The sequence below is a fragment of the Falco biarmicus genome, chromosome 9, assembly GCF_023638135.1.
Source record: "Falco biarmicus isolate bFalBia1 chromosome 9, bFalBia1.pri, whole genome shotgun sequence".
In the NCBI taxonomy this organism is placed as follows: domain Eukaryota; kingdom Metazoa; phylum Chordata; class Aves; order Falconiformes; family Falconidae; genus Falco; species Falco biarmicus.
In genome coordinates this window covers 29,841,572-30,129,929 of record NC_079296.1, presented here as the reverse complement: position 1 = coordinate 30,129,929, position 288,358 = coordinate 29,841,572, and the positions used below count along the sequence as shown (strand labels likewise).

The following is a 288,358-nucleotide window of genomic DNA, read 5'->3' as shown; positions in this document are numbered from 1 at the left end:
CTTTCCCGAGGGATGAGCGCTACCGCCGGGATGGGAGCGAGCGGTGCGCGGCCCCCAGCGCCCTGCCCGCCCGCCGCGGGGTCGGCCCCGGCCCAGCCGGCGCCACCGGGGAGTCGTGCCCGCCGCTGCGCTTCGTTTCTCGGGGGCTGGCCCATCCCGGAGAAGGAGGAGGAGGAGGAGGAGGAGGGCGCGGCCTGACGCGCTCGCAGCGGTCGCGCTGCGCCCCTCCGGGCGCCAGGTGTGAACGCTACAGCCGGGGCCGACGCGGAAGCGGCGGGGAGCCGCCCGCGGGCAGCCGGCGGCGGGGCGGACTCAGGTGCCGGGCCGCCCTCTGCGGCCGCCCCAGCTCGCTCGGCGCCCCACCGCCTGCGGCAAGCCCCGGTGCCCTCGGGGCCTCTTCCTTCTCCGCCCCGCCGGCAATGTCACCCCGAGAGCGGGCAGCCCGGCCGAGCGGGCCACCCCACCCCCCCCCGCCCCGCCCCGCCCCGCCTGCCAGACTCCCCGTCCTCACCAGGTGCCCCACAGCAGCGCGGCCGGGGCAAACCCCAGCAGCAGCCACGACCGCGGTGTTCTTCGGCGCCCGCCGCCTCCATGCCCGGCGCCGGGCACAGGCAAGGCTGCTCCGCATCCGGACCGTCCTGCCGGCCCAGCGGCACCTCCGGCTCCTTCCCGCCCGCTGCCGGCACAGCGGCGGCCTCGCCGCCCTGACACGGCACCATGAGGACACGGGGCCGCCCGCGACGCTGCCGGCCGCTGGCGACCCGCCGGGCACCTGGCCTCCTGCGCATGCGGTGCCGCCGCCCCGCGCCGCCCGGCTCCCCGCCTGCCCCCGCCCCGCGGGTGTGCGGCGCTCCGGGGCGCGGGGGCGGCCATGCCAGGTCGCGCCGCAGCCACCCCCGCGGTCACGGCCCCACCTGGAAGCAGCCGGGTGGCCGGTCCGCCTCAGATGGCTGCCCGAGCGCCCGGCGGGGACCGAACCCCCTCCCGGGGCAGGAGGCAGCGCCCCGCCGGCTCCTCCCCGGCGTCCCCTCGGCCCGCGGTGGCCCCCAGAGAGAGACGCGGCGGGCGGCGGAGGGCGCTGCGCGGGCGAGGGGCCTGGGCCTCGGCGGGGCTTGGCGGGACGAGCGAGGCCGCGGCGCCTCGGGAGGGGGAGCCCGCACCCCGCCGGAGCGGAGCGGAGCAGGGCCGCAGGGCCGGGCCGCGCTGCTGCTGAGCCGCCTCCCGAGGCGGGGCGCCGGCAGGGGGGAAACGGCGGCGCGAAGTTACCGTAGGGGCGTTGTTGCGTCATTCGAGCCCCTGGAAGAAAAAATGAGTAGCCCCTTTTCCTTACCCGTCATCGAGTGCAGAGAAAGAGCAGCAGAATAAATGAAAAATGTACAATTCTTCCCTTTTAAGCAAGCTAAGCTATTATCAATAATTAAAATAGGAATTTCTATTCAAAGAAGAGATATATGCTCACGTTCGTCTTTTAGCGGCATGAATTAATCCGTGTTTATTTTTAACAAGGGGAAATGTAATCTATACCTTCAGCAAAATGTGTACTAAATGATAAATACAAGCTATTTAACACAAACTACTCCAAGCTTTCCCTCAAGCTACTTCACAAAAGCTATTTCAAGCTTTCCTTGTCTCTGACATAGCACATTGTATAGCCCATGCTAAGCCACCAGAGGCCATAAGTATTTTATTATCTCAGAGCTAGCATTTCATTAATATGACCAGTATTACTTCACAAATTTCTTAACTAAAAATTAGATGTGTTATGTTGACTACTAAAAAATAGAAAATTAATAAATTTGACGGTTTGTGTTGAAATCAGGATTATTTCTAAAGATTTATGTTATCTGAACCCCTCTTGCTATAAACCAAGAAAATAAGTATCTGCTGCACTAGATACAAACATCTTTCATCAAAGCTCCTATCAGCATAGTCCTCTGCAAAGGCTATGGTGAAAGCTTGTAAAGTCTTGCCTCTGTGGAGATGCAAGGGCAGCTGCAACATCCCACAAAGGGGAGAGAATCAGGCCAGCAAATTTCCCAGACACCCTTAACAAAGTTACTTTTGCCTGATGCACTTCCCTGTCCCTTGGAGTTGGGTTTAATTTGGAGCAGGAGATGCAAGTAAACCCGGCAGCCCTCTGCTCTCCCACTTACACTTCTCTGTACTCCAAGGCCGCTTTTACAGGTCACTGCTCCGTGAACCAGCCACACAAAGGCAGAGCTGCCCTTCCCCAGAGCAGTCCTGGTGAAGGACAGCCGTGGAGCCTGCCTCTCGCCAGCCATCCTGGGGTGGTGGTCCCGCAGGTCTCTAAGAGGAAGGCCTGGCCGGTCCGGCGGGCAGCGAGCATGGAGCAGGCTTGCAGCGCACACGCACCCCCACACAGCCTGCCTTGCCGTCACTGCGCAAGTTACCTCTGCCGTCCGCAACAGCAGCAGCAGCTGGCTGACTTGAGTCTCCAGTGAAGAAAAAACAGAGGCCAAACAGTTAATCCATAGTACAGGCACAGAACAACATCTAGTGAGTTTTTATGATTTCTGGCTATTTGTTTATATACTTGTTAAAAATTTACAGACTAGGTATTTATTTTATAATACTGCCACTACAGAACCCAAAGTAAACTTCTGGAGTGCCACAGTGCCAAATCCTGTGCTGTTGAGAGTTCCAAAGAGACTCTGCAACAACCCCCTCTGTGCCCCCCCATGTCTGGCTTCGAAAGGGAACGTCTAAGGGCAGTGTTTGTTTATGCCAAGATACATAAAGTGTTCTGTTTGCTCCTGGTCCAACTGCCAGGATTATCTCGGCTTGAGAGTTTCCAAGTTCTGCCGGTGAGGTACAACCCTCCTCTCTAAGGAGAGCACTTCCAAAATGACAGAGCCGTTGCAGCTGCCCAAACTAACCAGCAGGCAAATGTAATTTGCAGTCACGCTGCCCTAGATTGGAAAATTAAGTAGCTGCATAAATGTGACAGGTCAATGTTTTATGCAGCCCTTTCAAGTACAGATTAAGCCTTGTCTGTGTAATAATTGTTCTCAGAACTAGCTGTTCCTTTCTCCAGCCCATTGCCAGCTTGCAACCAACAGTAGAGCAATAAGGACCTCCTATAGTGTCTACCCCGAGTGCAAAGTCTGTAAGAAAAAAACTTTAGTGAACCTGGGCAATTTGACCATTGAAAATTAAATTGCAGCACCAGCTGCACTGGCCTTTATCTGGTTTCCATAACATAAGAGCAGAAAGGGAACCACCTTCTCCTGTGTAGTCACCACCCTCCACACAGATATTTTTCTTGGGTTACTCTCTTCAAAGGAGGAATATTCCCATCCTCATCCAGAATTTATGCAGGTTTTTTGACATTATAAATGCTAGGAAATAGCCAGTGTTCCATCGCATGTTGAGATACAGACCTTAGTACTCAGTACTGCAATGAGTTGCTGGTCTGGCTCCATGTGCCTGGTGAGGGATCTTTTGGTGTTTGCTTTCCATCCCCCTCCCTGCAAGTGCTGTCTCTGACTACTCAGAGTGGCTTTTCAGAAACTCTAGTGGGCACAAATGACAAAGCAATTACATGAGTTTTGTGGAGAACCGTGGGGGTTTTCTATGAGACTGTAAGAACTTTATCCGCTATCACATAATTTCTTTTATCCACTGCTGAGATATCCTAATAAGCTTTTTAAAACACTGCTGCCTCTTGGAGGTTTAGTGAGAACTAAATAATATAAGCCAAGGGAGCCCTGGAACTGAACTAGCCCTTCCTCGCCTCACCTAAGGACAGCACTAAGGGCTCTGCAGAGCGCCGGCAGAAAGACAGCGGGCTGGATTCCTGGGCACTGCACGTGGAGCACCCTGGTGACATCTATCCCAGTTTGGTCTTAACATAGCTGTGCCAGCACAGTTATGTACTACTTAAGCTATAAAAATAGTAGAAGATTTAAATCAAAACAGCAGTCTGTATTGATGGCTTTTATTCTGCAAAAATGCTCATTCTGTAAAACCACTCTTAAGATCTTGATTTGGGATTTAAGTTGTCAAGCAGTAAATTCATTAAAACTAATACAGGCTAGGGCAAAGGAAGCAGCACAATAAATAACAAACTTGCATTTGTTCCTTCTGAAAAGGTTTAACAAAAAATTCATAAGAATTACTTTATCAGCTTCTGAAATGGATCCAACTCTTAAGTGCATTGTAATAACCATTTACCTCTGCACCTGAATGCCATAAAACAAATGATTATTGCAGCACCAAGGAGTTTCATTGTCCCGGTCATTCATTCAAACTTCTGGTCAACCCAGAGTTGTTTGGGAATCATAGAATAGCTGAGGTTGATGGGCACATCTGGTGCCTTTAAAGGTTGTCCAGTCCAAACCCCCCTGCTCAAAGCAGGGTCATCTAGAGTTCAGGACTGTGTCCCTTGGGGTTCTGAATATCTCCAAGGATGGAAACTACACCACCTCCTGGGAACCTGCTCCAATGTCCAGTCATTCCCACAGTAAAAAAAAAAAAAAAAAAAAAAAAAAAAAGAAAAAAAGAAAAAAAAAAGAAAAAGATTAAAAGTAATGAGCTCCTCCTGTAGACTCGCAGCCCAGTGAGGATGTAGTCCATGTGAGCTGCTGCAGCTCCATCAGAATTCCAGTGCATATCTTAGTGGGGTTTATGTCCATTTGATGTGCTAGAAGAGACGTATTTTTCAGCTTCCCTGTTAAGATGGATGGTGAATGATACCCAGTTTTGCTATCACCACAAATTGCTTCCACATGTAGATATACAATTGTTGGACAAACATTTAATCTCGTGTCAAGGAGTCTGTTCAGAGTATCACAGTCTTCTTCCTCCTGAGATAGTGGTTGTACTGAATAGTACTAACAGAATAGGAGATAGGCTAAGACATTGTCATAATCCTGCAATTATGGTCAATATAAAGGAGAGATCCTGGGGCTGTTTATAGTGGCGTTTTTCAGATTGCACTGTTAGCAGTTGCTGTTCAGGAGACTGAAAGTATTGACAAGTACATTCAGGTAGATGTAAGGAGTATACGTAACAAAAAACTTCTGTGGTTTTCAGAATGAAAGACTGTTTCTTTTTACTTCTGAAAAATTGAAAAATAATGGATAAGCAGGACAATATTCAAATTCTGCTTCTATACTTGTTAGTGTGCTTTCAATCCACTATTAAAGGTGGGCTGCTTAGCTGGCTTTGGTCACATAAAGATCATGCATCATTGCTTCCATCCTCAGATGGCTTAACTACACTGCTTGCTAAGCAATCAAGTCTCTGGAGCTAGTATTCATGGGAGGATAAATTAAAAATAATTTTCCATGTACACTGAACACTGTAAGCTTAGTGTTTTCTTTCTTGTATTTCACATAAACTTCTGAAGAGTTTATGCAAATCTATATGTTGATCCTTAAATTAAAAATACTATGTAGTTTTTTTGGTTCTCTTTAGGCACATGGAAAAGGCTGTCATTCTAATACATCTTGAACAAAATAATCTTTCATTTTAATCTCATAATAAAAAAGCTATCTGATTCTTTCTCTTCTTTTTTTTTTATCATTTTGTGTCCACTGAAGAACGTAAACACCTAAGAGAACCAATAGAGTGAACTTTAGTAGCTCACTGGTAGACGAGAACACAAACGGTCGTACTGGTTTTGTTGATCAGAAATGTATTTGCCACAGGGCAAACCACTGTAAGTTCTGTAAAGCGCAGTGGCAGGCAGCATTCGGCATCTGCCCTGGTACTCACTTGCTGTCTTCCTGCAGTGAAGTTTTACAGATTGTTGTTATCATGTAACAAATATACCATACTAAAAAGGCATAATGTACTGAGTTAAACTCAATTAACAGAGTTTTTAATGGTAAATGAATATTTATATGCCCTGTGTGCTTCTAACCCAGGTGCATACACATATATGTGTATTTACTTCGTTTATACTGTGACACTGTGAAGGTAATGAACAGAATTCCTACATGTTTTAAGCTAGCAGTGCTTGAAAAAACATGCATCATCAAAGCTATTACTTCTACTTCTTTAGGAGAAACTCTATGTTGAATATAAACTTGGCAAAGAAACCAATGCGAAAGCCTGAATTTGGAAAAATCTCCTTTCTGGCAAAAGAAGTGTGGGTGATGTTTCATCCAGGCATATTGTTTCATTTGGTTGGTCAAAGGTACCTGAGTCCTCGCTGTATGTAATTTTTTCCAGGGTCGTGCATATAATATGTTTTTTAGTACTAGAGGAGCATGGATTCACTGTAACATAGTAACTCATAATTCCTTTTTCAGTTGTTTATTGGGGCCATTTAAGCAGTGAAGAGCTTGGAACCTTGGCATGTTCCCTTTCTTAGTGTACTTTCTGATCTGATGTGTCAGTGCTATTGCTAGGAATGCAGAACATTATAACATGAGCTATAAAACTAACTAAAGCTCTGTTCCCTTTGAATAACTCTTTACTCATAAAGAGTAAGATCATCTAGTGCATACTGAAATGCATAGGGAACAAAAAGAAAATAAGAGAAAATGACCAAGGAATCCAGGGAAAAAAACCCAAACGTTGATGGCATTTGATGTATAGAAGAGAAGAAATGAGAGTGCTGGCATTTATGTATGCATTGCCCTAGGTGAGTGCTTCTCCTGGTAAGCATCTCCTCATGGTAGTTGCTTAAACTTTTATATTTCCAAAATAAAATGCTTTATTTTGGAAATTTCTAATTTTAATGTTTTGACATTTTCATCCCCCAACATCTTTTTCATTTAAAATTGTTTCCCAAATACATCCCAATTTCTGGATCTTTCAAAAAATGATGTTTGGCAATTTTCATAACTTTACTTGGTTTTTTCCACCTCTTCCTTGGAGGAGTTCTTGGAAATTGCCTAGCAACTTGCCCTGTTAATTTAGTGCAAATTTCCACTTACGTATCGCAGACATTACTATATAAGCTTGTTCAATGCAGCTACCAAAGCCAAAGGGCTTGGAAAAGGGAAGGGCAGATGTTCTTTGAACTATAGATAGAGAACACAGGATTAGGCAGCAGATATCAGTTGCTATTCTGCAACATGCTTGAGTGAAAATAATGTAAACATTAAATACATGCTCTTTCCGCTCTTTCTAAACTTCTTAGAGAATTAGTAGTAGACAAGGGGAAGTGTTAGCTTCCTTCTTCATAGCAGTCAGCACTGTGGAGAGAAGAGAATGTGAAATAAAAATTATGTAACTTTGAAGTTCATCATGATTTTCTAGACATTTCTTTTCTGGCAGGCAGTACAGTGCAAAAATCAGATAGCAGAAGTACAGCTTGAGTGCCACTGAGTGTTCAAGCTCCCAGGGAGGAGTGGAGGAAAGTGGAAATTGCTCACAGTTGCCACTCATCATTTTTGCTTATTTTGTTTTGTTCTGTTCTATAATGGCATTTGTGGCTGTTAAAAGATGATTTGTTTGATTGTATTTTTTCAGTGTCACATTAACTGATTTTTTTACAGCAATACAAATGACTGAATGTACAGTTTATCATCATGGAAGGCAAAGGAACTCTTTCAATTAATTTCATTTCTTTGGCACTTACACAGTACATTTCCTATTCTATAAGGTATCTGCCTGGGGCTGCTCTGCAGGGCAGAAAGGGGGAAACTTCCTTCCTTACAACTCCTATGAATAATTAAGCGTTTGTTCACATGTCTTACTTGAAGGAGATTATTCTTCCTTGGCTTCTACTTTTCCTCAGAACAAAAATTATTTACAATGTACATAACCTTATCACAGGTGATGGATCAGTATTAGTTTATTGGGACTGTATCATACATATATTTATATTTTTATATATGAATAATGTATTATTTTTACTAAAAATATTTATGTTCTATATTTATATAAACACATAATATATATAAAACACTAACACGACTCAGCCTGTGCATCTCTCATCTTGTTTTGACATGCTAGTGCGATGTCTGCTCCTCTCAGTTTGCCTGTACTGGTATGTTCAAAGGGGACTGATCTGACATGCAACCCTGACTGTTGTTCTTATGGGATGAAAACCTTGCAACATGGGTTTTAAAACCTTTTCAATTTGTCAGAGTCACAGATATAGGTGGGGTCTTCTTTGTTTTCATTATTTTTTAAGTGAAGTCAGTGCTCCTTCGTTCCTTCCAGGCACTGCAGTGCAGAACAGCATTCCTCATTATAGGAAAAAACCCTGCTGCTGCCATGCATATAGAATGTACCGATTCTAGGCATTTTGCTGTCCACAAGAATACTTAGTTCCTTCAGGCAGGAAGCATGGCTTTTGTTCCTTCCTTGCTGGAGACTGAGACAATATCCTGGGAAATCATCATGCTGTACTTCTCATACTCTTTTTTTTTTTTTTTTTTTCTTTTTATAGGCATCACTTCTGGCCAAGCAGGCAGGACGTTGGAGCACATGAACCCTGGTCTAACTCTGAACAGTTATTTTTATGTCCCTGTAACCTCAGCTAGCTCAGATCCCGCTAACTGTGCCAGTGTGGCAGCCCCTCAGGAATGGGCTGACCAAGCTTGTGCAGCGTGTGCTGATCTCTGCAATCTGTTCCTGGCTCTCCAGCACGTGGACGCAAAGTGAGCTTGGGTTTGATGACACACACAAGCTGACTACTCCCTCTGAAATACCAGCAAAAAAATGCCAGAGCTGGCATCCTCAGGACCCTGCTGAGTTGTCCTTGTCCCTGGGAGGAGTGCCTCTGGTCTGTGGCGGTACTTAGAGAAATCATCACTTTTGAGGCACACACGGAGCTTGTTCTCTACTTCCAAGGGCAGCTTCTGGGCTGCCTGCTGTTGGTGCAGGCACAAGGAGAGCTATGAGCTAGTCTCAGACAGGGAAACCAAACCTTGCAAGTTACGGGCTTAAGAGAACTTGAGTTATACGCAGTGATATCACTGTAGCATGGTTTATTTGTAATAGTCTTGCCAGGTACGCGTCACAGTTCATGTAATTGAATTAACTGATTATTTTGCAATTTTACCTAGTTACATCTATGTACATTTAGACAACATCTATTACACTAAGACAAGTCAGAACCACCCCAGCACTAGGACTTTTTGAGAAGCAGATGGAATTAGCTTCCTTTCTTCTTATTGTTAGATCTTTTGATAGTGTCACTGCTCTCAAAGTAACTTTACAGAAATTCTGAAATGAGTTGTAATTCTGGAACAAACATTCATCTCCCATTTGGTTCAAGCTAATACAATATGATTATCGTAATGCTGTTGCAGTTTGATGTACTTCAGAACCTTGTGCAGAAAGGCAAGAGCTTTCCTAGTGGCTGCTGTACCAGGTATTTTTTCCTTGGTCTCAGCCATGAAGTCACTTTAGTTTGAAGGAGTTACTGTTGTCTTAAATAATGCTGTGGAAAAGTTTAAGAGAGAGCTTAAGACTTGACTAATGCCAGTGCATGTGGATTATTGGTGTTTGCAGTTTATAATCCAGGTAGCTAATGCCTTCAAACATAAACATTAAATTTTCAGCAATGTTTTATGTATCAGAAAATTTAGGCATTCATGGGTGCAATTAAACTTTCCAAAACCAAACAGATTTCCTGACTACAAACTATTGTTTCTGTTCCAGCTTTGTCCTTTTTCTTCCATTGTTTTGTACTCTGGAGCAACATATTTACTGGTGTTTTTCCTGAATGGGCAGTATCATCGTGTTATTGTATGTGGAGGACAAAAACGAGCAGGAGAGGGTTTTCAAATTTCACAGTTATTTGGGAATTGTGAAATTTGGGGTTGTTCATTTCTTTGTTTAGAGTTTTTTCCAAAATGAGTGATCTGTCCTTGTGTTAGAGGAATTACTCCCTCATGGGACAATACTATTACCTGGTTAATCGTAAGGTACTTTGCACCTAATATTTTTACAGCTCTATTATTTGACTCTTTAATAATAAGGTTATAAAAAGGCTGAGTTCTGTACTTCCCAAAGGAGTCTATGTCTGTTAGGACTTACATAGCTGAAGCCAGCCAAAGTTGTGCAATTACATTTTCAAGTGCGTGCAAATAGTTTGCCAAAATTTTCTAATTGTTGACATCCTCAAAATACATGTTGCCAGTATATTCCAGATTTTTTCAGTGTTCATGTTCTCAGTATTGTAAATGCTTCTGAACAGCTAATTTGTATGTACGTCTTATATATTTTATTTTGTGAATCTCAGCAACAAAGTTGAGCTAATCTCTGTGTAATGTGTCTCAAGGACTGAAAATAGGAAATGCCACACTGGAGCACATTCGTTATCCAGCTGCTTGTCCTAAATGGCTACAGCCAGATGCTTCTCACAGAAGTGCAAAGAACCTACTCTTCTCTAATAATTAGAAATTATTTTAAGTACTAAAAAAAGATAAATGCAATTTTTATGTAATTTGTCCATGTGTGACCATTTCTGAATGCCATGTTCTTGTTCTCAAGAACTGCCTGTTGCAAGGAATGGCACAGTTTAATTTGGGGGGTGTGTATTTAAGTATTTTGGTTTATGGCTTGGTGTTTGCTAAAGTCAAGTGCCATTTTGTTCCACAGTTTCAATGAGTTCTTCCTCATTCCTCTGAGTCCCTAAGCATTCTGCAGAGTGTTTTTTGAGATGGTTACGTTAGTACTGCATGCAGTATCTCAGTTAAGGCAACAGCACTGATTTGCCGTAACATGTAGTGTTGTATTCTCCCTCCTGTTCTGCACATGTTGTAACATAATTTGCTTTTTCCTGTAGCCGTATATTGAGATCAGTGTCTTGCTGAGTTGTTCACAACAATGTCAAGTTGCCTTTCTTTCCTGCTAATTTTAAACCTTACACGCATTTCTTTCCTATGCATAATATTTTGCATTTGTGGACCCTGAACTTCACTAGTCAGCCTGTCCCACTTGTTTAGCTACCTACTTTCTCCTGAAATTTTATACCCCCATTTTCAATTACCATTTCAGATATTCAACAAGTTATAAATGCGGATCTTAGTGGTCTGAAACTCTGCTGATTATCCCATGAACTTTTTGTAAAAATAGACACAATATTTGTTACTTCCAGTTCTTTTGCACATAAATGGTTTTTAATGAAGACTGTGTATTCTTAGCAGATCAGCTTGTTTATTCTGAAGCTCTTTCAGCATTCTTGGATATTCACCATCTGGGCAGGTTGACAACTTGCTAACATACTGCTGTCGCTATCCAGGCCTTCAGACAGGAAGTGAGAATGGGTCAGAAAGTCCTTTTTCAATTGAAATAATTCAGTAGGAAGCATAAAGTAAGGCTGAGCTGAAAACAACTTTTGAGAATTCAGAAATTGTTTTGATGAATGGGAGATTGGGAACAGTAACATAATTATTATCATCATCCACTTCAGTTTATTTGGAGAATAAATAAACAATTATATGAATATAAATATGCATATTTGGGGGCAAATTGCTTTCTACTGTCACAAATTTGAAGGCAGAAGTATTACACTAGCATAACTAATTGGAGAAATTCAAAGCACAAATACAACACCACTTCTGTAATAGCACACTGGAGGTCTTTGTCACTATAGTTCATTTCAGGAAAATTCCTGAATAGGAATAGGGTTAGGTTGGCCTCTGGGCACGTTAAGTGAGCTATAAACAGAGAGATGCCTGTAACACCAGCCATTAGAATTCAGAGTCATCAGTAATGAAGGAAAGTTGCCATTAGCAGTAAGTCAGACAGCGTACGGCAGCTCGGTCTTGAGGCGTCATACTCGGCACCCAAGGCCTTGACAGTTATCAGCGAGTCCCGGATCACAGAAACATATTTATCTGTTCCCATTAATAGGATTCTAAATCGCAGCCTTACCACTGCGCTCAGGCCTCAGATGAGCAAGTATGAGAGAGGGCCTGCAGGTGCACGGAAGGTGGCTGCAAGTGTTTGCAGTACCTATTAACAAATGGGGGAGAAAACCTGCTAGGCAGCGGGGCGGCATTAACAGCCGAGCGGATGGAGCGTTGTGGTTCGCGTGTTCCACCTGCCGAAGCTGGCCCGACTCCTGCCCTGCCGGGCCACGGCCCCTCGGCGAGTGGTGGCCCGCGCACCGCTCCACGCATGTGGCCACTCTCGGGGCCGGCGTAACAGAGAGGAGGGAAAATAGCCATGCATTGGGATGGTGGATGTCACCCGTTAAGTTGTAAGCCTCTTGCTACATCTTGCAAGAACTGGGCGATCATCTGGGTGTTCGGGGGTCCCTGCTGCAGAGGAACACGTTGTGTGGTTCGTGGTAAGGAAAATATTTTGTTGAAAGGAAAGACCCCTGGACTCTGGAGACTTGCTGTGGGCTTACCTTCTGCCCCTAGCTGTGACGCTTCGGGCATGCTGACTTCTCTGCTTTCTCTCGGTGCTATTGCCAGCAGTGTTCATCAACAGTCTGAGGACTGTTTGTTACTCCTATGGTTTAAATATTCTTTATTTTCCATTGAATACTAACACAATATATTGTAATGCTCATATACATAAATACAGCTGTTAGACATTTAGCTTCCCACTGGAACATATCAAAGCATATCACACATATTATTAACTATGCTAATAGTTGTTTCCCATCCTCAAGTGTACTTTGAATGGCTGTTATCACCCCTTCAAATAAAGTTTAAAAAATAAAAGAGAATTAAGAGACGTTACAGTTAAAATGCAACTCCACATAAATACAATTTGTTCCTATTTCTGTTTGTTTTGTTACCTTACAGAATGAGATTTCTCCTTACTGAATTTTTTTCTTAGTAGGAAGAGTGAATTTTGGAATATTTTTTCAATGGAAAATAAGTAGAAACAAAAAGCCTGCAAGTCCTAGACATTGCAACAAAGGAAAAAAAAAAGCTACACATGGTATATCAGGTATTCTGGATATATTTTATATATCCCTTCCAGAGCAGAGAAGCCTATGTTCTTCTATGTTTGTGCTCCATGAAAAATATAATGGAGTTGTAGGAATACAATGGAATTCCATGAACAGTTTTTTTCTGTCTTAGGCATTAACATGACCAAGCAGCATCAAGAATGAGCAGTATCCATTAATAACCTCCGATACTGTCTTGTATAATACTTTTAGTGCTTTACATACTCTGTCAATCATAAACAAAACAATTAGGGAGTTTAGAAAATCCATTACAACCACAGAAGACAACCAGTCAGCAGCCAGTAACAGACTGCTGAAAGAAATGGATTTTTTTGAAACATTTAAAAAAAGTATCAATGTATATGTGACAAAAGGTTCTATTTTATTTTTTGCCTGGGACTTTCACTGATACTGGAAGGAATACTGAGCAGAGAACCAGGACGGAATATGGCTTTATGCTCAGAGGAACTGTTAGAATGCCCAGTATTTGAAATTAGGAAGCAACAGCACAGGGAGCCACCTAATGAGCCTTTACACTCTTCTACATTAAGGATTATGAATTCTGTTCTAAAAATACCCCTATTCCTTATGTGGTGCAATGAAATGCTATAGTTGCACAGTAGGAAACAGGATGTAGTCCCTGTGAATATCCACCTGACATAAATTGGCTAGAGAAAGGGATTTTCAAAAGAGAACAGATTTACATTCAGCATTTTATTTATAGTGATTAGCTGACCTTCCAAAAATGACATAGGCATTAAGAATCTCCTAAATCATAAGGGCTTGACTACAGGTAAAATTTCCTGAAGGAACAATCAAATTGATAAAACAGTTGCGTACTTCAGCAGATTAACCCGGCAGATTAATCCCTTACCACCCTCCACCGTACGTGGCTGGTTTTACAGGTATTGTGAATGTAAATTGCTAGTGACTCATCCCCTAGCAGGCTTTTAAACTCAGGAGTAGCAGTGAATTCCCTGAAGTCCGTCATATTATTTCAGAATAAGTTAACTCTGGAAAACAATCGTAGCACTACTATAGCATAGTGCATGCAGTTGGCCAGCTCTGAAATACAATTCCATGAACCATAACTTTCTCAAGGTACAATGGGGAAGTAATATATTGGAGTATAGTGTTCGTAAATAAATGCTGGTAGCAGATTTGCAAGGTTATCCAACTCCACTTAAATTCAGACAGATGTCCATAATATATCCGTAATGAGAAGGATACATAGCCATTATCTGATATTTGATAGAGAGCACATGTAGGCAAGTACCAATGGGAGAAATCAGATCAAAATCAGTGCATATAATTCAATAGGACCCTAAGTAAAAGACTGAAACAAAAGAAAAGATGAAGTTAAAAACACTTCATGATTTGCTGGTAGATTGGAGATTGGTTCATGACTTTGCATTTCATTCCTTTGCCATGCAAAATGGATTGAAGAAGAGATGGACAAACTGAATTGGCAATCACAGATGTGCAGCCAACACTGAGAAATAATAAAAGACATTATTTGGGTTCATCTGGGGTTTGAAATCATGCTCATATAAAAGCTAAAAACTTATAAAGGAAACCTGTCAAGCACATGCTGATTTATCAAGATGATTTTTGGAAATGTATTTATTAAGAAAAAAATTTGGAGGTTTCAACTGTGAAACACAGTTCAAAATCTTTCTAGTGACACTGTAAATACTTATGGAATAGGCAGTTACTAAGCCAAATACTGACCAAAGCATAGGCAGCTATGGTTAAAAAGGCATCAGAAAAATTAACTTACTACAGTAGTATTGTTCACATGGAAATTTTTTCTTTTCAAGTAACATTTAATATAAAAACCCCTCTAGTCCTTATTACAGAAGCATACTGTTTAGGACTGGCTTTTTAAAATGTACATTATATGTCTTTTTTCTTCATGACTGTTTTTCTGCTGCTGGTGCTCTCAGCAGCACCGTAACGCTCTGCCTTTTGGGGGGTCTGTGGGTACGGGGAGCAGCCAACTTGCAGAATCAGCTTGTGTGATTAGCTGGCATGCATAGTATGGTTTTACTTGCCCATCAGCATCTGTGAATGTTAGAAATGTGTTTAAACATACACAGTATTCAAGTGTATATTTTAAAGATGGCCCTGGAGCACAAGGCTTGATAACTTCAAGTGAAGCCCAAAGGTGTCTAAAATCAGCTGGAGGTCTCTTCCTGAGCTGCACCAAATGATCTTCAGCAGCAGTATAGGTTTCTCACAAGTGATGCACTAGGTAACTTATGTAAACAAAAGACTATTTTAACTTTGAGTTTGTAATAGATTTTCATGCCAAATTCAAACTTGATGTCATTTAATAGCTCCAGCTTTCCTGGAGCTGCATATGCTATACCAACTGAATTTGTCCTGCCACATTCAAAGTTCCCTGAATTACAGAAGTATCTGTTACTAAACTTTATTGCAGGAGAGTGGAAAAAAATTACTTCACATTCACTAGATTCATTCAGAATAATGAATAAATTCATTGAAGATTAAATAATCGCAATTACAGTGGAAGGACTTGACAGGAACACACAGAATTCATGCAAGTGACGTGTGACATTTCAGATACAGAAATGATGCTAGCTGAAAAATAAGCTGTGCTTCAAGATTTCAGCACAGTAAGAGCCCCAGTGTTACAACAGATTTGTTTTGTGCTGCCTCAGGATGAGATGGAGAAAGGCAGACCTTTACATCACCTTTTATTCTGTTGATTTCTTTGTAAAGTTTTAGAAAGTCAAGTTCTTACAGGGATACACAGTACAAAGCCCCATCCTACAGCTGGATCTCTATAATGGAACCCTCCATTTTGCAATTGGTTCTATATAACTGAATGCTTTTTTCTGGGTGGAGTCCTGTTTAAATCAGTGAAGCTTCACATAAACGCAAGGATATGTCCAGGTGATAATTTATAGGATTAGGGTTCAATGCTGTATTTTTATCAAGAACTTATTATTATTATATATAAAATCCACCTGACTTTTGATATTGTGCAACAACACTACATTGGGCAATATACCTTCTTGGGTTTATTTTATATGTGTATAATATATACACAAATAAAAAGTATCACCTGCAAATAATATTTGGAATGTGAAAGACACAAAATGTAAACATTTTATTTGGCAGTTGTTTCAAACAGGTGAATAAATAAATGGAAAAGTACATCTTAATATTTCTTACAGCAACAGATGCAGTTGCACACATATTTACATATTGTGGATGCAAAGAACAGTTAATTTAATTTCTTTTTGTTAAAAAATGCAACTTCCAACACCACTAGACTTGACAATTAAAGATGAAGATACTAGTAATACTTTGTTCTAGCAATCTCAACTTTTAAAGGCATTCATTTGGAAGTAAGATAAGAGAGTCATCATGCATTTAGTTCATTTTGTCCACTTATGGTAGAAAGTCTGATGTAATCTCAGAATTATGAGTGTCATGCGCTTAAGTCAACTATGACATGTTTGTAAATCAATGTAGTTCCCTTAAAACTTGAAGCAAAGAGAAAATCTCGTTTATCGATGGAGACATGTATGAAAGATCTTGGTGCCTGTACGTTTAATTCTTGAAACTTCACAAATTTTGCCTTTTCAGCATCCCAATAATAGACTTGAGTGAAAGAATAATCACTTCCAAGAATGGCATATTGATAATTACTTATCTGAAGCGGTTGGAATACCATTGACCCTCGGGATGGCATCCTTTGTAAATCCAGGAATGCTGAACCACCCCATTTCATTACTTTAGAGTCCCCAATAAATCTTGTTAAGCAAATGTATACATCCTCTTTCACTTTGAAATGTTTCACAGCATATGCATCTTCCATATCTTGGATATCAAAACGCTTAACAAATTCATTTGTTCCTTTGTTCCATTGATATATTACAGGTCTTTGGGAACTACTTGACAGAATTAAATGTGGTTTGCCAGATATTTCAAGATACTCCACATCAGTATCTCTGTACCAGGCGTGCAGAGACTGATGGGAATAAAATCCATTCCCATTCCATTTGTAAACCGTGGTGAAACCGGCCTTTGAACTGTCTGCAACAACAAAATACCAGTCTTCAGCAATCCTGAAAGTTTCGATGTCATTGGGTTTTCGGATTTTAAGGATTTCAATATCTTGAATTTTTATAAATTTACTAGCAAAAATATCTCTTTTATATATGTGGGAGCCTCCAAACAGCTGTGCGACAATGACATACAGCTGACTCTCAATAACTATAGGTTTACACACAACAGTTGAAGTACCTATAAAAAGAAAAAGACAGGGTTAGCACCACTTGTTGGACCAGCTGTTGTAATGTTACTTGTCGAGCAGTGTTAGTACCTGTAATGTTGTCGTAATTCCTGAACATCACTTCTACATGGTCCCATTCAAGAAAGATGCATTTTCCAGTAAAAGGCTGAGCAATAACCACGTGTTCATCATTCATGTATGAGAAAGTATCTACTGACAGAGATTGGTATGGCAGGGACTGATAAACTTCAAATTCTGCAAAAGTGCACACAACATATAACTACAGAGATACTTTCCATATTGTACTTAAAAACATCTGCTTAACAGATACCGGTTTATTACAAATTACAGTATTTCATCACTAGTCCAATTTTCCTTTTGATAAAGGAGCACTGCAACTTGTTTTTCAGTCATTCTCAATAAAGAGATGCTGGTTTATGGTCCAGTTCTTCAAATCCTTATATAGTATATTGAAGTCTGAGTAGAAACTGCAATGTAAGACTCCACTCGCAAGTGATTCACGTCAGACTTCCACCTGCACAGGATTCATATTGATTTTAGAGAAAGTTCCATCCACTGTGCAGACTACCTGCAAAAATGGACCCTGGAATAAAAAAATACAGAGCTTTGACTTTAATTTAACAAGAATAAATAATTTGAAGCACATTACCTGTAATAATGCAATCAAATTCTTTTGGAGAGAGGCTGTTGATTTTGCGCTTCTTATATTCTGGTGGGCTTTCACAGTAAATGTCTTCAACAGTTGCATTGGTGCTGCCCAGCCATTCCACTAACCACTTCAGTTTGCAGTCACAATTAAATGCGTTGCCTCTAAGATCTCTACAACAAATAAATCATGCATTGAAAGTAAATAGTCAGCTGATGTATTCCTCCTTGCAGGACAACAATAGGCTGGGCTCTTGTTAAATATGTGCCCTCTGCTTATTCTCAGTTGATGCCTTCCTGGCTTAATTTGTCCTGACCCATAGTTAAATCTACATACCAGAACCCACACAGATTTAATTATATTAAGGTAACCAAGGAGAAGTTAACTTGATGATCAGTAGGAGGTGTTTGTTGATTTCCCCACGTTTACAGGTACACAAAAGCCTTGGACCCATATTTCAGGAGGTGGTTTCTTTTGGATCACCCTTTCTGAACAAAAGCATTCTAGGTAACAAAACTGCAACTACTGTGACCTGATGGTCAGCCAGTCACTATTTGCTACGTCCTTTAGAAATATTCATTTAGGGCTTTAGGAGACACAGGCAAAGGAGTTCTGTTCAAGTCTTTTACAGCTGTCTTCAGTCAGGCGTCAGATCGTATGTACAGGAACAGGCAAGCGCCAGGACCACTGTGTAACCACCTGGCCATGATCAGTCATGCCAAGTAACGCTACTAGATACACCGACCATCTCCACATCTTACTACTGCAGCTTTACACTATGAATTCAGCCTACCTCATTAATACAGGGAGCAGGCAAAGGATGTTCTGCACTTATTATCCCAGATCAGATGAACCAGAATTTGATGTGTTATAAACAGGACATATTTCAGTGAAACAACTATAGAGGTTATCTGTTTATCTATATTTTGTATTTTTACTGGTATTTAAGTTATATATTTGAACAAGTTCAGGTTTTGGGTTGGTTGCAATTAGATTTAGTATGGGATATGGTGCTTACTAAGACAAATGCTCTTGTGATAAAAGGTAACCTTCCCAGAAATTACTTGCATATATGCCATGCTCTCTCATGCATCCCTAAGGATACTTTCTTCTTATGCACCAAGTCTCAATGAACATGCAGGTCTCTTACATAACCACTAACAATATTACTTATCTTCATAACTGGTGGAATATTCAAAACTAAAGCAAATTGCCAACTACAGCAGACAAAACCCAAGCCTACCCATATTGGGCAGGCTCTGACCAGAAATAAGATCCCATTACTGGCTATTGGTTTGAATGGTTACAGAGAATAGTGTCTGAAATAATCTCTTTATATTTTTAGTATAATTATTAGATAAATTAAGTGCTTTCTTACACATTTGTTAAAGAATCCAAGCCTTTGAATATGTCTTTTGGAAGCGACTGGAGATTATTATTTGCGAGACTCCTGTAAAAGAAGACACTTCAGTATCAGCGTTAGTTCATGAAATTACACGTTTTTGCAAGATGTAACTGTGTGGAATTTTTTTCTTAAGGCAAAGAACCCTGGTATTCTCCAGCACTTAGTTCTAAAAGATTGCTTTTATGAATAGCTCATTTACTTTGTGACTTTTTCTTCCACTAAAATGCCATGCCTTCTTTTGCCTTCTCACTCTTCAGCAGCCTTGCAGCATTTAGAATACTTAGCAGGGTAAAAACTGCAATCACCTCTCATGTTTTGCCAATACCATTATTTAAAAACAATTAGTCATGACCGGATTTACTGATATTTCCCTCATGAGATAGCAATACCTGGTGTTCATATTACTTCGGTTTCCCCACTTCTGGAAAGAAAACCTTAACACTAGTTTTCATTCCATTGGACTTAGGTTTAGCTCATAGTTTTTGGAAATATGCAGTGACAGCGAAGAAATTGCTGACTGGCATGAATTTCTTTCCTGGAATAGGGTGTGTGTGTGTGTGTGTGTGTATGTGTAAGCATATGTGTCTGAGACCAGCAAAAACCTGCTGTTAATTCCCAGTGTTTAATGTTGGGAAAACTCGATTAAATTCAGTGAGTATTCTAGTAGTAAAAGTGATAAGGAAACATGAGCAGGCTTTGAACAAGCAATATATTACATTTCAGTCAGACACCTCTGTGTGAGTCCACCAAAGGTCTGGGTTCTCCAAGATGTCACTGAGGTCATGAAAGGAAAAGAATGATGTTGTAGGGTATAGATTATGCCTCTTTTGATTAACCAAATTATTTATTGCTTATGAGAACAAATGAAAATGGAAAGAAATCAGTCTAGTTTAAGATCCCAGTTAGAATCTGTAGCTAGTAAAACTTAAAACCTCTTTCAGTTTCACTTGTAAACGTGAAAATTATTTAGTAACTACAATTTCTCTAGCCAAGCAAAGCCATTTAGGCATATACTTAAATTCAAGAACAGGCTGAGATGTACTAGGTCTGCTGGCTCATTTAAAATTAAGTGTTTGCCTTATCAGGAATTGTAAATATGGGACGATGCCATTAGTCCATTCTGACTTCACCACTTCCAAAGTACCTCCGATTGTAACACTGTTTGGTGTACTGTGCTTCACTTACGCTTCATTTTACACCCAAGGGCAATTCTTTAAAAGTCAAGTAACTTATATGGAGAAAACTAAGTAGACTTGCAAGCTGAGGCAGGCTTGATGCCCTACATATTCTTTATATATTATTATACAGCAAACTGAAAGGGATGATGTACTTGGAAGTAGCAGAGGTTCAGCACTGCCATGGGAATATGACTAACAGAAACATTTACACAAGGTTTATGCATTTGCATGGTTTAGTGCTGGACTTGGCAGTCCTGGGTTAACAGTTGGACTTGATGATCTCAAAGGTCTTTTCCAACCTAAATGATTCTATGATTTTATGAAAATTATATGTTGTACATAGAAATTACTGTACAATCCTAACTGTAAGGTTTTGGCATTAAATTAGAAAATTAGTTTTAAAAATGATATTTTTTCTTTAATTTTTCTGTTCTTAAATCTACTCTGAGCAGAAAATAAATTATGTTGCATAACAATAAATACTTAATGGCTCTGTTTTACAATAAGGACACAGTATAATCATCAAAGTTAATTGCAATATAAAAATACAAATGTTTGGATAGCTTACTGCATTGCAAAAGGAAGAGAGTAGAATAAATAGAATAAAGTTCATCTTCCCCTCCAACTTCATGGAACTCAATTTTATGCTTATTTACTATGATTCTTTTTAATATATTTTATGTACACAAGTACTCTCCTGTTTCTTAAATGAGAGATGCCTCGGGGTGCCAAATGATTATTCTTAACGTGTATATGCAATTTTCCCAAAGGGTGGGGATCAGTTCTGCAAACAGATTAAACTAGTCACATTCTGTGGTTAATGGACCTGCCTTTGCAGTTATTTTCTGCAGATTTCTCATTGTCTTCATGAATACCACTCTATGCAAATAGCAGCATGATGCACAAATCCATGTCCCAAAAATGTGCATGCAACCACATGCAAACCACAGTGGCTCCTCAAACATGGTTCTTTTACATACGTTTTCTCTTATGAAACTGCTGAAGCATCGCCCGAAACCAACACAACAGGCAAGACAAGATGTTACTCTTGGACTGTATGCTCTGCGGAGACAAACTGTGCCTTTCTCGGTGTTAGAAAAGCCATTTGCTCACTGGGAGCAACAGCTACTAAATAAGTAAATGAATGTGATAAATAATGTACTAGACCCATTTGTGAATATACAACTATTCATGTGCATAAATATTTTGAAGATAAGTCCAAGTTACCAGTCTTACCCAATTATCTGCCTTTTTTAACAATGCTATGATTATGCCTGTACCTCTAATATGGATTTTTCTGGGATGAGCACAGTGTGTTTACATATCTTTTTCCCTCTTCTCTCTTTCCTCTTCCCCAGGCTTACAGCCATTCTATAAGTAACGTTAACTACACAAGAAGTCACAGTAGGCTTGGTTTCAGCCAGCTGTGAGTCCTGTCTGTTCTGACCAAAAAGGGAAGAGCAAAGTGCTTTATGGTACATTTACTACATGGTGAATTGCAGTTCAACTATTATATTTATGCATTAACTATTTAAACTGGAACCTTTGCTTTCTCTCCTGTGTCAAAATATATGAAAGAAAAAGTTAAATGACCCTGTTCCAAAGCCCTCTTGGAGATTATTGTGTTAAGGCCAAAAGGTCAGAATCCACTCCCCTGCCTATGACACCACCTCCGCCAAGATATATGCTTCAGAATACAAATGCTCAGAGCTGGGTATAAACCTATGTCAGGCACACCCCATCCTTTTCATACAATATTTTTTAATTTTTATGTTTTCTTACCATACATATTGTATTTTCAATACATTTCTCACTTGCTAAAATATAATTCTTACTAAAAGATAAACTTGATGTAAGATAAGAGACAAAAGCCTGTCTAAAAATTGTCTGGATGGCTCCAAGCATGAGGATGCTACTTTTGCGTTTGCAGTGAAATGTTACAGGTATTTGCTGCCAGTGTGCGTTCCACCTGCTGAGCACAGCACAAGAAGTGCCTGGGCTGGTGTGAGCACTGGAAGCGTCGCTCCCAGCAGCCGCATTAGCATCCAGGGTGCATTTGACTAATTCCCCCTTTTGGCTAATGCAGCAAGGGGTCTGCAGCATGTCAGAGGGCAAGGGTTGGCCATGTTTCCAGGATAGCTGAAGGGCTGAGCAGCCACACGAGGAATGTTAAGCAGACCCCAGTGTCAGTGTTTGACAGATCCTGATCGTGAGATGTTCTTGCTCACGTTCAAGAGAGGACAGGGTGCAGTGCAGGGCTTTGAAGCCAGTCCTGCTGGAGTCTAAAGGCTGCTATGCCTTACAGTTAAGTGGAAGAAGTGGATCAGTAAGTCACAATAAAGGCGCTTTGCTGCAAGCCTTCTATTTAAAATTGTTCGGGGTGGGAATTTGCAAATTTGATTTGGTCAAATTTTGCTGGATACAGTTAGCAGCTGAAGTGGGTGTGGGTACAGACAGTGATGGCCTGTCCCAGGAATGGCTGTAACGTTCTCCTGGATCCACACCAGACTGGGGTGCCTGGGAAAAGGTGTGCATCCACCTCTCAGACCCTCACCACCATGGCACCTCAATGGTGACCACAGCTCTCACCTTCCTCCTCTCCAAGTCCCAAACTAGGACTCGCCTCAGCAGTGCCAAGCTTCCCGACTCATCCTCCTTCCAGCTTAGCTGGAAATCCCTGGTGCTCTGAGGAGAGAAAGTCAGGGAGCTACTGCCAAACATGTACTACTTGGAAGTTGTTTGGGTCCTGGTCTTCTACACATAAGACAGTTTGGAAGTCTTTGGTGGAAACAAAGATTAACATTCTAATTAAATTACTGTTAATACTGCTTAAACAAACGTGAACAGCTATATGTCAAAATGCGCAATTCAACAACACGGTGGTTCAGTTATGATATTAAATATACCGAGTAATATATTCAACCACTTTACTTACAGGTGAATTAAAGATTTCAGTCCTCTGAAAGTATTTCTTGAAATTGACTTAATGCTGTTGTTCTCTATGAACCTGTAATGGGTCGCAAAGTCATTCTGGTCAAAGCAATGCCTGGAACTCGGAAGCCCACCCATTCTATTCAATAATGCCAGGAAATATACTTTTGTCCACTCACAAATATTCTAGATGAGGAAGGCCCATGAAAGCATCATCACTAATAACATCGAAAGTGTTGGATGTAAACAACCTGCAAAAAGAGATGCAAAACAAAAAACCATTAGGCTATTAGCATCTTTAGAAAATGATTCAGCAAACCATGGTAGGCCAAATTTCCACTGCCTGGTTTCATGGTTTTGTCTGCGTAAGGCCTACAGGATTGTTAAGGCTGATATATCGCACCATAGTCTGGTGCAAAGGGAAGGACCCAAGAACCCTTGTTTGCCTACTGGGGCCATCTGATAAAATTCCATTGACTTCTGTGGGATGTAAACGTGGGTTTATCATGCCAGTAAAACAATGGGATTGTACAAGTGCCACTGGAGACATACTTGGATGACAATGAAATGTTCAAGTACTACAGAGGTCTAAATTGTCTTGAAGAACATTAATTGTTGATGACAACATAGGGAAAGCATCCAGCTGGTTAGCCAGACATCAGGTTGAATTTGCACCACTGACCGACAGGAGTTAAACTTGTGAGCATATTTGACCTGAGGGTACGGAGAAGTTGCTGAGAAAAAAATGTAAAATCTCTTAATTTAGTCAGTGTTCAGACCAGAACTATGTATAAGACCACATTATACCTGCTGGAGATAGCTCTTAGTGAGTGAATGTATTTTTCATCCATCTAGCAGTAAAAATACCAACAACACATTTAATTTTACATAATTTTGTAAGCTTTAAAAGTGGACTAGCATTGATTTTTCCAGCTTTATTTATGCTTATCAGACATGTTTGCATTTGTCCATTTTAATTCAGCTCTGGACTGCCACACCCTTCATATGGTGAGGCATTGTCAAGTATGATGAACTTTATGCCAGTGAAATACTAGATGCTCATCTAAACTTTATTCAGTTGGACCTGATGGATAAATAGATTTAGACTATGACATCCTTAGGCATTCAGGAATGTGAGATTTCCAAGTATGAATTAATACACTTAATGAATTAATCTCTTATTTTGAAGTCTGCATTAAGAATAAATCACAGTTCACTTATTTTCTCACTTGGCTATTGCAGACTGCTTTTTCGCTATAAATATGTTTCTTTGTATGTATGAAAAATATAAGCAGGAAATTCTCCTTTTTTGTTACAAACAATGAATGCTTCCCTTTCTTAGAGAAAATAAGTATTTTTGTAAAATCTCTGAACCAGCAAGCCAATTTAGTGTATCTGCTGCCTGCAACTGATTTTACTTTTCTGATGTGATTTCATTGGATAATTTTTCCTTTTGTGCACTCTACCCTCCTTATAATTTAAAGAACAGGGTGGTATCTCTTTAAATAGTACAGCTGTTTTAGAGATAGCCACAGGCTTATAGCATAGGTCTTGCACTTGGTGAGCTCACTCGCCTCCCATCTCGTACCTCCCCCCAGTGGCTGTATCACACATATTTGATGCACAAAGTGGCTTTTCACCCACTCTCTGACCTCAAACACCAAATCTGCTTGATCTGTGACCCACCAGCTAGTTGCTTCTGGGGACAGAGGCTGAATATCCTGCACTGTAGCTAGGAACTATATTGCTTAGCAGGAACTGTACGCTGCTAGCAGGTATGGATCCGGGTGCCATGATTACCTATAGGTTTTCATGTCATCAGTTTGTAAGGGCACCCTCAGCATACTGCTGATACATGGAGTTACACGTGATAGAGATGAGAGCAGGGAGATTTTCTCTACATTTAGGGAACACTCCTGCTGGCACTTCACCATATGTATTTTTGTTGTCACATGAAGAGCAGAGAGCATACCATCCATACTACTCAAGAAAAAAAAAGCTTTCCTGGCCTAGGACTTATGAGTAGTGTTTAGCACAGACTACGATTTTTCCAGAGACCACTGCCGCTACTACAGTAAAAACAGTAGTAAATAATAAAGCAGCAGGTATAGTCCATGCTCAGAAATGTCTGACTGGCATACTGGAGATAGTGAGTTACCTTTGTACTTTAAACATGTAATGCGGGAGACTATCATATGGAAATACATATAGGCTGCTAACTCTTGCTGTTGGCTAAATTAAACCTACCAATACAGCTATGATCGTACAAAGCTAAAACTTACTTTAATTTTTAATTAACCTGAGTTCTCCATGTTCTTATTTCCCTTACTATCTTCTGCCAAAGATGGAAATTTTTCTTTCCCACATGCAAACTGGAATATTGGCCTCACGGATACAATCCTGCTCCTATGGTCTGTGCTCAAGGAGTCATTTGCCTTAGATCAGCAGCCTGACTTCCCAAAGATGGCAAGCAGCTCAGCTACCATGTCAGAAATATATCTGGAAAACAGATCACTCATAGGCCATAATGGAACAACACCTGATTTCCTGGGGTCAGAGCTTTTCTTGCAGCATTTATTAACAGCAGCTTAGAACGTGCGTTTCAGTGTACACCAGACCACGCCAATTATTACCATTACCAAAATGCCCCAAGCCGTTGCCAGACCCTGCTGTGCCAGGCGCTATAATAACTCAAAATAAGGTGACTGTGCCTGTCCCACTCCACCCTAGCCAATTCTGCCTCCCTGGGAGTGGGATCGCTAAGTGTAGGTGGCACATCGTAGCCAAGAGAGATGATGTCTTACTCACTCTCTTCAGATACAAGCTCCACCAATGCTGCTATTTCTTTTTTCTTTCCTTTGAAAGGCCCATTGCAGGAATTACGTGAAATGTGTCCATTTTATGATCTGTGACCACCTGGGAAAAGCTTCTCGGGAATAAAGCACCATGGAAAAGCATTTAGGTTTCCATAGTAACTGCATTTACCTATTTACTCTGTATCCAAAATTGTACAGTACGTCTGCACCTCCTTATGAGCTCCACTTGAGGTAGCAGAGTACAGCTGGGGTCAGGGCTCCCGCTATGGGCGCCCCAGCAGTTCATCTAACAGCCCTAGGGCTCCGATGCACCCACGCTGCAGCCCTGGCCACACTGCGGGTGCACGGGAAGTCAGCCTGGGACAGACGTCCAGTTTCAATTCTGATCTCACATCGGGGAGTCTGTCGTGCCGGATCTCTGAGACAAACCCGGGTGCGTGTCAGGCTGGCAGCACATCCACTATAAACAGTTCAGGTTACACCCCCTCTGCCTCCGTATAGCTCACAATTATATAATCGCATACCCACATTTCTAGGAAAGCCTGTGAGCCTGTGAAAATCCTTCCCAAAATGCATCTAAGATTTAAACATCCCAAAATACTCTCTTTCTGTGTATACCTCATCGATGTATTTGATTTTGAAATAACTGCTTAATTTTTTTTAATCGGAAGAAAACCTTCCTTACTTTTCTGGGTTTTTTTCCAAAAAAAATAACAAAATAACAAATAGGGTCAAATCCAGGCGCGATGAAGGCAAAACTCCCACTGAAGGGACTAAACTTCCACAGAAGTCAATGGCAATTTTACATGGAAAAGGACTTCAGGACCTGTCCCACTGCAATGAAGGGCCTGATCTGAGGGGTTCTGAGCTCTCCATCAATGGGAGTTGCAAATGGGCAGCTATATACTGGGACCAGGACTGCAGAAAAGAAACACCAATAGTTATTGCAATGCTGAAGTCCCTCCTGTAATGTTAATTAAAGTATAATGAAGATAGCATACGTTCTGTCACCAAAAGCTTCAGCATGTAATCATTCAAAGTAGTACTGACAACAAATAGCCTTGCAAAATACTGAGTAGATACTTTGAAAAAAATTAAACATGCACTATCTTTCAAATTGCTAAAAAGTCTTGTATTTTGTCATCCAGTGAACCTTCTCTTGCTGTTTCTTACAAAATTAATACTGAGATCCTTTCTTAAATAATTATGGATACATATACATTTCATAACAAAAATTGTATCATATAAATATTTCTCACAGAAGCTGCAGAGATGGTGTGAGCAAAAAACTCCCTTCTGGGATTTTAGTAAAAGCAGATCTCACAAAGGATCTGGAAAGAAGAAAAAAACAACCTTATATTAATGTAGTCTCTTATATCCATGGTTATAATACTGATCTGGTCATCACAGAGAAATTTATTTCTATAAGTAAAAAAAAAAAAAACCACCAACCCCCAAAAATTAATGTTACAGGTTTCATGTAGTATAGAAGGAGGTATAAAATGGTATGTGTGCACATACACAGACAGACAGACAGACAGATGAAAGAGATGTAAAAATCAGGATTCAAGGATGCAGCACAATTTTAACACATTAGCTGATGATTCTGAATGCTGGAGGTACTCCCTGCAGCAAGCATCCTTCCGTATGCACTGAAAACACCACACATCCTAGTTCATTTTAAATCATAAATTAAATAACCAAATGCTTACAGCCCTTACAGTGAGATAACATCAGGCGGAACGCTGCGAGGAATAGATCTGGCATTTTCACATAAAGCATTATCTTTGGTACAAGTACACCAGGCAGGACATTTTGGCTTCACTGGTTTCTTCCCTTCAGTCAGCAAAAGCACAGATAAAAGGCATAAGAAATAAGCAATTCTTCTAAAGGGTCTGCTGGCATTTCCCATTCTTTTGATCCGCTCTCGTTCCAGCCAGTTGAAAGAATATCCCAAAACATGAACAGGGGTTCTTTATTCAGCCATTGGATGTCTTTCTATAAGTCCAGGTCAATATTTGTCTCTGCTTTCCCAACCCTTTTCTTTCTCTTTCACTCTGTTTTTGTAGACAGAAACCTGCAGCTGATCTGTATGTTTCCACTCACTCATGCAACGTACTGCTCAGAGAAGAGACCTGCGAGGTGCTGTAAGATGGGGAAAATCCAACCGGCTGAAGGGAAAAAAAAAGAAGGGAAAAAAAAAAAAAAAAAAAAGAAAGACTTGCATCACCACAAAAACACCAAGCACAACACAGCATTAGATTGCAAAGTGATGTAACTGAGAAATACACTGCTTTCTGTTTTCACAGGGAGGCCCTTTCCCTGTTGCCAAAAATAGTACAGCATTATGTTTTGCTGGTGGGTGGGTGAGTGGGTGTGGGGTGGAGTGTATGTGTGTGGGGAGAGAAATCAGTCATCTCTTACTGGATCCCTACAACCTCGTGAACCTTTGAGAATTATGCTTCACATACTGCAAGCAGCAGAACTAACGGCAGTATCCACAGGAAAATGAAATCGAGTGAAACCATCAAAAGCATTGCTGCAAAAGCTGTTAGATTAATTTTTATCCTTAGCCCTTATTGCACATATTTGTACCACTGAAAAACAAGCTGCCACACATGGAAAATATTACAACGTATGAGAGAATGCCTACAACTGTCATTCCTAAACAAAATATTTTCTCATGCAAAATAGACCCCAACTGCTGCTTTTTTTTTTTTTTTTTCTTTAATAAATAAACCCAAACATTCTTACTTGTTACATGTTTTCTGAGCTGGTTAAATAAAGTGGATCAAGCACTGTTCAAAATGGACAACATTAATTAAAAATTCAAGTTAAAAAATGTATTTGCTTGGAGACTGGTTTGATAATTTTAGATGGCAAAAAAGAAAACTGTTTAAACAGCAGCTATGTTAAACCTGTAGTTAAGAATGGACCTTCTGTGAAAAGTGACAGGTTAGGGACAGATTTTGATGGCAATAATGAATCTTTACAATGCTGCCTGGAGGCTGCAATTGAAATTAGTGCTAGGTGCAGTATGAATACTCTGTAAGGTACAGTCCTCAGCCTGACAACTTTACAGTAAACTACATTAAATATTTTATAGGGAACTTAGGCAGCACCTAAGTGTTATTCTATAAAGAAGGGTAAGACAAAAGTAATGGATGCCAAATAGCTGGAAAGCCATATGGGATGATTTTTTTTTTCCAATATGGGATTGCTATTAGAAGAGTTTAATAGGTCTTGACACTTCCCTGTCAGACTGGCAGCACTGTTTATGTTACACAGATCACAAAACCTCATGATACAGAAGTTTAATACCGTCATCGGCTCCTTCATGTAGGTGCTGTCTTCTCACCAGGCAGCACTTGATCTCCTGATGAGGAAAGTCTCTTCTTGCCTTCTGGTTACTCCTCCGATTCCGCATGGCAACCTGGCTCTGGCCCATTGCTCCTGCTCTACAGGTCACGAAACCTCAAGACCAACACTGTGCTGTGTCTGTCTTCCTCAGGACCACCACCAGCAAGGCCCTAGGGCATACCCAGGTATGAGTGCCCAAAGGAATTTCATACGCTGTGGGTGAAAGGTGGCAGAGGGGAACGACAGCCTGCAAAACTGCAAGAAACTCAGCGTATGGAACCTAGGCAGGACCCCAGCGCTACTGAATCCTTCCCTGGGTGGTGGCTGAGGGCTGCCTCCCTGGAAAGAGAGGAGACCCACAGAGCTCGCAGCAGGTGGTGGGACTGCATCCTCTGAGGGACTGGGGCTGGCCAGAAATGTCCAGAAAGCTTTCAGAGGCAGAGGGCCCCTCCAAAGGCCCTGCTGGGAGAGGGAGCAGGCTCCGGTGCCTGTGCGTTGGCATGCTCCCCGTCCGGCACCCGTCCGTGCCTGCGGGAGAAAGGGCAGCCCATGCTTTCTCAGCTCCCTCCCTCTCTGTGCTGTGTTTTTGTACAGCTCTTTATTAATTTAAGTGTGGGCCTGTGTTTTTGCTCTTAAGAAAATCTTCCCTGTCAGCAGTCTCTCCTGAAGCAGGATTGACTTCAACTAGGAGTGACACAGAGCTGCATTATTTCTGAGCCCTTCCACCTTTCGTAAGAAAAAGGTACAGAATTACAGTAACCAAAACACTGAAATCATTATAAAGCAAATATCGATGCCTTCCCCTGGATATAAAGGTTACTTCTTGCTCTGGAAATTGTCTAAATGTATGACTGAGAAGGGAGCTGGATTTGTGAGACTTGCATAAGTAGGGTACACATCTTCTCCCCTCCAAGATGTCCAAAGGCACAGACTTTGGTGAGGTGAGAACGGAAAATTCTCTAACTTTTATTCTGAAAGAGAAGAGGCCTGTTGTTGTTTGTTTGTTTATTCCTGGCAAAGCTACCCATTGCCATGGCAATATGTTGCCACTGATGGTGAACCCCCTTGTTTAATTTCCTTCGGCTCATTCACTGAACTCCACCATCAATTACTTAGGCATTTCTTTTTAGTTAATACTGCAGCCACATTGTGAACCCCCTGAAAACTTCGCAGTGTAGTGGTTTTTTGGTAACAAAAGCACATTCTGCAGCAGAGCAGTAACCGGACTCCAGTTTTGTCCCTGCAGAGAACCGCCTCGAACTTAGTCGTCTATTCCAAACTACATGCCAAAACAACCTCGTTTTCTCCAAAATTGCAAATATTATGGATATTTGTAACAGCTCTGTAAAAAGAGAGGCACAGACCACGTTTTCTAGGGGCCTTTTGTGCCAAGCTCAGCATCTCGTTTCTTGCCATGTAGCAGTTTAAAAACAAATCGGTCCGTGGATGTTCAGTGGCATAGCTGGTGGCCAGGGCTGCAGCGTTTGGGGCGCCCGTCCCCGTGGCACGGCCGCCTGTCCGCGGCTGTGGGCGCAGGGCTGGCCTGCACGCCCGCACCCGGCGCTGCCGCCTTCCCGCCTTGCTGTGCCGGTGCGCCAGGTACTGCTTAGGCACACGGCGATTCAAAAATGTATTTATTTTTCTTTCAGCAAGGTTCCGGCAGGGGGGATGAGGGAGTTGCGGCTCGCCTTACTCGGTCTGCTTCCCATCCTTGGACTACGTTTTCGCCGAAGAACCTCCACCTCGCCGTGCCGCGGAGGTGCTCGCTGGCCCACATGTTCCGCTATGGGCACGGACGCACCGTGCTGGCTGCCGCTCCGGGCTCGGTTTCGGTACCGAGCGGGCCGGCAGGTCCCAAAGCGGACCTGAGCGGGGCCCCCCTCACCGCCGGGGCCGGGGCCGCCCCCCCGCGGCCCGGTATCCCGGCAACCCGCCGCGCCGCAGCCCCGCCGCTCCCGGCCCCTTGCCTGCTCGCTCGCCGCGCCGCTCCCTTTTAGCCCCGCCGGCCCGAGGAGGAGCCCGCCGGGGTCAGACGGGAGGAGAAGCCCCCCAGGGCCAGACGGCGGGGAGGGGGAGTGCGGCCCGGCTTCCCTGCGCCTTCCCCGCGCTCTGCCGGTGCCCGCTCACGGTTTGCGCCCCTGTGACAACGGAGGCTCAGTCACCCGCCGCTGCCCTCAGCTTGCTGCTTCCTGCTCTTCGTTAACGTGCTGTGGTGTTCCACCTCGCATTTTGACCAGAGCTAAGCAAGCCTTATCACCTCCCACACAGTCACCGTTTAGGCTAAGACTCAAATGGCTTATTTCTTCCAAGGCTGCCAAATTGTTTGGTGACAGCAATTTTTGGCAGCAGTCGACCATCTCACAACTGGCCTGGTGCAGCTGCATGAGGGAGGGTCCCGAGTTACAGGTCCTTATGCTAGCTGGCACCAGGGGTATTCACCTGCCATTACTTGTGTTCTTTGGTCAGACTTGGCACAACTTCTGTGGCTTGATTTCTAGACCAAACACAGGCATTTATTATTATCCGTGTTTACTAAAAATACACTTTTAGCAAGTATTCTCACCTATCTGGTTAAAATGTGGCTACTTCTATGAGTAAACCTGTTTGCTAAAGTATTTGAAGACAGCAAACACTAATGCTCAAAACATAGAGCCAAAAATTAGTTTAAAAAATATTTAATACTTTTTTGAGATATTAAGTCTGCTCCCCTGACTATATTTGCATTAGCGCAGTATGTTTTCATTACCAACAGATGACAAAATCTTAATAAGCTTCCTGTGGTCTTGTGCGTGCTACCTTTCCCTTTGCAGATACATATACTGTTACAGCTATCCTTCATTTCATCCCGCTTGTAGAAAATTGTGTTGCCTTTTCTATACCTAGGTGAGCTGCCTGCACACACATGGCCTAATCCAAAATCCACTGATGGTGATAGCAAGATTTTAATGAACTTTACTGTGCTTGGTGTTAGGCCCATAATATTACACCACACAGATGCGTAACAGTCTGAATCACACCCCAATATTCAAGGGTCTCCTAAAGAACAAAACATTGTCATTGCTATGTTACCACTGGAGCAGAAGGACTTTGAGATCAAAGACTCCTACAAAACACCTCATGAGTCTGAGTTTTCACTTTCCCAGTGCCACCCTTTTAACAAACTCTGCAGCAAATGGCAAATATAAAGCAGCTGAGACCAAGGCTGTACTTCCAATAAACAAAACTAAGTCTTGTGAATTCTAAACAGTTCTGAAAAGACTATGCTTTCTAGTAGATTGGGCACCAAAAGCCATTGCCAGGAAGAAGCCTTCTGTAGGTTAGGCATAATAAAACTTGAGATGCTTTTACAACAGTTCATAGCGCAGGCTAGCTTGGGTACGATCACAGAGCTACACAGAACTTTTTAGTTGGAAAGTTCTTCTGACTTTGCCCTCTCTTGTCTATACAGGTCTGTATTACATGTATCCTTCTTTATTACACCACGAGAATTTCATTAAAAGCAGAGCAACTAGGCCAGTCCCTTTGTCAAAAAGCTAAGGAAATGGCTACTTAATTGCTGCCAACTTTAGAGGGAAGAAAAACTTGGAGGGTGGTCTCCTTTCCCTTGCATAAAGTAGCTAGTTCACAGTTGGCCGAGAAGTCAGAAGTGATAATCTCTGAAATGAGTCAGGTTTAAGCTCTCATGGCGATGCAGAACACCTACTCCACTGAACATATCCTGGTGAGTGTGCAGGTGGCTCTAGGCCTGCTCACTGGCTTAGGTACACCAGAATTTGAGCAACAAGAAAAAGTATGTCAGGAGAGAGATACCATTATCTGAACTGTGATTCTTTAAGAAAAACAAATGCACAATGTATTTCATCCAAAGAGAAGCTAGGCAAAATTAATCTGTTTTTTTTAATTTTGTTACAGCCTAGGACTTCTGACATCTTTATGATTCTTGATGCTTTATTTTTCATTGCACGTTTTTAAATAGTAAAGGATATTAGAAATTACCTCAGAAGACACTTTAAAGCTATAGGATTTCTGCCCCTTGTGATTTTTGAAAGCTGCTCTCAGGCTGGGGAGGGTCTAGGGAGGACATCTCATCCAAGCTCCTGGGTAAGCAAGAGGGACAAAGGCTAAGAAGCTAGATATGAAGTATCCAGAATGTACTATGTTTTGATATCACATGACTTTTGAACCAGTATCACAAAATTTTAAGGACTTAATGCACCATCTTTGAATAGCTGATATTGACAATACTGCTAACATTAAGTGTGTTTACATGTTCTGCAGGATGCCCATTCACGCTGGTCAGGCTATCTTCCAAGGCAGGCAAGTAAGTGCCACAGCTCCATGGCTTTACCTTATGTAAGTAAAGAAAAAGATCAGAAAAACTATCAAACAGAAAAATCCATTAACTGTCCTCAGGTCAGACATGGACATAACCTGAACTACCGGACTGCCCCTTTACTATGAGAAAGACCCCACAAGTTCTATTGATCTTGTTATGTATTGACTCCCAGTTTCCTCTGGGGTTGTCTGTTCCTGCTCCTCCAAATGAGATTGGATGCCTGTATAAATCCCTGAGCTGGGATTTCTTGCTCTTCCCTAGTTCCTGCATTCTGCTATGCTTTGCAACACACAATCCAGTAGCATGAATGAACTGCTCTCCTGAGTACTAGCTGCTTTTCTCCAGAGCTAAACAAATAGTTCCTGCTTTGTTTCTGTTCTCTGTGTTTTGCCTTGAAAATGCTGGCAATGGATATTTGGAGTTGGGGGGGAAATGAAAAGAGCAAGGATATGAGCTCCAGAGCAAAGGAGAGCCCAATTCAAAGATGTATGAGGCAGTGGTTCGCAGCAGGAGTTGAACCTGTAGAGGGATGTATTAAGAAAGGAAACAATGAAAAAGAACACCAGGTTTTTACTTGCTGTAGAAATCTGCACTTTCTAAATCTTTCAAGAAAACTTCCAAGAAAATTTCTCTGTAATTTATACTCTGGGAAGATCAATACCTCATGTGTGTAAGGTTGGAAACGGGGACACTTTTGAACCAGACAACATGCCTATCCACTTCAGCAGAACTGACAATCAGATGCGTCACCTAGCAAGCATCCTGCCATAAGGAAGGATGGCAGCCTCTCAGGAATGAAAAGTTGTGTTCAAATACACAAGTCACATTTTTGCCTTTTTTTTCCCTACACAGCCCAATCAGACATTAAAAGCATGACACTACTAAGGGAATCTATGCTTAATATATAATTTGAAATGGTCTCGTGACATCCAAAGGAATCGATGTGTTGATATTGAGAACACAGTTCTGTGCAATGCTTTCCTTAATGGGATGGATTCTCTCTTCCCCACTCTTCCATGGGCTTTTGGTTCTGCCCTCTTCCACAGCTCGCTACTAGTGCTTCTGGTTCTGATGTTATTCTCTAAAATGGGATTAAACAAACGATCTAGTAAAAGAACAAAACAAAACAAAAAAACCTAAACATGCCCAAATCCTTCCAAAACAAAACAAGAATTGCTAGAGCCAGAACAAGCAGCTGAGGACACAAGCAGGGAGCGTTGGTTTCACTGTTAGAGAAAATGTATAGGGAGCCACACAAGTCTGAGGGGCAGTTTCATATTAGAAATGCTCACAAACATTTAAATGAACCATAGGACAGAACTGGTGGCAAAATATCTCAGTCTGGACCAAACAGGACAAAATATGAACCTCATAAGATGCCTTAGTATTTAGCTAGCATTGTTTAAAAGTTATCATCTAACTGGAGCACAGACCCTCAACAAGTGTATACAAACCGACACTTGATAATTATTATCTCCACTCTGCCAGCCCCTTGCACTATTTATTAATTTAGTAGTTGTTCACAGGAGGTATCCTTCATGCCTACAGTAAAAATAAGAGGGATAGAAAATCCAGTCCAGTAAGAACCCTTTATCCGAAACAAAATGTCCCAGATTTTCTAGCATGAGCAAGTGCTTTCTACAGACCCAAAACAACATACCACTGTCACTGTAGCTAAATGCCATTTAATTGGCAGCTAGAAAAGTCTATAATACATTTCTTCATGGAAAAATGTTTGAGCTCTTCTAGTTTGCCAAGATGCTAATTAAAAACAGACGGCATGTTATAAAATCCTTTCCTTGACCTGTACTATCTTACATTGCCCTTCTGTACTTTTTCATGGCATTGGCTCTCTGCAGAATTACTCTAATCTTTATGAACTTGTATTTAATTTTCCTTGTTATTTTGCAGACAGAAAAAAAGTAACTAAATGTTATTTATTTAAATGTACATAGGAAATGTGTTTTGTTACATGGCAGAGATAACAGGCTTTTGAAGAGAGAATCTTTACTCATTAAAAACAGAAGGTTTCTACATCCTGAATAATTCATAATGAAAGAAATCTTAGTGCCACTGAAGTCACTGAAATAGTTCAAGTAAAAGCCTCACTGGAGTGCCACTGACATAATGAATTGCATGAGGACGTGCCTCATGAAACACGTATTAGTGTTTCATCAGTGCTAATCAAAATGCTTTACAAAGTGAGGATTTGGATCAGCACGGAAACATTTTAAGGGGTCATCAGTGATAGCGCCACAAGTGCATTTTACTGATGTTTTTATTATTCTTAATAATTCAAGAAATCTGGAAAAATACCTTGTTTCAGTAACAGTTAATCCCTTCTACCTCCAGCAAATACTAGATCTGCCTGACACCCCACCTGACCTTGTGGTAGGCACGTTGGCACTGCACAAGCCCAGCGCAGATTCTCCATCAAATGAGATACCACACCAAGCTGAACTCCCTGGTCTCTTTTCCTTACAAACCACATCCCCCTGCAGAGGAGACTCTGGAGGGCTGAAGAAGTCCATCACATCTGTTTGCTCATATGCCAACATGCTATTTACTCAGTACAGCTTTAAGAAAGGATTTGCTCTCTTGGCTGCTGGCTCTCTCCCTCTGCAGTGGGAGAGCAAAACCGACAAAACATTGTTATCTAAGAACTGGCTGTAGTTTTAAATGTAATTTTCATAGCAACCAAGAGATACATGTTTTAGTTATAACTGCTCAGAAGCTAAAGGATTTTCCCTACCTTGAGCATGGTAACATTCACATTTCGAGCTTACAATGTTGTTTCCGTGTCACTTTTCTAAGACAACAACCCAAATTCCATAGAGCTGACTTTCTTCTAGACACCAATCATTTTTAGGCATCTCTAAGTTTCCACTGTTGCTGCCCTTGTGATTTAGGCAGAGTCATTAAAACTGGAGGGTCTAATTCCCAGCCTTGATATAATACATCAGTAAGAAGTAATAAGCTCCTTCATGAAGCAATATAGCTCCCCAGCTAAATAAATGGCACACGCTACTGATTAAACAAAGGCGTATGTAGCTTTTTTCCTAAGCATTTTTTGAAGCAAACAGATAAATATGTAAAAGAAAAAGAGAAAGACAAAACAAGGGGAGAGGGAACTGAGAGCAGTAGAGACATCTCAGAAACTGAGATCTTAGACCCCCCGGCATTGGAAAGGAGGACCTGAGAAACATCCCCAAAGAGCAACTTGGCGCAAGTATTGGCTGAAAAGAGCTTGGAGCTGCAAATAGCCTCCTGCTCTTCAATTTGCTCTTCACTCAGGGAAATGCGCGCTATGTATTCTTTGCAAATAAAGACCATATCAAAGACACCTGATCCCATTAACAATTTATTTTCCTAAACAGAACAATCTGAAATAATGACTTTTCAGATAACTGCTCAGGTGAGAAGCAGTAACAATGCTCTCTGCTTCTGACACCTCTGTCTCCTTGAGGGGAGGCAGATCTCCTTTCATATACACATTATATATGTATTAAGATATCTCTCTCAAGGGCTATATTTAGCTTTTATTCACAGGCGAGCACCACAACCACTTATTCATTCTTTTCATGCTTTACCTGCTGTTTGCAAGGCTGCCCTGATGCTAAAAATAGCTTCGCATGTTAGAGGAGGGTTGCTATAGATTCAGAATGGGTGATGTTAGGAAGACAGCTAAATCCCTCTTTGCTGAGGACATGGAGGATCCACATGGATGCAGCTGACAGGCAGCTGTATTATTATCTGTGACCTGGGCTGCAGTGCCCTTTCATAATGACTCGCAGGCTCGAAGGTTCAGGTGTTTGTGTTGTTCTAAGACTGCACTGAACTGCAAATCAATACAAATCGTGGATGTCACCATAAGTATAAGGCTTTGGATTTCATACTGTAGTCTTAGATCACAGTGCAACAGTATCTTCATATATTAATAGCGCATTAGCTTCTTTTTAACTGGGAAAAAAATTTAATATTCTGTTGTATGGGCATATTTTTCTGCAGGCATTGACATCTCCAAGTAAAAAAATATCAAAATGCTTTGCTAGTTGTTCTTACTATAGAGTTGAAAGGATGACAATTCATCATGTATTTGATTACTTTCAAGACAGCAATGAAACCACATAAAAAAATTGTACTACATACTGTTGTTTTGAACTTCTGGCAGTGTGTCCTCTGACAATGCTGACAAAGCTAATGTTAATTTTGGAAGTTACCTTCCTGTCTACAACTTAATGGATAGTGCAAGTGGAAACTGCTTATACATAACTTTCCAACTCATTTACTGCATAAAATAGTGAAGTGTGCTACAGGTAAGTGTCATTTGATTGTTAAGGTCATGATACCTATGTTTTTGAAATTTGTCTGACAAAAATTTTGGAATCATAAGAAAGATTTTATTTTGTCAAGCTTGAACATGTGGAATTTTTGAGGACTGTCATTAGAACACAGTTATCTCTACAGTCTGCAATTAAAAGTGTCTTATTATCCATCTTTTAGAAATCACTTTTCTGCATTAGGAGAATATCACTAGTTGCATCCTTTCAGGGAGATGAGGATAAGATAAATGAAGATAGCAAGTGTCTAATAAGACTTACTTTTCTTTCATAATGTAGTAAAATCCTTCCAAATGGTAACAACCTGATCTTGAATTTGAAGGCATTATACATAAATTAAAGGGCAAGCTGCAAGAAAGAATGGATGGCAAAATACTGGTCATTAAAGCAACACCGATGTGGAAACATGGGAGTTTTATTCCACAGTATAAATTAGCTCCCAAACATGTAGTAAAACCGGTTCATTTCTGTATACAGAATACCTTAGATTTACTCAGCTACATTAACTTTCTAAAAAATTAGGTGATTTTAGACAATTACAATGAAAAGTTACAAGCTCAACAGAAAATTTTATGAGAAAAATTATGCTTCAGGAGTCCCATATTACAAACTGAATTTAATGTTTCATCTCCAAATACCAATTTTCCTAGTTCTTAAAACTTGTGGATGGATTATGCCCATATCTAAGATAAATGAGGTAGTCAGAAGAGTGTTTTCCTTTTGTTAACAGACTCAGATTATAGAAACCTGCCAAATACTGACTTTATTAAGGCTGAGTTTCAAACAGAAGTTGATTGTGCAGGGAGAGAGTGGCATGGAGTGACTAAAAAGATTATTAAAATATTTTAAAGCAGATCCTAATATAACCTCAAATAATACGCTCCATCTTATAAGAACTGTATATCTGAGGACAGTGTAATGCAAGCTTGAGAGAAGATTCCATCATATGCTAAAGGAAATACTTTTTCACTCAAATCTCACTGCACATCCTGACCCTTATCTTTCATGTAGTTATGTTTTATTTCCATTCAAGAAAGGCAGTCATCTAGATATATAACTGTTAATACTTTAACATATCACTTGCAAATTGAATGTGGTTTCAGCAAGTAGCAGGATCTCCCCCAAGGTACAAGCTGGAATATTTCTTTTTACTTGATATAGATAGATTCCTCAGCAGTTTTTTGAGTCTGCCTTCTTTACTTCTAGAGCTGTGGATATCGCACAGCTCAGTATTGCTGGCTACAAGTAACATAACTTGATATTTGAAACTAAGCTAGACTAATTGTTCCCATTTAGGATCATTATCCTTCCCATTCCACCTACGTGCCATGGCATGAATAGGATCCCGACAATACTTTCAATAGAAAAGTAGATTGTATTTCAGTACTTTATGTCTGAATGGTATTGGTGATTAACTAACACAAAATTGTATTTAATTTGAAATATAACCCCTATTATTTCCAAAATCTGACAATCAGGAGTATACTTCTACTAATGAAAGGTCAGTTCTAGCAGAATGGCTAATGGTATTATTAATTAAATGAGGTCTCACAGTGGTATTCTATAAGCATGTTCACAAAAAAAAAGTGAAACAGGAATTTTTACTGATTTATCCTAATTCACTGCTCAGAACAGCCTCTTTATATCCCTCTATCCTTCAGTTTCCACTAAACGATCAGCTGTTGATCACCTCAACCCAGATACTATCAACCTCTGCAGGCAGTTACTGTACTACTTTACTGTGTCAAGTAATCTCACTGAAATCGTAAGATGAAATGCAGGTCGATTCTGTGATCGTTACACCTTATTATGCTCTTATACCTTATTTTTTAAAGTCTATCTATGAGATTCCAAACAATTGATTACACACTGTATATTGCAAATAACCCCTGCTACTAAGTATTTTCTTTGCTTGTGAGACAACCACTGGAAAACACTGTGGTGAACACGCCTGGCCAGCTGCGTAGTATAGTTTGCAGGACTGACCTTGATCGCTGGATTAAGATCTCAACTTTTGGTTAAGTTAAGATGCAACACATCTTTTTCTAGAATGCTAGCTATACAAACAGTGCTTAACTGCTTCTATGACTCAGAGGATAGAAACTCATCATTTACCTTTTTATACAGAAGACTTTAGATTCCATATATTCAACTAAAAATTATTTGTATCTCCCCTCAATCCTCATCAGAAGTGAATATACATACATACATGGTAGATGTTATGCACAAAAATGTGTATAAGGAAACAAAGGAATGCATATCTTTTCCACCACTGTTTAAAAGTTCAATGGACTGTAATTTTCCTCACATATTATTTTTATTTTCATAAAATCAGTGGGAAACAATGTAATTTACAGAAAACAAGTCGGTACTTATTTGTCAGTTGGTGGGAGTTTTTATTTCCACTTTATTGTATTTCCCCACTGTTGCTTATTATTTTCTTTCATTTTTTTATTTACATAATAACTCTGATACCAAACTGGAAAAAAATGTATTTCCCCTTTTCTTGGACTTATGTATTTGAATGCCATCAGTCACTTTCCACCATAGCAGATCTAGACATAAAAGCAGGATTAAGCATTCTTTGCTGTCTTAGGAAAATGTTCATACTTTGGGGAATTTAAGCATACTGCACCTCTAAAATCTCTTCAAATGAAAACTGGAACATGGAGGAGTTGGTTTCTGTATTCCACTTATTTCAATGTAGGCTGATAAAACTAAGAAGTAATATTTTGTGCATATTGATAATTACTTTTTAATTAAATTCCTGATCAGCTAACGTCACTACACTTGTTTATGCATGCCTACGTGCATGTGTAGGCTTTGTTCTCAGCAGAGCTGCTAGACTGCAAACTCTCAAAATTACCTGCCACACAAGTGTGGCATTGACAGTGACAATTAAAGGACACTAGACAGGAGTCTACATAATATATCTCTAAGGGGATTTATTAGGCAAAATTCTTTACTTTTTGCAAAAAACCCCAAACTTCAGAGATAATATGGGAGGTTGCTTCCAATAATTATTTTTTGATGAAAGTCTGCTTTATTATTTCCGTAACCAGATCAGTTAGGCTTTATAGGGTCATACTGGCATTATTTACAATACACCTCTTAAAAAGGGCTTTCAGCCTAGTTTATTTTAATGATATTTAAGTTAATGATTCTTAAGTTCACAGAAATTGTAGGATCAAGGTTGCTGCTACAAATGTTCCCTTAATTGCAACGGAACGAATGAATGAAACAATCAGGTTTTCAAGGTACTAAGATAAGATTATTACATAACTCTGAACTTTCTAGTCATAGTCATAACTTTCTAGTCATAGTCAAGAAAAAAACAGATGTTAGAAATTCAAACATTTATAGTTCTTCATGTGTATGTTGATTTATTAGTGTGTTAAGAGTGTAAGTGATGCTACCATCAAATAAAGTATTAAGTATGACTTAAACTACTTCTGTCCATGATAATGAAGATTAAGGCTACTCCTCTGCCAACAGTAACAAAAAAAATTTGTGAATTGTACTTTAAAGCTGAGAGGCCCCATCTGTGTCACAAAAGGTAGAGCTAATGGAATAAATCAGGTCAGGTTGTATTTTCTAACACAGTGGCCTAAACTGGGATTCTGTTTACCGAACTGATCAGCTAAGAATAAGGGTGCAGTTTCCTCATATTTTGCTTCTTCGGAGATTTTCTCAACAACTGAAACTTTCATTTTTTTCAAATTTTTTGATTTTTTAAAAAAATATTTTTAATGAAAGCTTTTGATTATTTTTTTTTTTATCCTACCAGCAGAGCAACCTTGATCTGGAATTTGAGATGTGCACTGTCCTCTTCTTGAGTTTTGCATTAGTGTTTAGAAAATTCCCAAACTTTGGGCTCAAAGTAAGTGCTCTGCAGACAGCCAACAAAGCCACCACCTTCAGATAAAGTCTGACAGTGCATTAGGCAGGAAGTAGTTGTGGAGGTTTGCAGCGGTTTGTTCACCCTAGAAGTACAGGAGCCTGGAATAAGAAAGGTCTATAGGTCAAATTCTACTTCATACAGCCTTCCAAAATTCCAGCATCTGTTAGCTCTGCCTTTAGTTTCACAGAATTGGGGGCAGATTTTCAAAAGAACAAGTTTTCCAAATTGTTTATTATATTGGAAGCCTTAATGTTCTAGAAATTCTGTTCCCACATGATGTAGCTGACATTGATCTCCGATCATCTTAAACAGGAACAATTAAAAGGAAAATTTCCACTGGTAATTGGAATTTAGGAAATTCTATACTCTTATAATAGGATTAGATATCATGTTATTATCTCTATTTTATCTTGTTGACAATTACAGTGCAATACAATGTGGTTACTTATACACAGGTCTGGGATTTTGGACAAGGGAAGAAAATGAACAATCAGATGCTATTTTTTCGAAGGTACATTTCTAACAATGATTACACACTGAAATGGTAATTGCAACTTCAAAATAGCATAAAGCAGCACAGCTGCTCTCGAAATAATGGAAATAGCACAGGCTCCTCTATGATATTTTTTGTAACTTCCTCTATACTGGAAAAAAATTTAAATACAGAAGTGCTTTTATTGATTAAATTATCAGCCAAACAAATAAAACTACATTTGCCTTTTAGCATAGCAACATTGACATCTAGTGGCTAATTAAACTCCACGTTTGATATCCTTTGTATGACAAAAGCCATGGAACATACCATTTACTAAATCTGACAAAATAAATATGCAATGCAACAGCCTGCTCTCCTTACGTAACCTCTAGATGATTACAGAATGACAGCAAGTCTCTAATGACTAGTTTAGAGCGACAACCCCAGCAGTGGGAACTGGTGAGCCTGAGCCATTGTCCCTCACCACAGTGCCACTGGTTTTCCCTGACTGTCAGGAAGTCAGGCTTGGGAGTCAGCTGTCTGACTCAAGTATGTATCTTGCTCAGGGCTTGTTGGGAGGCATAAAGCATCCGTAAAGTTATACACAGGTATATCTAAAAGAAGAAGAACTACACTTACTGAATGTAATGTTACTGGCATACGTGAATGTCCATTTTTAGTTCTACTTGCTTTCCTACAAATTACTAGGGGGGGTCAGATAGAGGGAGATGAAAATCAGGAACACAACAGATGCCATGAGACTGTTCATACTATGAAGACATGAAAATAAATGCTTTGGGAACTTACTTCATAGACATGCAGAAGATAGGAAGGTGTCAATATCAAATTACAAAGTCTAATTTCCTCATTTTTCAACAAGACAACTGACTTAATGGAGAACAAGAAAAGATTAGACAGGATAAATCTCAATTTTACTAGCATTCTTGATGATCCCACATCACTTTCTCATCATCAAACTCAAATGTAGTCATATGTCCTCTGCAAGCAGCTCTTGTAATGAATATGGTTGTCAGTGACTGCCTTGCCCTCGCTCTCCATACCAGTGGTAGCTGCCTCTTCTGTCCTGCTGGCAAAGCTGCCTGATTTGCTTCATTAAAAATTGTACCAATTTCTTAATTGGCTAACTGAGCTAATTTTGACCAAACAAACAAAAGGCTGTTGAGTTTAAGCAACTTTATCAGATCTTAGAAGGCAATAATCTCCTGCAGGAAGGTCGAGATATTTCGTCCTAGCTAAACAGTGATAAGGACTAAACAGCTATGCTTAGTGTTTCTTAGAAATACAGAGGGAAATCAGAGTCTGAAGAAGAGCAATAAAACATCTATGAGTTTTCAAAACTATCTATGGAAAGGTTGAAGCACTTTAATTTCTTCAGCTTCAAAAAGGGGAGACTGTGGGCATGTATGTCCTTGAGAATGCAAAGATTCATTATTCAACTGATGCTCAGTTCCTGCTTTTTGTACCAACTAGTGTAGGGCATTAAGAAATTATCTCAAGTAGCAACAAAGGAGATTTATCTTAGATATTAGGAAAAAACCCTATATACCTAAGAGGTTAATAGATTAAGCTCTTTATGCTGTGAAATATACTATACTGGAAGCTTTTAGGAACCGCTCAATAAGTATGTCAGGTATAGTTCTTTGAATTCTGCATCTCAATGACTTAATACCTTCTCTCGGTACATACGCACTAATAGAAGTAAGCTTTCTGGGTACACTAGGTCTCATACTTGGCCCATGTCTAGATTTAGAGCAGGAGTAAAGAAAGAACTACAGTGATGCTGTCTCCTTCATGGGCCATGAAATTCAGGGCTATAATTTAAAAGTATAGTTTCACATTACTGTTAAGCTGATCTAATAGAGAGGTGCTGCTGAAAGGACCACCCTTGTTTCTCACTTCCCCCTTCCCTCCTGTCCCATCCCTCCATCCCTCACCTTTTTTTGCACCAACACTATTCCTCATCAAAGCAGGATAGTCAGAGGAGTCTGACTGGCAGAAAATGAAATACTGCAGTTCAGCAGAAGTGCTCAGATGAGCACTAGTGCTAGTTCAAAAAGAGGAATGCTCTCTTCAGCGGCAGCTAACCCATGGATTGATTTACTTGTAATGGAAAACTGTGTTCCTAAGGTTTGGATGTATAATAATTGAAATCCAACCTACAACTGTAGCACCTCCTGCTCTGCGAAGAGTTATGCCCTTCTCTTCTTTTTCCCCCATATCTTTCAGTCCAGTGAGACTTGTATAAGAGAACTGTCCTTTTTGGTGTCAAAGCATAGTGATGCTAGATTTAAACTATGGAGATGCTCCCATAGGATCAAACTATAATGCATATACCAAGGGTTAAGGACAGGTCCAGTTTCAACTTACAGTTTTTTTAGGAGGCCGTTTCTGATCCACTTCCCCAGCTGTGCCTTACTGTAGCCCACATATAAAAGCAGTCAGGTGATGTTTGAAAGCAACACAGTCAGATATCAGAAGAGTAACAAAGCAAGATGAAATTATCTAGCTTCCATTCTCAGAAAAGCTGTTTATAAAGTAACTTCAGCATCTACAACAGTTTCCATAGTTGGCCTCACTGCAGAATTTTCCTCTGTCCCAGAAACTTTATTTTTTCTATATGCAGGCTTTTGTGGCCACAGCACAATGCCGAGAGATTCAAGAACTGTAAATCTTTCCTCTACCTTTCCCACTTTTCTTCAAAGTGCATAATCAATGATATGTTGGCCCAGTTTCTAGAATCATGTCAGGATTCATTCACACTAAAGCAGTCTGTCATTTCCGTAAGAGGAACAAAAAGATGCCTGCTATTACAGCTTCGTAGGTATACATTATTTATTTTGAGATATTTAAATTATTAATTAGGACAATTCCATTTTTGCAACGGAGTCTCTGCCCTTTAGATGAAACGGGCCACATTCAGTAAGACTTCAGCAGAATGCTGCATACACTCTAATACGCATACTGCCACCCAGTTCCTTTCTACAGGGCACTTGAGCATCACCTTTACATCCCCTCAGAGTGATAATATCATAACCAGTAACACAAATCAGGAGAAAAAAATCATTTTGCTTTTAAAACTGAGATTTGGTAGGCAAGGTAAGGAGTTACACTGTCACCATGGGGTGTCATTGCCTCACTGCATAATAGCAACTAGCTATTACTTATATTTTACAACTTAGATATTACAATAGCAGTATTTCAGTTTTAAAAATTTCCCTGAATTGAATCTATCTGTGGTTTAAGACTCCAGGAATCAATAACACGGCTGGGAAACTCTGACACAGCCCAGAAGAAAGTATCCGTGATGGATTAAAGCATTTCAGACCTCGGCAGTCAAAATGCTGGTTCAGTTATCGTGTGCCCTCATGTCTGATGGGAAACGGTATCAGCCCTCTGACAGCTGCTTGCTGTATCTGATGACTTAATGCCGAAGGCTGGTATTTCCCAGCTAGCTTACGAGAAAAGAGTTTTGGTTCTTAAAGCTCCTTTCCCTGATGCAACCCACAGGCTCCCCAACTCTATCACTCTGTTGCCGTCTGTACTCACAGAGAAACTGGGTCACAGCCTGCCCGCCCTTCTAACTGCGAGAGGCGATTGAAAAGAAGAGAAACGGCTAAAACATGTGGAGATCAATGCTACATATTACCTTGCCGAGGCTGCCGGGGCGCTAATAGGGCTGTGACGGAGCTCCGTGCCGCGCTGGGGCAGCGCACACACCTACTGCACGGAGCCCGGCCCCGCGCCTCCCGGCAGCTCCGGCCAGCGGGGAGCGCCCGCCCAGGGCCCGTCCTGCCTGAGGGGCTGCTCCCGCCCCGAACCCCCGACGGAGCCGCTGCCGGCTCCGAGCCGCCGCGCTGCCCCGTCCCGTCCCGCCTCAGTTCCGCCGGCGGGACTCCCCTGCCCGACAGCGCCGGGCTGGGCCGGGGGCCGAGCGGGACGGGGAGGAAAGGGGAGCGCTGAGGCCTCTCTGGGAGCCACTGCGGCCGCGTCCTACCTTCCCAGAGGCGGAGACCGCCGCAGCCGGGGCCGCGCATCGGGTTCCCGGCCAGGGAGACTCCCCTCGCCCCTAAACATGATGAGCGGCTTTCCCCTCCCCTCCGTCGCCCCGCCGCGCTCTGCCGGCTCCCCGCGCCCCTCCGCCCCGCGCCGCGCCGCCCGCCGGCGGCCGCAGGAGGCAGCGCCAGGCGCGGCCCCGCTCCGCCTCTGCTCCCGGTTTCCGGAAGGGGCCCGCGGAGCAGCGCCGCGGCTGGCGAGCAGGGCCGGGCGGCGGCTCTGGCCCGTGTCCCCAGCCGGCTGCACCCTCCCGCGCCGCCGCCATGGTGCCCAGCCAGCTGCGCCTCTCCGCGGCCGTGAGTGGGGCTGGGGAGGGAGGGAAGGACGGACGGAGGGGGCGCGGTGGCGGTGGGCGGCGGATAGGCCTCGGCGGTAGGCCGCGGCCTCCACCGCGGCGGAGCGGCCAGGCCGGGCCTGTGCGAGGAAAGGGCCGAGCTGCCGGCAGTGCGCGGCGGGCAGTCGGCGGCCGCGGCCCGTGCCCCTGGCTGCTCCGGTGGCGGCGGGCCGGCTCTGGTGGGCCGGGGCCGCGCCGCTTTTCGGGGCGCGGCGGCGTTGTCGGGAGGCCTGTCGGACCCAGGCGGGCCGGTCTGCCGTGCGATTTTTCTCCGTGGAGCTCTACAAAGCTCCAGTCCTCACTGTCGTGGTCTGCTGCTCCCTACCTTCCGCTCCTGCTTCTTCCATAGCTGTAGAGCTTTAATAAAGGGACAGTATCTTGCGGGTGTCTTTTCTCTTTGTTAAGGGTGTTTGCTGTAGGGTATATGCAAATACTCCTTGTAAGTGGTTTGACAAGAAGAGTGGATTTGAAGCTAATTGTACTTACTGTCAGGTTTTTACCCCCAAGTGGGGGTTGCAAAGCCTCAAAGGCATCAAGGTGGGAAGAGCATTTTGCAGCGAAGCATGCTGCCCCTCCGCATGGCCCCTGTTATCCAGGCAGGACAGCTCCTCAAGCCCAGTTCTGGATTCCACGCTCCCTTCAGGCCCTCCCAGAGCAGCTGGTACCAAAACAAGCATTCCGGGCTGGTTAGGGCTGCATCCGGGCTGTGAGCAGACATGAGCACAGGCCTGTGTGCTGGGCAGATAAAAGGAAGGGTGGGAGTGACACTTGTGAGGGGAATAGCAAGAGTAGTGCTGAGATCAGGAGCCACCAGTAGGGATTTTTTGTGTAGGGTTGTTTTGCCTTCTTTTTTAAAAAAAAAATCCAACTGCTTTTTCTGTTCAGCTGGGTGCTGTGATCAGGAGTCAACATGAACTACAATGTAGCCATTTCACTGGGTTAAAGAGAGGGTTAAAGGAGGCGGATGCAAATGCCTCCTGTAAATGCAATGCTGGGGAGTCCACAGTGGCCTATATTGACATCAACAGTTGACATCTCTATCTGCCAACAGTTGTGTATAGTACTCGTACATTTACTGTGTTTAAGTTGATTTTTTAGGAGCCGTAAATTAGTGGGCTTGGTTCTATCTCCAATTGCTTTGCTGTCAATTAATCCAGGATGTTGGGACTACTTAAATGTCAGTGATTTAAATGTATCCCAAAGCATATTGGTACTTGTTTTAGTTTTGTGGTTTCAGTTTCTTCTGTTGTTTGGGGGAAAAAAAAGTTCAAAGTTGGCGCAACTGACAAAGCACACTGCTGTACCATTGAAGTTATGTAGCTTTCAGGTTCATGTTTTGATAAAACGTTTGGTATTTACCTTAATAATTTACTAAAAGCATCCTGAATTCCTGATAAATTCCATCAAAGCAAAGATTAGGGTTTATCAAATAGTGAAAGTAGTTACTTTAAATGTTCTTTCCAATGTTGTGTGTCCATGCCTACATATGTCTCTCTAAAAATCTACTAGCTTGGGCACAAAGTTTTGATATTTGCTCCTTTTTTACTACAGTTAAATACATTTTCCTTACTTGGGATTGTTTTTTGGCTTTTTCTGTGGAGAAGAGAGAAATTAGTCTTGAAATGTCCTTCCAAAAAAAAAAAAAAAAGATTAATTTATGGATGGGATTCTTTGATGGAGTTAATTTTTATGTTTTACCTAAAAGGTTATCTTGGTATCATCCTAAGGCATCAGGTTAGTAATTGTTCAGTCCTGGTCTCCCAGAGTGGTGTTTAGCATGGCTGGAGCTGCTGATGTCAAACCCAGCTGTGGTACAGTACCTGTCCGTCCTGCTGTTGGCTATGAAGGAGTGACCTAGAAGTGTCAGGACATCAGTTATGGATTGTACTCTTCTTCTCTCTGAATTTATCTTTGAGTGATTGTAGCAATTCAGAGGAATGGCTGAAGCTGTGAAGAGTTTTCCTGTCAGAAGAGCAGCCTCTCAGGACCCAGGCCTTAGCCATGCCTGCCCTTGTATTCACAGTCACAGCTTTACAAAAGGCAGTCATAAGCTTTTGAGAGCCCTATGGTACGACTCTGTTGGAGCAGCTTATCTTGCATCTTTTGTTTTTGAGTCATTCCCAGAATCAGTTGGGAGCTGATTACTGAGTATATCTACTTTCCTGGGCCCCATCATCCAAGGGCAGCCACTTTGAGAAAATCTCCTTTTATTTGAGGTTTTATCTTCTTGCCTGTTCTTGCGCATCGTCTGTCTCATGTTGACTTTCATGCATATTGTGTTGGCTTGGACTTTCTTCCCTTTTGAATGTGAAGAAAGCTCTCAGTGTTTGTCTGAGAAGCATTACTTCTGCCATTTAAAACATTCCTGGATTACCATGGTATTCTTAAAATTTAGAGGCCAAGTATAAATGTATTTGCTGCATGCTCATAATGTATTCAGCCTTTTTTAAAGACCACATAAGCTTCACTAATGAAAGTAGTGAAAGACTTGCTAGTAGAACTGCCTCAGCTAGGAGACCTGCGTCTGGACTGTGGATTATCATGGGCCTGTGCTGGGAGGACTTTGCATCATTGCTGCTCTTTTGGCGGTGTACGAGGCCCACTTACACCACACACTGCAGACATATGCTGCACTTCTTTTTGGTAGCTGATAATTTTTGTGTCTCCTGGGAAATAGAAAACATTAAGGTAAATCAGACAGTTCTGATTTGCTTTTGTTCTAATACATATATATATATATGTGAGAGCTATGTCTTCTTCAGAAGAGTTCAAGAATAGAAGGAACACTGCAGTGTTGAAGCAAGGAAAAAAGGTACAGTTTATTATTATTACTAAAAGTAATTTAAAAAAAAATCTTAAAAGTCAATCCTTTACCATCAGTGTGAGAAGATAGTGTTTTACATACTCTGCATGATACAGACCAGTTGTTGATGTCCGAAGGGGATACAGTTGACTCTCCAGCATGGCAGTTCTGGCAGCCATTTACATCAGGAGGAGGCACCTCACCAAAATCATCCTGAAGACGTGTCTTTTTTGCAGTTTGTTTTTCTCGGGTTTTTGTCTGAGGAGAAATATGATTGTAGCTAATGTAAGAATCAGCAACACTGATACTTAGGAAGTTTGTGTCAAAACCTTTCCTCATGCAAACATACAATAACCATCCCTCTTGTTTTTAGCTCTGTTGTGTACATGTTCCAGTTGTGTAAATGCTTTTTTGGTGTTGGCGCTGGTTTACACGGTTCCCAGCTCTGGCTGCTTTCTTCCTGTGCTACCCCTCCAGCTGCCTGGTGTAGCTGGCTGGGGGGCTCTGAATGAGCTGTCAGGAAGCGTATCTGGGTTAAAATGATCTTCCTTGGATAGGATCCTGTGTAACTTGTGTGTGTTGTTTGATCTGGTTCATGTGTAGCTTCACAACTGTGACTGAGCAATTGGAAGGAGGGTACCAGAGTAGGAGTGAGGGAGAAGAGGTGGGATCTATTTAAGCCGTTACTTCTGCTGAAAGAATTGGACACGTTAACTGTGCCTTGAAAAGTGGAGGTGGTAGATCTGGACATCAGTCAGTGCTTAATTGTTTGATGGCATTAAGAAATGGGCTATTTTGGTTTTCTTATATGCATTAATTTGATGTTGTAGTCCCGAAGTATGTGGGAAAAAGATTTCATTTCACAGTAGGAATGCTGTGCTGATTAGACAGTACATTTTTGCAGGCATATCTTATTTTGTGTTTTAGTCCTAGCCTCAACCAGCTTTCCAGCTACCAGTGTAAGACCTAATGATCTAAAATGCTGTACCACAGCCTAAGAAACTTATGTTCTCATCGTTGTTTGTTTATGGTGTGGGCACATCTGTTGCTGTCCTTCAGCCCTCTGAAAGAGTAGCTCCTGGGGAAAATACTCACCTTTTTCTTATGTAAGGGAGATTGTTTGAAAGTAAAGACCAAAAATGTTTATCATACTTTTGGATATCTACATCTATGTGAAGATTAAATATGGGGGCATCTGCATATAAATTATTTATAAAGTGATCTTTTGACAAACTGTCAATGTCTTTGCCCTGTGTTATTTGGAATATACTCTGCATTGTCTATTGAATTTGGTTTGATTTGGTTTGGACGTGAAAATTTGCAGTTGCTTGCTCTCCATCTTTTTCTTTTTTATAGAAAGATTCTCTCTGTCTTTTTCTTTTTTATATATATTTCTAAATTATGTAAATAAATATAATTTACTTACACATGATGGACAGTACTGATTTCTAGTTATGCCATGTCCATATTACGTTAGCAGATAGATTGACTGTGTTGTCTACTATTTTCAGGCACGTGGCCATGGAGACTATGATTCTGACTTTAGTGATGAGGAGAATGGAGAGAAGTCTGTGCAAAAGACTAAAAGGTAATGTAGTACAGAATCCACACTTTTCATTATGTGTTTTTTGCAAATGGCCTATTACTGTGTATAGAAGATCATGCTATGGTATGTAAAATCTGGTATTGATTTTTCAAAAAACATGTAAATCTCTCAGATTTCTGCATCTCCTCATGTCAGGCTTGCCAAAGCATGTCATCTCCCACGGGCAGCTGATTAAAATCCATTCTGCCATGTCCATCTGGTGTCTATATGCCCCTCAGTTCTCGGAGCAGAGTGTTTCATTTTTCCAAGCGTTAGTATCAGCTGCTGGGGTTTGGCTGTGGTGTTCACTTCACAGTGATCTTTCAGGACATGTGGAACTGCTAAGAGAGCAAGGCAGAAAAGGCCAAGTGGCAGCAGGCTTTGTAGATATAAAACACCTGCTTGCAGGAAGTGAAGAACTGATGCTACTTGTTTATTTTTTAATTTGTGAAGAGACCTGGGGATTGGTGAATTGTGTTGTACTCAGTCCTTGAAATGTAACTACATGTCTCTTACCTCACATCACCTTTGCCAATTCTGTCAGTGGCTCGTACGATTAGTGACCTTGAATTTTGTAGTCTGATCTCTTTATATTATGAAGATTTTAATTTATTTATGTATTTATTTTGCTTTGTCCTGCTTTGGCACTATAGTCCTGTGACGCTTTCTGCACAGTACTGAACATTTTGCCTACATTATGCATATATTTTTCTTACCTTTTCCTGTTTCTCCCTTGCTCCGTTATTGGACTTTATTTAAGAAGGCTTTCTTGAAACTTTCCTAGGACTCTTGCATATTTTCCTTTGTAGTAAAATTGAAAGAATGGGTTTTGTAGAGTCTGACTGCTTTCTGGGGGAAAAAAAAATGTGTTTTAATCATTGGAATAGCAGCAGGTACTGTGCTGTTCCATTTATAAAATAAATATATCTGTTCTCCATTAAAACAGTGACTGGTTTTGTTCAGTTTTAGTTTTTTTAGTTTCTTTAAAAGGCCATTACACATTATACTATTCCACTTTTTAGGTGGAATATTAACTAACCATCAGGAGCCTTTCAAAAATATCATCATTACACTTGTTGTGGCACACTACTGCTGATTCCCAGTAGGGCTCTTATGTGGGTTCACTGTATATGTATAAATCCTTTGCTTGCTCTACGATGATATTTGTTTTCACTTTCAGGAAAATGGTAGTCTTAAGTTTTCTCCATATTGCTGTTTTATAGAGTCTCCTTGTGGGAATTTTATGCCTACAGATCCTTTTGAGCTAATGATACCCTTAGTTTCTAGAGTCCTATATTCCATACCTTGAAATATAAATTCCCTGGTTTGCTTACTACAGGTTTCTGACTTCCATTCTTTCTGCCAGCACATAATCATGGAATAATCTTTTTTTTACTTCTATTGAGGAATGAAACTAACTAAATATACCTTTTACTAGCTAAAATGCATCACTTTTTATTTAACTTTCAATTACTTTGTTGAATTTTGAAAGTATTTTTAGCTGGCCACTGACAAGTATGGTTCATAACACAAGTACTTAAGTTTTAAATTAGTGATTCTTGTGATTATACTATGAGAAGCAGAGCTGTTTAATGAGGTGTTGAGACATTGGCATGAAAGGATGGGATAGGGTTACTAGCAGTCAGTCTTATTCAGTGAACGTACTGTCCTTCCTGTTCCTGCTTGGCTGCGTAGCTGAGATTTATAGAGGGCTTTAAATGTGGACTGAAATGGAGGAATCTTTAGGGTTTTTCATTGTGGTTCTATACTGATAATATTGGTAAAAATGAGTAGTACAAATTGCTGTTTTAAGCAGTTTTCTTTAAATGCTAACTGTAAGCAAAAGCCTTTCAGATTTAGGACTGCAAATGAAGTAAAATCTAAGCTGATGTTGGTTCTGAAATTTGATTTTATTCACATAGAAAATGGCAATATAACAGTGTTTGTTACTCAAGTTAGTGGCAGAGTTTGGCTTATGGAAATTTTATTGCTTATGGAAAGTTCTTGACTAACTTTTCTTCCTTTTTGCCCCCCTACATTTAGTGTAAAAGAAGATGGCCTTCTGATAAAGCCGTTCCAAAAAGCTAAACAAGGCAGTGTGGTTCACAGACAATTTGCAGCTGAAGAATGGGATAGGTATCTTTTATCTATTGCTTTTGTGAGGCATTTTCCCCCTTAATGTGAAGATATCTCTCACTCAAACACATTTATTATTAACAGGGAAGAAGCAAGGAAAAGAAGATTTCATTTGATAGCGATGGATGCCGTATCCTTCTATTGCATTTTTCTTCAGCTTTGAAGGTGGGGCACAGGTTATTCATTATGGTGAAATACTGGGATTTCTCAGTTACCGCAGCAGTTGACAATGCAGCACCAGATACTGAGTCATTCTTCAAATTAGCTTCTTTTTGTTGCTAAGATGTCTCTAAGAATGCCTCTCAGTAGAGGCATTTCCAGATTCTTCCTATATGCTTATTTGTCCTGTTTGGGACAAAATTATTATGCAGTGAATTTTATTTAGACTAGCACAAAGACACTTTGCTCTTTCAGTTATATAAATACAGAACATAATTTTATATAAGACTGCTATTATGGGTGGACAAATAAATTTCTACTGGAAATTTAAGAATGCATTAGTTAATTTAAAAGTCTATTCAAAACAGCCTTAACTCCAGGAATATCTTCTACAGATGCTCTAATGTAAGCCTGTTTAATATCATGTGCAGTTTTGGTTTATGTTTTTTTGAAATCTCTTAATCATATTTCATGCATAATTTGTAGTTGCTTTTATAACTACTACTTTATTTAGAATACAGTCTTTCTCCTTTTATTTAGTTTTGACTTGGGGCAGTCATTACATGTTTTGACTGAATGTATCTGAAATACCATCAGTTCCTTGTTTGTTTAAATAGCTGTTCTTCAGCAGTAACAGTTAATAAATAGGAAAGTAAAGACTAATTTAATCTGGAAGCTCCAGTAAACAGAAAGTAACTTCTCGTAACCTGCTTAGAATTTGGTCAGACACTCCATAAGCCATCGTATGCTTGTAAAGGGGACATACCTTAATCGGTCCCACTGACACTCATTAGCCACAGAAAAGCCCCTATATTCTGGAATGACTGCAAAATTCGTTGTGTAGAGACTTTAATGACTTTCTGATAATTTGAGTGTTTTCTATTTGAAACCTTTACTGCTATGCAATTTTTATGCCCAGTAACTCGGATGGCAGCACAAGATAATATGTTGTGTTAAACATACTTAATTGTGCTAGTTGAACCTTCTGTGTTTGCTTCTCTGTTTCTTCTGTTGTGGTGGAAAGAGGAAAAAAAAAGATACATACTGAAGTTAAATTAACTTTTGGGGGGCCTTTGGAAAATAAAATATTTTCTCAATAAAATTATAATGAATGTTAGAATAGTAGGTTGATACAAATTATTCGTATTGATGCAGTCATTGCCAGGATATGTACCAGGAGATAATATATTTCCTAATTTGCTGCTCCAGGAACACCATACAGGTTAATTGGAAATATTTTTAAGTAGCCATATATGATGTTTTTACTTGTGGAGACACATTTTCTGAATAGGTAATTAGGTATTTTTTCTCAAATTATGGTACAAAATGTGTTTTAAATCATGTCTCTGAGGCCAAAGTGTTCTAAAAAAGGCATTACATATTTTCCTGTGATTTTCGTCTCCAAACTGAAGCAGATAACTTTTATTTCTATGTTGATGGTAAAATGTAATAAATTGTTTAGTAGCCAGACTATAATACAAAAAACCAAACCTGTTTCAAACCATAATGGCAGTACTAAGAAGCTGTTGTCTAAATTACAGCTGAAAAATGGACCCAGTTTCTATATATATACATACAGAGCATATTTGATAAAGGAAGACAAGTTTATAAAGGCCTGGCAGCTGAATGAGGTTTTAAAGATGAAATTGCCTTGAAAGAGAAAGTAGGTTTTATGTGAGGCTATTGAGTAAAAATTGCTAATTGATTCCTTTCTTTCTGGAAATTACTGAACTGTTTTTGAGAAAAAAAAACTTCTTTCTGTTAAGTATATAAAACCTTCTAATTTTTTGTTTGTTTGTTTTAAGCTATGGTAAAATAAAAGTTCTGAAACAGTCCTTAATCGCTTTATTCAGTATGAAAGACATAAAAAGTTTGTGAATGACTACATTTTATACTATGGTGGCAAAATAGAGGATTTCCGACGTTCTGGGTAAGAACCATTAACAGTCTTTCCCCTCATGCCCACAAAGCTCCCCTGTTATATAAAGTCATTAAATATATTTTATAGCTTTGAGGGGAGAGGAGGATGTGGCTATGTACCAAATTACTAATTCTTTTGGTCACAAATAGTGACTACAGTCATTGTAAATATCCAGAACACAGAATTGCCTTGTTTAATTTTGTTTTCAGATTTTAATGTAAGAATTTAGCATGAGCTGAATTATTTTTGTTTTGTTATGTAAAAGGAAAGATGACAGGTGAGCATTAATTGAGGGTACATTGAGAAATATCTGGCAGTACCTTCAAAATAACAATCTGGAATACTTTTGAAATGTGCAGAATTGCTGTCCATTGTCCAGAATAATGATAGCCTTCTTTAGAGCTATCTATAACTGCCCTCTAACGTTACTGTCTTCAATAAGAAGTATAAAAGGTATTTTCAGACAGGATCAAGTTATCCACAGTTTCAGTGGCCATTTTCCACTGTCAACTTTTCATTTGGGAAAAGGTATTCCAGGGAATAAATTTTTTGGTAGTTTTATTCCATAGCAATATATTCCTCTATGCAGTGAGGTGGAGATCACAACTGTGAAATACTTAATGTTTACCAAATTAATATTTGACTGACTTTTCATTTTAATGTTACATTGTACTAAAAACAATGTGTCCTTTTTTAGAGCAAATGACAAGACGGATCTTGATGTTATTAGAGAAAACCATAGATTCCTGTGGGACGAAGATGATGAAGCAGACATGAATTGGTACCTGGAACTATTCTAGACCACGTTATTTTTAGATCACTTGTACTAAATTTGTGGTGTCCCCTACTAATTAAGAATTACTGTGCATAATTAGTGATTATTCTTTGATCCTTAATGCATTTAAAAATGAAAGACCTTTAGGAAGTCTTTCATGTTGTAATATTGCTCAGTAGCAAAATGAATTGATGACAGAAGGAACCAAGAGATATTTGTGCATTCTCTGAGGTCCAAATGACTGGTCTCTAAACTCTGAAGGAGGCCTAGTTTGAAAAAATATAGTTTAATTTGTGCTGTAGATATGTTTTAGATGTGTTTTTCCAGTTTTGTGGAAATTACCCCTTAGCTCAATAAGCGTATTTCTGTTACATTTCTAGCTCTGCAAATAGCATTCCTCAGATGAAACATGTCTTTATCTTGTTAATGGTATTACAATGTAAAATGAATTGTATCATGTTCTATATTTAATAAAAAATAATACCTTTTGCTATAGGGAGAAGAGGCTTGCAAAGAAGTATTACGATAAATTGTACAAAGAATACTGTATAGCAGATCTCAGCAGATACAAAGAGAATAAGGTATGTTTCATTGTTGTAAATCATCTTGGTTTTAAAGTATTTCCTTTTTTAAAAATTGCCTTGTGATTGTGGATATGTTGTGAAACCAGAATGTTAGTACCCCTTCCCTAGAAAAAGAGTTGTGAGAACTTGTCAAGTCATTTAATAAGCAACAGCAGTTTGAATCCAAGCATTGTCACTGCCCCAAAAAAGTGCTTCTGTGGGAACAGGAGCATTTCTGTCACAGTGGTGTTCTATGAAGAGGTACATTGTGTGTAAAAAAGGCAGAAAATACAGAGAGGTTAAGGAGAGAAGGCTAGAGAGGTTTGCCTGGAGAGAAGCACTAGATGAAGCTTAAAAAAAACCCTGGGAATGTTAGTGGTTTTTTTAAAAAAAAAAGTCTACAAAGAGAAAGTTTTGTACTTGAATACTGGCAGAAACAATTTTGAAAAGTGTTCTAAAGCAGTGTCTTTCGTTGGTTGTTCTTTTCTGTTTATGGAAACAGGATTTGCATATTCCTTATAAATAAATAGAATTTCTTAAGAGAAACAGCCTGATTCCAGCACCACTTTTTCTTTTTAACTGGAACAGCCTGGCATTTCTAAGTTTTTGACTGACTAACCTCTTAGTCAAAAAGAATACACAAAGTTTCTATTGTGATTTTGCAGAGAGTGTTGCTGAACTCGGATGCGTCTTAGCATTGTTAGCACATAGTAACAACCCAGCCCTGCAAATACTGTCTATATAAAGTTTTTTGAGACTGTTTGTAGTGGTGAAAATTACATTCAGTAGTAAATATTTGCAGGGACTGAGCTTAAACTGATACTGGGGAGAAAAGTTGACAGCCTTCTCAAGAAATTTGGAAAAATGAAAAAATTGAATGAAAATTAACAAAAAGTAAAATGCTGAAAATGTCTTCCGTCCTTTTTTTTTGAGTAAATTTGATTTTGTTTTCCTGTAGCTGTTTCATATCCTTCAACCTCCACCCCACACCCTCCAACTGATTTTTTCCCTTGAGCATGCTTACAGATTTTGTTTCTTTCGCTGCTCTGCCAAGTTTCCATATGTTTGCTATCTTTTGTGGGAAACTCTTCTACCCCAGTTTCCTTCTTTTTTGTGTGTGTTGTGTGAACAGTGTTTCCTTGTCAGACTTCAAATGTGGCTGTCCTAACTTTGAGGTTACTCTGAATTCCTATTTATGCTCATAAGTCATTCTATATGTTTGGGATCGCCACTCAGCATAACTGCTCTATCATGTGATTTGTTCTCTTAAGTTATTCTTTCTGTTTTCAAATATGTTATGATGATGTGAGAGTCCTTTCTTAGAAATTCTTAGAAAAACAGAAGAAATGAGATTTTTCTCAATTACTGATTTATCCATGCCCATGTTTGGTATGGAAGGATGTCGAAGCAGGGTTTTTTCTTGGAAGTCAGAAACAGGCTGCTGATCCCATTCACACCAATGGAATACAGTCTGTGCTTTCAGATTTTTCCTGCCTTGATTCTTTTTCTGCATTTCCAGAAATTGGAAGTGGGATATCTTTAGCCCCTTGTGCCTTCGGTTTTGCAGTGCTGGTGCTATGAGAGGTGCAGCATGGATTACAAGCTTCTCAGCTGGCCAATTTTTTTTATGATAGTTGTTGACGCTTTCTATGGTGATGCTTCGTCTCAATGTAAGAAAAAACTTTTACAGTGAGAATATGCATTCACTGGGACAACCTCCCCATAACATGGTAGAGTCCCCATCACTGGAGGTTTTCAAGATGTGATTGCACAGGGTGCTAGATAATCTAATCTAGACTCCCTTTCCCACAAAAGGTTGGACCAGATGATCTTTTTAGGTCCTTTCCAGCCTGGACTGTTCTATTATTCTATGATTCTGTATCCTGCTCGGTGGATATCCTGTCAAAGTAAAGTTGGAGATCAGTTTTCTGTGATGTTTTTATATATATATCTCATAGATTGAGACGTGTACGTACGTAGTCATGTGTCTTTTCACAACTGTAATTACTTTGCTACTTGCCAAAATCTTCTAGCCAGCTGATTCTTCTAAAGACCTCTGCATAGAGATTGTTGCTCAGATCTCATTTAGAACTTTTCTTCTGAGAAAAAGCAGTTTTCCTAAGTCCTGGATAATGATAAGGGCCAGTTTCATGGGAGTTGCTCCCTTGAGGTCTGAAAAATAAGCAGAACACCTTGTCAAAGACTGAAGCTTGAAAGAAAACAGTAAGAAGCCCTGAGGCCACAGCTGCGCATCAGTTGCTGTTTCAGACTGTTTTACTCACATACGTGCATGCGTATACACATACATATGCGGAGATGGTTGGGACTCCCCATGTCCCATAGCAGACACCCCTGTGCACTCATCCTCAGATACACAGGTGCTGTCACACCCAGAGCTAGCCAGTGGAGACCCACTCACCCTCCTTGCTCCCAGGCCACTTCACCTAGCTGATGGCTAGTCTGGCTTGGTCATCAGTGGTTCTCACACACCTGTACTCATCTCAGTTGCTGACACTGCAGGTAAATTGTACCCTGTAACCCACGGTTCCACTTTCCTTTGTGTAGTTAGGACAAAAAATGTTTTCCCTTTTTCTTAATGAGAAATGCCAAGGTGACCCTCTTGGTGTGAGGTTACTTACAGACACTGGAAGAGTGTGCTCTGACAGCTCTTGCTTGTGATGGGTCTGTTACTCCTTACATTTTCCCTAGATTGGAGTTTTTTAGGTCAAGGTTGTCTTTGAACCTTCAGTGCATCTTGTCTGCAAGTTTTGAGGCTGATAAACGGCCGTCTGTATTGTCAGGTAGTTTACTTCTATTGTCAGTTTGCAGTGCAGTAAGGGAGAGTGCTCTGCATGTAAGTTTTGATATGCGGTGGACTAGAAATGTTATCTTTGTTGTCTTATTTTCCTAGAAAGGTTCTTATCTGCTGGCTCTGTGCTTTGCTTTGTAGCTTAACAGATTGAAAATGTCTCCTATTTGCTAAGAAATGAAATCTGTCATGACACCTGGTCGTTAAACAGAATAAATTTTATTATTTTGTTTTTATTTCCAGATCATTTTCAGATTTCTAGGCCAACTTGTCTTCCACTTGGTAATATTAATAAATTTGCCTTTGTCATTGTTTTTCAGCATGGAGGCTTTTCTGTGAAAATAAAAATATTTAAAATACCTATGGTATTTTTCCACAGCGTTGTCTAAATTCATACATTTATGCTTTTCTGAAAGAGGTGACTGTGGACATGTTAGTTGTTGCTGCAGTCACTGCAAGCTACACAAGCGGTCCATATTTTATTTGGGAATTGTTTATGGATATTAAATGGTCTTTCAGATTTTTAAAACTATCATTTCTTATTAACTTAGCCATTTGATACTCTTGTAAGCATTTGTTTTGGAGTTGTTCTACTTGTTCGTGGTCTGGCTTGTAGAAATAGCTCATTTAGGATCTTGTTTGAACTCATTTAACAAAGAAGATGAGTCTCAATAAATGCTGTCTGCTGACAGTGCTTTTGCATTCTTTAGTATTGCAGGCTGACTATTCAAGAACCTACCCTAATTTTTAGTTTTCCTATATAGTTTAATTTGTTCTTGATATTTTAGCTTAGTTAGAGGAATTGAGTTGTATTTACTTTTTATTTTATTGTTTCTTCTTAACCTTGGTCACTCTGTCATTTTCCATTTGTTGGTGGAAGAATGATTGGCAAAAATGAACATGGATAAGGACAACTCTTGACCTAGGTGTACCACAGGTGGTTCTGGCTCCCTCCTTTCTTCTATTTTGCTTATTTTTCTTGATACCGTTACAGAAATACTCTCTAAGGATATAATCTGATTTATATCATACTTGTCAAGTTCAGACTGTGAGGCAAAATATGTATAAAAGTCTACTTCAGTAGCAAAAGTGAGCATGGGTAACTTGGTAACAGGTGAAGTAGCAGATGGACTGTGGAAAAGCAAACATGCAGATAAGGTCAAATTGTTTTTTACTCTTTATTGTCAGCAGCACACACATGCAAAATTGATGCCAAAATACTGTTGATGTTTAATCATAAACTTGCATCACAAGCTTTTCAGAATTAGAATACCCTGTAGAACAGCAGATATCCTTTAAAAGAGCAAAAACAATTACCATCACTCTTTGGATCAACCATCATGAGTTCAACATTTACAGATGTATTTTACATTCTGTTTTCAGTGAACTGTTCAGCACAGTTCTTGGTTTTTACAATTGATTAATATTTGTTTGAGTAGTATAATGTACTTCAGGCCACACTGCAGATTTGTAGAGTAGACCAAACCTGATCCAGCTTTAGCAAACTGTCATCATGTACAGTATGAGAGCAGAACCTGATCTCCTGGGATGTTTTTACCAGTGAAACCAGTAGGTGTGAAAACTTTGTTTGTGTTATAATAGTAATTCAGAAATTACTGGACTGATTTAAAGAGGCAAATATTTTTTTTGTGTACAGATTTTTAGTTTTCATAGACATCTTCTATGTAATATACTGACCTGGGGAAAATTAGTGCTGACAAAATATTTGGCTATATTTTCTTAAAAGCCAAAACTTTTGTTTCCCTGTTTTTTCTGATGTTCTTTGAACCACATAGCACTTCATGCATGAGAACTCCATGCTGTTGCCCTTCAGATAAAGGATTATTATGGTTTATTTTAAAAATCAACATTAAAGAAAACACAGAGCACTGTACTTCTGTACAGTGTTTCAAATTAGGTTAAAAAACATTAAAAATCAATCCACTACATTAGAGAATTTATGCCACTGTATCTACGAAATGCACATTTGTGTGGGTTCAACAAGAGAAGCTTCATATTCCAAAAGAAGCTTTGGAATTCAAATGCTACAGATGGGCTTTGCAACCATTTTGGTACCTCTTTTATTTTGTAACCTTTCTTCCGCTTCTTCCATCCCCATCTTTTAACATGAAGTTCGGAGTCTTCTGTGCTTTTCTTATAGAGTGTCAATTTTGTCTTGTTGTCATCCTGTGTTCGTGAATTTGAAATGAAAAAACAAGATAGCCATTTTTTCAGAAGTTGTGTTCCTTGGAGTTCTATCCCCTTTGTGCTTGTTAATGGAAATAAAATTATTTTCCCAGGCTATTCTCACTCCCTTCCATCTTCAGTCTTTTCACTAGACTACTTGCCATTTTGAGGGGATGAAGCAGATTCTACTGGAAAGCAAAAATAGTAGATGGGTTGGCTGATCTAAAGTTTCTGGGCAACGTAAAGAAAGCACAACGTAGTTGTTGGGTTTTTGTTGTTTGGGGTTTGGGGGTTTTTTGTCTTTAGGATATAAGAGGTGATCCATCGATACGTGCTAATATGACTTTTTAGTATTCTAGCGGTTTTCCCGGTTTTTAGTCTGGACAAAATTGCAATGAAGTGTCTATTAAAGTCAGTCTATCCTAATTTCCTATTTGTTCTTCTGCCTGCTATGAAGCCTTTTAGGAAGCTGTTGTTCAGTACTGAACAGCATCTACTGGAATTTGAATTGCATGTATAAATTGGAATCATTTTGGTAAGCAGAGGCAGAGAGATATTTTTAATTAACAGAGAAAGAAGTTAAATTTTACTAACCAGAATTGAATGGATGAACTACATGCAGGGCATCAGTGAACTGAAATTAGTCTTTACATTACTGAATATGTTGTCTATTCACAGTTTAATTTTGGTTCTTATCTGAACAGTTTGGATTTAGATGGCGACATGAGAAAGAAGTGATTTCAGGAAAAGGTAATGCTGTCTTTCATTCTTATTATGTCTCTTGTTGATGCTTTTCTTGCTGCTTTTTGCGATAATTTTGTTAAACAGTATCTGACAATACCAGTAGGTTGATAATAATGTACAATAAACAGTAACTTTATCAGATAATAATGGACTATAAATTGACCTAACTTCTAACTGTGCTGCTTCATGCCACATAGCTCTAGACTGCACACTGATCTGCGTATATTAAAATTAAGAGAATATGTGGTTTCTTTTCAAAAGGTCAGGTTTGTAATGAACACCAGCATAATGCATTTGATAATGTAGAATTTCATGGTGATGTTTTTTAGTTGCTTTACTCCAGTAGTATTTGATACCTTTAACTGAAGTCTCTCAATACTTTTTCTGAGGAGATAATTTTCTTAACAGGCTCTCCAGTGCTGTTTTACAAAAGTTAAAGTTCCATGTGTGATGTTTGTTTTAGGCTAAATTGATTTTGAAAGCTTCAGTGGGAATGGTTGTCATGTCTCCCAAATCCTATTTCTAAACAAGTAGCTGATTCTGGCTGCATCTGTGTGTGAGTTCTTACTGATGTGTTATTTGGACTTTGCAAAGTGGTCCCCATTCTATGGCCTAGGTGTATGGACTTTTTCAAGTAGCTGAACAGGCAAGAAAATTACGTGACTGTATTGCTGATCCAGTGGGTAGATCTTCATACACATGTACCATTTCCAGAAGTCATGCATGCGCACCCAAAAAAATGGCATGGAGCGATACTGTTGATCTGAACAGTTCTGTAAACAGCTCTGTTTATTATAATATATTACAAGAAGTTAGAAATACACTTGGGTTTTTTTTTTTAAATTATCTTTCACAGGAGGAAGTGTGAACAGTAATGCTTGGGGGGTTTTAAGCTATAAAAGATTAAAGCTCCTGAAGGCAGTTGTAGTCATATGTTGCATTCAACACTGGAGATTATATTAACAGATAGCTATATTTGATATAGTTATATGCTTTATTGAATGCTTTAAAAAGATAATTAAAAGTAAATGAGAAATGAGTTATTTATGAAGAGTTAGTCTTCACATGGAAAAAAGAATTTAAAGCTCCATTGTACATTTTTAATATCTGGTATTCTGTATTTAAAAATGTGGGAGAAAATGCACAATTACAAGTTTCAAGCTTTTTAATTAAATCCTAATGGAAAGGGTACAATTGTAGAAGCATAGAATCGTTTAGGCTGGAAAACGCCTTTGAGATTATCAAGTCCAACTGTTCACCCAGGACTGCCAAGTCCATCACTTAACCATGTCCCTAACCATCGTGGTTTTTTAAACACCTCCAAGGATGGTGATTCCACCACGTCCTTGGGCAGCCTGTTCTTCACCGCCCTTCCAGTGAAGAAATTTTTCCTCCTATCCAATCCAAACCTCCCCTGGTGCAGCTTGAGGCTGTTCCCTCTTGTCCTGTCGCTTGTTCCCTGGGGGCAGGGCCCGACCCCCCCTGCCTACAGCCCCTGTCAGGCAGCTGCAGGGAGCGATAAGCCCCCCCGAGCCGCCCCCTCCCCAGGCTGAACAGCCCCAGCCCCCTCGGCCGCTGCTCGTGCCCCAGCCCCGCCCCAGCCCCCTGCCCGGCTCTGGGCGCCGCAGCCCCTCGGCGGCCCTCGGGAAGAAGCAGCATCTGTCACCGCTAAGGGGCGCAAGAACTCAACCGTATCTCGTGGATTAGACGCTTTTTCCAAGCCCGGTTTCAAAGTATCATTTTTTAAAAAGGTGTGAATCTTTAGTGCCTTTCTTTTCCAATTTTTCAGTAAAAATCAGTAATATAATATCTTTAATTAAATTTAACGAAGCATTACTACCTCCCTGTCCGATAATTCGCGTTAAAAAAGGGAGAGCACATGCTTATTTTAGCTATGACAGTGACAGTGGCGGTGGGAACCGCTGCTGGCGCAGTGTGCTGTGGCGAGGGGTGTGTGAGGGAGGGAGCACAGGAATGGGGAACTCACACTTGGCTGCTTTGTTCTTGACGTCTGTCTTTGTAAGGTCGAGAGGAAGGCATAGGATGAGTGAAAGGACGGGTATCACTTGTATTACGAATCGTAAATGCCAGATTATTTCATTCTCTTCTTTTCCTTCTCACTCCAGTCCTTTGATGTGGGTGTACTGAAAGTAGGCCATATTGGAGATTGCTGTTGTATGTCCTTAAATTTAAAATGTAACCTTAATGGTGGTTAATGGTATCGATACATTCCCAGTTACAATAAATGGTTCTACATAATAGGCATTTTCTTAATTAAAATCTTAAGTTAGGTTAGAAACTGTATTTTATAAATCAGTGAATAGTAGGTACATGATTTAGTTGGTCTGAAAATAAATCCTTAAAATAAAAAGCATTTAAGCTATTTAAAAGATATATTTGACATGCCTTACCAAGTATTTTTACTCTACTTTCAAAGCATGAATAGTAAGGTATGGCATAAATTCTAAAATAGAAGGTGTTTTAGACAAAAGGAGATAGTTAAAGTTTTCTGCAGTTAATTGGGTAGATGTGAAATAGAACTTCTTCAGCAATGTGCAGAAGGAGCAAAGCTGAACATGTGGATATATTTGCTGTTTTCTACTTACTTGTATTTGTAGATTAAGTACTGAAATACTCAAACCAGGCGTATTATTTGGCAAAATAGGGTTTAATACCTGAAAATTTATCTACTGTCAGGGTTTTTTTCACTATTTCATTGAACTGTTTTATTTTTAGCTTAGTAGTGTCTTTCTTAGCCTATTTTATATATGTATAAATACACATATAATATACTTTATTTAAACAAATGTTCTTTCCAACCTGTTTCCATTTATTTTTTCTCAGTAATTCCCTCCATGGAAAATAGGCCGTGTGTCAATACCTGGATAGTGCACCATGTATCCATGTACTGATCTGGTACATCTGAGTTCTGATCAAAATACAATAAGATCAGTCTTTTGGCTCTCTAGATTTCTGTAATATATTTAATTTTCAGTACTTCATTTAGCTTGTAGGACTTACATTTGCCACCTATTCAGCTCTTCTGCAAGAAGCAGAAGGTGCTAATAGTTTTTGAAAGCACACATTAAACAGCTAGATTATGCGAGTTATAATTCTGAACATGAAGGCAATAACCCTGCAGCTCGTAGCAAGGTCACAAAACTTCAGATGGAAATGGAATTTTTGGCATACATTTTTCTTGCTGATTAAATTAGGTAACTGTCCATTCAGCATGCTGGTTTCTGTATCTTCGTTTCTTGGACATTTAACTGTGGGAAAAGTCAGTTTTCAAGTACTGAATAATCTGGCCCATAATTCCCTTTGACTTGACAAAAATATTTTTTTTAATGCTTTTATGACATTCAGATGCACTGGAGTGGTAAATACTACTGAAAAGGCCTTCAAAAAGGGTAGAATTCTGTGTTTAATAAAGTTTGAATATGTGTTGTAGGGATTGCAGTGTGAAAGGAGGGTAAGAGGAGCCTGTTTTTTTATACACGTGTAGGGCATGGAGCAGGGATCTACAAAAAAAAACAACCCTACCATGATTTTAAAGATTTAGGTCACCATGAATGCAAATAAATGTTCAAAGGCATGGAATGTTGGTGGTTTACATAGTCAGTTTCTGGTTTACCTAAGAATTCATTGCTTGTCTTACAATCTGAAGATGCTGTTCCAACTACATTCTTGTGAACATATCCAGTTTCACATGCAAAATGTAGAATATCCAAAATGGATTTTACCTACTGAGAGGAGCAGCTAATCATAAATAAAACTCATGGATCTCTCTTTTCTCTCTGCCTGCTTTGATTTGGGATTTTTTTCAGAAGACATAAAGTAAACAGAGTCTGGTTAAGTTCCAAAGTTTTATATTATATAAATTTTTCCTTATAGATTTTTACTTCGTAATAGATGCAAAATATTCCTGATGACATGGGGTACTGACAGCCATATCTTACATAGGGTTAAACAAATTTAATGTATATTAATTTGAAACCTTTTTTTTTAATGGGAGCCCTGGTGGTTTTTTGTTTAAGTGTTAACATTGCAAGTGGTTTTACATTGCAGAATTGAAGTATCTGAGGACACTGCCAATCCATTAGTTAGCAGCTTAAGCAGAATGTTCTGAGGTTAATCGTTCACCAACAGTCCTGCTTGTGAGCCTATTAATGCGTATCCTTACAGTCAGCTCTGCATACAGATCACTCTTTTGCAGAGGGAATATATGTATCTTAATGCAATATGCGGAACCCAGTGGTGTAACCAGCACTGATTATGTGCAAATAGTTTTAAATTTAGTGTTGTATTTAACTTAATAACCCCAAGGAAGTTTTAAAGCTGATGCATATTTCTCATAGAATTGGTTTTCCTTTTCTTAAAAGTAAAGTGTTTATGGAACGATTAGAATACAAATTGCATGTCTAGTATATCAGATAAACTAGTAAGGTTGTAAGAAGATGAGCATCTTAATTTTGTATGTACATGATATGAATAGTTTGATGTCTTGAAAGGTGCATGTCTGAGTCACACCACCTGATCCATCATCCTCTGCTAAGGAAGTATAGGATGTATCCTAGTGACATTCACTTTTTCAGAGTTCAGTATTAGGCTTATTATTTCCTAACATATGCCTTCAATATATACATTGAAAAACACAGTTCAAGTTATGTTCTTTCTTTGCAAATAAGCAGCATTAGACAAGTATGATTGATTCAAGTAATGGAGGTGCTACTTTTAGGTTTTGCTTTTTTCTTGAGAAAGAAACAGAAAACAAGAAGCAAAACCTGAGCAAGACTGGAAATAAAGACACCAGATACATGCATGTTAATCACTGAGCCATGGTTTGCTGTTTCTGACTTCTTTAAAGGTCAGTTTTCCTGTGGAAATAAGCACTGTGATGAGAAAGAAGGCCTGAGGAGCTGGGAGGTGAATTTTGGTTACGTTGAACATGGTGAAAAGAGGAATGCACTTGTGAAATTGAGTAAGTCCTCCCTTGAAGGATATGTACGCCTAGAAGAAGACCAATATCTTGTGCTTTAAAAGCTATAGAGTGAGGCCCAATGATAATATTAGTTTATGCAAACTGGGAAATACTGAATAGGAGATAATTTAGCAAAATGGTCTTGATTTAGAGAATGGCTGTTATATATGACAAAGTTGTTACAGGTTGAGCACTTCATGCTGTATAACTGATGGTGTCATAAATTACAATAACTTTACAAGCTGTTTTGTATACAGGCATGTCCAGTGTTAACGAACAACACTGCATTGCAAAGAGGGTTTCATCATTGTCATTGCTTAATCAGTTACGTGGCTTAGGAGTCCTTAGGGCTTTGGACCAGACAACTTCTTGCACACCTGATTTTATTTTTAATGCGTACATTTTCTTCCAAAAATTAATTCTAACGTTCATTAAATTGCTTTCTTTTCCATTCTTGCCTCTTGAGTGGGATGTTCTTATTCAATATTATGTACACTTTAATATGTTTATCAGATATTTAAATTTACCAGAGATTACACAGTTACACAAACAAGCTAATCATGTTTTTTTCTTTTGTGCACAAGACACTGTGTACAGCAGTTGGTCTCTGGCAAAGCTCTAAGAGTCTTACAAGTCTTCAGTATAATTGTAGAACAATTTGATTTGTGCTGTGACTTGATCTGTAGAACAAAAAGATCCATAAAACGGGATATCTGTATGTGATAAACACTGATACTCTTTTATAAAGAGTTGCCAGTGCTAAACCTGTGATCTTTCTCCAGGTTTAGTAAAATCTGGGTTTGTACTGAAGCCTTTTCTTTTCTTCACCTGGGCTGCATTTACCTTGTAACTTTTGTTTTGAAGGAAAAGCTACTGAAATTGGAAGGTAGTGTGCTATCTAGTTTTATATACATATTAATGTGTTTTGTTAATTATGCCTATCAAATCCATGACTGTAATCTTCTCATTCTGTCTTTTTCAGGACTATGTCCAGAATGTTCCCACAAACTAAACTTTCATCACCGGTAATGAAATATTTCAAAAGTATGGGGGCTGAATTATTGATAGATTACAGTTATGACGAACAGCAAATATGGGGAAGATTCAGCTAGATTATATGGAACTTCATTTACACTGAAATAGATACTGTTCTGGAGTTCTTAGAAAGCCACTGGCTTGACACCATTGAGAGTTAGATACTGTTGCGGTAATGAAGGTACAAAACCCCTCAGACTGGAAAAATCTCATTCCTACCCCCACAGAAGTCTCCTTTGCTTAATTTCAGCTCAGTGTTTATTTTTCCTTTCTGAAAGTTTATGCAAAACACTCTCTTTTTTATTGGCCCTCTTGCTGTGTTTAGGGGCCAGGATGCTTTTCTTAATAATACTGGGTTTATGTGTAAGTCCAGTGATTGTGCTTTGAAATGTTGAATTTCAGTTTTTGTTCTTCTTTGAGAATCACTGATTAATAGGAGAGAAGAATTGTGAATTTTTAACCTATAAAATGTGTGGATTAAGATTAGATTTATTTTTTATTAGTACCTATATGTAATTTCACTGAATTCCACGACTATCGGTACTCAGTTTTTATGATTTTCTGAATCTGGATGTGGCATTAACTTAGTTGCATAGCTCAGTAATTGAGCCGTACGATTATCTGAAAAGCACATGAAAGGGAAACCTTTGAGGTAGGAAGTGATGAGTCCTTTTCTAAAGTAGCACAAATCAAAGGTGCACCTAGATGGATATATCCAAGATAGTTAATTAATCCATTTCAAAAGTTAATTCATATTGAATTTAATTAAAGCACTGTATGGGCACATATTAAGAAGGAGAATTGACTAACTGAGATTAGTTTGATTTGTCTGGCTTCTTTTTGGAACTAAAATTGTAAAACCATTTGAATTCAGAATAAGCAGAGTCAAACATTTTCTCTGTCAACTGCAGAGTAGTAAGTACTTACTTTAATTTTAATTATGTTTTTTTCAGTTTAGTGGTTGCTTTCAGAAAAAATTACAACAGTTTGACTGAATTAAACACTTAAGATTTACTGTTGCTTAAGGGGTACATATAATAGAGAAGGTGTGCATTCATTTTTTTAAAGGAGGAAAGAAGTTAAAGCATGCAAGAAAAGAGGCACAGCTGCACCAAACTCTAAAGAGCCAAAAGCTAAGAAGACAAAATTATCTTGTTCAGCAAAAAAGAAGTCCAAAAAAAAGGTCCATAAAGGTAAATATAGATTTTAAACCTTCAAATTCTAAAGTACTCAAATAGGTTAGTTGAATCTTAGTTTTGCTAGAGCTACATATATATATGGATATAGATAATTATGTATAAATATAGGTATGTAACTTTCTTCACTGCAAGGTGCACAAAAAAGTAAATTTGGAGGGGAAAAAAAGTTCTATTTCTGGTCTTTTACAGAGAGGGAGAGTCTTGAACAATATGTGTTGCAAGGAAAACTTGTCCAAGAATTGGATATTGCATACCAGAAAGAGTTGCGAAGTATTTAATTCCTTGAGGCTTTGGATTTGAAGGCCTTTTTGAAATATGAGATAACCTTTTTACACCACAGATCTCAGAATAACATCAGCTCCAACTGATGACCTTTCAACTCATGCAAAAAAAATCTTTTTACTTAAGTGTTTGCTTGCTTTTTTTGAATGTATGGTGTGGGCGTGCATGTGCACAGGTTCACGTGTAATATATTGTGGTAGAAATATCCTTGTAAGCCATTTAAGGTAACAGATACAACCAAAATAAGTGTACTGTTTTTTAAATGGTGTTTTTTTCCAGATCACATTTCTTCAGAAGATTCAGATAATTCTGATAAAGGTATTGTAATATCTTCTGAATTTTATGATTTTGTAATAATTTGTGTTATTTCATAGTCATTTGCCATTGGTCTTGGTTTTATTCGCTGGCAGTTTTAATATTTTGTAAGATAAGAATGGTGTGTGAAAACAGGCAGAAGCACAAAGGGTCAAAATAATTACTTATAAATTCTTGGAGAAAAACTATTAGGAATTTGAAGAAGGGAATCTTTTAAGTTTAAGTAAGGGATAAAAATGTGGACAGATAACCAAATGGAAATAATCTGAAAAATGAGAGGTCAGGTTGTTCCAGAAAAGAATCGAGGGTGCAAAAATAGGTAGATCGTTAGTAATTACATGGGTCCAGGTATGCAAATATGTGCTGTGTAATGTGTGCTGTGTAAAGAAAGTACTTTTCTGATATAAGAACTACTACATTTCCTTTCAGGGAATGATGCTAGTATGTACTCAAAAAATGAATAGATTTTAAAATAAATCCTAGGCTTCAACGAAAGCCTTTTCCATCTACCACCTGTAGTACCACAGAGACCTACGCGTTGTGGGTGGATGCCCTCAGTCTTTCAGTGACTCTTTAGGCACTGGTTGCCTGTCTCAGTTATTCCAGTTCCTAGTTTCTTTTTTGATTAAACAAGCCCCATCTCCTGGTCATGCCAATTCTTGCTGCAGACTGTCTAAAAGGGATTGAGTGTTTCTACTGATTGCTCTGCTGTGCTAGATTTTTTTAGGAATTTCCTCAGCACCTAGATTTTCCCAGTTAGATACAGGAAGACCTGAAGTGGTTTTCTTACAATTCAAACTATGCCCAGAGTCTCTGTTTTGTCAGGAAAACTCTGTTGGAAGATTGGGGGTTTTTAGGTCAGGGTGTATTTCCGATAACAAATTTTTTTTGTTTGTTTTCACTCCTGTATACTTTCATGGAAAAGTTGTGTAGTAATCCATGTTTTCTGACAATGTCACTCAAAGTCAAAATTGAGAAAAGTTGTCATTCAAGTAGAAGTAAAGTAATTAATTAATTTGGTATCATGAGTTGAAACTGTATTGTAATTCTGGTTTGTGATTATATACCCTTAATTTTAGGAAGAAAGTGCTATGCTGCTGTTGTATCAAGATCATGAATTGATGATCATGTTTTGACATGATTGTTGTTATGTTTGGCCAGAATATTAGTTCATGATATCATAAGAGTCTTTTTGATGCTGTATTGACCAACATTGGAAAATGTTTTCAGTTTCACTTTATGCAAAATAAATTGTTCTTTTTATTGTCATGGTTAGAATTAAACTTTGCTCCTAGCAATACACCATGTAATTTAAAACCATTACAAATTCTTTTAAAATTTATTTCATAAGCACTTTAAATTTTTTGGCAGATTCAGATAACAGTGATGCACAAGATGGTCCTTCAGATGCTGACTTTTGGAAAGGTCCTCTACAAGAAGCAGATGAAAAATCACGGTTAGTTTGATCTAGTGAACTTGTAGCTAGTAAAACATAAAGTATCCATTCAGAACTGCAATGGCAGAGATTTTTCCTAAGTGTTTTAATGAATATTCTGTCAAATTTGAAAATTATGTCAAGTCTCCTTCCATGTAGTGAACCTAAGAATGTATTTTTAAAGAGACATACACAACACTGGAAGAGAACCTTGTCAAGCCACTACCATACCACTGCTGTCTTACCCCCTATTATACCATTAATTATCTTAGAAATAAATCCTAACAGTCAACTCACTACTGTTGCACAGATGTGGAAATGTGAAGGTTATTGGAATGTAGTGTGTAAGTCAAAATTATCTGTACTGGCTACAGATTCTAATCAGAAGTCTGCTACGTCTATTTCATGCAAAGATTATCTCCTAGGTACAGATCCAAAGCAGAACTTTCTTTGACTTTTTTCTTTTTCTTTTCTTTTTTTTTCAGGGAAGAGGAATTTGATGAATATTTTCAAGACTTGTTTCTTTGAAACTTGAAATTGACGTAGATGGATTTTCTTCATGAATTGTGAAGATGAAAGTTTGGAAATCTGGTCATAATTAGGGACTGGAGACCTCTTTCTGCCAGCAAGCATACCTTTTGTACAGTGACTCACATGGACCATTTGGGTAGATTATCTTTGTAGAAGGCTTCAGTTTTAAAAATTTTCTTTTTCTTGTGGTAGGCTGTGTACTCATGAGATAAGAGAAATATTTTTTTCAGTTCAATGCAAAAGATATGTGGCACCCAAACTTACAAGTAGGAAGGATGTAAACAAACAAGAATGTAGTTTATTGACATTACATCACAGAAGTTGGCTGCTTTATTTTTTTCATCCCAAACTTCAGTTATTGCCAGATTTTTGTAAAGAGATGTTTTGGAAGATTCTGTTATTAGTTTAAAGCCATACACTTTAATGTATTCATATTTATAATTTACTAAACAAGAGGTAATAGCCTTAAACTTATTGGTCATATAGACTTTAATATTCAGGTATTAGTCTTTGTAAGTATTTTCAAATGTTATTGGAGAAGTTCAGCTTTTATCAAATATGTATTTTGCTTGAATTAAGTAAACCCTATCTGGAATGTCTCCCCTACTCCTTAAAAAGTTTAGTTCGTTGTGACTTTAAATTTTAGTTATATGATGTGATTGATAATTCCACTTATAAAAATCTGGTTGGTTGGTAAAATTTTTGATTTAAAAAATAAAGTGTGTGGCTTTCTGCTGGAGATGTACATGTGACTTTTATGTTGTCTGTGGTTTCTGACCTCCTTAACATTGATTGAATGTTAATCCTTCTTTAAAGTGTAATCCTAAATATACAAGTAAATAATGTATATTGCTTGAGAAACTTACTGGATTCATCTTCCTCTTCAAGTTCCAACACAACTTGAAACATTCTTTAGTTCATGTTTCCAGAGAAACAGTCGGCACAAGAATAGTTAATAGTGGTTCTTTTCTTTGTTGTATGAAAATTACTTTGGATATAAAGGACAGCCTTTTTCTGAGTTAAATGTTCATGTTAATCTGAGAAAAGTTGATGCTGTATATTTTTATAAGTACTTTTCACTGTAGATACATTTATAGAAAGTATTTATAATAAGTATTTGATGTGGGAAATGTAACAGCAGAGATGGTTGTATTTATGAACATTTTACATGCATTGTATGAATAAGTTGAGAACTCTATTTACAAGTATTACTTAACATAATTACATTTTAAACAGTTGTACTTGCATAATAGATGACAGTACAAGGACATATTTAGGGTGTCCTTGAGTAAGAAATAAACATAGCCTTGCATGAAGGCTTCTTTAGGTAAGAAGGTGGATTTAAAGGTTAATTCTCTGTCATCTTGCAGGCTTGGTTGAGAGTCAAATCTAATCTGCAGCAATCTGCTTACATGTATGCAACTTGCCCAAAAGGGCTTTTGTCAAACGTGTTTCTATATTTATTGTTCAAGAGTTGTATATTAAGTATTCGTTCTGGATAACTAGGTCCTCTTTGGGTCTTTAAATACAGTTATAAAAAGGTACACTATACATATTAAATACATCATTTAATACAGTTTGAATAAAATTACATGATCATACAACCTTGAAATAGATTTTAGTATTTGCATTTAATACAGAAAATAATACATGATACCTAGTTTTATGTCAACTAAGTTTGCATAAAATATTTGGTCCATTTATAAATAAGGATGTAATATAAGTGAGATTCTTTTTGTGTATTCCTTTAATTTTGGGTGATAGTTGTACACAGTATCTATGTTCATAGAGCATTCTTAGAAAGGTATGTAATATGGCAGATTGTTCTGTCATTCTCCCTTCTCTGTGGATGCTAAGGGCCGTTTTGAGAAAAAAAAAAAAAGATTGGGTCTGCTTTCTTGAAGGGGTGAAAAAAGGTGGCAGGATTGAGTCTCCATGTCAGACTTGTTTGTTGCAGGAATTGCATTTGATGTCTATTTCCTTTTAGATTTGGAACTGGTTCCAGTGAATGCTCAGATCTGTGCATAATATAACTACCCATTTTTGTTCCTTCATCTGCCGAAGGAGCTGGCTTCGTGAGACCTGAGTGGAAGATACGGAGTGGACTCTGCCATTCATCAAGAACTGAAGGCTTTGGTAGGGAGATTGTTGTTTACGAAGAGCTAATTTGTGTGCCGTCTGTCCTCTTGTTTGTAGAAAGGGTGATAATGTGAATTCTGATTTGCTTTACTTCTGCTGTCCTCTCCCTCCCAAGATTAAATTGGTGCCAGTTCATTGGTTTTCAGACACTTTCATTTACTGCATTTTTAAAAAAATGTGCATTGGGAGTATGTGAGCCTTTTAAATGCCTTTGAATATAGATCCTGCTCTAGAGATATGGTATAGGTATCTTAGTAAACTCTTGTACCCAAAGTATGATGTTTATGGTCTGCCTTTTTCGATTTTTACATTAAAAGTTGGTCAGTTTGGGAACTGTGGGCAGAGCTATTTGCATATGGGCAAAAGAGTAGTTTCTCTGAGCAATGGCTACAATTCATATTTATCCTTGGTAGTTTTGAAAAAGTACTGTGTACCCTTGGCCTTCTTTCTATAGGTATGAGCCAGGGAATTGTGTTGAGCATTCCTAAAGTGAAAGAGATGTTTACTCTAGAACTTTATATAGTATTGAGAATGAAGGAAAAGGACACAATCCCAGATTAATGAAATACACATAATATAAAAATCTAAATATACAAGTTACGAAAGTAGCAATTTTTTTGAATTGTACATGTTAGATTTCATTCAGTAATTTCACATACGAACTGTCAAAATTATTTATATTTTTCCTGAACAGTGTGCAGAAGTTACATATTTTAATAAAAATACTTGTATATAAATGGAGTGACATGAAAAAATAACTATAGCGCATTTAACTCATTTTGCACCATTATTTTTTCTTTTAATTTTCCAGTTTTTAATTGTAACTCCATTAAAAATTATTTCCAACAAATGGCAAGAGTTTAAGAGGATTGTTAAGAGATCAATCTATACTATTCTATGCAAAGCAGAAATTCACTGGGGCTCATTGAAGTTCTTTCTAGATGTCTTTTCTGTAGCAGAATCAGTCTGAGACAAAGAATTACAAAAGTATACATGTTTTGGATTTTCCATCCTCTCCACTTCCACCACCACCACCTCCAGCTGCATCTTCAGCTAAAAAACAGAGAAGGGAACTAAAGTGAGTATTTTCTGTTAATTTTAGTGGCTCTAATCTCTTGTTTAAATGGTGTTGCGTCTGTCATATGCATGTTATGTGTGTTTGACCTTCTGAAAATTGGATGTGTTTTCATTACACATGGGATGTTTTCATTACACGTCTGGGAAAATGGAATATGAAACAATAGCACATGTTATATATACATATGCGTATATACTGTAGCAGTTGATACCAGCATTTCTCAAAGGACCAAACACACACTGAACCACTCTTACTGGAAAGTTTCAGTAGTTAAATATATTTATAACTCTGTCCCACACATACGAAACTGAGGTATGCAAGGCATGCAAAAGAAATAAACTCTTGGATCTTACATATATAATCTGTGAATCTATTTTTGAAGCAGATGATACAAAAACTTTAATTTGACCTAAGTGTATAAACGTTTATCCAACCCTACATGAATCCCTTTGTAATGACCAATTAAGAGAGACGCCTTTTATGTTTGTAATCTTATAGCTACTGAGTCTGTTACTGTCTCTCTCAAATGATTCCACAGATGCTCATTGGTCATAGTTAAGATTCTTTCATTGTAATAAATTGCGTTTCCAGGTTCATTTAAGGTAAGATACTAATATTAGAATTAAAACTTACATTTGAAAGCTGTGGATCACCATGTTACTAGGTCATTTTCGACCCTTTCCACCTGCATTGAAACATGTCACATAATCAGTGTCCTACCCTCTGTAATTTGGGATATAATCAACACTATGTACTAACTATGTATTTTATTTTCTCAGTTGAATACTGTATTCTGTTTTAGTTTCTGTTCTGAACTTTCCACTGTAGTGGTTCAGCAAATATGTTTTTTTTAATTTAATTTTATTTTCTGTCTACTGAATGGCTAAGAGTAGTCAGATCACTGAGATCTAGAGAAACCCCTGTTGTTCATCATGTGTCAAATTATTGTTTGTATGAATTGACTTAACAAACCCATACGTTTACATGGCCTTGATTTGACAGTATCAGATTTGTTCTTCACAGATGTTCATGGCCTCATTCCAGTGCATGTTTTAAAAGATGCAAAGTATTTCCCTTACATTTTGTGATACCAATTATGATATGCAAAGGTTGGATCCTTAGCTCCTGCAAATCAGTCTGTCTGTGCTTGCCTGTTTAAGGTTCCTTGTGGGAAAATACTCCTTTCATTAAGTCAGTGACTAAGTGATTCCAAAATATCAATGATGTCAATTGGTCCTAACTTCAAGTAGGAGCAGAAATACCTGACTTTTCCTAAATGTATAATTTAATTTTTATTTAAGAACCTTATAAGGGCATAGGATCTGACTTTAGTAACTAAACTGTCCCACAAGAAAGCAAAATATATAAGGAGGTCTGTGTGTAGGTCCCCAGTTGTTTTGTTTTGTTTCGCTGGTATTTCTGAGAAGTTCAGATGCTTACATTCCAGTGTAAGGAAAGAGTACCTTGTTCATGCTTACAACCAGCTAGTTCTCAGAAATAAATTGATCTTAAATAAATAAGATTATATGATTAATTGTAAAAACACTGTTTTTAAAAGTAAATTTGGGAGACAATGGGGTGAGCGTAATTTCTTTGAAAGTGTGTGTAAATGGTATCACAGTGTGAGCAGGCCAAAATATTTCTTGTAATTTTATTACAATAATAATACTTGACTCATTTTATTAAATAAGTCTTTCAAAAATCTGCTTTGATTAAGTCATGTAATTTAACGGTACTTTTTTAACCATTTACAACTTTTCTTTTTTTGGCTTAGTATCATTTACTTTAGGAGCCAATATCTATCTAGTGCCACTTCACACTGACAGTAACTTGATGGGTGGCCTTGAGTAGCCTCTCTTGTGTGAAATGTGAAGAATACTCACCTATTTCGCATAGACACAGATTAACAAATAAATTATTCAGTACTGTTCTATCTTTTAAAGGTGTGAAACACACGCTTAAACTAACTTTTTTTCTTCAAACTATGTGATAATAAATCATTCTGTAGCAATCAGCCACATGTTTCTGTTTTAATCTCTGAACCTTTTCAGTCATCTCAGCTGACTGGCAGAGCTGTTGACCTGCTGTTCCACATGCAATATGGAATAAAAGTAACTGACTTATTTCACTCTTACACTTGAGTGATAGGTTCTCAGATTGTATAAAAGCAGATTCTTTTCCAGGTTATCATATGCAGAACTTAGATTTTTAGAATTTTAGGACTTGGGCTGTCTTAGGAAGATTAGTGTCAAATTTGTAATACGAGAGTATATTTCAGCCAAGAAACTAATGGTAGGGATCTAGAGTCAAAAGCTTTATCTTAAACTTGGAAGAGAACTGAGGATTTGCACTGCTTCTTTGTGTTCCAAATGTACATTATCCATTCCCATCTCTTTTCCTTATGCTTTTCATTTTAAACTTAAACAAAGCACCTGAATACATTTGGAGCTGATGCTACACATAATTTGGATACATGCCTAGTATTTGAGGTGATCGCAGCATTCACAGATAAAGAAGTATTTAATTACACTCAGTTTCAAGTCTTAAGACAAAAGAAATTTTACATTCCCTTCACTTTTGTGATGGTCACATATTCTAAAATTCTGCAGTTTAGATAATGAAGTCAGTATACTGGATTTGTATAATCTCTAAAGGGTTGCTCCTCTTCCAATTAAAGATAAAGCTAATTCAGAACTCAAATACTCATTAGTATACTCACTCATTAGTATGAAGTTTAATAGAGTGCACACAAGTACACTGCATGTGTGAATTTGAGAAAAAATATCTTGACTGCCTTACAAATACATATAAATGAAAACCTTAGAAGTTACTTAACCTTTTTTGGCAGCTGCTTCTTCTTCCTTTTTCTTTTGTTCCTCAATAATTTTCATCTTCTCTTCATATTCATCAGCTCGTGTTTTCCATTCCACCCTGTTGTTTTGAAGACCATCAAACATAGGTGTAATTTCCTTGTGAAACCTTGAGAATTCCTATACAAACAATTAAATTAGTAAATTAGAAAATTGTAAACAACGGTTTGTAAAGTCTGAATTTGTGGAAATACTGTTGCTTTGCAGAGAAAACATTAACTTTCATTTTTCTATTAAATGAATTCAGTATGCATGCTAGATGAATTATTTTTATTTGATTTCACATTGTTTTCAAGTACTTGTTCCATCTCTGGTATCAGTTTTCTGTAGAAAACAAAAAATTTTCAAAGAAATAGTGTAAGTACCTGCTGGTGCACATTTTGAAAGCATGTTCTTGGCCATGCAGTGGTGGGATATTATTGGTAATACCGTATTGGGATGATAACGCCCTTTCGTGCACATAGTCAGTTAGAAAAAGTCTGGACTGTATACTGCACATTTCAGTATCTTCCTAATTCCCACATTTGATAGTCTGGTTCATATAATACAATTATAACTATGATACATGGTATTTATCATATGATTATCAGTATCAGGATATAATAAAGTCTAGTATCCTATAGTATGTTCCAAGCAGATGAGGATGTATCTGAAGATGTTACTTTTCTGCATGACGTTTTGGGATAATGTTAAAAGCTAGACAGGGATTAATAATGTTGGGATTTCAGTGCCTTACGGAAGATACAGAATATCTATATTTCCATAATATTTGAAGTTTCCTATTCCCCTTGCTGTGCTATTAACTACTTTCTGTAGCCATCCACATGTTATATACTTAAATTAAATGGGACTGTGAAGAATCAGACTGGGCTTTCTAACTCAGTCTTTCAAAGTAGTTACAAAACCTCAGTGCCCTCAAGTTTCACTGAGATCATCACTTTTTATGAATATGCTTCACATCTCTTGAATTTGTTTTGCGGGAACAATTCTATGTAACAAAAGATTGAGAAACTGTGGCGATTGTTTACCCTGTAACCAGGAGTCCTGCTGCTGTCTAGAATTTTTTAACTGCAACAGTTTGTCACTAATTGTGCCATCAGAACTGCTGCAGCAGGAAAACAATAAAAATTATTCTTACCTTGTACACAAATGTACACACAAAATCTATGAAACCAACTTGGAGCTTAGGTAGTTCATCTCCTTTGTTTCTGTCCATCATAGGCTAGAATAGAATAGCAATAATTTAAATTATGTAGATATCATGCTTTTTGGTATAATGATCTAGCAAGTATCGTGAACCATTATCTATTCAATGTTTTAGTAACAGTTAATGCTGCTTAACACAGTTAAATTATTTAGTACTTACAATTGGTTGTTGCTGTAGCACAGTTCGTTCCAGGTCACCTTGCTCCCAGAATTCATTTGCAACCATGAGGGCAACCTGAGCGATCACAATTCAGTGGAAGTGTCAGCAGAAAGCAGTAAATTTAAATAAATAAAGAACAAGGCTTTCAAGAAAATGTTAAAATGTTGACTAACCAAGAACTGGCATATTACTGTTAAATACTTCACTATTACTACTAACTTCCCTTCCACAAAGACAGGACTTATTTCTTGTTAGCTGCGTTATCTCTGACTAGTTTAAAAACTTCTCCAGAAATAGAGAGTCTCGGTCAAACACAATAGAATTCCACTCTATAATCCCTGCAGTGGTAGTCAAGCACTTCTTTCAAAAATTAGACGCTCTCTGGTGTACTTAAGACTTTTTCCAGCAAAATAGCTCTACCAATATTCTGGTGCATGCTGAGTAAATGATAGATTATAGTCAACAGGAACAAGACAATATTAGTAACATAACAATCTTCTAGTGACTGTAATGTGTATTACTTGGAAGGCTCCACAAGCATCTTGTTGTATTTTGATTATGCATTGTTAAAACCTATTCCTGTAAAGCTAAGCAACGAGCTTCAGTGTGATGATCAATAAGTACTGGAGCACTTGAAGTGCTTACATAGAAAGCAGTATCACACTGTATTACAAAATTTATTTTTAGCATGTTTAAGCTACTTTGCAATGGCACCAAGATCTACAGAATAGAATGGACATAATTCAAATTATAGTGTTGTTAAATCTGTACCTTAAAAACAGCTGAAAAATAGCAAAAGTTGGATAGCACAATAATATCCGAGTGATATTTAGGGGTAGCTAGGGCAACTGGCAGAATCAGGAATGCCAGTTTTAGCTGAAGGACAAGTAGAGAAGTGTGGAACAGCTGTAGAGTGGTTGGGGAGAGGCATCATGGAACCCTTACAGTGACAGAAAAACAGAGGTGGTTTTCTAGAAACACAGGTGCAGATACTTAAATATCTATCAACTGATAACTAAGTATTTTTTTTTAAATGATCATGCACCAAATAGGCAGTAAAACAGACAGTAATATTATCTATGCAAAAAGTACCTACCTTACTTTGCACTTCCCAAGGCTTGGTTATTGCAGACAGGTCACATCCAGTCATCATCATAGCCCTTTGAAAACACAGAACAGGAGTATAGTTAGGATGATGATAGAGAAAAAAAATATCTAATTTTTTTAAGTAGTTTAGATACCTAAGATACAGACAGATGTAGATTTTGCACATTTTGAGAAGATTGTAGACACCTATTTCTAATTTAAAATCATGGTTATGCTCATAATTGGATAATAACACCAAGTCTTAATTTACTCATTTAGGTGCCCAAATTCTTTCAAAATCTGGTTTACTGAATAAAGAGTAAAATATTAACCACTTACATGATGACTTCTTTTTTGGTTGGGTCAATAGATATATATTTAATTGCCTCCTCTTCTGTTTCCATTTTTTCAATTGCATCCACAATCTTTTGAAACATAGTTCTTTTCCTGTTGAAGCATACCAATAAACCGTGTATTAGTGAACAAAGTGAGATAGAAAACTTTATTTCTGGTATTTATGCTTTTCCAAAGTAGCATCCTAGACATGGTAGTATCAAAGTGACACCTTCCTGTTGAACTCAAACTTTTCAGGTACCCTAGCATGTTTAGATTTTGCTAAATACCACTGACATGTAAAGTGTTATGCCAGAATTCCTGACAAAGAAACAAATAACCTGTTTCCTAACAATTTGTGTTAAACTGTCTGAGGTGTCATTCTTATTTCTTTAATATTACATGTTTGTTACTTCGTGTAACATAAGAAACCGACAAAAGCAAAGCAAATACTAATAAATGTTCTTCCAATCCCTCCCCTCAAAAATCCAAAAAAGCACTAAGACCTAACTGAGGAGAAATTTCAAAAATATAAATGTATCTTGCAATTTGCAATTGCTTAATAAATCTTCTGATTTGCATTTAGGATGAATGAAATAATGGAATTACTGTTTACTAAAATTTAATAACTGCTGTTGAACAATTTACTGAATTGTGTCCTATCTTCTCACTTTAAATTGTCTCAGCCATAAGACATCCGGACTGAAACAAAGGCTCCATATATCTTTAAGGAAAAAAACCATTATAAAAGCACATTAAATCAGTAACTTAAGAACAGGATGGATGATTTGATATTTGGAGTCTTTGGCATATTTAGCCCTGGGGTCAGTTGATGTCTGCAGTTTTGTTTTTAAACCAGGATTTTAATTTCCATGTCATAAGCATACTCTTGCTGAGTGTGAGTAATTGTAGTATGGTATGCTAAATCACACATGCACACAACCTTACAATTAGGCTAGAGAATCCACACTTCTGAAATGTAGTGTTTGCTCATAGATTTATTTGTTCTCTAATTTGAAAGCTTATAATGAATCTAAGAATGTCTTGGGTTTTTACATGAATTAGATTTAATAACAATTTTAAATACAGCTTTGTGCTCTGCATATAAACAGCTACAAACTACAGTTAAAATTCTATAGCATGTAGACATTTTTTTCAGTAGGAAGTTATACAGAATGTAATACTTACTTGAAATACAAAGCCAGGTCAGTTGCTATTATTGCAACTTCGAATAAGTGTAGAACAGTTTCAAACTGGCGCTTGTTTAGGTTCTGGAAGATGTTTAAACTCTGCAAGATGGAAAGTTTGCAGATTCAGTTGCTTTTCTAACGCTGTCTTTGGTTTGTTCTATACAGGTTGTCTTATAGAACAGTGTAACGAAATTGGCTGACTAAAGTCCCTAAATTAAAATACAGTGCAAACAGAAAATTACTCAGTTGGTAAAGACGGCCCTTACTCACGCCTAATGGACGGCTCAGTAACTGTGAACGGGCGGCGGGTCTCGGGTGCTGCCCGGGGACCGCACAAATAATGACACCCACAGCCACTCACGCAGCTGCGAGCCCTGCTATTGCCATATCTAAATTAAAACCAAAGAAAACCACCTGTATTCCACGTAAATAGCAAAGAAATGGCAGTTCTTCATAATTCCGTTGCAGTTCACATTCCATAAACCTAGTTTTCCTCCACTTTTTAAAGCTTCGCAGTAGAGACCTTTTCTTCCTGTTAACCCCAGTCAGTAAGATTGCCTGCAGTGCTATTGGGAGGCTACAGTGAGTGTAATGTCCTTTTCCTCAGACAAAGGGAATGAGAGTGTCACAGGCAGCATTTTCCTAAGTTTTCTGGTTTTCCTACCTTCCTTCCCAATACCTGTGGGAGCGCGGGGCACAGCCATGCTGCTGCTGAGAGCCCACGGAGGGCCTGGCCGCTGCTCTAGCCAGGGGCAGCACTTAGTGCCCAGCATTGAACAGCTGAAAAAGTACATTGCCATCAGTAAGGGAAAGGGGGTTTTGTTGGGGGGGGGGGGATTTTCAGTCATAAATCTTCTGGGGTTTTTTTGTGATCATTGTGCTACTGGTTAGTGTAAAGATTTATTCTGTGGCCTCACGGGGTCAGGAAATAGCACCACCATAGGGATCAAAAATGGAAAAATTAGGGTGGAAGTGGGGGCCTGCCACGCTGCTGTGAACAGGTGGGATGGTGGGGGCATGTCTTCAAGCCTTGCCTGGTAAATCTCCATATTTCCCTGGAAAATACGTAGTAAAGAGCTGTAAATAGTCTCTTCCCTCGTAGCCAGGACAGAGCCAGGCGCCACAGAGGGAAGGGCAGCCGATCCCCACCGGAGGAGCAGGGCTCTGTGGGGCAGAGGGCCCGGGCGGGCTGCGTTGCTGCCGTCTGGTGTAGCCTGAGGGGATAGTGGTGGGGAGCCTCACCTCTATGGCTGCTGGGAAAGGGCAGCTGCCTAATTCAGGGAAAATCAGTAATGGGAGCTGCAGCAGAGCCTCTTGATACTGACTTCTCTGCCTTAGCAAGGTAAGGTGTGCGTATGGGATCCGGCCTGGGGGTGAGCGGGCCCTCCATAAGCAGCTCCATCCCTTTGTTCCTTAGCTGCCAGCGCCAGCAGCTGAACTCGGGCCTCGTGAACCAGGGCAGCAGTTTAATTACAATATTTTCTATGTATGTATTGTATTTGCTGCTTTGGTTTCAGCATCATCTGTTTCATGCAATTTAAAGAAAAACCTAAGGAATGTGAGTGAGGCCTAGAGGAAAAGCTTTTTTATCTTGAGTCTATTTCTGGCATAATTCCCGATATTTCTCTAAAAGAGGGCAATGCATAAGAATTTAGCTTAAGACTTCCTAATTTTTGCATAATTTCTGAATCTGGACCTAGAGGAATGAATGAGACAGTGCAATTTGGAACATCATAGCTTAATTGGATCTTAACTGTTGAGTAATGTGAGCAGAAGGTTCAGGCAGACGTACCTCATCTTGCAGTAGGGTTTTGCTGTACTCTAGATGATGCCTTTCTAAAATGGAAGAGCCATGAAGTTTTGCCAGCGGAGCAGCTGACCTGTTGAAAAAGAAGAAATTATTTATAGTATTTTGGAGGCAATATTTTTGATTCAGGATTCAGATTTTTAGGAATAAAATGCTTCAGATCTGCATGTTCACTAGTTTAATCTATATGTCTTAACTTGGTATGATGCAGAGCAAATGAAAATACTTGCTTGCCTTCACTCTTGTGACTGAGTAATGATGGAAATTGGAGAGCACTGGGTGTTCAGTGCCCACTAAAGTCAATGGTATGGTTAGATCCCTCAAAACTAAAAAACTGTTTTTTAAAATAGGCCTCCGTTTTCTCTTGCATGTTCAGTTTTGCTGGTGATTTAATCTACCCACTTTCAGTGTACCTTAAAAGTAGCTTTTATCCATCTTTTAGTATTTATTCCGTGGCATGGCTTTTGAACTTGACTGTCTGTAATGCCTGTGGGCCATGTCCCTTGTGATTCTAACTTACTATAAGTAAGTTAAGTCTAAAGTAGCAGGATATTAGAGTTTAATTCCTCTAATGCCCTTGGGCTCCTTCCTTCCCTCAAAATCATTGTTTTTTGGACTGTGCAAGTCCTGACAGCTCAGGTGTGTTCAGGCTTATCACAGAGCATAAAGCATCCCTCTGACACTGCGCTAAGCATCAAGCAGAGGAAATTCTGTGTCAGACTTTGGTAGTGGAACAAGTGGACAAGTGTCCTGTCTACCTAGGCTCCAGGTGGTTCTGCATGTTTGGAAGTGTATTTTCCTCCTTTCTTCCCTTGGCTAATAACTCCGTTCCTTAGATAACCCAAGGCAGATTGCCACATGCTACTTGTATTTTCTGACTTGTGATTAGGACTGTCGTGGTAAAGCCTGATAACCTTTATAAATAGCTTTACTGCATATGACCTCACATAGAGGGCTTTCAGCTAGGGAAGACCACAGTAGGAGGATTTAACTCCCCCCTTAAACTTATTTGGATGAGAGGCAGTCCACTGAATAAGAATCAGCATCTCTCATGCTCTCCTACGTCATGTGGAGAATCCCTGAGAATAATCAGAAAATCCCCTCACATCACTGCTCTAGCATGCAGACTCAAACACCTCTCCCAGGATGAGTGTATCCAGGGTCAGAGGAGGAGGATGAATCATACTGGAGATACAGTTGGTGGGAAACTGTACTCAGAAAATTATGGTTATAATCTTCTGGTACATGTGACATTCTGAGAAACCCGTGTTCTCCTGCTAGCACATAGAAACAAGCCCTAACAGTTCACTTTAAAAGACTAAATGTTAGATATTTCACTCTTCAGGAGAAGAGTGGATCTCAACATGGTATGTAATGTTGTAATAAAAAGGTATTTTAAAAAAATCAAAATTGTTTTATAACAAGCATCTACTAATTAATATGTTTTCATAACAAGCGAAAAACACAAATCCTTTATAATGTTTTCTCAGAACAAAAAGGAATATGAATTGCAAGGCTTAGCCTCATGATGTGTAACTTACTGGCATGTGGAGCCAGTGGCAGAACTCAAGCACTTTAGCTCAGAATCCTGTATAACATGAGATTACACCTCAGGAAAGGACCTACGTCACTCAGTAAACTGAGTCGGGGAGGGGACACAACTGAGCTACTCAGATCAGATGGCAGAAAACAGAAAAAGGATGCATTTTAAATCCTGTGTCCCTCTAAACTAGCCCTTGTCTGTGCCACATCCTGAATCCCTCTCCAGAAAAGTGCTTATGCCCTGTCTTGAAAAAAAGTAATCCAGTCAGGGATTTTAATTTACTTTTCCTCATTTCTTTGTGGCCTCATGTGCATGAGGCTCTGTTGCTAGAGCTTAATCTGTCTTAAAAATGAACTGCAGCTCCAGGAGATCCTTGTAAGGTTCTGCTTTTGCATTTTGCCTTTGTGTTTCAGCTGCCATGACAAATGCTCTGAGGCAGAAATCTTCTGTAGCATAAATGTTTATTCATGTCAGGTGAATATGGAATACCTACTTTATGTTTTTGCAAGTTTTGACATTTTTTTTTCTTTTGCCACTAAAAATACTACATTTCCATATATTTGAGCATTTATACTTACTTCATTTGATACAAGTTGTTGGTCCCTCTGTGATCAATGTCATGGCAGAAAGCAGCAGCAACCATAGCGAAGGCTTCTAGATCAGTATAGTATTTCTTTATTTTGCCTGTCTGTAAAAGAAAACACAGTTCTGAGTGTGTACCTTCCAGTTGGAATTGAAAGGAAAACTAAATAATGAATGTAAGGTTAATACTAGCAACCTTACCATCAGCAGAGTAAACATTGTTTGTCCCACATTGAATCCGTGTCGCCAGTTATGGTAAGTGATATCTCGATAACCCTTCCTGACTGTGTACATCCATCTTGTAAGGACCTATTATGAACAAAAGTGATTAAGATTGTGCTGTTAATTGAAACAAGATGATGGAATTCCTATGAAATTACTGGAATATACTATGAAATTACTGTACTAATGTGCAAGTCCTATGAAAATAATTGCTTTTCATTGAATTAAATATGGAAACAGCAAATTTTTCTTATGTAAATGCATGTTGATTTAATTCCTTTCATAGTTCATACAATTGCAGGATTATTTTTAAGTCTTTATGACAAATATGCAAATTTTTAATTAAGAATGGAAGATCGTTATCCGTACCACTAATGGTACTGCCTACTTCTGTATTAAAGTGCCTATAGTCAGCTATTTTTCTTCTAGCTTAAAACAAATATAAACAAAACAAAATAAATCAGACCTCAGCTGGGACTTTGAACTTTTCAACAACATTTATCTCGAAGAACAGTCGTATTCCACAAGTTATTAGGCCATGCTCTGTAACGGGAAAGTCACTGAAGCGGAATTCATACAGTTCTAAATCTTTTGGATCAGGTAATTCTTCTTTCTGTTAGGAAAAGTCAAAAACATAAGGGGTTTTCTAGCAAGAGCAAAGTTGGGAAAACTTCCTTATTTTATTCTCTGACTTCAGTAGAAACATTGCCAAAGGACAGTATGCCTACTATATCTTCAAAGGCCTCAGGTTTCAGTACAAACTAATGAGTATTAAGTTATGAAACACAGTCATGATACTGCTGGTGTTCTTCTCAAAGAGGATAAGTAAAGTCTTGGCCAGACAGTGTTTCTTCCTATTCTGAATACAGTCTATTGTGACCATCTCAACATTTTCTTAGTTCAGAAATCTCAGACCTTGGAATTTCTCCTTCCTGGTATAAAATCCTCTGATTCTCCTTTTAGCCTGGTCCCAAGACTGAGTTCATCTTTTTCACAACCAAAATTAGTCTTGTTAAGTGTTCCTCTCTTTTGGATCTTATGAATAGTGATTAATATAGTGACCAAAACCAACCTGTCTAGAACAAAACATTTTTTTCCTTTTATGGTAGAATAAAGTATGACAACAGTCAATAACAGAAGGCTTGCTTGCATGCCTACCTACCCAGAGCCTTGTCTTGTCCTGGAGAAACTAGGCAAGTAAAGATTCCTGTACATTTTTCCCCTTTGGAGTGTCGGTGGTTTATTTCTGCTCCACAGCCAACTCTCAAAATTAGTCTTGTCTTACCTTGTGTCCTGTGACAATCTGTCTTTGTCTGTGATAGCCTATATACACTTAATATAAGGATGATTTGGCACATGGAAAGTGGACTGGATAATCCTACAAGATCAGATGTAAAAATTCACAAATCTTATTTGTGTTCTTATTTGTCTGCTGTAGATTCCCAACTGCTTGGCTCTTGAATGATCTCAGTATATCCATAGAGTAAAAATTGTGACAATAGTTACATGTGCAGAGCATGTGTTCATGGTTAATATGGCTTGCTTTAAATTCCTTAGAGTCATTTACTTTCTAGGGCTGTAGTTGGTGGTGATTCTGTCCTAGTAATTGTCTTTCTGTAGTTTACAACAGTCTATTCTGAACAGTCCTGATGAAGATGAGGGATCGTTCCAGAAGCAGTGGACTGTGTAAGTGCATAGTCTTTTCCCCATGTACTAAATTTCATTAGAAGACCATTCAGGAATTTTCCTCTCTCTAACAGGCAGATACAGAGCTTAGGCCAGCTCTTCCTTCTACTGAAGAACCTCCATAAAACATGTACTAAATTCTAAAATACAGGGGATACAAAAGTTAAGAAGCTTTGTATTACATTTAAATTGCCTAGTTTGTGTACATTATATAGATTTACATTGAATAGCCTAACTGGTAATAGCAGTTGGAATTCACTAGCAGTACTAGTGAACTGTTGTGTAACACTATTCATCTGTGTATCCCAAAGTCTAGGGACAGCAGTATTATATTTTAAAGAATGCACCCCAATCCAAACAAGAATTAATTCAGGGAAGTCTGATACCACACAAAAAATAGATTATATGAGCACAATGATTCCCATCCTCCATACTAGCCTATAAATTTTTCTCCATTTTACAGATAAGGAAAAGGAATGGCTAAATGTATGCATGTTTTTCAACAAATAAGGTTGAATATCCATGCAAAGGTATTTCTTTATCCCTGGGATTTTCCTTTATATCTACTCTAATCTGAGGTCAAGGACAAGGAAACTTGGAGCAGTGGTGTTTTAAAACCCGTTACTTTGTGAGTCATCAGATGTAGAAACACCTGCTTTATCCCATTAGCTATCTGGGATTCCAGGTCTTATAATAGGATAAAGCATTTGCATGTAGCCTTGGCAGTGCAGAAGATATGAGACCTTTGAATTTCTGACTCCACAATGTTGATAGAAATAATTTTAATTGCTTTTTGGAGATTTAAAAATTCATACCAGTATTATATTTTTACATTTGGAGCCTGTACCATAATAATAATAACTTATTGCTCTACCAGCAGAGAGATTTTGTAATATTTATCTACTAATTTTTGCAATTCTTTATGCAGGTAAATTAAATTTACTTTGAAAGGTATGTGAAGCTGCACACAGTCTGTTGATTTTTTTGTTTTATTTTGTTTCACCACTTGTAAGCTGTGTGAGCACCTGTTTTGTGGGAGCCAGTAAAACCTTAACACCATTGCATTCCAGCATGCACATGTATGTAACTAAAAATAGCTGAATGAAATCTTTTCTCTGTGGCTATGTCTACATTAGCAAATGTGGTGTAATAGGAGGAAGTATGTGAAGTGGTTGGTGCTGGAGGTCAATAGATTTGTTTGTATTTGACCTTTTTTCTTCAGCCTAGCTCCGTTTTGATCCATTGACAGTGAGAGTTCATTCAGTGTTTTCCTGGAGCACATCTTTGAGTTTTGTTTCAGATAAAGTAAGCCAGTGCATGTGCTCCAGAACTGCTCCACAAGAAAAAATGAAGTGCACTTAGCAGGCAGAAGCAGGAGTTTTCCTCCATAAAGGCATTCCCTTTCTAGATTGAAATACCAAGGCAGCCAGAGGACTGCACAGTCTGGAAAAGAAATGACTCTTTTGTTTTAATAAGAGCAGAGTTTTAACCAATTAGGTCACATGCAGGTTTGTCACTGTGAAGTCACTGATCGCTGTCTTTGAATTTCTTTGCCTAAGGAAATGCAGGAAAGTCAGTCTGAAAGTCGCTTAGTCCCACTGGACACTCCTACATGTGTTCTCTTACTCAGAATGAAAGTGACCTTACATCTATGTCCCTTCTTTTATTTTCAAAATTAAATAAACTCAGATATAGGTATAGCACAGTGCCCATGGATATTTAAACAAGTTAAACACTTTAAATGTTAATTCATATAAACTTTTCTGTATAACTCTGACTATCCAAGTCTGTTGACACAAATTTTGAACAGAATGTTTCCCTGTCGGTAACAGTGTGGTCTGCACATAGAAGAACCAAAGAGGTTAAAGACGGTTAGATGAACTCCATCTAGCTTGTGGAACTGATAGCTAAAATCACTCGTATAAATCAGGATTTGGCTATACAGTACTTCTTCTGTAATGAGGACACATTACTAACTGATACAAACATGCCACCAGAATTTTCAGTTTAACAACTTACCAAAATCCTGATAAGATCCTTTTGATCACATTCTTCTATACTATTTACATTTAATTTCTCCTTGTATTTCTAGAAATGAAAATGAGTAAGAAATTCAGTTTTTGTGTAGCTAATTTCCTACTTTAATGTTGTAACTGTGAACAGAAACTTACCAGTATAGATTCAACTTCAGAAGGGGTGGCCTTTGTCTGGTACATAAGCATTTCCTGAGCAATGTCTTTCCTGTTTTCAAGCTTATTCATTTTGTCATAAGTGTCAGTATTTAAAACAGACCACCCCAGGAACTGTGTGAGAGTCTGGAACAAAGCCAAGCAAAGCAGAGATGACACCATCACAAAAAAATTACACTGACAATTTGAACTTACTTTTCTTAAACTCCAGTTTCTGGTAGTGCCCTTTGAAAAGCAAAGTGTAACTGTACTTGCTAGAGGCCTTTACTTTCCATCAACAGATTCTCTTAGCACGTCACAGCTTTTAATGATGTTTTCTCAATTTAGTAATTCAGGGGCCATATTCCCATTTTGTATACAGGACCTTGAGGCTTATAAAGCTTAAGTTAGCTGGGTGGATTTGGATACACTGTGTAGTGTCTTGTCTTGCCCAAGTGCCTGTGATCAAGAACACTCTGGGAACTCCCATGATCACAGGCACAATAACCATTGGCAAGCAGCACACCATACCTGCTTACCCACTGCTAATTAGGAGATGGTGACCAGCACTAGAAAGTCAAATGATTAAAACTAAAATGATATCTGACTTTTGTTCATTATTAGAATGTAAATGATCGCTCATAAATTTTCAGATTTTAAAGGGAAATAAAATTTCTGATTCTTAACTTTATAGTGAAAATGGAAATTTGTTTAGATGTTAATATAGCCTATTTGGAAATTTTTAGACATTTTAAATTTAATTTTTACAATAATATTTTTATTAAGACCGTATGGCTCCTTCAAGCCTCTAATTGTATTAAGCTTACTTCAATAATCTGTTCATCATACTCGTCAAAAGGTTTTCCATCTTTCCTATTGTAAAATGTTGCAACTCCCACAATTTCTTCTTTTTTGTTGACAATAGGCAATGACAGGACATTTTTGATAACCCATCCAGTCTCATCCACTGGTCCTTTCTGTAGGGAAGGCAAAGAACAGGAAATGTATATTTCTTTGAAAGTAGTAATACAGCAGTTGTTATAGGCAATGTTACACTAAGACCTGTGCATCACAGCAAAAGGGGAAATTATTTATGTAATCAACTGTATAACTAATCGGTGGAAAGCATTAGCATATTTTCTGCAATGTCTATAATTATTAACATTACTGGAATTACCTGAAATGAGAAATATTCATCTGCTCGTGCATTCATCATGTTACAAATCTGCAACACAAAAGGAGAGATGGTTCAAATGGATCATAATGCACACCAAGATGGCCTGATATTTTAAAAAGGCATGTTTATTTTCTAAGCTAATGACAGTGAGCACCCTAGCTAGTTACAGAAATTAAACCTGTTCCTATTAAATTAGATGTTATTCTAATTATTCTAACAGACAATTTTTTAATGCTTGTAGCAAAGTCCCTCATGCATGATGTCTCACAGTGCATAGGCATAATGGTTAAGCAAATCACTTCCAGTTCAAAACGGCATGGGTGTTTGTAGAAAAATAACTGAGTATAAATGGCTCTATCCTTACTACTTTTGAAAGTGCCACATAACTGTCATATGTCACAATTTTGAATTACGTGTATTGTCTACACAAGAAGAGATAGGAAAAAGAAAATTTTGAAACTCTGTTTATGATTATTTTCTTACTTTGACATTTTGGTGTGAGACTTGGCACACCTGGAAAAGTGACATCAGATGCAGACATTATTCCTCCGATGTCACCACAATCACGAAAATTTTCCTATTTTGGCCATTTGTGCTGAGAGCTTGTCTCCATACATACTACTGATGCACATAATTTCACTGGGAACCAATGACACTGGAAGAGCATGGCATTTTTGTATAGGTTTTTGGCCATGGGGAGGTCTGGGGTTTTTTTTGTTAAGTCAGAAGAATGCATGTATGAACTGCATGAAGTAAAACTTAGTTTTTGCTTCTGCTATGAACTTACAAAGCCATTTTCAGCCACATATGTTGGCAATCCACTGATAAGACACCAGTGATCTGCTGGAGGAGACCTTTAGAGACAGAAGAAAATTAAATTATTTCTGCGATACAGACATGTTACTGTTCTATCCCAGCAATATATCTAATTACCACACATTTGCAGGCTGCCAGTGAATACTCACGGAATGACTTTGATTTCTTCTTTTCCATGTAAAATATAGTCAATAATCTTATAAAAGTTGACTTCCTAAATAAAAAGAGAAAAACATGTAGGTGACTGGTACAACCTCAGTGTCAAAATTAAAATAAATAAAAAGAAAAATTAATGTCCTCACTCGTCCATCTGGTGTCTTGGGGCCTTTGTAAGGCTCTGCCTCCCCCAGCCGGATTGGCCACTCATCATAGAATTCCTGAGAAGATGATATGCAGGGTTTAGCAAAAGGAAAAAAAAAAAGACATTTCTGCGTTCATAGATAACATGACATCTGTGGATAGCAATTTTATTTTTCCTTCTCCATAGCTATACTATGATCACATTTCAGACAATATTAAGAAAATACTGTTAAATACATTCCAGGCAAGGAACATTTGCCAATAAATTGCAGGCTAATCTGAAGATTATCTTGGGTGGTTGTACAGCTTAATTGTTCTTTTTGAAGGCAGGTATTTATAAAGCAATAATTAGACCTTCACTTTTCTCCTGTACCCTTTCTGACATGGAATTATTAATATGAAAATTTTATGTTTATTTTTGTATTTATGTTTATTGTTGTATTCTTTGCCATGCTTGTATTTCACATGTAATTTTTACATCATGGTTAGATTTTAGATAAATTATCCCAAAGGGTTAGCCAGGGTAGTGACTTTGCATCTTGGAGAGACATGCACTAGAAATACACAGAACAAATAAATTAGAAGGATGGGTTTTATAACTTAATGTTAGGAGTAGCACGTTTCTAGCAAGTAGGCAAAATGATTGTTACCTTCTCTTTTGTCATGTCCAGCAGACCAACAGAGTATCTTTCACAATTCAAACACATGCGAATAGTGTACAGTGCTTTGTGAAACTGCCGTTCTATATCTGTTAGCTCTTCAAATACTTTGTTGGCAGACCACAAAAGCATCTATTTACAAGAAAAGAGAAAGAGGGTAAATGTTCATAACAGTAAGAAAACATGAACATATGAATCCTAGGCATTCCAGAATAAAATTATAAAGTGCATTACTGTTACCAAATAACAAAATTAAAGAGATGATATCCTTACTTCAAAAAGCTTGCAAGAATATAGAATAGTGGGAATAATAATGTTTTCACACAAAAGCAAAGTATTATCATTAACAAATTATTCTATACCTGACTTCTTCTGGATTCAATATTGTAGAGATATGTTGTATGATGGTTTCGTAGGACCAAAGATATAAAATTTAAGTATTTTTTAAAGACCTAAAAATGACAAAGAGCAAAAATAAGGCAAAAGTATCGAATCAAGAGGTAGATTCACTGAAGCTACTTGTTAAACTAACAACTATACTGTTTTATGACATTTGAGGTTATTACCTCTTCATCCTCTTTTGAGAACTCAGGGGCATTTAATTTGTTGAGTGCCATCACAACAGCAAGCACCTCTTTACCCTGCAAAATTGGGACTGCCAGCATACTGATTGTTGTAAAACCAGTTTTTTTGTCCAGAAAGTCAGAAAAATGGTTGTTCTGAAAGAGAAGGAAAAAAAAAAAAACCCAAACCAAAATAAAACACACAATTAGTTGCCACACCAAGAGAAAATGATCATTTCATTTGATAATTTATGTTTGCAGTGGTATGAGCACAGTTTCACAGTGCAGTAGGTTTATACTCACAAAAAAACATTGTCATTATTCAACTCAGTCTTGCAGAGTTATACGTACAGGCTGTACTTGGGCATTGGTTATGAATGTAGCTTCTGAAATCAATTTCTGTGTGGTTTTTCATTAGAATGATGAGAAATTTGAGGAATTAAAAGTATGGGAAAATCTAGAATAAAGGAAAGAGTAATATGACTTTATGGCTGCCTGAGGGTCTAATACATATGCCTTGCAGGTAAGAGAATTACTTCATAGCTATGTTAATTTTTATTATTATTTAATTATTTCTGTAGATAAAATTCATTATAATGTCCCATCACACAATGTTTAAACTACCATCTGTCCTGAATGTATATGGATAAAAATACTTCTGGCAGAGAGGTATCCCCAGCAGGTATGCATCTGGCTGAACCATTTCTTACTCCTTGATGTCTGAGGGATTCCCATTTCTGCTGCTCCTGGCACAACGTGCTCCTCTGGTGAATGGGAGGGTGTAGGACCAAGGGGGATCAGCACACAGAGCTGCTTTTGTTGGGGGTGTGATCCTGTAAGATTTAGACCACGTGACTAATGAATGAGCCACAACTACCCACCCCACCGATTTCATCCTTGAAACTGAATGCTGAGGAGGGTTTAGTAAAAGCTATTCTTTTTATTCTTTTATATCAAAAATACTGGGAAGCTAGTTAATGTTTCGTGGAAAACTTTTATTTCCTTGTATCAAAGAAATTCTTTGTGTTTTCTTTGAAATGCTTTAGTCTTCTCTTTAATGTAAAAAAGGGATTTGAAATTTATTAGGGAAATCTGTCAAGGATTGATGTGTTTTGTGGTGTTCTTACAACAATACATCTAAATAAGCTGAGTTAAGAGTTGGAGGATTGAAATCTGTTGATAATGTGCATGCTGAGAAGTGATATGGTTCTACTAGGCAGCTAGAACAGCCAAACTCTGTCTTCACTGAGTTTTTTCCGTCCCTGCACATCTGCCACTGCTAACAAGTCAGTGCTTCTTCAGAGAGATGACTGCTCGAGTCCTGGTCTACAGTCAATGGCAGATTCTGCCTGAATTTCCTTTAACAGGTCTTCTAATTTCTCGAGGTGGTGAGTGGTTGGTGCTAAATGAGAATATCAAGAGCTGGTGAGCAGGCTGGTAAGCAGGGAAGGACAGACTACATTATAACACTGTGGATAGGAATGGCAGCCAGCCAGGGGGAGGCCAGTGGAGTCCACTTTTAAGGACATCCACTCAGAACCAAGATTCCCAAACCTTACCAATCTCCTGCTGTTAGCCAGTATTAGTGAACCCACTTACAAAGTGACTGACTTGCTACCGCATGTCTACCCACAAAGCTGGTACATATTACTGCTATTAATTACTACATTAGCTTAGGCAGCCAAGATCTGTATGGTGCATCTCAAGGTGTCTTCCTTGCTGATGAGCTGGAGAATGTTGCAGGATACCACATAATGGAATCTCTACTTTCATAAATTCACAAAACTACTTAAACAAACATTTTCTATGTTGTAAAAGCAAGCATTAAAAGGCTAGGAAATGCCAGAACTAAAATTGTTTGTCTAGTATTTGAATCTTTCCTCTTAACTTCTTTTTTTCCCTCTTCCTTCTAGCAATTGTTTCTGGTATATTTTGAATTTATAGCATATACAACCCTGAGAAAGCAGGCTGGATTTTATTATGTGTTCAAAATAAAAGAGTTTTTTTCCTTCCATTCCTCATAGTCTTCAGACAGCCCATCTTTTACATTTGCATTTTAGATTTCCTTCTAGGACTGCATTTCTATGAAAGGAATTAAATATGTGGAAATGTCTTTTCTATATTTACTGACTGGCACTCTTGCAGAGAATTGATTCTCTTAAGGAAAGCTTGTATCATCTACATAGAGAAATTGAGAAGAATAAAAGTAACCAATATATTTTCTGTGTAGTTCAATTGTCAAGCTGTATTCGGGTACCTGGAAAGTGTAGCCAGTTTCAAATATATTATCCAGGTGAAGAGGGGATATTTTCTCTATTTCTGTCAAACTTTCCCTGTTTTTTCTGTTTTTCTGAGAGAGGTATAGGGGTATCTCACTTAACAGATATCCAGGGAAAATGCCAGTCCGTCTGTCTCTTCTATGTGAGAATTAAATACTGTCCTTCAGTCTGCTAACCAAATATGTTATTACATGGAAATACTTGATTTTTTATAAGATGTATAACCTACTGACATGACCATTCTGGTTTTGTGCATGGTTTTGGGCTTCAGTAATAATTTCTGATTCTCTGACTGTTTCAGACATTCAAAATAAAGTAAATCAGATAAATAATATGACCCTGTTTTGTACTCTCTCCACCTCACCAAGAGCATCTAGCATAATGGTGAGGCCCAGGTTCTTGGTTTTAGAGCACTGTATGCTGCTATGAGGCATAAATAAAAATTTCAGACACTTCTGGGTTTCTGAATACTTAAAAGGGACCTATATACACCAAATGAGCTGAATCAGCAGGACATAGTTGCTGAGTCTTAATTTGTTTTCTAACTCCAGACTGACGGTACAAGCAGTGGTGTTGAGAAGTGTTAAAAAGAAGTACTTTGGTCATACAATTTTTGCAGAGGATAGGAAAATTTTAATGCAAGTCTGTGTTAATAAACAAAAAGTTCAGTAACCACAAGCCATCCTGAGTTGTGCCTAGATAGTGCAATGCAGAAAGATATAAATACCTCGTAACACATTGGCAGTATTCCCACAGCATATACAAAGACTCTATCACACATAATTTGCATATAAAAGCAAAAATCTGTGCTTAGTTTTAGGCTTTTCATTATTGAATATTTTGCACATAATTGCTAGGCATTTTGAAGCCTTTATTTCCAATCAAGGTTTTAAAATATTTTCTCTTGAGAATATAAGCTCCTTCTGTTCTCAAAGAAAATCACTTTTCATGGTGTCTGGAAAATCATGTTCATAGACAAATAAGCCAGAAATACGCTCTGCAGTACCAGAGCCAGAGCACCTTGATGCTCCCATGAATATATGAATGTGGACATTTAGTCTATTTAAGCCTGATCTTACGAATCAAACCATCTTTTAGAGCAATGTTGTGAACTTTCAGCTTTCAGTTAAATCATAAAATAGGCTTTTTAAAAAAATGAGGGAAAGGTGATCTGTTGATAACTCCCTACGTGTAGCACATTTGCAAGCATTTTCTACTAGCTCTATTTAAAGCTAAGATAGCCTAGCCATTTACTGGACGATAATCAGTTCTGTAGATATATCCTAAGATGTGCAACATGTCCTGTATTTGCAGTAAGCTAGCACCAGCATGTAAGAGTGGAAAATCAGGATGCCTCTGTGTTCATCTTTCTGTTATGAATGATAGAAGGTAACTGGAGAGGGGTTTGCCAGGCTACTATGGATCTAGCCTATACACTTGAAACTAGTAGCTAATGCGTGTTTCTTGCTTCTCTAAACCATGACACCAGTTTCATCTCACTGTAGCTTACCAACACTACTACACAGTGATAAAAACCTCTTACCAATGTAATATCAATATAATCTTCTATGTTTAGATCATTTGCCTTCAACTTTTCAATTCCTGTTAAGTTTTATAAGCATAATTTCCATCTCTTAGCTACCAATGGAATTTACTAAATCAGAAGTCACTGTTGTGAAATCAGTGTGATTTCATCTCTGTGAAAGGGAAAAATAAGGCCACTCCTTCCAAAAATATTTTATTTCCTCATATGGCAATTACAAATAAACTTGCTTACTGAGACTGTACCATATCCGATTCTGAATTGTAGCTACACAATTCTAAATTTATGTCTGTAATAAGGTAAAATAAATACAAAAGAAAAATTCACGCCCCTATGAGCCACAGGCATTTTGAGAAGAAAGTTAATTTTAAAAGACTAGATGAGCAGATAATACTTTTTGATTATGTAGTTTGGTTGTTTTTTTTTTTAAATCAATGTTACTTTATTGTTTCTGAAAAGTTCTTATTGATGGACTGCTCAGAAGGAACCATCTTGTATCTCTCTTATTTCATGGCTCTCCCTGCAGATCTCAGTTCCTTTCTTGGGAATGATATGGTCTTCTGTGTTTCTTTTTACTAGTTTTTAAAGACATTATTTCTTTCATGATGAATTCTCCTCATTGACTGGTTTTAGATATCCCACAATTCTTTAAGCAAACTGAAAAAGTGCTCTGCAAAAATCTCTAACCTTTCACAGGCTTTATTCTATGCTAAGCATATAAACCAATGAAGACCATCATTCTAATGTCAATTGAACTGTCCTACTGTATTTAATAAAGGAAGTACATTTCCCAAATCATAATGTTATCTTAGGATTTACTATACTGTGCTGCAGAGCACCAAACTAATCCTTGAGCATTTCTGGTGGGATTAATGGCAAAATGCAGCCTGAAGTGAGTTTGACACTATTGGAAACTCCAGGTCAAAGTCTGTAGTGTAAATTATTTGTTGAGTGTAAATTTGATCAGTAAATGCAAAAACTATTGTAGGTAATGGATAGTGTAATCGTTAATTTCATTTCCATTGCACACGCAAAAGTAAGTTATACAAATGCAGGAAAGAGGGGAAACAGAGAAGTGTGAAAAGAACTCAAAAGTATAAGGGAACAAGGATCCCTCTTCCCTGTTTGGCTAGTCAGGGTGAAGAGTCCCTGCTCTTGTTGGTTTGAGGTAATAGGAACAGCAGCTCAAAGTTGTTAGTACCAAGCGTTCTCACATCACCAGTATACCTGCTTATTCCCTGTTGCTTTTAATTTGGCACACCATCATCATCATCTTCATTACACGTGTGGTTGGAATTGTTAGAGAATGAGACTTTCCCTTAAATATTTGCTTCGTTGACTGGGGGCCTTGCTAGCAAGCAGCATGATGTGGTTTTGTTCATGTCCCACAGATGACATTTACACTTTGGTTTTCATATCACCATCACCATTACTCCCATTCAAAAAACTGTTCCTGTTCATCCCTTCATGTGTCAATTCCAAGTGACCTGTCAGTGTCTGCTGTGCAGCCTGCCTCTCCATTTTGAGTTTGGCAAAGTGCCTCAAATATCACAGTTAAGGAGAACTGATAGGACTTAATCCTGCAGCTAAGGTGGTAGTGCCAAGAACCTCTTTCCTCTTACAAAGCACAGAGGAAGAATGGCCTTCTGGGACCCCTTGCAGTTATGACTACTTTGCTCATGTTGGGCTGGAGGTTCTAAGTTGGATAAATGAGCTCAAAATATGAGCACTGCTGGAACAGGAACCACAGGAACCTCTGACACCAGGAGCTGGTGTCACACTTTCGTCATTATCACACATTTTTTGCATCATCTTTACATGTTTCTGTTTTTCTTTCTGGTAGCTCTGCAGTATTTTCTCCTCTTCCTGATATTTTGTTTTCCCACTGATAGCCTTGCATTGGCTCGGGTTTCTCAAACAAAATTTTTACCACTGAGTAAGTGGTATTGGTGTGCTATATTGCTTCATCTCTTATTTCTGCTTATCCTAATTTCAACTCACAAATGTTTTTGTTTCATAACTATATAGTTGAGTATGAATGGAAAATAAAAAGCACATGCCAGCAGCTACAAAAATGTTGTAAGTCCAATTCAAAACCATTCAGCTAAACGAGATGGCCATTCTTTAGGCCACACTCAAAAAATCATGTATTGTCAGGGATGTAAAACAACTGCATTTTGGCATGTAACTTACTAGCATTGCAGAACAAATCGACTTTGGTATCTTCAAGATCACTAGAGTTCTGAAACTGAATCAAGTAGAAATTAATACATGTTTAACAGCATTTGGGGGTTGAACTTTTCAGTCATGTCACTGAAATGTCTGCTTTTTAGTTGCCATATGTAGTGTCTATTTTGCAACTTCTAGAAACTGAATCTATGATATTGTTTTAAGTATGGTTTTCACATAAAACAAGGAAATTAGGCTAAAAGGGAGGTTTTCATTTTAACTTTTAATTTTCAATTTTCTTCAATTTTGGGAGCTTTTCTCTTTTAACACAAATTAATTCAAGGAAAGAATTAAAGGTTAGGGGTTTTCTTCTGGAAGGCATGATTCATAGAAATTTGCTCCTGTGTTAAAATATTTTCTTGCAACTTGACCAAATCTTTGTCTTTGTAACAGATTGGAACACGTTTCCATTTTTGCAGTTAATGTTTACTGTATTGAGTGTGAGTTTATGACAATCTGGTTTTTATTATCAAGGTGATAAGATAAAATGGAAGAGTAGACATTAACAATTGCAGTGCAAGTTCTTCCCAGGTAAAAGGCTACCTCTCAGTTTTTCCCCCCATTTTTAGTTTATCTTGGGATTGTTTCTTCCAGTTCTTATTACTTTCCAGACAGCCAGGAGGGCAGTACTTCTGTAGCGTTGTGTATCTTTGCTCTCATTTCTTCTTATGTTAACAACACTGAGTTTGTTTCTCAAGAACTTCCCTCTAAAATTATTTTAACAATCTTCCTCTGGCCTTTGAAGCTTTTTTTAACATACTTTGCCTTGTCAATATGTTGGATATTTGGGTTTCTTCTCCAAGATCACATTATGAGGGGACTAGCAGAACATGAGTTAAGAACTGAGACATCTTGTTAGCGAGTGACTGCCCTGCTACCATCTGCACCACAAAGTGACTCCAGTCTTTCCATTTTTAGGGCAACTAGTGTCACTGACCATCTTGCTCTCTCCTGTACTTTCCCACTGCTTCATATTTTTCACATGTGCCTGATTCCAGCAATATCTTCTTGCCCTAGAAGGGAGACTTGTCCCAGGACTGCAACCAGAGCAACTGTTTACACAGAGCAGCTGGACAACTATTTGGTGTCCCGGTCTTTTCACTGCCACGTGGGAGTTTGAACCACTGAGCTGCAAAACCATACTTCCCTTCACTCTTTTTTTCTCCCCTCTTCAAATCATCTTTATTTTGCAATTTGATGTAGAATCAAGAAAAGGGATGGAGTGTCTCTTCTTCCTCATTCCAGGCTCAGACAGCCTGGAGCCTGGAGCCTGGTACCTTCACTCAAAATCTGAAACTTCTGTCACTTCAGACAGGCCTGGAATTCAAGTCTCTCCCACCCTTGCATTCAAGAGAAGTAGAGCACCCAAAAAAAAAAAAAAAAAAAAGACTCATACAAACTGAACTTGGATCAGTTTACAAAGGGATGATGCAAGTACTTGCAACTTGAAGATGTATTTAAATTGTTTTGTATCACAGGTTTCTAGTGGTTAAATTGGGTTCACAATGTTCACTGCTCTGGCTGCTTAATCTGAGTTGGAAGCACCAGAATCTCTCCATGCTTAGGGTTGTGGAATCCAGTGCAGAACCTCTAAAAATGAGGGCTGTTATTTCAGCATCAGAACATTTCAATGCCTTTCTGGATCTAATCCAAAAGCCTTCACTTCTTTTGAACATTTTTTTCACCATTTATGTAATTTTATACTCTACTATAACCAGGAATGATATTTCTTGAGTTTCCAATCCTCAGATAAATCTTTGTCTTTGATATCTCTGATAAAAGGAATAATGCAATAATCTAAAAACATGACAGATTAAAGCAAATGTATATAGTCTTTATTATTGGTTCTTACAGGCTGAGAATGTAAGGTTTTGATTCCCTAGAAGACATGCTCCTTGTTTAACTAGTTCTTAGTTCTTACTTTTATTTAGAAATAATGCCTTAGCAAAAGATGTAAGGTAACTGTACTCCTCTTGAGCATGTTTTCCATGTTATCACTTAATATTTAAAGAATACTGATGGACATATAAAATTTTATGCAGTCTATTATTTTACCTTGGATTATTTGAGTCACATACTCTGCCAGACCCTGGGAAAAATGTGAGGCAAATTATTCAAGTAGTGGTCCTGCCTGGCCTCCTGTTTCTCACTACTATTAAATCCTGGATTAAACACTGTTAGCTCTCACAGTCAACAGGTCCATAATCCTGTGGGGGGAGACTGTTCTGGCTACTAAGTTAATTATGGAAGGTCTGTGTCTTTTCCTCTGCTTTCTTTTCTGAAGCATTAGTCAGGATGAGGAGCTTCCTCATGTTTATTGGTGCCTTTCCAGGTTGAAGAAGGAGATCATCCCTAAAGAACTGGCTACCAGGCACTAAAAGTGGAGTCTTAGTTTTTTTCAATAATTTATTGCTGTTGTGGTCTTTCATTACATTCACTTTTGTTACAAAGGGGTGGTGACTGAAGCATGAAAATGTCTTACTGTGGGTTTGTCAATGTTGTCATTTACTTAAGACTTAAAAACCACTATGCTGTTTGGATATGGATTGTGTCAACAATAGAAAGTGGTTAGACATGACATTTTTAAAGTACTATTGCCATCTAGAATTATTCATTGTGCATTTTGTATTCTGACAAGACCGTAGGGGCAAAATTCCTCTCTGGCTTAACTCTGCTTGTCATTTTTCACTTGGGATTTGGGTAGCAGACAGTCTAGTTTTGACTGAAATGCATACAAAGTAATCTGAAAAATAATTATCCTTTCAAAAACATGATGAAGGGTTCAGTGGATGCCTATTTCTTCTGCTATGGACTACTTATATTTCTTAAATGTTACTGGCATTTCTGGGTTCTTTATGGAGGTAAAGATTCTGGTGACATTAGTGGGAGCTTTGCCTGTGTGAAGAGTATGGATTTAGACACTTGATTTTTTTTGTACAAATAGAATGGAAATGGTGATAATTTTGAGACCTTCAGGGCTGTTTTTAAGTAACAAAACTTGGTCCCAGAGAAGTATCTGGGAATTTTGCAGTTAAGTTATAAAATGTCAATGTCTTGATGACATGTAGTTACCAAATGTGGACTAATGGCACCATGGTTTAACTGCATTTTTAAGCATGGGCCTAATGGCATAGACCTCAGTAATCCTAAGAGAGTAAATGGATGCCTAAGTGAAGATTACCTTAGAATGATTGAATGATAGCTTGACAGATATTTAGCTGAGATTAATTAATTTATGAGTGCAAAGTATATACCTAGCGGGATTAAATGGACAGAAACATTCTCTTATTTAAGCATATTCAAATTACATTTGTCACAAATTTTTGAACAAATCCTATTGCAAACACAGAAACATTTGGGCAGCCCTGTTCCAAGCATCTCTCGTGTAATGGTATTAAGGAGCAGTGCGGTGTCTGATAGAAGGCACATCTTTCTTGATCCTCCTGATCTTTTCTCATGTAATCAGCCTTATGAATTTAGAAGGATTATCCTCCAATCTCTGCATGTGGTGGTAAGAGGCAGTAAGTCAGATGCTTCTTGTCAGAACAGCAGCCATTGAAAAAAGCATCTTAGTGGTCAGTGAAAAATCAACTGATTTGTTTTCTCAAATCAGTCATTCTTCTGTTTGCTCCCCTGATTCCTACTTACATCTGAGGTAGTTTACTATATATTGGAATGTTCTTTTCACACACATAGACATTTTCGTTTGTTTCAGAGCTTTAAAAGTAGTCCTTCATTTCTTTATGTCTGCCAACTTTTAACATGATAAAATGCATCACTTTTTGTTTACCTCCTGGAAAGCCTAGATAATTGCAGTGTATAAAGAGTTTTATTATTTAAATTGAGCTCAGGACACTAAGGTAGCTTCCATCTCTAAAACGGCCCAGAATTTTAAATTGACTGTATAGGAAATACTGAGAAGCCACACTGTCATCTTGTATAATTATCTTAGCTTTTCCACATGAGACTAAAAATAGATGAAGATGTCACCATTTGATAATGTAAAGGTAGCTCTTTTTTTAAAGAAATCTACAACAATCAAAGCACATTTATGTTTCTGCATGTATTTTGGAGCAGTTTCTAAAGCAGCTCTCATTCATGCATGTTTGGTTTCTGTTAGGTCCCTCATCATTTTAATTAACATTTCTAGTAACCCTTATCAGCACCATAACTAAAGAAGGTGATTCTGTGCAAATTCAACAGGAACTTTGAAAATGTCAGAGCAGCTCTGACTTACTAATCTAGTTCTATAGATGGTTCTGAACAAAAGCCCTGGACCTGGACATAGTCAGAATTTGGAGCCATTTTAAATACAAATACAGACTTGAAACTGAATGTGTATGTTGACATCACCTTCATCTGGCTTCATTCACCTACCTATAAGAAATTAACCTCATTACAAAAGCTGAAAATTAGTTGTATTCAGAGGTGCATGTTTGGCAGTATGGAATGATAAGGGAGAACGCTTGCAAGCCCATACTGGAAAACAGAATAGGAACCTGCCTCGTTCAACAGAAATGCAGTACTTACTGGTCTCTATTAATCTAATATTCCTCTCCCTTATTATAGTAAATTACATTACAACTGTTGTGCAAGGATACTGGAAATATCTCACTAGGCTACATAATATGGTTCTACTGGATTTTAAGGAAGCTCTGCTGCTGCTTTTCTCATGCTTTTGGTCTCTGGGGTGTTTTTGAAGAATGATTCTGTACCATAAGCCCTGTGCAGGAAGCTGGGTAAACAGATGCACAGACACCCATTCCCCCAGAGAAGTCACTTACCTTTTTCACATCAGGTATATTAAAAAACTTCTTGGTGTGAGCAACCCATCCTGCTATCCCGATGTCCAGAGGAAAAACAGTCTCATTGTCTGGGTTCACCAAATTGTCCTCAAACCTGGAAGTTGGAGTGACATCAAGAAGCCTGGTGGCTACCTCTGGAATACCATTTCGGGAACGATAAACAAACATACTACACCGATCAGCTGCCAGCAGCTGTGCCAGCCTCTGCAGGGTCTTGTGCACTGTCTTTTCCATAGTGCCTTCTTCATCCTGGATTTCTGTTAGGAGCTCAAAAAGTATGTTACACTCCTCCAGGCGGGACATATCTTTGAAGCTGACTCCTTCCTTCACATCTCCAGGGCTCACCTTAAAGATACTTCCCAGAACTTCTGCCCTCATTTTTCGGTCAAAATACTCCTTGGCAAACTGGGGATTGTTCTCCAAGTATTTTTCGACGGCATCTTTATTTACCTCACCCATTTCTGCTAGATTGTTCTTAAGATTTCTTTTAGAACTGCATCACCACCAAAGCAGGAGTGGTAGCAAGAAGTCCTAACCTGATACTAGTGAGAAAATGGTAATTTGTACATATTGTATAGCTCACTGGCATAGTACATTCACCTTCCCCTGTGGCTTCCAAGCCTTCTGAAACTCTTGAGATATGACAGAAGGCACTGGATTAGCATCTTCTTAGTGTGAGATCTTGGTGACTGCTAATTAAAGAGATGTCAGGACACTAAATCCCTGAGCGTTCTTAGCTCATAAATCCTAAGGGAATAATTTTAGCATTTTAAAATAATCAATTAATTCTTAGACCTTATAAAATTGTCTGATGTGTAGATATGTATACCTGTATGTTCTTCCCTTCATTCACAGTATATATATTGTTTGGTACACACAAAAATTTCCATTGAAACTTAGTATGACGAATTCCACTTAGATGCTTAGCCCACATTATACACGTGCACAGATGTACACGTGTGTTTGTGAGAGGTACTTAAAAGGGGAGGAAAACAGAATACTAAAGAGAAGATTTCAAAACTGCAAAATTTACTTTTTCGTGAAACAGTCAGGAGATGATCAAAATTGGATTAGTAAAAGTAAATAATTATGAAGTTATATATGCATAAAATGGGTGAAATCCTAAAGACTTTATAAAAGTCTGAACTTGCCTAAGTAATTTACCCAGGTGAAGATGGAGCAAAAGAATTAGAATTTGACTCAACACAGCCAAATATGACTTATATGTAATATTTTTAAAAAATGGATAGCCTAAAGGAAAGAATAAAATCAGAAAATCGTTTGAATTCAAACTGAGTTCAGGAGACTGTAAGATTTTTACTCTGTAAGCATAAATAACCAGGCAGGGTCCTGCAAGTTTCTTCTATTACCTTCTTCAGAAAAAGTGGAAGATCTTTGCTCTCTTAAATAGCAGAAAAATGGTAATAAGTGTCAAATAGTGGGCAAAGAGGGAATCTTGAGTCTGGTTGTAGCTTTATAACATGTTTGAAGTTTCCTGCCATCAGAAGTTCAGCAATACTCACATGAATGGAAAAGGAGCTATGTGTTAAATTTTAGGAGCAAACACCCCATGGCTACGTGGGTGAGAAGGCTGAGTATAAACTGAGTGCCAGCCAATGATCTGTGTTCATTGAAACAGATCTGAATTTCAGCATAGTAAGAGGGACGCAATTTAATTACTCTTATTGCTATTTGTGGCATCCACATTGATCAAAAGTGGAAAGAGATTCTTGGATTAAGAAAAGAAGAGCCTACACCCCTTGACAATTTTTAATTTGATAAGAGTAATTGTCAAAGTACAACTTTGTCTACCAGAGGCCACAGTGTGTCGACATCCATTTTTATCAGCAGATCTAAAAGAATCAACATGAGCAACTGACACTGATCCTCTTGTGCACAAAGAACAGGTCAGTGATTGGTGTGTAATGGCAGCTAACTCAGTACATTATTTTTCCCTTTGACTGTGATACGAAATGCTGTGTAAGACAGTAATTTTTGCCAGACTGCAGTTGCCATAAAGATTTAAAAATGCATATGAAAATCAGCACAGTATATGGACACATTCTAGCCTGGTTCTTTTTTGCTGGCTGGGCTACTTACCCCTAGCAGCTTAGGCGACAGGATAGGACCCTCATTGGTGGGTGTGTGAGGTTGCAGCATCTTCTTTACTGGTGTGAACTGGTGATACTAACTTTGTGGCAAGACTTTGCAACTACAGCACAGCAAGAAGTTCTCACCATTGTACGCATGTATGACCACAAGAAACCCACAGAAGAAATGCACATATATCTTAGTCTTTGAATAGTTTCATGATTTGATCAATACAAATAAAAGCAATAGAGACTTGAAAAGAATCTATGTATTTACACGTAGAGTTAAATTATTTCTCTTCATCTGTCATCTTCCTAATTTCTAGCTCAATACTTTTCAGGATGCTCTTTAAAAAAAGAGGCTGTTGAAGAGCTCCAATGAAATTGTGTAAAGGAATAGTAACATTATTTTTTTTTGCATTATTTGTTCTGTCATATTTTCTTACTGACTTTGGAACAGTCTACGTAGTAGTTTCTTTGAAGTAGGAAGGGTCTATAGAGGATCTGTCTTATGCCCAGCTAAAACATTCTGGAGGATTATCTTCTATATAACATTTACACATTCATCTTTATTGCATGTAAGAAACCAGCTTTACAAACATTAGTTGTTTTTTATATTGTGATTACATTAATTCTATGAAATAGAGCAGCCTGTCACTGTCTGGAGGGTAAGTGGAGATAGCCAACCTGACTGAGTTACACGGTTTTCTTTGGGGGCGGCGGGATGGTGGGTTACATTTTTGTAAGCTAACAGTTTTATTATCATGTGTCCCTGTTTTTTTTCAATATGCAAGATCACCTAAAATGCTTATCATGGTTCCACCAAATCTCCCTCATGCCCAGCTGTTTTTACAAATGATAAATTATACTATTAGTATTTTGACATAACAAATGAAGACCGTATTTTAATTAGGCACTACTGTAAGGTATAAACCTTTCATTGTATCAAAATATTCCAGATGTAGCTGGATTGTCCAGTAATCATTCCTAAATCATCAAACAATTATTTTTTGTTTTCTTAATTTAGATTCACTCTTACAGTTGCACTGTTGCTCTGTAAAGTGTTTGTGAAATGGCATGGAAAGAAGTATCAGAAACCAATAGAAGTTTTTTATGAAGTTTACGTTTAGAAGACAGTTAAGTTGGCTTTTTTTTAAAAAAATGCTTTATTAATCATATTATGTTTCATCATGAACTGTGTATACATATTGACTAACATGAATAATTAAGGCAATCCCAGAAGCTGAAGTGATGTGATAGAAATTAAAATGTTGTTTCATACATAAATGCACCTTACATTTACAGAAGTCTGTAAATTTTAGAGTTAGGAAAATACAGTGCATTTGTATTGATGCTTTTTTGTTTTTCACAGCATTTTAATAAATTTTGTAAATTAGACCATTTAAACATTTTTGAGCACTGGCATTGTAATGAATTTTAAAGTTCCTGTGCTGGAATAGTGCATTTATTTTCTATTCTATCTCCTTTACTCTCCTTGTTTTCCACACTATTGAACATTCTATTTTTAGTAATGTTAGTTCACATTTGTAGTTGAGTTTATTATAAGAAACTATACAAAAAATTATTTCATATTTCTGGTACTTTTAAACATGATTTTGCTATCATCTTTCCCAGCATTTTTAATAGGATCACCTATTAAAAAAATATATTTTAATATAGGATCTGTTATACACACCAAGGTTTAACACTGGAAGCTAACTGCATACAGTCATTTTCACTGCATTTTTAAAGGCAAAAATAATATGCATTTGGCTTTGATTCTCTTCCATGCTGAGGCTGTTTGATTTGAGAGCAGATAAGCAGGGTACTATATTTTTCAAATTCTTTTAATTTCATAGAATATCAGAAATGTCTGTGCTTTGTGATTTTAATACATATGATGTCTTTTGCCTTTGACGTTCATAGTTACCTCAGAAATCAAACTATTTATGGAGTGGTTCTCAGTAGCAGACCATTCCTGAGCCCTTGTGATACCTGGAAACCCCTAAGAAGGATAACTGGCAGACGTAGTTATTTAAATAGATTCAAGCAGCACATAAACGTCAAAGGTATTTATAAGGTTTCCCAGTTCAGCTCAGTGTTTGTATCCGAGCATCTCTGTCCATCTTGATAGGAGTTAATATGATTCATTCAGTTAAGATTTTCTGAAGAAACACAGATCAAATATGTTTGTTTCAATTGCATGGCTTTTGATGTGGATAATTTTGTGGCCACTGGCTGGACATCGGAGATTAATATTCAAAATATTATTGATTTTTTTCTAAATTATTAGTTTGTGAGAATTTATTTTTGAGGTATATACAACAGGTGCCATGTGCTCCTAACATAGCCAGTTTTTGGTACTGAAATGTTTTGATGTCACTGTTCTGGTGTTTTAGGGGCCTTTATGAACAACCTCAACATTTGTTCCTTTTAAAATAATCTTCTGCCCCTTTTCTCACAAAAATAATCTTAAAAATATGAACACCGAAGATAGTAAGTTAGCTGCTTTTTCCATATGGCTGCAAATTTTCATGCTCCCTTACAACTACCAATTATGAGCTCTGGGGGCTCACGAAATAAGTAGTCAACAGAGATTTTAGATTCTAGGGAAGATTTCCTGAAGTAAATGGCCAGTCTAGCATGAAGGAGTTAACCTGGGTGGCCAAATGCACTGTAGCTTTGACTCTGAGCATGGGTTTCTTGGTAGCTTGGCATGAATGGACTGAGCAAGGGACAGCAGCCATCAATCTCATCCACTCTCACATTTACTTCCCAATGATCTTGGGCTACCTGATCATTTTTTATTACTGAGAACATTACTCAGTGCTGCTGAGAAGGGTCTGACTGTCTTCTTCATACCCTCTTGCTAGATATGCGTACACTTGGTAAGATCCTGCAAGCCTTCTTTTCAGGCTGAACAGTCCCAGCTCTCTCAGCCTCTCCTTTTGTCAAATTCTCTTATTGACCAATGATCTTCATGGCTCTTTCCTGGACTCGCTCCAGTATGTCCGTACCTTTATCATTCATGGTTTAAAGCTGTCCTCACCAGGCTGGCCAGCCTGCTGGCAAAATATATCTTTGTTTCAAGTGTTTTATGTTTTAGTAATACATCTAGAAAAACCTTTCGATTCAGAATCACAATCCTCAGAAAGGTTTGCTAAAGAGAATTAAAAAAAATTAAACTAGGTTTGTTTAAACACTGTTTATAAAGAGTTCAATGCAAATTTACTCCTTAAGCAGAATGTCACGTCCTTAAATTACAAAAACAGGTAGCACATAGGCTGGCATGGTGCAAAGGCCAATCCTTTCAATTCTCTTCTGTCCTTGACCTCTGTACTCAGACTGCCACCAAGGGGAACAGTTGTGATGGTGACAGTGTACATAGTTGTCCCTTACAAAGTACACGGAGCTCCTTGGCTCAGCTCATGCCATTTGTTGTCACTTGTAAATATGAGTCTGGTTCAACAGGGCCGTGGCTACTCTTGGATCCACTTCTCTGTGCACACAGCAGTCATTCATTCCCCTGCAAATTCTGCCTCTACAAGTTTAATGGATACCTGTGTTTGTGAATGGCATTCTATAAATAAATAACCATAAGAAGGCAGCAAAAAGTCTTTCAGTCTATGTGCAGTCTGGCTGGAAATGGATGCTTCATTTCCTATTACCAGTTCTTTGAAACAGCTGTCTCTCGAGAGCTAGACTTATTCTTGTGACCGCAAATCCAATTCTAGTTCTTTTAATATTTAAAGTTTCAGTGTAGCAGGGTTAAAAATGTTTTAAATTGTAATTTGACTCTCGTTTCTTCCTTTTTATTTTAAAATCATAAATGAAACTAAAATAACTGCTACAATGAAAGATTTTTTCTGCCATTTCCTTTGAAAATCTGACCTTTTCTGTGTATTTTCTGTTGCTGTTCCTAATGGAAAATATTGCAGAATTTTACAGGCTATTAATGTAAAAAATATTTCAATCACAGAATCACTGCCAGAGTTAGCCCCTTTTTGGCCTCTTGGCAAAATTCAGTGGCAGAAGACTTTTTTTCCCCTTCAATTAAACACGGTTCAAAAAAATACATACTATTAAAAAACTTCCTATAGTATTCAAAATATGCGGCCAGTTTCAGACATTACAATGGAAAATTTCATATATGAAATTTATCAAGCTTGGTTTACATGTTTATGTGTTATCAAGATTTTAATAATTTTTTAAATTTAATTGTTTGAGCTTTCCCAGAACCCAGCAATCGTTTGATGCCATTGACTTCATCTATGCACATTGCTCTCAGAATCAATTGAAATCCTGGCCCAAATTGTGTTCCCTTCTGTTTGCGTGAGAAGTGCAAATCTGCAAGGGGTATATCCAGGTTCCAAAGATCTGGATGAGGATCACTTGCTGGCATCATTTCTCAACCGAACCCATAGCCCAAGTCAATCCAAATGATGATTAACTGAGGCAAAGTTTACACTGTTTATGAGTTTACATAGTTGTGCTGGCATAGCTACATCTGTTAGGACTGAGAAAAAATTCACCCTTGAATTGCCATAACAATGCTATTCAGCCAGCAACCATCCATCCCTCCGCCAATACACTCGCGATCTAGCTGTAACTGACAAGAGAGGAGACTTTTTGCCTAAAAAGCTTGTCTCATTGAACCACAGAAGTGCTGTAGCTGTAACTGTGAAAGGACTTTGTTACTGTAAACTGTGTCTCAAGCAGGCAGAGTTGGAAGTATAGCTAAACCAGAAGAAGCATACAGCCAAACTTTTACTACATAACATTCAAATTGTACTGACTTGCCCAGATCCTCTTCTGCTGCTGAAACCTGACTGGGAAATACTGGTGTGACTTCGCTGTAGTAGATCCCACAACGCCACAATGATAACAGTTCAAAAGAAGAGTTTTCTGAGGCATTGCCTAGTTTTGTAGAGATCCCAAACTTGAGGAGCTGAATGAATTAAAGTTATAATTTCTAAGTCTCTGCCAGGCACCTCCACGAGTATGAGCTGCCAACCATTGCAGAGATCAGTGGAGGCACACAATTAAAGAAAAGCTTTGAAAACCTGTGCCATAGAATTTTCATGGATAATTATGTTATTAACAAAATTTTATAGTAATAGTTTTGATCCCAAAACAACTTCTCTGGGAATATAAAGCAATATACAGATTTTTGAGGAGGACAAACTTAGGAGAAATAATAATATTTCATGAATTGGTAGAGAATAAAAAAATAATTGTTTTCCTTGGTATTAAAGAAAGTAATAGATTTAAAGCTTATAAATTAAGCTATAGTCCTTCTTCTTACCATCAGTCATGTGAGGCACCAAACAAAGAAAATCCATGTTGATATTGATCTTGTAAGCGTATGATGAATTTATATATTAAGACTAGCGAGTGTTTTGTAAAAGTTTTGTAAAAATGCAGAGATATATAACAGGCATCACCATTGCCCGAGGCTGGAGCAAGGTTTTAAAAGCCACCAGAGGGATATAGATTACTGTTTCTCTTCAGTCTCTGTGGAAATTAGCAAACTTGAAAATCTCAGTTTAAAAATGGAAACGTGGGCTTATTGAAAAACTACTTGTTGAAAGCTTCAGGAGGGTTAATATGCATCAACCTTTCTAGTTACCTGTATTAAGTATGTTCTTTACTCCAAATAAAAGCTTAATATTAAACACAATGGAATTTTTATCATCTGATGTTACCCAGAAACTCAAAGGCTTCAGAGCAGACTTGGAACAGCCCTGAGCATCTGTTTGAGAAAGTGAACGAAAATATACTCTCCAAGCAAAAAGGCTTGGATAAAAGCAGAAAAGACAAAGCAGAAAAGGAAGATAAATTAAACAGGCTGTGCCACTGTTTGCATTACATATGAAAAAGATTGTAAAGGGCAGCAGAAGTAAAAGTTTAATATTTTTATTAATATACAAAGGGAATAGATGGCTGAAGTAAATTTCTGGGAAAGGCCATGCTGAAAAGATTGTTGTAATTCTGTACATTAGCTACTATTGAAGTATTTTTTATACTACATCAGTATCTCCATATTTAAATTATATTTTTGCTTAATTCTTAAAGTAATGAACACAGACATTTCAATTAACAGGCTTCTGCCTTTATTCTTTCAAAACTGGGAGGTAAAAAAGTGGGTGAATTAGTTCTCTTGGTAATAATCGTTCCTCTCCTGCTCTGGTTACATGTCTAGAAAATAATTAACAGGTTTTCTCTAATGCTTCCTAAAGATGTTGAAACTATAGAACAAATATTGACTGAAAGGCAGCAAAACTTGCCTGGACAGGAGAAAATAATGGTTTATATAACTGAAAACAATTTGCCAAAATCAGTATAGAAATTCTGGAAGCTGTGATTTAAAATTGATGTCAAAAGGGTCAGATGTGCTATGTACATGCACTCGGGTATTTGCAGGCCACACATATGTCCTGCCACCTTTGCAGTACCACACAAAAGTGCTCTTTCTTTTTCCTGAAGATTTGCAGGGCCTCAGTTCCTGTCCCTGGGAGCTGATCATGAGATGGTTTATCACCCAAGCCAGCCTTTGGGAAGCAAGAGGGAACAAGTCATGAGGACCTGAAGAAGTTCTGGCACGACCAGGTTTTCAGAAACTTGCAAGTCTGATGTTTGCCACCGTTTATCAGGGGAAGAGAGGAAAGGAATTTGGGGAGGAGGTGGAGGAAACAAGTCTGCACCTTGTAACTGGGTTGAGCACATTGGGTAAGAAGGACTTTGGACTGGAGTGTGTAAAATCACAGAAAATGTGGAGGCAACTTGCTCTCCACCGTGCAAAGATGGGGTACATCTCTTTTCCTTTGCTCCCCCCACATGTGCATACCCCTTCCCCAGGGTGTGAGTTCTGCCTTTGGGTTAGGAAAACCAAAGAGAGGCATTTGCTCTTAGTGCCTGCTTGCGTGCAGGTCAGGGTCAAAGACCACCTGAGCCCATGGGTATTACACAAGAGGCTGTTATGAAGGGGCCCCAGCCTGCAGCATGCATCAACCCACCTCCCTACTCCCCCTCCAATGCTAGCTTTGTACCTTGGCAGGGGGGGGTTGCGAAAGCCCCAGGACTACATAAAGCATTCCCTGTCTGCCACTGCCATCAACACTTGCCATCAAGAGGCTACAGGAACTGCCACTGTCTGTAAGGGATCCTGCTGTGGTGGGCTGGGGACAACTGGTGCATTGCCTGCACATGCATCAGGGAAAGCTGCACGATGCCCTGGGGACCTGTCAGGGCAGCCTTCCTCACTTCCTCACTTGTGTGACAGAGTCTTTTTCTGATGCTATTCTCTGTTTGTTTGCTGTTGCTGCAGGGACAGGATGGCCCACAAGGAGAGAGCTCTGCCCTGGCTGCTGCTACTGGCACTGGCCTTGCTGGGCAGCAGCATGGCGGAGCGGGACTGCCGAGTAAGCAGCTTCAAAGTCAAGGAGAACTTCGACAAGACCAGGGTAAATCTTTCTCTCCTGGATCTGTGTTGTCTTGCTTGGCTCATCTTCGCAGACTATAAAATCTGGCATTCAGTAGCACCAGTGTGTTCACATTTTCACTCAGAGTCACAGACTGCAATGCTGGGAAACAGCAGAAGTGTGTGATGTTGTCCACATCTCCACAGATGCTGGATCCTGATGGATCTGGTAAAGGAATACTGCAGAAACTGAGGTTTAGCAGACCAGTCTCAAACTGTATGGTCTAAACAAAAGGAGTATAGTGACTTGGTTGTGTCTATGAAAAACTAATACTCTGGTGTTTTCAGACCAATGCAAGGAAAAACATTTATACATAGATCTGTCAAGATCTGCCAGTTGTTACCCTCTTTCCACCAAATTTTGTATTCTAAATACTGGAGAACTGCAGATACAAATAAGATAGCAAAAAATATCAATTATTTCATGAACCCGGGCTCCACTAGGACATATTGCCAGGTTTATGCTGTTGGAACACCTAGATTCGTTTCTCAGGTGCAGCTTTGAGGTATGGTATCAAAGATCTGCACGTCCTCCCCTCTGTTGTCTCCCCTAGTTTGTGATGTCTATTTGTAATGTTTTCATACTTCTAGGTCTAACTGCAGCCTTTCTTATTTCCTTGCAGTACAGTGGCACCTGGTATGCCATGGCAAAAAAAGATCCTGAGGGGCTGTTTCTGCAGGACAACGTGGTAGCCCAGTTCACTGTAGATGAGAATGGACAAATGAGTGCCACTGCAAAGGGCAGAGTCAGACTCTTTAAGTAAGTTCTTGCAGTCTTCCTCTTGTTCCATTTCACTAAGTTCTTGCTTCACTTACTGGTTTTCTAATCCTACATGCCATGCTTGTACTAGTGACACAGTCACACTGAATCTGTGCTGCGGGGTTTGAATGTGGTGTTTTCATTCTCTCTGGCAACAGTAACTGGGATGTCTGTGCTGACATGATTGGCTCTTTCACTGACACAGAGGATCCTGCCAAGTTCAAGATGAAGTACTGGGGTGTCGCCTCTTTTCTGCAGAAAGGAAGTGAGTATCTAGCTAAAGAAGATGCAGAACTACTTGGAAGACCAGTTATGTTGTATGTCCATGCTGGGGAAGGAAAAAGTAGTGTTGGGTTTCTTAAACACACTTAAACCACATAATAACTATCATACAGCAACACCTTAATGCGAACAAAGTAATAACTATTTTTTATATAGCTTTCTTTTATATTGGTTTTCTTTAAACAAGTGAAGACCAGGCATTTGTGGATCTTTGTGTTTCTTTTGTCTGTTACCCAACAATATAATTGAAGATCACTGTTTGGAAAGAAAGTAAAGGCAGATGAAGTACTTGAAGTCTTGTTTTGGTTCAGAACTCAGTTACTAGATGCTTCTGTTCCCTCTGAGAAGCCTAGTGTCAGACTTGGCTGAGCAGGGAAGAGGATTTTGCAACTGTTATTTTGTTTGATCTGGTGTCAGCAAATGTAGAGATTTTTCTGTTTTAAGAAACAAATATGATCCAGTATATATATATATATATTAATCTTTTCCTGTCACCTGTCCCACCCTATGCAAAATTAGTTTATTGAGCCAAGTAGAGATTCAGACACTTGTAGCTCAAGACTCTTCCATTGATTGTTTCCAAGAGAAGCAGGTGGAATCTGAAAGTGATTTGAGCTACATTTTCTCCAAAGACATATTTACAAAGAATACTTTGGATGCCACTTGCCCTTGAATTGTTGCCAAGTCTCCTCACAACATGCTGCTGAATGTTCATGGATATTTCAGATTCCTGGCTGACACTAGACTGTACTTTTCTAAAAACTGTGGACCCTGCCCACAGGAGAGACAGGGAAGAGAACATACAGTGTTCACTTCACCAGCACAGTCATAGTGCAAGGGAGGGAGAGGAAGGTGCAGAGATGACACTTTTTTCTGCAAACAGCTGCATTCGCTTCTGATACCACAGGGTGTCTGTGTGACCAGGTATTTATCAGATTACCTAGCTAAATAGTTAAGAATTCTCTAAAATTGTAACTATGTTTTGAAAGGAGGGTTATGATCGAGCTTGTAGGAAATATATTTCCAACACACATAGAAACTGCATGATAATCCTTTTCCTTAGGAATACAGTTTAAGTAACATCCCCGGTAGGGAAATAGTTATGGTTTGAGTAACCTGGAGCACGATCAAGAGTACATTTAACTCCCCTATTTGTTTTTTTAACTATTTTCTGTGTGACTGTTCCCCTTTTTTGGTTAAAATAAGAATACTTTCTTTGTACTTCATGTTACCTACTGTAATACAGAGGTTTTTTGTGCTTATTGCCACATTTTATAATGATGTTCAGGCATGGATTTACAAGGCATTTATTAGCACTTCTTCATGCTGCTCTTGTTCTGTGCCCATGTTAGAGGAGAAGCAGTTGTGCCAACCATTTCCTCTTCTCTCCATCACTGTTGCTGATAAATATGCTCATTTTCTTTAAAAACAAAAAAACAAAAAAAAACCCAAACAAAAAAACCCAAAAAACAAAAAACAAAGCTCCCCAAAAATGGAATCAAATACTGGACACAGGAATAAACTAAGCCAATCTGTTATCATTTATACCAATCTTCATTCTACTGTTTTCTTTATAGAGTTATGGCAGCAATCTATTTTGATTTACTAGATTTTCCTTGTGTCTCTAACACCTTTGCTGCTTTGCTATGGTTTCTTCCAGATGATGATCACTGGGTGGTGGACACAGATTATGATACATATGCTCTTCACTACTCCTGCCGCCAGCTAAATGAAGATGGCACTTGTGCTGACAGCTATTCCTTTGTGTTCTCCCGGGACCCCAAGGGATTGCCTCCAGAGGCACAAAAAATTATCAGACAAAGGCAGATAGACCTCTGCTTGGACAGAAAATACAGAGTTATCATTCATAACGGTAAGAACATTTTTTTCTGAAAAAATTTATTTCAAGTTTTAATGACTAAAGCACTGGGAGTCTCTTGCTCATTAAATAGCAAATGCATGAAGTTTTTTACTTAGTGGCTGTAACATTGTCTTGAAAATTGGAGCTTGTAGGAAATGATTTCCAACTTTTACTTACCTTATCTGAAGGAGAGGTAAGGTATATAGCTTTTTATGCAGCATATCACATCAGCTGAAACAATAATTAGAGGAAGCTGTAAAACAATTAAATCAATGTATATGAGTAAACATAGTAAGGATAAACTTCATAGTAGGTGTAAAAAGAAATTGTGTCTCTAATCAGAACTCTGCCTTTCTCAACAAAATACCTGTTGAAGGGAATAGAATGCACTCTTTGAAAAAATTTTCATAAAAGGCTGTTAAGGAAAATCAGAAGCCTTGGAAAGGATACCTTATAGCAGACCTTTTCTCACAGGTCCTCATGCCAACCATTTCACAAAGGGTTATGGAAGAGGGACATATCCCTCATGCTGGATGTATAACCCTATCTTGAGTCATATAGTCAGGCTGAGCTTGCAACACAGGGAAGGATACAGATTAGCTCACTTGTGCTCAAGTATATTAGAAAAGGCCAAATGATGATTTGTGCTGCTTTCATCAATGACCTAAAAGAAAATGTAATATACTTACTGATAAAGATTACACCCACAGTGGGAAGAGTAAAGAACAAAAAAGACAGATCAGAATATTTAGGACAAATAAAATAGTAGTGTGCCCGTCCCTACACCCCCACCCCACCCCCACCCCTTCTGGAAGACACAGTATCTACAGAAGACTTGACTGGTGCATCAGCTGAGTGTGAACTCCCAATGTAATGCTGTGGCCAAAATAGTTAATGTGATTCTTGGATGCATAAACCAAGGATGCAAAAAGATGAGTTTACAGGCTCATATGAGACTGTTTGTGCTTAGCACAGATCTGCTTGCTATGTCACATTTGATGGTAATCATAATTGGAAAGGGTACTGAGGATTAATTAGGAGTTTCAAAGAAGAGCAGAGAAACCTATTGAAAGTTGGTAAAAAGTGTCCTCTAGAGTTCTTCAAAGATCTTGATCTTTTCTCATCAGAAACAAGTTAAAGGCTGACCTGAGCAAAGTCTGTACTTGCCCACACAAGCAACGGGAGTTGGATAATAAAGGACTTGCAAACATAGGAATAATAAATTAAAATGGATGGAACTTTAAACTGGAAACATTAAGAGAAGAAATAAATAGCCATTTGTTTAACTCCAAAGGTCATTAACCTTTGGAACAGTTTACCGAGAGCTGTTGTATGTTCCTCATCACTGAAATCTGTAAATCAAGATTAAAGGCTTTTCTAAATGACATGTTTGAAGAAACTGGGATTGACTGAAGGAACTTTCATGTATTATAAAGAAAGTCAGAACAGAGGAGCACAATCAGCTCTTGTGGCTCTATTACCTGTTCATCTAATCTATAAACAGAGAGCAATATATTGCTGTACTGTAAAGTAGGTATGCTGATAAGAGGGTGATTGAAAGATCTGCTAAGGTGGGTGGTGTTTAGAATACTGATCAGTGACCTGGAAAAAGTGCCTGGCAACAATGAAAATAAAAATTTGGTCTTGAATGAGAATTTGCAGGCAACATAAAAGACAGCTGAGATTTAAGGCAGTCAGGACCAAGAGATGTCATAAATGCAAATTAAATTGGCTTTTGTGAATGATGTGTATGATTGCATAAAGGGTAGGATAGAAAAGAAACAATGTCATTATATAAATTGATGACACTTTCTTGTTTTGAATGCTGAATTCACTGCTCTTCAAAAGAAGTACAGCAAGAAAAAAAATTCTGAAGATGAGAAAACAAAATAATGAGATGATTTGGGATGTTTTGATATTAAATCTAAGATAAAGTGTAGACATACAGCTGTTGTGCTGTGGCTTTGAGGAGTGTGTATTATGGTGGTTCCTTGCATTTCTGTCAAACCCAGAGAAAGTACTATCCTGCTGTAAAATCAGGATATTGGGCTAGTCCAAGTATTGGTCTAATTCAGCATGGTGGAATCTGTGTTTCAATTATTTCTACACTATGAGGCTTGCAAGGCAATAAATGTATTGTCAATCTTTGCAAGAAAGTATACACCAAAAAATTAAATATTTTCATTTATTCATAATTTGTGATACTTTTTTTAATATCTCAGAACTTTTATATAATAGAATGCTTTTCACAGAATATAGAGCCAATAGTGTATTTTAAAAATAAAAGCTCAGAATGTCTTTTGGAAGTTCAGCCTTAAATATTGACTTCCTAACCTTAATTTAAAAGTTGATCATGCTGCCTTTAGCTTGTTACAGAAATATCAAATCTACCAAGTTGCACTGCATGCTGTATTCTTTGTCTGCTATCATGATTTATATTCAGATGTTAGGTGTTGAGTGCAGTGTCTGGCAAGATTGTGTGAGTTCTATACTGTTTGTAAATGAAAAATAGTAGCCCAGGTCCTTAATGTTGTCTGCTTTTTATTGAGGATTATGCCAGAATTTATATTTATGAGCCCAGCACCAAAGTATAAATGGAACTTAAAGCCAGCAATTTGCATTCCCCCCTTACTGTGAGCAGGATCTGTAATTACCATAGCGTTAGTTGATTCTAAATTCTTCAGTATCACTAAGCCAAAGTTCCTGCAAAGCAAGTACATTGGGGAATGAAAAAATGATTGTGAACTAAATCGAAAAAAAATTCATTGAAAGTTTTATATCAGGAACTCTTACAAAATTAACTTAATTCTTTATGTGTGGATTGGAAGCCTTGCTACTTTAGTTTTAATTCTGCTATTAAGAGCTACAGAATTAGTACCAAAAAAAGTCAACTTCAGTTGTCTGTACTGACCTGCATTCCACTGTTATTGTAAAATTCTGAGTAACATTAATAGATGCTGTGAGAATAGGCTTGTGCCTGTTTCTAATTGTACATAATCTGCTTATGTTTTGAAGCTAACATTTTTCCCCACAAAGATTTTTCATTAGGTTTTTAACTCTGTGCTCAAATTAAGTTAAAAAAAAAAAACCAACACAACCCTAATAGATGTACAAAGCTTACCCTGATGGAAAAAAAAATGTTAAAACTCTGTTCTTTGTATACTGGCTTTTTAAAGCAAAAGAGAAGCCTAGGAAATTACAAGTTTCTTGGTGGTAACTCACATCACATTTCTGATGGTACCTCCTTTCTAAATATGTATCAAGCTATGATACCCTTAGTCTTTCAGAGTAATAGCTGAAGTTGCTTTAAGTTATGCAGTGTGAGTGTGGATATCACAGTGGGACTACTTGTAAATACAATACAATGTCATGCTAGTACAGTTGAAAGCTGAATCTGCTGTTAGCATTTAATAGAAGCAGAAATTGTGAATTAAAGAGTGGTATAGCCCCTCAGCTGACTTACTATTGCCATTGGAACTTTTGGAGGTCAGGAGATTCTTATTTTGTTGAAAGATGTTCTTAAATTAATATTTTTTGAAAGCAAATAATTTGAAGCTTGTTAAAGTAAATATATAACTCTTCTATCTCTGATCTATCCAGTACCCTGTTTGCCAAAGTATTAAAATGCTCAGGACAGGTGTAACAGATTGGAGGAATTTCTGTTTTGTTCTGTGTTGAACATTCTTTGGAATTATAAAGGTATTGGCATTATCATTACAAGTGAAACAGACTGCTGGACTCAAGAGCATTTTAAAGAAATTAGATATCTATTAATTTTAAATTTGGTGAAAGTTTGTATATTTTAATGTTGTTTAGTGCAGTTGAAAAACAAAATTTTGTTCTTTGTGTGTTTCAGGATTTTGCTCTTAAGGAGATCCAAACTATGGAAAGAAACCATGTTAACAGCACCATGGATGTAAAGTTAACACACTAATCTGGTGTTCTCTTGAAAACCTTTTAAACAGCTTCATTTAGATTTTGAGTATATTTATCTGAGCTGTGTAGCTCACCTTGTTAACAAACCAATGAAACATTTTAATAAATTTGGGGATTACAGGGGATGCAAATTGTTTGTATGCAAATCTGTACATATGTAGACATTGGTTTTATTAGTAGACTGTTATCTTAATGCACTGTTTTGAATTGGTGACAGATGGTGATAACTAAGAATTCAATCTTCCTTTTTTTAGCAGTTTCATTTCTGACTAAAACAGTTTTAATTAAAAAAAAAAACAAAATACATGTATTTTAATTTCTTTTCAAATACAATGTCATCTTTTTTCTAGGAAATACTGGGAATTATTCCCCATAGCATTTTAGAAAGGAGGAATTTCAGTGACCCTATATATCATGCATTAACTTTATTATATGACTACTGAAGACATAAAAATAAGCATCTTTTTACAAGAACTATTTTACACATGACAAATAAACATTTATTTATTCATTCATTATTTATAAATTAACAGGCATTATGTCCATATTTTTGAGATGGAGCCAAACTGGTCATTCACTTGGTGATAATACATGTTTATCATCTTGTTTCCTACACGAAATTGATTAGTCTGCTTACAAACCTATGTTCAGCCAGTCAGTTATCTAAGTGTATAATCAAGTGCCTTTTTTAAATGGAATTAAAATAAAGAGCAGATACTTTCTAAGGATGTACCTTTTCACTAGAAAGTTGATCTCTCTTACTTAGTAGAAAATAAGTACAAATGGATGAGGTGCCCTTTTGATATAGATTCACTGTAACTTCATTAATGACGTTTATTCCAGCTGAAAATGTATCCTCACAGATATTAATGCATCTGGTAGGTACTTATTTCAACTATTTTACATTCACCAAGTTCACTGCCACATTCCTATTTCTTTAAGTGTAAGTGGAGAATTCAACCCATTGGATTAAATTGTCCGAATCTTACTGAGGCAAAGCAGTGAAGTCAAGAGAATTTTACCTGCAGGAATTAAAAACACAGATTTAGCTTTTTTTTTTCCTTCTCTGGCATGTAATACTATAACACAATGACCTATTCAACCTGGGATAGTGTAGACATTAACATCCAAAGCGTGGTACAGATCTGACTTTAAATAATTATTGGGTAATGAAATACAAATTTGGTTGTTCATGGTTACTTCTTCTTGCAGTGGTTTCTGTACCAGCCCCATGCCTTACAGGGTTCCCTGTACAACAGAGAAAAATTTCCTGACATTTACGTCTGAAATGGGTAACATTATACAAAATTGGATTGACAGCAGAGTTGGCAAAAGTGAATAACACTATCCAGAAGAAAACTGATGGCAAAATATTTAGATCTTGTTTGTAATTCTGGACTAAAATTAAAAGAATAATTATTATAATTGGACTCCACATGATGAAGAAAGAAACCATCAACACAAAGAGGGCTCGGAACAGTTTGTAGTCTTGCTGGGAAACACGCATCTGATGATTTTCTGAGTAGGCTAAACCAGCATTTAAACTTCTTCTTGATGCTTTTGTAATCTGCAGTTAAAGAGAAGAAAGTAACTTTCATTGAAAACCTAGAAGAATTATTAACACATTTTTACACGTGCAAAAGTAGATCTTGGCACATTACGTTTCTGTTTTGAAAAGTGACTACAAAGAAGGCATTGCAGAATTCCACTTTTACTTTTTGTCAGTGGTTCCATTTCAAACATTCACACTTCACTAGAAATTTTTTCCTCTCAGCAGTGAACTCACCTCAACACTAGTCAAGCTAGTTGTTCTCCTCACGGCTCTTGGCCAGCCATAAATACTTTTCAGCGTAAAACAGAGCCTTAATTACTCATGAAATCCCATTAACTTCAAATTATGGCCTCATTTGTTCTATATAAATAAACCCATTGATTTTTTTCACAAATGCAAACTGGAACATAGTTAACAATCCTGTTGATGTGCAAGAAGGAACACAATGCAATTGTCTTACGGCCATGCTGATATTGTATGGTCCGTATCAGAAGGAGCATGAATTTAATAGAGTAACTAAATCATGATTTAAAACATATCTTAAAAACATATATCTTATAAAACATAAAACATGAAACATATATGTTTTAAATGTGAATGGGATTTTGCTTTAAGTTTTGTGTAAACTTTTAGTTTTTCAGTCAGTAATCAGAATGGCTTTCTATGAAGTAACGTGAAATCTTATGGGTCCTTTTACCACTATGAAAATCTTGTAAAAGTACTGTCTGATAGAATAAACTAGACTATGGGTAGTTTGAGAATCTAGTATTCGTAGGTGTGAATCATCTGTCATTAGGTAGAATATTGAATCCCAATGGCTTGCAGAAAACTCTAAATCTCATGCTCCGCATCCCTGTCTTCACTGAAGTTGCTATGGCGCTATGAATATTATGCATATCTGATGCAAATAAAATAAACCTGAAATATTTAGCAAGCATTTACGTTAAATAATTGAGATGCCATTTAACCCCCTGCATGGGTAAAGAAGGGGTATTTTCAAAAGCCTGGATCAATTTGGTGTGTAAGTGGGAAAGTCAAAAGGCAGGAAAGACAAAAGACTTTTCCTGCCACTTGTATGTGTGACATTTCCCTTTAGCAGTAACTATAGGAAGGGTAACACCGGTACTAGTAATAGTTAATAGCCTCCTGGTTCAGGTAAGGATGAAAATTGTTATATATACATTGAATAATTTGTCACTCTTTCTGCAGTTTTCTGAACTTGTCACAGAGATAGATGGCCTAGAATAAATATTCATTAAGAACCCAGACATCTACCAAAGATTTCAACAGAATGTAGGTGTATAAATCAAACCCTGTGATTCAAAAATGGGCTTCTCAGCACCTGCTGAGCCTGAGGAGACAGTCTCACTAGCTGTCTCCCTGATTTAAAAGGGGCAGAGAATTCTGAGGTTTTGAGCACATAAAACTATTCCAGCCTGATCATCTGCTGCTGTATCCATCTCAAATCCAGAAACTAGGCCAATCTGATCCAACAGTTGTTCTCAGAGAGCACCTAACCTGTTTTAGTGAGAATGAAGTTCTCACAACATACAAAGGACTAATATCCACTTCTAATATAAAAGTGGAAAACCCAAGTTCTGCACCCTCCTCAGCCTCCACTCTCAAAACAGCTACAGAATGTGTCCTCAGACACCTTTGTGTCTGTCCCATATAAGCAACCTCCACCTTTTCTGCTGGAGCTGCACAGCCTAGAACTAAGAATGCAAGAATCGCCAGGATTGTGGTAAATAAGATGAAACTGCCATCTTAAGGAAATGCTCAACTGAAATGGGGTGGCAGTGATATGTTTTAGATCCCTTTCTGGTCTGCCTAGTATAAGGAATCTAGATACCTATCACGGGCATCTGGACCACACTCTGAGAAACAGGATCTTAGAAGTCATGTATATACAAGTAAGTAACTTCCAGAACATGAACGTCGTTACCGGTTCTAGCCTCTTAGATAAGTCTTGCCTGAGAAGGGGAATAGTGCAAAACCAAATAACTTAATTACAAATGATGGCTTCTAATCTGTCATTTTTGCCAGGGTTCTGGGAAGCGTTACATAAAATAATACTCAGTTTCAGATTAAATTGTAAAGTATACATTCGTAGAGTATAATTGTTAATAAATTTGAGGTCCTGTATCTGTAGTGAATCATCATCATCATAGATGCTGTGTTACTTGAATACACAAATGCTTTGAACTGCTGCCAACCACACTGAGCATCGTACTCTGTGTGCACTGGCATCAGGGAGCATTCTCACGAAGCGAGAGCGACTCTGCTCTTGGGAATGACTCGGGGATTAAGACATTCTCCAGCTGAGTTCTGGTTGCTTCCTGGAGAGCTGTGTAAAACAGAAGATTCAATTACAACAGATGGGATCCTGCTATGGGCCTCATTCCTTTTTCCATTCAGGAGAAATGGTAACATATCTTAGCATCTGTGTTACCACGTTGGAAAAGAAACGTGAGCATGGCAGCACAGGGCTGTCTTGTAATCTGGTATTCCAAACACTTTTTTTTACTTATAGCTCCCTATGTACTGTTTGTTTTCTGAATTTACTTCTTTTAATCTGCAAGGACAAGACCACCACCATGCCTATCCTGGTCCCTGACCAAGGACCGTGGCATTCCTTGCCCTGCATTTTTTTGCAGTTCTTTCAAAGGGCTGACTCTCCACTGAGTTACTGTATCTTTGCCTACAGCAAGTATGAGGCTGCAAAAGGCAAGTGCATTACTTCACTAGAAGATGCATTTACCTCAAGGTCAAAATAAGCTTACAGAGTGTACAGAAAGTAACAACTGATGATTTTGACTGAGTTTAAGCCTGATCAATAGGCAAGTACACACAAAGCCCATATTCTAGGTCCTAGGCTCCTTAAAGCATCTATGTGCAGCTCCAGCGCGTGCACCCACAGCCCCTTGGTGCCCAGCATTTCATCAGTCAATTCCCTGCTCCATGACCTGCATATTTTGAGGTTCCCTTCCAAAATCTCTAATTTTCCTTATATACAGTATGAGAAGTTTAATTACCTAATGCAGGAATCAAGAACCTTGTGGAGGCAGTTGCTAAAACCCAGGTAGGCATGGCAGTGCCTAGTTTGAAGACTGGTAGCTCTTTCTCTGGTTTTGGAAGAGGAAGGGGTATGAAATAAGGAATTTAGATGACTAGTATCATGCTTGCTAGAATATAGATTGAAACTCTGTGGTCTCTGGCATCTTGGCCTATATTTCAGCAGTTAAAAAACGTCCACTCAGAAAGAAAGTGTAAGCAGAGAGCTTAATTTACAGGTTTTGTCTGCAAAGTTTGAAATTGTGGAGGAGTAAGTCTAATCTGAGGAGATCTGTGTACTAAAATTACATGCAGAAAATCAGTAAATGTAAAATGGGGTGGATTTTTTCAAATCCTGCCTCTCTGCTTTCTTACAAATCCCCTGTGACTCCAGAGTTTAGGCTCAAGGAAAGCAAAATATAGATTTTAGTTACTTCAGATACTTGACTCCTAACATTTAGAAGACTGACAGTCTTTAAATATGGATGGCACATAAATGGAGAAGCGTATTAAACACCGTACATAAATGAAGGCAAACTTGGTGTTGGGCTCCTAGTAATGTGCTGCTCAAGCACGTTCTTAGTTGAAATGTATCAGCTGCTATGCATAGGTTGAAGGGCCTCATTTTGTGTCACATACCACTCACTGAGCAAATTATGTCTATTGCCTTTAGGTATATTTGTATTCAGTGACAATACGTTGATGCCTACTGTGTTACTGTTTACTTCCCTTTGTTCTACAACAAAATTTAAGGGAAAAACATACCTGTAAGATTTTGGAATAACTGACGACAATGACTAATCCTGGTATTAGAAAGAAAACAACAACAAAGGTGACACCCCAAACTATTTCTCCTGCAATGCTGGGCCAAGCCAAGGTGCAAATCTGAATCTCCTGTTTGCAAAGAAAAAGAAGAAAATTCACATTGTGCCGCTATCTTTACTACGAAGTTGTGCTTATCTGTATGCCTACGGAGAACATGGCTGCAGATGAAACAAAAGCGTGTGGAAACTTGGCTACCCGAACAGAGCAGCAATGAATGTACGACTCCAGCGTTTGAAAAGCCTTTTACAAACAGAAAAGCCAATTACAAACAGATGTTGTCCCTAAATATTGCCATACGTTTCATATCAAATGCTACGGGCAGCTTGAAAATTGAAACTTTCAGACCTTAAACTTAACCGTGTACGTGAGTGGCACGTCGGGTGTAGCTCTGCGCGCCTTTCAAAACAGCAGGCAGAAAAACGTGTGTGTGACCACCCGGTGCCGGGGCTGCCGGCCGTGCCGCGCCGCGCCCCCAGGACACGGCCCCTCGGCAGGCGGAGGCGCTGCGGGGGCTCCCCGGGCCGCCCCGCGGGGCGCGCAGGGCCCGGCCCTACCCGCCAAACGGGCCCGCGGGACGGGAGGGCGGCGGCAGCGGGCGCGGGTGCCCCGGGTGCCCTGCCGGGAGGGCTCCGGCCGCCCCGCCGGGCACGGCCCCCGCTCCCGCTCCCGCCCCGGGCTGCCCCGCAGCTGCCTCCCCTCGCTGAGGGCGGCGGTCGGGCCTCCCGCGCCCTGCCCCCGCTCCGGCCGCCCCCCGCCGCCTGCCCGGCGCTCGCCCTCACCTCGCCGCCGGCGGCGGGCAGCCGCACCACGGTGAAGAAGCAGCAGAGCGGGAGGGTGGCGAGGGCGGCGAAGCCCCAGATGAGGAGGAGGGCGGCGGCCAGCGCCTTGCGGCGGCGGCAGGCGGCGTGGCGCAGCTGGGCGATGCTGGCGACGCGCTCCAGGCTGACGGCCGACAGGGAGAGGATGACGACGGTGCCGCTGAGGCTCACCACGTAGAAGAGCATGTGGCAGACGACGTCGCCCAAGACCCAGGACTCGGTCCAGCGCACGACAGCAATGAAGGGGATGGCGGTGATAAAGAGCAGGTCGGCGCAGAAGAGGTTGAGGATGAGGCAGTTGGCAGCACGCAGCCGGCGCTGCCGCCGCGCCAGCAGGCAGATGCCCCAGATGTTTCCCACCAAGGCCAGCAGGAAGATGGAGGCCAGGGCAGATGACTCGCCGATGCGGAGGGCCGTCGCATTGTGGCCCCTGAAGTCAGAGAAGAAGGGGAAGAGAGTCCTGTTCTCCCCTGGTGTGCTCCTGGGTCCCGGCATGAGGGTGGCCGGCAGGCATGAGAGACCCACCGCAGGCGGCGGTGCCAGCCCTAGGGGAAGGGCTGCTATCCCAGCCACCACGGCGGCACACGGGGTGCCCTCCCGGCACAGAGCCGGGGGCTGGCTGCCATCCCCCTCCCTCTTTCTCCTGCCTGTGCTGCCGAGGGCTCGGCTGTGTCACCGAGGCAGTTTATGGCCCTCGCACTGGAGTGGAACAAGGAAGTGGGAGGGTAAACACGGTGCGCTCGCACGGAGGCGAGGCCGCTCTGTGTGAGGACGCAGCGAGGGGCTGGGGGCGACTGGGGCTGCCTGACGCCTCCCCGGCCGGGCATGGGTTGGCGCTCTGGCACCTCTGTGCTGAGGGGCCTGGGCCGCGCCAGCTCCTCCAGGCCAGCCCTGGTCTGCTCTACAGGCCCCCGACCTGTCAGTGACTGGGGAGGCCGCCCAGGCCGCTCCCCTCTGCTGGGGGCACGTGCATGGCTTGGAACAGAGGGATGGCTGTCTGGCCGCTCAGAGCACTCCTCAGGAGCCTCGGATAGCCAGCACTGCTCTAAGGGAAAGAAAGAGGAATGTACCCATCGCCTCGTGTGTTGACAGCAGCATTTGGAGACAGCGGTCCTGTGCGCGGTTTGTGCTAACCGTGGTCTGGTGTGGAGGGGAAGCATCACTGCCATGATCTGGGGGATCCATTTACTAAGTTGATCCAGTCTTACACACCTGTGTTACAAGTTCTTGCTGAAGAAGCCTGGTAAATTAAGGCCTACCTAGCAAATACCATCTTTTCCCTGGACTTCAATTCCGGGAAGCAGTTGCTCAGTTTGTAAGTGAAAGCAGGCCTTTCGCTTCCGCTCTTCACGCCAGGTGATTTAGAAATGGACAGGGAGAGAGTGAAGGGCGTGAATCATCACAGATGAGCAGATAACGCCTCATAAAAGAAGGTAAAATGTTTTCATAAAGTAAGTAAACAGCTTTATAACTTCAGACAGCTCAGGATGAGTCTGTTTGACTCAGTGCCAGTGTAGGTGTTTCAGGGTGCAGTTACAGGCTTGCCGTGTGGAGCTGCACCTTTTGGTGAGGTGAGAGTTATTCCAAACCGGTGTGCCAGTGGGACCAGGTGACTGGGCAGTGCTCCTGTGGCACCCTGGGTGTGACCCTGCCACCCAACAGTTTATGCAATGGCATTAGCGGGGATTCCAGATTAGCGGGGATTCCAGAAACTCGGACCTTCTAAGGGGCGATCTCCTAATAAGGAATGACAAGAGTGAGATCTTCCCTGGACCGCTTCCCATGTCTTTGCCAGTGCGGAATTTACATTGATTTTAGTTAGCATGTTTTCTCTTGAGCTGTAAGTGGTTCTATTTATGCTGTCTCATCAAACGGAGTTTGCAGGGCAGCTGAAACAAGTGGATGACATGCTCCTACTAATTCCTGCCGATTTCTTTGACTGGATGAAATGTGGGCAGATTTGCTGTTAATTGGGTGGCTGCTATGGACTGTGAATTCAAATGAAGACAATAAGAAAGATTATTTTTTTGGCAGCCAGAAACACAAGTGACTGGCAAGTGTCTCAAAACACATATTTTATTCTACATCATTTGGTGGGAGAAAAAACTCTGTGCCTGTATTGCAAAACTTTCAGCAGATTTAATAGAACTACCGAGGATGATTATTTCTGTTTATGATGAAAGCTTGACACAACTAGCCATGATTTATGTTGGCTCTGCTATGCACTAATTCTATAAAACGATTAGCAAATCTTGAAACGTAGCAAATACCTTGCAGTTGGCACAGCCTTCCAAGTCTTCAACTTTATACAAGCTGAAAAACTAGACCCGAAGTTCTGGGTAGCTGGCAGTAGTGGTGATGTTGTCAGCTCTCTCAGTAGAGGCTGGGATTTGGGAAGGAGCCTTTATTAGAAGTCTGGATGTACCCGTGTGAAAACAGTGAAGTTGTTAACAGGATGGGAATGGGCGGGGGGGTGGGGGTGGGGGGGGGTGGGGGGGGTGGGGGGGTGGCGGCAGCTGGAAATGGTAGCACAGATAAATGCAAATTGTCTTATGGATGAAGTCTTTAGCCCCTTTGGTGTTGGTGGAAAGTGAAATTAGAAACTGGACCTGTCAGTTCAGGGTAAAGTAAGTAAACACATTTGAAACAGAATAGAGGAAGGAAAATAGGGAGAGAAACACCCAAAGCAGCATTTTTGAAAATATGAAGTTGGTTTCAGTCAGGTAGGAAAGGAATGCCATGGAGGAACAGAAGGTTTGAAAATGAGACAGTGTGTGGAAGTAGCTGGATAGACTCTTGGTCTTCTTTAAAAAGGATCACCTTTAGCTTTGTGTGTCCTTAGGTGTGAATGAGAACCTTACTTGCTTGGCATAAGCCTGTTTGCTCAGGAGAACCAAAGCAAAATGCTGCTTTTAGTATGCCATTAGTGAGTGAACTTCGCACTGCCCTGTGTACAAAATCCTGTGCCTGGGAACAGCAGAAGTGTGAAGAAACACGCACGTTTCTGTGGTGTTTTATCAAATGAATGGGAGCTCTTCACAGGAACAAAAACAGTCTAATTACTTATGGATCTAATGGATCCACTATCTAAAAAAAATAGTTTTCCCTCCCATGAAGTACAAAAGCTGTATTTGCTGTTGGGTAGCTGCAATCATAGCAACCATCACAACGTGAAATCTGAGGAAGGGAGGAATCTTAACCTTGACAGAGCTACTCTGGCATTACTATAATAGGTGGATGCTGTGTGCAGTATATGTTCCACATGTGCTTATGACAAGGAAGTGATTAACAGAATGCTTGGAAACCTGCTACAATTGCTTAACCTATATCATTTTTTTCAACCTGTGTGCTCTTTCATGCTCAGAAGTGGTGAAACATGGAGTCAATTCAGATTTTATTGTTCTAGGTTAAATGAAAATTGCGGGGACCTCTGTGGAGCTGGTTAGCTAGCCTAGTGGGGAAAAATCTTGTTTCCTTTTTTGTGGGCTTTTTTCATCCTGAATGAAAGTCCGAGACTGCATTCTCTGTGGCAGATAAGGGCTGTGTTATAAGTCAAACTCTGTTTTTCATATTGTTCCCCTGACAGCCAAGAACTGTCATGACAGGTGGGCATAGTTCAGCTTATGTATAGACATATTCCCAGAGAGAGGGACCTCTTGGGCTAGGTGATTCTGGGAGATGGGGATTCTTGTTCCATTTGGACATGACCTAGTAAAGGCTTTTGCCTTATTTATGCATCCTCTTGCATGTGTATGGGTGTTTAAGTTTTTTGGGTCTATTTTCATGCACCTGTATCACAATAAGTAAATAGTACTGACTTCTGTAACAGATGTATTTAATGTTTGCTAAGTGATTTAAATTCATTGCATTAGAAATGTTGACTCTCTGTCTTCACAGAAGAGGTTCCAAGCTTGTATGTGACTCTAGCTGCATCTGTATATAAGGGCTTTAGCGTTAAGTTGCAACCAAGGTTAGCTTTTTATTTTAATTTTTGCTCTTATCATACTGCAGCTGTTCTGCTTCTAGGCACTATTAATTCTGTGCTTATAAGAAGTTATGCCATTGTAAGGTTTGCTTCAACTACAGATCTGTTTTGGCTATTTTGTTTTTTAGGAAGTTTTCTAACTGCTTACCCACTATATACTTTAATATCAGTGAGCTGAAGCATTTATGTGAATATCCAAGGGACAATTTTAAGCTTGTAGTGCAAATATAAATGCATGTTTGTCTTCACATAGTAGCAAGCTCCCCCACTCCAGTGTCCACTGAAAATACCACATGCTTCTATGGATCTGTGTGATTGTGCCAAAAACTAATCCATTTCTTCTGGGGAGTGAGCAAGTCACTGTTCCTTCTGGAGAGTCTCATTTTCCTGTGGTCAGTATCCTTCAGGGTGGCATGCTTCCTGGGATTTGTGCCAGTGGCACTGCAGTTTCAAGCTGTAGCAGCAGCATTGTTGACCAATGCCTCAGTCAGAAGCAGAGCTGCTGATAATTTTTTCAGTAGGCGTGCTTTCTAGTAAGAGCTGGATCAGTTTTTTTGTAAAGACCACCAGAAGTTCTGCCAACAGCAGCACTGAACAATTTCCTCATGACTTGTAGCAAGGGTGGAGGTTCTGTCTGAACCAAGTGCAAATGTGCGTACATAATCCATACAGCAGAGAATTCCCCTGGAAGGTCATGATGTCTGTTACGCTGCACACTAACCAAGCTTCACCAGGGTGACTCGGCTCCAGATAGACTGTTCTGATTAAATAAGGTTGTTTCTTAACAGTTTTAGATACTGTATTAAACTTAACATCTAGCCCATGGATTTAGGGAGTTTATCAGTGAATACAGGGTATCAGAACAGTTCATTTGGACATTGCAGGATCTAGTAGAACACTCACCAAGGACCTGAGACCCAGAGCAAAACTTACTTGGAGAATTATAGTCTAAGTGCCACTGGACTTTTACTGACTTTCAGGTGTCTATAAAGTTACTTACATACCTGCTGATGAATTTTGATGCAGAGCCGTCAAAGCAACTACTACAAACAAAACTGGTCACCAACCTCTCTTGCTCATGAGATGTACTCGGACGTTCCCTGAACACATTGGCCCTCCAGGCTGCATGCAGTGCAGAGATCACAGGTGTCATAGTTTTCACTCATATTCAAGAACTCAGTGACTAGAGAATGCTTTTACTCAGGTTTAAAGAGAATCTGCTTGCTTGCTTTCCATGTCTCATCTTAGAAGAGTAACTTGTTGGGAGCAACAGGGGTTCTTCAGGTCAGAATTGGGATAAAAGCTTTACTTTTAAAAGTCGGGCATTTCTGAAATAAGGTCAACAGAGTGCCTGTCTGCTGCAAAGAAAATCTGTCTGTGTTAGAAGGCAAGGCTTGTTCTCGGCTAGTATTAACCTAGGGCTGGAGAAAGAAAAATCACTATTGCAACACCAATGAGAGAAAGTACAGATAAAGCTTTAAGTTCTGCTGTAAACCCTTCTGAGTTCCCAAGTGTAATGCTAAATCATGTTATTTCTCACACTGTTCATGTATTTCATTATCAGTGGCTGTTTGAAATGATTGATGAGATGTGACTTAGAGCTGCTCATAAACCGTGTCTGGAAGCATGGATGCCTCAAACACGGATGCCTCAATCAGGCTGTGTAGTTTTCTGTCTAATTGAATGAGATAATGGTGACCATATCACACTTGTTGCATTGATAAAACTTGCACTTCTGCTGATGCAGTGTGCTCATCCACCAGTTTTGAGTTGATCAGGGAAATTAAACCTGGTTGCACTTCTGTCAAGAAGCCAGCTGGAAATCGCTATGATTAAGGTCCCAGGCTTGTTTCATACAGAATATTCTGAGGCACCTTATCTTGCTCTCTCTTTTTGAAACTGTTAATTCAGTATGAAGTACTTGAACTTTTGGTTGGTCAGAGAGACAGCAAAATGAGTGTGTTCCTGACTACTGCTGGAGAGCTCTATTGCAGGTCTGAAGGGGGACTGGGTGTAAGGGGAGGTCTTACTTCATGGATATGTGTCCTGTTTGGAGTCTGCTTTTTTTGCAAGAAGAGACTCATTTGTCATAGGCAGCCAGTGCTAGAAGTGCATCTGTGCATCCTTAACAGCACCTCCTTTCTTTGCACCTAGCCTTTCTTGAGGAGTCATGTTCCTCACTGGCTGGCTTGGGGAACACCCAGTCAATACTCTGGCTTCCTGAATCCTGTTCCTGGAGCACCCTATGGAGAGGAGCCCAAACTCCCCAAATGCCAAAGAACCAGACACCAGGGCCCTGTTCATTAAAAAAATGTGGGAACAAGGCATTTCCCAACACTAGGGAATTAAGTGACATCAAGTTGCTCTTGTGTTGTTTTCCAGCAGGGTTACAATGCATCAATGCAAGTGTCAAAATCAAATGGCTTTGTCTGCTCAGAGTAGAGGTTTATACAGACATAGGAATGCCAGTAATTCTCCAGTTGAGAAACAAGGTGAAGCTAAACTGTTACATTGACTTGTGGTGTGGTAGCTACTGACTTTGCATGGAGTGGAATAACATGAAGAGTCAGTGCAGAACAGCCATTGTGTTACCTGCTTGCTTGCTTGCTTGCTTGCTTATTTATTTATTTATTTTACAAATCTTACAGCGCATTGTTTGCAGGTCTATACGTGTCATTAAAAATAGGGCTTCAAGGGACTGTTAGAAGCCATCTGGCTGATGTCCCTGACCCAAGGCAGACTCACCTGTCAGGAATGGTTTAGACAGTTACATAAGTGTCCCTGTAAATCTCCAGTGGTGATTTTGCTGCCTCCGTAAGTGATGTGTTTCACTGCTCATCACTGATGTAAGCCTCCATAAAATGTGTTTCACTGCTCCTCTATTACAACCACCAGAAAGTTTTTCCTTATGTGAAAATGTCTTCTGTTGCAATTGTTACTCTTCTCACTGAGCAAAGAAAGACTTTATTTCATTCCTCTGTATGAAATTTTGTCATTTTTCTTCATGGTGTTTTCTAGGCTGCGGGACCCTGATTCTTTAATGAATTTGATCAGAAATTTGAAAGACTTACACTACATTCATGTTAGCCTAAATTGTTCTTGAAGTACAATACTCAAAGTTGGATACAGTATTTGAGCTGAAAGTCTCATCTGTATTGGCTAGAAATGAAAGCTTAGGTGTAAAATGTAGGAGTCTATTTATCATGTACAACTGTTGCAAAATCATGCAGGTGGGATATTGAGTCATGGTCAAGTTTCTGTTTACTGTAATCCCAAGAAACTTTCTGATACATTGTCATACTATTTATTTCAGGGTTTGGTAGTTGATTATTCCTACATGTAATACTTCATCCTATTTATTTTGGATCATTGGTGTTGATAAATTGAAAACTCCTGCTGTCCTCCAAAGAGCTCTCAGTTCCTACCTTGGAGTGTTTCAAATTTTATGTGTACTCTACTAGTATCTGCACCAGCTATGAAAATATAAATAGTTTTGGAATCAGATAGACTGCCATGGAATTGTCTAATACATTATTAATTGTTAATTATTTTGTGTTTTAAAATGGGCTTAAGGGGAGGCTAGAAGAAAAATCCACTGAGAGATGCGAACATGTGGGAACCACATCTGGCTCTTAAAGTTTAAGATTATTAGAAGGTCCCACATGCATCCCCTATCTTCAGGCTATACCCTGGGCATCCACTTCAGGCTGCTTGTCAGAGACACCGTGTGTTCTGGCCACGTGAGTCAGAACAAAGATCCATTTTTTGCTGCACTGATGTTCTTAGGGCTATAAATTACTGAGACTTCATTATGCAACGCAGCTTTTTGGCCAGTTGTGCTACCCATTGTATACAGTAAACAAATGTATTTCTCTGCATTGTTATGAAACTGGCATTTGAAGCAAAAGGTCCACATTAGCACATCTTTTGCCTTTTCTCAATTTATAGCACTTGCTCAGTTAGGAAAACTGGGGACACAGGATTCCACTGCTGGTTCTATGCCAGTGGGTTTTTTCCAGGAGTTAAAGCTAAGTTAATTTGGGCTAAAATTCCTTGGCTTTTCTTCTTCCTTGTTAGGCATCACACTTTAATTTCCTTCCTCACCTTTTAAAACCTCACCAACACAGCAGAATTCTCCAACGCAGTCACTTTCTGTGCAGGTGACTTCAGAGTGGTCCTGCGCTGCCCTGCCCTGGGAGATAGGCAGCTGCCTTGCTCTGGATGGCTGCTTTGAAAATAACCCAGACAGACCCCCATACTGACAATATGGCCATGTTTCTTAACACCCAGAGACTTTCAGCAGGACCATCCCTTACTGCAGGGAGTACCACTTGGCTACCTAATTCTGTTGTTTTCCAAATTAGAGAAAGGAAAAGATTTTGCGATGTTCCAAGTAGTATTCTGACTTGCATAGTGCCACTGTACATTGTGTAGCTTGTGTATGCTAGAGATAATTACTTACAGATTTCAAGGTAAAACTATAGCCACACCTGTGACTGTAATCTTAACAATTTGATCAGATTATAAGATATGGAAACTAATAGACAGGTTGATTACCAGATGAAAATGGAAATGCCTAGAGCTCCTCTACTGCTACGTTTTCATTGCTTGTAACTCCCACTTAACTCTGCTTTGTTATGGAGGAATCGCAAGAGCAATATTCCCCCTAGTTTTCTCAAGGACACTGCACCATTTACATTGGTGTTCTTTACCAGGTAAACAGTGACATCCTGTTGTCTCTAAATATTTGTGCTGTTCAGCGCGATTCTTTTACAGCATTACTGGCACTACACCTCCCTGCCACTTTTTATCTGCACAGTTAAACTTAAGTGGTTTGTTGTATAGTTTGCCTAAATGCCTGTAGTACAGTTATTGGCACATGACAAATAACAGTGTGAAAGATGGTTACCAAAACCAAGAGTAAATGAGAGAAAAGCTGCACAAGCAAGTAAATGATTAGCAGTTGATCTATTTGATATCAGAAAAATAAGAGCCATCTTTCCTTTGTTATTATTCCACAAGCAGCTCTCCTTGTATAAAAAAAAAAATCAGTTCTTTTGCAGAGTTTAGCCATCTTTCCAACCATACCACACTGCATCAAACCCACAATTCACTTGCTGTTTGCAAAGAACACTGTATATGAAAGCCAGGATTTATAAATATGCTAGTATTGGTGAACTCTTGTATTAATCCAGAAGCTTCCCTAAACCAGCATTTTCAGATGAAGTAGACTTCACAGAATTTCTGCTAGGTTGAAATTCAATTACTTGACGTAGCTCTGAAAAAGACTACTAAAAATTTTTAAAAAGTGCTTGAAAGAACAGCATTTTTAAAATTACTTCCTATCTTATGAAGAACTGAACTTACAGCTAAATTTAGATCAGCACATAAGGCACACACCTCTCTTTCCTACGTATAACGAGAGGAGCAGCAGCAGACCTCTTTCTTGTTAGTTTACTTTTAGGCTAAAAAATAATTTTCATTCTTAGCTTCTGAAAAAAAGCAGTGATACAATCTGCATGCTTTATAGAGTTGGAGTTTTATACTTTCAGTCATATGTAGGTGGTGACAATAGTATTTGTGGTTTTGCCTTCAAAATAGGCCTTTTGATGCACTAGAATGTCATTTTGGTATTTTTCAACATATACCACACTGATGTTGTGTATAAATTTGTCAGCAAAGTTTTTTATGCTTAAGTCTGGTATTTAGCAGGTAGGGCTAAATACATCATTAAAGTTCAGAAAAAATGCTGGAATGAACAAAACTTTTTCAACATTGATAATGTGATAACCCTTGAGTCTCCCCCTACAGTACCAGCTTCTAATGAGAAAGTGTTTTATGCTAATTTAAAAAAGCCTCATAAATACTGAAGAGTGCTGACCTGCAGCAGGCCAACTTATTTCATCTATAATACATAAAAGATCAGAACTTCCTTTTGCAGAAACTGTGCCATGTATGCAGCTGGGAATACAGTACTAGCTAATTAATGTGGTGTTAAAAGACAACTAAAACTTCCCAAAGTAGTTTCATTAGAGATTAAAATTATTAGGGTGCAATAAAAAGCAGAGTCATTATCCTGAATTTAAAAGATATTTAGAAAGACAGACATGAAATTAAGACAATTTCCTTTATGGCAAAACCTTAAGTTTCTGAAGCATAATTTCAGTTTTACTCATTAGTTCATTTAATCTTTGGTCAGAAAACCTGTTGTTACAATCAAGCAAACAGTCAAACACAAAGATTAGCCTGAGACATGGTCAATGAAAAGCGAATAGGTAGTAGCTAATACAATAGATTTGGCAAAGATATTTCAGATATAAAGATAATAACTTTTAACATTTTATGTCTCTCAAAAGCTGGATTTAATTGATAATATCACTTGGTATTATAATAGTTATTGAAAACATCTTCATATATAAGATTTAACAATCAGAGATTAGGGTGAACATTATAGGCTATAAGTGCATGCAGTTTTGCAGCAAAGCATGATGGAAAAAGCTGCTATTACCTAGCAGTCAGAATCAGTATAACAGAGAAAGACAGACCTTGGGGATTGCACTGTCCCCAGCAAACCATAAACATGGAAAAGCAGGAAATTTATCTTAATTAGTATATCTTCATAAAAGTTTGCTTACTTTAACTTTTGTGGAAGGAACTTCTTGGACTTAACTACAGATGCAAGGAGCAAGATGCCAGCAACAGATCCAGGTTTACAGTAGATGCTAGAGGAAAACACCATGTGATTGCAAATCCATAAGGGAATTTTTTGGCCAGTTTCTGATTTGTTGCAAGAGTTTATTGGTAGCTTGTTTTCTGTATAAATACCAAAATAGTGATACTTCAAATCCACTAAAGCAATTAATTAGAAACTGTACTTTTAAACTGGGACATTTGCCAAATGTAACAGATTGAATAACTGACATTTCCAAACTAACTCCTAAAATACAGAAGTGCGAACAAGTTTACTTCAGCATAATTCTATATGCAAACTTCAAAAATGGTCTCTGACAGTCTGAAATATAAAAACTTTTTTCAGTGCCAAGGAAGTTTGTATTTGCTAGAAAGTTTATTTTCCCAATTTTTATTTTTTTTTTTGAGAAGAGCTTAAACCTTGATCAAGCATTTTTTATGAACCCCAAGTCACCCCTGACTACTGTTCAGGAAAATAAGCTACTTAAGATGGATATTTTCAACATGAATCTTAAGCAGCAAAGATCTAACATAACCCTTCTGAGTCTTAATGTATCACTAGCTTGATACATTACACATGTATATGATACATATGTGTATACACGCTACACATATATATACCAAGTATATATAAATATGTAGTGCACGTATGAGGGCCAAAAACCTTTTGCTGCTATTGCTGTCAGTTAAGGTACAAGCACAGTCATCAGGATTCACCAACCAAGAACTGCATATGCCAAACATTAAAATAAACCATGACACAATGGGTGTGCTTTTACTGTTCTCATTTTTAATAGTGCAAAAAAAGTCAGTAGTTTACTATTTGAAGATATTCCCAATTCTAAAAATACTTCCATTTGCAACCAAAAATGCAATAACTGTTTTTTGCAAAAATGTCAGCTAAAATAGCTGATGCCAAATAAATTACTATGTCTTTGTGGAACTGAATTCTAAAACTAGTAGTCCTTTATACAACCTTAAGTAAAAAGGTTTGGGTTTTTTTCACATCTTTTGCCTTTGTAGAAAAGCATATTGGCAGCATGTATAAAGCAGATATTAAGTCCATTTGGAGCTCAAGCTGTGCAAAAGTCAAGATGTACTAGTAACTCTCTGTGCTGGCTTGTTGGGTACTGGACTCCGCATCTGGGACACTCAAGAAAACTTTCATCAAGGAGGCTTGAATGTTTCTGGGAAGGACTTCTGTCATACATGATCAGCTGCTCTTCAAATGCAGCTTGCAAATCTTGTGGTTCCACATGTCCAGATTCCTGGAGTTTCTGGAAAAGGAGAAGCTTCAGTAAAAGGTTGAGGCATGCATGTGCTGATCAAATGCTGCAGGAAAAAATACTAAGGTTTCACGGCATACAAGCCATGTGTGTGTTACAGCACTAAGGGTAGCATTTTAAAGATGGCTAAAATGCAGTTATGCTACTTGCATTAAGAACAGAGAGCCTGTTGTACAGTTCTAACACCACATTTAAATTATGTTGCAGGTAGCTTCTCTGCAGACTATTTAAGACAGGTTTCCCACAATGTCTGACTAGGAATCCTTCCCCAACCATCTTTGTGGCCACTCACACACTACCTTTCTCTGCTGTAATTTTCTCTTCTCCTCCTGATCTCATGCATGAAGTCTCTGCCTGTGAAGGCCATCCCTAACTGTAAAAGGCACCTCATTGCCTGAGGGCTACTTGCCCAGCTTCTTCGCACAGAGAAACTCAAAGCTGTAACTTCACTGCTCTGCCCAAACTTCTGTTCTACTCACAGCAGACAGATGGTTTTCCAAGGGCCTCCCCTGGTAGCAGCAGCAACTGAGGCCTAGCAAGTGAGGGTCTCCCAGGGGCAACACGAGTTAAGAACATCAGTATTGCAGGGTTCATTCCACTCCCTTCCACTTTTGAGAAAATACTTCCAGGTTGCATACAACTAAGAGGGAGAGCAGTCTGGTATGAGTCATAGAAGAATTCTTCTCATCTGCAACTTGTTAGGAGCTTTTTCATTTATCTTCTCTGTAAAAATCACTGTGGCCCCAGACCTGATCTAATGAAGGATGCCAGTGTCTGATTTCCATTTTGAACCTCATTTGAGTCCAGAGCTGCAGTTTTAACGATCCTATTCAGCTATCACCTAACCTTACAAGATACAAGTTCCAGAAGTACCAACAATCAAAATGCATTTCTGTTCAAGACCAGGGCAATCCTGGATGCAAAGCAAAACAGATCAATGGCTTACCTAATGCTTAATCTTTCCCTACAAGTTTCTCCAGTAAGCCTAGGGCTCCAGTCTGGGTGGCTTGCTTTGGGTTTATGTAATAAACAGCAAACAGACCACAGTCCTCACAATACAACAAATGTCCTTTTTCACTATAGTAGGGAGCTTGTCTTTTTGGAAATGGAAAACCCAGGTTTAATGACCCACCCATCCTGTATCAGGTAATGGCGGGGAGGAATTAGACTTCTCTATTTATGGATCACATCCTGTTCACTAGCAAGAAGTCTGAGTAAAAGCATACTGAAGCTTTGTCGTTGTGCAACAGACAAAACTGGGTAGCACATTGTCATACAAAGTACAGTTATGTTCCCTGCTCAGGAACATCACTGTTCCAGATCTCCTTCCGCAGTACTAGCTCTCTGTACAGACTATGGAGAAAAAACAATGCCTAGCTAGTTGACATAGGGTTCTGTACCTTGGGACCACATACCTAAAGGATATAAGGACCTACAGTGAATACGTGATGACAAACAGAAGACTCCCTCTGCTTTAAATAAGAACCCAAAGTGAAAAGATGTACATTTATGCAAAATCCCTGACTAAATTCACCTGCAGGTTATTCAGTACATACCAGAGGTTCCAGACGAGTTATTTGCTCCCTGGCCTTGCGCAGTTCTTTAAGGACTTTGTTTAACTGATGCTGCAAGTTCTGGCGATCAAGCTTTTCATTTTCAAAGTCTGTGGTGCATATCTGGATCTGACAACCCCCCAAAGTGAAAGTTAAAGAATTAAAGTCAGAATTATTAAGAACCAGGGGGGGAGGGGGGGGGGAATGTTTCCCCTTTATATATTTAAAGTTACATTTACTCTGCAATCGTATCCTAAAATTCATACACGCCCAATTATAATCTCCCTTAGAGGTGAAGTTTTAAGTTATTTTGATTAGAGGGTATTTCAAGCTGTCTTGCAACTGTAAACTGAAGATTTTAGAGAAAAATGTAATGTAAGTTCTCATTAAGAATGTCAGTTTCTACTCCAGGATCTTCTAGCAAGGTAATTTGGACAATAACTATGGGTAACATTGTACACCCAAGCTTAGCAAATAAATTAACTTTTTTTTCCCCAATATCATTGATAAGATCTGTAAGAATGTACTTGGAAAAATGAAGAAGATTGAAAAGATGGTAATGGAATTTGTATAATTTTATCAAGAGTATATTACAAAACTTCAATGAGCTGATTGGTTTTAGGATGTTTCCCATACCTAATCTGAGACTGTACAGTTGAACAAGGATTGTAGAGAAAAAAACATCAGGTCCAGTCACACCCTCTGATCTGTAAAAGGTTACAGATCTTCCTTCACAGACATGTAAAAATTTTTAGAAGCATCAGGAGATTATTCATAGCTGAATACTCATGACTAATATTACCTTAATATTCTACTAATTCTTAAATTTGAAGTTAGTCTAGAAAAACCTTTGTGCATAATACAGATTAAATACCAGCTTCTTTGCATATAATTGCGTACCTGTTGCTCCAACAAAGCTATTCGAGTGTGTTCCTCTTGCTGCTTGAGCAATGATTTGCGAAGGAGTTGCACCTACAAGGCAGAAAAAATATTTGTAACAAACAACTTCCTCATCCAACAGTTAATAAGCTTAACAAATCATGCATCTAAAAAGGGATGGAAGTGTCTTTTATATTCCAATGATAACAGAAAATGTATGCCTGTTATGCAACAGCCACCCCAATTCAATTATCTCTGCTTCCCTGGGGAAAAACCCCAGGGAAGCATTAATATTGCACTGAGCTGGGGGAAGGCAGGATGATATTATAGTTAGGCAAAAAAACCCACAGCAAAACACAAAAAAACCCCCAACCACAAAACCCAAACAAAACTTCCCTAGGTGATTGTCAGGATGCAGACAAAAATACACACACAAAGCCTATGTTTGCACCAACATACAGTGACACTGAAAAAAAAAAACAATGCAACTTTTTTTTTAAAGAGAAAAAATTTAAGATTCAGAACTTACTATAGTGTAAATGATTAAGTAAATAAATACATAAAAATATCCTCCATTATCAGCATGTATCAACTTGTTATAGCAAATGCTGTTGTTCAGCTGGGGGTGGGGCGGAACAACATCAACAGCTTTTAGTCATCATTAACCAGTGAGAACTAGCCTGTGTTTAGAGAGCTAAAACTGTTATTCTGGTTTTAGCCTACTTTGGTACCTAGTAAATTTTATTCTCATAGTTAAAATTTCAGTTCTGCATTGCTTTGTCATTGACCTCAGACTTCTCCAAGTAGCAAGTTTACCTTACTTGGATGCCCTGAGGACAGTCCTTCAAGGAGGACTTCAGCAGCAGATGTGGTCATGATTTTGCATCCAGAAGAAAAAAAATTTTGTTGTTGTTGTTAGTGTCACCATGCTGATAGGAATATTCTAAGACACCACTGTAACTCTCCACGTAGGGGAAGTGGCAAAGTCCTCATGAGTATTCCAGACAAAAGGAAGCAAGCAGTGAATATTTTTAAATACAAATATACAGGGCACACATGTCTTCCCCACCTCTGATCAGCCAGAGTGGTTAAAGTCATTGGGCTCAAAAAAAGAAGGAAGAATTAAGAACTTCATTTACAGACAGAATTATTTCACTGAAGTCATCAGGGTAACCTCTGGGAGATGGGCAAGCCCTGCAAGCAGTGAGAATCTGATGCAAGTTTGACAGAACAGATCTGGCAACAGCGTAAACCATGCATATTGAACAGCCTGCCTGTAAGGCCCTTCTGAGACTTTATAGGGAATTACAGAACTCAGTTGTTTCTAACATAGCCATCTTCAAGACAGTGACAACTTGGGGTCCATCCCTTCCCTTACTTACCCAGCTGTTACTTTCTAGTACTCTGTTGTGCCTTATGGCCTCATATAGAGCACCAAATGCAGGAACTCCTCTGAATGGAAAAATAAACCAAAAAAAACCCCTAGCTGCATGTCCACAGTGGCTGGCTGGGGGCACTATCCAGGGACACAGCTGCTTATCCAGCAAGTACGAAACTCAAGCCCACGTGTGTATTGTGGCACATGATAAAATAGCCTGTATGGACTTGGATTTTTACCTTTCCTGTTCTCATTTACTATTAACCTTGAGGGTGAACTAGATTAAAATTAGTTTAAGTATTCTCTCACTTCTCCCTCGTGTCCCACACAACCAGGTAAATAAGTGAACAAGTTTATTCCTTGTTTAAACAAGAACATTTCATAGAAGTTTGTATTTTTATTCAAACCAATATATTAAAGAAAGACTTCAATTTTAATCACAAGGACTTGAATCTAGATATACATAAAGAACAGTTACAAGAGCAAGTGAGGAATGGTCTGTTCTGATCAAGTATAATTTTTCACCTCTCAGTTCTTTGCTAATGAACTTAAACCTTCAAATGCATCCACTTACCTGACACAAAAAGTCTTCAGACTTTCTCTTTTCTTTTCTGAGCTGTTCTTTAATAGCTTCATTTTCTTGTTTTAGTTTCTGCACTTTCTCACCTTTCATTTTATTTTCATTTTCTAGAGTCTTCATTTCAGCAACCTGTTGCGACTGCAAAGCGGCATTTAAACTTATTTCTTGTTGTGTTTCTTCATACTTCTTTTTGAGTTGGTTAAGTTCAGATCTCAGCTGGGTTACAGTGCGTCTTTCAGTCTCAAGATCACTCTTAGCAGTTAGTAACAACTGGTCATAATATTTTTGCTTTTCCTCTTGTAGATGACCTTAATGAGTCAGAAATAATTGATTGTGGGTGGGAAATCACTTCAAAATCATAACACCAACTCTGTCACAGCATTTTAAGGCGTATTGATAGAAATCAACTTTCTAGGCTATTACAGAGCTCAGACTGGCACCAAACTAATTAAAAGAGCTTTCAGTACTTCCAACACAGTAAAGTCTCCTTCCCAATGCAGTTACTGAAATACTGCAACTTGGCTTGTATATAGTATTCCATGCTACAGCTACTTCCTTCACTGTTACAGCAATATTACATCCTTTGCCCTGACCCACAGGCGCGATCACCCACACAGAGAGTTTATATGGCTTCATGCATTATACTGATGCATGGGAACCAAAGACACTAGATTCTCACTTCCAGCTTTAGACTCATTAGCCAACGTTCTGGCTTTACTCCCTCCCCAGAGGTACCCTGGGGATCCAATGGGCTCTACTCAGCACAGCTGACCAAAGCCAAACCATCCATTGTCTTTTGCAAACTTATCATTTTCTTCTGAATGGCAAATACAATGAACAAGGATAGGGTTTTTTGGTGAAAAAAATGCCTGCTTCTTGGCTAGTGACTGTTACTTAAACCGCAGATTGAAAAAAAATTCTGCTTGTTGACCCAAGAAAATTTTAATAAGGGGGGGGGGGGAGAGGCAGTCTGTAGAAATTCAGTAGTAATATAAAATATGCCTGGAAGCAGAACAAGGAATGCAGAATTTCACAGGCTTTGCTGATTTTTTGCTTTACTTTGATTTTCCTGTTGAAGGCTTCCCCTCATTCTTCAGTGTAATTTACTAGGGATAGTTTCTTGCTTGACTGTTGTCTCTCCTCTTGAATATGAGCCAGGCCTTACGTTGTTAGCAATGCTCCTGTATAGGGTGGTGAGATCCTCCGAGATAGACCAGGCTTTTCCTTGGAAAAACTTGTCATACCTACTTGCAACTTGTATAGCAGGTTCTTAAACTTGGATTTCTGCTACTGCCTAGCTGCTTGAAGAGAGGAGCTTTTTTTATGCCCTTACTCCTAGTCTCCTGGCTGCTCTGATGACAAAGCTTTGAGTGCAGTTAACTCAGAGTTACTTTTCCTGGTGAGCTACTTCAGTCTGCCTCCCTCTAAAATAGTGTTCACAGATTTCTAAACAGCACCAAAACAAGATCATGATGATATTTTACCGTTTTCCATAACAATTCAAGCAGTAGTACAGAAACCAAGCCACTGCACATGAAGTACTAGAGTGGCAAGTATCTGTGGGCATACTCTTACTTGAGATGATGCTAGTCCTATTTGGTCACTTTACCTTGCAGGTCAGTTGCAGCATATGAAATTAATAATTTGATAACAAGAAAAACAAGGCAACTCCTAGTTCTTCTGTTCAACATGATTTTAATTTTATTCCATGTGCCGGTCAAGCACAACCCAAGTCACTCTGGGGTGCTCATTTACTGAGGACCTGCATAGCACAGAAGTGAGCTGGAGGTGGCCAGATCCATATTGCAAAGCACTGTTTTGGATAGGTGCCAGAACCTATAACAGGTTTTCATGCCCTGTAACAACTGTTCAGGTGAGTTAAGAACGTGGCAGTCTTGAGTCATTTTTATAATATTTATTTTGTAAAAAAGTGGGTTTAAAAAACCTGACCCACACCTAGCTAATAAATCCTTAATGCTTCCATTATGTAGGTTGTAAGTGTACTTTGAAGGATGGGAGACATACATGTATTTGCCTCAACACTTTCGACAAACAGATTACTAACAGAGTGTCGAGGCTGTTAAAAAAAACATCTTTGAAGTAGATAAGAGCATGAAATACTGTTTATCAAGTGACATAGCTAGGCAACAGGAAGCAAAGAAATTTTACTTAACCAAGTTTCACCATTAAGAAACCAAAACTTCAAGAAGAAACTCTTGATTCTGCTTAATTGTGCTATAATTTGTTTTCAGAAAACTTATTCCATAGATAATTATGGTTTGGGTCACTTGTGGGGAAGAAATAAAGTAGATACCTTCTGAACTGAATTCTTTAGATTCTTGTTCGCTAACTATTTCTGACTTCTGTTCAAGTTCAAAGATTCTTCCAAGCAGTCCCCTGACATACACTTCACGTTGCTGGTCATACAGTAGCCACTGTTGGTTTTTCTCAAGAGCCTTCATGAAAAAGAACATAAGAGCAAGAAAAAAGTTTCTGGTAATTTATCAGATTTTAAAAATAGTCTTATTTCTTACTTATGTTAGAAGTTAAGTATTATACAGTTTAAAGATAAGGCAGTTAATTCTGCTGCAAACTGTAGTAATCTTCTCTATAATAAATAAACCCCATCTTCATTTGGAAAGGTAAGTCAGGCTGTTGAGCATGAGTTAAAATTGCAGCAATATCAAATAACAATTGGCTTACTTCCTGAAATGGGAAAATGACTATAAAAAGGCTTTCATGAATCATGCCCAAATTATGAAAGATTAATCTTTCAACCTAAAATACAAAATAAAATATAAAGATAACAGACCTTGAAAATGGAATAAACTAAAACTGTATCATTGCAACTTAAAGTTTGTAAGAACAAGGACACAGATTTTGTATTTGATTGGATCATAGAATTACTCAGGTTGGAAGGAACCTCAGGAGGTTTCTAATCCAAACACATGCTATCCCAGGCAGTGTCAGCTCTGAGGTCAGTTCCTTAGGGCTTCTGTTTTGTCAGCAGCCAGTTTGTTCTAATGTTCCAAAGTTTTTCAAAGATGATGGAAACGCTGTCCTCTTATTTGTCTTGTCACAAATTAATTTTAGATATTGTATTTTAGAAGGAAACATACACTCTGAGGTCCCATACTAACCAAAACCATATATGGCGATGATTTACATTCTTAGGCACCTTGATACACATTATTTGTACTTGCAGCATTGTACAGGAAACTTACATCTTTCAGTTGTTTTTCAACTTCATAAAGATTAGTTGGTGATCCACTGCTGTTCTTTACAGCTTCCTGCAGATAACGAACAATCTGTTAATGTTCTTTAAAATAAATAGCTGAAACAGTAAAACTAGTCTTATAAAACTATTACTGTCACATAAATGTCATAATATTTTAAAAATTGAAACCAGATGCATATACCACATGCCTTTTGTGTTTAAAGATTTTAATTTTTTTTAAGCATCCAAGTTACACAGAAAAGAGCTTCCTAGATGTAAAGTCAAGTGTCCTGCAAGATACAGGATGAAGACTTGTATTTAATTTATTCCATAGCTCTGCAACTCATAGTTACATTAAAACATTTAGTAGGAAGACTATATAATGTGTTTTCTACTGAACTGCTGTCTTGAAATGCCTGCAGGGTACAAGAGAGCTTCTAAAAACCAATGTTATTATTTAAATACACAGAAAAGTTAAGCGTTAGCTCTGTTTTTGTATCCTCATACCAGTTTGACAATAAGCTAGACCTATAGGAGTTGCTGGGGAAAGCTAGGAACCTTGACTACTTCACTGGGATAACGGGATAAGATTATAAATATCTGGGAAACCACTCAACCCTGTCTGGAACCTTAAGGACACACTGACTGATCTTATGAGACCTGATTCACAGTGGAGTGCTTGAAGTACGCGTCGGAGTTCTTTAGACCCATCTAAAACTAGAGAGCAGTCAAACTGTTATACTCTTTCATGATCTGGCATGTTTATTCATTGCATGACAGAAAGCTTTTTTGAAATAGTGTAGATATAAGTTAGAGGGAACTTTAAGGAAATAAAAATGTAGATTACTACCCAAATGCAAGCTAAATTTTTTCAAAGATTTCCTGTGATTTTTAGAACAAGGTATGTAACTGAAAAAATACAGACGAACTTTGAATGCAATTACAAAACTTTAGCACTTCCTAATTAAAATAGGAATCCGAGCAATTGTGGTGTCTCTAAATCCTATTTTATGAACATTAGAATTCTGACTCAATGAAAACTCTCTTAAAATTGTGTCATATAACTGTTGTTTCCATTTCAGAGTATACCTGCTGCTTATATGCCACCTAGCAGTTTCAAGCAGCATTGCTTATTTGTTTTCAAGTTTCCCAAAACATCCAGTCAAAACATCAATCACATTTTGTTGTCCTCTGTTGATAAATCAGTAAGAAAAAACGTAAAAGAAAATTCTGGTTTTAAACTAAAAGATATTTTGGCAGTTCACTGACAAAAATACATGGAAATCTGACATATATTTTAAATTCTCTAACAAAGTGCAATGTTTCTTTGAAATTGAAAATAAACACATTGCATTTAAAGTGGTATTTCCCAAGGTAACTCATTATTAGAAGTGATACATGTGTATTATCATTGAAAAATTATTAGACTAAGATATTTTGCTATTTATTTGGCTAAAGCTGAATTTCCAGAAATTACTCAACTTCCATGTAGAGCATGGGGAACCAGCACCATCTTCAGGTCAAAAGCTGGGAAAGACTTACAGGCACCAACCTCCCCATGCCCCTTTACCAAGATACTACTGCATTTTTCATGGAGCATTAGAACAGGCAGGTGGAAAAACAACTGTAGGAAACTAAATACACTTGTAAAAGCTGTCAAGTACCTGGCACCATACCTATTAACCACTTTAAGTGAGAGAAGCAACTCATTATTCCTGTCCTATCTTCTGGCACATTTAAGTACCATGTGTGAGGCCATGTAAAGTACAGGCAACTAGTTTTAACAACCAAGGAGCAAATAAGGATTTATAAGAGCAGGGACAAGAAAGGTATTCTCATTACTGAAGCTGAATTAGGCAAGGAGCTTAGTTTATCATTATTAATGCCCCATGTCTCTATTACAGGTGCCTTCTCAGTCCATTTAATCACTGAGCATACAAATCTAGCTGCTTAAGCAGTCGTGGATCATTACCTGTAGCACCACTAGTCATACCACCTGTGTGTGAGCTTGCGAAAGGGACCTTGCTGTACAGCATTAGAGAATTCCCTCCCCAGCTGCATTGCCTGAAGCTGTGCTCCCTGACTGTTCTTCATTTAGCATTCAATCTAGACACCATCTCGCTTCATACATGAATATTTCAGCTGCAATGCAACTTGAAAGATTAAAAATTCATTCTATTTTACAACAGATGCTGGTGCTTAATAGGCACAGATTCCAAGTGTAACTTGTAAGCAGGTTAGACTTGGAATTTGCAATTAGTGTTTCTTCAGTACTTACCTGGGATGCCTGAGAAGTACCAACTCTGTTTTCAAGCTCAGAACATTTTGCAGTAACAGTGGATAAATGACGTTTTAACTGGTTCATTTCTTCATATAGACAACGAAGTAACCTTTCTTTCCTTTCTGCTTCCTTTGTTTTTTCCAAAAGCTGACTATGTAATAAGAAGACATCACTATTCTTGGTTTTGGACCTAAGCTTTTCTTTCAGGTTTTGGATTTCTTTGTCTTTCTCTTCAAGAAGATATTTCTGGTTTTCTTTTTCTATTTCAAGGGAAAGCATTTTCTAAATGAAACAGAATAAAAAAGTGGTAAAAATGAATAAGCGCCAGCCTATGCAACAAATGCATTAGCAAGTTTACTACAGTTTGAGAAGATACTTCAAAAGATTCTCTCTCAGCTTTAAATTAGCTGAGAATATTACCTTTTACTCAAAACAGACAATACTATAGTGATCATCTGAAATATTTCAAGTAATAGTAAACCCAGTCTGAAGTAGATGAAACAAAAAGAATGCAAAGAACCAGATTTCACAGAGTTGTTAGGTACTCAGTTTTTTATATGAATGCAGATCAGTACAGTATTATGAACCTTAAAACACAAGCAGTACAAAAACTCTAAAACACTTCTAATGAAGAGGCTGGCAATACATTTCATAGTGTTGATTAGCATATTTAGTAGCTTTTGAGCAGCAGCAGAGCTTTCTTGCAAACTAGATGACAATAAGGTGTTACAAGAGTTACATAATAAAGCACTTGGGAGAAGGATCCCGTTTTCCAAATTATCTGGCCTTTAGTTTCAAAATGTGCTTTAGTAGATAGTTTCAAAAGACACTGTCTTTTCAGCAGGCATCCAACAGAGGTAATTATTACATAGCATTAGTACTGCAGTTGAGATACCTTGGAGCTCTACGTAAACTTGTTATGATAGCATTTCATTTTCCATGAGAAAGATTGATATTGAAATCCTACGTGTTGACATCACACCATAAGAAGATGACAGAGAAACTGAAAGAAATTGCATTTTAGAGACCCTCATTTAGGGAGTGGTTGAAGAGTGTGTGGTGCTTACTAGAGTTAAAATATTGACACCAAATAGCATCTAGCCTATCTAAACATACTTTTTATTTTCCACCTGCAAACTAGGAACCCAATATTAACTAACCAAATCTGAGCAAGCAGCAAACTCCACCAGGCACAGAAAATACACCAAGGAATTTATACACAACAGTATGCTAGCGGTCTAGCCATAGCCAGTGCTTGGGTTAGCACTTCTCAACTGACATGTAGTGCAGACACATGAAAAGCCTTATTGTCAAAAGCAGCAGCCTAGAAATATTAGTATGCCTAGTCTCCACTAGCTGTATCCTTTGGAAGAGTCCATTTAAAGTTTCCCAGTCCTTCTATGAAGCGTACCAATATGCAACTTGGTCACACACTAAGTCTTGAACTTCTTTCTCTGCAACCAAGGTTTACCTTGCATGAACATTGCAGCATCTTCATTTCTTCTCCTTGGTTGTAATTGAAGAAGTGTGGTGATCTGATTGGTTTTATTTATGTATAGCAGAGTAAGATTTTGAGAACATAGTTCAAGCAAATATTCAACACTTTTTGGCCACTGTTCACAAACATAATGTTCTTTGCAGGAAGTGCTCAACATAGCTCTGTGGGACAACTGTTCGGAACAGCTGGACGGGTGAATACAGGTCTTAACGAACTAATGGGCCTCAAGTCCTTGTATTTAATAGCCTTGTCAGACAATTCTAATTTTGTTAGTTCAGTCATTGTTGAACAACACTTGAGTACAAAAACGACAAGCTAGAACAGTAGCGACATCAATGTAAACTAAGTTTTAAAGAGGAAAGCTCAGCATCTTGCTTAGAAAGTCAGGACACGGCAGGCTGACCGCTGACAGAGCAGTCAGGCCCCACGGTTGTTAACAGCCACCTCACCTCCAGCTGCCCGGGCCCGTCCGCACCCGTCACCGTGCTCGTCCCTTTCGCCACCTCCTCTACGGTTTTCCTCGGGGCAGCGTTCTCCTCCTTACACTTCTCGACAGCACCCTCAGGTCTGGAGCTACCCGACTTTAAGCCCCACTTGCCAATAACCCTATCTTTAGCGGTCTTGGAGTTCATCTTTAAGCACCTATAAAAAAAAAAAATCAACGTAGCGTTACGGAACGGCGACCCGTTCCACCAGGCAGGACGCGGCTTCTCACACGGCTTTAGTCAGGCGCGGGCAGCGCAGGGCTCGGCGGCTGCCGCTGGCGGTGCTCGGGCCGGGCCGCAGGGAGCAGACGGGCCTACGAGCCCCGGGGGTGCCGGCAGACAGGGGCCCCCAACCCGCCGGCGGCAGCAACCGGCCGCAGCCCAGCCCCGCTTCCGGGGGTTTGAATCCCGCGGCTCCGGCATCGTCACTTCCGCCCGCGCAGCCTCCCAGCCGAAGCGGGAGCTACGACGCGGCCGCGGGCTCAGAAAGGCGGGGGGGGGGGGCGGGTAAAGAACCGGGGGGGCTGGGCGGGCAGGCATGGGCGGGGCTGGAGGGGCGCGAGGTAACGGCACAGGTGGCCGTTAACGGCCGCCAGACGTTGGCGCGTTCTCCGCGAGGCACCTGAGAGGAGGCTCCTCATTGGATGCCGTGGACGGCCGCGTGACCTGGCTGGCCAATGCCATGGGGCCTTTCTTTCCCCTAGCTTGTTCTGCCGCAGCGCACGTGCTGGGCGGCTGGTAGGCGAGGGCGCTGCTCGCGGGGCTGGGGCCGTGCTCGCTTCCCTGTGCCAGAGCATAATCGATTTTATATCTGAGGGGATTTCCGTTTCGTCGTCAAAGGGTGGTTGCAGAAGGCGGTGAGGTGGCAGGTAAGCCCTCTCTCGGGTTTATTTCTATCAGATGGGTCTCCCCATCCAGCATGAGGCTTGAGTTCCCTTGCTGTTCAGGCAGAAAGCAAAGTGGCTACCAGGTGCCTGGGACAGCAAGCCTGGCCTGTGCCTCTGGCCACGCACCACCTGGGGATCTTGTCTGGGACCTGAGATAGGTGGAGGCGGACGAAATGCCTCCAACAAGTCTGTTGTGTCTCTCAATACTGTGTCTTAATGCGTATTCATCCTCGTTCCTTCCTGAAAGTGTTGGCGTTAGATTACTTTTTCTTCCCTAGAAATCCTCTTCCTCAGCTACCCAAAATCTAATAATTTTACGAAGCAGCAAGGTCCATCTTGGCTTCAGAAGTAATAAGCTAGGGTAGCTCTTGTGTGACCATATAAAAACTAGGCTGAAATTTGTCTTCGTATGACTCATTTTGCTCCATCTTGCTGCTTTCCTTTTCATCTCTGCCTAAAACCATATTTTGCGGTGGTAGTGCGCACCACTTGGGATTTTTTTGTTTCTGGTCCACAGCTGTGGTAAAACTGACGTAAAGCTGAACATGGGGTAGCTTACAGCGAAGAGTTTTACTCTAGTAATGTAATGTAAAGAAACTGCAAGTTTTACCTAGTTCCATTTTAGTGGAGCCTACTACATGTATTTTTGCTGAGAGTAAGTATTTATTTCCAAACAATACAGAGGGTCATCTCACATTTTTGCACGTTGTAAGAGACGCACAAACAGATACTGGCTTTTCGCTAAGTGCTGTAGTCGGCTGTCTTCCTCAGCTCAAAAGCTTGCCATGAGGAAGACATCTGGCTTCATCCTTGCACGACCACCAAGGGGACCCCAACGACTGAAAGATGCAAGTGCAGTGGGGGTGGAGTTATTAAAATAATTTCAGGGAATATTTAAAATAATTACGAGGAAATAATTAGTATGTATGTGGCTGACACAGCCTTGATGGTATAAATAGCTCTTATTTGAACTCGTTTAGCACGCGCCTCTGACTAGTCTCACGTGCCCAGCACTGCGGTTTTTGCTCTTTGACTTTGCCTCACAATAAAGATTTCTGAACTTGCTTTTCATGAGTCAGGTATTTGTAACAGAGGTGTTTCCTTAATTCTTTTTTCATTTTAACTTATGCATCTATATTTTAATAATTCCTCAAGAGATTTACTAAATTCAATATGTTAAATGCAAAATTTATTTCGCATAAAACGTAGTTGTTCTCGAGTGCAACTGAAGGGGGAGCACTTAAACTAGGTTTGATAGACCGTAGGTATTTTGTGATTGTAGACTGACACGGAGGCAAGTTAAAAACATTTATGAACAAAGAAGCTTTAAAAATTAAGAGGAAGAAAATATAAGCTGTTGTGAAATTTAGTACTTTGGTATACTAAGAGGCAGTTGTATCTTGAGTACTGGAGTTGTGCGTAATGTTCATGTTGCTTATGCTTATTTTTGCCTTGTTACTGACGAGAGGCTGACCACGTAGTATAAGAGTAAAAGCAACAACAAAAAAATGTGCATTCGTTTTTACACTGTGCCCTTTCTGTTACCGGATTTTACTAGCGAGAGCTCTTTTCTGCATCGACGCAGAACTTGGTGTCAATTTACAGGTCCTTTTTTTTTTTTATAGCCTGCAGGAGCTAGTCCGTCATAGATCCACCCATAGACCTTCTTTACTGTTACCCAGCTATTCCCTGCCTCTTCTTCCTGCTAGCATTTCAGTCCAGAAGTTTAGGAGTTTGAAGCTTAAGACTTCCTTAAATTTCTTTGGTAACAATCGACATTTAGTCAAGACTGGGAACAATGCTTCGGGTGATTGTGGAATCTGCGACCAATATCCCTAAAACCAAGTTTGGGAAACCAGATCCTATTGTTTCTGTTATTTTTAAAGGTAAGCAAAACTGTCATACTCAGGAAGGAGGTTTTCTGAAGGCAGTGCCCTATGTAAGTATTTGGAAATCTATGAAAACATGTTTTCCTGGAGTTACATCTGATGTAACTTTAGGGAAGACTTTTTAATTAGACAGGAGTTAACTCAGTGAAGTTTTAACTGGGTGAAGTGCTTTGGTGTTTTATGGCCACCAGTGCTTCTGTTTCAGGATCCACGTTTTACAAGCTTTTGCAAAGGCTTAGCCCTTTGCTTTAAAAACCCTAATCTAACTGCATGATTTCACTTTTCATTCTGCTATTGAAGATTACGTTGTTGTTTTCCCTCTGAAACAATCATTCCTCTGCCTTGATTACTTTGCACAGCCACTGCTCACTGTACCAGTTTTTATTGTGACTGGTTTATTGTTGTTATTACCAGTGTGTTGAAAAACAGTAGTACCACTACTAAAGGTGTTTGGGTTTGTTTTGGTGGTATTTTTTACAAACTGAATTGCACTTTATATTTTGCCTGTTTAGATTATTTGGGTTAAAATAAAAGATTTAGGAAGGAAACCACATTTTACACTTTAATTGCTTGTTAGATACATATGGGAGAAGGAGAAAACGGTGTGATAAAATGAACATTTATATGTAAAGCTAATTATATTTTTCAGTATATTTTACCTGTTGACATAATTTCCTCACTGGCCTAGACTAAAGGAACTTGATTTCAAGTATTAGCATAGCGTTAAGGTGCATAAACCTCCAAGCAATTTTGGATCGTGTAATAGCATTAAACCAGGTTGTGACAAATGGTCGTCTTAATTCCTGGTGACCTGGTTTTCTAATTGCACTGAAATGGAAATGGTATTTCCTAAAGTATGAAAAATCATTGCAGGGTTTTGTCACCTTTAGAAACCAAATCTGAAATCATGACATATTGCTGGAGGCTGGAAAAGGACAAGGCAGTACAGGTCCAGCATCTTAACTTCCAAAACAAAAAAGTTTTTGTATACTTTATTTCAGCATCAGAAAGTTGTGGTATCATTCCATTTTCTTTCTTTTCCTTCTCTTTTTCAAGTTTATGTTTTTTACCCTCCTGTGTGTTAGAGCAAGTGGCTGAGCCTGTCTCAGTAGCTTTTGGAAATTCCGAATTCTTAAAAAAATATTTTATTTGCCCTGCAAAAAGTGATGTTACTGGTGTACTGTAATTTCTCTGGTTTGTTCAATTTGTTTCTCCTGCTGCTTTAAGTGTTCATGCTCTGTTTTCAGTTTCTTGCCTTTCTCTTTGCTTTCCTGTCACAGTTTTGCCTTTCTGTGTTACCTCTGCTCCAGCAGTTTCATACTCCAGAGTTGGTTTATTATGCCTTTGCTTCTTTATGCCTCAAGTGTCTGTTTATTCCTCCATGTAAACTTCTGTTCCTACTGTGTGCCCTAATGCAATTCGTTTTTTTTTTAGTAAATACAAGTTACAGATTTAATTTTTTCCTTCTTCATTGCTGGATTTGTTTCTCGGGCCTTCAATTATCCAAACACAGGAACTGGGTAACAAGCATTAAAGGAATAAGTTTATATTTATCCTTTATGTTCTATAACTGGGATTTTTTATGTCCACAAACATGCCTAACCATTGTCTTAAATACAACTTCCTAATTGTGACAGTTTTTTATTAATTATTGAATTTCTCATTATAGCTACCACTTCTTTTTATGTAGTTTTACTACCTATCAATAGTCTGATATTTTGCTTTCTGTCCAGAGTGATTCAGGGGGGTCAGAAAATACCAGGCTTTTGCCAGCTATTGAACTGCTCTGATTTAATTTGAAAGTAGAGTACCTGGTTGCCAGGTGCAAGGTCATAGGGATCATATTTGAAATATGTTGAAGTTCTGGCTGTTTATGCTTATAGATGGTTTTTTATATACAGCCTGTTCCCCCTTACCCTCTTAGTGTGTAGACATGGGAAACCAGTCTTATTTTTTGGAAGTTGTATGTCAAAGGGCAGCAGTCTTTCATAGTAGTACATACCCACTGAGTCTCCTGGGGGACATAAAAAACACAACTTGGAGTTTATTTTCCAGACTGGGAAAAGACTCAGACACTTGCAGGACTTTGGCCATAGCCCTGCAGTACGTTCTCGTGTTCTTGCTTGACTGAAGTATTCTTGCAGAAGTCTTAGAGAACAGCACTCATTTGACAGAAAATTGCAGTGGAAATTGACATTTCATTGAACAGTGTTTTGTTCATTACATAGCCTTTTCTGATGTCAGGTTCAGTATTTTAAGACTTCAATGAAAACACACATTATCTCTCAGGATTAGAACTTTACAGCTATGCTGTGAAGAAAAAGGCCATGATCCTACAACTAATAGTAAGTGACTTTGCGAACACTTTATATGTTAACACACATATGTTAGTATAGTTTCATCTATGTATATGATGGACTTGTATCAGATTTGTCTGTGCTAGTTATATACTATACAGTTGCTATGATTAATACAGTGACATATTAGGTACATATTAAGAGGAAATAAGCAGCTGTTTCTGTTGTGATATCTTATTTACAGTATAGGGGTTTTGTGCAGGCATTTGACATTTTTTTTAATTACATATTTATTTCATTCTAGGGGGATGGAGCTTTTATTTACTTTAGAACAACTCACTGTTCAAAGAGAACTACACCCTGAAAGTAAACGAGTGTGCTCTCTGGAACTGGGTGCTGTTACTGCAGAATTCTGAGTTCATTGTCACTCTACATGAGACAAATTATTAGTTAAATTAAATTAACAGGAAAAACTGTTGACATTTGCTGAAGTGGCACTAAGTGGTAATGGTTAAACCAGTACAATTCTTTTGGTTTGTCAGATACGCCAAACTGAAGAAAAACGTGTCAGGTTCTTGACTTCGGGTGTAAAAATTGACACAATTGCTTATATGTACAGTCAATTCTAGGACATTTAGTGCTTTGGTCATTCATTTTGCCTGCTTCATTCAGCTTTATGCCTGAAAAACTGATGTGAAATGGCATTCAGTTTGATTGGGCCCACTTGAATGCAATTTCTTTTTCCATTTGTGCTTAATTTAAGAGCTTTTCAGCAGGCTTGCTGTAGTTCATAGCTATGTTTATATTTTCAGTGTGTGAAAGCAAAGAGTATTAAGAGTGTAATTTTTCACTAAAGTTACACTTTCTGTTTTGCAGAGAATTAAATTACCCTAACTTTAATTTCCTGACTTTTGGAGGTCTGTCCATTTGATCCTGTAGTTGCTGCCACCGTGCAATCTTACATCTTCATTCACAAAAGTTTTATGGGAAACCTAGTGAACTGAAATGCGATTCTCTTTTGAATCTTAAGACTATTCTAAAACATAATGCTTGTTTCAGCTGTTCCCCAATAATTCCGACTGAAATTGATAAAATAGGTAGTTATAATAGAAGAAAAAATTTAAGATGTAAGCATTGGTTGTTTTGTGGTACTGCAGTTAACTTTCTAGTGATGAAACAGTTGTTTAAACAGTTCGTCTTGAATGAATTTTTTTGAACAGTGTCATCTCAGTGATTATCACTAAGTTCTGATTACATTAATTTCCAATTGAGAACATTAAACAATATGTGGTAGTATAATGCCTTTATCAAGATAAAGCAAATAATGATTTCTTCTACAGTACCAAGGTTATTGTAGTTAGTTTTTAAAGAAACAAGTATATGAAGTATCCATTATAATTTCCTGCTCTTACTGCTTGGTAGGGCCAAACTAAAAATGATGACTGGCCCTATCTTACGGTTCACCCTGATGTGGTTTACTGTCTTGGCTACTGTAGCTGGATTCATTACCAGTAGGGGAAGGCAGCCTGAGGACCTGGAACTTACCTGAGCTCCTGGAATAACTGGACAGTCCATCTAACTCTCCTTGGCAAATATGTTTTTTTTGGTGGGGAGAAGAAAGCTCTTTTTCAACAATTTAAAAACCAACCAAACAAGACCCCAGTACATTAAAAGAATGATAAAAAATTTAATAAAAAGAAAGTGAAGTGAAGAAAATACATGCAAAATACATGCTTAAGGAATGTGAGTGCTACACTCAAACTGACTAAAGTTACAACTAAAATCCAATATGCCCAGTGTTTTCCGTCCAGCTTTCACAGAAATACATCACACGAAAAGGTTTTTTTCTTAGCATAATCTAGAATATTCATATTGTTAGTGGAATTATAAATCTTACTCTTGTTTTTATGAAAATGGGTAGTCCAGAGCAGAAAATTTTACTCCTTGTCAAGAATCGCCTTGACTGTTGTTCAAGTCAGGGCTTTCCTTACCTTACAGAGTTACATTTGAGCTTAGGCAGGGATCATAGGACTTCTGTCCATTAGGTCTGTCAGGATCAGGTCTGTGATTCATTATCTCCTTTACAAACAGCTGCAACTGTTCCTTTTTTCACCAGCACTGAGAGCATCTTTTCCCAGACTCCCAGCTGCTATTTGCAAGGGGACTTGGAGTATCAGTGCCAAATCCTAGGTATTCTGGGATATTCAGTTTTGAAAATGCTTTGTCTCCTATTAGATAACATGAAGTTGAATTTCTCTTGCTAGCATGTTAATTAGTTCTTTGTTCTGCAAAATGTGAGTCCACAGCATGGTATGTTATGAAAGTTCTTTCCTTTGTGGTGTGATGTGAGTCAATATCCTGTATAAATGGTAGGCAATTCCTGTTACATAAATGTGAGTCAGTTCTCGCAATTTGCTGTATGGGCTGACTTTTTGTCTTTCAGTACATCCCACTTTATTCCAATGCAATGAGCCACTGCAGCCTACTGCTTGAATAGTGGGTATATGAACTTCCCCATTTGGCATATCTTTACTCTAGCTTCCCAGGCCTTTGCAACATTTTGTCGCAAACTAGCTATAACTTGTGAATAATAAAACCACTATTACCTTTACTGTAGTCCTTAAATACAAGGAGTGTGCCTGAAGCAGACTTGTGGCTGACTGTTTTATGGATCAGCAGTTAGTTTATTGACTGTACTTAAATATACTCATTTTAATCACTAATATATGCAACTGATGTTTAGAGAGCTGAGTGTTCTTTTGCACTTCTGAATGTTGTGGCAAGACTTGTTCTCCATTGAGCTGTATATGTGTAGCACAAGTAAAAAGTAAAAATAAAGCCATGGCATGTTACTTGCATTGAACCTGTTGTAAGAACAGAATTTTGTTTTCATTTTTAATAGCTGAGGGAGGCCTGCAAAGGACCTTTGCAGCACTTGAGTTGTATTATTCCTCTTGGGAGAAGGAATCTGAATAGAAATGCCACACTATATATAATTTATACCACCCCCCCAACTCCCATGATTTTTAAGTTGACCAGTGCAAATTTTGCCAAGAAGTATGAAAAGTTTGTGATTTTTAGGCTACAGTAAATGTCAGTGAAGTGATCTGCATAACCTCTGGAAAACGTTTTTTCAGGATGGACTGTATTTCCTCTTACATGCATGTATATTTCTGCTAATATTTGCTTATTTAAAGCAGAAAGTGTTGACACTGTAAGCATATCTTTTTAAGATATTTTTATTTTCCAAGCGATTTTATTTCAGAGCTAAACACAAGTATTTTGTAGCTCCAATGTTTTCTTTACTGCTGAAGTTCATCACTTTGAGGTTACTGTTTGGTTTGATGTCTCCAAGCCTTTTAGTCTGTTTTCTTTCATCATTACTGAGGTTGCAGTCAAGGGTCATAAGAGGTTGAGAAATCTAAACATATTGCTTTTTGGGAATATATCTAGCTATGCTTAAACAAAACAGAAGAAAAAGCCTCAACTAGTAAAATTACCCAGAGGACTTTTTGCTTGTAAAATGTGTAGCTGCTGGAAGAGGGGAAATGAGTTGAAATGTTTGGTTTAAAGCTCAAACTTTTCTTTTGAAAAGTGAAAGGAAAAATTGTGATATTTGTGTCATGCTTTAGTAAAAACAGATCATCACACTTTGTATTTACAGATGAAAAGAAGAAAACGAAGAAAATTGACAGTGAACTTAATCCTGTTTGGAATGAGGTAATTTTTTTTTATTCAATTCTTGGTCTTTTTTAAGACAAAATGCTTGTAAAATTAAGTCCGTTTCTGCAGCTGTGAATATCAGTTAGGAATAGAACTAGTGATAGGTGTTAGTAAACTTGGATGAATGGATTCATCCTGTGCTGTGTATTACAATTCATTAAGTAATGTTTTTATGTGAAAGTAGATGGATATCTGGTGAGTTTGTGGCCTAGTTTTGTTCCCACTTACTTTGGACATAATGATATTCAGCCATTGCTTTGTCACATGTATTGGAACATACCTGGATCCTTTATTATATACTAGGAAAAAACCCTGCAGAATTAGAATGAATCATGTATTGAAGTTCCTTATGGTTTATTTATAGGACTGGTCCTATTTTGCACTTTCAGTAATGTTTTTCTTGGGGAAGGTGTTTTCTTAGTACTGTTTCTCACAACCAGAAATGAAAGGTAAAGGTTATTCTTGTATTTTGTGCTTGGGAATACAAAGAAAGGGAACCTACAAATATTTGTCTAAATTCAACAGCAACTGACTTCAACCAGTATTGCAGGTGAATAGTATCAGATCTTACGAATGATAAGAAAATACTTATGTTAGTGTGAGGAAGTGGAACTGCAAAAGAGGTTATGGCCCACTATTAAACAATTTAGTTCTTTTTCTGTTGTTATTATTAGTAGTAACTACCGAATCAAGACTGTGCTATGAGCATTTTTAATTTTACTTTTGCAAATTTAAGCTTGTCTGGGCTGTGTCTCACTAAATGCAAAATCTATTTCTGAATGATTTTGTTGTATTTGCTACGCTGCTGTTAATTAATTTACACTTAACTTGTAATTATAATTTGGTTTTGCTACTTTTTTTTTGTTCAGATCCTTGAATTTGACTTGAAAGGAATTGCTCTGGATAATTCATCTTCCCTGACAATTATTGTGAAGGATTTTGAAACAATTGGACAAAACAAGTAAGTTCTTTTTGATTTTTTTTTCCTGCAGTATTAAATACAACGTCTAATAGAGAAGTCCAGGGAAAAAATGGAACTGATAATTGCTGGACAGAAATGATGGATGCAATTAGTGGTTTCTGATGTAATACCTACTTGTAGTCTGTAAGCCAGTGCACTTTCCATCCCTCGCCAGTTGGATTGTTACTCTGAAGCAGTGTCAACTTTCTTTTTACACTTAATTTTAGACATGCTGAAACAAAATTAAAGCAACATTTTATGCATTTAAGGCAGAATTTGGGTAAAATTTAGATCCCTTCACCTATGACTGTCATTTGAAAATACTGCCATATTTCAGTTGGTGCTTACTTGTAATAAAGGTCCTTGTGTAACGAGATTTATGCCACTACAGACACCTGGTGCAGGTTGTCGTCTTGCAGAATGGTGTGGGGCAGTTCCCTAGACTGTATATAATAAGTGTCCAGACAGTAGTTCTGAAGAACTCTTAATTGGCATTCTCAGAGCACAGCTACCAGAAACCACCAAAAATTACAAAATGCAGTTAAAGCTCTTAACTATCTTTTTAAATCTCCTGAAGAGGCTCTGTTATACATCATTTACTTAAGTCTTGCCTAGGAAGAGGGGAAGCCTAAGTTCAGTTTCTTATCTTGTCTGGAGGGATTGAAGACTGAAACTCATCTCCTGGGAGAATGGCTTAGTCATCGGGATAAATATGTTGGATAAAATGCAAAAACTGTTCTGGGAATGGAATCTGTGTTTCTGGTTTTTTTGAGTGTCCTAGCTAGTGAGGGTCTATGAAATGTCATGTTCCTACTCTTCTTGGCCCAGTGAATCCTGAGTTCTCTGGATGGTTGTTAAAAAACTTGAAAACAGAAGTTAATTTCTACAAGCTTGCAGAGCTCTTATTTTGAGGTCAGACGCCAGAGTAAATTCACTCATACTGAGTAGGGAAATGAATCAGTCTGCAATTGTTGGTCAAATCTTGTAAGCCTCAGGCTCATTGCATATGTAGAAGAGTGGCAACACTGATGCTACCTCCTCTTCTGGTTACATTTTTAAAACATTGTTTAAAAATGGATTGAGGATTTTTTTCTGTGGTTGGTGGTTTGTTTTGGTTTGTTGGTTTTTTAAAAGAACATACGTAGTTTGATGTTAAGAGACCCTTCTGTGAAAAGTAAATTGAATAACCTCAGCAGAGGAATAAAATGGATATCTAGCTTCCCATTCCTTACAGGACTCTAGGCTTATAAAAAACGGGGGGTGAGGCCACTGAGAATTGCCTTTTCTGATAGTCATTTCTTGGAAATGAAAGGCAAAGACCCCTATTACCAGTAAAGGATTTAGAGCTTTGGTCTTCAGCAGACAGAAATACCTATTTTCATGATGTCCCAAACTTTTAGGAATTCAAGGCTCCTTCCCCCTGCACCGTTTTGGTTGGTGCCAATAGTGCATGTTGATAGGCTTGAATCCTATTCTAGAGCTAGTGCAGTATGAACAGTACCTGTATACCTAAAATTGGGTTCTGCATTTTTCAGGCATCTAAAAATCAAGTATCTTGGGAACTAAAGCTGCAGATCTTTTTACATAGGTCTTTTTTTTTTTCATTTGTGAGAGGCTAAAGGAAAGTGTCATTTATGCAGTAGTTTGTTGAGTCCTCAGTGTTCAGACAAAAACTTCTTCATGAGTAGTAAGATGCTTAGTTTTAGTTCTGACAAAATCAGGTTTTATTACTCATTTTAGAGAACTGAAGATAAACAAATAGTAACTATAGCTGTGTGTGCCTTGAAGGATATTACACAACACACAAATAGATTTCCTTCAACTAAAAAATGAAAAATATATGTAGTTTTTCTATGCATGAACTAATTACACCAGAAAAGATGCACAGAGTGCATGACTTTCTGAAAAATATTTTTCTTTTTTAGTTTAATCTTGCTGTTGAAGACACTGAGAAATGAGGTACCTTGAACTGAGGCTTCAATCTTTATATGAAAGGAGATGACATTATAAAAAGTTGTAGAGTGCCGAAACACTTGTCAAGTGTCCATGTTGGCATTTAAACTTTTTTTTTAGGTTTATACTCTTCCAGAATAGGAACATGTAATAACTAAATATATAAGTAATTAAGGTGTCTTGTTCAACTACCTTTAATTTTTTATTTTTCAAACTTTTTTTAATGAGTAGATTGGCTCCTGTGAACTGAGTTGCTAGGACTTTTGGCCATTGACAAAAATTGTTGCTGTGAAAAATGAAAATGGTATATATGGGAACACTAGAATTCAATTAAATCACATTCTATTAAAAAGCATAATATATAAACTTCAGTAAAGCTGGAGGGTGCATTTTGTCATTTTGACCTGGACTTTGAGATTCCTGCTGTATTTGTGATGAAACAAATACATAATGCAGACTCTTAACAAGTTTTAGGTGGATCTGAACATAAGATGATAGAGATTAAAAAAGAAAACCACCCATATCTGGAGTTTTGTAGGATTTAAGCTTTAATTTAATATCAGAATTGGAGCTATACAAGATATGTTAAAGCAATGTATGCATATCGTTTCAATAAAGATGACATAAATTACCGGTTGAAATTGTTAGCAACCTCTTCTGTTCTGCATGCCGTTTGTTTTATGACTCGTCACACAAAAATGAACCTGGTCCCTAAAATCAATTGCCGGAAAAGTATGAGGCCTTGCATGGTGGCAAGCTAATCAGAACGCTTTTCTTTTAGATAATCTACAGCAGGGATAAGGGGTGTTATTTTGTGTTGAAACATGCTTGTACTAAAAGCTCTGGCAAAGTCAGGAGTTCTTTCTTAACAGACATAACAGATAAAGCTTCATCAATGTGTTTAATCTTTAGCTATCCCACAGTGGTTAAGATCTGCTGGCTCTCTACTTAAATAATGTGATTTTTGTCTAATATTCATTGGGGCAACCATCACTCATAGAGGATATTTTTTAAAAAACATCTGTGCAGAAAAAACCCCAGCTTATAAAAGATGAGGTGCCAGTTCCCTACTACTTTGTGTAAAGTCCTAGATTTTAACAAGGATCCATTCCTCTGTTTGCTGTGCTCTTGCTCTTCTTTTTCTGTCGATGCCAAGTAGTGTTGGCTGTTGCTATTTTGAAAGGGAGTATGATACCACATGATCTTCTTTCCTTTTTCTTTTATGGCAGATTTGCATATTTTATTACACTGAGATAGGCATACATTCATATTTATTGATGGTAGTCCACTTTCATTGTTAGCTTTTCTTTACTACTTTCTGCCTCCCCCCAGCATTTGAATTCAGGATTTTGCAATAATCCAACAGCTCTGTCACAAAATCACTGTGAGTCAAGCCAGTGCCCTCAGATCTCTCATTCTTGAGATTCCTGTAGGTCAGTAAAGCAGGACTACATTGCATGCCTCTGACTTCAGGGAAATCCCAGAACTTGATACAGAAAAGCTTATCAGTAATGAGAATTTTGTAGTGGATTTTATAACGTATCAGAAAATAAAGGAAGGTACTTGGCTGAAGCCCCTAAAATCTTTCTATGTGGGTTCGAAGTTAAGCAAGAGCTCGGGTTTGGTTTATTTCAAAGCATATTTGTAAATATCTGGACACGTATTTGTAGCGCTTAACCCAGCTTGTGCAAATGCTGGTTCATTTTGCTTGGGTTTATGCACTGGAAGTGGTCCACCACTTATTCTGTGTACAATTTAAAAAGAAACCAGTAAAATATTTTGAAAAAGTGACTTCCTTGTATGGAGCTGTGCAAAAATGTGTCTAATCCATACCAAAGACAGAGCAACACTTTCAAAAATAATGCTTTTTGAAAATAAATCCTCAATAACCACCACATGTTTGCAGTGTGTGATGTGTTTGGAAGGGCAGTTGGCAGGGAAACAGGATAAGGGGGTGAGGAGTGGGAAACACATGGGTAGGCTTCCTGACTGTAACAAGATAATAAGAAATGTCATCTTGGATTTCCTTTAAAGGCACAAAGCACTGTAACAGCAGAAGAGATTTGGTACTAATGAACATTCACGTTTAGACAAACGAGCGTATGAAAGAAGGAATGTGGAATAAGTGTCCCACATATTCTTGCATGCATGTGTAAGCTGTATTTCTGTAGAGTTACTGATTCTGTTTACTGAGTTTGAGAGAGATTTAGGACTACCTTATCATAGTTTTGCTATCCTTTCACAGTATCCTCTTTTAATACTTAAGGAAAAGTATATAGCCTGGATACATGCCTGGAGTGTTGCAGCATTCAGAAAAGATGCTTGGTGGAAGTGTGTGCAAATGACACTCCCTTGCTTTGCGTGCTAATTCAGGATTGGAAAGATGGAGTATGATGCCTGTCTAAGTTCCTTACTACAGAAAGCTATTATAATGACAGTTTAAAAAAAAAAAAAGGAGGGGAGGGGAGTGAGAGCTGGACAATATTGTATTAATTTTTATCTGCAATTTTGATGTGGTTAATGGGATTGAAGTCTTTCAGAGGTAAAGGCCCGTTATTTCAGAAACCCGGTGTTTGCCATGTGCTTTTGACATTATTGATGAGTAGACCCATTAATTTGGAAGGTATATCTGGTGTTTAAGCTAAGTGGGATTTGAGTCTAAATCTCTAATTTTTCCTTTAGAGGTTCATGTTTTTATATATTTTACTTTAAAGTCTAGATTGAATTGGGATTTAGTTTTTGAGTGTAAAGGGTACATCTAGGGCTCTGTGTTGCCTGAGAAAGAGCAATGAGAAGAAACTACACCATGTCTTTGGCTTTGTTTTCTCCCTTCTGGAAGAAAATAAGCAGTGAGGATTGCTATTGTTATTTTCTAGGTAGAGAACTTTTGTTCAGACATTCTGCCACCATTCTTTGCTGCAGTGTAGGCTAGAAGCAGAACAGTGTTTCTCAACCCAGCTCACTCTCTCTGGCTGCTCACTCACAAAGCTCCTAGCTAATACACAGATACTCCATGCAGTGTTATTCCTGGCTAGTTCTGGACACCTCGTCCATTGCTGTGCCCAAGAACTGACTATGGAACCCATACTCCCCTCTAGAATAACACAGCAGAGGATGGCAATATAACCCATGATTTTGCTACAGCTCTTAAAAACTTCCATAGCTGGGCATCCAGCCTATTCTTATACTGATGCAGGAGGAGGAGCACAGTGGATGTTACTCTTTTTACTCTGTGCCAAAACATGTAACTCATTACTTTAGCATGTTTCCGTAATTCATGTCTGAAAAAGACAGTCATTGGAAAAGATTAATAAAGCAGACCACACTGACGTGTGCAGACAGACCATCGTAGGAATAAGCTAGAGAGGACTCATATGATCCATGCTTAGCTAGATTTTCCAGCATAACGATGTTTGAAAAGAGAACACATCTGTTTTCTATTATGTTTAATACTGTTAGAAAGATTTCAGACTCTCAACACAACTCTCTATGCAGTTTAAAAACAAACAAAAAAACCCTGTAACTTTAGTTGTCCCTGTGAAGTTAAGAAAAAAAATGTGAACAGGAAGTTACAGTTGTGTCTAAATGAAGTCATTTTCATTCTGTTTGAAAGAGTGTTGGGAGTATGTGTTTCCCGATGTTCTTTGCATGGTTAGTAACCTAGCAACACAGGGGAAAAACAGATTGGGCACACCCATTTCTCAAGCCGAAAAATGCAGCCACAAATGTACAGTGCAGCAAATTATTTAATCGTGTTTAAGTATTTTCCATAGTTAGAGAATTACTAGATTGTTTGAGTCCTCCTACAGCTGTAGCCTTTTGTGTGGATTCTTTTCTGAGTCAGTGTGGCTGTGCGTAGTTGCTGACTTTCCATGCGTACACTGTATACAAGATCCAGCCTGGTTAAGATTCAGGTTTCAGTTTTTCTGCCTTGTACAAAATAGGTTCCATGCTTTGGTTCTTTTTGAAGTTTGTTCATGCAAAGAAGAGTATCAAATAACTAAAGAAGATAAAAATAGTTGGTTCACTCAATAAAAATTTTAAAATACAGCATGAATAACAGAAGGCGGGTGTTGGGTCTTGTAACATAGAATCTATACTGGAACATATACCCTGAGAAAGAAAGGTTGGGTGTAGCAATTATAATTGCAGTGTGAGATCAAGTTTGCTAATGAGAATAACCAATATAAGCCTCTGTCAAAATAAACCCTTAAAAGTAAGTCAAAATAATTTAAATGCTTGACTCTCGGGAGATTACAATCACTGGGCTTCTAGTATAAGTATCATGTAAGCAACTGGAGGATGTCATATGCTAAAGAATTTAGTGTAACTTGCTACCTTCATACAGAGGAACGGAGGAGGAATAGTTGGTATTGTGAGTTAGTATTTCCTGATCCAGGCATGGGTGTGAAGTTTCACTTCTCGGTATTTGGGCAGTGAACAGGAAGTGCTAATGACAGCACTAATGGATTAATTTAATAGTTGGTCATCAGTAGTTGGTTGATTGATTTCACCCTAATAAACTAAGTATTTCCCTTTGACTGGGGGGGGTGGGGAGAGAAGGGAAGTATCACAGACCTAATACTAATAAGGTATATTTGTAGTGGTTTAAAATATGCTTCTAAATGTGGACTTTGCATTTATCTTTGGTGTCTTATTCAGTGGTAGACCAGAATGTTTAAACTGCTTGTGGCAGGACAGGTTTTTTGCTTTACTTCTGCAAAGCTGGCAAAGTTTGAGACCTGGCTGACTGGGCGCTCTACATAACAGGTCTTAGGGATGGCCAAAAGTGTACTTAAAGTAGAGTTAAGATACAATTCTCATGTGCTGTCTACTGACAAAGCAGCTAATGAACATCAGAGGATGTATTGAGCTATTCTGAAAGCAGAAACTATCCCACTTGATGGCATCAAGAGACCAGTGTGATCTGGAATTAAATGGGCAAATGTCTGCCTAGGCAAGAGGAAGAAAGCTGAAATAGCCCCAGCAAAGAGCAGTGTCCTTTGAGGATGAGTAGGTGACAGAAAGTCTTTTCAGCTGTGCTGGAAGGAAAGGACTTCTTATCACCTTGAAAGTCATGACTTCAGAGGGAGATGGCATGCAATCCTGCATGAAGGTAAAAAGTCTTCAGAGTTCAGAGGAACACAGCAACTTCACAGTAGTTGTGCAGAGAACTGGGGGTCTAGTTACACATCAGAAGTGAGTACAGTAGCAGACCTTGCAGCAAAGCATTAAACAGCAATGAACCGTTAATGGATGTGGTGTCACAACAGCTGCTGCTATCTGACTTCCCTGGCTTGGTTTTACCTGACTTAGCCCAAAGATTAGGCTTTCTCTAGACCTGTACAAGTGACAAAGATGACTTTGAGGCATTCCTTGTTCCTTTAAAAATATTACTTCAGGTGTTGAGTAGCTGTATGACCAAAACTGGCCTGAACATGGTCCTGGGCAACCTGTTATAGCTGACTTTGGGCAAAGGGGTTGGACTAGATGATCTCAAGTGGTCTTTTCCAACCTCATCAGTTTGTGGTTCTGCTAAGGGAGAAATCAGACATCCCAAATCCACTGAACAGGAGCACTTTGGGGAAAGCAAAAGACTAACTGCCTAAAGTTTGGAATTTGGCTAAAGCTCAGAAGTAGGTTAAGCTAGTGTATAGGCTGAACATTAGATTTCTCACTCTTGCTAGAGTGGAAAATGACTGAAGACTATTGTTGCTCAACCTGTTAAAGGAGAGGGAAACAAAGGACTTCAGAGCCAACTAGTAGCAATCAAGTAGTATATGTAAGTGACTCCCCCTTCAGTCTTCTGAAGGTGATCAGAAATTTTAAAATTACTGTGTATTCAAATGTGTGTACCGTTATCATTTGCACAGGACAGATAAGGATGTAGAAATGGAAATTTATGCTGGAAAATTTCGAAAGCACTACTGTTGAACAGCTGCTCTTGAGTTAGTATCACCAGATAGGAGGGTGTGGTTGCTGAAAGTCATCCAGATGATTTGAGGCTGCATGACTTCTGAAGTTCTTTTTGGAGTTAATATAAGTCACTTCAGCTCATATCAAATCAAAATACCAAGTCTAGAAATTTTTCTATTAATGTACGTAGGAAAAGATCATCTTTGCCTTTCTCTTGAATCAGATTTTGTCTTACTGGTTTTGGGTAGTCTTGTTGGGGTTTTCCCTTTTGTGATACCTCAAACTGTGTATGTTTCTCTCTGTTATTCTCAAATGGGAAGGCATATGGTTGAAGGATTTGGGGAAAATAATAATATTTGGAATTTATTTTCTTGATTAATTTTGCACTGAAGGAAAAAGTGATGAGAAGTCAGTTTCTTTCAGTAATGTGTAAAAGAAATTCAAGCATTTGTTCCTTCCAACTGCAGGAACAGTTTTGCATTTGCTTATATTATACTTGCTTTCAAAGCTATTGATGTGTTAGAAGGCTATGTAATAAAGGGGGAAATGCATTAAGCTACCCAGTATTTTTCTCTTTAACTGCTTTGGGATTTGCAGCCATTATGGAATGAGCCTTTTCTGCTTTTCTTTGACTGTTGAATAATATCAGTGTCTGCATGACACCTGCTCTTTACATAGAAAGGTTTGGTCAAATATAGAGGGAAATGTTCTCTTCGTTGTGAAATGTCAGTTAGTTGACTTCTATATAACAGCGGGTTTTGGAGTGTTCAAGCCACAGGGGAAAAAATAAAGCCTTTTTCTGTTTGAGAGAGATCATCTGCTGTTGTTTCCTGAGCTAGGTAGACATTGTTGTTTAATGTCTATATTTTCTACATCAGGTCATAAGCAATATCAAATAATACTACAGTTGGAGGGATAAATGAGACCACTGCATGTATATGTGACGTTCCAAATCTACATTTGTTTTGTGGGTTGAATGCAATTTTGATTGCGTAACAGGAGAAATTGCTTCTTAAGCTCCCAAAAGTAGAGAAGTTCATGGAGTCAGCGTGTCAGCTAACATCCAGCTCTGTGCAACAGTTTGTAAAAAGTGAAAATGTACCTGGGATTAATCTAATGCTCATTGAAATAACTAGGTATATTTCCATAGATTTTTAAAGGACACTGGATCAAGACTACAGTTCTGAACCCAGGTGTCTGTTCAGTAAAGGGAGGAGAGGCAGGTGTTAGAGGTGGCATCAGTTTCAGTTGTGGTCATCTTAAAAGTTAGAACAGCTTCATGTATTTCCTCTGCAGCATGGCCTGATCTTAAACTGCTTTTCACATCTAGCCCATCCCCAGTGTGTAATGAATATAGGAGGCGTAGCTGGAATATTACTGTGCTTTGGCAATTTGGAGGGCAGTAGTGAAAGGTTTGAGTAGTGAGTCAAAACTTCTCAAAAACAAAACTGAGATTGGAGGCATGAGATGAACTGGAAAACCAGATTTGACTGAGGAGGTGACAGCACCAAAGTAATTCTCACAGGTCATTCACACAGAAAGCGCACAGCTAAACAGAAGTTGCAGTGTGTAATACCTGAAATGTATATTTGCAGGAAATTAATGCTTTATACTTACCTATCATAGTGTACTTCACAAAAAGTAAATTATGTTCTCTTGACGTAGCACCTGAGAGCAGCTATAATAGTGCTCTTGCTTCATGTCAAAAAATGCCCTTGCATCCTTACCTTCTCCATGAAAAAGCACTGTAATCTATTCAAAGGGATCTCAGTTAAGGTGTCAGCGTACAAATCTTTTTCCACTTTGGCAGCAAAGCTAGTATTTTGTTTGTGAAACATGTTCTTTGTAATATTTACAGGGTGAAATTATCTTGGGGTTTTTACATTGGCAAAAATCTCAGTTATTCCAATAATCCACTTCAGTATGGGAGTAGGCTGTTATTACATGTATGGGAACAAACCACAGTACCAGGTATCATGAGACCAATGCCACAGTGTTAGAAACTCAGCCTAAAAGAAGTTTCTCAGGTTAAAAATGCATGCAATTTTCACTTTTTTTCACAAGGGTTGGCAGATGCAGTCCCAAAGTAGGCAGAAGTAGCTCAGGAAAGTCTACCACATTATGTCAGATCCCCTGGGCAGCTTCCTTTGGTAGGCCTCTCCAGCACCGTATCGAAACACTCTTGAGAATTTAGAGGCAAGGAGATGAATCTATTCCAAAGCGTAGAATAAGGGCAAGAAAAGTAATTTTGTGAAGCCTCTAGTAAACATGTTGATTGCATTTGTTCGGTTTCATTGTTTTCATTAGAGATGTGTATTTGTCTTTTTCTGTCTCTTTCTGTGTAGTACAAGAGCTGTCATATCTAGCTTTTACACATTACCTCTCATTTGAAGAGTTTGCAAAGCTATATAGGGAAAGAATTACATCCTTTACCAATGAGAATTCAGCGGCTGAAACAAGTGACATGTTGAGTTACACAGAAGATTATTTTCAGAAATACATGTAAAATTTATTTAAATTTAGGGGTTTAACATCTTTTAGGTTAAAGCTGTGTCTTCCATAAAGAATGCCAGCACATTTAAGTGCAGTGAAACTGAAAATACAAATTAACAGTACACAATCTTTAGATAACATTTGCAGTGACCTTTTTTTGTGTCTTGGGTTTTCAAGTCATGGCTGGAGTTATTTGGTTGACTGATAGACACTAGTGAGAAACAAAAGGGAACTTCAGTTTGATGTATACTTGCGTTCTAATAATGATTTTTACTTCATTTCAGATTAATTGGCAATGCATCTGTAGCACTTAAGGATCTTGTAGGTAACCAAAGCAGATCTTTTCCCTTCAAACTCATACCGCTGCTAAATGAGAGGGGACAAGAAACTGGAGTGAGTGGCTTTTATTTCCTTATTTTACTGTATTCATGATCAAAATGCTCCAGCAACAGGGATAATAGTGCAACAAAAATATTTTCAAGTTATTTTTACTTTGTAAATGTTGTAGCAAAAGCTCCAGACAGAGGAAATGTTACAACAAGGTACAGTTATGTCTATGCCATCTGAGTTTGTTTAATATCCTTTAAATTAGATACATTGTCTTCTGTGTGTGTGTTATATATTTCTATATATGTGCTATAAATATTGGCCACAGAGTATGTATGGAGGTTAGCCTGATGTTGAAAAAGAACATTTTCCTAAGTACCAGATGGAGGTCCCATGTGCACTGTTTTGCTGTTTTCTTTCTAATATCCACCTGTGTCATAGCACTAATTCTAGAAAGCACATAATTCAGAAGTTCACTGCCAGCTCCATTCAGAAAGTTACACAACAACTTGCTTAACTTTGTTTAGCATGTGTTTAGATTTAACAGAGTTGTTAACTTGTTGTTAACTTAGTTGTTAATAAAGTAGTTTCTAGAACTGGGACCTTGCTGTATTTGTGCATCTAGCTGTTCAGGCACTTGATGTTGCATTCTAGTACACTTAACAAGGGGGCTTAAGGTCTCATCAGCTGTAGTTTAGTATCATGGTTAGCAGGTCATAGGGTTGGGCTTTTTGTGCTGATTCCTCATCTTAATGTTGCAGCTAGGAATAATGGTTTGTTAAATAATCCAAAACCACAGTCAAGCACAAAAAAAGGCAATTCTGTAATTAGAGTGGAAAACTACATCGTGTTTTTCTTCCAGAATGGAGGTATGAACAAGCAATTAGAAGAGCCAGACAGGAAATTTTACTTATGGTTCAGACTTACGTTGTTGATCAGATAGTGTTATTTCTCACTGCCTTTGTTCTTCTGTTTGCAAATTTAGGATGTCACCTAGTTTACCGTTAATGTAGAACTAAATTAGCATTTGTAGAACATCTTACATACTTGTATTGTGAGAGATTTTTCTAAATATAAACACAGCAATTCCATTTGTTAGATACTATTTTAGAGCCTATTCCATTAGCTGCAAATTGTATAATCTTTATTGTTTGTATGTATATATAGCTTAATAAGTTTATTATTTTACTAATAGCTGAAATTTTATTATAAGCTGAGCTGTGACCATGAATAGTTAACTGTTCGTGTACAGTGTTAGCAGAACTTACTGTTTGAAATCAATTGTTGTGAATACTGTATGCTGTGTTAAAAAATGTGTATTTCTCTACAGGCAACAATTGATTTGGTAGTAGGATATGAGCCACCAGCTGGTCCTGCAAATCCAAATGATCCAGGAGGGACCAATACACAAGAAGGTACTTCAGTCTTTTCTTACAACATTATTGTGAAAAGATCATGGAGATATTTAACATAAGGCAAGAAAGCGATTCAGCAGCACTGTTCATCAGAAAAAAAAGTAACCAGAACCAGCATGTCATGATTGCCAGACAGTGAATTTAAAGAAATTAAGGATGATTCAGAACTACAGCTAGGAAGAAAATCGACGTTTTCTGACATTAAAATGTTTTTTGACATTATCTTCTCCAGTGGAATGAAGTAACAAAAGAATGATGTTGCTTAAAAGCTTTTCAAAACAGTTTATGTTTAGGAAAGAAAGGTTTTTGAATGCTTAAAGAAAGAGCAGTTATCTGCTGTAATGCTAGGGCTAACCAAAAAAGCAGGGAAGTCACTTTTTTTTGAAAAATATATTCTGTTACTTTTAATGTCAAGGAGATTTGTGAAAATATTTTCTCAAATCATTAAACTTTTTCCTGTCGAGTAAGTAAGTTTTGAAAGACACTTGTATCTTATATTAGACTTGCCCAAGAAATATTGTGATTAATAGGGAATGTCCCTTGTTATCTCTATATCGTATTAACTAGGCCTTTGCTGAGAGTGTTTTTGAGATTCTCTGGTTTTCCAGACTCTTAAAAGAACTGTGAAGTAGCAACAGGTTTTTGCGGTTGACAGGTGAATACCCTAACATCCAGACTCTATAACAGATGTTATGTGTTTGTGAAGAAATAAATCAGATTGACCATTATCTGCTGATAGATAATAACATAAGAAGGAAAAAATTCAGATTAGGAGTCTTCTGGCATGAAATTTTAATTCCATTGACTTTTCAGAGAGGTGTTCTTGGGGAGTTGAAGGATAGGTAATATAAACACACAATCTCTCTGTTAAATTACTACATTTCAAAATAATTTTATAGAAATGTGGACTTGAAGGCTAAAAACACAAATGGACTTATTTGAGATTATTTTGATATCTTTTTTAAAATGTCCTTAAACTATTAGGTAATACAGGTAAAATAAAACATGGCAGATTTTTAGCTAGTGTCCAGCAACTGCATGAAATTTATTTCAGTGCAAATTATCAAACACACCATAGTTAATTATTGTAAATATCCATTTCCCATGAAATGAAATCACCTCCCCAGCTGAGATTGCTACAGCTGACTTTCAGAAATTAAGTGCAAAGTCAGGGGGTGTGATCAGTCAGTTTAATGGATCCATCCAGGCAGATGGATTTTGAGAGCGTTTTGAAGGTGGGGTTTTCTGGTTATAAAAGACATGGTATGTCAGTCTCTTGTGGTTTTATACGTCTCTTACAAGGATCACTGAGGACTTCATTATGCAAAGTGATCATCACTCTGTGTTGGCAAATGAATTCATAAAGATGAAAAACATTCTGTTAAAGCTAACCATCAGAGACACAGTTTGTTCTTCCTGTAGATTTCACCACAGTCACTGTCCTTCAGTTAAGAAAAGAAGCTGGAAGCACAAGAGAGTGACACACTTTTGTGGTCTAGTTATTTACGGATCCTGTTTTGCAATACTGGAATTTGAGTGTATGATCCAGTATTGTAGTGTCATGTGGTTGTAGAGCAGTATTCCACAGAGGTATTGTGATTTCAGAACTGTCGAAAAGGCTTACTAAGAAACTTTAACTTAACTTATTCCACAGCTAAATGCTGTGGAAGAGAATTCAGAGTTTTATTTTGGATGGTAGACCCTGAATGCCTTTATCTTTTCAGGATTCTAAAGTAAAACCCAAGATTATGCTATAGCCTAGTCTTACTGCTGGGAAACAGCTTCAACTGGAATAAAATTAATCGCTTCTGATGTATTATGAATGAGTCTCTTGACAACTACAGCTGAACTGTACTTTGCTAAAACTTCCATCAGTTGTTCTAAAAAGTGTATTAGATACTCTGCATGCTGAAGAGGGACAGATCTACAGTTAGTTTGGTTAAGATACAAATTTGTTCTTAAGCAGGCTAAAATTACTAGCTTTCAAAAGGAGTCGGAAGCATGTGATTAGCAAAAAAATTGTTGAAACGAGATAATAATGAAATTCTAGTAGAACTCTTGGATATCAGACTGCTATTGCTGTTAACTTTAACATCAAGCTGTACTGTTTGTTTATAATTGCACCTTTTTGTTTTTTTTTTAACTCTCTGAGATGGAGAAGATGATGGAGGTTATGAGGATGGCTTGGATGGTCCAGTTGGTGGTATCACACCAACAGTTCCAAGTGACACAAAGGAAGCCCAGCTAGCTAAACGCATCACCAAAGGAAAGAAAACACGGAGAATCCTTTCTAACAAACCACAAGATTTCCAGGTAATAGATTTATTAAATGTTGCATATTCCCTTTTTCTGCCTGGGGGGGACATTGTTTCTTTCACATAGCCTGAGCATGATTTAATGTCAGATTGTGCAAATCTAATGCACTGTAGAGACAATTAGTGTCTTCATTTGAAAGTCTGTATTTCAACTGTTCTTCCAATTTGCCTTTTAGAGATGTTCAATTTTGTACAGTTATCACTGTATATCTAGATGAACCTTATTTATTTTATAGTTGTATAGATTTCAAAGTACAATAGCAGCTTTAAAAATATGTAGTAAAAGCAAGTAAAAAAAAATTCTACTGAAATAATTATCCCCAACTTGTCTTGTAAAATTCAAGTGTAAAATTATACTCACTCTCATAATTAACTCTGAAAAGTCTCTCCGGTCTATATCTGCCAGGTAGTTGAGCTGTTGGCTAACTTTTTTGATGGTATGGTAAGAAATTGTTGCCACCAGGATGATGTATAATATAGGGAATGAATTAATACAAATAATTGAATTTATTTTTTTTCCTCAGATTCGTGTTAGAGTAATTGAAGGTCGTCAGTTGCCTGGAAATAACATAAAACCAGTAGTCAAAGTTCATGTTTGTGGTCAGACACACCGAACAAGAATCAAAAGAGGAAACAACCCATATTTTGATGAAGTGAGTGGCTAAGAACACTGTAGCTGAAATGTTGGTATTATCAAACGTAGAAAAATAGTTACTACAGCTTTCACTATGATCAGTGAATAAGAATTTGCTAAAATTTAAGGGTGTTTATGGCTAACTATGCATTTTGCAGTTCCCAGTCTCTTCCTTTATGTATTCACGTCACTGAACACATCTCCATCACTGGCAGTCTTAGCAGATAAAGCTATCTAGAAGGAAGTCAAACTTCAGCTGAGACATGTGGAATATGTTCTTTTCATTTGACATAATAGTTATTTTCAATAGTTGTATGCAGGTTATAAAATCACATCGAAATTAATTAGGAATTGTTGTAAACCTTTATGGAGCATGCAGATGAGCTTTCAGTGCAGCGTTTTGTGTCAGTGACTGCCACACAGAATCTGGAGAGTCATTGCCTTGCTACCCGTAATTTGTAAAAGCACAACTAGATTTCTTTATCCAGACAGGGATAGGTACATCAAACACTTAAATACTGGAGAGAATTTAAAGCTGTGTAAGGGACACAAGAATGATCCCATGTCTGGAAGACTGAAGTTGCAAAGTTTAAGCTTTAATAGAGTGCTGAGGGATAAGTCTCGTTATCTGGACATGTGTGGAAATTTCAAAAGATTCTGGAACAGAGTGGCAAGCATATTTAACACATGCGGGCAAAACCAAGGAAGTTACAAAACTTTGAGACTTGAACTAAGCTGTAGGTAGCGGTCAAGATTTATGAAGCAGTGGTGAAATACAGGGAAGGGAGAAAGCCAGTTGCACCTTGTATTGAATCAATTCCTAGGCAGTCTCAATATCCACACTAGGCTAAAAGTGGATAGGAGGGACCATGTGTATGTACCCTTCCCTTTTGTGGGATAAAGTACTGACTGGATTATAGGTGGGCTCAAAAACCAAACTTAATAAGGCATATACTATTAATTGTTTGACAGCATGAAGAAAAATATATCGTTTATTAGTTTATTTGTACTATCAGATTTATTCCTGTGGCCTTGACTTTGAAAGATGCAAATCATTACAATCGCTATGACCACTAGCCCTAAACAAGACCTTTTTGACAACAACAGAGGTGGCTAGACCAGGATTGAATGTCCTGGAAAATTAACAACCTTTGTAATTCCCAAAGTTGTTCCCCTGAGGAGAATGTGAAGTGCAGAGTGAAGAGCGAGGGCAGTGCTTAAGGTCTGGAGCATGGCTGTGCCTACTGTATTCATTCAAATGGAAGTTGTGACTGTCTATTTTGTACTAAGTTTATTTACTAAATTTAGGCGTTTTGTTTTGCACTGAATTATCATAGAATGTGTGCAGCAAGGAGGCAGGGTAAAAGTACTGTAGCAGGCATGCCTCACAGGCCTCTTAAAATAATGTTTTTGCATTCTGTTCAGATAATTATGTGTTTGTCATTTTGAGATAGGTTTTTTGTTTGTTTTTACCCTAACAGATCTTTTTCTACAATGTCCACATGACTCCTTTGCAGTTGCTTGATGAAACAATTAGCATTCGGGTAAGAAAAATTGCTGCATGTCCAAAAGGCTGCTGGGTGCATATAGCCTTGTTTGTCCATTTCACTGTGATGTTCAGGAACATTCCTGTTTCAAGCTTGTCTGTCTTCTTAGGTATATGATTCTTACTCTCTACGGGCAGACTGTCTAATGGGAGAATTTAAGGTGGGTATGAAACAATTTCCATATCTTGACTAAATTAAATAAAATGAGAGAATTTTTTTAAACACTTGTTTCAAATGTTTAATTTAAACTACTTTAGCGTGGGGCCAGAGAATGACCTGATGATGTCTTGCTTCTCATGCTAGAGACCATTTGCTCAAAGCACTACTAAACAGTTTTCTTATCTCAGTAGAAGATTATTGTTAAAGAAAATTAGTATGTTTTATATACCAGGTTCTCTAACTCGCATCTAAGAGAAAAACAATATTTACCAAAAAGTAATTTTTTTCCTTAAAAGCTGAGGTGAATATTTGGTATGAGGTAGGGTTTGAAGAGACAATTTTAGTAGGTAGCTAATAGGTAGAGTAGTGATATGTTTGGCAGCATAAAGATACACATTCTCAAGTGATGTGGAAAGGTGTTCCTTTGGTCAGAAGTTTGTTAAATAAAGAGATGGTTGGCAGAGTCTCTTAGTTAAAGTAATTTCTGTGGTTTTCATGATATTAATGAGATTGTCTGTATTTGTAATGGTCAGTATTGGGAGGTGGGCATCTGCCTGCTGAAGGTGCTGCTGAAGCAATACAGAGAAAGAATTCACATGACAATTGTAATGGCTACTGGGATCCTCTGTTACAACGCTTACAATATCAGTGTTGGCTGTATTTTCTGTGTGCTTACTTTGTACTGCACAAATTCAGTAGATCTCTGGACCAGCTTTTCACAAAAATATGCAAGTATGGAAGAGTGCTCTAAATGAAGCAGTTTCAGCCACAAAGCTGGTTTCTTTTGCTTCTGGCTGCTTATTATCTGTGTAAATTCTAGTGATTCAGACAGTGGTATATTGCTTTGTGGAGGATTGATCATTCACTAAGCAGGTGACAGCATGTTGTTCAGCTGCTTTCTGTTCCTACAGGCACACATTCCAGAGGAAAACCCCAAGGGTAATTCTCTCTAGAAAGTCACCCTCTCAGACTTTACCTGCCACGAATACTAGCCCAAATTGCAATGTGCAAACATACTTACCTTCCTGAACATGTTTGAAATCAATGAAAACAATGAATACAGTTGTGGTATATGTGCAATCTTGTCCAGATTTGACAGTGAAGGGAAAAAATGTTCCATCATCTTCGTAAAAGGAAATTATTCATTAAAAAAATAAGCTTCATTTCTGGAACTGGAGGATGAGATGTTGAGCAGGAAGTAGAAACAAGAGTTCTGAAAAGCCTGTCTGAACATTAAATAGTGGGGGAAACAGGGAATTCAAGAGGCAGTAAGCTAACCCCATCTTCTGTCTCTGGTAAATGAAAAAGCTGGGGATCTGAGGAAACAAGAAAGTAACTACAGCTGTTAGTTCTGCTACATCTTTTCTTGCATTTTCCTCTTGGTTGCTGTATGCGTTCAAAACTCCTCACTTTTCAATGTAAGGCATTTTTTATTTCTCCTCCCAAGAATATCCTATGTAAACTTTCTTTTGTTTGTGACAAGAGGGCAATGTAGTAGTACTCATGAAAAACTTGAGGGGAGTTTCCCTAGCATTTTTCTGTTTTGGTATTTTTTTCGGAAATAATACTTTTGGTCTTTATTTCAGATTGACATTGGCTATGTTTATGATGAGCCTGGTAAGTACCAGTTACTTCAGAGCTTCTGTACTGACTTGAAACTTGCAAGTTCAAACATTTCATTAAATTTTTAAAGTAAAAGAGGAAATTTAATGGAAAGTTATTTGAGATTGCTGCTTTAAGTATTAAATTAAAAAAAAAAAAAATCCACCAATATATAACTCCTTTCAGTGGTTCTAGGATGAAGTACAAGCACCTAAAATTTGGATGTTAATTTTGGTATCAAAGACCTAACATAAAAAATAATGCAGAAAGCGCCTGTTAATTATGTCCTTGAATTAGTATGCCACAACATTTTAACACCACTACATTTCTTGTTTTGAATGGCACTATTGAGACCTGTCTAGGACAGAATTTAAAATAATTAGGTTTAGGATAAAGCATACTTTTGGAACTGTTGACTTCTATTTTATTATTTCTACCATTTGGTAATGGATATTGTTGGGTGTGGGTGGTGGTGTTTCTTTAGGCCATGCAGTCATGAGAAAATGGCTTTTGCTGAGTGATCCTGAAGATACGAATTCAGGAGCTAAAGGGTATATGAAAGTCAGCATGTTTGTCCTGGGAACTGGAGATGAACCACCAGTAAGTTTCATTTAAATGTTTTTCTTCCCTTCTCCACCCCACAGATATTTGTGCATGTGCCCCCAACGTTTTTTTGAATGCTGTATAATTCTCTGTGTGCAGTATTTAAAAGTAAGACAAGGTTTACAAGTTGTTTCAAGGACATCCAGTATTAAGTGGCTAACTCAAAGCTTGTATTTTTATCCTGTCCAATAAAGCAATCCCTGGACAAGCTCTGGTTTTGTTGATCTACCATTTGTAGATGTTTCTTCACAGCCTGGAAGAAGTAGAGATGTGTTAGCCTGGTGTTGCATTCAAGTTAATATGTAATTCTCCTTAGCATGGCTAATGAGGCTGAGCAACGTATTGATACCAGTTCCAGGACTAAGTCAGGAATGTCTCTGCTGCTACGTAATGTAGACAAGCCCACAGAGAAACCTAAGTACCAGAAAGCTTCAAATATTTGCCAGGTGAAAATCAGACCCATCAGTAATGACAAGTTTAGGCACAAGTAATTTGATGCATATGAAAGCAGTAGGCAGTTTTAACAATCCAGTCGTTAACTGCCTGCTGTTCTACTAAGGCAGAAACAGGCCCTTTTCTCTGTGATGTTTTCCTTACTTGACCATTGTCTGTAGTTTAAGTTCTGCTGTTCTTCCTGCCTGAGATTTTTGCATACTGCTGCTCCTTAGTTAAATGTAACATGGTCCCCAGAACCACAGATCTCCTTGTTCCAGGTTAACTCTGCCATTCTGCTATCCTCATGACTCTTAAAATCACAAGCATATGTCTAGTTATTTGTGGTGAAATCTTTTATGTCGTCCTTTATTTTGAAAGGAGGAAGCAGTAAGTTCTGGTAAATTATATCAGAGTTGTACACATTTCCTAATTGCAGTGAGATGTCTTACTTCAATATTCATCTTGAGATGAGTATGAAAATTGCATGAAGTATGGCATTGTACGAGTGCCAAAATCGTCATCAGATGATGGTGATTTTAGAAGTGTGATTATAATCAGATCCTGCAATTAAGTGCTTCAGAGATAAAAATTAAGTAAAATAATTTAGGTAGAATTAATTTTTGTGGTTTGATAACTTGATAAAATCTCATTCTTTTTAATGAAACTGACAAGTCTTCTGCCTGAAGAGTGTTGTGGGCACCGGTTTAACTTATCACCTTAATTCTGTACATTGCTTTGCCTTTCTTATATACCAGATACTATGTACCACTGTATCTCCCAACAGGTTGAAAAAAGGGAAAGAGATAATGAAAGTGATGATGTGGAGAGCAATCTATTATTACCTGCTGGAATTGCACTTCGATGGGTCACTTTCCTTCTCAAAATCTACAGAGCTGAGGACATTCCACAAAGTATGTTGCTTGTTACTGCTTGCTCATTGGTGTCTTTGATTACCATCAGAAATATTTGTGTTAGCTGTTCAGAAACATTCCTAGAAGGTAAAACATCTTGAGTGTTTTACATTGTTACCTGAGCCAATAATTCTGTAATGGCTCTCGCAGCCCATTTCAAGTCTTTTGGTAATGCTCAGTAAGTCTACTTAATTCATGTAATGGATAATTTAATGTTACCCATTAGATTAGTAATGTTTATTTGTTGCTGAGTGGGCCACATGGCTTCTGGTAGTGGGAAAGAGTCATCTTCATTAGCCGTTCTGCAATTGCAGAAGTTACATGCAAGTAACAACATTCAGGTACAACTGATCTGCAGATAAACTGGATGTTCTGAGCAGGTCTAGCTCAACTGTACAGTGCATGTGTCAGCTTCCTGTTGGATCCCAATCCCTGCCCGCTTTCGAGAGGTTATTGGGCAGCTGGTTCCCTGCAGCCCTCTTTTCCAGGGCCATTTAGATCCTGGTAGATAAGTAGTACAGCCTGATGGCCTGCTGCACCTTCCTCTTCCCATCAATCCTTCATAGGTGCTTATAGCTGCAGCTGTTTTGCAATGGGGGAAAGGACACCAGACTGCTATCAGTCAGCTGCTGCTGTGGTGGCCAAGGCAATCTGTATTGCCACCAGCCTGCTCCTGAGTGGCCACAGGAAATTAGTAACTAGAACCAGAAAGCTGCTTGCAGTTTGTGGGCTTTAAGCTGAGCACCATAAGCTTAAATAAACAGCCTTGGAGGGCAGAGGAGCTTGTAAGCAGTTTGACCTTAATTTGTTTAGTGAGATACTACTTTTGTCAACTCTATATTGCTAAGTCAAAGACTATTTCTTTCAGTATATGGCATATGTGTTTTCTGATAGAATATAGCTGGCTTTTTATCCCTTCTTAGTGCAATTTCTCACCTGTATCTGTGACAACAAATGACAGTGTCTACAGGTATATGCATAACTTTTTTCAAATACAACTGTGTCTCTAAATTCAGAAGCAAATCAGCACTCCTTGTGATATTTCAAAAAATTGTATTCTTGAAATTGCTCCTGAGCCTAAATTCTCCATTTTTACCAGCAACTGTTCAGAATTTTGCTTCTCAGATTAGACTTCACTGTACCTAGATCTGTAAGCTGGTTGATTTTGATGGGATTGCTGTGGGCAATTTATTATTTTGGCTGAATAAATACAATAAAATGAAATAATAATGAAAAGCATAAACCTGAATTTCTTCTTTGACCCCTCTCCAGTGGACGATGCTTTTGCACAGACTGTCAAGGAAATATTTGGAGGAGAAGCAGACAAGAAAAACCTGGTAGATCCATTTGTAGAAGTTTCTTTTGCTGGCAAAAAGGTAATTTAGTAACTATTTAAATCTTTGCATTCCAGTTGTAGTCCTGAGAACAGATTTCATACACCAATGTAAATTTTTAAGTTTACAGAAATTATGGAATCAAAAAAGGGTTAGCCCTAAAGTTCACTGCATAAAATAAGGATACACTACAAGGTACAGTAGAATGGGTATAAAGCTGATGACTAATAAAAGGAATGTATGACTAATGCTAGGAACTGATGCATGCCAGATTGCTTGCCTGCAGGTTCTTCCTGAGTGCTTTTTGTAACTGATGGTACAGATCTTTCTGGACAGGTTAACAGCATTTGTACGTTTTATTACTAATGTGTTCCTTAGAATACCAAATTTGAGCTGAAGCACAGTTGCACAACCTATATTCATTGCTAGCCAATTTATTTATTTTTTTTGTAAGAAGAAAAATATCAGTCCTTTTATGATGTTATATAGTCAGGTTGTCACACCCAGTACTATAGAGGATTTTCAGTAGACGTGACTAGCAAACAATATAGAATATATTCTTCATCTACTCTGACATCTGCATAAAGCAAGCTGGAATCAAGTCATTTCTTCATATCAATTCCCTGCTGTGATAAGATATCAGTACAAGTGTGAAAGCACATTAAATTGTAGCTGGTGGAAATAACAAGTAGGGTAACTGCAGTCGCAGGTTTAAACACGGTTTCAAAATTTTTTTTTCTCTCCAGTAGTCATTAATGCTGCATATGCAGATCAGTTTAGCAGTATTTACCAACTGAAAACTAATGGCTCATTGCAGCATAAACTACTCTGGATTCATCATTAACTACTACCACTCATCTTACCAAACAGTATGATTCATCCTAAATCACAGCTAGTATATGGGGTTTTTTGTCTGTTTTATCTTTGATGTGCTCTATAGTTGATTTCATTTTTTGCAGGTTTGCACAAATATAATCGAGAAAAATGCTAATCCAGAGTGGAATCAAATTATTTATCTTCAAATCAAGGTCAGATTTCTTTTGTCTTGTTTCTGTAGAAAACAGCCATCCTTTTGGAACACAGAGCATTAACATAACAGAGGTGAAGTAAGTAATGGATTATTTAATTGCTTTGCTTTTTTTTCAGTTTCCCTCGATGTGTGAGAAAATAAAACTTGCAGTTGTTGACTGGTGAGTTATGAATTTTAATTAAAGTTCTAGAAAAGGTAAATTTATATTAAGTGAAGAAAAGTTTGGTTCTATAGATGTCAGGTATTTTTACAGTCCATGAGAGTATTTAAGCGAGTGTTTAAGTATCTTTATGGTCTCTTTACAAGAGACTTGATCAGTAAAACATGGGAGTATTGTTAATTTTGTGGGGTCAGCACTATCATTATTTAGGTGATAGTGTAAAAGTCAGGTGACTTCTTCATGACACAGCCCACTCTTGTAACTAGCCATTACCATCTGTGTCAGTAATATTAAAGCATTCCAGGTGATAGAAAATGTGTGTATACAGTCCTGGAGTGCATTTAGTCACTGATAGCTTGCTTCTGTGTAGGATGACCAGCATTATATTTAAATAAAATCTTTCTTTTTTTTCTTTTTGTAGGGATCGTCTTACAAAAAATGATGTAGTAGGAACAACATATTTAAGTCTCTCAAAAATTGCTTCTTCTGGAGGAGAAGTTGAAGGTAATTGATTGAGCAGTATGTAACTTACTGTCTTCTCTTGTGCTATGAGTAATAGCAAAGATCAGTGTTCTGAGAAAGTGTGTTTTCCTATAGTTCCTCAATTCTGTAGCAAGAAGATTATCTGTTTCTGGAGCTTTCCAAACAATGCTCCTAGAAAGTATATTGTGGGACTTTTCGAAGTAACGTATTAGAATTCTAGTGTTTAAATGACATCATCATGGAAATTGCAGCATCTAATTCAAAATACAGTGTCCTGTTATATATACAAAGTTAATGAATTACTTTAAATTTGTGCTATCACATAGTTTCCTGAATTTGGGAAAGTACTCACAATCTATCATAAGTAAGACATGCAAACTTACCCAGAGTCACTGTTTCAGAATCTTGGGCAGTAACAGACAAGACTTCTTTTGTCACCTTATGTGTGTCTGTTCTTACTCTGGGAAGAGAACCTAAAGCTGGGGAATGTGCCTGATCAGTTATCCTACAGAGCTACCTAGAACCACCTGCTCATCTCCTGTACACTACTAGGCTGCTTTCAGACGCTGGGAAACGTGGATCAGCCTCTGCTCTGATCGGTAGCTTACTGGAAATGGGCACTGCATCTCATTGCACAAGTACTCCAAAGTACTACTTAGTAACCCTTGTTTTAGCATCTTCAGTGAATTAAGGTTTGAATTGCAGCGCTATGATCACAGACGATGCTTCAATCAGTATAGGTGACTGGATATGTAATTTCATAAAAACTAAAACAAAACAACTATTAACGGCAAGAAAACAGATTTAGTTATGCAGGATATGAAGTTCCTAACATGTTGTCCCCAGTGGAAAATACCTTTATAATAAACCTCTTCTTTACGGTATTATATAAAACATTTTTTGTGTCAAGATTTTGGGAAAAGTTTTTAAAAAATCTGTTACCTTTATGGTCTAATATAATACTATGATTGTTGATTATTTCTTTGTGATCTTTATCTATAATCTCCTCCTTTTTTATATCAAGATCTTTCATACAGTTCAGCCAGCTCCATGACAAGGTTTCTGTGTTAATTTGCCAGAAAAAAAAGTTTTCTTTTTAATGAACATAGTATGGCATATTAGTTCTCCATACAGAATTGTAAAGTTCATGGCTGAATAGGTTTAACATTTATTCACTTGGCTATCTATGATAGGTTGAAGGACACTGGCTCAAAACCATTCCCACTGTTGCCCCAATAAGAGTCTAAATTACTATTTTTTCTGTTGTGTTTATGAAATCTATGTTATATGTACTCGACTGAGACAGGCCAGTTTGTCCTTGGTTGCTATGTCAGGAGTTTAAAAACAAAATTAGTGGCTTAAATCCTGTAGTGACTTGAGGCAATTATTTATCTTATTGGGTGGAACAGTATTTTCAGTCACATAACTTCAAAGTTACAACCCAGTCCTCTTAGAAGTACAGGTGTTGAAGTAAGACCTTGTGCAAACATTCTTTTTCATACCCCACACACAGCCAGGCGAGTTGCCAGGAGGCAAAAGAAAGGGTTACAGAAAAAGGCAATGGGAAATCAAAGACAGAAGGGCTGGGCTGTTGGGGAAAATTCAGCTCTGGAGATCACTTGTACTACCCACTTAAGTGTGTAACTTGAACTGCTGCTGGGTCACAGCTCATTTATACTTCAAACCCAGGCACCTAGTAACTGAGAAAATCTTATTTGGATAGTCTCTCTACAAAGGTACTGACATGGGAATAGCCATTTCCATGTAAAATCACAGATTACCTTCCCTTGAGGTCAATGCCTTGCCTGAAGCCTCTTCTGGCTTCTGAAGGATTGGGGAAACTGAACTAGTCTATGGGCTTCATTTACTGAAGATATTCTAATGGGCCCAGACATGTAGTGGTTTTCTTGAATGCTTTTAGGATTTTAATAGCGTTTTAATTTTTTTATTATTATTTGGGGGGGAGGGGGGAGAGGAGGAGAATTATACAAAGTTGAAACAGAAGCATCAAAACAACATACTTTGTCAGCTACATGGTTTGGGTTTTCTCCTTTGGAATTTGTACAAGAGTACCGTCATATTTTAATCAGGAAGGAAAATTCTAGCCCACATGAACTTGATTTTTTCTCAGGCCTTAAACTTTATTTTAAAAGCGGATTGCTTTGTGATGTATTTGTTTTTAAAATGCTATTGTCACTTGTCATGTAACTTCTTCTCTTTTCATAATATAGAATTTTCATCTTCGGGAACAGGGGCTTCGTCATATGAAGGTTTATATCTTTGTCTCTTACTGATTTTTCTTTCCATTGCCCAAACTGAGAAGTATTGCCTAAGAAAACTCATCACGATAAAAAATATTTTTAAAGATTTACTTGTCTAAAAGAATTCATCATTATTATTAAAGAGTATCAAAACATAACTAACTTTAAAAATCAGTTTTGGCACTGGAACTGGTTCGAAAATATTTCTGTTCGGCTGGTGCTTCAGGCTGTTTTAGAGTTGAGCAGGCAGTTGCTTCAGTTCTAGTCTAAACTTAGTCTAACAATGGCTTGCAATTTTTAACTTAGCTATGAGTTTGCAACTATATTTGTATATATATTGCAACTATATATTTGCAGCTGCGGAGCCCTGCAGAAGTAAATAACTGCCTGAAATAATGAATGGCGCTTATGCTTAGCTAGCTGTATAAATAAAATCTGAAAAACGAAATCTGATTCTGTTGAAACCTGAAGAGATGGCTTTTTACAGAACTGTCTAGCCTGACATCCAGTTTTGAAATACTTGGTGGTAAATATTTATAGTGAGAAGTAAATACAACTGGAGTGATGTTGAGAAGTAACAAACATTCATTCATACAAATACTTCATTTACAGTCTTTCTTTCTTAACAAAGTAATAAGTTAAAAGGCTGAAATAACTTTTTAATGGCTTTCTGCAATATGTGACTATCAGCCTTTTAAATGTAAACAGCTTAATTTTAAATGTAAAGAAATAAAAAATATAGTCTCTTTATTCTGGGTTAAGGAGATTTTTTTGTGTAGTTTTGTATTTCAATTTATATTCTGTTTCATTTTTTAGCATCAGTAAGTAGTGAATGTATTCATTCAACACAGATCAGTACCTTAAATCTAGTCCTAATGAGATCTGATATGAGCAGTTCAGTGCTGGAGTTTTTAAAAAATTGGGTGGTATTCCAACAAGAGTCTTGAGTTCTTTTTCATTCAAATTCTGATCTGTTTCTGATACAGATGGAAGGATGCGAAAGTATCCAAATGCAAAATAGAGAACTGCAAATCTTTATTTTGTATTTTGCAGATTTTATATGATTTTGTGCTGACAGAAAATTACATCAGGACATCATATTCATTTTTATTATTCATGTCACTCAGTAATCACAGTGCCAAAGTGATACAAGGTGTATTAATTTTCACTTTGTTATCTCAGCCATACTTTCTGGTGATAAATGCATCCTTCTTTGTGCTGCAGACCACTCTAACTGGTATATGTTGCAAGGTTTAGAAGCCCAGTTCAGTTTTTTATACCAGGATCATTTGTTCACAGACAAAAGCTAGGATTCAAGATGGAAAGGAATACAGAATCTCTCCTGTTCGCTCAAAACTATGGAGTATTCTTCTGCATGTGCTGCTTACCTTGTTCTAATTCTCTTTGCACTACTCATCAAATTTATTAATCAATAGCCTTGGTATATATTTGATTGTTACTGAAGGAAGAATCAACTCCCTTAAGGATAGAATTTAATTTTTTTTAGAGTTTTTTATAATCTCATTCATCTAATAAAATTGCAAGGCACGAATGCAAACCCAAAAGGTAACAGTAGTAATACAACTAAGGCTTCCCTGTATTTATTTTTCTGCTAAAAAACAGAACACTGTTCAAAAATACAAAGTTACGACAGTAGGGATTAGCAATAGAAATACTTTTCAAGTTCTTAGATATCTTAAGTATCTGAAAATAAACAATAGCTTTAGTGTGCAGTTTCCTAGCTTAGCTATTAAAACTGACAAAAATGTCTAAATCCTTACTAAATTTTTTTATAGCCAGATTAAGACATTGGGAAAATTTTAATTTGTTAGTCATGGAATAAGAGTAGTATACAAATCAGGGTTTACTGTCACTGGTATTAACTGAGTTTGCAGCCTTATGGTCTTTTATGAATTTTAGCTTACTGAAAAGGGAGTTTGTGAGAAACAGTGCACTGCAGCAGTTACAGTTAGAGTTACAGTAGTTTGTGTTTACCTTGAAGTATAGGCACAGAAAAATTACACTAAACATTGGAACAGTAGGTTTAACTGTTCTGCTGTAAGCAGTAAGGGTTTTTTCCGCTATGGTGTGCATCTTTTTTGTAGCTGTTTAGCTAGAACAAGCCTGTGCATTTAAGTGATTGCAAACGTTGCTTTTACTCCGTTTATTTCTAGAAAATATGTTTTCTGTTAAGATAAGAGCGTATTACTTCTTCACAGAAATAAAAACCTGGTATTTCGAGTGAGGCAGAAGTTCTGTTTATTTTGTGAGTTTTTTACTGCAATGTAGTATCTAGTAAGTATTGTACAATGAAGGAAGAGGTTAGGAACAAGTACAGTCACTGATATAATATATAATTACTTAACATTCATATAGTATATCCAGAGAATAAAGTGTTCTTACTTTACTAATAACTAATACCTAACTAATATCTAACATTTGTTCTACTGGCTTAATAGTAATTTTATTTGCTTTTCTGGCTCTGAATGATAATTAACAAAGAGATAATGGTAATGTTTTCTGTTAGTAAACACTGGAGAAACTGAAGTTGGCTTTTTACCAACATTTGGGCCTTGTTACCTAAACTTTTATGGAAGTCCAAGAGAATATACTGGATTCCCAGACCCATATGATGAATTGAACTTTGGAAAGGTCAGTTTCTTTGTTCATTGTTTTTAATCAATGAATGAATTTGTTTTAATGGTGGGGGGTTTGTTTCACATTACACTCTCTTTGGTGTGTTTTTTTTTAATAATATTTTATATTTATGATTAATAAGGAAGTGTGATAGTATTTTCCATTCTTAACTGTTTTTGTTTTAAATGTCTTTTTGAAGGAGCAGCAGTGTTTTCAGTGATTTTCACTATCTGCATGTATTTTTATTTCTTATTTCCTTGTTTTTCTAAACATGTATTTTTCACTTCTATAATTAATTAAAGACAACTGCTTTATTTCATTTGTTCAAATATGTACATCCATGCCTTGCAGAAGTTTTGAGAACACTTCAGTGAAGCCAGGTTCATGTACAGCTAAAGATAGAGTGTACTGCTTTAGGAGAAATACATAAAATTGGCTTCATTGTATAATTATGTTACAGGGAGAAGGAGTTGCTTATAGAGGGAGAATTCTGGTTGAACTATCTACAATACTTGAAAGCAAACCTGTTAATAAAAAGTTAGAGATGATTCCTAACGATGACTTACTGGTTGTTGAGGTAAATCCTTGTTTTATTGTCCGTGTTGGTAATGGAGATGTGCCTTGGCTGTTTATTTTTGGAGAATGATCTAACTTACTAGAATTGAAACAACTGAATTGAATCTCAGAGTTAAGAGAGGTCACTATTGATGGTGTGGCTACAAAAATGTCGTACCCTCATAGCATGAAATGTTAATTTGAAACATTTTTAGAATCTCAAATACAGTAATTCATTATACACACATCATAGCTTTTTGGTTGCTTCTCAGAAAGTAGTAAAAATACTAAAATTATTATTTCCATTATAAAATTGCTATTGTTTTTTATAATTGAGGATCCTGTTTAACAAATACTGAAACACAACTAAAAAGGTTCTTCTTGTAGAAGTACCAGCGCAGACGAAAGTTCTGTTTGGCTGCTGTGTTTCATTCTGCTACCATGCTGCAAGACACTGGTGAGCCTATCCAGTTTGAAGTTAGCATTGGTAATTACGGCAACAAGTTTGATACCACCTGTAAACCTTTGGCATCAACAACTCAGTACAGTCGTGCTGTTTTTGATGGTAAGGATACTGCTGGTGTGGGGATAAAATGATGTGCAATTCTCTTTCCAAGGTGCTATTTCATAGCTTTGGAATAACAGCCTAACTGCACTAAAAACTTACGAAAACATGACAGAAAAGAACATGTGGCTCTTCATAGCTTTGCAATGAAGTGCAGTACATGCTGCAAAAGCCCTCTGAGGTTATTAAAGAAGTTTTTGCAGAATTCAGTGAAATCTTCTGTGTACTAGATGTGTACAAGAAAATTGGAAAGAAAAAAATTGCATTATTTTACAGGTATCTAAAAACTAGGGGTTAAATAGGGAAAATATTCTTTGAACATTATGATTCAAAATAAATAAAAACTTGATTTTAAACCAGCTGTCTAGCAGCCTAGAAGAAAAGAACCTAGCTAGATCACAGGAAAATGTATTTTGGCTATAATTTTTTTTTTTATTTATTTAACTGCAAACAGTAGGAGGGGTTTTATTTGTGTATTAAATGACATAATCAGGTTTACTCTGGAAAATAATTATTTGAATATTTATTTCAGATATACACTTAATGTGTTATCTACATTGCTAAGTTATGGGAAAGAATAATGAATGTGTTAACAGATGATTTATTAAAAAAAAAATATTGGATTTTGAAACAATTCGAAGTAAAAGTTCACCATCCAACAGACACTACAGTGGCTGGAAAGTACAAAGTTTGCCCTAGCTTGTATGTTCTAAATGAAATAAATACAACGATTTGTGCAGTACGTATTCCTGCCATGAATTCTAACTCTAACATATAAATGTTTCACCAGGTAATTACTATTACTACTTGCCATGGGCAAACACAAAGCCAGTTGTAACACTGACATCCTTTTGGGAGGACATAAGTCATAGATTAGACCCTGTGAATGTAATCCTAAACATGACAGAAAGACTGGTAAGACACTTAAGATCTTTCTTATGCTGATATGCTTTTTATTTTTACTTTTTTCATTTACAGGCGTAATCAAAAGTGACATTTTGAGCAAATGATGGAACAGTTTTCTGAGACTTTCCCCTCTTTTTTTTCCTATTCAAATTAAACATAGCTTGGTGTTAACAAATGGCACTGCTAATAATAGGTCTGTGTTCTGGCAAGGCCCAGCACACTTCTGCTTTAATGTGCAGAGAATTTCCACAGGAAGGAGGAGTCCTTGGTGTTGGTTAGGGGCGCATTAAGTCTGTAGAACGGTTACTTGCTTTGGAAACTAGATGCAATATCATGTGTTATTAAATATAGTAAGAAAGAATGTAGGAATAGTCCTGTTAAATATGAAGCAAGTTTGAACATCTGAGTCTTTGTTGGTTTGGGCTTTATACATACAAATAAATCAGATTAAAGTCTTGAAACTCATATTGACCTTAAACTGCAATGGAAGTTTATAAGTACAAATCCTTTTCTTTTAAATTACGCAGCAATCCAACTTGGCCGCCTTAAAATCAGGAATGCAGGCTAAAATTGCAGAAAACCAATTAGCTGAGATGTGGTTGAAGCTGATTGATGAACTTACAGATGATGTGAGGTAAAGTACCTTTTTTATCTCTTAGGTTATCATTCTAGGCCTGCTCAGAATCTTTGCTATTGCCTGTACTAAGTCAGAAAACAAATTCTAAGGACTCTGAAACTGATTACCCCTATGAACTGACCTGAGAACTGGAATTCCAGAAGTCTCTGAAAGTAGTAAACCAGCATGGATATTGCCAATGATGTCATCCATCTAGTTTTGTAATTCTCCTCTATCTTAGTCACTGACAGTAATAAACCAGCATCTCTTAAAAAAATCTAAGGCAGAACTGTTTTGAAAATGTGAAATTGTGGATCTCTGCTGCCTTTCTAATATCTTGCCTTCTTTTGAATTCTTCATATACCTTTTGTTTACCCATGTTTCAATGTTATTTTTGAAACTGAAGAGGGAGGAAATTCTGTGATTTACTGGTAAGCCCAGAATACAAAATCTCTAAGCTATCCAGAGCTTAAGGGCTGTAAAGGTATTTTTAAATAAGCCTTTAGTTAACACACCTGTATGTATGGGAGTGTTCAGAGAAGGCAATAGGAATCAGCACTTAGGGTTTTGAAGGAGAATATATTCTAAATAGAATGGAAGGAATTTTATGAGAAAGACATTAATAGAAGGAGACACTGGTGTGGGGAGAGGTGCTTGAAAAACATTAAAGAAGTGGTTGATGAAACAGCACAGGAAAAGGAAAATGAGAGAACAGTTATCCATTAGAAGAAATAACAGAAAAGGTGAAATGAAAGAAAAAAAATCATCAAGCTGTAGAGCCGATAGAAAGGTCAACAGAGGAAAAAGCAAACAGCAGGGATCAATATATACCAGCAAAGAACTATGTGATAGATAGTTTACATTAAAATATAAACTAGTAACTTCATAGAATACCTGCTGTGATGTGGAAGAAAGGAAAGAAAGAACTGACATGCTTAGGAAAGGAAAATGTGAAGGGGAAATGATTGGCACATGGAGCCATCGAGTAAGTGTGGGATCTTCAGGTTTTATATCAATTATGTCAGCCCGTCCTCCTGACACTCAATCTGCACTGTTACTAATTTGGTCCTTTATTGTATAAAATGTCTTGTCATCCAACCGTTGTGGAGCAATAGCATCTAGATACATCAGCCAAACAAGTTTCCTGTTGTTCATAGCATACAATGTTTTTTACGGTTTTTTTCAGCAAGGTCATGAAACCTATGTCAAAAACATAATTGCCTTTATTGAATTAATAGAACAATTTTCCTTGCAGTGCTAATGTTTAAATTAGTTAGGAGTTCGGGAGAGTTTTCACTGCACTATTTAAAACTAAAATGAGGCGACTTTCTGGAAGTTTTGATCTGGTACGTTTGATTCATGTGTAAGTACTTGCACCCAGGGCAGGCAGCACTTGCATTCAGATTAGTAGAATGAACTACAGTAGAAGGCACAATAGTCAGCATCAAGGTTTTGCAGAATCAAAGCCCTTAGAAGCACACGGCTTGTCATTAAAAACAGGTCAGAGAAGAGTCAATCTTTTCAAACTAGACAGTGTCTTTGGAAATTATTTTTTTCCCAAGTGTCATATTGAAGACCTCTTCATGAACCCTTGTAAAGGGATATAGTCATTGGTCTGTGAAAAGCTCCCTTTTCCTCAAACCTCCGCCAAGTCAAAAAAGTTCATTTTTCCTGCACTACTGTAATCTACAGGATTTCTTGGTTCCATTGAATAGTTACCCTGCCCTCTGGTGACTCAAAAGTTCTGTGTCATGGATTTCTTTTAGAGTTCTTCAGTGTTTTCTTGCCAGAGGGTTAGATTACCCTAGTCATAGACACAAGCTGTATTTGTCTATTGAGTTCCTGAGAATGTATAGAGTTTCCAGTGAAGGGAAGGAACCTAATCTTCCTCTGAAGGCACTGTTTTCATCTTTGAGATGTACATTCTGAGACAATTTATAGGAAAATGGATTTTCTTTGGTTTGCTTAGCAGCAATTACATTAAAGCATACACCTCGAACAATTCTACATTGGTGCTTGTTATGTAAGCACAGCATTTCCCTTGCTTACTGTAAACACTTTGTTAGGTGGAAATCTCTGCCGACATAGATGCTATAGCACTATTCTAGTGGTTTTCAGCCACAGGACATAATAGCACTCAATGTGTTCCCACTGTATGCATGTCTGCGTTAAGTGTGTGGCTACATAAAATCCACTTAGATTATTAACCATAATAAATGTTCTCTTTTCAGTAAACCATTTCCCCTCATAGAAGGCAAATCTAATATTACAGTCCTTGACACTCAGATAGAAAAACTGCGCCTCAAGTCTCTCAAACAGATTGGAGAAGCAGCAGCGAGGATGAGAAATGAAGCTACTGATGTGAAAGCCACTCTGACAGAAATTGAGGATTGGTTGGATAAATTACTGCAGCTGAGTGAAGAGGTTAGTACTACACAATGCCAGAGATTCAGTTAGTATAGAAATAACTGTCTAACACAAACTGGTGTGACATTCACTGCTGATCAAGCAATATCCACTCTCCTTAGAATAGAATTGTAGAAGCTGTGAAAGTAAACATGTTCCCCTCTGTAATTAGGATGTGTGCTTCTTCACTGAGAACGTGTGCTGGGGGATAACCGCGCTGTGATTTGTAGAATAGACTGCATTCTGTTTAAAGTGACAGTATTTTGTCCTTTCCTTCCTTCCAGAATTGCAGATCACATTGGGGGTTCAGGGAGTGCAGGATATATGTTGTACTTCGGCAGCTTATTAGCCATAGCAATCAACTTCTTAAGAGTTAAATTTGTTTGTTTCCGTGTTTTTAAAATTTTCAGCAATATCTTAAGTTTTCATTTTGGTTATCTCATAATTGGTTTCCACAACACTGTAGAAATGTTTTATTTTTTCTTTGTCACTTCTGCTTTGAAAAGTTATTAATTTGAAAAAAAGAGAGCAGCTAATCTGGCAGACTTGTAGCTAACACATAAAGGTGTGTGCAAAGCTGGAGAAAGATAGTAAGCTGTTTCCATCCTCTGCTAAAAGTCTTACGACGATCTACCCTTAATGCGGAAGGGTAGCAAGCACTTAAGTATGTAGCACGCCAATCCAAATCATTAGTATTCGGGATCGGTCACTGTAGTCACCATAAAGGAATCAAGATACAGAGTATCTCTAAAAGATTTTGCAAAAGATATAGGAACTGCTTCTTTTTAAATAAAACTTACTTGCTTTCCAAATACCGATGGTATTTTTAATGATTGTTTCAGAACTATGTATTGCATTACTTGCAAAGTAACACAGTTTCCTCGATTTATCATAAATTCATGTTAATTATTGATTCTAAGTAATCAAATCTAAATTTGTTTCTGCTGTCTAAGCGTTAATTAGTTTAACATTCTGTTAATTACTGTTCTTAACTTTTTTTTCCCCCCAAATGATCCACAGCCACAAAACAGTATGCCTGATGTAATCATATGGATGATCCGAGGGGAGAAAAGACTGGCTTATGCTCGTGTTCCTGCACACCAAGTGCTGTATTCCACAACGAGCCCCGAATCATCTGGTAAATATTGTGGAAAGACCCAAACGATCTTCTTAAAGGTACTTCCCCCCACCCTTAAAAAAGAATTAACTCCCTAAACTGTGATGCCTTCTGACATGAACATGAAACATGCAAATGAACTATGAACAATGAGGTGTCGAAACTCGGGACAGATTAAAAGTCAACTGAATAGAGCTTCTTCAAAATCATAGATCATAGAATGGTTTGGGTTGAAGGGACCTTAAAGATCATCTAGTTCCAACCCCCTGCCGTGGGCAGAGACACCTCCCACTAGACCAGGGTGCTCCCAGCCCCGTCCAGCCTGGCCTTGAGCACTGCCAGGGATGGGGCACCCACAGCTGCTCTGGGCAGCCTGTGCAGCGCCTCACCAGCCTCACAGTAAAGAGTTTCTTCCTAATATCTAATCTAAATCTATCCTCTTTCAGCTTAAAACCATTCCCCCTTGTCCTATCACAACATGTCCTGTCACAGAAATTGTGAAATTCATCGTAAGCCAGTTCGAACTAGCATCAGCCCCTAACTCTGAGGCTTTTCTGAAGAGCTTAAAATTGTGACAGGACTTTTAAAGGGTTACCGGGGTTGGTGTTTTGGGGTTGGACATGAACGGAGACTTTCAGAGGGAATAATTAGTGGGAGTCGGAGAAGTTCCAAAAACCTATTCAAAGTTTTCTGCAAATAATATAAAGCATGCCTACACCCAGAAGTTCCCCAGTATGCCTCTCTGCATTGAGTCTTACTCTTTAATAGGAATGCCTTTCTCCATTTAAGTTTGTATTGTCTGTAATTGGAATAAACCGAAGCAGAAAAAAGGCAATCTGACTGTAGAACAATAACATAACAATAACAGAGTTTGTCAGTGTACCAGTAGCTATGTTGATCAATACTTCAATGCAGACAGGCCTGTTTAGAATCATAAAATCATTTAGGCTGGAAAAGACCTTTAAGATCATCAAGTGCAAGTGTTAACCTAGTACTGCCAAGTCCACCACTAAACCATGTCCCTAAACGCCACATCTACATGTCTTTTAAACACCTCCCGGGATGGTGATTCAGCCACTTCCTTGGGCAGCCTGTTCCCATGCTTGACCACCCTTTCGGTGAAGAATTTTTCCTAATATCCAACCTAACCTCCCCCCAGCACAGCCAGAGGCCATTTCCTCTTGTCCTAGCTTGCTACTTGAGAGAAGAGACCATGCAAGACCCTTGTCATGCGTGTTACGATGCATTACTTCTACATGTGGTGAACCGTTCTGACTAACCTCTGCATTTCCATTATCCTGATAAGTTTTTAAGTTATTTTCCTAATTAAAAATGCATTGCTGCATGAAACTTGGGAGAGAATATACAGAAACAGGGATGATACTATTGTTACTGTGTTTGGGTTTTACACTCTTCAGGCAGTGTAAAAACTATTTTTACATTATATTTACACTCCTCAGGCAGTTTCTGAACTATTTATTACTGCCTTTTGAGGAAGTGCAGTACAGGAAGAGATAAATAAATCATGTATTATTACTCATACCTCCATGTTATCGTGTATATTTTACTGAAAGCTACAATAACCTACATAACAAAGAACAACTTGTTTTGTTTGTGTGCCAGTACCCACAGGACAAGACGAAAGATGTCAAAATGCCTGCGGAGTTGCGAATTAACATTTGGCTTGGGCTCAGTGCAGTTGAAAAGAAGTTTAATAGCTTTGCAGAAGGAACGTTCAGTGTTTTTGCAGAAATGGTATGTCCATCATTGCTTTCTTGCTTTAAACTTGGATGTGAGTGTTAGGAATTCAGTTAAGTTGGAGCTTTTTTTTTTTTTTTTTTTTTTTTTGGCATGCCAGGCAGAAAGGGAGAGTAGTAGTTGTTATACTGAAACAAGTAGACCCCATTCAAGGTAATGAACAATTGTCCATTGTGCCTGCCAGGTGAACTTCAGCAGACTAGATTCTGAACTGGTTAATCAGGTAAAAATCTGGTTAACTCCAGTGATTTCAAAAACATTTATTTTAGATTTTTATCATTGTAATTAAGATTGGGATCTAGACCATTATGTTTTGGCATGTGAATAACCTTTTTATTTTAATTGCTTCTTCACTTCTACAAATGATAGTTGGACACAAGTGCTTTTGCTTAATAATGGTTCTTTTGTAGCAGTAGAAAATCACTGTTACAAGAAAAACTGGTCAAAACCAGTAGATTTTGCAAACAAAAGGCTATAACAAATTTGGAATAAAAATGCTTGAAATAGTCCCACAGCATATAATAGAGATTTTTAATGATAACGGTAAGCAACAGATGTCTTTTATATGCCCTGTCACCTAATGGTGCATATAATCCAAGATCTGTATAATAGCTAATGAAACAAGACATTTTTAGAGACACTTGTGTCACCGTTGCACCTATGCTTAAATATTTAGTACTGCTGTAGTAACTCACTTAAAATAGTCAATGGGTGTTCAAAGCCATTGTTTAAGTATAGCATTTAAGAGGCTATTGAATACCTCAGCTTTTGCTCTTCATGCAGTAGTCCAACGATTGTACAGGAATAGGAACAGAAAACTCAAGGCCATCATAAACTATAATAATCCCATTAGCATAAGGGGAAGTACACTACGTAAACTGGGCTGACATCAGAATCATGCCTCTGGTAGCTTCCATGATAAGACTACAATTCAGTTTTACAAATGTTAAGAAAGAAAAGAATATAAGTAAGAGGAGATTTGAGATGGAAAAGAATGAGAGGATCATGTGTTTAGGGAACAGAAGAAACTTGTTTGAATAATGTAATGGAATTTTACTTAACAAAGCTTTAATTTGGAGGAAGTTTGACTGTAGTTGTAGAGTGGCATTAAATTGAGAAGACCATGTAGTTTATAAAGCAGTGGAATCACTGTTTACCAGGCAGCATAGAAGAAAATTAAAGAAAGAAATTAATTATGATATCGCAGAGTAATGTGGGAAGAGATAATTTCAGAGAAGGGGGAAAAAGGAAACGCATAGTAGAATGTTTCAATTGTAACAGTTACATAACACCACCAGCAGCCCTAAAAAAAAAAAACCACCAAACTTTTTATTATTCCTTAAGTACTAATTTTTTTTCTTTCTCCCCAAACAGTATGAAAATCAGGCTCTTCTGTTTGGAAAGTGGGGTACCTCAGGACTTGTTGGTCGCCACAAGTTTTCTGATGTCACAGGAAAAATCAAACTGAAAAGAGAGTACTTTCTACCCCCAAAGGGCTGGGAGTGGGAAGGAGAATGGATGGTGGATCCTGAAAGAAGGTCAGATTTTTTCAATTTTATGCAAAGAGGAATAAAGGAGTTTAATCTCAGAGTGCAGAGTAAAAGCTTCTGTCTGTTTTCTTGGCCCAGAAAGAGATTTTAAGCTGAACTTCTTAAGACAGCAAAAGCCAACCAATAGTCAAAGTTAGTTAATAACACTAAAATTAACATTACCTTTTTAAAAAGTAAAATAGCACATACAACAGAAAGAACATGTGCATTTCCTAGGAACCAGCTGACAGGTTAGAAGTCCCCATGTGATGATGGGTATATCATGCTGTCACAGTGCCGCATCTTGAGAAAAGGGATAATAGTAGTTTTCCTTTCCTAGAAAGCTACTACTGTAGGGTCACTTGTGTCTGTGTGAGGTTCTGAGATCCTGCTGTGATGGTTTCAGACAAGACCCTTAGATAGCTACATCTGCCATAGACAGAAACTTTACCCTGACATGTCTGCAGTTCGTGTTGTATCAACACCATTTCAGCATTCGCGTGGTTGTTCACACAGTGGATGGGGTTTTTGTGTTTATATCACTAAATGTTGAGAAGTTCCATTGCCCTTGTTAAACAACTTCACAGGTTATTTCTCAAACTAACTCTAGGGAGGGGTTGTTTTCAGGTTGTGGTTCCTCCCCTGGCAGACCAATTTCATGAGGCGTCAGTCCTCCCCCAACTCTAGCAGGTTCAGTCCCGCTCTGTCGGAGGTTTTCAACTCCTGAGTTGTGCCACTAAAGCTGCTTGTGTTGCCACACTTTAAACCAGACTAGGTAAATTATTTTTTCATAAGCAAAGCCAGTATGAGAAAGAGATTGCTTTCTTTTTTTCTTAAAATAAAGAGTTCAGCCCATTTTCAATTTTTGTGTTCTGATGACAAGACTGTTGCTATAGAAAAACTTCAGGAAAAATATGTGCTATTATGTGATCACTTTTAAAATTGTATCAGTTTGTAGGTATGAATGGAAGGATTTATTTTCGTATTCAATTAATAGCTTTTATTTCAGTCAATAATCTGACACAAAGAAAAGCAATAACAGACACGGAGGTATTTTCTCAGATAATGGAAAAAACCCCTAGTGTTAAAATGGGTAAGCACGCTGTCTTGCACCTGCTGCTGTTGTGTGGCTTTATTTGACCAGCAGATGGCATTTTAGAACACGCTTTAGTGCTTCCCAAATCACAGTTAATCACGAGTGGAAATCAAGGCTCTTTTGTCTGACTTAATGTTCTCATATTTCTTTTACTTGCAAGTTAGAAGAGTATTAGCCAACTGATCGCTTGCCTTGTTAACAGCATGAAGGGGAACAAAATCGAGTACATTGCCAAATTTTAGTGCGTAGCTAGATATATCAAAATTAGAGATGCATGTAACTGTCATGTGCAGTCTGGGTTTTCCTGCACTTATATGAAGTTTTTCTTTTTCCAAGAGTTGTTGACAGCACATCCTGAACAACACAGCAGTTAAAACACTTGGGCTAGTCACCCATTTTTATGAGTAATGTTCCCCCTATTGCTCACTGCTACTGGAGTTGCTTCAGTTTTTGGAAGACATTCTACGGAAATAAGTAGCGATGAGGGCTGCACTGTACTCTGTTAATAAATAGGGACAATCCAGAATTCCAGCACACGTCCACATTCTGTATGTTGTTTTTATATATTCTCTGTAGCTAACTAAAATACATTTGGGTTAGTGTTGTATTTGCTTTCGACTTGCAGTTTGTTGACTGAAGCTGATGCTGGTCATACAGAGTTCACTGATGAAGTATATGAAAATCAGAGTCGCTATCCTGGAGCGGAATGGAAAGCAGCTGAAGAGGGTTACACAGATGTGGTGAGACATATTTTTCACTGAATAAGGTTTAAAAGAGGGAGTTCTAAGGTTTGCTACATAGTTTATTTCATCTATTAATGCACAGAACTGTTATATTTTCCCTACATAAAAGAATGGAGAAAAAGCTCCACCCCCATGTGAGTTCACATGTCCTCTTGGATGGATGTGGGAAGATGATGCTTGGAAATCCGATTTAAATCGAGCAGTGGATGAGCAAGGTAAGATTTACTGATCTGCTGCTTATTAGGACAATCTGTCATAGTCTTTACCGAGGGAGGACACAGGGCAAGACTGCAGTGATATCCTGAGCCACCATAGTGGTCGTCCCATGGAAAAATGTAAAAGAAACATTTGGGTAACAGTTGCTTAAGGAATCAGATACAATGACATTGAGAAAGTGTTCACTGTCGGCATCTGTTTCTATTTGCATTTTAATCACGGTTCCATGAAACTCACTGTTCTCATTGAGGCTTTCTTGGATTAAAATGGACCACTATTTTGAACAGTGTATGTAATAAATGCATTTATAAGTGCCTACTAGAGAAAGTCACATAATCTAAGCAGCTGTACAATGGTCCTAACTGCAGCAGCAGATGATAGTTTTGAGCCCAAAGCTCCGACAGATTAAAAGAAAAGAAGGCTAATGCAACAACAATCTACTAACGCGAGAGGTTCCAGTTGGAAAAACTGTGTGCATGGAAATAGAACCCATCCTTGTTTGAAATAACCTTCCAAAACGTCTTTCCTAAATGCAGTTCAATGGTTACAATTGAGCTTGTAAGATGAGTATTGGTAGCAGTAACTGGGTTTTTTTTTAGAGAAGTCAGAAGCTTAAGTTGAGACATGAAGCCTCTGTAATTGTACCAAGGTTTGGATCCATCTGGTAATTTAACTGGGAGCCTTTAGCCAGGGGACAAGTGACCAAACAATGCCAAGAGATGAATCAGGAGGTCTGTGGAGCAAAGGAAGTCAGGAACCTCTTAGCGTTGGTCACAGACCACACAAGTGTGTGAAGGATTCCTTTATCGTTGAGAGGAGAACCGTTGCACTGAGTTTGTGTGGGAAGGGAGCCGTGCAAGCCTGATCAGGATAAAATCGTAACTGTATACAGAGATCAGATGTGCTACTAACCTGATCAGGTTAGAAAATCCTAAGCGCATAGAGCCAACATTTATCCTGCAGTTGCTTTGACTTTTATATGCTTGTTACACTAAATTGAAACTCTTACCAGCTTTGAAAGTTTTCATATAAATAACCTTATAAGACCATAACTTGGATTCTACAGCAATAGGAAGAAACAGTCTTACATAGCACATTATTTACAGGACATTGATTTGATGGCTTGAAAACAAAATGAATAATAAAAGCAAAAGGGAAGGTTGTAGAAGGTTCTGGAAAGCTCAGAATTTTGCAAAAGTATCACAAATTTTAATTTGGTCTAAACCAGCTGAAATTAAATAGCTATTAATAATTAAATTGTTAATTAAATAGCTATCAAAATATCTGTCTAAACTGGAACCTCTGGTAGGACTCTGCAGTAACCTCTTCATAAGAGATCAATCTAAACAGAAGTCTGAGGCCTAGATACCTGACAAGTGAATTGTAATATGTAGAGCCCAAATACAGTAACAGGTTTCCCAGTTCTGATCAAAGTTCAGATAGCTGGTGTTCCCTTAAAAGCCAGGCTGCTGGAGTTGCAAGAGCACACAGGACATTCTAGTCATTTAAAATTAAGTTTTCCCTGTGATGAAGTATGAAAATGTGGTATCAATACACCTAACACTTGAAAAAACAAGAATGCAAAGAAAAGAACTTAAAATGTATTGTCTCTGTTTTAATGTTGAGAATTTTTTGTCATATATGTTGTAACAGAGCATCATCATAAAATGTCATAGGTTCCCCCCTAACTACTGAGCGTTTAGGGTTTGCAATTTCAAGTGGTCTTGTGTGACTAAAGCTTCATCCTCTGTAGGTACAATAACTATTTCCCTTTGTTATCTTGCTTGTGTTTCTGGAAATATACCAACTAATCAATTCTGTTTCAGGGTGGGAATATGGAATCACTATTCCTCCAGACACTAAACCAAAGTCATGGGTTGCTGCAGAGAAAATGTACCATACCCATCGACGACGAAGACTGGTGCGGAAACGTAAGAGGGATCCAGCTCAAGCAGTAACAGCAGGAAGGGTAAGCAGAAGAGAGATGCAGTCAGAGACTTGTACATTGTAACAGTTCAAGGTTTCTGCTTTTAAAAATAATCGCATGAGATGACTAGTTTCCTGACTAAAGAAAAAAAACAGAGAGATCTAGAGCAATCTTGTATGTTTTAATTATATTCCTTTTCTTTGTCTTTTTGTAAATTGATGTTTCCAGTGTTGGTTTACGAAGGATTATGCCTTTCAAAGCAAGTGTCAGTTTTATTAATTACATTTACACAACACTGTGGATAACAAGGATTTATGTCTTCCAGGGAATGTCATCATATGAAGATCAGGAAGGATGGGAATATGCTTCTTTGATTGGCTGGAAATTCCACTGGAAGCAACGCAGTTCTGATACTTTCCGTCGAAGAAGATGGAGACGAAAAATGGCTCCCTCAGAAACACATGGTGCAGCAGCTATCTTTAAACTTGAAGGTGCTTTGGTAAGGGACAGAGTATCAAAAAAGTCTTTAAAAGTTCATTCTGTTAACGTAGAGTAAATAAACAATTAAGTATATCAGCTGTTTTAGTCCTTGCATTGTTAGATTAATATATAACTGAGGAACTAATACAATGTATATTGTTTAAATTGTTTAAAGTCTGAAAGGAGCTATTGAAGTTGGAGTCGAGACTCTTGCATAACATGCTTATTTATTTTTCAAATTATTTTTGTTATTACATTATGTAAGATTTAGAGCAAAGAGCCAAATTACTAATGAGCCTTCTCGTCCAGTGAAAAGATAGCACAAGCTTTTCATGAACATAATTTAAATGTTTTAACACCAGGTACACAATGATGTTAATACAGAAACAACAGGCATGGAAATAGCTGCACCTGTGATGTTTGCATGTATAAACAACCAAGCACAAGAAAGGATAGCAAAGTGTTGGAGAAGCCAGAATGTTGTATGTCACAAATAGATAATCAGAATGGAATTATTCCTCAGGTTTTCAGTTGTAACACAGCTTCATAGATGAGCTCTATTTACCAAAATACAACTTGGAGCAAGTAAGGTGGGAAGGCTTCTTTGTTCTTCTAAAATGATGACTCTGAATGTGATTGTATAGCATTAAGAAAAGTTTGCACTTTCTTCTTGTTTTGTTTCTCTTTTGCACGAAGTGTTGGCGTAGGATTCATTGATAGCGTTTTCTTTCTCCAAGTAATTTGGTTCCAGAGTTTAAAAATTGCTGTTTCAGTTCCTCTTCTGAGTGTACTTCCTGGGCCATTGCTGGGATAAAGCCTTAAGAGCAGGTCCTTGCAACAGCACAGTGCAGAAGAGCTGCAGCTTCTCCATCAGTAAGAGCCGGGAGGTATCTCCAGAAATAAGACATTCTGTAAAGTAAGATGGAATGACTGCATCTCATTTCTGCACAGCTGCAATGGCAACAAGAAATGACCTGTGGACATAGTAAGAGTCTTTTAAAGTACATTTACACAGGAAAGTAAATTTCTCTTTGTCCTGGAGGAGAGACTGAAACCTGTATATTCCCACACACAGTCCACTTTTACGAGGTTCCTTTTATGTTTCTAAATACACAGTAACTTTTTTTTTCTTTATATAACTTCAGGGAGCAGACACCAGTGTTGATGATGAAGGGAAGAGTTCAGACAAAACCAGGGAGGCAGCTACAAAGGTGTTTGGTGCCAATACACCGCTTGTTTCCTGCTACTTTGACAGTAGGTTCTTTAACCATTCCTCTCTTGAAAATTATGTCAGTTTCTGCCTGGTATCAACCAGCATTGTAATTCCTTGTGGTTTACATCTAGGGTTATGTACCTTCTGTTATAATTACTGTCTGATCCTTGACTGGGCCCTGTATAGACTACTAAAAGAAAAATCACAGCTAATCATTTCGATATTTCAGTCCGCTGTCATGCATTTTTAAAAGCCTGTATGGGACAGGAATTCTAAAGCCAACTCTGTTGCAGCACCTGAATTTTAGGCTGTCTTAAGTGATGCATTTTTAGCATTAGCGTCCCTCTATAACAACGCAGAGAGCTAAGCCAGCAGAGATTTATGTACAGTTCATTTTTTGCTGTTTTAGCTCACTTAACCATCTCAATGCAGGGTCAGACAAATGACTGACCCAGAGGAAGCACAAAGACCGTGTACTTGAGTTGGCAAACTGAGCAAAACTGTTTGCCAACCTGGATTGGCTTTAAATGCCTTGGAGTCACTGTCATGGGATTCACAAAAGCAGGGACACTGACATGGGAGCCACCAGCGTTAGTTAATAGGAACAGAGGCCAATCCCATCCACTCCCAAGAGTCAAAATCCTTTTTGAGGATCTCTGACTGGAACATTTGTCCTTATTTGGACTGTACAGAATTTTATCTCCTTGCTGGGAAATGGGTGTTTGAATCTTAAATCTTGTCTTTCAGAAGTTGAGGAAGATTATTGTGGTTTCTTTTAAATAAAGACCACAACAGGAGGAAAATGGCACCTTTTCCTGCCATAGTTCAGAGGTTTCAGCACATTGAGGCTATGAGTGGCTCAGACTTTTCCAAGGGCTGAAAGGGCCTTTTTTAAAGAAAAGCTTTAGTAACTTAGCCACATCCTATCCTGGGTTTGGGCCGCTCTTACATCTTCCTTTTAAGCTATTCCACTTGCCTGCAATGATTTATTTTTTTAAATCTTTTAGCCAAAGAGACAGAGTTGCAATTGGAATAATTTTCTAGAGCTAATAGCTAAAAATGTGAAACTCCCAAGTCCCTCCAGTGTGGTGGTGAATACTTAAATTAAGCACAGGAATGCCCAGCTCTTGATTCTCTTCAGAGGAGATAATCGGACTATTTCAAACAGGACTTTTTGAATAGAAGGATTTTTAGATGATCATACAGTGAAAAAAGCCCAAATAGCATTCATTAGTGGGTGTTTTTCATTTCTGCTAGAAGTTGTGTCAGAACAAATGTTCTCAGGTGCTAGCTCATTGGTATTAGTAAACTTTACACTAAAAAAGCAGAGCAGAAAAGTTACTACAGTGCTTGTGCTAGAGTTAAAATGGGTAAGGCATTTTTATAGACTCAATATCTTCATTACAGAATGTATAATGCAGTTAATCTCTTTTCATTCATTTGATACAGGAGTATATACCTACCACCTTCGGTGTTATGTCTACCAGGCAAGAAATCTCATGGCTTTAGACAAAGACAGTTTTTCAGGTATGGAAAAATCCTGGTAATGGTGCAGAAAACCCACTTCTGCAATAAACTAGTAACTTCATTTAGCTATAAAATACGTTGAATCCTTAAGGTTTGTGTGTAGGCCTCAGCTATTGAAACTACACCATAAAAGAAGTCTTGGCTTCATTCTGTGTGATCCAGATTTGGTTAGTACTGCCCCAGAGGCTGGCAAAAAAGAAGCACTCTTGAATGTGCAGCATCTGCTGCTGCCAACGGATTCTCAGTGAGGGAATGGGAATTCAAATAAAGTCTGAATTTCCCATGACCAATCCCTTCCCTGTGCCTTAGCTTCTCCTTCTAACCAAAGCCTACATACAGTTCCTAAGCTGTCCTGCAGGAAGCTTGCACACAAGCAAGGATGAAGCAAGCAGGATGGCTGTTATGTCACCAACTGCCTCTCGGTGTTTAATATTTTATATTAATTCATTACTGAGATGAACCTGTAGAAAACTACACTGTGCCTTACTAATAAACATGGCTTTTGTTTGTTTATACAGGTGTACCTGTTGCCCTTTTCTGTCCAGCTCTTAGGTATTCCAACAGTGTTGTATCTATTTGGTGTCTTCGTGGTCAGGCTCAGTCAATACTGAGATTCTCAAGTATTTAATTTTTGCTAATGAGAATTAAAATTCCACTGGGAAGTCAGAGAGCAATTTGAAATCAGATTCTGTAAGAATATGACTTATACTTCCTTTAAATAAGTTCAGCCAAAGATAAAGATTAAATGAGCAGCTTAGAATTTTCTCTCCCCATCAGCCCCCGTTTGCGTACTTCTTTCTCTCCCTATTTTAATTAATAATTGAGTAAGTGTAATGCATATTAATTTGTTACAGAAGACTTAGAGCTATAGCTCTATTTTAATGCTGTTTTCTGAAATGAGGGGAGTTTTGTACAGCTGCCTGTGTATTTGGTCTTACTTCAATATGCAGCACTTAAAAGCAATACAAAGAAATAATAACAATAAATGCCTCTAATGTGCATATGTAGAACTCAAGATGGGTACTTCAGATGCAGTCACACATAAACTAGAGCATCTACATTTTACTTTCCTCTAAAACTAGTTTGAAGAGTTAGCCAGATTTTGTAAAACTCTGATCAGGTACCTTCAGGTACCTAGCCAGGAGCTGTTTGAACTGACCTAAAGATAACCTTTAAAATAGCCTCTAGTCTTTAGTGATTGCAATTTGTATAGGAAATGTTAATGACCATCATCAGATACCTTCTACACAGCTCTGGAAGATTTAGAGACCTGCCAAACGCTGTGCCTAGACCACTGTCAGCATTCAGCTTCACAAGAAGAGGTTGCTATAAATAAGCATGTTTGAACGCAAAGCTTGATCTGAGCAATATAGCCTGGGAGAATTTGTTTGGTGACTAGTCAGAACTAGAGTTATTTCTTTGTATTATTTATGAGGCTGTACAGTTGTATATCAATGGAAACAACAAAACAAAGCTTCTACAGACAATATTTAGTACAGCCAGTGTTTCTTTTTAGTTTTCAGGTTCTCTTTCTGATTTGCAAGATGTTTTATCATTTTCATTTATTACTCTGTTAATCAAGACTTGTGCAAAGGAAGCTGTTTAGTAATGAAATGGAAATTGCTCTATTACATGTAAATTATGTGTACGTGTGAGCTTTTATTTTATACAGAATGGCTTATAGAACTGGTAATGACAGAAGAAAAATAACTATATTGATAAAAATTGTGCTTGTGTGCCTTATGGCTTCATGGCGTTTTGTTTGCCTGTAACTATGCTTTTTATGATATTTCAGATCCGTATGCTCACGTGTCTTTCCTCCATCAAAGCAAAACAACTGAGATCATTCATTCAACTCTAAATCCTACATGGGACCAAACTCTTATATTTAATGAAATTGAGATCTATGGGGACCCACAGACAGTAGCCCAAAATCCACCTAATGTTGTTATTGAACTTTTTGACAGTGATCAAGTGGTACGTGAATGCTTTTTACCCTGATTGCTTTTTTATTTATTTATATTAACTGAGAGTAACATTAATGGCTGTGATTACCTTTTTGGTTGCAGGGTAAAGATGAATTCCTTGGAAGAAGTATTTGCTCTCCCATGGTCAGGTTAATCCCAGAGGACGACATCACACCAAAATTGCTCTGGTATCCTGTAACAAATAATGGCAAAGCTAGTGGAGACATTCTTTTTGCTGCAGAACTTATTTTGAGGGACAAGGTATATATTTCTTACATGGGGAGGGTTGTGTGTGTATATATATATATATAATACAATATGATACATTATATATCCTTTCACAGTAAGTCATAGTATGAAGACTTGTCTTAATACTTGCAAGGTATTTTATTTAAGGAAGATGAAAGGAATCACTGCTCATGTCTGTGTCTGAACAGGGTGGCGCCAACCTTCCAATTCTTCCATCACAAAGAGCACCTAAGCTTTACATGGTACCTCAAGGAATCAGACCAGTAGTTCAACTCACTGCTGTTGAGGTATGGTTTATTCTTAAACTAACTGAATAAAAGTACAGTAATCTCGTCTTCTAGATAGTAAGTTTATTTGCTTCAGAAAAAAAAAAATTGTAGTGATAAATACGATTTTTTAGATCTTTTTTTCTCTTAAGAGATTTTGAGTTTCATTTTTTCCATTTACTTTCCTAGAACAGCATTGCAGTTTAGTGTTTAATATTTTTCCGGTCACATCTTATTATTGAGAAAACTACATTTCTTCTTTCCTACTTTTTGAGTATCATACTATCATTGATATCTCTCCCACTTTTGCTTATTTTGGATTTTATTTTACAGATTCTGGCTTGGGGTTTGCGGAACATGAAAAACTACCAACTGGCACCTGTTATGTCTCCAAGTCTCATTGTGGAATGTGGGGGTGAAATGGTGGAATCTGTGGTGATCAAAAACCTCAAAAAGACACCTAATTTTCCATCTTCAGTTCTCTTCATGAAAGTTGTAAGTTGCAAAAAAATATCTACCAGCTGTCTATAGCAAAATCAATTATCCCATACTTTTAAAGGTCAAGGATTTGTTATGCAAGAATGAACAAAAAAAACTTGCATGTCCTTTTCTGACTTAGCATCAGGAATTTACTGAGCCTGAAAATTCTAATAAAGATCACGTAAACACTCTGTATAGTCATTGATTAATTACTGCACGAGATTGTGCGTATGTGTGTATGTATATATATTTATTTATTTGAAAAGGCATCAGTTGACATGTAGGAAAGGCTGCTTTCCTACTGCTAGGATAGGAGCTGTGCAAGAGTCAAGAAAATTCAACATTTGAGGCAATTAAAATTCTTCTTCTATTGAATCATAAGACTAGAAATTTTCATTCCCCATAGAGCTGTAGAACACAGTAGTTCAATATTAAATAAATGAAGTAACAACTCTATTTTAGGGGGGAAGTCGTTATTCTTCATTTTCTTTCTGTTTGCATTATAAACAAACTCTGACCTTTCATTTTCAGCTTTTGCCAAAAGAGGAGTTATACAGTCCATCTCTTGTTATTAAAGTAATAGACCACAGACCTTTTGGACGGAAGCCGATCGTGGGACAGTGTACTATTGATCTGCTGGAAAGCTTTCGCTGTGACCCCTACACTACTAAAGAAGACATTGCACCACAACTGAAAGGTAGACACCTGGAAAATGACAAATTCTGCTTTCTTATGAGATGGTAGAATAATCTAGCTTCAGTGTTTACTCTGCATACTATACTGATGAATAACCGTCTCTTGTTGTGTGCTTATTTGGAGATAATGTGATATGAAAAAAACCCCATCTAACTCTTAGTACAATATTCTGTGGAGCACAGGAGGACAGAATACAAAGGCAAGTCCACTCTCTGACTTAGTGTGCTGGTTCCCTGAATTTCCTCTTTACTGTCAACTTGGAATTTAACTACCTGCAGTTACCCCTGCACTAAGTACCAAAGTAATGATCCAGTATTCCAGCAAGAATGCTATGAATACAATGCTGACATTTTTCTGTGTATTTTTTCACAAGTTTTACTTTTTTTTTTTTAAATTCTATATATTTGAGAAATGTTTGTGTACCCTGCACAAAATATATTGTGTATTTTTAGCAAAAATGGCAACTACTTGCTTTCTTCAGAGGATCAGACATAGAGCCAGTGAATTATTTTACGTCTTCTGTAACTGTTTGGATTTCAAAATGGAATAAGGTATTTAATAATAATTTTTTTCCTACACCATATTTCCTTAATAAAATCTTTGCCTTACAGTTAGTCTGCTCTCTGCTGCACCTCGCCAGCATACGATAATTGAAATGGAAGACAGACAGCCACTGCTAGCAGCTCAGGTAATCTTTGAAATTTGATGCTTGACTTTCTTCTTCAGATCTGTGATTTCTGAGAAACTCTCTAAACAGCAAAACTGTCAGAAACATATGCAACCTGCTGGAAAGCCAGATGGAACAAAGTTAATTTGTGACAGAAAGCAAAGGAAATAGATTAATCACTTTAACCTCGATTTTCATATAGTAAACATTAAACTATAGCTTTCTGTGCATGGTAAAGTTCACCCAAGCAGCTTAAGAATTAATTCACTTGTTCAACAGCTACTGAAAGCATGTGATAGAACATTACTCCGTTGTCCACTGGTGATGGTTAGAGCAGTCTGATCTTGCACAGATTAAATAAAGGAGTATAGAATCAAAGCCATGATGACACAGGCCTTCAGCCATTCATGTTATCAGTTGTGGCTTTGCCTCTCTTACCATGAAGTCGTTCAAAACTGGTACCAGTGAAACAATTTTTTCTGCGCTAACACTTCCTTTCTTTCCTTTTCTGTTGCGCCTTGTGAATTTCTCTACCGCTCTGATTCTTTCAGGACTACCACAATACAATTTTACTTTCCAGGTAAAAAATAATTCTGCTTGCAGGATTTCGCTTCTGACAAATTCCAGACTGTATATTTTCAAGGAAGAATTTTCAATTATTTTAGGAATGTAAAATGTTCCCCTTACTTAGAAGGTGTTCTCATAAATTTCTGATGACCTGTTATTTTTAAGGAAGCACAGAAGTTGTTCCCTTTAATACAATGATTTTGCAGGCTCTTAATCCACAACTTTGACTTTTAAAAAATGCAAAATTCTTTATTTTGTTACAAAGGTCCCAAAGTAAATGCTACTGAATTTAAACTTTTGAACTCTTACTGCTATTTGAGTATGTTATTGATTGCGTTGTTCTCTTCCCTCATTTCTTCTTCTGTATCCTTAATGTCATGATACTCAGACTCACAAATATCTTCTAGACCACGTTCTTGTATTTACTTTTATCATGTAAATTGTCCTTCATACTTAATTTTTAAGTCTCTAACTTTTATCTGAATTAGGCCTTCTATTCTAACATAAATGCTTTATAGCTGGTAGAGAGGATTTTTATTTCCTTGAAAAAAGTTAAGAGATTAAATAAATAAATAAAACTTAGCACCTTGAACTCAATGGCAAAACTGACTGAATTTGTGTAGTTGATTTCAACTAAAAGGGGAAAAATTTTAAATGCTATATAAGGTGAAACACAATTTCTTTTAGTTAGACATCATCGGAGCCAAATATACTGTGATACTAGGTACAGCGATAGCATCCATATAAGAGAGGAAAGAATATTCAAAACAATTCAAATTTAAATAAGTACAACTCTGGAAAGTGTAAGTGATATACAGATAATACCCTGAGAAAAATGCCAAAATTTCATCAATTATATTCCCATTTCCAGTGTTTAAGCAGTATGTCAACAGCACTTGGCAAAATGGCTTCTCCAACAACAGTGCATGTATGTATGTACCGAGCTAATGCATGGAGATGAGCAGAGCAGGGTCGGATGGGGGAAGAATGTGATGTGGTCATGAGGCTGTTCTTCTCTTGCCAATTATTCCATAGAGAGATTTTGGAGGAGATGATGCTTGTAAATCTAGTATGATTAGTTACATATATTCAGGTATCCTTCTGAAAGCCTTAATGTGTGTATACAATATGTATGCACTACTAAAAACTTTTTTTGTGCCAACTGTTTTGGAATCTATGTACCAGAATTAACAGGAATTATTCAGTCACACTATTAATATTTAAACTTTGTTTAAAAGTCTACTTTCTGGAGAATAAAATAAATCTACAGTAAATAACGTTTACGTGTTTTCAAGTCTAAGTTTTCTAGGGATCCACTGTACCTCTTAATTTTTTTTTCTGTAATTTCAGGATGTTCAAAAAGCTAATAGTTCAGTGTTAGTGTCTTGAAAATTTCATGTACAGCAATCTCCAGTGAAGTCACTGGGTACATTAAAAAAAGGACAGGAACCGTTACGTGATCTTTACCATGTGAATATTTCACTCCAAAATCTCAAATTTATCATAAGGTATTTTATTCTGTCTTCTGGTATTCTGTTAGCATATCCTACTTACCAGTTTTAGTAACAATAATACCCAAATATTGAAGATTTACTATTTGCTTTGGGAATTTTTAAAGGTCTTAAGGTTTTGATTTTTTTTTCTTAACCTCTTCTTCCCAAAGTTACCAAGTGCATTATTTGAGGAGACATTTGAAGGTATATCAACAGGAAAAAAAAAAAGACCACCCACAAACCCTAATTTAAACTCTTGCAACATTATGCTTTGATGAAAGATTCAGAGTTCTACACAGTGTATTTTGTGAAAAGGCTTTAAATTGGGAGTTTAAATTATTACTGCATAATTATGCAAGCTACCCTTCATGTTGTCAGCATTACAAAGCAGTGTTTAAACAGAGTCAAATTTAAATACGGCAAAGTATTCAAAATTACCCATGAATTCCACCTGTAAGTTTTGCAAATCACTAATGGTACAGTTTCTAAGAATAAATCACTCCAATTGCCTTTAGAAAAATCTGACAGTACCATGTAGATCTGAAACAATTACGCTGTATTTCTGATTTGAAGTTAGACAAGACTACTGAAATACAGGAGACCTGAACATCCCAGCAAGATAATTATTTACGCAATATAAACGGGAGTAAATGAGTATGATATACCAGAGTGATGTCCTGACCTATTGATGCACTGGGCTTATGTTCATAAAATGTTTTGCATATTTCTTCTGCTTTGCACAAAAATGTATGGATTATACCTTTAAATTAAAACACAAGGTATGGTATATAAGCACTAGCACAAATCACACTTGGTAATCATGGCTTCCAAACGGGATGGTTGCTCTTAATGGACTATCGGGTCATAATTATGGTATCTGTGATTTAACAGGTGAAGCATTTTGAATTGTGCGGATTGTTATTACACTTACACAGATAAATCTATAGATGCATATACTGGTTGTTACTGTACTTTATAATTGTTCGCATTTTTTTTTCAGACTCCTGAAAATGTACAGCCTGTAAACAATTGAAAAACAATAGTAGAAGGAAAAGGGAAAAGGCTGTTGAGCATTAGCAAATTGTTTTATAAAGAAGTAAATATTTACAAAGGGCAAAAAATCACTTGAATGTTATGTATGTGAAACTTGTTTGGAAAAGAATCTCTGGAACAGATTCCATTTAGTAAGTTCTCTTACAAACACTTTTCATCTGAAATGCATCAGATCCAGTGCTCTCTGCAAGCGCAGATGAAAGCAGGGAATGATGTTACTGTGGAAATCAGTAAATTGAATCCAGAGTGTAACCTGCAATGATACAGTAAGAAAACCAAGTTTCTCAGTTCTGTGAACTTCCGTGAAGAACAAAGCAGGGTAATAATGTCTTACAGTCCTGAAAACTTACCTTTTAAAATTGTTATATGTATGCTCCAGTTTAATATCTAGGACATGTTGACAGCAAGGAAAAAAACCACAACACACAAAAAAACCCACACGTGATGTCTTAATAGTCTTCAAAAGTATTTATAAATTATTGATGTTAGTAACTTACTTTACACGGATGCTGTATACAAACCCCTAAAATTTAAAGCCTATTTAACTGTATAAAATTCTACAAACCATACCCTTACCATCATTTTTATTTTGCTCTTTTTTTATGAATTGATCCTCATGAGCAGCTTACGGAAAAGGTAACGTATATTACTTTTACAAATCTACGCATTGCTTTCTTGTAAATGATATCTCCAGTTGAAAATCAGTATATCAATACAGCCTCCTACATGAGCGTTCTAAATGTGTGGATGAGAACAGTAACCTCTAAAAATATTTGACATAAAACCTACAAACAACTTGTAAAATGGTAAATTCAGTAAAAATATGCAAGACTGAAATAACAAGCCCTAGCTATTAAAAAAAATACAGAACAAATGGACATTGAATGATCTGTATAACACTTTTAAGATTCTCTTTAAGTACAAAAAATCTCAAAAACTTTTTTAAATTTACACAGTGGATACTATTCATTCCATTCATTCACAGGGAATGAATACTATTCATTACCAATTGAAGTATGTTTTCAGGGGCAATTATATTACTCAATCCCTATAGATAAATACAGAAAATAATCATTTTGTTGAACAAAGTGATTATCAGACTTACATAAATCAAAATATAAAAAGACCCTACAGAAGTACTGTCTTGGTGGAATGTATAGATTGCTAGCGTCGAGGGTTTCATGAGGCTCACAGAAGTATTATCTTTAAGAGGGCAAGACTCACTGCTTCTTTTCAACTGCACATGGTAAACATGAAGGTAGATCGCCAACTGCAAGATTCTGTCATGACACAGACAATCTCCACTGGTTTTAATGGAACGATGTATGGTTAAAGCAGTTACAGGTCTGTCCCTGTGCTACTATATAGCAACAGTTTTGAAATAAATGGGAAAGCTGAAAGCAAGCTAGTACATTTATCTCTCAGGAAAAAGTTTTCAACACGTTCAGTGTAGTTTTTACCATCATGCAGTTCCTGTAGTGAATACCAGGTATGATGGTGGTTTTTCTTAACAGCTGACACAATGGTGGCACCAGCTCAGTGCACATTCCCTTCCTCTGACTTAAATAATCTAGAACTTAGGGGGCCAGCTGTGCTGCACCGCCAGGAGATGGAGGAGAGAAATACATGCACCTCGGACATCAGTCCTTTGGGATAGGTAGCTGGATACCAGTAATTAATTGCTTCCTTGGAGACGGCTGTTGTTGACTATCGACACAGCTGGATTATAGACTAGCTACCTAAACCTGGGTAAGAGAAATGCCATCTTTTTAACCTAACATTTACCTTCTAATTCTCCTTCAGATGAACCTTTAATATTACTTAACTGATAATAAGAGTATACTGTCTTGTAGTATTCTTAATAGTTAATTTTTCTGCTCTACAGCATGATACAAAAGAGGCTTCATCTCCTAATAAAAGACTTTTTTATTTGCTTTCCTTTAAGGAGGAAGAAATTGTTGATTGGTGGAGCAAATTTTATGCTTCAGTAGGAGAACATGAAAAATGCGGACAGTATATTAAAAAAGGATATGACACTTTAAAGGTATTGCTCGGGATAAATTAACGTATCTCAATGTTTACAGGCCCAAAACCGGGTCAGAGATGTGCCCTTTGGTTTTTTTAAATGCTCTTCAAAATTTAACTGTACACAATTTCCTGTAAAAGTCCATTATTAATTCATGTGGTGAAATGAAGGTTTCAAGAAGATATCTTTGCTTCTTTTCTATTTAACTAGGCTTAGTAAGATATATTAAGTATTAAGATTAACATTAGATGTATTAAGAGTTTAATCTAACCTTCAGTCAAATGGACTTTTACTCCACTAATTTGGCAGGCAGATCCTAAAGACGTACACGTTGAGAAAGTATGAACACAGAGGATCAGTACTTTTCCTGTCTGTTGGTTAAAAATTTGAAGCCAGACCACTTTAATTTCTCATCTAATACACCTAACAAAGAAGCTAAAAATAAGCTTGTGAAATGCTGTTTGCCCTGTTTTTAATAAGGCCTAAGTGAAGCTTGATAGCATGTTCTCCAAACATTGCATTTTCTTTCACTTCAGTGTAAAAATAAAAATAGTTCCAAATGCTTTGGTTCCTTAAGATATTTTATCAAACATACAATACGCTTTGCAATGCCACAGTGGTGGGGCTGATATGTATGATCATTTCTGAACTGCACTTTTTTCATTTTCCTTTTTCTTTTCTTCTTAAAAGGTATACGACTGTGAATTGGAAAAAGTACCTGAATTTAATAGCTTAACCGATTTCTGTGATACATTTAAACTATACAGAGGCAAATCTGAGGACAGTGATGATCCATCAGTGGTCGGTGAATTCAAGGTAAATTTCAAATAATGTGCAATTACCAAATGCTAGATGCAGTCTTTTGTGTGTAAGTGGTTATCATTTAAGTAAGTCTGCGTGCAAGCGTTTCAGTGCATTAATAGGACCACAGATGCTTGTAACTACGGAGGTACAGGCCCTCCTTTTTCAAGGAGGGTACAGCTACACATTGCTTACACTAAATGTGATACGTGTTGATTTAATTTAAAAGAAATACTGTTCCTGCTAATGTGATCTTCCCTGGTACCAGATAACCTCCTGAACAGGCCTAAAGTTTCATCTGCAGATGTTTTGAGGAAGTACATTTTTAGAATTAATTTGGAAAAGGTATTTTGTACTATTTCTGTGAATCTGCCTATGACTTCTAAAGATTAAAGTGATAACATTGTATGTAAACCAAACCAAACCAAGAAAACAAAAAAGAAACCCCCACACCCAAACTTTATAAATTATGCTTTTGGAGAGGGATGTATTGTAACATATTCTCAACTGGAGCAAACCATGTAACTATGTTGAAAGCAGAAGAGCTGTATTGATTTAAATCAGCTAAGGATACAACCTCGCCTTTGTAGGAAGCCTTATCCAAAACCCGCTAAAGACTTCTAAGTAACTGTCAATCAGGCTATAATTTTGCTACGTGCATTTGTTGGATAAATAGAGAAGAAACCTACAAGAGTGACTTTTCTACATTTATCTTGACTGTCTTTGTATTATTTTTTAGGGATCCTTTAAAATCTATGCACTACCTGATGATCCCACTATTCCGGCTCCTCCTCGCCAGTTCCGTGAGCTACCAGACAGTGGGCCTCAGGAGTGTATTGTGCGAATTTATATTGTTCGAGCTCTGCAGCTTCAACCCCAGGATAATAATGGGCTGGTGAGATTTTTTGGGTTTGGAATGTCTGTGAGCAAACTCTGCTCTAATGTGTTTTAAATAAAGTTAATCTTGATAACTGTAACTTAACAATATTTTTTTCCTCATTTTAAATAGTGTGATCCGTATATAAAAATATCCCTAAGTAAAAAAGTAATTGAAGACAGAGATAATTATGTGCCTAATACTCTCAACCCAATTTTTGGCAGGTAACAAACTTTTCAATTGTTTGTATTTTATTATGTTTTCCTATTGTTTTTAAAGATGAACCAGTATTTGCAATATCCAGTACTCTAACCATAGTTATATACTGACAGCTAATTATGAGTAAAGTTGCATAAGGCATTTCTCTTTGAAATCATTGGACAGCACAGGTTTGACTAGTTTAATTTTCTGTATTGCATGGGTAAACTGCACAAAGTCAAACAATGTATGTATCTTAAAACTGCCCTGTTTTATGCATACAAGAATAACAACATATATTTATAGAATATGGAAAACGTTTTACCTCTGAAAAGTACTTAGATGTCACGATGAGTAATCAGTTTAACGTGTATTCCCAGTACACTGGTCTTTCCTTCAAAGGCTAATGATATCTTTGAAAGATATGAAGAGAAGTTAGGAATGAAGAGGTTACATTATCTTTATAACTACTAATGAAATTCTGGGTCTGCTTTAGTGTCTAGAGTTAGAGGAGGATTTTGATAAATTAGGAAATTAGGAAAGGAGGACTAGAAAGATTACAAAAAATTTGGAAAGCATACTTTGCAATGATGTAATACAGGATTTCAACTGTTCAGATTACACAAAGGAACAGCAAAGAAAGAGACTTGATTATAGGTACAAAGTACCTTAAAAATGTGAAGGTTTTCCAGAATAATTCTGGAACTTTAAAAGGTATGATTAGAAGTAAACCAAACCAAATTGAAAAAAGAAAAATGCAAAGAAAAATTAACCATGGAATAGTTTACCTTAAGGGTAATGCGTTCAGCAGCAGTAGAAGCTATCAGGCTGCATATCTTGAAAGTAAATTCAGAGAATTAATTTGAGAAAACTCTGCAGTCTGTTTTGTATAGGACAACTAGACAACAAAATAATCGCATCTAGTCACAGAAGCTAAACATTTGAACCATATTTTTTAAGGCTCCAGCTATGTATTGCAGTAAAAAAAAAAATCTAATCATATAGAAAGTATGGATTGAACAGCGATCCTTTTTACAGAGTGGCTGGCAGAGCCACACTAGTTTCTTTCTCAGTCCCAATTCAAGCTGCTGCACAGAAAATGTCTCGGTAACATTGTGCAGAAAGAAAGGATGCAGTATCCATAGGAGTACAAAATTCTGAAGAGGGGCAAACAGAAATTGCAGCATGAGTGGTAACTGCTTCTACATCTATCAGCATTGGAAGCATCCCTTTATATGTAACAGCTATTGCTCAAAAATAAAGCGAAAAAGTGGAATTTTTAAGGTTGAGGGGTTTCTTAAGTTTAAAAATAAGAAGTATTGCTCAAAAGAGCAATAGCGTTAACTGGACAATTTTATGTTTAGAATGTATGAACTCAGCTGCTTCTTGCCTCAAGAAAAGGATCTGAAAATTTCAGTCTATGACTATGATGCATTGACTCGTGATGAAAAAGTGGGTGAAACCATAATTGATCTTGAGAACAGATTCCTTTCTCGTTATGGATCTCACTGTGGCATCCCACAGCAGTATTGGATGTAAGTCATTTCAGTCTTATTGAATTTTTTTTGTGTAAGATCTAGTACCCGGTCTTTGCAAAAAAACTGGGCTTCCTTCATCTTAAAGATACGGTTACAGAACAGTGCTGTGGCTTCTCATGGGTGTGTGTTGTGCTCGCTCTATCATCTGAATTCCAAGTTAAGCTGCAAAGTCTTCAGAAGAGCCTTAACTGGAAACCATGATGTCAGACATTCTAATAGTCTCTTTGTACAGTAATGTGTGTTGTTTCTGTCCAGAGAACACACACTTCAACAGAATTTTCTGACTTATTCATGGAAATATGAAAGCATCTGTTAGCATACGTTATTTTGGTGTGTAAAGAAAAAAGCACTCTGTCTTGGAAGGTAATTGAGCTGGTACAAAATTGTGTCACTGTATCAAATTCTAGTGGCCTCAATCTAGGCAGTTAGAGTGCTGCTCTTTCTGAAGGAGTTTAATATTTACATGACAAATAAAATTTACATGGCATGTAAATGCCCTGAGTAATGAATAACTGTAGGATGTGTTTCTGTTGGTTTCCTAAAAGTTCAGGTGTGAATACCTGGCGTGATCAACTAAAACCAACCCAGTTATTGCAAAACGTAGCCAGGTTTAAAGGCTATGCTCCTCCTGTCCTCTCTGAGAATGGCAGAAAGATTAACTACGGGGGACAAGACTATACTTTGGAGGAAGCGGGTGAGCTTGTTCAGTTATTTTATATTTGTCTTCAATTCATATTGATACAAACATAAAACTGTTCAGTTATTTATGGAAAATTAGAAAAGAATCTGATTTTTTTTTTATTTTGAGCACAGTTTTCTGCTCAATTTTAAATATCTGTTTTGTTTTGTTTTTTTTAAAGTTCAAATGCAAATTCTGGTTCATAAGCCCCTGTTCTTTTTCCATTTATTTTATTTCAGAAGCCAACAAAATTTTGCATCAGCATCTTGGCCCAGGTGAAGAGCGGCTAGCCCTTCATATCCTCAGAACCCAGGGTTTGGTACCCGAACATGTAGAGACCAGGACCTTATATAGCACCTTCCAGCCCAACATCTCCCAGGTACTATGAACTCTTTTACTTCTGGTTTCTTGAACGCAGAAACGAGCATTCCTGCATTTATATCATGTCGTCAATAGAGCGGTATCACTCAGGGGGAAGAGGGCTGCAGATAAATATTCCTTGGCTGAGAAACTAAAGCAGGTTAGTCTAAAAACATAACAAACTGCAGTTACGTTTTACCATTAAGACCTTCAAATGACACCTTGAACATTGACAGAGTGGAAACTGGGGAAAATTTATTTATTACTTTGTTACTGAAATAAACTGGAATGTCTGTTTAATACCTCAACAACAACAAAGGAGACCACCTGGCTCAAGAGCTTCCTCCCTACATTTAACAAGTGAGACCAAACTTGTCGTTTCTGTGCAAGGCCCAGAGGTGCTAGTTTAAATACAAAGTCTTATACTGGACCTCTCCGTTAGAGAGGAACAAAGGCTAACATATGTTTGTTTTCTAGCATTTCCTAATTCACCAGTGGCTGGTTTTTTAGGAAAGTTTCTGCAGCAAACAGAAAACTTACCTGCAAAAATAAAGGGGCTTGCATTTGAGACAGAGTATAAAATCTGCAGTGGTTGCCTTACCTCAGAGCCTAGACTGACCATCTACATGGTGTAGGCCACCTGCGAACTGTCAGCCACATGGATGACACTGTACTTGATACCACCTCTGAGAGAAGAGAAACTTGGGCCTACAGAATGAGAATTATTTAGGCACCTACCTTGCGCTGAACTCAGTAGGAATTAACATCCCTACCATCTTCTGAACTCTTGACATTATTCATTTGAAGCAGCTTGTGTAACACGAGGGGTTAGGCTTGCTGCTGTCTGAATTCTGTAGAAGTTCTGACATCGGTAACATGATTGAGCTCTGCTCTGTGGCTAAAATATTACTAAGCATGTCAATAAGCAGTTCCATGGAATTAACATGACAAACTTGTATGCAAAAAACAATCCCTCGTCCATCTTCTCCACTGCTACAGGGAAAGCTCCAGATGTGGGTCGATGTTTTCCCCAAAAGCTTAGGACCACCAGGCCCTCCCTTCAACATCACTCCCCGAAAAGCCAAGAAGTGAGTATCTGTATGTACTACACACCATCTGGCAGCCCTGACAAAGGCAATGCAATTCTCTTTCCCCAAACATCTTCTCTCATAGGTATATCTTGCGGGTGATTGTCTGGAACACCAAAGATGTTCTTCTGGATGAAAAGAGCATCACAGGGGAAGAAATGAGTGACATTTACGTGAAGGGGTAAGAGCTGTCATGTAACACTTACAACTGAATGGCTTTCAGAATGTCCTGGGAATGCCTAGACCATGGGTTCCAAAGATGATTTGGTTCAGCCAAGTCAGTGCACACTACAGCCTCTGAAATAGCGCTAACGTCAGAGAAGTACACAAGTATTACGAGATAAAGCATGACCAGTTAATGTGCAGCGAAAGATCCCAGAAGTTCACCTCTTGAGATAAGAAGCAACTGAAAAGATAGCTTTAGTGCTGCATAACCTGGATTCGTACTTGTTATGTTTCCTGGTCTTACTATGTCAAAAAAATCAATAGAAAACAGAGAAATATACTACCAGGCTATTGATCTAATTTCTTCTAAAAAAGAAATTAAAAAACCCCACCAACAACTCACCACTGATATAATAATACACTTAGCAGATTAAATTCAGTTCAGATGTTCTTAGTTGCAGTTCCAAATTGGAACCAAACTGAGAAAGGATGTGGAAGTTTCCAGCCCTCTGTGAGTGACACTTACAGCTTGCTTGCAACCACTTGATGACGTGGTTATAGTACAAACAAGCACCAGTGTCGTCCTACTGCAAACACCAGACACTTCTCTCTGTATTTCCAGATGGATGCCTGGTAATGAAGAAAATAAGCAGAAAACCGATGTTCACTACCGATCGTTGGATGGTGAAGGGAACTTCAACTGGAGATTTGTGTTCCCTTTTGACTATCTCCCGGCAGAGCAACTCTGTGTCGTTTCCAAAAAGGTAAGTATTTCTAAAGATTTCAATACTTGGAACCAATTGTAATTAGTCTGATAATTTTGTACCTACATATTAAAAGGGACGGTTTGGCTCAGTTCTGTGTACTTCTCTCACGCTGCTATTGTAAACAGATTCAGTTTTTCCTTTGCACTGGGAATAAAACACTGGCAACAGTGGTCTCCTCTTAGCAAGGACAAGATTAGATCCTTAATACTTCCACCAACCCCGGAATTCACAAGTACTAACAGACCACAGCGTTGAATTTTCATAAATAACTCTAAAAGCTGATTGGGTTTTGGTTTTTAAAATTTTAGGAACATTTTTGGAGTCTTGACAAGACAGAATTCAGAATCCCACCCAAACTGATCATTCAAATATGGGATAATGACAAGTTCTCCTTGGATGACTACCTGGGTAAGACTTCTCAGAAACAAATTATTGTTGTCTCAAAGTAAGAGATAACACTGAACAATTTTAAATTATTGGCTAAGGATTGTTTTCACAAAATGAGCCACTGAGCATGCAAATACACTCCTGCTTTCCCACACAGTACAGGGTCACTTGTGCTCATGTTCACTCAGTAAAGGCCTACTTGCAGGTAGAACAAGATACTTTTCACTCAGCGTAAGCCCTATCACAAATTGCATGAAATGATAACGTGCATGAAAACTTAGTTTGCTTCTTTCTTTAAGCAAAATTACTTAAAAAACAAGAGTACTTCAAATCCAAGTATTTACATAAGACTATGATTTAGGCTAAGCAATCTACTTCACACCATTAATGATCCTTACCTTTTGTAGAGATGCTGCTCTACAGAAGACTCTCTGCCCTGTATTGAGACAGCTCCCAAGTCTTTAGCTCAGATGCAAACCTTATAGGCCTCAAAATCTGAAAGCAAAGAATTGATTTATAACTGTCGTTAAAGTTAGCTAAATCATGCATTTAACTATGTCAAATTACATTATTATTCCATTGCTCTATTTGGTTATCTTCTGTTTAGGGGTGTGGGGAAAAAATTGTCTATTAAAAATTAGGTGATCTTGCATTAAAAAAGGGGGGACGAGAGCTTGCCAAGTCCAACTGATAAACACCAGTGCTTTCGACACCAGCAAGGTAAGCTTAAACACAGCCTGTCCCACAACATCCTTAGACAAACAAGAATGTAGCGTATGTTGGTTGTTTTTCCTGTATAACATGTTTAGAGATAGGAAAGGTTGATGTTGAACCACTGTGCTCTATGGTTGGTTCTGTAACACGGTGTTTATTTTCTCATCCATCTCCTAGGCTTTGTGGAACTTGATTTACATAAAACAATCATTCCAGCAAAAGTTCCAGAGAAGTGCAATATAGACATGATTCCAGAATACAAGGCAGACAGTCCTCAGAAGGCTCCCAGGACTGCCTCTCTCTTTGAACAGAAATCCATGAAAGGATGGTGGCCATGTTATGTTGAAAAGGATGGTGCCCGTATTTTAGCGGTATGATTATTAGTTCTTTTAAAAGTACTTAAAACGTGCTTACCTTATTTTCAAATTCTAAACATTGATTGTAAAGGGTACCCCCCACTCAGCTGTCAGCTTCCAGTGAACAGACAGGGGAGAAATGAATAGAATATTTCATGCACAAGTTCAGGCACTTTGCTCCATAAACAATTTTTGGTTTTAAAGTATGAGTTTATAAACAAAATTAATCTAAATATTAACTTTGTTTAACTTGAAGGACTCTGGCACCAGTTAGAGTCGTGTTACCTCACTAAAGCAGCCACAGAGTTATTGTGTGGCTTACCATATTATTGCTTAGGAGAAACACAAAGTGTCCTAAATGCATTAGAGACTAAAGTTTGAATGTACAAAGCATTTTTGTACACAGCAAATATAACTTACATACTGGAAAACCCTGACTACCTTCGTGATTATGAGGGCAATCATATGACCCAATGCATTTTAACGTGTTCTATGAAGAATAGAAATGGACATGTGTCACTTCCTAGAATATTAAGCCTTTCAATTGTGTCGAGTTCTTCTTATGTTTTTGCCTTTAAATTTTAATAAATGAGGAATAATATTCAGAAACATATATCAACCTCAGCAATATAAAAAATGAGATGCTTAGTCATTTGGAAAAAATGCAGTCCTTGGGTTATTCTTGAAAGAAGAGTTGTTTTTGTTTTGCAAAATTGGAAAAAACCAATGTATAGCTTAAAACAGAACTACAAATGAATTAGCGCAACAATTTTATGCACTGTGATACTTTTTTCGGTCATTCTCTGACACTCTGTTGTGACGCTGTCATCGTGCAGAAATAAATATATTTTGAGAAGGAAGTGGAAAACACACAGATGCACACAGTGAGCCGACTCCAAACTGCTGTATAAGTACCGAACAGGCAGCCTTAGTACTGTTGCCATAAGGTGCTTGTCTCATGCCACTTGTTTCCTAAAGGGTAAAGTCGAAATGACATTGGAAGTTGTCAATGAAAAAGAAGCTGAGGAAAGGCCAGCCGGTAAAGGAAGAGATGAACCCAACATGAACCCCAAACTAGATCTACCAAAGTAAGATATTTTTCTTTCGCTAGTTGGAGAAATAATAAATATCTAGCCAGTATGATGTTCTTGACAAAATCTGCATGCAGTAAAGGATCCATCCTTTGCAAAACTTAACTTACAGAAGCCAGTCTTGCTTCTTTCTGCAAGCATTGGGATAAAATGCAAGGTGGTTTGAGTATTAATGGCACACATTTACTGAAACTGCCATCTTACATTACAAAACTGTTTCTTTCAACCTCCAAACCGGCATGTTTTAACGTGTTATGTTCTCAGGCTTAAGTATTCCCTGTCTTTATAGTATGAGTAATACTTGTTTCTTTCAAAATGCAGCCGACCAGATACTTCCTTCCTTTGGTTTACAAATCCCTGCAAGACAATGAAATTTATTGTGTGGCGCAGGTTTAAATGGCTCTTCATAGGGCTTATCATCTTGCTGATTTTACTCCTGTTTGTAGCAGTACTCCTCTATTCGTTGCCGGTAAGAATTTTTACATGTTACTGTTCTTCAGCTTATATGTGAGTCATCAACAGGGTGACTTCCTTAATTCAGACAAAAGATTCTATCAACTCAATTTTAGCAGGGAGATAGGGATTATATCCTTAGAGCTATAAACAATTTCAACTGATTAAGAAACAATTAAAATTTATGTTAGAACTAACCTATTAACTACAGAGGGACCAAGTGAGTGCTTTAGAAGTGTTAACATACAATTAAAAACAGTTAATAGAGTGGCTAGAGTCTGGATTTCAGTCTACTTTAGTCTGAAATATCGTGCTCATTTTTACTGTATTTTAACTGAAATTACCATACCCTGAATATATTCTGATCCATTTTAGTATCTTAAATGTCTTTTACAAAACTACACCGAAGTATTTTGTGTACAACTTTTTACCTCTGTTGCTTCTTCCCTCCTTCCCCAACAGAACTATTTGTCAATGAAGATCGTGAAACCAATTTAAAGAAGACTTTCTTTTTTTACGTCATCTTTTTAAGCAGTAATAAGGTTTCGCCTCAGTCTGTGGACCAAATTGGGCAAGGCTCTCCTTCCTTTGGAACTGTAAAATAGAGAAGTAAGAATTTAACCAAGGACAGCCAAGGTTCAAGAGGTCACGGCAGGTGTTTTGAAAAAACAAAAGGATAAACCCCCTCATGCTTCATGTACATTTTTTTACTTCAGTAGTATTAAACATCATAGCAAAGTTCTGACTTCCTTGCTTTCAAACTCGATTTTTCGTCAAAATCACTCAAGAGGCTGCCTACTATTGCTCTCTCCATTTTTTATACTTCCTTTTCAGAATACCTCTCTATTGGACACACTTTGAAACTTTGCATTTTAATTTAATCAAAAACAAGCACTACTTATGTATACCAAAGAAACCTCACAGTGCAATCAAAGAACGGTCAGACATTGTTTCTAGAAAAGTTTTCAGCACCATGACGCTTAAAATTCTTTGTTGCTGCACTGCAGACTTGACAACGCTATGTATGTATCTTGACAACTGCATGCACAGAGAAATAAATACTACACTGTTTATTTGGTATAATTTACACATGTTTAAATAAACTTATCCACAAGTAAAATGCGAGTTTCCAGTTTTCTTTTATCAGTTGCAAAACTACAATGAATTAGGTATGATACAGTGTCTATCACAGGATGTAATGCCAGAACTACAGAGTTTAAGGTATTTTACTGCTGTTTTTACAGTGAAGAATAAGGAAATATTTCTGCGCAAAGTTCTAATGAATTTCATTAAAGTTGTGGAACAGTTTCACTATATTCCTCATAGTTAGAGTACAGTAAGAGGATACACAACTCGGATACAACCCCTGTTTGAAATCCGGTATGTGTGGGGGAAGTATGCCATTCAGCCTCTGTCTCTTCTCTCTAGGCACAGTAAAATAGAATCTGCACTAAAAATCAGCTTATAGTCTGGGATTCTACCTCACTTTTGGAGAGCCAAAGCAGAAGCATCTCTCTGAACATTCTCTGGTGCTTGAAATGTAGGAAATCTGCAGCCAACCTGAAATCAGCGTTTTGTATGTTTGTCATGCTCTTGACTGGATAAAGACTTCAGCTGTCTTTAAGAAGATGACAAAAATAACTGCAGGAATGAATTAGTCTTGAAAAATCTCTGTATTTCGTGGCACATTTAATGCTTTCTTATAACACAGCACTGTAAAACAAGCATGCACGTGTCAGGTGAAATAAGTAAATTATACTGACTTAACTCTGTTGATCAAGCTAGTGTAAAGGTATTACAGGAAATAAATCCCAGATTGTGAAGTCCCAGTGGTTAGAGTGGAACAAGCAATAGTCATCCTGTCAAAAAGATAACAAAGCCCGTATTTTTTTGGTTGTTAAGAAACTCTCAAGCATCTTGCCCTATGAATGAGAGCTCAGAATTGCAACTTATCACCACGCAGATGGATTGTCCCTTCAGTAATGAAGAAATAACGCTCCAGAAATAACGGGCAATTTGCATGAGCTAATGTTTTTCATCCACTATTAAAATCTGTCTCAGTCAATGCCATAAATCTGACAGATGGCAAAAATCACAGCAGCTTTATTTTCATTGTACAACAAGAAAGCATGTTGCTTGAAATCATTGTAATTAGAAAGCATTTAACCCAGAAAACAATTATGAAAGGGAGTAGACACCTGAGCAAGCCTGTTCACCTAGAATTTGAAGAGAGGCAGGTACTGCCCTTCTGGGTTCGAGTTCACCCTCTTCGAAATGACTTTTTGTCCAAGCATGCACAGGCTTGATAGTATTGCCTAGTAATAGTGAAACTATTAAAAACCTGAAAAGTCTGAGAAGCCATTCCATCTCCCAACCTGCTCCACGTGCTCACAAGAAAGAAAGAAAGAAATCTCTTTGATATTTCCACACAGTGCTAGTCAAATCTGTAATCCCTGGTACAGCTGCTGTGCAGACTTTGGCATACAGTAGCTTTTTGCCTCGTGTAAACAGTTAGCAAAGGTTTAGCCCTGTGCAGGGAACAACTTTATGCTGCTTCTGATCTGCACTGACATCTGGGATGTTCACTTTGGCCAGGGCAGCTCGGTACGGCTCCCGTTGCCAACAACTGAGGTAAACACCCTTTGAGGTCACAGAAAAAAAGGCAGAACAGAGATGTGCCTGATCAGTCTCGTAACAGGAAGTTACTTGACTCCACAAGTTCCTTCTCCTATGAATTTGCTTTGCCTACACTGATAAACTGACAAATATTTTGGCCTGTGAGCTAATGGGGCCAGTTCAGCTGCACCCCTGTCAGTAAGTCCCTGATATACAGGCTCTGTGCTTCACAGAAAATATCTGGGTCTAAAATGACTTCTCCGCTCCGGGAAAAGAAAGTTTGCTGAGGCTACAGTCTCTGCACCTGCATGTCGTTCAAACGCGAGATGCCAGCCAGCTGAAACAGCAAGGGAAAGGCTAAACAGAAAGTGCTTTTAACAAAAAATGGCTAAATAACAGCAGTACATCACTTGCCAGCAGTATGTCAGAGCCCTTCTGTCTCTGACACCACGTAGCTTTAAATAGCAGCTGCACTCTTGATACACTCAGGTATGGAAGCAGCACATGACTCCTATAGATTGTTTGCTGTAGTCACCCCAAACCCTGACTACTGGAATTAGGCTGTAGGGAGGTTAACAGCTGCTGTCATGTACTTTACAGCTAGACAGATTGCACAAGGAAGAATCATCACGTAGCTCAAGAAGAAAAATGTGCACCTAAACCAGCTCAGTGTAAAACAGAGGCAATGAACTCCACACCCACAAGCCGTTCTTGCATTTCTTTGAACAACCACAAGATGGCATCCCAAGTCCCATGTGTTCACAAAGGCCTTGCAGTGCCTCCGGTTTGTTCTGATCCTAAATACATCTCACATACGGGGCTCAACAATAAGATACATTTAATAGTTAAGGGAAACACAGTCCCATCAAAGGCCATGACTTCTGAGTGTATTTGGAAAGCACACCGGCAAGCGCCTTTGGGAGCTCCTGTTGTCTGCAGACAGAGAGGGGCTCCAAGGCTGGGCCCCGCTGACGGGTGCAGTTGTGCGAGCAGGGAGCACTGACGGGTGCAGTTGTGCGAGCAGGGAGCAGGATTTTCCCTCCGCGCCACCAGGTGCCTGAGCACCCATGGAGCAGCCTGAAAGCAGTACCAAGGAGTGAGATGGCAGCGTTCAGTGCTGAACCTTGTGTCGAAGCTCAGCCAGTAAATAGCACTCAGCTTTGTGGTCACATATACACACAGGCTGTCACACATAGACAGGGACCAGAACTAGAAAGACAATTCTCTAAAGAAGGAAAACTAGAAAATTCTTTAAGAATTCTTTAAAAATTCATATGCAGGAAAGAAATGGGAATGCTCAATAGAAACAGCGGGTAGGCAAACTATTTAATAAAGTCAGATGTATCATCAGACAGGGAACAACAAATGAGCCAGAATATGCACGGTGTTGTATCAATCATAATCCTCACGTTCAAACTTCATATCTGATTTTACTACAGGTCTCAAAAAAGGCACATTATTAATGAATTATGACTCAAATGCAGACAAGGAAAGTAATCAAGAGCAAACAGGTAGGAGAAGGCCTCCTGTGCAAGAGAAGCTTAGGAGGTCAGCAATGGCCTGGAAAGGGACAGAGTAACAAATAACAGGTATCTAAAGTAAGCTACAGAGAGGTAAAGCACACATGAATTGGATGCCTTTCTTCAGGGACTATATTAGAACCATGCACTTTCACACATAAAGAATCCTTCTTCATCCTCAAAACCTTCAAACTAAAAGGCAGAAAATTTACAAAAGGTTAAAGGAGACAATTGAGTGCAGTTTTTAAGATAACTGTTGAACACACTGGTAGAGCATATTATTTGGTTTAGTAAGAACAAAGAAAAGCTGTAACACTTCCCTGCATTTACGTATTAGGACAATATCACAAAATACACCAGCTCTTACACTGCACCACATCCCGCACTCACGGGCAGGAATGCCCAGAACGGTGTGCCGCTCGCAGATAGCACAGTGCAACTGGGAGCAGGATTATATACTCACAGATGTGAGAGACGCCCTTCCTTGCAGAATTCCCAAGTCTTCTAGCCCTGAGTACATACTCCTTACTACTCGGGTTCTCAGATAAAATACCACGAAGAAGTGATCTCAGAAGATCACAGACCAGCTTCAGAGACACCATTCCAATGGGACCATGGCCTCACAATGCATTAGCGTTACTAACTTCAGATATTTATTCCTATTCGCTACCATGCCCTTGACTAACAAAATCAGACTTGGAAAAAATTGAAACACCACCAACCTCTTCCTACACCCTTTCTGATTTTTTTGTTTTCTAGTGTGGGCCAGTTTTCTTACTTGCTTCAAACCATAGTACTATGGTGTGTTGAAAGAAATGGTTTATGGCCTTGAGAAGAATATCTTAAGCTGATGTAGTCATCAAATAAAACATTCTCAAACTGAGTTATCAGCAAGTTCCTTTGCCCCAAGACTCTGTTTCAGGACTGCGGGCAGGCTCAGGGAGACAAGAATACATCCACTGAAGGTCATTCCTGTGCAGAAGAATTCATTTGCTCACAGGAGGGCAAATATAATAGGAAAAACTAAAAAAAAATAATAAAGTAACAAAAAAGTACTTAGCCACCAGTCCACATATGTGCCAAAAATGAGGATGGATATTGCAAACATGACAACTTACAAGTTGAGACAAAGAATCCTTTGAAAGCCCAACACTTACTCTAAATGTAAAAGACAGATATTAGCATAGCTAAACCAATGAAAGCTCCAGTTAGCAACAGAATGTCAGACATCACTACCTTGGAGAAAAGCACCAGGCTTCTGCAGCAAAAGTCCAGGTTTTTTAACCCTCCTTTCCTTGATTTCAAAGGGGAGAAACTTTGCAGAAGTATTTTGTATATGAACCTGCTCTGCTTTTACTCCCAGATACATGAAGCCTTCGTTTTAATTAACATAGTTAACAAATGTTTTCTTCAGATAGCTATCTGGCTGAGAACTGACAGCACAGTTAATTAGCGCCTTCACCGCAGCATGATATGCCCTTCCTTTTTGGGTGCAAGAAACACACACAGGCCTCCAAAGGCACCTCTAGGACTCCAGTGATGACTCCCTGGCCTGTCAGGCTTTTTTCAAAGCTAAAGAGTTCCCATTTTGACATAGGAGGCAGTCATTTAAACTTTTAAAACTAATCCTGCCCACAGCAGATCAGTTTAATATATAAACACATTCTACCACATAATCAATCTGCCCTCATGCAAAAGCCTGCACCGTATATGCAATATATATAACTGCTACTGTTAGAATACTAAGAAAGGAGGGGGAAATACCAAAACAAGTATTTATGTAAGAAAAGAAGGAACCAGAACACCTACTGAGATCTTCATCTGGTGTTGCCATTCCAGTTTTTAGTTCTGTTTCTTGCCTTAAAAATCCTGAAACAAAATGGGATTGTCCCACTGTGCTGTGAGTTTATACAAAAAAAAGTAGACAGGTAGAAGCAATCAGCTCTGAGAAAGGATTTACTTTTACTTCAATTGGGCAAGTATATGTGCGTACGTTTTTAATTAGAAATAAGATGTCTCTGCTCATCTTGCTCTGATCCATGCTGTGCCAACTTAAACCCTGCCAATGAATTTGAATAGTCAGACAAACCTCTGTCCCTCCCCAAACATCCACCATTCACATTAAATAAAACACATAACAATGGAGGGAAAGTAGACCTGAAAAGAACTTATTTCCAAATGTAAAGGTCTAACCTGAGGATAGCTATTTACATGCAAATCTGAATTCTTCTTGCTCGTACACATGGACCAAGTATTATGTGTTCACTTAACACTCTAAGCTTCTCTTATGCGATTAACAGGGAGGAGCAAATTAAAGGAAAATGGAATGGAAATCCCCCGAAGCAATGAAAGAGAACCATACCTCCCCTGCTCCCAAACTAGCAAAAGACCCTGAAAACAAACTTGTGTGCTCAGGGCAATAAGGAGGGAAAAAAATGGGTTGGAACACCAAATCCTTCTTGCACAGCGAATGCCAAGCCAGCCTGCCAAGTCACGGGAGAGCTCTGCTGTTAGCATCAGCTCTAACGACTGATCTGCTCTTTGTCCCTTTTGGAGCACATGGGAAAACGTCTTCATTTCGGCCAGCCTCCAAATCAGTCTGACCTTTGCAAAGCTCACACGGTACAGATGCTGATGCACCTCTGAAATGCCTTACCGTAGCAATCGTTAAGCATGTGGCCACCTGTTCCGTAAAACTTCAACTATATTATACATATTCACTGCTGCATGTCACTACTAGTTCAAAAGCTGGGCTTCCAGTTTGGAAACTAGAAATACCAAATTTCACCTCCAATATTTTTTTTTATCTGAATGCAATGAAAAAAAAATGCTGTGAAAATTTGGTGTGAAGACAATTAAAAAGGGGTAAAGAAAAAAATTCCATAGCCCATCTGTGAAAACAGCATGCTTGTTGGTTTTATCCGAAGAGTACTTTCAATGAAAAGCTTCAGAAAGCTACCAGTAGCTACATCTGAACTGGGCAGAAAAACCTACAAGCCCAATGCAGTGCTGGAGCCGTTACAAACTCTCAGGAATCCAGGCCAGGCTGTAATAGACCCTTTTCCCTGTATCTGCAAGAGATGAACAAACCCACACCTTCTCAATTGAAATTTCAACCTCAATGAGCTTATGTTTTCCTTTTATACATAAAGAAGTAATCTGAATCGGAATGGTCTCTCTACTGGTGGATCCGACCAAATGAGCTACTCCCAAGTTACCACTTTGCAAAAGTAGAAACTGCTTCTATTAATTCACAGAGGCAAGGCCAGGTGAATTAGCTACTCATTTAAGTCCTAGTCCTGTTTAATTATCTTTATTATTTTAAAATTGTTCATAAATATGTTCAGGGTTAAGGCAGGACTACAAATTTTCAATGGTATGTACATAAAAGATCAGACCCACACTAACACAACAATGAAACAAGTTGCTGTAATTTTAACCAGAAAATCACCTAAATTTTACAAGAATAAGATGCCACATTAGTTAGAACATCAAACACTGGTCTATTCTAACCTGTCCTGTACTACTCCAGTCATAAGACAATAGTCAAAAGTCTTATGGAAATAGCTGGCAGACGCAACACCATAGAATGAACCCTACTGTGAAAGCCAAGTGCTAATATGAAGACACCAGCTCCAGAGACCTCCACGAATTCTAGTCTCATCAGGTCAGCATCTTTTCATATGATCTATCTGTAAATGTCTTTTGACTTCATCTGCATTTGGTAAGCAAGAGAATGAGTAACAGGGAAAGGAATCAAAAGAAGACACAAAGAAGGTCTAACTAGCACAGAAAGCAGTTTGATGCTTACTAGTACTTACTATGGCACGTAAGCAAGTACTCATCTCAGAGGATTCAGACACTAGATTCATCAGCTCCTGCCTCCCCTCAGTAAAACCTGGCTGCAGCCTCACCCTTGAGCGCGTCATGCAGAGCCCGTGACGCTTCACTGAGCTTGGAAGATCCTGGGAAATCCTCATGAACAGTTGCCTATTGCAAGCAAAGGCTCATCTGCCGATTTTGTTCCTTCATCATAAACATTATCTATGATTTCTGTTACACACGCAGCATCCTCCTTGCATTCTCTGGATTTTAGAAAGCTAACAGTAATTCCATTTTCTGATGAGGGGAAGGAAAACAAAGCATCGTTATTAGACTGTGCTAACTGCTCTGCTAACAGGTAACTGCAGACTTGATCTAGCTGTCAGTGGAAACTCAGTAAGACCCTCCTAGATAGTGTTGACAAATGCTTTGATATGCGTATTTTAAAACAGTATCTCCAGTCTATAAAAGCACTGTTTATCAAATGAAATATATTATGCTTTAAAATTCCATTATATGCATTTCAAGGGAAAGAAATCTCACCGCAGCAAATAATACTACTAAAATGTTTGAGGTACAACTCTCTCACCCCTAGTTCTTGCAGAAACTGCAAACAAATAATTAGCCCTTCTGAACTCCAGAGTCTGTAGCCTGTAGTTAATGTGATGTTACTAACGAATTTATAAACACCAGGCTCCAAAGCCAATGCTGAGATATTCCATCATAATTTAGATCTCTCATTAACTTCACCACCCTGACCAACATGCTGTCACTGGCAGAGCATTTGACAGTTTACATTACCTGCAGACATGAGTTCGTGTCAATTCAATTAAGAAAGATTAATTCCAGAACTGACGATGCATAAATATTTTTAAATTACACCTGGCCTTGTTGGCAGTGCTTACTCCAATACTGACTTCAGAAGAGAGAACGAGAACGTGTCTTTAGCCTCCTGGGCAGAAAGGGAAACTAGAAGGAAGGTGAAAGAAAGAATTTATTATGAATTCAGTATTCCATCATACTGTCCGAGTCTATCTTTTTTAATCTCCCCTCATCGTCCCCTCCCAATAATTAAACAAGCATATCTCTCACTGTCTGTTACAGAATGAAAGGAAACAGGAAAGATTCGATCCAAACAGCCACTGCCAGGAAATTGTCGGCGACATCTCTATGATGATGATTTGCTGACTGGTTTAGGTCTAATTTGTGTACATTATTTCTTTGGAAGGCATTCCGATACCATGGTGATAGACACCATATGAGAATGTAGATAGATAACATTTGACATTTATCTTCACAAACAAAGATCTGGGTAACTCCCCACTGATTGCACTTCTGATGAGTGAAGATAAATGTCACATCAGACTAAGCCATCTCATATTCTAGCGAAACACTCTTACTCTCAGCTCTGGTGAGTAAAAATGTCTAGCTTCAGTGCATATGAACAGGCTTAACTAGGTAAGCAACAAGCACAGGGTGATATAACGATTTGTTCACTGCCATCAAACAGGTCAGGAGCCAGAGAAGCCAGATTCATTAAATTCTGGTCCAAGGTTTAATCTACTAGAAAAAAACTTTCTCTGAGATTTCAATGTAACAATTACACAGCCGTTGCCTGAAAAGAGTATTTTAAACACCAAAAACTCTCCCACTACAGCCAAATCTGTGCCATACCCAAGTGAACGCTGTTGAGAATGAGTGCAGTCCCACACATGAATATCACCAGTATCCTGCTTTTGGGACCAGAGCCTTATCTTTGTGTTAAATTATGCTGAACTATGCAAATGCACCAGCTTCAGTGATACTAACACACTGGCTGATGCGAAAGAAGGTGGACATCCTTAGTGCAATAGGAGTGGGAATCTCTACTAAAATGTAAAGTGGGAGTACAAGAGCAATGGGAAAGGCAGTGAGAGGTAACACAAAACCACAGTCCTGCCATTTTGAAGTTGATGGCTCATCCATGGACTGTTTCTTCTGTCCTATTGAGTGAGCTTGGTATTAGGGTTAATTGTGACGAAAGAAGTTACAGAATCCAGAACCACCTGACATAGACATCCCTGATTCTGATGCTTAGACACGATTTCTCTAATTTTTCTGCACCCACTGGTTGAAAAGACAGATTGAGTGGCTTGCAAGGTACCTTAAACTCATCAAATTTGAGTACTTCTATACTTACCAACATGAAGCAACATAAAACCCAGACAAATACAGCAAGAAAAAACAAACCCAGGAAGTAATAGTGTTTTCAAATCCCTTCTAAGGGAGATTTGCCCTTCTTGAGCAGATATTAAAACACTGGCCCAATTCAGGGTTTTAGCTTGGTTTCCTAAGAAGCAAAGGCTTATGCTACCATCTTGTTTCTCCACCCTCTCTCATCAGTCCTTTCCTATAAAGCTTGAAGCTGCCGGCCAGGCTCCATCTCATAGATGCAAGGCTTCTAGATGACCAGCAGCATATAAGAAAATACAGGATGGATTCAATAACAAGCATAAGCATTTTCATGTTGGACAGTGGGCAGATATTATTAGATACCTCTACTCCCTATAAAGTTTGTAGAGCAAAGTAGATGACAAAATCAAAGCCAAAGTAGTCAGCATATGGAACAGCCTATACCTGACCAACAGAGAAGCGCTCGGGGCACGTGTGTCTGCAATTCACCTTCTGCAGGGCTTAGCTTTCTTCATTGACCCGAAGCCTCCCCTGTGGGTAGAGAATGACACCAAGACTGATGCTTAGCCCAGCCAACATGGAATTTTAGCCCTCAAAGACTGTTGTTCATATTATCCAATTATTTCCTTGTATAAAGGTGGTGCTCCCTTTGGTATTTTCCTAAATATTGTATTTTTAAATCCTGGGTTGTATTTGCAAGCATATTAATTGTTTGCCGCTACTGTTATCATAAAGTATGCAAACAACACATTTCTGGATTCTGTCATCAGCTTAGGGGGTAACTTTCAGTTCTGTTGGATTTTTTCATTTTTTTTCCAAAGGCTAATGATTTTTAGGATGTGCCAAGAGAAACAAAATGTTTCAGAGGCTAAACCTTTTTCAAGTAATTTCAGGATTTGCCAATTTCAGGAAATGCCAAAACCCAAACAAATAAAAACCCCGAAGAAAATAAAGAAATTTGTCTCAAATGCCACCAAGGCAGCATGTGAGACATTTCATATGTTCAATCTCATACCTCCCCAAAAAACCTAACACGATGGGGCGGGGTGCCGGGAAGAGTGGTCCATGTGTGACTACAATAGTGGGCCTCTGTATAAACCAAAGATGCTTAGAGTGTCTGGAAAACAAAATAATATACAGGCACATTACAGTTTTCACTTAGCCAATCAGGCTTGACTATAAACATACTACATCTGACCTGGTCACCACACATATCAAAGCTATTTTCACCAGATCCTGTCTGACTGACAAAAGGCACCACCACCACCTGTGGGTTTCCTGCTTGTGGTGAACATCTACTTGGCCTTTTGAGCACTGAAATTCATTAATCTTGGCAAGCAGAGAGAACCGCAGCTGAATAAAATTTCTGTGGAAGCTCTTCGTTAGAGCAACATTTAATGGTTTGTATTCTTAATTCCATAAATGCACTAAAGAATCCTCGACTTACTGAAACTTAATGAAAATGAATTTGAAAACAAGAGCACCTACACCAATGGATAGTGTCAAGTCATTAGAAATATGTAGCTATGAAAACCAGAATTAAAAACATCACTATGATCCTAGGAACTTGTGTCACTGTGGAAATGATGTGATATGGAATGGAAAAAGACAGTCACAAATTGCAGTGAAGCCATACAGGACAACGCTTCAGCTGCACGGAAGTTACTAACCCAGGGAAACACACTACAGTAAAAGAGGTGACATTTCCTGCAAGATTTTTTTAGTTCAGCCACCTATTAAATAATTCCATATTCTTTCATCTAATCTCCTGGTTTAACAGAACAATTCTTTCACAATCAGTGCTAAATAATGTTGACTTTCAAGTGTCTCTAAATAACCAAATTGTAAACTAACTGTTGCTATTTTCTCCCATTTCAGCTTTGGAGGAGATGCCATTCAGATTCCATAAAATTCTTATGATACTCATTGATTAAATCTTTTGACTTAATTTTTAGTGTGGGTGGGGTTTTTTTGGGTTTTTGTCTGCTTTTAGGTTTTGGGGTTTGTTTTCTTTTGTTGGTTGGTTGGTTGGTTGTTTTACTAGAGGACTTTTTTTTTTTGAAGTCAGGTTTCCTTCAAACCAAGATCCTCCAGTAGAGGGACAATAAGCTTGGGATCCAATGGAAAAACCCTTGAGGCAGTTTTTAGGGGGAAGTCAGAATAAGTCTGTTAAAGTCTGTTCTCTCTTACCCCACCCCGCAGTGGGATGGTGAGGAGAATCGGAAAAAAGGTAAAAAACTCATGGGTTGATATAAGAAAAAACTAATAATTGAAATAACAACAACAATTGTAATAAAAAGGAGAGAGAGGAATAAAACCTAAAAAGAAAAAAAACCCACAACCCCCAAAAAACAAGTGATGTACAACACAATTGCCCACCACCTGCTGACTGATGCCCAGCCAGTCCCCCAGCAGCGATCGGCAGCCCCAGCCAACCCCCCCCAGTTCATATACTGAGCATGACATTCTATGGCACGGAATATCCCTTTGGCTAGTTTGGGTCAGTTGTTGGGGCTGTGTCCTTTCCCAATTTCCCATGCCCCCCCAGTCCTCTTGCTGGCAGGGCCTGAGAAATCTAAAGTCCTTGACTTAGTATAAACATTACTTAGCAACAACTAAAACCATCAGTGTGTTATCAATATTATTCTCATACTAGATCCAAAACCACAGCATCAGCTACCGAGAAGAAAATTAACTCTGTCCCAGCCAAAACCAGGATGCTAACACAGCCATTTTTAGGCAGCTGACTGGTTTAGCTATGCCCTGGAACGTTGCCTTAGCTGCAGCACAGGCAGTATCATCACTTGATGTCTCAGGAAACTGAGGGGGGTCTTATACTGTCATTTCTGTCCAAGATCAACAACAAAGCAAAACTTGCATCTTTAGGTAGAAAACCTGCTGTTCTGAGCTTTGGCCCAGAAGTCTTGATTCATACCGAATTTGTCCTACTGCTGGTAAAGTAGAATAGCTAATAAATCTCTTTAATTTAAAAATCTTCAGTAGTGTTTTGGTTTTTTTTTTCTTTTTTAAGGACTTCTGCGTTCCAAACAGTTTTGCATGCAATTTCAACTCACACTGCTCCCTTCACTGCATAGTCTGTTTTTTCATACAGACAATAAGTAAAATACAAATTTAGAAAAAACAAACCCACATAAAAACGAAAAGCAGCATGAGTGCAGTAGCAGAAAACTGTGTCAAAGCCTTTGGATTTAAGCTGGTTCACAGATCTTGAACTTAGAGCTGAAACATGACTTTCCCAGTCTAGCTCTTTGGTTCATTTACTAATTGTTCTGAAAGTATTAATATTCACTTCATTAACAGTTTGATAGCTTTCAGAATACTGTGATTTTTATGAAGTGGGGACAATGAAAAAAGCAGCTGCTTCTTTTGAGAGTCCATTCAGTGAGATTATGAAATAAACCATGAATAGCAACTGAAGGACACTGCAGGGTTGTTAGATTTGGGTTGTTATCAGTATTTCTTGATATACTGCGTTATTTTTTAAAATTAGATTAGTTACAGAGACAAATGGCAGCTAAAATAACAAGAACAGAATGACTTATCTTGTGTCCTCCTCTGCAAATAATCTGTCCCATTAAGATGTTTGAATTGCAAAGACTAGCATCTGCATTTTTCTTTAGCTTCTCTGTAACCACAGAGGAGACAGACGTCCACTGCACTTTCCTTCTTAGGGACAACAGCATCCTGATACTGGGAGTAACTGGCTGTGTTTATTTGAGGGGACGGACCCATGTGCAGGTCACACTATTACTATTCTTGCAACCAAGTGAAAGATGTTCCAGGCTGCAATTATCCTGGGGCTAGCAGGCACAGAGTAGACCAGGAGAAGTAAGGACAGCACAGCTTTAATTCTTGCTTTAGTCGTATCTTTCCTGACCACAAAAGAGATGCCCTGTGGCTCTGGCATAGCAAGATCACTAGCAGACTAATCAGCATTTTAACAGGAGCCTAAGTGCTAGAGATTCCCCCAAAGGCCTGGGTCAGCCAGTCTGCAGCAGAATACAAACTATAAACATTTCTTTCAGCTGTAAAACATAATGACACAAGTGTGAAAACAGAAAAAAGCTAAAAGGAAAAACTCATAAAAGTTGCACAATAGATTAAAAAAGGATTACAACAAGAGACAACAATGCATATGTGTGCACAAGTAAAGAAAATAGCCAGTAGCTATAGAAATCAGCTAGAAAATAAGGGTAGCTAAATGAAGCAGCAGAACGAACAAAATTAAAAAAATTAAAAGGGCAAGCAGAAAAAAATAAAAAGTCCTCTCTCCCTTTGTATCCCATTTGTTTAACTTGCAAGATCTTTAGGCACAGTGCTACCTTCTTCTGTGTTTCTAACACCTATAGCACAAACTTTCAGATGCTACAGAAATAAATACTTGAAGAGAATCACTGTGTAGCATGAGGCAGATGGTGCAGTATCAGAACAAAGGAGGCACTGAAAGGCTAACACATTTAAAGTATCTTATATTTTGGTTTTGGTCATGGAGGGCTGGTTTTGTTCTGACTCTTTGAAAAAGACTATAACCTACATTACTACACAAGCAGCGTCAGCATCAGGCAACAGAAGACCTCCCTCTGAGATGTTTAGACCCCTCTATGTTTTCCTGAGTCAATCCAATATGACCACAGGGAAATCTAAGTTCCCTAAAATAGAGGCCATGAACGACATCAAACAGCACACTTCACTGCTAGCCTTGAAAGCAGCTATTTAAATTCTGTATAGGCTTTATCCTAATACTAGGTTTTGGTACAGATTTTTTTTTTCTTTTTTACTATCATTGAATGGCTGTGGATAACTTTTTGCATTTACCAGTTTTTAAAGTCTCAAAACATTAAGAAGCCCCTAAAATTAATACTGTCCCTCACATTTTTCTTGTTTCTGGTTTCTTGTCTGCATGAGCCATATCTAAATATCTAAATGATCTTCCAATCACAGATAATCTTTGACATGTTTTAAAAAGTCCATTCTAGGCTATGTTAAGATAACCAGGTTTTGTTGTTTTTTATTAAGAAGGATAAAAATAAGTCTACTTTGTTCCTTGTACGTTTCAGTTTTGCATGATTTGCTCTTTAAGCTTCAGACATTTTGTGTGTTTCTAAAACATGCCAGAGCAAGAGTCACATGTCAGTAGCTGCATTAAAATATCACACTGATTAAGTAACACCAAAAGACCTGGCCTCAAAATGAAATAGACAGGAAATTAAAAGTTACATCTGACATTTCATCTTGAACTCAAACCACTGAAAAAAGGTTAAAATGACAAAGATTCTTTTATCTATGAAATTCATCTGAAAGACTGAAGAACGAGTGACATAAGGTGGTAGACTTCAAGTTGCGCCCATCACACAGTCACCTTAAATAAGTTACCATCAACCTGGACAGACAAGAGAATGCACAGGACAATCCGGGATGCTGTCAGCAACGGAAAGGTGGCACTGCTCCCGCCAGGTGCTCCCGCCGGCTTCGGAGCATTCTGAACGCTATATTCAGCTATAACAGGCACAACAGTATTCCTGATCACTTAGATCATTAAACGTTTCAGGATTTTTATAGGGGTAAATATATTGATTCCACTGGACAATTTATTCATTATTCTACTTTCCTTACAGCTCCACAGAGTGTACATCCTTCATTACCTTTCTTGGAAATATCATGGCTCTCTCTTAGAAGCAGATGAAGTGAAAATGTATTTATACATCTCTTCCAACTGAAAAACACTGTCCTAATCCACTTCTTCAGTAATTTCTTGGTCTGATGTATTTCAATGTTGTTGAAAGGTACCTCCAAAAACTGCTAGGTTTCAGCTCTTCTTAGAGAAGCAAAAATAATAAATAGAAAATACAGTAAGACTGGCAGACCTAAGACCTGCTCTATCTAGCACAGCAAAAGAGAGATACTGAAATTAGCTGGAGCTCTCTGAACTACCACCAAGTCATCCTCAGATTCAGTGAGCCAGAGATTTGGAAAGCAGTGATGACCAATGAGCTTGTGCTCAATGAACGTCAAAAAGGTCTAGTAATTATCCAATCATGCCAGTACCAAGAGAGATGCTCCTTTATCAAAAGCATCTAAGCAATTTGGGTCCCTGTCTTTAACAGTAAGATTGCTTAGATACTTCTAGCTGAGCAGATACCTGAAAAAGAAACCAATCTCCCCAGTGGAAAGCTGATACACTTTGCTGACTCGTTCCATAGTCAGGTGACAAGAGGCTGTAATAAACCACAAGATACTGCCTTGAACTGTAAAAGCTTCATTAACTGGAAGTGTTGCCCTAACAGTTAATGGACCATGAAGAAATATCCAAAAGGTAAGTTTATACGTGAGCTCAGCTTTTTCCTTAAGCAGAAGACAAAGATCACTAAGTCTTCATCTGCCTTTGCTCAGAGACATAGATGACATTCAGCAGCTGCAGTGGATCCAATGGACGTATTTCTATGGGGATGAACAAGGAGGCATGCAGCCAAAATTGAGTGTCCGTAGTTCTTTTTACATTGGTGGCCAAAGGAGCTTCATCATTGCTGGGTATGGTCAATGCTGCACAGTGTTCCCTCTAGCAGGGCCAAGAATCATGATGTTATGCTGCCGAGACCCACAGAACTCCGCATACCTGAGAAGCGGATAGTGCCCTTCTGGGCCAGAAACGCATCTATCCCAAAAGCAGAAGATTTGGACTTACTGCCACCAAAAATGAACCAAGATGACTTAAACAGATTACTGATGCAAGAGAAGATTGACAACCAAAGCTTAAATTAACAGAATTTGCCCCAGGTTTTATGTTGGGTTGGGTTTTTTTTTAATCCCCAGCAGGCATTTACAGGGGCTGAAGACAGATGGTAAAACAGCAGCAAACAACAGTAGGACCAAAATCTTCATGATTTCTCTACATGAGAGTTCTTCAACAGAGCATTTTATCCCCCCTCGCAGAGGAAGTTAAATTGTGCTAAACGTACTTCACCTGCGCTGAACGTGAGGGACAGCAGGGCATGAGCACACACCTTCCATGTGAAAGCAAAAAATTTTTCAGTCTCTGGAGAAACAGCACTACATACTCGCAGTGTAAATGTACTTGGAGACTATCACTTCAAAAAGAACACAGTTGGGTCCAAATATCAGACATGATGCATAGTATACTGTATTACACTCAAGGTAGACATACTTAGCTAATGACCATAATACCACTTACTAATAATTAAAAAGATGGAATCCAAAATATTATCACTCTTACAGAAAATATATGAGTAATCAGCAGCACTGTGACCAGACAAGAAACAAAACCAGAACGTGTCTTGAAAGCAGAGAAGTCAGAAGTTCAAAAGCAAAGAAGAAAGGCCCGTGAGAGTAAAGACCTGTAACACAAGAAAGAGAGAGCACAACTGTAAGGAGCGAGAGTCCAGCAGCTAAATGAAAACAGGCCAGCTGAAAACAGGATACATGCAATGTGTGAAAGAGATTAATCCTTAAGAATCCAGACAGACAGAACAGCAGTCATATTTTGCAATAGACAGCTATGGTCACTGTTACACATGGCTCCACGTTGTACAGTACAGCCACAACTAAGCAGCTATCCAGTCTCCCTCCCTTCTTTCCTCTTTTTTCTCTACTTAGACTGTGGCTGAAGTTTCACCAGTGGAGCAACAGCTTAAGAAGAAAAAGAGTAAAACGGGGGAGGGGGCTAGTCTAGTCTAGTGGGATTCTGACCTCTTTCGTGTGTGACTCCAGGTAAGCCTCCCTGATCCTCTGGCAAGTAGATATGATAACGGAGTTGCACAGTGACGGGATCAAACAGTGGAATGAGTAAAACTGTGATGTGAAACTTAGGTGGTCTCCTCCTGACTTCTTTACAGCAAGGGTAAGGGATAGAACTGGACAAGGATGACAAGGAATTCTGCTTAGTAGGGAAGAAGACACTGCATGCAATGCACACATAATGAGCGAAGAAAATACAACAAATTTAAGAAAATGTTTCTGAGAAATGTGAAATTTTAGCTTTTCAATTACCTTCCCTCAAAATGACACTTCAACAGAAATGCTTTTTGCTTTCCTAACATTCAAAGATTAGACAGTTTAAACAAACCTCATCTTTTGTAAAAACACCTCTCAAAATCTGTGGGTAAAGGGAATCAACAATTTTTATGCAGATTAATAATGAGAGTCAAACACTACAAGTGCTTCAGTGGGTGAATACAGCATAAGGAAAACTATTTATCAATGGAAGATAGTATCAGCTTATCTCAAAACAGTACAACACATCTCGAGCCAGCAGATTTCTAAACATAGAACAACTTCTTTCTTCCCTGCCCCCCCTCCCAGCAGTTTCTTAAGACACTTCCATAACATATTTAAAAACCCCAGAGATACATTCATAGTACTGTTTTTAACCTCCCCACAAATTAGGTCAGAATGCAAAAAATTGTCTGAACACAGTTATAATATGAGGAAGAATTCTAGTTTACTGAACAAGTGTCATTAATACTGCTACTACTTGATGCATATTGTACTTCACTCTGACTCAAAGTTTTTTGCCCCAAATCTGTGTAATTAAATGTATCATGGCAAACATACACATATTCATAAAGAATCTCCCATTTGTACTTGACCATGAAATCTTAGGGACTCTGTATAGCACACGAGTAAATAGTAAAAGATCTTCTCTCTAAGTCTCGTTATATGGGTCATGAATAATATTAGAAAGGATTGCTGTGTCTCAAAATTGGACAACAACAAACAAGGGAGCTACAGAAGAGGGATAACAAACACAATGGACCAAAAGAGAGAAACATACATCCAAGGCACTATGTCACTGCCCTACTTCATTTATAAAAGAGTTGGCTAGTAATGAGCATTAGTTTACATTTTTTAATGGTATGACATTATTCTAGACATACATCTTCAGTCAAAACAGTAGTGGCACATTAGCTTACTTTTGTTAGTTTTACATCCAATATAATTCCAAAAGTAGCTAAAAAGCAAAACCATTTAGGAAAGATACGAAACTCAAACAGGACACACACAAGGAAAATCTATTTTAACCACATGATTTACCCAAAAAGAAGTGTAAAATCAACACAAACAGGTCCATTTTCATCTTGACTCTCTGTAGATGTTTAACGTAAAAATATGATAATTAACGTTTTTATACTCTTATGCTTAAGGAGTCATTACAATCAGCCTTTGTTTGCTACAGAGTTGGCAGCACAGACCTGCTGCATTTGAGAAGGGAATGTTTTAGGGTCATTTAACATTATATCACTCTTGGTGATCCAAGAGCTGCTATAATTCTGCCAGAGAGTATAGAGGGTTTCCCAGTCAAGTTTCATCCTGATTTTGATTATTGTTTATCTCTAGTCCACGTCTGAATAGTTGTAGTAAAATAGAGGAAGTTTTACTCCTGAATTTGAGGTCAGCTTGTAATGAACCATGGTTTCAATCGCATGAACAGCTGCTTCTTTTATAAGCAAAAAGGGTTCACTTACAGTTCAGGGTAACACAGTAATAATTTAAGGAACAAGGAAGCTTCTATTCATTTCTTTATTTTTTATATGGTTTTGAAACATTTTGACATCTGAGTGCCTATAGTGGACTTGTCTGAATAGAATGTAATATAGACAATATTCTGCTTTACAAAAAAATGAACAAAGTGAATTTTAAAACCAGAAATACAGTAGACCTATCAATCATCATATAAAAGGCTTTTTCATTGAGAACTTCATTTTTCATAGCAAGAAAAATTATTATTGAACTTCTAAAACTTCGTAACTCAAGTTAAAAGGGATACAGTAAAGCAGGTACACTCTCTGAAAAGCAGGACCAAAAATATCTGGAAATGACAACAAACCAAAAGGGGAAAACATCCCAAAACCCAGGACATTACTAAAGTCAATGGGACATAAAATTTCTTACAATTAACCAAGACCTCGACAGAAATAAAAGTTGTTTGGTTGTTTGGGGTTTTTCTCCCCCATCTAATTTGCAAATGTACTTCTGGATGAGCAGGAATAATTAGAACTAGCTAAATAAAAGATTACCGAGGAATTCTACATTTGTTTTCTTTCACTCGTTTGTCCAACTAAGAAAACACATCACCAGGCAGACACAGGATTAAGCCATTGCCCCCACCCACAGTTGCCCTGAAGAGAACTTTACCAGTTCTCCACCCTAACCTTTATGGAAGCCCACTGTGACTTCAGTTCAGCTTGGACTTCTCCAAGCTATTCCATACCTGTGCAACTCTGTTCATTGGACCTGCTCCTTATTTACAGCAAACAAAAATGTGAAGAGAACCTGGTGGTTTTTGGTTTAGCTGACTCATTTCATAACACTAGAAAAATGCACGCATATGGCTGAGTAATCTCATTGATACAGCAGGTGTCTTGATTTCCACCAGTCCTTTTAAAACAAGATTTTACTTGCCAGTACCAGCACACCCACACACACCAGGCTCTCCCATTCATTTAAATGTATCTAATTTCTTTGCAATGCACTTTAAATCTGTTTATTTCTCTTCTTTCTTTAGCATGTAGCCATCATCAAGTAAGAATGTTGCTAGCAGTGATTCACAGATTACCAAAAGGTTCACTAAAATTTAGTGGTATTGGGTTGATTTCTTTGTAATATATTTTAGCAAGTGACAGCAAGGCAAATCCAAATCCAAGTGTTTGAGAGTTTTATACTACCTGGGAGACAAAGCTATGGCAACTTCCAACTCACCTGAAGGATGACTGTCACAAGGAATTCTAAAACATAAACCCAATTCTAAATGGGACAATGTCCTGAATTTAGAGGTAAATAAATGGCTTATTTACCCTTATTTACACAAGAGATCTAGCTGATGGTGAGAGAATCCCAGGAGGAGAGGAATGAGAACATTAGACATATAAAAGGGTACATGACTGTCAGGCTGTGCCTTTAGTCTTCTCCCATGGTTGAGCCGTTACTTGTCTGATAACTGCAACAGGCTCTTGGCTCCTTTCTGAAGTGGCTGAGGTAGGGATGAGCTAATTCCGCATTTTCTGTGACCTAATTCAGAAAATATGTAGCTATTCCAATACCGCATACACTGTTCTGCAAAGTTGTTTTATTCATGTCTGTATATCCCTACGGCTTTGGAATACTTGGAAACTTGTACCTCTGAAACTTGCTACTCTCCACATACCCTCGTTCCGCCCTGACACTTGCTGCAATTCACCTCTCTACCAGATGAGAAAGTAACTGATTCATCAGGGTACACTAACCTCAGATTCCTTGTTGGATTGGCCATTTTTAAAATGTCACTGAAGAATGGCAGGACATACTTCCTACTATACATTCAATGGCATAACACACTACAGAGAATAAACAGCATGATGAAAGCGATCTCTCCAGATCTCCTGCCCCAGCAACAATTTTTGCCAGTTCCTGGAGCACACGCTTGTGGCCACTAGATTAATGCAAGTTCCATATTTGAAACCTTTTTTTATTCCTTCATTCTTGATGGAAAAAAAGCCTTATGGAATCTTAAAGTTTCTAACTCAGACCATTGCTTCTTTTCATGCCCAGTTAGATTTGTTTCCATTATTCTTCTTAGCCTCTCATTTTTCTATTTTTGATGCTTCCTAAAGTAAGGATGACTTCCTGAAGCAGAAGCATGACCAGCAAAGCAATACTGCTCATAATGCCCCTTCATGTTTGTACTATGCATTACAAATTTTCTCTCCTTTCTTGCTATACCAAACTAAGATACCTTGGTAAGACAGATGCTCCACCCCACAGGTCTGTACACGTCCTTTTATTTAAAATTTAGCTTTGGGATTCTTGTTTTGAACTTCAGCAGTATTTGCTTGCATACAGTTTCCCTGCCCAAACAACAAGGCATACAAATAATGATTTGTGTCACGAAAGTTTTTAACCTATTACTTTACCTACCAAAAGAGATTAAGAACTAGAGATATTTTACTTTGTCAGCCTTGAACGCACAAAAGTATTCAGTATTAACTCAATAAGGTACAGATCCCTTTTCTGAAGCTGAAAGTTTCTCAAAATGCTTTCTAGTCATTCAGAGTTACTCATGGTTTCCAAAAAAGGAATGCTGACAAAAATAAACAATAAACTCCACACCTTTACATAATTCCCATTCCCACCTCACATACAGCAATGAAGAGACTATAATTGTAGAACCTTATTGATTACAGAAATGTATTAAATACTAATTTTAAGGTCATACATCTTATCTGTACATAAAGATATCTCCCAAATCTATATTAATATATTAAAACTGATAATATAATTTAAAAAAAAAATAAAATTGCGTAAGAATTGTGTAGATTTGTGTTCAGTATATAGGCTATGCTACAGGCGATGATGTTTTCCTGAACTATGATTTTGCTCCATACTATGCAGAGCTCCCCAGGCCATTTAAAATGGATCTTGAGATATATTTTTTTTCCTAGAAGATCTCTGTCTGCCTTCTCTAGTAGCACAACACGGATAAAAACAAAATACCAGCTTATAGGTAAGCATATACATTAAATAAGTCCATTTTTTCCATGAAGAAAGACTGATCTATAACTTGGTCTAAACTTCCAGACTAGAACCTTGTGAGCGAGACAGAGAAGGAGGAGGCAGAAGACAGGAAGGCTGTTCGGAGCCTGCTGGTCCTTTCTGATTCTGGCCAAGTAGAGTTCCTTGAGGGCAACTCTGGTTTCGCACTGTTCCTTTTTGTCTCAAAGGCAAACAGAGAGGAGAAAAAATAAAACCAACAGAAACATTTTTCCGACTTAAGTTTTGGGAGCCTCGCTAAGTGCATTCATCTACTCCAAGCTTCAAATTAACTCCTGGTTTTTGATTAAATGAGTCATTATTTGGAATGAAGCATTTAGAAGTTTGTGGCCTATACAGAAGAAGGTTCCAAAAGTAAGCCTTTCTTTGATTATACAGCAAACTGTATACAAACACATATGTCATGTTTTTCAGCTTCTGTTAGCTGATGACAGTCACAAACAAATTATCAGAGCAGCAGAACTACAAGTCATCCCTGGTTAAATATCTCTTTAGGAAGTTAGACGTGATCAACAAGCAGTAACAGAATGTGAATTAAATTTAAAATGTGAAGGAAAAAAATACGGTAGCACTAACGAAGCGCATTGTACCAGCCAAGGTGTGGAACAAAAAGCTTACAGCTAAAAAAAGACACCAGGAGGTAAACTACTGACTGCCAATAAACATGTATTTATTTAATGGAAGTTATTAACCACTCTACCTTAGCAATCTCCACAAAGCTGGTCAATACCTAAAGAAGTAACTAATAAACAATTATAAACCATACAATAGGGAAGTAAGCACTATTATCAGAAGCAGCCTACTTTGTAGTGTGAAACAGTAGCTTCCATTTTCAAGGTTTCCAAATGAAATAAAGAAAATTGCACCTCTGGCAAAGGCACACTAGATGCCAGACTCCTTGAGAGACTTGATAAGTTTTAGGCACATATATTTCTTAAGCCTTTGAAAGCCTCCCTCACGACTTGGTTGACAAACCACTCTGTCACATCTTCAGCAGTAATACAAACCTTTCTACCTCTGTGCTGCCACCAAGAAATAATTTCAAGATAAAAAGTAAAGCTAGTGGGTATCACAGGCCCCAGCCCTCTAGGAATACTGAGAAGAAATTAATCACAACTTATGTTTTGTTGCTTCCTTATAAGCATGCTACCTGTGCTTCAGGAGATCATTGCTTTTAGGCAGCAAAACCACACCCTCTAAGATGTTCAGTTCCCATATAGCAGTCAATTTCAAATAATGTTCTGAAAAGAAGAAATATAAAAAATGTATCCTAGATGAGACCTACCTATTAAGTACATGTAACATTTTAATTAATAAAAGAGCTGTTTATTTCTCACGGTCAACTATAAACAGCATAATACAAGCAGGCAAAAAAATCTCCTTGTGATCCAAAGCACAGTGTAGTGCCTTATTTTTATTTCCACCTTGAATCAGTCTGAATTTTTGAGCTAGGTTAAACCTTCATGTGCTTGTAATGATTCCTGCTAATACAGCTCACCTGACAAACACCTCTGCAAGTAGTTACTGATCAGGGTTCGCTACTTAACAGAACTAATTTTGAAGTTACAAAAACCAGTGAATATACCACTTTACCAGGTGGCATCAATTTGTTTCCCTGACATGTCTGTAATAGCAAGACATTAGCTAAAACCATATCCATCACATTAGCCCAAAACAGTATTAAGACTCATCAGTCATTCTTTTCTCTTTTAGCTACTAAGCTTACTACTGTCTTTAGTTCTACTTCCATTACCATTTGCTTTTCATATTAATAGTACTTTGGTTTAACATTCCTCTGAAGGTTTGTTTTTGCTAAGATAGTGCTGAGGTAAGTACCTGTTATTTTCAGAATGCAATTTACGATCCAGGATAAGGAATCATGCAAGGGGGCAAAACAAGTGAGCCTGAAGAAAACAGAATGCAAACCTGAGAAAAAAGGGGAATGCTACTGGTGGGTTAGTAATATAAAGTGACAGAAGGCTATTACAAATAACTAGAATAAAACACACAAGACAAATTTCAGGTTCCAAAACAGTGCAAAGGGACATTATACTGTGACGTGGATGCTGGAATTCAGACAACTTCACTGTACTGCTCTCAAGGCATGTGATAACATATCAAGCAGGAGATGCATGTATCTAACAGAGCAGGGATAGTTTTTTCAAACTAACCATAGCACACCAAACAACATTTAGACACCAAATACAATCACAAAGGGAAAACAGCAATGCTAAACCATAAGGGTGAAAAGGAAATTTTAATAATGTTTTATGTTCACAATAAAAAAGTCTATCAAGCCTGGCACTTCCATATCATGCCAAATGCAAATTTCTCAGGATTTTTAAGAAACGAACAGCAAACATACACCCACACACAAACATGAAAACGTTTTAATCACTTACAAAGATGGAGATTTAAAGAAATAGGTACCGAAGGCTCAAACTTAACGCGGTGAGCAAAAAAGTAACTATTGTGCACGGGGTTTGCTTTATTTGCTTTATACCATTGTTTCCATCCTGGTTACAACAAGCAAATCCAACTACTATTTGAGTTAAACCAAGGAAAGGGCAACTCATTGAATTTCCAAGTTGAAATTCACAGGAGAGTTAACAGGAGTTACAGCAGCCTAGATTCTGGTACTTTCATTCACACTATTTAGTGTTACAACCCAATTTAAAAACAAGCAAACAAACAAGACACAGGCAACAAAACTTCCAAGTATTAGAGATTAGCTTTCTTACTGGCCCTAAGTGAATATGCAGCCCACTCTTGGCCAGTATAAACATTTTTCAGCCAGATGATGTTCATTTATATGCATCCAACTAAAGAGAAGTTTTCTTTACACAGGTAAGACTAGAGCATGCACACGTATGTATGTGTGCATATGCACAATGGAATGTGTCTCGACCATGGAAATCCCATCAAACTGTAAAGGTTTATGAATGAAATCCAGAGGCCCCACAGAATGCCATCAATGATGAGCCATTTTATAGACTGGGAAATAACAAGACTTAAAAAAAAAAAAAAGAAAAAAAAAAAAACAAACCCGGAGTCTGTAGCCAGAGACACACTAATGTAAAACAGACTGCTTCTTGAATTGCATGCTTCATAGAACTGTTCTGAAACATTCTCTTGATAGAACCATTCTCAAGGATCTGCACTGTTGTTTAGAAAAATCAAAGCAGCTCTAGGTATAGTAGCAACTGCCAGTATGTCATCATGCAGCTACTACAGGTTTTGTGTTGGTTTTTTGTTTGTTTGTTTAAAGTATACCAGAAGTACTGGTATTGCCATACTTTGCCCTCCCAACCTGCCTAATCTCATAAAACTGTAAACTACGAGCAAAAGATGACAGTTTTACTTCCTTGGATACACTCAGGTTATCCAGACTCAGCTTTCTGCCAACATATTTCAGTAACTATTGTGTAAATTCAAGTATTGTTCTGTCACTGATCTGTTTTAGAAATACAAAATTACTAAACCAGGACTCAGCTACAACTTTCTTTAGGGTTATCAAGTTACATAAGGAGGAATAGACACTTGATGTAACTAAATACTAGCTGAAATAAATGGCAAGCTTCTTTGTTTAAACAGGTCAAACCCCATGGTCAGCATTCAGAAAAATTCAGAGTGAAGTTAATGGGATTCTTCCTTAGGCAATTACAGCAAATTCGCCCCTGTGATAATGAAAATAATTCTGTAATTTCAAAGATTTGAAGCAGATCAGAACAACCAGGATACATTTTTATATTTCAATCTTAATATGCATCTGATTGCATTATATTTAGCGGATGACTGTTTCTTCAAGGCACTTTCTCAAAGTTACAGCAAAAACATGACAACATTCACCCGTTTCAGTCACTGGTCATGCTACTTTATTTCTACATTATTTACTGGATCACAACACTCATATCCTTCTTTTGACCCCAAACCTTGAAAAAATACCATAGACTGTTAAAATATTTACAGTAAAAGCATCTATCTAATCTTTCTACTGGAGCAAAGCAGTATGCTCTATCAGGAATGAAAAACTGGTTTCACTAAGGCTCACTTGACATAGGAATGAACTCACTGAGTATGGAAGGTAAAGACAAAGGGTGTTAAAACAGGAGTGAAATGTTGCAAGGAGCGTTTCCCCTTAATGAATTACTGGGAGATTTGTAGCAGGCCAGCCAGGGTAAGTCTTTCAGCATGTGTATCCAGAAGTGTCATGGACTTGCTGCACTATATCGTTGCTGCCCTTTCCATGAACTGGGCAGTTTCCTTTCACCAGTTTATTTTCACTTCTATTCTGGCAGCTGTCTACAGCAGTAGGCATTTATCTTAAATAATTTGCTACTTGTTGAAGTATTCATTGGGGGGGATGGGAAGAGGGAAATTGCCATTCTTGGTGCACCATGTCATAACTGATAAAAAAAAAAAAAAAATCAGTAAAGGTAAAACAGATTTCCCACAGAATTTTCCCCTGACTTCAGAGGGGATCTTACACTATAGGTACCTTGCCCCTCCCCCAAGCGTAACACCACCAGAACTTGCTGAACTTAACTTTTTAATTATTCTAAGTAGCAAAATTTGTGGAAGCTGCTTGCTTTTACTTAAAGCCTCCAAAGGATTTTCCTTACAGAAAAAAGTTCAGTGATGAATGCAGTAAAAAATAAACCTACTAATAAAAAAAAAAGCGAGGGTTAGGGCTCTCCCTTTTCTTCTTACACTGCTAACCTCTTGCAATAATGAGGCAGAGCCTTTGATGCAAACTACCTGTTTCTGTGTTCAGCAACTAACACCAAGAGCAGAGCTGCTGGAACAAAAAGGACAGTGGAAATTCAAAAGGTAAGAGCAGCATTTAATGGGGATTTCTGTGAAATGTACTTTACATTACCTTAATATCTGTGTTATGAGCAAAATTATCATTTGCCCAGTTTGTAGAGTACTGTGGAAGAAAGAAAAATGTCAATGTCAAGTGCTATTGGCAATATAAAGGGCTGTTCCAAGCAGGAAAAAAAGTGAAAAGAAAGAAAAAGTAAACGTTTCCATTCTCCTTACTGGCTACAGTTATGGGAGGCTGGCAAAGTACATTGCAAAGCAGACCTTAGAAAGTGTTTGGTAATTTTTATTAAATAGGAGTGAAAGCAAAATGGGAAAGAGTGAAAGTAAAATTACATTCTTGTGTTGCACATACGAAACCCAAGGGAGCAACTGGTATTCCAAGCACTGGTTGTTACAAATGATTTGATGAAAGACCAGTAGCTGTTAAATTCTAATGCTTTTCTAGGCTTTATACAAATTCTGTGAAGTCAGAAGTTCACTGCAGCAGGTGAAAAACCAGGCAAGCCTCCCTAGCCCTCATTTTCTCTCATTTGAATGCAACAGTTTACACTGCAAGTTTGCATACTGTATTCCCACAACAAAGTAAGCAGAACTGTAATTTGCTATTTAGAGTAGCTCATTTTTCCAGACTGAGCTAGCACTAAAGCTTGAGCTAGCACTAAAGCTAACCATTTCACAGTTGCAAAGCTAAAAAAAAAAAAAAAAAAAAAATCTGTTGCTTACATAACATATTAATTATATTTACAAAACACATACAGTTCCTGTTCTACTATCTGAGAAAGTTTCAAAAGCAGAAAAACAACAGACAATGCTGGAAAACAAAGTATTTTCTTTTCACCGTAAAGTATGAGTAATAATTAACTGGCATTCTCCAAATGGAGACAAACAATGTTGAACCACACATTCTCCATTCCACAAGCGTCTGTGTCCAAAAATATCCAAGACAGCTATCCTTTGGAAAATCCTACCTCTAGAGTTCAAATTCAAGCCTAAACAAAACCAAACCAAACTGAACCAATACCCTCTTCCCAGCCCCCGCAAACTCCACAGCATGCAACACTTCCTCAACTCTGTGTATATCGGTATAAACTGATAAAATAAGTTTTAAAAGTTATGTATGCACATGATTATGTGAGTGTGTCAGAGAGGAGTTATAATCAGAACCTCAACTGTAATGCCCTGTTTCACCTAATGTTTCAGCAAAAAATTAACTTCAGCTATGTGAGTCAGTCTTCTTGAAGTCGTCCAATACTGAACCAACAGCTTTGACTCCCGTTAAAATCAAAACCAGACAGATTTGCTCCAGTTCTAGTTTGTTAGGAGTTGGTTGAAATTTTCATGAGAATATGAATTTCCATGAGGATTGAATTTCAAAGAGCAGACATCTTACAAAAATTGCTAACCTTGAAATATTTCCCTTGGACTCTTATGGCATGTAGATGCCACTTCATCTGTGTGCACTTCTTCAATGTAAGCTTAAATTACACTGGACCTAAACCTCTTTACTGAGTATTTTAAGGGAAGCACCAGTGAGAGTGCCATCTGTATTTCCCCTGGTATAGAGGCTTACAAAATTATCAAAATTTTAAATTAAAATTTAAATTAAAACCTAGCAAGCTGGTTAATTTGCATGTGTGGTAGATAGGTCTCAGATCTGCTACAGCTATGTTGACCTCATAGAGGGAATCTAAAGGCAAATAAACATCACTACTGTGTTACAAATTCTCAAGTTCATCAAAAACCTTTGACATAGGAACCAGTCTGATAATGTGCTTAGCTGACCAAAAATAGTGTGACAACATCACACTCTGATACTTTCAAAACTAGATGAGCTTCAGTATTTTAAATATCCAGCAGAAGACTACGTGTCATCATTAGTGCTTATTGGTTTATAGTAATACAGATATGCAAGTCACAGTGCTGATGAGAGATTTATCAGTATTCTAGGACTAAAAGTGAATTTAACTAATCACCTATGACATGACAAAAGAGGTGTCATCAGCCAGGGGCATGTGTTATTCAAAAGAAAACAGGAAATAAAAAGACAAACACAGGTGCCAAGCACAACTGGCGCAGCCTATAAGTCCGGTTGTTTTCTCCAGAACTCGATCTGATGGCCATATTGATAATGTAACAGTGGCTCTTGCCAAAGCAACATACCAGTGTCAGCTCTGTTCTATTCACAGCCAATTCAGCAAAAGCGAAGGTTATCCAATATTTTGCATTATAAAAGTCTCTTTTCAGCTGCCTATAATTTAGCAACTCTTCAACCAATTAATCTGAACATTCCCATTCCTTCTATCTGCCCTGGGACAGTCTTCCGGAGAGCTTCTGTATAATTGTACTGCTGGTCGCTGAAACCAGAATAAGAATAACTTTGCCCCATCAATACGTTCAGATGATAACGCCTAGCACTACAATGCTTAAGAACAAGGACTTAAGACTTGGCTAGGCATATCGTTACTTCACACTTGTATAAGATCAGCTTGGAGACCAGCATGAGGAACCAGTGGATGGGGAAAGAAAACAGAAAATGGTTTGATCAGTCCTCAGCAAAGGAGTTCATGTCTGCAGACTAATTAATTCTTCACTGAGTGGACAACCAGCTACAGGTGCGGTCAGTCTAAAACCTGTGACAGAAGTCTCTATGAAACTGCATCTTGTGGAAATACATAGAAACAAGTGGGGTTTGTATTCAGTTTTTAACCAGACAACAATAACCAAAATCCTTTAAAGCATAAGCAACATAATTTCTTTTCCCTGATAAATCAGGTCTAAACACCTCAGGCTGGAGTCCCAGACTTTGCAAAAACTTCTGCACCAGCTTCCCTGCACTTTTATCACACTTTATAAAAACAGGGGAGTGCCCCCATCACCCTCTGGAGCTGCTCTGCAAACAAAATGTATTAAGATCTCTGAAGCCTAAGTGTTCCAGAAGGCACCCTTGACAAAACTTAGTATATACCACAGATTAAAAGGAGGGTTTGACCCTCAAATTATAAGCAGCAGTATGCTCAAATTAACTGGAAGAAGTACCCAACTACAATTGCATGCAGCTACAAAGGGAGTCAGTCTGTCCAAAGTACGTGTTAAATCGTGGTCACAGGCCAAACATTTCTAGATGTCCTCCTCTTCATGCTTTGCCTCCTGTATTAGTGGCTGATAAAAAACATTTTGCCACTACTTAGGTGGGCAGAGAAAGAGACAAAGCCGAAACCCAAAAGCTGTTACATGGTTTATTCACTTAAAAAAACATATTTTCATTGTAATCTGAACAAGGCTCAATAACTACATTCTGGGAATTAAGATTCAAACTCAGTGTTCTTAATTTGTGTTTTTCCATAGAGCCAGGCCTTTCAGAGATGCTGCATGGTCTAGTGATGGTCAGAGGAGAATACTGGGAGCCTTTAGGTTACTGGGTTCTAGTCCAAATTCACAGCACTGACTCACAGTCTGGAACAAGTCACTTGACCTCCTATGCCTCAAACAGTCCAGCTGGAAAATAGAGAAAGAAAACCAGCAACACTGAATAAAAAACAGTTATTATGACTAAGATCAGCTCCTGGATAAATCAAATATCAAATAAAATGTGTTTTCCATATGGAAGCTGCTTTCCTAAAGTGGAATAAAATGTAAATGCCTGTCAATTATAAAGATCTGAGAGGCAAGTGGTAAGAAAAGCAGCTCGGTGACAGACCAACAGGAAAGACTCTGGTAGGAATGAAGGACAGTTTTTGAGGTGCTGAGACATGGGAGATGGAAGGTAGTCAGGCATCTGGCAGCAACAAAGGTGAAACCATGGTTTGAAGAGGTCAGAGACAGCAATGTGTCTGAGTCAGAAAAGGTCACTTATTCAATATTCCAGCTGTAAGATGAAAGAATGCAAGTGGAGATTTTTCAGAGCAGAGATCACAGATGCAAGAACATCTAAAAGGTATACTGTTACTTGAAAGTGCCACTGAGATATGATGAATCCATCCTCTCAGGCCAAAAAAATTCTCATCAGCTCTTGATTTTACCTTTTCCTTCTCCTCTCCTGCACCTCTCTAAGCAGTCACCCCCATGTCCGTGAGTTTCCACCCTGCCCAGGAATCCAGGCCTTTAACTAGATTTCAATAGGCCAATCCTAACTTTAATAATACTGCACTATTCTAAACATTGGACCATCTGAAGAACAGCGATCTATGACTCTGCTAAAACCCTCACATCACAGAAGTACCAGTACAAGATGCGATATCCCTAGGAAACAGTGCAGCCAGGTCTTAGACTTGCATGTTTTCCAGCAGATCCAAATGTTCATCTGAAAAAAAACCCCCCATGGATCTCTTTCTGCTACTCTGCTGCCATAAAGACATCATTATGTAAGCCTAAGACAGAAAGATCTATGCTTTCTTTCCATATAGAAGAAGAGTCTTGAGTCCAGGTACTTCACCTGTCCTAGGCCACACATTAGATGATGCAGGATAAGGATGCCATTTCCACTGTTCTGCCTCTCCTGAGCTGTGCTTTCTGCATGTTTTTGTGACAGAAAGCCATTCCATTAAAATACAATGTTTTTGAAAAAAGTGTATTTCCTATACTAATAGAACAGCTGAAGCAGCAGTGTCATTCCTTATTGGCATTTAATACCAATACTGGTATTACTGGTATTTAAATATCTTATTGGTATTTAATGGTTGGACTCTATGATCTCAAAAGTCTTTTCCAACTTAAATGATTCTATGATTTACAACAGGCTCATATGAAGGTGGATATATGAGACTGGTTGTAAAACAGATGAGCCTTAAAGAATTAATACCTTCTAGAAGCACACAGAATCCAAACCTCAAAAGGAACAAGTACAGCATCATTTGAACTTGGAATAGATACCGATCTCCAGCATGCCCACAAACTTCCAGACTCACCAGCTGAGAACTCATGATTTTAGAGAAAACAAAAAAATACAAAAGGTCAGATGTCCTTGAAGTAAAATGTAGGCTGAATTGTCAGTCAGTGACAGTAGGGAAATGTGAACAAAATGAAAGAGCTAGAGTCTAAGAGTCAGCCGTCTACACTTTGCACAGTGAACTGTTTAAAGAAAGAAATTGATTTCCTTTGACTGACTTTACAAAGCCAAAACAAATTATGAAAGTGTTGTACCAACAGCACTATCCAGTTCAAGTCGGAAACGCACCACCAGGAAGGCCACTACTAGAACTGACCAAAGCAGCAGCTCCCCTGGAGATTGGTAAAGCTTGTTTGAAACACTAAAAGCAAACACATGCAGAAGAATTTAAGTTTGAAGAACTAGCCACATCAGAAACCTGCAGCAGTGGATGCTCTGACAATGTACCAGCATTTTCATTACAGTGCATTAGTTAATCCTCTGGAGTTTTTATTGGGGCTGGATAACCTCCTAGGGCACAGGACAGGCCAGCAGCAGTTATGGCATACCAAGGTGGAGACACACAAACCAGGGAGGAGTGCCACTTTACTGTGTGGCCTCAGGCAGGTCCACAGGGTACAGAAATGCACCCTGGCTGCTTCCTGCGACAGCCCAACTTCCGAAACACTGTGGTGAAAACTATTAACAGCACAGAGTCTTATGGGCTGTGAAGCTGGTACTGACAGCTCCTCACTTTCATCTAGCCAGGAGAGAACCGAGGTATAAAACCCACTTTTAACAGTTAGAGTAAAAGCAATTTAAAGAATAGGGAAAGAGAGGGCAGCAACTGAGCAAGTGGCTGAAGGATAAAGGAGGCAGCGCTGCAGGCCCAGGCAACCTACAGTCCTGCAGTCAGTAATCAATACAAAACGTTAGACCTGCTAACCACAACTTGCACAGGTACCTGATGTGATGATGAGGATATGAAACATGGAATGATGTTGATTTATGGTTAGCCTGCTGTCCATGATCCTCCTTTGACAGGAAAATGGGAATTATTTTTTTTGCTCAAAGCAAACCTCTCTCTTGACAATATCCCTAGCAGGATGTCAAAGAAAACACTTGAGAATCCCAATGCGGACAAAACCCAAGACAAACTCCTTGTTGGGATTACTACAACTGAACATACTCATATATTCTCTTCCTATTGCTTTTATCATCTGTTTCTTCACAAGTAAGCTTCCATGTATTTAAACACTCCTGTTAAGGCATTTAAAGACACAAACACTTAGACAAGTCACTAGAAGAAACATCTCACTGCTCCTGTGGACCAATGGCAAAACTGAAACTATTGCAGCTGTTGTCTTTTTGCCCAAACTAGCGGCAAGGCTTGACCACATAGACTTCAGAGTTGGGACTGCAACTTACCACTTCCTTATTCCCTTCTTGGATACACACCAAATACCACTAAATTCTTTCCAGACTTCTGAGCACTCAGAGGATCAGGTTCTTACACCTTTTGGCATGCTTTCTGTTCATGCAGTAAACATATGCACTAGTGCACAAACCCTTTTTCTGTGGTCTCAGTGCCAGTCTCAGCTTTTCTATTGTTCAGCCCTTATTTTAAGTGACTTCAGTTGAAACTCTGTGGCAGCCCCCAGAAGACTGGTGGATCTAGTAATTAACCAAAGTAATAACACATTTATGCAGTAAAAATGTAACACTGTAATATTTACTCTTAAAGGATACTATTTGCATAGTTCAAAGCCTATACTGCATTATATGGATAAGATCAGGAAACACTGAATTAGTAATGGTTCAACCACTCTGGGGAAAAAAACGTACAAATTTTCCACCACTGTCATCCAAAAAATACTCTAAATGTTTTTATGTCAAGTCTAAACAGAACGGTTCTGAAATCACCTTAAAGATTTTTCAGTTTTACTTACCGTGCAAGCAGAGCAAAAGGCCAAAATACCACTGAAAATTCTCTTTCCCAAATATGTGCAAATGGACCAATAAATGGTTAATAGCAGAAACCAACTTTTTGTTTCAGGTTTTCCAGTCAACATTGGAAGTCTCCAGAAGCTTGTGAAAAACTTACACCATTTAAGGTGCTTAAATCAACAAAAAACAGAACTTCAGCATTCTTGAAGCAGGTAACGTGCTTTCTTCCTATGCTGACACATTGTCAGTACATCAATACTAGTAACATAAATAAAATCATGTAATCAACTGTAACAAATAATAAATATAGATTGTTAAAACAAATAACAAATTATAATAAATAATTAAAAAACCTAGTAATTCAAGCTTTCACAAGCAACCCAATACCTATGTCTGTCTCCCATCCTAGAGTTATTTCCATTCACTGAATAATCTGATCACTCCAATTAACAGCAGCCTGAACAGAAAAATTCATTGTATTTATCACCAATATTATTCTATTTTGGTCAAAACAATATGAGAGATTAATACAGTCTAATTTATGAATTGGTACTAGACAAGTTTGACCTTTTTTACATAGCTTCAGTAATGAATCTCAGTGTCTATCTTTTTTTGCTATTTGTACCTACACAGAACTCAGATGACCTACAGGAAGAAACATCCAACAAAAAAAGCCATACTTTTTTTTTTAATTAATATTTTGATTTTCTTATTATAACTTTAAAATACATTAAGTATACTGTATAGCAATTACTATATCTTTAGAACTGATGATAAAAACACAAGACCTATTCAGAAGTTTTCAGCTGTTACGACCTGCCACAATGAATTAGACCCTGAACATATATTTATGCAAGAGATATCTATAAGAGGAGAAATGCTGCTCTTCTATTGTCTCACTGAAGCTGATTAAAACAGACAATAAAATGAGAAGTACTATATTACATGAACATTATTAGTGCTGCAGCCTCATTACAGTAGAATATTCTTCACTAAAACTCATGTTCCCAAATGGGAAAAGAAAACTATGTTTAAAACCACTGGCCATGTTCAGAATAGGAGAAAACCAGCCTCCCCTTCCCAGCTCTTCATTTGCTATACCAGCCTCAACAACTGGAAGCAATGAAGGGCCACCTCACCATTAGTTAACTCTGTCTTCGGTTAGAAATTTATACAAGATTTTGGTCTAAACTGTACCTTGCAAAAACAAACAAACCAACCAACCACCACCACCCCTGAAATTCTCTTCAGCTCACACATCATACAGCACTTTAGGAAGTTTATACATATGTTGCATCTCTACACAAATTCACACAGAGCTCTCAGAGAAGGGACAGAATGCTCAATTGGCATAAAGCCATCTGTGCACCTTCTCTGATGCTAGGCTGCATCACAGCATCTGAGGTCACTGGCTGATGATGTTACAGAAGGATGCCCTGATGTGATGCAGCCTATGGCTTTCATCTCCAGCGACTCTCCCACCACCACCCCATCTCCAGAAGTGTTAGAAGAAAGGGCAGGAGAGGTCACAGAAGACAGCCCTCCTCACCTAGACCTAGAACTCTGAAAGCTTGTACTGCTCTATGATTTTTACCCAGCATAAAGAAATTAAGACTTACATGCATATGTATAAATTAGGTTATAACCAAACCTTCAGAGAAGGTCTGTAGCTCATACTGCATATCACTGATGTGGTATATGATGCTTCCTGCCAGCGCTAGCAGGAAGCTACTGCCACTGAAATGTGCTGCTTGTATTCTGGAAATTCTGCTTTTGTTTCCCTGGGCTTCTTCCCACAACAACCTGAAAGCAGGAAGAAATCTTATGCTTGGTGCAGCAGTGCTAGCCCCATGAGTCAAGTATTGCCAGCTCCTGGAATGGGTGCATTTCATTACAATAATGTTGTAGAACAACCCTAGATAACAAACATTTGCAACTGTCAGACAAGACAGGCAACGGGCTCTTTCTTACAATGCGTATTTTTTCCATTTAGTAGATGCAAGCTTTCAGGAAGAGGGAGGAGAGAAGGTAACGATCCTAACAACAATCACAATTAACATCGCAACCTCAATCACATTCTCAACTACAACTATGGGTTTAGCAACACAGATTTTGAACTGTTGCAGATGTCCACCAAATTTGACGTTTCCTCATTCTCCTCTCTTTGTTGTTCACAAAGGACACAATTGCTAATTTCTTCCCTATGCTTATATGTGTTCTTTGCTGAGTAATGCAATAGCAATTAATTATTTCAAACAATTAAATGACTCCTGCAAAGAGCACATGCCCCATACAGAAACCAAATACAGCAACTTTAACAAAAATCTATCATTATTTTATGTTTTTATAAATGAGACGTCCCAAGAGTGTTGTAATTCTATAAGCCCCCAAAACAAGGTCCCAGTTCTTACACAGCATAAGGAAATGTTCAAGATTTCTAACTTTTTCTAAAGTAAAAATAATTAAATATACATAATACATTTCAGATAATGTCATGTTGGGTTTGTTTGTTTTAAACTGATGTAGCAATACTGGGGTGCCCTGAATTACAATTTATGAACAGCCAGGGACAACAGCCTTAAATCAGCTGTTTCTGATTCCAGATTTAGGTCTGAAAAAGAAATGCTGCTTCTTCCTAATAGATTGAGTCCCCAGACCTACTAGGAAGAAGGAGAGAGTAGGCATAAGGAATTCCTTTTCATGGAAAAAAAGCTGAATTTATTACAGGCTCTTCGGTTCCTGGTAAGTTTCCACATTTAAAAAAATAGTTTTGCACAAACTGGTTTCGCCCACACATTTTTATTATCTAATAAATAGATGAAAATTGTATTGACTGATTTTTCATTCCTAACAGTCTTCACATACGCTTGTAAAACCTGCTCAACTCAAGGCTATATCATGAGATGCCATAGATTCAAACTTTAAACAAATACATAAAGCCATGACCCATTTGTTTTGATATTCTGCAATGTTCCAGACGGGGAGAAAAGCCATCACTGAAACCATGAGACATACAAGACTTCACAATTTATTAAGAAGATTAGCTGGGTTTAGTTTGTGCAGTAATGATTAGTCACTGAATATGTGTTGGTTTGAAAGCCTAAAAGGTCAGGGATCAAGGAATTATTTGGCTTAATTGTGTTTGGATTTTTTCTGTCTTTTAAATAGGTAAAAGTTTCTTTAAGTCAAGCAGTACTTTGCGAATTAAGAACTCCGAGTATATTCCACACAGAACAACAAACGCATCTTAAATCTCAAATGTTTTTTCACTTGTGGATTATATTTGTAGAACTGCCTGCTGTGAAATGACAAAGTTCATGGTTCATCTGAACTTTTGAACTCAAGTGAGTATTTGACACAGCAAAACAATCTAAATGAACCTAACACAAAGTTTTCATAGTTTAAACCTAGCTTTCAGGCCTTTGTCTGGGGCAATTGGGTAGGAAAGTTCTTTATTGATGTTGTAAAAACTACCAGTTTAATAACAGGCAGAGAGAGTGGAGAGATCAGTGGAAAGAGCACCTTAGCATTTCTGAAATAGTGCTGGTTTGGTAGTTCATTGAACTTTACCTGACCCCATTACGAAGGCTTCCCCAGGACAAGTTGTAGCTGCATTTGTGACAAGACTGAAGTTTCCTATCTTACTTCAAATAGGCTTCAGGGCTGGGAGTTCACAGATATAGTCAGTTAAAAAAAAAAAAATACTCTGCACACATGAATTCACTTGGCTCCCTGCACTACTATTTCATTTTTATGTTCCGGCTGGATTCTCTTTATTATAGAGAAGTTGAAACCTTTTTCTTTTTCCCAGAAGGAAAAGGTTTGTCACCTGCATTCCTGACATACACCAGAAAGAGTCCTTAAAAAAAAAAACCAAAAAACCGAAAATAGTGCATTTGATATGCTTATGCTGTTGCTCCTCATTGACCCAAAATCTCAACCTGCTTGCATATGACTGCTATGATCCTTTCTTAACGTTAATAAAAGTTCTACAGCATTCTCAATTCATACTTTATCAATTTTAGACCTATCAGCCAACAAAACCTGGAAAATTTTTCAAGGCTTTTAAAATTACTTGTAAGACCCTGCAAGATGTCCTGTATTTCAAGTTCACAATCAGTTTCATAACTCGCTAGCACATATGAATGTCGAATATTTCTGACCACATTAGAAGTGCTGACTGCATATTACATAGGGTTCAGATGAGCGTTACAACACCAACAGATAAGTGATACCTACAACTGTTCAGAACAATCACGCTGCACAAGAACCTGCATTTCACCAGCTGGTGAGACTGAGCCACTCGCTACCTCCTTCCATCCAAGAGTGGAAAAACCTGAGATCACTCACAGTGGCAGCTGTAATAATCACCAACAACGTTATATCACCTCTCTGATACAGCTTGTTAACAAAGCTATATAGACGTTTTTATTCAGCTGAACTATGACAGGAAGGCAGATTCAAGAATTAGAAAATTCCTAAAGCAATTTAAAGACATGTGGCATTACTAACTTTGTTTTCCAACTCAACCTTCCAAATTTACCATTTAACGCCAAAGAGTACTTCTATAGCTCTTCCTTGGTTCACTTGGTTTGCGGGCAAGTTTTACTTCCAAAGATACTTGCCGGTTTTCCTATTCACCCAAGAGGACTGCACTCTGCAGGAATAAGGCAAGGAATTCTCTGTCTTGCTGCATTTAAAAAACAACAACAGCCACAACACACACACCCCCAAAAAAATCCCAAAAAGCAAAAAAACCCACCACAAACAAAAGAAAGGGGAAGAAGCCGCAGAGGAGCCCGAGCGGCGGCCCAGCGCCCCGGCAGGCGGCCCAGCGGCGGGGCCCGGCCGGGCGGGAAGGCGGGAAGGCGGGCGGCGCGCGCGGGGCAGGCGGCCGGGCTCCCGCCCTCCCCGGTCGCACTCCCCCCGACCGCGCAGTTCGCAGTTGTACAGATGCAAATAACGATAAGGAAGAACTTTAGCCGGCACCCCGAGCCTGGACCGCAGACCCGCTCGGTTTCGAACAGCCAGACAAAGGAATGCCTTGTACCTGCCATTAACAAGTCCCGGGTACCTTCTTATCTCACTGGCCAAAGGCACTGAACCCGCCAGGCTTCTGCGAGGCGGAGCAGCCCCTCGGGCCCGCCGCGGAGTCAGGCACCGGCCGAGGCGGCCGCCCCCCGCCGGCAAGAGCCGCCGCGCTCCCGGAAAGGCGGCGCGGGAAGGAGCCCGCCGGCGGGGAACGGGCGGCACCGCGCGAGGCGCCGCGAGCCGGGTAACGGCTGCGGCCCGCCCGCACCTGCGCGCCCAACGGCCGCCGCGCGCGGTGCCGCTGCTGTGGAGCGGCGGAGCCTCCATCCAGCCTCCCTTCGAACCGGGGCGATGGCTGCGGGGTTTGTAAACCACTGGGTGTCTGTCTCGGGACCCGCCTGCGCTCTGCGCTGCCCCAAACCGCGTGAAGCCGCCGGCAGCGCGTCCCCCGGGTCACTGTTTGAAGGGCAAGACCCTACTGACACTCCACACAGGGACCTGATCTGAAGCACTAACGTTTTGTATGCCCCAACACTTGTATTGTTATCAGTGATCTGAAAAATAACCTGAATCATTGCTTGATTCGTTCCATATGTTCTCCACAACGACCTGAATCCACACCCTAGATGCTCCATGAATTTGCCTTCTGAACTTTTCCAGCGATAATGCTGAGTTTCTCCATTCCCTTCCCCAGCTGTTGGACACTCCAAGCTGTGCCCTTGCCGAGAGCCACCCGCCCAGCCCAGCCCAGCCCACCGGTGCAGCACCCTCCCCTCTGCCCTGCCTTCACACGCTGCCCTGCCTTCACACGCTGCCCTGCCTTCGCACATCACCCTGCCTTCGCACTCCGCCCTGCCTTCGCACATCGCCCTGCCTTCGCACATCGCCCTGCCTTCGCACATCGCCCTGCCTTCGCACATCACCCTGCCTTCGCACTCCGCCCTGCCTTCGCACATCACCCTGCCTTCGCACATCACCCTGCCTTCGCACTCCGCCCTGCCTTCGCACATCGCCCTGCCTTCGCACATCACCCTGCCTTCGCACATCACCCTGCCTTCACACGCCGCCCTGCCTTCGCACATCACCCTGCCTTCGCACTCCGCCCTGCCTTCGCACTCCGCCCTGCCTTCGCACTCCGCCCTGCCTTCACACATCACCCTGCCTTCACACATCACCCTGCCTTCGCACTCTGCCCTGCCTTCGCACATCGCCCTGCCTTCGCACATCGCCCTGCCTTCGCACATCGCCCTGCCTTCGCACTCCGCCCTGCCTTCGCACATCACCCTGCCTTCGCACATCACCCTGCCTTCGCACTCCACCCTGCCTTCGCACTTCGCCCTGCCTTCGCACATCACCCTGCCTTCGCACATCGCCCCACTGCTGCAAAGCCTGAGCAAGCCTTGCTGGGTGCTGCTTTCCGTGCCAGCCTGCTGCAACACAAAAAGGAGAATTTCTTTTCACCCCCAATACATGGGAGTGATTTTATTGCTTCCTGGCCTTTTCACAAAAAGGCTGTGGGCTGGGATTCATTCAAACTGGAGAAGGAGTGGCTGTGGGCACCCACCTCATGATCCAAGGGGAAAGTTACCTCTGGCATCTAGAATGATAATGGACAGGAACGGTTTTGTTGCCAGCCCCCCTGAGGCTGCTTTTCCTTTCACAATGACAGGTGTGGATGACCAATATGTGTTTAATCCTTTAGATCCCCTTGTCTTTCTTCTGGGAAGTTCAGAATAGTATATCAAACCTACTCCCCAGCTGAAACACTGACTCCTCTGTGAGACTTAGGAAGTTGACCCTTGGTCTGTAGACCCTGTGCGTGCCCCTGCTCTCCCATTTCTTTCTAATTTGTTGTAGGACTTGTACTGGCAACCTATTACAGAAGCATCAATCAAATCGGCTCCTAAAATGGCTTGTTAGACTGCTGTGTTGATGCATGTATTTTTAAGAGATTCAGAGAGAGAAAGCAGAGAAGCAAGCAGTGTCACTGAAAGTGGCTGGGTCCGGTTTTATTAGTTCTGCAATAAGCAGAACCGAAGTAGCAAATATACACACGCATGCACAGTACGGTGTTTGAAACTACACAGCAAATGCCACAAGCTTTTTGAAAGTCTATGTTTAGATATGACATCTTTAATCACACAGAACCTCCCTGCTTCATGCTGAAGGAAGGTCAGGTCTACAAGACAATTCAAGATAGCCAGTAGATCATGCAAAAGTTAATTCTTCCATTTATCGGCTATTGTGCATAGCTATTTCATAAGCTACAGGGTACCAGCAAATAACTCTGGCCACTACGTAATTTTGTGTACAGCATTATTAATTGTTCTTTTGGCATCACTGCACATCCTAGCAATGTTGCATAAAGGCAAAGCAGAAAAAGTCCCTAAGTACCTGCCCCCAAAAGCTCTACTGTTAAATAAAAGAGAACAAATTACAACAGAGCTTTACAATAGAAGACCAGAACAATGATCATCAGCTTGAGGAGCAGGTGTCTCAGAACCCCAGAAGTCTGATGTTGGCAACTTTTTTGTAGGCATTGTGTCTAAGGGCAATGAAGATGAATAGGTTGCTCTTCTTTAGAAGTTCTTAATGGAGCTTCTGCCAAATATATGGATGAAAGCACTGTGGTGCTCTTTTGAAAATGTAACAAGTGGAAAATAGACACTGGCATTATTAACAGGTTAAAAATAGGTGTCGACCTTTAGATGCTGAATGAGAAGCTCATATAAGCCACAAATCTCCTCAAAAGAAAAGATAAATCACTTCTGCTGACTTAGACTACGGAGAGAATGATGGTGAGAGAGAGGTGAGTGAAATAACAGTCCAGGAAAATAATATTTTAGCTATCTTTCTGAGCAGAAGCAAATGGAGAACTGAATTTCTGAGAACCAGGCAAAAAGATGTGTTAGAAACTGATATATGAGTGGGTGAAAGTTTCATAAAAAAGTTTTAGCTATGTAGCTATCTGGAGGTCATGGAAAACTGTGTAAGATAAATATAGTGCCACGGTCAACACTGATACCAACTCAAGTATGTGGTGTCATGCAGATGAATGGGTGAGGGTTTATTACATGGGACTCAGCTGTTGCACATGGTCTGTGGAACAGCTCCTTGAACCAGACATCAGCTGTGATCATCTCCTTTTTGGCAGGTAATTGCAATGATTTGTTCTTCAGATTGTATGTTGCCCTGCTTTTTCTCTACGAGTTTTGAACCATTTTGGACAGTATTAGAGGTTAAAGTGTTAACACAGGTAGAAATATAGACTTGGCAATTAAATAGTTCTAGGCTATAAACTCCAGGGCAAAGACTATTATGTTTCATAACCATAACAGTGTTTTTTGTGGGTTTTTGTAGGATTTGAAAGAATGTATGTTAGATCTGTACTTGTACTAGATTTGTTTGAAAAATAAAACCCTGAAAAACATCATATGGAAGCTAATCATTTGGTTCCTCCTGTTGATCTCATTGCACTTCTCTGATCACCAAGTACACCTTTTATTTAATTAGGTTGCATGTCACTGACTCATGCTCTAAGCCCATTGTTCTGAAGTATGGCATCAGTACATTAAGAGAGATGTGAAGAAATGCACGAAGACCTTCCACAGTTATCACTGTAACTACAAAGATGTATTTTTCATACATTTAAACCAAAGGACATTTTTATCTTCTCTTTCTGGTATTTCCTGTACTACTTTTATGTAATCAGTACCAGCTGTATTGTTAATACAGCTCCCAGCAATGTAGATTTCCATCTCAAATAATTGACAGCTTTCTCCACTGACCTCATCCGCTATTGAGGCATAGTCTCTAAAACACTTTCCACAGACACACTCTTACTGTTTACATACTCTTAACTCCTGCCTCTGGTTACTATACTGTCAGATTACATTTGGGTCTCTGTCCGTACATTGTTCTGAAGTTTCTGGAAATTAATGTGGTGATGTTGCTAAAGTATTATGAAATGTTTTCTTGGTCATTCTGTCATCTACGGTAAGACCATGATTTTTGCAGAGCAATCTTTTTATCTAATGTTCATGAGTGTTTTGTCATCCACTGTCCTTCCTCTGCCAGTAACTAACACTGCTTTTGTATACAATTTTAGCAAAAACTCAGGGATCTCTACAGGCCACTAAGTTTTTTGTGAGATGTCCATTGACTTTAGGCAATTTGTGGACTCCTTTATTGTTTTGCCTCTTTTTGCTGCTCTGTTAATTCTCTCAGGAGTATGGTTACTCACTTAAGGACACACTCTCCTGACCAAGGTCTGCCCTCCAAATGAGTTTTCAATGGGAAAGGTAACATTGTAATCCCTTCAAAACCCTCTATTTGTGGGTGGCATCAGCACTAACCTTGCTGTGACCATACTGCCCTGACGTGCTCTCAGATAAAACTCTTAAGAATAGATAAGGTGGCCCAAATAGTTCCTCTGCCTGATCATTCAGCCAAGATTTCCCACAAGATGATCTTACATCTTTTCTCTGTACTGATGCAAGCGCCTCCCCTGACCTGTTTGTGGCAGAACCTTTTCCTTTAAGGCCTTTGCCCTACACATTTTATCTGTTTTGCATCTCTCCATCTGATCATGTTTGTTTTCAAATCTGTGTGCAGTCTTTAGAAGTTGTGTGTCATTAAAACCAGCGAGTACCAATCACTGTTAACTGCTGCCTCCTTTTGCAATGAGGCGTGCTGTGCTGCCTCTGGATCTATTGCCCCAATAAACACCACATCTGTGACCTCAGCTCATTCCCTGCTATGGACCTCTGTGTCTCTCTCTTGGGAAGCACATTTTTTGCAGAGGGGTTTTCTTTACCTTTTGAACGCAGTTTACCATAGTTTACCATGTGCTGGCAGTTTTGCATTTAATGGGATGATTTGTGCTTCACTACTTGTACCCCTTCCCAGTTCTCTTCCCTCTTGGCTCAACATGTAGTTTGTAGCCTACCAAAACTTGCACTTCCCTCTCTCTTCTAAAGCAGCATCTCCTCCCATCAAATTAATTCAGGGGTTACTGTTTAGCATAATCATCCACCTGACCTTTCTGTCAGGTATCATCCAAACCCCACTTCAACCAATTAAAAGACCCTTTCTGATGTAAGTGAACTCTGGATTGGACCTTTCAGTATTTAACCTGATCAAGTTAGATTGTACCTTGCAGAGTAGTTGATGACATAGTTTTCAACTTTTTTTCTATACAGAGGAAAAATAAGTTGTATTTCAAAAGTGTTCTATTTCAAAAGACCTTTGGTTGATCTTACAGTCACAAAATCAAACTTTATCCCACATCTTACAAAAAGGCAAAACAAAACAGAAAAGACCCCAAATGATTCTGTGAACTGACCTATGAAAGCTATAACATGCATACATATAATTGCTTTTCACATAACAGAATGCACTTTGATCCATGGGCTCTGAGCTGTCTAGCACAACTGAAGCAGGACTTGCAAAATTTGCTATTGTGATACAGATTAATTTACACAGTAGGATGAACATCTTGCCTTACAAACTATGCAGTGCTCTTCAAAGATAGCGAGGGTGCATTATGGCATTATCTAGTGACTACTGATTTCACTCTTACAAACTTCCAGTGAAGTAAGTGAGATTACTCACTTGAGTAATGTAAGCCGAATTCATTCTCAAATGAATGTTTTCAACAGATCTGTATGTAGACTTCACAAAGACTGACTATTGTAACATTTTTTCAATAAACATCCATCATTGACTTTACATATTTTACTGCTGGATTTTCTGCTTAATTGTAAAATTTTCTGTTTAGTATTTAACATTTTTAGTCTGCCCAATAAGTAAACAAAGGAAGAGGTGAAGGTGTTTCACAGACACAATTGCTTTGGGCAACTGTCAAATGTAAAATTCAGTGGAAAGCTTCAGCATGTCTCTAGTTTAACTCAGTTGAGGAATGCTTCAAAAACAGGTGTTGTCTGACACAAGCAATAATTATCTTTCACCTTGATGGATGTTAGTTTAATCTGTTTTTTACATGGTAGCTAGGTCTCAGCTGGGTTAGTGCCAGAAAGCAGATGAGATGTTTTGCGTACTTTTTGTATGACAATACCCCAGACAGTTCTTACTCCCCTTTTTTATTTATTATATGGAACAGTTTTAATACTCTCAGTGGTTTATCCATTAAATTTTAACTCTAGATCCATTTTATGTTACACTATTAATGTGTTTTAAATGAGCTCACAATTAAACAGTTAGCTGTTAAGTACTTTACTGGAAGAGAAGAGACTAATGAACAGAATATGCTTCTAAAATATGGACGGTTACCTATGCAATATTCACAAAGTAAAATGTCTTAAAGTACAAGGTTAGAGGAAGAAACTTAAAAAACTCCAAAACATAACACAACAATTTTTCATTCCTTTGCATATGTTTAAACTAGATGAAAAAAACCCTCTAAGTTCTATCTTTAATCCAAAATGCTTTATTACTTTCTAGTATCCACTGATTACATTACATCCTTCATCATATTAAGCCATTCCAAACTAGACTACACCCTTCCTGTGCCCTTGGGCAGGCTTTCCAGTCTTGTGGGCATGGGAATGGTCTATAAACCATGCTAACATTGAACTTGGCAAAATTCAGGGATTCTCTTCACATAAAAATAAACAGTGTTTTAACAGTTTCTTCAAGGTGTTAGGCAATAAATAAAACAAAAGGCGCACAGGGCCTTCTGGTTTGGCAATGTTTTCTACAGAGCTTAAATTAGTAGATGTTTGGTACACCACCTCCGATTTAAGATTCTTGGTGGTATTTCTTGCTTGCACACACGCATGATGTTGTATATTGGAATGATTTCAAACTAGCACTCATACTAGTCACAGCTGGCTGGCGATTGATACCAAAATGTATACAAGTACATGCTAATTTCTACCCGATTATGTTGTCCAATCAAGTGTTTTCTGTTTTTTAGGAGCTCCTGATGGATAAATATTCTGAATGCTTTTGTGAATTGGCTACCTTCAGGAATGAGGTCAACACTCAGTGGTGCTGCACTGCTGCTCTTATTTACATTCCACCTCTAAACAGCTCTCACATGACACAGAATTTCAGCATGACAGTATCTTTATGCACTGAAAATGGCATGTTAGTATTAGCAGCATACACTCTACTTCTACATACATACCGAATATACACTCTACCTATCCCACTGACAGAACAGCTAATGGTTTAAGCACGCTCCTTCTAACACAGACTGGTTTTGTTGCATGTGAAGGCTATGAAGCTTGTTTAGCTGACATGAAAAACTTACTTCTGCCTTTCAGCTTCATAATTCTTTCTCTTAAGGAGCCTTAAAGTTGAAAGTTTTAAAAACTTTGGCATACATATGATTCTCCCCATAGTCTGCACGCCCTAAGATTCTCACTCACGTCACCCTCTTAAAACAACTACCATTACTCTGGTGTTATGGTATTAGGCTAAAACAATATGAAAGCACTGTTCCAAAGGATAACACGTAGCAAGAGCAGAAGACATGACTACCTGAAACCCCATGTTGAAAGCAGACTGTGGTTTGCAGAGCTTACAGATACACAGGGAAAAATTGCCCCAAAGTCATATTTCTGAAAAAGACTATTAAAAACATTTTCTTAACACCCATGAAAGCAAAGTACCGAATGAACATGAAAAACCTCTATAAAGAGTTACTAGCAGATTTGAGTGCTCTAGGCTGGTGGTAAATTCTGTAACTGTGCAGTTTGTCTCAGAGAAAACAAGTCAGGTAATACAGATGAAAAGATCACAAAGTGCAAAAAACACCGCAGGAGAAACTTACGTAGTAAGGCAGAAGCCTGTCCGTTCATCATACAACAGGAAACCACAAAAATAACAAAAGAACCTTTGAAGTTGAGGAATTTTATTTCAGTTGGGTACATTTATGCAAAAGATATGGAAGCATTGTTGAGTTATTTAAAAATCCTATCCCATGTATGTTTTCATTCCTTACTATTAAAATGTGTGTAATACTTTTTCTCTAATATACTCATGCTTCTTCAGCAGGAAATGATACCAGGATTATGTTTTCCTTTCTAGAGGACAGCTCAAAACAAAATAAAATAAAAACATCTGCATTTGAGGGCAGCATTTTATGTATTGGATATACAAACATAGTTTGGGAGTTGTATACTCGTTCTTTCATCTTTCAGGTTCCCCATTTCAATGTGACCCTCGAACTACAAAATTTGCAGAGAGTACAATATTTGGCAGATGATTTTACACTTTATAGAAAAAAAAAAAACAACAAAAGATGAAAAAAAAGGTGATCATGTGTGCTTAGGTCTTTAATAAAAATACTTATGGATATCTTTTAATTAAAAGTGAAGAGTAAGTCTTATAACAGGTGCCCAGGAATTTCTGTGAAAGACTTTCATATGAAAGATTGGCCAGCTTTCAATATGGAATCTGGTTCTATTTTGTCAATGTTTTTAAGATGGCATTATGATTTATTTAGCAGCAGCTGGAGATATCATTACTAACATGTGTGCCCCTCCCAGGGTGTCGGAAACACTCAGCAGGCACCTCAGATACAATATTAATGTTTTTGCATGTTGCTGCAATAGACAGAGAAAGTCCATACGTGTAAAGCAAGGGAAGAAAAAACCCTGCACCTGGGCAGATAAAAAATACAACAGAGCAGGAGGACTCAAATTTGTGCTCAAATCTGTACAATTTGTAAACATTTTTCATCCAAAACCTCAGAAATTTCAGACTATGTAGAATCCTATGCCTTTAAAGAGTTTTCCTTTAAAAGGTTGAGATAGAAGGCATACATAAAGAACAGTAACCATACTAAAACTCCAGTAGTTAGGACACGAGTTGAGGGGTTGAAAAATTAAGTATGTCATTCACCAGAAGACTGGGGCAGTTATAAACCAAAGCATGCTGGACTGTATAACTGTATGTGAAATTGGAATAACAACGTTCTACTTTCCTCATTAAGAAAAATGCAAAGAAAATGCATTGGGACTGCAGTACCCTGGTGTTACATTCATAGTGACTACACACAAGACAGACCAATTTTAAAATACATCTCAGATGGTGTTGTTCAGGAAGCTTTTTGGTAGTTTGGGAGTGAAAACTGCAAAAGAATGATTGAGCTCTGTATAGTCATGGCACAGAAGCACAGCCATGCTCACTGAAATAAGACATCTCCTCCAGGTACAGATGGCAAACGTTAAGGAGCTGCAGAGCTCTCAAGAGCCTATAAAAGTATTTAACTTTAGACAGTTACCAAAAAAAATTATTCCAACCCTGGAAAAATGCCATCCTTTGTGCCAGAATGAATATAAAAGAGTTAACAGAATCTGTGAACTCTGGGTAAAATCTTTTAAAAAATAAGGAATAATTCAAGAGGACAAGCACAAGGAAACGTGGCACCATTTCTTATATGTTTTTTAAATAAAAGTTAAAGACCCAAGGAAGAAGGAAAACCAAATACCACTCAGAGATTTACTTTAAGGAGCTCACAGAATATATGGTAGAAACATACAATCATTAAAGTTAATGAATAGTAAAAGAACAATGTGAAACAGATAATCTTTCATATATATAAAACACAAAGAACTAGAACATAATGTCAAGTTGATGCTACCCTGTACACTATTTAAAGGAAAACTCAATAAATCCTTTATTTAAAGTCAGCACAATTAGAACGGGGGGGTGGGGAGAGAAAACATTATTTCTAACATTATTCAAAACAACACAAGGACTGTCATAACTACCATTTGTGGAAAAAGCCAAAAGTTGAATTGCAAAAAGAAATTAATTCTTTCCCTCTCCTACTTCATCAATGAGGCTAAAAGAAATTTGAGACCTGGAGATTTCAGTAAAGAAATAGGGATAAGAAACACCTTCCCTGTACAGAAGCAGTCTCGGGAGAAGCAACGTAGCCAGCCCTGATTGCTACTGGATGTTTGAGGCATGTGCTTTGGGGAAAGTTGGCTGCTATCCCTGGTCATATCTTAACATAACTTGATTGTTGAACAGCAGCTGCTGAGTGAGTAGACCCAAACCTTTAGAGGCAGCCACTGCTAAACTTTGAGAAATTCCAGATAAGTACTAAGTTCCCTCCTCCAGCACACCTAGACTGGTGTGAATGTCATAATGAATGGTGTAATGAAGCTCTGTAAGAAATTATGTGAGACTGACCAGCTCAAACTTTTTTTTGAGGGGGAAGATGACCATGGGTTGCTGCCTTTTGGACTTGCTGATTAGCAGCAATCTTTCTCCTTTTCACTTGTGAATGAACTGTTCATTGTTGGAAATGGATGAGAAGCAGATTTTTCTGCTCAACTGCTCAGAAGACCACGCTGAACATACCACTGCCTTTCTGTAGTCTTTAATAAGCACCATGTCACTAACATAGCTAAAATGAAGAGAGTATAGAACAATTAAAACTGAAGGTTAATCTGCTTAGATTTGGCAGGCTTCAAAGTATATAACATTCCCCACCCCCCTTTTATTTTCCCCCTATTCTACCCTCCCAAAGCCATGTACTAGAATTTGTAAAAAATTAATTGGAAGAAATTTTGACAGCAGGTAGAAGTTATCTTCAGGTTTTATTCAATCACTTCACTGAAGTGATTGGAACTACGACCTTGGAATAGTATCTGTGTTTTAGGAACAGTCTCTCCTTTCCTGTGCAGTCAGTCCATAGGTCAGATTTGACTTCGATTTCTGATGAGAACTACTACCTTCTTTTGTTTCCCACCATTTAAAGAGATGTATGGTAGTGAAGGAAACATTTTTAACTACACAACCTTATCTTGTTGTGGTTTCAAAACGGCAGTCTTTAAAATATAATTATTTCTAGCATTTGTTCCTTATTACAAATTTCATTATAGATTATAGATGAGTCTGTAAACTGAAGTATGTATCATGTATACACAAAACATACTATAATTTTTATATTTAATAAATATATTTTAGTAGTTTATATTTCTTCTGCTTAAATAGTGCAGTTTTACCAGAAACAAATACTTTGTTCATGTAATAACAATATTTATCTATCTAGTTAACATCACTGGCATTTTATTACTGAACAAAGCATAAAATATAAAAGGAGAAGATTTTTCACTTAAACGCAAAACTCCAAGTGGAAATTTCTGTCATTTTAAAGCAGGAGCTGCAGCATTACAAAAGGAACAACAAATGTGTGAACTTTTTCTTCCTTTGTCTTGCAGCTGATTTACTTAGATGAGTCATTTTGACATCCCTATGAAAGGTATGAAACTCCTGCATCAAGGAAATTGCCTGTGATTAAGGGATAATGTGAAAGGATGTTTAATCTTTTTTTTTCTAACCCACCTAACACATGTTAATGACCATCAAGAGTTTTTACCTTTTCTTGCTAAATGAAACAAAAGACTTTCCATTGTATTCTAGAAAAATTAGCTTATCTATTGTGTCCTATCGAAACACAAATGCACAAACACTAGAACAAAATATGCAATCTCTGTTCATGCTACATTAATTTAATTACTAGTCAGAAATTAGCTAGCAGAGATTTGTATTTTACTGTAAGAACAATATATGTGCAAAATCAAGCTATGTACCAACTAAACATACAAAATATGTATGCAGTAGAAACAAAAACTGCTACACCTGTGTATTTGTTGTAAGAAATAATTTGTCATTTAATTATTTTTTAATTTCTGATTCTGAGTACAAAATATTAATACAAAAAGAATCAAACATGCTAGTTCACTAGGGGGCTACAAAAAAGGTATGCTTAATTTTTTTCATGTTTTACATATATTCTTACTGTTGCTGACAGTTCAACTAATTGAGAATTCGATCTATTGAATTTACTCCACTATGGAACAAGTTTATATAGGTTCACTTATTGTGTGATTACTGAACATGGTATGTACATGTAAGAGTTTAAGTTATCCTTAAGTTTATGCCTCTGATTTAACTTCATTTACTTCTCACAGATAAAATCGTTTTACATTTTAAATGACTTACAGGAAAAAATACTTTGTAAGATTTGAAGAGATGAGATAAGAGGACAGTAGCTCAGATTGAACTTCTAGGAATCACTGTAAAACTATTTCCCTAACAAATTTTGATATTAAATGCTTGCATTCCAAAACATGGTAATGACTGGGTTTGGATAATGATGAGGCATATTCAGCAACATCTAACAGGAAAAGATCAATTTTCCTTTATCAAATGTCAGAGAAGAAAGCTGGGGGTTTGTTCACTCTGGAAATGGATTACATGGTTAATCTGTTAAAGGATTATGGAAAAGGAGAGCTATTCCTGCACCACAGGAATACAGACATTAAAGATTAGTAGTAAACAATGTGCTGTTATACAAATATTTGTTTTCTCAAGTCAGTCAGATGTTTAGCAGTGCTGTTACAGCATTGGCATACTTCATGGTTTCTTCTCCCTTCCTTTTAGAGAGAACATCCAGATTACACAAAAGTATGCTCCAAAGCCCTCAGTTGCATTTTAAAAATTATTTACATTCAGATTGGCTATGTTATTAATTGTACTGCCTTCTGGAGTAAGCAAAGCTGGGTAAGGCAGGTATAAAACCTAATGATAATGATTGCTCTTTCATACATGTGGTTTCAAATGTCCCTGAGTTTTAGAAGTAGGACATTTTAAAGAGAACCACTCATTCAACTCCATACTGGAGGCGTAAGACTAATATTTTGAAAACCTCTAATTCAAAGACCTGTTATCTTTGCTTGACCTTATTTCCTGTCATTGGCAAGAAGTGAGTTGCTTCTATTCACGCTAATAGCCATATAGTATAACCCTTGCTGTGAACAACTGCTATTTATGCATCCCTTTGTAGAATGCTCCAATCTTGGGATGTCATATGCCTGCCTCAGAAGGGTCATTTACAAACAGCCTCCTGTTTGACCTAAGGGATACATCACATTGCCTCACCCTGTACTTTTTACCTTGTGTACTGTACTTCCTTCCTCTCATGTTTAAGACAGCACAGGTGGTTCTGTGGTTCAAAACCAGGTGTCTGAGTCTGAAGTCATCTGCAGAAATGTTTACCTGCTTATGATTTTTAGCTGGATTTCAGAAGTTATAAAAATGCAGCTATTTTTCTTTGAGGAGGAAAAACTAATTTATCATGGCTTCTTTCCATTTTGTAAAGAAAAGGTTTTGGTGTCTTACCAGACATATTTGTCATCTGACCAAATATGAGTCTAAACCACACACATTCCCTTTTCCAGAAGGTTATTAATGATAAGTCACTGATTAAAAAATATATAGGAACAAACAAGAGCTAGAAGTATGTATCTGAAGAATTATAAACCCTTTCCACTATTAAAAGAATGGCTAATATACAGATTACAGAGGGTATTTTACAAGAGTCCAAGCATGAAGTTTTTGAAGCCTTTCTACTTTCAATTCTAATTTTCTCAATAGAATACAGATAGCTTTATAAAGGTAATTATATCTGATTCAGGCCGTCCATGGCAGCAAAAGAGAAAATTATTCTTTTCCTTTCTCAATTCTGTTGTGCTTCACAAAGATCTAGATCTCAAAAGAAAATAAAATCATAAAACAACACAGAAATTAAGGCATTAGTGTATACATCATCTCTACGTAATTAGGAGAATATTAATATTTCTTGAAGCATGTTTTTCTGTTAGCACAGATCAACTATTCCAGGTCCCTATTACACAGGTTTAATCAATCCATCAATAAGGATGATATTTTGCACAACTGTAGTCACAACAATTTTTCCATCAGCTTTGAAAGAATTTCATAATTTTGATTTTGAATAAAAAATCCAATTGACAAAAAAAAAGCAAGTCAGACAAGCATTTTAAAAGAATTATTCTGCTACTGCATTCTGTCCCCACTTTTATGGGAAAAATTAGCTACTGAATATTGCACAGATGTACCACAAAGCTGCACCTGTTAACAATTCATTCATATTTGAAATGGACACATTTTGAATTTTTCCTGACAAGTTAAAGATTGTTTCATAGGAAATTGTACAGAACTACCAGTGAGAATTCATAGTAAATATATCAGAGTGGTTGAGACATATTATGATGGTTTGTTTTGAGAAAATAACGGAATTTCTGGACACAGAAAAAGCCTCTAGCAGAGCCCTTGATGCTCTGCTTCGTAAGTGGTTGTTAGCTAAGGTAGAGAAGGTAGAAGCTGAGAGAGTTGTGAGGTGGATGAGAATTTGGAGAATTGGGGGGGGGGGGGGGCAGCAGTGCTGAAAGGAAGAGTGTTTGGTCAGAGGTGGTTAGAGGAGAAATTACTACAGTAATTTCTCAACTATCAGTTCTGTGACCATCTCATTTCATGAGATGACAAAAAGCCAGAGGGTGATGGTGTCCAAAAGAGAATGATCAGAATGGCACACAAGAGAAACAGATAATCTACAATAGCAAAAGTGGGATGAAAAGTAATATGTAAAGTACAAGCTTATATTTAGCAACTAATGATTTAAATTAGACTAAGGGTCTCATCAGCTGGAAACGACAGAAGGAAGAAAAAAGATCAGGAGGAATTACTTGATCGTGGAAAGACTGAGTTGCCAACATGATAGGGCTGTGAAAAGCCAAAAGTGATCCTGGAATATACGAGGCAAGGCATTTCCAATGGAAATAGTCAAATATTCTTGACACTGGAGAAGGTGGTGTTTGAGCCTCATCTGGAACACTGTTGACATTAGCCCACACTGTAAATTAATCTGTTTAAAACTGAATGACTGAAGAGAAGATTTTCAGCACTGACAGAATCCTGACAAGAGAATGAAAAGGCTCATGTGGTGCAATAGATGAAGCCAGCTAGGAGGGCTCTCTATAAATGAAAGAAAAACCAAATAGCCAAAACGGGAAAATCTTACTTAATTTTAAAACAAAATTAGTGCAAGAATAAACAGATATCATGCAGGTCTGAGCAATTTTTTTCTGGATTTCAGAGGAGGTTTTAAATATTAGAAAAGTGTCATTCAAAAAGAGCTTTCCATTAAGAAAGTAGAAGCAAAAACTGTATCTGTTTTTAAGACCAAGTTAGATACATTTTGAGAATGGGTTTTTTGATAAGATTGTAGCTACCTGCAACAGCAGTGTCAAAGAAGGTCTCTTCTAGGCCAGCGCTATGATAGCACATACTGCTTATGATAAAAAACACTAGCTCTGATACAAAAATTACCACATTGTTGCCAAAATAAAATCATCTGTAAAGTAACACCTGCAAGGTATTGACATATTAATATAGTTTCCCTCAAAATAAAATCTAGAAAACCAATTCTTTCTGTCCCCACTTTCTCCCACCACTTACATCAGCAGATACTAAACTTGGCAACAACCACTTCACCAAGCAATAGTAATGGTAGGAATATATTATACAAAATGTTGACCTGGTTATATTGAAAGTTCAGTATATTGCTACTTCCAAAAGAAAACATACCCTAGGATGTGGTGAAGTGCAGAAAGGTCTTTTTACAGTCAGTATGAATATTTTAGTTACCAGTTTTCGTGGCACATGATGATATTATGCTAAGGAGTTATTAGTCTGTAGCACATGACTTACTACCCAGACCTGCTGTTTTAACTCAGACCTATCACAACTCCTTTTCAGACAAGACAATTCTTTTAGAATAATTGTGCGTTTAAGTAAAGAATACAAAACTGGATTCCCATTTACTACACTGAAATAACATGAACAAACCAAAGGGGGTATGACAGAACAAGGAATTTATATTTTGCATTGATTCCACCCATAACACAGCTGTTTTCCAGATAACCCTCATATTCCAAACTCTTCTACTACTTGATAAATCACTCAGAAAATTTCAGGTCTATAAATATCTTTTATCCAATGCCTCTTTCCAGGTAGAGATAATAAAGTGGACAATTCAGGCACAGAAATATTGATAGCCGATTAGGAAATCTGAGCATTTCTGCAGTAAGCCATTTCTGCTGCTTCTCGCCTCACTCTTGTCAGTTTTGACTACCATTCTCAGGGCCACAATGAACAAATATGCACTCCAGTGACACCCTATACTGCCATCATATGAAACAACTGAACTAAATCATGGAGAGTAAGACTTGAGCCTTTGGAATATCATCCCTAGGAGCTTAGCTTTCATCCTGTGATGTGTTCTCCTCTCAAAAATCAAACTCATCATTAGAAAAGTTGAGTGTTTGTTATCCAGTGCTAAGGTTGTAGAAGGCAATGTAAAAAGCAGAGCTGAACACATCAACTCCACACTTGTCCAGCCATCTCACCACCATGGTAGCCAAAATGGCATCAAACTCATTCTCAGCCTAATTAAGCTTTCTCCAAAAGACATACAACTTCACAAAAGGTGTAGCCAAGTCCCTCACTTTCAGATGAGCACCCCAGCTCCCACGTTAGAACCCTGCCTCCTGGCCAGACCAGTGAATACTTACAGTCTGGCTCTGGCACAATTGATCCAGGCAAAGTCATATTTCTCCCGCCGAGTTGAGCACTCCACCATGCTGCCAGAGGCTCTGTGGTTAGGAATGCTTTCCCATCAAGGGGGAGAAATGTGTCACCCAGTCAAGGTATGACTTAGGTTTCCTGAGTCTTGGATGGCAACTTTCATTAGTAGGCAATTAGATGAAAAGGAGACACCATTTCTATTTTCCTCTTTCAGGTGGCATCCTGAGCATATCTAGCAGAAAGACCCCAATGCATCTAGGGCCCTCAAGACCTGTAGATTATTGATGGGGCAGAAAATACCCTTTTAGACTCCTTATCCATGCTTCAGATTCCTACATGCTATGGCAAAATTTTAAATAGTAACAAAATAAACAAGGATAGGCTCTTTATAGGACTGCTTGGTAAAAAGAAATTTTGGCTAGATACAGCCTGGCTTTTCAAATTCAAAGTGGAGTTTTGCTATCAGCTCAAATGAGGTTGTCTCCCATATTATGCCTTGCTTTTGTACATAATATTGCTTGGCCCCTGTGTTAGAGAATGCCATCTTGACATCATATCATTATCAATTAATTTGATTTGGCTGTTTTAGCAATTTCATATCATATAATTGAATTAGAATAAAATATGTAACAGGGACTGTTTAGGTTTGTTGTTCTGAAAGAGTTTGGTATAATTCAACAAAAAGGTAAAAATAATGCAGAAGTCTACAAATACTGACAAAAGCCCAGTTAGGATTCACTTCTAAATGACCACGTAAAATTGCAGCCCATCAGAAATCAATTTTTTCTTCCATAGTCTTCTATATACTAACATACACCTTCTATCTTTTTGGTAATTCAGCCAGTACCTGAATGTATCAGAATCTAGAGTTCTTAATATATCTGTTCTTTCAACTTTTTTTTATCCAGGCAGTAGGGTAGGGTACTGTGACTTTCTGTTGCAGCACATCAGATGGTGTGAACACAGTAGCTGTTACTGCCTTCACCTGAATCCTACCTATTCCTGAAGGATTCAGCAATGAAACAACCGGGTGACAGTTTTTCTCGGTGGAACTAGGCAAGCTTTTGATCTCATTGTGATCTCCAGAAGCTGCTCCTAAAAGCACATGGGATGTGAATGCTCTCTGCAAATTAATTTCCCTGCTTTTGAAATGACATAGTTACCTCTTTAGCTTTGATTTGTTCTGCAAATGCCTTCTGCATGGTGGAGACACTGGGCAAGGACAAGCTAATGTCCAGAAGCTGGTCAGGAGAAAGATGCAATACCATCTGTGCTCCTCAGCCTGCAATTCTCACACAAACAATGTGTTTGGATTAATTACCTTGGCTTCTTGTAGAAACTGTCATTCTGGTGAATAGAAGCCATACACTTCCCAATAACTTAGAAAATAACCACCCTGTTATTCCCTGTGAGGGAAAGGATAGATGAACGAAAGTGCTTTCTATAAATCTAGCACTGTTAAGTTATCAGGATGCTGAGCAGATACCATAGTCATATAAAAGGAGAGGGGGTGTTTTGTACCTAATATTCCCCAAAGCAAAAAAACTATCCCAAATGAAAAGTAATCCTTAACCAACCTCTCATATACCTATAGGTGCAGGTAGAACACACCATTTGTTTAATATCAACATGAAATTCTTCTATTGAGTACTAAGTCACCCATAACCCTGAACATACCAGTCTATGTCATAAATGGCATATAACAACCAGAATCTTCACCTGGAAAAAAATATATGCCACAAATTACCCACGCCATGCTGACATTTTTCTGTACCTCATTTGCACTTTCAATTCAAAACAATTAGCCAGCTAAACTATTACTAATAAAGCTGCCCAAATACTGTGTATATTATTGGTTACACAGAAGCTGTGAGAAAACATTCAGTCTTTTGTCTGAAAAACCTGACCCACTGATCTGCTACCATAAAATGATTCTGTTCTAGAATTACCAGCCCAAGTCAGATCCTGTGCCTCCACAGTCAGCAGGCAGAGCAAAGCCTCCCTCCATGGGGTGTGGAAAGAAGGTGTCTGTAATTCTTCTTACACAGCTCCCCTTACAACAAGCTGATAGTTTGTGTAAGCCTAGGCACCTTCCCTTCAATGAATCCCATCTATTACTCTTCTCACAATTTAATGGACAGCTGACATTGCTACCAGAATTTTACATTCAAATTAAAATATGTGTAAACAGAGTTCTGTTTTTTCTTCCTTTAATTTTTTTGGGAAGAGGTATGTAAAAGACTAATGGAAATAAAAATTTCACCTTCCCCACAATAAGTCAATGACTCTATTTCTCCACCTGATGAGATGAAAGACTACACAAATCCAAGACAGGTGCTAGTGCCACTGCTCAATGCACTTCTGGAAGGTGCTCAAAGTGACAAGCACAGCAAAAGAACCTACATAAAACGTAACAGATTAAAATCTAGCACAGAGAATAAACAGAGCTCTGGACTCAAGCAGCTAATATGGAAGAGCTGCTGGTACAGGTTTGCATACAACAGCATTTTGGGCACTGGCTTGGCCTGTACATCAGCACACCAGGCACTCTTCTTCCTAGTGCCAGGATATTCTGATAACAACTTTGAACAGTTAATAGTGAGGGATATCTGAACAATGCTTAAGACATGGTTCTAGTCACATTACTGTATTGTACACCAATGGCAATAATGCCCACCACCCAATTACACATCTTCATAGCTCTGATGCTTTCCAAGGAGAAAAACACTTCCTGCAGGGACAGAGAGGCAGAGACACATTGAGGTGACAAGTAAGGAATCAGCAACCCCAGGAAGGGAACTCAAGCCCCAGCTGAGCAGTCTGGGACCTACTCACAATATGTGGAAAACCTCTTTTCTCTGTGGTAAAGAGTGGTGAAAAGGGCACACACATTTGTCAATAGTGCTGCACTCCATGTCAAAGTGGTGCTATAATTGGCACCCAGCAGCCTCCACATAAGGCCACACGGTTAGAAGAAATTGCTAAATTATTTGACTTGTAAACCCAGTTTGAAATGCTAACTGCAGAGTATTTGTCTGAGTGATAAACTCTTTAAGGAGAAACCTTTGATCTCCAGTCAAGTAAAGACCCTTAAAAGTCCTGAAGTCTGGAGTAGCCAGCCCTAAAGATCTTTGTTTGCAGCCATCACTGGAAGAGGGGGAGGGAAAAAGTATTTTGCACAGCGATTGCCCAGAAGTTTGGCTTTGCCTGTAAAGTTGGAAGGTGAAAGGCCGTGCAGCTCCCTTCCCTCCCTGCCCCACCAAAAAAAAAACAACCAAAAAAACCCCAAAAGGTTATCCAGCTTTACGGTATAAGGCAGTCCTTAAATTTAAACTAATGACTTGGACTTAGCAAAAACGACTGTAATCTGCCAAAAAGGTTTATTGACAGAGAATTTTCTTGTTCATGAAAAAATATTGTTAAGATCAAATTAGAAATGGCCCTTGATATCCCTTAAGTACAGCACAAAGCACGTTGCAATTTTTGGTTTCTAGCACTGAAATGGGAAAGAGCTCAATTTGCAAGCTAGTTCTGGTAGAAACACTTACTTTATCACCGAGTTCAGATCAGCAGGGCCAAAGCTTGCACGTGAGCTAACCGTCATCCTTCAGCATCACTCAAACTAAAAGCAGCAGCTTGTTGGGCTGCCACTACCGTCCTGCCAGCAGAGTAAGAGGGCAGCTGAACCACATGTGAACTCTGTCCTACCACTGCACAGGCAACCTCCTCGGGAGACAGGCAGGGTTACTAACCTTTTCTGGCTCCTGAGTTTGTTCACAGATAACATTCTTAATTTCCAAAATTCCTTGTGACAGAAAGAACCAGAGTTAAAAAAAAAATCTACCAGAAATTGGTAACTGACCAAGTGTCACTGCTCCTACTTCTTCCTGTGTCCTTTCACCACCACCATCCCTTGGACAAAAGTTCACAGCTAACTAGCGATGCCTGTAAACGGCAGATCTTTTTTACTGCTAGCTTTAGCCTCTGCTGAGCTCCCAAATGGGATGGTGTTGCTTGATGGGGTCAACTGTTTACTTAAAACAGGACTGGGATCAAAAGTTCGTTTTCATAGACCATTAAAGGACAATGATATGTTAACAACTTCAGCCACTGCTGCATTCGGCTGGATATGACTCTAGGTGAATGACACCATATGCCAGCCACCCTCTTTTCTTACAAGATTTATTTCAAGTACCTTCCCTATACCTGTCAGGGAATATGGAAACAGCCGTCTTCCATACCAGTCTAGAAGGTGTACCTGTAGGCAATCTCTGACACATTATCTTCCCCTTAGAGGTCACTGGTGATTCATTACAGCATATTTACAGACGTCCCACCAGCCACTTGGGATTTGTTTCAGTGAATCAGTAACACTCCGTTTTTGACCAGCAAAATCTTAGTCATCTTCCACCTTTTTTGGTAACAAGGAAAACTCTGAGAGACTGAACTGCTTGTGGAGATTAAAGTCAGTGCTTGTGATCCAGACAGAGGGTGAGGGAGAGAAAGAAAAAAATAATGAGAAAGAGTGAGAATTTAAGTAACTTCCAAGTGTTCAGATAGCAGAGCTGAAAAGTGAGCAACAATTCACGTTGCTTCCAACAGGCAGCCCCTTGAAAAGAGGAAGATAAGAGTGAATTATTTTTGATGTTATTTAGGCTTTTAAATTATTTGACGGTGTTTTTGCCAATTAACCATAAAAACCCCAGTCCAATCAAGAGTTAAGGTAAACATCTACAGAAACACAAACGAAGACTTCCTTGATCAAACAGGCGCTCTCAGAGCATACAACGGAGCATACAACTGACCGACGCGGACACCTCTGCTGAAGGCCCGGCATCTGCCTGTAAAAAAACATATTTTCTTCTGGAACAGTGTGATTTATTTTTTCCCCATAGCATGTTTAAACACTCAAGAGAAAGTAAGGGCGCAGGTCACCACATCCCACCCCCTGCACACGCCACTGGGCGCACAGCTGGCTGCAAGCAGACGTGAGCCCGGCCCGCAGCTTCAGCTCAGCCCCTCCACGCAAGGCAGGCCCTGCCCTGCTCTCCAAACCCCTCTCCAAAGCCAAAGCCTCAGGTTTTTAGTGACACTTCATAAGGCCTTTTCTCAATTCGAGGGTGTTTCTCCCCTTGCGGTATGGCATTTTGACTGTCCCATGAAATCCATCAGAAAATGCCAAGGAATGGTGTAGATCGGTGCTTTGACTGGATGAAAATCAGGAAACTGGGATGAGAGAAGTGGGAAACCCTTGTGCGGTGGGCAGCACCAGCAGAGCTTAAGGGACTTCTGCTATAATCTGTAGGTCACAGCAGTGTCTGGTGGCACCCATTAACTGCTTTCAGCATAACAATGGCTCTTTCTCATCTCTGCCCATCCTCCCTGTCCCAGTTAAATGAGCGATTTCCCAGACAAATAAAGACTGGGGAGAATGCCTTGGCTAGGGGTAGGGGACTGGGGAAGGGAATGCAGGAGGGAGTGGTGGAAGCCTACTCACAGAGGTGGGGAGCCAGGGCCACCCCGAGCACTGCTGTGGGAGATGAGGGGAAAGTCTGCCAGTAGGAAAGCCTGGTACAGGGGAGGGAGGTGTAAGGAGCCTGAGGGACGTGAAACCACATTTACCCTCTGTCCAGGGATCTGCAGGAGGGAAGGGAAGCCACAGCGCAGGGGCAAATATTAGGAGGGTAAAGAAGGATGGGAAAGGAGGAAGCAGGGAGGTGGCCCTGGCACCTGCACCAGCTCAGCCTACAGGAGCTACAAAGTGCACAAGTGATCAGTAAACCAGCTGGCCAAGGGCTAGGTTTCTGCTCTCCTCACTTACTGTTTTCCTAGCATACCTATGTCCTCTCTGTCAGAAGCTGAGCATGCAGAAGGGCAGCCACACTGACCTTCTTCCAAGCTGGTGGCCTGACCCTACTCCTACCCTATATCTTCTTTGGCTGCAAGGACAATGCGTCTGATCCAGAAGCTTCTTCTGAAATCCTTGTGCTTCCTCCAGCTTTTGGGAAAAACAAGCAAACAAGGAGCCGCAGCCAGGTGGGACATACACTGTGCTTTAGTGGTGACAGGTCAAACTTCGGTTCCACGGTGTATCTGTGTTTCTTTGCCTAGTGTAGATCATATGAAGATAAAAAAAACATTTTACATATTTCTACCTGACTTTATATAGCTCAATGTATAACTATATTTGTATATAGTGTGGGTAAATATTTCTGTGTCTAACCTGACTGCAGACTTCATGCTGTCAGATAAAGCAAGCAGTCTATTTTAAAGGAATTCAGGAATACAAGACTGGTTTCTAATATCACTATTGTATTTTTGCTGCTTCTGCTGAAAACAACTGTTTCAAATCCACAGCCAGCCACAGTGAAATAGCAGAACCCAGAACTAGGGCTTTAAGAAGTATGAAGTTCAGTATATGAAGAAAGGATAGCAAGACAAAGACTTAATTTGTTGAAGGACATTGGGCCAAATCTTCCTCTATAGCAGTGTTAGTTGTAAGAAAGCAATTCTCAAAATAAATCAAAGGAAACCACTTTGAGTCTGCATCACTGTAAGCCAGCTCAAGTACGATAGCTGTAAAGTAAAATAACTCAACAGTGACCTCCTAAGCATCTTTGCCAAGGCAGCCAGCCTGGGGATTGAACCTACTATTTTCTCCTGTAAGAGTTTTGTTTACAACCCTGCTGTCCTCTTCTTGGGGGTAAGAAACAAACCTCTCTGTAAAGGGTGAGGTTGCACCTTTCTTGAAACAAGGCTGCTGGCCCTACAAAGCTGAGTGCCCAGGCAGCAGGAGAGGAAACCCCCCCAGTACCGCACAGCTGCTTGCGCAGCTAGCTGAGCTGTCAGGGGTGAGTCCTGCAGAGGAGGCTGATCTTGGGGCTCTCTTCTAACGCAGAGGGTTTGCTGGGAAGCAGCTGTCAGTGAGAACGCTGTAGCAATGGCACCTCTCTTGCCACCCGGGGGGCAAGGGCTGGGACACATGGTAGTAATCTGGCATGTTCAGAGAAAGTCTCTGATTTAGTAAAACCAGCTGTGAGTGTTGCCTGGTTTTGTAGAAGATAAGATGTAATGATGCATCCTGCCCATATCTCTCGCACCAATCCTTCCCCTCCTTGCCCCTTTCCTAAACTCACCCGGGTCGCACATTCAGAGTCCAACTACAGAGCAGGATCTTTTGGCGTGGGCCACTGCAACGAAAATCCTGTTTTAACAGAAATTGTTCATTGCCATCAATGTACAGGAACTAGAAGACTAATGCACCACTGTACTGTCGCAACCCAGAGAGAACAGAGCACCTTGGGGAAGACAGAGAAAAGCATTTTTGGGAACATTTTGACCGTAGACCTTCTCAAATGTAATTCTGGGCTGAAGGGACAAAGCTGATCAGCTCTACAGTCAGAACATTACTGGCAGGCGCTGACTCAGCCTTTCCCAGATATCTCCTTCCCAAACCAGCCGCTCCTTAACTCCCTATTACACACATACAGATGTTTCTGCATGCCGGACAAGCTTGCTTGTACATGCACCTCTGCTCACCCTTTCCACAGGCTGCAGTAGCACGGGAGCTAGCTGAGGGCATGCTCAGAGGAAGAGCACTTGCAGCACAGTTTCCCCCTTTTCCAAGTGCACTCTCTTCAATATGCCCCTTCTTAACATTGCTGTGACTTTCTTTTCCCCTCCATGC

General features: G+C 38.5%; 8 protein-coding genes and 3 long non-coding RNA genes across 21 annotated transcripts in view; 3 read left to right on the top strand and 8 right to left on the bottom strand.

Annotated features, from left to right (window-relative positions):
- The window catches only part of LOC130155111 (uncharacterized), a 10,282-nt gene extending 9,832 nt beyond the window's left edge, over window positions 1-450 (bottom strand). The window contains exon 1 of the long non-coding RNA XR_008823926.1: window positions 1-450. This exon is cut by the window's left edge and continues 2,903 nt beyond it. This is a non-coding gene — a long non-coding RNA (uncharacterized LOC130155111).
- SLC35G1 (solute carrier family 35 member G1) overlaps window positions 1-1,193 on the bottom strand; it is a 20,649-nt gene extending 19,456 nt beyond the window's left edge. Inside the window, exon 1 of the mRNA XM_056352062.1 lies at window positions 512-1,193. Within this exon, the coding sequence (XP_056208037.1) occupies window positions 512-788 (277 nt within the window). The 5' untranslated portion in view covers window positions 789-1,193. The remainder of the gene's footprint in view (window positions 1-511) is intronic.
- Window positions 1,194-15,544: 14,351 nt separating this feature from the next.
- LGI1 (leucine rich glioma inactivated 1) lies at window positions 15,545-46,650 on the bottom strand. Of its 4 annotated transcripts, none has more exons than XM_056351274.1 (9): window positions 46,533-46,650; window positions 27,827-28,276; window positions 27,365-27,436; window positions 23,469-23,540; window positions 23,294-23,365; window positions 19,154-19,225; window positions 17,779-17,948; window positions 17,199-17,363; window positions 15,545-17,119 (listed from the first exon to the last, which is right to left on the bottom strand). In XM_056351274.1, the coding sequence occupies exons 2-9, from the start codon at window positions 28,015-28,017 to the stop codon at window positions 16,302-16,304; spliced, it is 1,632 nt and encodes a 543-aa protein (XP_056207249.1). In that variant the 5' UTR covers window positions 28,018-28,276; window positions 46,533-46,650; the 3' UTR covers window positions 15,545-16,301. The 4 variants fall into 4 exon arrangements, with proteins under 4 accessions (XP_056207249.1, XP_056207248.1, XP_056207250.1 ...); XM_056351273.1 differs by lacking the exon at window positions 46,533-46,650 and adding an exon at window positions 46,185-46,289; XM_056351275.1 differs by lacking the exon at window positions 46,533-46,650 and adding an exon at window positions 29,427-34,322.
- A 111-nt stretch (window positions 46,651-46,761) lies between these two features.
- On the top strand, window positions 46,762-73,124 carry LOC130154789 (protein FRA10AC1). Its single transcript, XM_056351279.1, has 14 exons — window positions 46,762-46,887; window positions 51,240-51,316; window positions 53,357-53,449; window positions 53,534-53,579; window positions 55,462-55,538; window positions 56,227-56,310; window positions 56,801-56,885; window positions 62,568-62,613; window positions 67,475-67,588; window positions 68,571-68,613; window positions 69,692-69,816; window positions 70,384-70,422; window positions 71,791-71,875; window positions 72,340-73,124. Exons 1-14 carry the CDS (start codon window positions 46,855-46,857, stop codon window positions 72,380-72,382), a joined length of 990 nt encoding a protein of 329 aa, XP_056207254.1. The 5' UTR covers window positions 46,762-46,854; the 3' UTR covers window positions 72,383-73,124.
- A 2,174-nt stretch (window positions 73,125-75,298) lies between these two features.
- On the bottom strand, window positions 75,299-105,486 carry PDE6C (phosphodiesterase 6C). 2 transcript variants are annotated; one of them, XM_056351272.1, is made up of 23 exons: window positions 104,806-105,486; window positions 93,974-94,126; window positions 93,770-93,859; window positions 93,399-93,539; window positions 92,751-92,825; window positions 92,598-92,662; window positions 92,420-92,486; window positions 91,633-91,680; window positions 91,283-91,432; window positions 90,459-90,602; window positions 90,307-90,375; window positions 87,068-87,214; window positions 86,581-86,688; window positions 86,376-86,485; window positions 84,240-84,327; window positions 82,446-82,546; window positions 81,264-81,371; window positions 80,935-80,998; window positions 79,839-79,913; window positions 79,611-79,694; window positions 78,439-78,592; window positions 76,236-76,287; window positions 75,299-75,577 (listed from the first exon to the last, which is right to left on the bottom strand). In XM_056351272.1, exons 1-22 carry the CDS (start codon window positions 105,283-105,285, stop codon window positions 76,268-76,270), a joined length of 2,541 nt encoding a protein of 846 aa, XP_056207247.1. In that variant the 5' UTR covers window positions 105,286-105,486; the 3' UTR covers window positions 75,299-75,577; window positions 76,236-76,267. The 2 variants fall into 2 exon arrangements, with proteins under 2 accessions (XP_056207247.1, XP_056207245.1); XM_056351270.1 differs by lacking the exon at window positions 76,236-76,287.
- Window positions 105,487-112,855: 7,369 nt separating this feature from the next.
- RBP4 (retinol binding protein 4) lies at window positions 112,856-121,360 on the top strand. Its single transcript, XM_056352052.1, has 7 exons — window positions 112,856-112,864; window positions 113,800-114,071; window positions 114,244-114,379; window positions 115,020-115,156; window positions 115,315-115,421; window positions 117,099-117,311; window positions 121,156-121,360. The coding sequence occupies exons 1-7, from the start codon at window positions 112,856-112,858 to the stop codon at window positions 121,167-121,169; spliced, it is 888 nt and encodes a 295-aa protein (XP_056208027.1). The 3' UTR covers window positions 121,170-121,360.
- Window positions 121,361-121,513: 153 nt separating this feature from the next.
- Window positions 121,514-127,998, bottom strand: FFAR4 (free fatty acid receptor 4). Its single transcript, XM_056352357.1, has 2 exons — window positions 127,446-127,998; window positions 121,514-126,735 (listed from the first exon to the last, which is right to left on the bottom strand). The coding sequence occupies exons 1-2, from the start codon at window positions 127,977-127,979 to the stop codon at window positions 126,556-126,558; spliced, it is 714 nt and encodes a 237-aa protein (XP_056208332.1). The 5' UTR covers window positions 127,980-127,998; the 3' UTR covers window positions 121,514-126,555.
- A 9,548-nt stretch (window positions 127,999-137,546) lies between these two features.
- Window positions 137,547-151,710, bottom strand: CEP55 (centrosomal protein 55). 2 transcript variants are annotated; one of them, XM_056352478.1, is made up of 8 exons: window positions 151,281-151,710; window positions 149,331-149,615; window positions 147,060-147,125; window positions 146,150-146,291; window positions 143,830-144,143; window positions 141,899-141,970; window positions 141,002-141,127; window positions 137,547-139,436 (listed from the first exon to the last, which is right to left on the bottom strand). In XM_056352478.1, exons 1-8 carry the CDS (start codon window positions 151,461-151,463, stop codon window positions 139,233-139,235), a joined length of 1,392 nt encoding a protein of 463 aa, XP_056208453.1. In that variant the 5' UTR covers window positions 151,464-151,710; the 3' UTR covers window positions 137,547-139,232. The 2 variants fall into 2 exon arrangements, with proteins under 2 accessions (XP_056208453.1, XP_056208454.1); XM_056352479.1 differs by lacking the exon at window positions 151,281-151,710 and adding an exon at window positions 150,805-151,241.
- A 2,156-nt stretch (window positions 151,711-153,866) lies between these two features.
- Window positions 153,867-226,000, top strand: MYOF (myoferlin). 3 transcript variants are annotated; one of them, XM_056352270.1, is made up of 54 exons: window positions 153,867-154,089; window positions 160,054-160,109; window positions 160,982-161,073; window positions 171,720-171,828; window positions 173,093-173,177; window positions 175,330-175,490; window positions 176,017-176,145; window positions 177,608-177,670; window positions 177,783-177,833; window positions 179,419-179,449; window positions 179,919-180,034; window positions 181,257-181,383; window positions 182,656-182,759; window positions 183,677-183,745; window positions 183,864-183,907; window positions 184,329-184,411; window positions 186,622-186,660; window positions 189,179-189,303; window positions 189,749-189,865; window positions 190,231-190,408; window positions 191,199-191,323; window positions 191,842-191,948; window positions 194,162-194,354; window positions 195,357-195,512; window positions 197,077-197,208; window positions 198,586-198,749; window positions 200,462-200,576; window positions 200,689-200,794; window positions 202,622-202,764; window positions 203,048-203,221; window positions 204,348-204,456; window positions 205,865-205,942; window positions 207,738-207,919; window positions 208,012-208,170; window positions 208,347-208,445; window positions 208,758-208,919; window positions 209,436-209,601; window positions 210,212-210,288; window positions 214,005-214,016; window positions 215,326-215,424; window positions 216,097-216,222; window positions 216,947-217,102; window positions 217,217-217,308; window positions 218,647-218,817; window positions 219,366-219,514; window positions 219,739-219,878; window positions 220,859-220,947; window positions 221,033-221,128; window positions 221,735-221,876; window positions 222,188-222,287; window positions 223,158-223,351; window positions 224,315-224,424; window positions 224,749-224,896; window positions 225,343-226,000. In XM_056352270.1, the coding sequence occupies exons 1-54, from the start codon at window positions 154,002-154,004 to the stop codon at window positions 225,376-225,378; spliced, it is 6,174 nt and encodes a 2,057-aa protein (XP_056208245.1). In that variant the 5' UTR covers window positions 153,867-154,001; the 3' UTR covers window positions 225,379-226,000. The 3 variants fall into 3 exon arrangements, 2 of the variants coding, with proteins under 2 accessions (XP_056208245.1, XP_056208246.1); XM_056352271.1 differs by lacking the exon at window positions 214,005-214,016; XR_008823946.1 differs by lacking the exons at window positions 220,859-220,947; window positions 221,033-221,128; window positions 221,735-221,876; ... (3 more) ...; window positions 224,749-224,896; window positions 225,343-226,000 and having other exon boundaries at window positions 219,371-219,514.
- LOC130155220 (uncharacterized) lies at window positions 203,292-220,685 on the bottom strand. Of its 3 annotated transcripts, none has more exons than XR_008823947.1 (7): window positions 220,598-220,685; window positions 218,071-218,118; window positions 217,608-217,695; window positions 213,526-213,633; window positions 210,210-210,385; window positions 207,998-208,102; window positions 203,292-204,176 (listed from the first exon to the last, which is right to left on the bottom strand). It is a non-coding gene; the product is annotated as an uncharacterized LOC130155220 (long non-coding RNA). The 3 variants fall into 3 exon arrangements; XR_008823948.1 differs by having other exon boundaries at window positions 210,210-210,382; XR_008823949.1 differs by lacking the exon at window positions 213,526-213,633 and having other exon boundaries at window positions 210,210-210,382.
- On the bottom strand, window positions 220,954-264,400 carry LOC130155221 (uncharacterized). 2 transcript variants are annotated; one of them, XR_008823950.1, is made up of 6 exons: window positions 264,260-264,400; window positions 235,455-235,541; window positions 225,312-225,474; window positions 223,395-223,450; window positions 222,665-222,761; window positions 220,954-221,075 (listed from the first exon to the last, which is right to left on the bottom strand). It is a non-coding gene; the product is annotated as an uncharacterized LOC130155221 (long non-coding RNA). The 2 variants fall into 2 exon arrangements; XR_008823951.1 differs by lacking the exon at window positions 223,395-223,450.
- Between the last annotated feature and the right edge of the window lie 23,958 nt (window positions 264,401-288,358).

Excerpts from the sequence above, each read along its gene's own strand:
- PDE6C (XM_056351270.1), bottom strand. The coding sequence starts at position 105,285 with ATGGGTGAGGTAAATAAAGATGCCGTCGAAAAATACTTGGAGAACAAT. Across the intron at positions 93,540-93,769 it reads TTGAATCCAGAAGAAGTCAG|ATGCTTTTGTGGTCTGCCAA; the intron begins GTATAGAATAAT and ends TCTTGTAAATAG. Across the intron at positions 90,376-90,458 it reads CTGAAGTTGAATCTATACTG|AAATACAAGGAGAAATTAAA; the intron begins GTAAGTTTCTGT and ends TTTCATTTCTAG.
- RBP4 (XM_056352052.1), top strand. Across the intron at positions 114,380-115,019 it reads AGAACTTCGACAAGACCAGG|TACAGTGGCACCTGGTATGC; the intron begins GTAAATCTTTCT and ends ATTTCCTTGCAG. Across the intron at positions 115,157-115,314 it reads GGCAGAGTCAGACTCTTTAA|TAACTGGGATGTCTGTGCTG; the intron begins GTAAGTTCTTGC and ends CTCTGGCAACAG.
- LGI1 (XM_056351274.1), bottom strand. The coding sequence starts at position 28,017 with ATGGGAAATGCCAGCAGACCCTTTAGAAGAATTGCTTATTTCTTATGC. Across the intron at positions 19,226-23,293 it reads CTGAAATCTTTAATTCACCT|GAGTCTCGCAAATAATAATC; the intron begins GTAAGTAAAGTG and ends CTTCTTTTACAG. Across the intron at positions 17,120-17,198 it reads GAATTACGACAACATTACAG|GTACTTCAACTGTTGTGTGT; the intron begins GTACTAACACTG and ends TTCTTTTTATAG.
- FFAR4 (XM_056352357.1), bottom strand. The coding sequence starts at position 127,979 with ATGCCGGGACCCAGGAGCACACCAGGGGAGAACAGGACTCTCTTCCCC. Across the intron at positions 126,736-127,445 it reads TGCCCGCCGCCGGCGGCGAG|GAGATTCAGATTTGCACCTT; the intron begins GTGAGGGCGAGC and ends CTTTGCAAACAG.
- LOC130154789 (XM_056351279.1), top strand. The coding sequence starts at position 46,855 with ATGGTGCCCAGCCAGCTGCGCCTCTCCGCGGCC. Across the intron at positions 46,888-51,239 it reads AGCTGCGCCTCTCCGCGGCC|GCACGTGGCCATGGAGACTA; the intron begins GTGAGTGGGGCT and ends TACTATTTTCAG. Across the intron at positions 67,589-68,570 it reads GAATGCACTTGTGAAATTGA|GACTATGTCCAGAATGTTCC; the intron begins GTAAGTCCTCCC and ends TGTCTTTTTCAG.
- CEP55 (XM_056352478.1), bottom strand. The coding sequence starts at position 151,463 with ATGAACTCCAAGACCGCTAAAGATAGGGTTATTGGCAAGTGGGGCTTA. Across the intron at positions 141,971-143,829 it reads CTGAAGACTTTTTGTGTCAG|GTGCAACTCCTTCGCAAATC; the intron begins GTAAGTGGATGC and ends TCTGCCTTGTAG. Across the intron at positions 141,128-141,898 it reads TAGCTTTGTTGGAGCAACAG|ATCCAGATATGCACCACAGA; the intron begins GTACGCAATTAT and ends GGGGGTTGTCAG.
- MYOF (XM_056352270.1), top strand. The coding sequence starts at position 154,002 with ATGCTTCGGGTGATTGTGGAATCTGCGACCAATATCCCTAAAACCAAG. Across the intron at positions 171,829-173,092 it reads AGAGGGGACAAGAAACTGGA|GCAACAATTGATTTGGTAGT; the intron begins GTGAGTGGCTTT and ends ATTTCTCTACAG. Across the intron at positions 177,834-179,418 it reads GTCTAATGGGAGAATTTAAG|ATTGACATTGGCTATGTTTA; the intron begins GTGGGTATGAAA and ends TCTTTATTTCAG.